Source organism: Lacerta agilis, chromosome 3 (genome assembly GCF_009819535.1).
Source record: "Lacerta agilis isolate rLacAgi1 chromosome 3, rLacAgi1.pri, whole genome shotgun sequence".
NCBI classification, from domain to species: Eukaryota; Metazoa; Chordata; class Lepidosauria; order Squamata; family Lacertidae; genus Lacerta; species Lacerta agilis.
Window position 1 is genome coordinate 71,451,095 of NC_046314.1, and position 249,790 is coordinate 71,700,884.

The following is a 249,790-nucleotide window of genomic DNA, read 5'->3' on the forward strand; positions in this document are numbered from 1 at the left end:
CCTCGTTCTTGAGTTCATGCACCAAATTGTAATCCACTGATGGGTACCGGGCTTTGTAGCCGTTTTTGTCCGCGTTATCGCTGTGGAAGTCCACTTTCTTGTTGGTGTTCTTGATCTGGGTGGCGCCAATGATGCTGATGGAAATGTCCTTCTCTCGCTGGCAATTGGCCAGGTTGTTCATGGTCTCCGTCTCGCTTCTGCACGGGTCAGGCGGCTGTTGCCTCTTCTGCATTTTGAGCCGGAAGCAGACAACCACAGTGGCGCAGCCGAGCAGCAACATCAGGACCAGGATAATCCCGGCGCATACTGCAATCCAAGGGAACTGCGAACTCTGCCCCTCGGTGTACTTCTCGGTGATGTCAACCGTCACTGCCCCCGGAGGCTGTTCGGGGAGCAAAAACTGGCAGTTCAGCCCCCCGTAACCACGAGCGCACTCGCACACGTAGCGGTTGTTCCTCTCGTGGCAAGTAGCCCCGTTGTGGCAAGGGCTGTGTTCGCACTTGCTGACGGGAGTGCTGCAGTTCTTCCCGCTGTAACCCGGAGGGCAGGTGCAAGAATAATCATTAACCCCATCTTGACAGGTCCCGCCATTCAAGCAAGGAAAGGAAGCACAATCGTCCACATTATCGTCACAGTGTCTTCCGGTGAAGCCAGCCGGACATTGGCATATGTAGGAATTCCCCAGATCAACACACTGGGCTCCTGCAAAACATTGGAGAGGACAAATGAGATCAGTATATGTTGTTGTTGTTGTTCAGTCGTTCAGTCATGTCCGACTCTTCGTGACTGTCCAACCATCTCATCCTCTGTCATCCCCTTCTCCTTGTGCCCTCCATCTTTCCCAACCACAGGGTCTTTTCTAGGGAGTCTTCTCTTCTCATGAGGTGGCCAAAGTATATAGCCCAGGCCATATCATAGCTGTCAACCTTTCCCTTTTTTGCAGGAAATTCCCTTATTATAGCATTGGGAAACTGCAGGGAGGGTTGACAGCTATGTATATAGCAGTGGGGAACAGCAGGGAGGGTTGACAGCTATGGGCCATATAGGAATGACCATTTATTGCATTTGCAAAACTGCCTTTTTGCCAAGGAGCACGTGAGATTTTTCTATTTTATTCAAGCAACAATCCTACAAGGTAGATCTGGCTGAGAAACAGTGAGACCAAGCTTCATGGCCAAGTGGGGTCCTGACTCCAGATCTCACAGGGCCAAAGACAAGCTTCTTATCCATTATACAACACATCTTTTCAGTTCCCAGTCGACAGCATCCTTTAAACATCCCTGTCAGACCAGCAGCTCGTCCACATTTTTGCCCGATCTGCATTTGGATCATATTGTGTACCGATTAATTTCCCTGGGCCCAAGAGCCTTTCAAGTTGCTCCGAGGATGTACTTTGTGACAATCCGATCTTCTCCACTGAAATGGAACTCGGTTTAAGCAAAATCTCTTTGGTTTTTCCATGCACACTGCAAGATCCAATTCGATGGGTGAGATTGGATTTTCGAGAGGCACAGCCACAGCACAATGAGAAAAGCTTCCAGTCCCATTGGAATTAAATGGTACACAATATGATCAAAATGCAAGAGAAAGTGTGGATAATCCCTGAAGTTTTGCAGTACTCACAGCATACTACTTTGTTGTGTAGGAAAGCAAGGAGAACATAGCCCAAAGAGATGAGCCTTTGTAATGGTAGAAAACTCAGGGGAAGTCCAGTGCAATCAAATGTCTTATTACAGGGCTTACTTTCAGCTACGGGATTGCAGCTTGACTCTGACACATATAGTTGGCAGGCTGCCTTCAAGGCATGATGAAACATATTGCCCACTGAGATCCAGCAGAACTGAGGCTTTAAAAGGAACTTGTAAAAATAACTTGTTAAAAAAAAAAAAGATCCACAGGCCTTTAAGGCATACTCTGTTACCAGGCAGTTTTATGGTTCTTACTAGAAACAGTTTTGAATATAATGGGGTGGGGAAACCTCAGGCCTAGGGTTCAAATGCAGCTCTCTGGACCTCACTTTACAGTCCTGAGGACTCTACCTAGGCCATGTCCTCTAGGCCACAACCTCCCTGGTCCTGCTCCACATCCTTCTCTTATGGTTTTGCTGGGCTGGAATGTGTCCTGGAAGTGTGATAACACCTTTTCCTTGCCTGGGTGGAGGATGGAGAGTGGTATGTGTCTGGCCACACCCACTTGGGCCACTTCCATTACTGGTAGGAGGGCCCTGGAAGTTGCCCCCAAGGGAATATGGTCCCAAGGCTGCAAAAGCTCCCACCAGCCCCCTGTTTTATCATGACTACCGTATTTTTCCGTGTATAAGACTAGGTTTTTTCCTTAAAAAAATAATGTCCAATATTTGGGGGCGTCTTATATTTGGGGGCCACCTCCCCCCATTTTCTTAAATCGGAGCCCCCAAAATAGGGGCCATCTTATACATGGGGGCATCTTATAGACGGAAAAATATGGTACTTATTGATGAGGTGTGTCTAGGATTCTAGTGGACATTTTGTATTTGGTTGGTTACGTGATCTTATTGTTTAGGAGCTGCTCTGGGGGTCTACAGAAAGGCAAGACAAGGATTTGTGAAACAAATAAACGAAATGGTTTTGCGGTTGCCTGCTCCAGCGTTTCAAAGGGGTGTGTTCTATATAGAAAACAAATGTCCAAATCCGGTGACCCAATTCTTAAACACACAGAGGAGGACATATAGTCAGGGTATCAAGCTGGTCCAGGTCATTTCTTAAAAACTGAACCGCAACAAAATCTGAAGCATAAGCATAACCTTACTTACTAAACTCAAGTCAAAAGTGCAATTAAAAAGAACAATCAGAGAATAGGAAGATGCCAATTCCCTCAGCTGAAAAGCAGAAGATCAAACTGGTTCTGCTCTCTACAGACCGTATTACAGGAACAATTTGGGAAGCGCAACAGGCATGGGCAGGGGGATTTCTTCTAAGTCTCTGGGTCCGTTTAGACATTTAGCAGAGAGTCAAGTGGCCATTTCCTAGACTGCACAACTTCAGGCTACTTTGGGGCAGGAGCGGGGAGCAGAAGAGAAGAGTTCTCATGGGTGTGAATACTTCCTCATATTTAAAAGTTAAAAGCCTGCCTGTACACCTCAGGGAGAAGGGGGGGGGGGAGAGAGATGGCTCTCTTTCCTGATATGCTAGGTTTTCCTTGCTTAAGGAGCATCTGGGAGAACGAACTTCCAAACATGCAACCTCCCAACCACAGGCCGAGCAGCGATTTATTCAACTGAAAAGGGAAAGCGGACACTGTTGAGAAACACAGCATTTATACTAGGCAAGACAGATTCGCAGAACAATCCTTTGCATGTCTACTCAGAAATAAGAGTTACTGAGTTCAATGGGAATTACTCCCAAGTAAATATGCGTAAGACTGCAACTTTTCAAAGTTACAGCAAAAGAGTCTTGCTGAGTCAGGCTAGTGGATAACCAGACGCCTATTGGGGGGCGAGGAACAAAGCAGCATTTTGCTGCAGGTCCTATTTATTCTCTCTTTCATTTTCAGGGTTCCAGTTCTAAACCACCTTGAGCACCTCAGGATATTCATTGCAAAAATGCTACCCAAAACTAAATGCCCCATTCAAAAGATGCCAAGCCAATATTCACCCACTGTGATTTTTTAAAAAACATGCTGCTAAGTTTTTTGGGTTTTTTCCCCTGACTTGGCACAAATCCAAACCAAGGCCACGGCACATTTCAGAGTAAGCCCCACTTGAACAATTTGGGCCTTCCTTCTGAATAAGCATGCATACATCTCTCATGACACTACTTGACTTAGACTGGATCTTACTCTTCCTCTGCTGAAACGGGAATTCACATTATGGGGCATTAAGTGAACCTCAATGGGAAGTTCATTCACTTCCCCTTAAAGTTACACAAACTTAAATGGGAAGTTCATTCAACTTTTCGTTGATGGTCATGGCAAAATGCTCATTAATCTTGAACGGATCGGTCAAAGACTGGTTTAGCTTACCATTAGCACAGGGGCTGGAGCTGCAATAGTCAATTTTCTTTTCACAGTTAAATCCAGAGTAACCCACTGGGCAACGGCAGCTGTATCCACCTTCCGGGTTGTCTGTGCATCGCCCTCCATTGAAGCACGGACCATCAGCACAAGTCATTGCTCCCAGCTCACAGTTTTTACCATAGAAGCCAGGTGGACAGGTACAAGAATAGCTGTTCTCAAGATCCTGTTGCAAAGAGGAATGTGGTATTTAGAAGCCTATACTGCATACTGAGATTACCATAAGCATCTCTTAACACTACTTTTTTTAAAAAAAACGAAAACAAAAAATAGCATTTTAGAAACTTACGGTACAGCTCCCTCCATTCTTGCAAGGATTGGCATCACATTCATTGATTTCAATCTCACAGTTGGCTCCAGTGTAGCCAGGACGGCAAGAACAGGTGTAGCTCCCTTGGCCAGTGTTAGTACAAGTGGCACCATTCTTGCAAGGCTTGTGGTGAGTACAGTAATTGAGATCTACAGAAGATTAAAACAAGAGGCATGTTTGTAAGGGCGCACACGGTTTCTCAAAAACATTACACAGCTTCCAGAAGCAACTCCGCTGTAAGTTATTCCCAAGTAAGCATGCATAGGACTGCAGTCTTAGTTCAAGGAAGATCAAGTCATGTTACTATGAAAGGCGAAGAACTTACCCTGGTTACAGAAGAGACCGCCCCAGCCTTCCTGACAGTTGCACTGCCAAGGCTGTTGGCAGGTACCATGAAGGCAACCTGGGTACCGGATGCATTCGTCACAGTAACGCCCCTGCCAACCAACTCGGCATCTATTTTAAAAAATCAAAAAAATACCAGACTATCAGTACAGGAAATCCTACCACAAACTGCAAACCCACTGAAGCAAAAAACAAAAGCAGAAAACCCCAGGGGGGGGGGGAACTTCCTTAACAATCAAGGAAGCCATATTCCTAAACTATTAATAGATGCTTCTTTCACAGCCTGAATACAGAATTTTCCATTCCATTCAAGAGCTTTGATTTGAATGGAACTCATTTCAGAGCCTAAAGTGCTTAAGATGGTGGCCTTGGTTTATTATTGATCACACTTCCGCCCTTCCTCCAAGACGTTCTGCGCAGTATACATGGGATGATCCCATTTGATCCCACCAACCCTGTATCCTGAGAGATCTCCTAAGGCCAACTATTTTCGTAATTTAGAATAAATTTAGACCCAGGCCTTCTCCTAAATATGACACTCAATCTTCTATTCTACAGCACGCCAGCTCTCCACTAGATTTGGTTACTGGAATTGCAACACCCCACTGCCTCATTATTGCAGCTATCATTTAAGCGATTGTAATTTTTGCCAGGGCTTCAATAGGTCATCGAATTTGAACTCATTATGGCTGAAATCCTATGCACTCCTGCTAGGAAGTAAGCCTCATCCGAACGCTTCATTTCCTAGTGAAAGCTGAACAAGACAGAGATGTAAGCCGAGACTTCGGGGCGGGGGGAGTTTCAATTTCTGAATTAATACTTTGACTTCATATTATTGGGACGTCTCACCCAACCATCGGGCAAAACTTCTAAGGCATTTCATGTCATCTATTTGGGATTCTCAGATCAAGTCTGCAGGCAGGAGGGGCAGAGGAAGAAGAGCTCCGAAAACTTACTTGCATTCCCCAGGCTTGTCGCAAAATCCATGCTGCTCATCACATCCAGGCAAGCAAATTGCTGAAAAACACAAAGGAGCAGAAATGTACAGATAAGCCTTGGGGAGGGGAGTGAGTCAAACTCCTTTCACTAGAGCGGAGTTGGTAACAGCATCTGAATTAATCTCTGGCGTATTGATCTTGCTTAATAACTGGGTCCTTTACTTATCTCCAGGGATGAACATTCTTCTTAATACAGTTGCCCATGGACAAAAGAGACCTCACAATTGCTCCCATCCGCCTTTTCTTCCTGGGAAGGGTCAGAAGTCCTCTCCCTCCACCACCCCCCACCCTGCCAATCTATGCACAAAGCTCCTCCTCTTGCTGTCCTCAGTGTGTGTGTGTGTGTGTGTGTGTGTGTGTGAGAGAGAGAGAGAGAGAGAGAGAGAGAGAGAGAGAGAGAGAGAGAGAGAGAGAGCAGATAAGGGTGGACAGCTGGTGTGCAGGGTGCCAGCCAGGACAGCTGCTCTATTGTCTATTCTCTCCCAGCAGCTGCCCCACTGCAACAATACCCCCAACCTCCTGCGGCCAATCGGGGCCAAGATGTGCTTCCCCAACAGCCTATCCCTGCCCAGATCTAATCTATGGCACGCGCAGTGGTTTGGGGGGGGGGGCTTTTTTTCTTCTTATTCAAGTAAATAAGTCCAAAGTTCTTTCACACACCCAGAAAGGGAGGCGGGAGTGAAGAGGCCTAGGGAGCACACACACACACACACACACATAGCAATGGCAAAGGAGTAAGCAGGCCAGCAGGAGGGAAGACTTCTGCTCATTACTTTGCCTGGTTATGGAACTCATTAAGCAGGCACTGCAAGTTTTAATTCAACAAAGCAAGCCAGAGACAATGACGAGCCCCAGAGAAGGAGAAACAGAAGACGAGAAAAAGCTGGGCAGACAATCAGATTGTCTAAAAAAAAAAAAAGTGAACTGAATGGGCAGCGGGAGTGGGGTTGGGGAGGGCAAGCAGGCCTATGAGGAAAGCCTGCAGTTTGTTTATTTATTTCCTCTGCTTCTAGAGTGACATCACCCCCATTGGTCAAAAAAAATGGTGGCATGTATTCTAACTCGCTCATCAAACTCAGCTTATTAAAAAGCAAAAGAAGGAAGGAGACACAGTCTACGCCAGTAATACAAAGGGGCTTCAGAAGACAACATCAACTGAGGAGTCAAAGGGAATATTTTCCTAAAGCCATTTTATTCTCCGCTCCTCCAGGGCTAATGTGAAAGGAGGCGGCAAGAAGACCAAGTGTTATGATGGGAAACACAAGCTCTCTGTTTGCTGCATTGGCTCAGAATTCTGCCCACCCTCTCTGCATAGATACTGAGCCTGGGCAGTGTCAATCCATTCAATAGTGTTTTCTTTTTAAAAAAATAAAAATAAAAGCACACACATACAAACAGCGGCAATTACATTGGACACATCTTATCACAATGGCAAGGATCCAACGTACTACTTTAGACACACCCAAAGGCTTGGGGCATGCCCAGTGGCCTTTGTAAGCTTTTGTTTTCTTTTGTATAGCACACAACCACACCATATCACAATCTGCTTTTGGAAGTTCCCTCAGGTGGCATGGTGTAGTGCCACACCCATTGGAACATGTGGAACTTGTGGGGTGCACTTTCAGATCCTGGTTTGTTGATGTTTTGGTACAGCTCCTTTTGGTTTGGACAGGGACATTCAAATTTCTTTTGTCAGGCTATAAAATGTAGCTGCATGCCTCCAAACTCCCATAGGGGTCCATGGAAGGGCAAGGGGAGAACAGTCCTCCTACCAATGAACTATAACCCCTGAATTCCCACCTTTAAAAAAAAATTTTTTTTAAATAAGACGATATGTGCAGACACTTCTCATTTTTTTATGAGAACCTAGCCTGCCCACTGCCTTTTAGTGTTCCACCCCAGGAAAATACACCCCCCCCCAAAAAAAAAAGTTCCTATGGACACCCATGTTTCCTCCTCTATCATTGCTGCTATCAATGACATTACCAGAACAGAAACTCAAAAACTAAATAAGACCTTTAAAAAAAAACCAACCACATGGGATGCAATTCAGATGTCACTGAAGTCAAGGAAAGAATGTTCACTGACTTTAGGGTGTGGGTTGCATTTTCCACACCTTCGAGTCAACCAACTTCAACACTTCCCTTGAATATGTGTGTGTGTGTGTGGTGTGTTTGTTCTTTACTCCTCCCACAATTATGCTGCCCTGATCTTTGGGAGAGGGGGATAGTCTTTAACAACTTTAAAGTGCCAAGTGCAGAAATGCAGCTGTCAATCAGCAGAATGACTTTTAGGAATGTTTCAATGCGTGCCCTTGATTGTCATCATTGTTTTGTGTACATCTATCTATCTATCTATCTATCTATCTGCCCTTCTTCCCAGAGGAGCTTGGGTGGCAGAGAGTGATATATCAGAGTGTGGGGGGGGGGCGGGCGGGGGGGAGGCTAACCTTGGACCCTCCAGGTGTTTGAGGACCTCTGGTTTGAAGCTGGGGTAGGGGGAGGCAGAGGTTTCCCACCCCTTTTAGAGAATGTTGGCATTCTGAGTTGGAAATGTCAATGCAAATTTAGCATACTAACTCTAGCACTTAATGCCACCATGAGCCTTATCTCTGATGCAATAATAGAGAAAGTCCCCCCCCCTCTGCTAATAAAACAAGAAGTTGTGGCTGAAAAGAGGAAAAAACTGATTGGGCTGCTAAATAGTGATTAAACTATTTGACTACATTCGGTCCCCCCCCCCCCTCTGCTAATAAAACAAGAAGTTGTGGCTGAAAAGAGGAAAAAACTGATTGGGCTGCTAAATAGTGATTAAACTATTTGACTACATTCGGTTCATAGGTTTGCTATGCAATGTGCATGCTAAATAACTAAGAGGGGATTAGCTATATTAGACTTGACACTATTGATTAACAATCATGTTATGTCACACAGGGCAAGAACTTGGTGAAGCTGTATGCATTTTAATGTGCATTACAAGCAATTCTATGCATATTTACTCTGAAGTAAGTATCTCTGTGTTCAATGGTCCTTTACTCTCTGGTAAATATGTTTGGGACTGCAGCCTAATCTATTGTGTGTATAGAATGTGTTTACTGTTTATGTTAGTGGATATTCTTAATTTTTTTTATTTGGCAAGTGTTTAAAGAAAGAAAAAGAACTAAAAGTCAAGAATGTGTTGCAGGCGCTGCCATAAATTCTGTAAATTAATAGTAAGTCTGATACCCTATGGTAGGAAAGAGCAGCATGTCACATTTATTGGTGTATTTGTTCAGAAAAGCACTTGCTGCAAAACTGCCAATTCAGCTACATGCAGTTGTTTTGATGCTCACAGTCAATAGGTAAGACAGGCAGCAGGAATTTTGTAGAAATGGGTATGTTTCAATGTGTACTATAATGCTTTTAGCCCAATTGGTAACATAATACTATGTTAGTCAGACCCACTGGTTGCCACTGTTCTGCTACCATTAAGATGGAGTTAGGAATTCTGTATCTGCTAGGCGTGGGGTGGGAATAAAATGCTCTAAATATTTGTCCAAACCTTCTATATAGTTCCCATAATTATTTTGCTGATTTGCCCTGAAGGTGATGTTTATTTTAGGTCAGGTTCCTGAATTCTGCACCTTGGGGTTTTTGTTGGCAATTTCTAAGGATCCAATCCAGCCAGTGTCAAGCTCTTGAAAAATCCACTGATTTCAGTGGGACAGCCAAGCACCTGTTTTACTCTCCCAATAAAAGTCATGCAAATCCGAAGTGTTGGAAGTCTCCTAATGCCATGCACCTTCTTCCTTTAGGAGCTCATCGATCTATAGCCACCAAAAAGAACTGGGTCCACTATTATTTGCTGGGTTTTTTTGTACAGTAATTCTAATATATTATATTTTATCCTTATTCCTTAAGCACTACAGATTCAGGATTTCATTATATTATTGCTGGTATGTGGCTGTTTAAATTCTCCCTAGCAAGCACCCTCGTTTCTGAATGGGACATGTTTGCACCCATGCATGAGCGAGGAAGAGAGAGAGAGAGAGAGAATTGGTGGCACCAAAGAACTTTAGAAAGACAAATGAGGATTTCCTTGAGGACACTCACGGTCAGTGCAGTACTGCCCCTTCCAGCCAGGATTGCAGACCTTCTCCCCACGCTCTCCACAAGTGAAGTGGCCAAAGGCATCATCCCTGGGGCGGCAGAAGACAGAACAGCCCTCTCCGTAGTAGTGCTCATCGCACACAAAACGGTAGGAATACTTGAGGTCAGTGCGGCCGCTGCTGTGCAGGTCCTGGGACCATTCTTCGCCAACAGTCAAATGTCTCTGCGTAGCCAGGCGGCTAATGAGGCGTTCTGGATTCTCTGCAAAACAGAAGGCAGGGGTTGGGGGAGGAGGGAGAGAGAGAGAGAGAGAACAGGAATGCAGTTAAATAAACTGAAAGCTTAAGATTACACTGGAAATTTAGAGTAGTTCAGGGAGGGGTGAGCATTTTTTAAGCAGGTATGGAAAAGCTATAGGTTGCCACTGATCCTGAACCCAGGTGGAATTGTCCCACTGACTCCAATGGGACTTCCTTAGAAGTTAAGAGGCTGCTATTGGGACTGGGAAAGTTCACTAACTGGAAAAGCAGGCATATCATGGACCCATAAAGTAACAGTCCTGAGTGGAACTTGGAAAAAGCCATTTACCTGTGTTGAGATCATCAGGGGAGTCTGTGTGCAGCGCTTCAATGATGAGAGAGAAAGTGCCCTGGAAAATAAGATTTTCAAAGAACACAGAGAAAACAATGAGAGCAAACGTCTACAGTCAGCAGGAATAATATGGTCACAGGAGGGGCAGCAATATGTGTGCCCAGCCAGCGTGACTCTCTGATCCCCTGACTCCAGCCTGTTTTCACTTTCCTCAAGGAAATGGCAGCGCTTTTTGAAAAGTTGCTTCCTGGCCTGTTTTTTCAGCCTGCTCCGCACAGGATGTGGTGTTAAAAAGGAGCAGAGAGGGGAAAGTGGGGGGAGGGAGCGGGAGAAGGGGCATCGCTGTCAGCCAGCCTTCACACTTTTTCTCTGCACACTGCCTGAGAGGTAATGGGCTGGAGGAGAAGATAGCCGAGTAGATGAAGCCTTTGGGAATTCCGGGCAGAAATGACAATGACATAGCCATTTCCATAATGGAAAGGCAGGGGGACTGGAGTTGCAATAAAGTATGTGCAGCCACCCCTATTATCACCCTCCCTCCAGCTGACTGGCTGAGGCCGCTAATGAGACACAAGCCGGCCCTGCCAACAATATTGCGAGGTCAGAACTGCGCTCTCTGGAGCACTCATCTGGCTTCACTCCTCGCAAAGCAGGGAAGTTGCAGATACATTATGACACTAATGTGCAGATTCTGGACCAAAAGGATGCAGCCTTGAAGTCAGGAGGTGGCTTTGCATTAAAAAAGCATCTAGCAACCTTGGCAGCGGCAATCAGCCATTAGCTTGGCAGCAGCATAAGCAAGGTCTCGGGAAGGAGCAAGGGCATATCGTGGGGAGAAGCCTGGATTTGCGAAGCAGACGCTCTTTTGAGCTGCGCTATTGCATCAAAGGCTACAAATACACACACACACACACACACACACACAGCTCTCTTCCAGATTCCATCCCTCCTTCTGAATCCACAGTCCCACCCCAGTTCCCTAAACCCCATCCTAGTCTTGCCAAGCACTGGAAAGGTTAAAACTCCTAGTTAAAAAGCCAAGTTTCCCCCAGTCTTCTGCACCAGCCTTATGTGACCATGCGCTCACAAATCTGGAATCCTAAAAGTGCACTTACACACAGGGAACGGCAATTCTAATCTGTATTTGTTCAAACAACACTAGGGTGGGCGTAGTTAAAAGTTTTTTGTAAACATGGAAACCAAAGCGTGTTAATGCTGTGCCTTAATTGCCTCAACCGCTTGCCTATTGAGATGGGGGGGGTGGATCCAGGGAAGCGATGGCTCCTCTTCCACCCCACCCCACCCCCGCCTCCCTGTTCTTTACCCGTAACGGAGGCCCGGGTGAACTTACCGGCCAGGTGAAGCCGAAGGGGAAGCGGATGGGGTTGCTGAAGGAAGGGTCGCTGCTGGCGGCGTTGTCGGGCACGCTGAAGGAGTTCGCCCCGAGCACCGGGGTGATGGAGCTGCCGTACGTGCAAGGCGGCTCCGGGGACACGCTGGCTTGGTAGTGCTTGAGGCAGACGCGGAAGAAGGTCTTGCAGTCGCACTGCTGCAGCCCAGGCGCCGCGCCGCCCCTGGGAACGGCGCCGCCGAAACCCTCCCGGCAGCAGTTGCGGTTGCCCAGAAGCCCCTTCTTGTTGACGAACTCCTGCAGCTTCAACTCGAACACGCCGGAGCTCCAGACCTGCAGGAGGAGGAAGCAGGAGCGGGAGCCACCATTAGCAACTTAGTGGGGGGACGTGGGCGGTGGGGGGGGAAGAGAGAGAGAGAGAGAGCTCTTCTAGGCCCTCGGAAATGGAGCCGCAAATTGGCGATTGGGAGGCGAACGCCAAGAGGGGGGCGGAGCAAATTTATCAATGGAAGCTCTGCGCCGATTTCAGGCAAGGCGGCGCGGGAGTGGGGGGGGGGGGACAGCGGCTGCGTTCGCGCAACGCGCCTCCCGCAGAGCACAATAGCCAGGCCCCCCGCCGAGTCGAACGCAACCGCCGAATTGTCAATGGCGAAGCTGCCCATTGATGGCACCTCGCGACGCTCCGACAGGGGGCACCTGCGCAGCGGAGTTCGCGCGCCCTGAGTACCGGAGTTCCGCTAATACTGGGGCGCCAGCAAGCCACCGAGGGGAACGTGAACTCTCGTTCTCTCTGTGCCGTGCGCGTGTATGTATGAACGCGAGCGCGCGTGTGCAGACGGTTCTCCACTAAAGCGAGGGAGGGGGGCGACAGGAACCCATGCGGGGGGGGGGGGAGAAGGGCAACGCTTCGTTACAGATCGCCACCACCCTCCGCTCCGAATCCCCAGCCCTCGGTAGCCCTTCAAGTTTCCCGGAGAGGTGCAACGCGCCAACTTTTCCTATCTACGATGCCTTGCGGGCTTCAAGAGGTTTGTCAACACGACCGCACGCGCGCAAACATGCATTAGATTATATACAGCCGATGCTTACCTGGCAGGGAAACTGAAGCACGCAAAAGACCACTAGAGTCAGCGTGGACTGACCTCCCATTCTGAGAGGGAGTGAGTTACCCGTGGGGAGATATTGGGGCTCCTTTCCTTGCCGTCCCTTGGGGAAAAGGCAACCGCAAAACAACAGGGGCGTCTTGACAAGAAGATGGGTCCCGACAAACCTCTCGCTCCCTAGCCCGGCCGGAGGGGAATTAGAAGGGAGATGTGTGAGTTTCAAGTCTCTAGCTCTTTTCCCGTCGATGCGGATTTCGATACGCCCTTTGGATGACTGACAGCTCTTTGGGAGGCGATTGTTTTTAAAGATGAATTAAGCTCGAGGCGCAACTTTTACCCTCCTCTCGGCTTTTCCTCTTCCCGGCGACAGTTCTGGGCGGCTTCGTTGCGCTTCGCTCCTCTTCTCCCACCAAAGGAAGAGAAGAGCCACTTAATTCCCAGAGGCGGAGAAAAGGCTCCCCAAAGCAGATTAAAATAATCAACGATCTGGAAATCCCTCCGGGGACGAGAAGGAGATAATTCCTGGTGGCTTCAGGCGAAGAGGGCAAGAGGGGTTTTGCTTTGGGCTGGTGGTCTGGGGGTTTTTTTTCCTCTTTTTTTAAAGGGGCGGCGGCGGTGGTTTGGGCGGGCCTGTGTTTAAGCTTTGCAGTGGGTTGTCAAGCAGCCGCCTCAAATCCCCCGGGTTGCTGGTCGCCACTTTCTGGCAGAGACCTGCGATCAGTCTGTTTCGTTTTCTTGAAGGAATCCAAGCCCCCGGAAAAAAAGGAAGGCAAAAGAGGTTTGTCTCGTTTTAGCAGCGACTCGAGAGCAGCTGACTGACGGCGCCCGCGTGAGAGTGTGCGCGCTTCCCGGGTCTCCCCTCTCCGGTTCTAGGTGTGGGTGATCTTTGCTTTCGCCTTGGATCTGGCAGGCTGTCGGCTTCCCTCCCCCCTCTTGTCCCCCCCTTTTTTTTGCTCGCTCGCTTGCTCTGTAGCGCTACGGATCTGCCTGCGGTCGGGCGCCTGCCTGCCTTATATCTCGCCGGCCGCCTGCATAGCTAATGAGATGCAAATGAGCAGCCCCCCAATCTGGCGAGAGCGGCCACAAAGGAACCACTTTTTCCAAGCCCTCCTCTCAATGGATCGCCAAATGGTCAGTGAGCTGTAAAATGGGCAACCCTCCGCCTCTTCCCCTCCCCTGCGGCTCTCACAAAAAAGTGAGGGGGGATTCATTTACATTCCTGCAAATTTGGAAGCTGCAAGAATCAACCTTCTCTCTTCCCCCCCCCCTTTCCCCTTCTTCTTTCAGGGGACGGTCACACACAGACACACACGAGCGACCTCTCTTCTACTCACGTCTGAACGTTATAAGCGCAGGAGAAACTCAGGCTCCCGCAGGAAAACAAGCCGAGACTCAGAACGTCTTAAAATGTGTAAATGTAACACGCACGTTTTTGTTTTTTGTTTTTTTAAGTAGGCTACATTCTTGGCAACGACATCTATCCGCCGCTAAGGATATCCTTCAACCGAGGGAAGGAACCAGATCAGCATTACGCCCGGCTGAAACCGAATACCTTGAACCTGGCACGTGGGGCCACTGTGATATTTTTGAGGGTTTATAAATGCCCCCATCTGGAGGAGGGAGGAGAGCAAGCGAGACAATCGCTGCGAGCAAAGTTGTAGTTGTGGGGTGTGTTCTTTTAAAGTTCCCTCCAACGTGGCTACCTATGTGAGAGGTGATCTTGGGGTAGCAAACCGGGGGAGGCGGGGGGCGGGGGGGCGGAGGAGGGAAATAAATTTCGAGGACGCGGCAGGACTTCCTGGATGGGTTTAAGTTCCCCAAAGTATCGAGAGCACTTCGGAATCTGCGCGCTCCCTTTGCTGATCATTATGCGGCACACACCCCCGAGACTCTCATGCTCAAACAATCCGGGAAAGACCCATGTGTTAAGTTCCAGGCGGGGGAGATGGGGGGGGGGAGCTTGGCTGGGTAAACAGTCCTGCTTTTTAAAGACCCAAAAAGAAACACACACCCCTCCTCCTTTTCCCTGGATTCTTGGTGAACCGCATGGAACGGCTCCACTTCCCCCTAGGATGATGATGATGATGAAGATGATCGCCATTCCTCTTTTACTCTGTCCCTCTGCCTTTTTTCCTCCTTGAAGCTTAGTTTTTTATTTTTATTTTTATTTTTTAAAAAAGTGAGTTTGGTGTGTGTCGTTCGCGTGGCTGTCATTAAGGCAGTTTGTTATTATGTGAGGCCTGCATCAGTTGGCCCTTTGTGCTCTCAGCTGTATGGTAATGTAGACAGCACCTGCTCCTTGCACAATACAAACGAGAGAAAGAGCTCCCCTCGGCGCACGCTACTGCCTCTACAACAATGTGCACACATTTTTAAAGAAATCCCTTCCAGCCTTCCTTCCCCTCCCTACCTAAAAAAAAAAAAAAACTTTATGCCAACCGTCACCTTATTATTATTTTTTACACATCCATCAGACACTGGAGCTTTTGTGTTGGTTAACACACACACACACACAGGGGATGCTGCTGCTGCTGCTGCTGATAGAGCAAGTCTTATTAGTCCTCCCTTGCTTCCTGATGGTAGAAGCGTAGGATTTGAACACACAAAGTTTGAAGGTGACTAATTTCGACTTGATGAGGAAAGGGAGGGGGGCCGAGGAGACAGACAAGGCGACTCCCCCCCCCTACTCTCCCCGCCTTCCTTGGTTTGGGCCTTGTTACAAAACACCTCTGTAAACAAGCAAACAGCAAAGGCTAGCCTGGTGTGCTTCATTGGGATGCAAGGTGTAACTGTCTGTGTAAATGTCATTTGAATTGCAACAGAGCTTTTCAGGGGGCTGCTTAAGCTGGTGGGCAAGGGAGAGTATTGGGCCACAATCAGTGCCCTGTAGGTGTGGCTTGCTCATTCTTCTTTATGGCCACTTTGGAAGCGTGTTTTTTGCAGGAGGAAATATGACTTTCATTGAAGCAGGTGTCTTGATCAGAAATTATTTTACCATGGAAGGAAGTGGGGGAGGGGGCACGAAAGGAGTGGGGGGGGCGGGAACACACGCTCTAAAACACTTCTTCAAGTTGCCCGTGAAGGTCAATTAAAAGAAAATCACTATTTGAATGTGCATTGAAGAAGATGAGTCTGTCATTCCAAGCCGTTGATGCTGCCATTAAACCTGGAGACTTCCAACTGAATATAGTACGCCAGTATTGATTCTGCAGCAGACATTGGACCCCCCAACACACAGTTCTTCCCTGCAAAGAAGCAACAGATTTGGTCCTTTCTTGCATTGATTCACACATTAGAGGGGCAGCCTGGCTCAGTGGCAGAGCACATGCTTTGCAAGCAGAAGGTCCTGGCTTTGGTCTCAGGTAACCAGGCTGTCATGGGCCTCCTTATCAGCCCTGCCAGAAGATGGTACCAGGCCAGACTTGGTTATAAGGCAACTTTGCGGAGTCATCTTACTGTAAGCTGACTTTGCCTTTATTTAAACCCTCAATATGCTTAGTCAGCCATGTTAGGAATTCCTGCTGGAGAACTTTTCTACACCGACTGGCAGCAAGTTTCAGAAAGGGGACATCCCAGATCCTACCTGGAGATACTAGGGAGTGAACTGGGACCTTCTGTATGCAGAGCAGAAGCTGGGCTACAGCCAATGTTGCCTTGCTAGATCAGACAACAGCCGTCCAATGCAGCATTCCAAGAGATGCCTTCTGGAAATTCACAAGAAGTCATTGAGGGAGATAGCTCAGATAGAGATTTCACCTTTCATACCCTTCCAAGCTTCCAAGAGATTCTTCCTTCCTTCTTCCTAGGCAGGTTTTTCCTAAGGTTCAATTCAGCTGATCTCCTTGGAATTTTAAGCCATTGGTTATTGTTCTAGCTGTGAGTGGATAATTGTCCCCCTTGCTAAGATACTTTAAGTGTATTTTCTCTATCTTTCTCTGGGGATTCTGGTTGCCTCATATGCTTCAGGAAAAGAAGAGCGACCCAAAGCTGACATTGGATACTGACACAAAGGAGACTATGTGTTTTGTTGGAGATTTTAAGTTGACTGAGAGGTTGGTGGGCAGACACATTTCTATCCCACTCTTTTCCCAAGGGACTTAAGGGTGACATAGGCGGGATTCCTTTCCCCTTCCCAACAACCTTGAGAGGTAGGTTAGACTGAGCTAATAACAGACTCAAGGCTATTCAGCCATCTTTATATTTCATCAGGAATTTGAACCTGGTGGTGTTGAGCTATCCTGCAAGACAAGACAGGCTAACCAACGGAGAACTAACATGAAAGGGAATACTAGTGTGAAGCATAAGCACTGCTGCTGGAGCACGAAGCCTGACTGCAGTAAATAATTGAACGAGTCACACAAGGTGTGTGCGAGTTTTCACAGACACAGGCAGAAAATTCTCAGCTACAGAGACACACAAGGCTTTTTATTTTATTTTTGCAGTGCATGTATTCTTAAATACACTAGCTGGAAGTAATCTCACTGGCTGCAGTGGATTTTGTTTCACCATGACCTGTTTAGAACTGGCACACATGTCACCTGGGCAGTTTAAGGGGAGGAGGGCGATGACTTATCATTTTGAAACAATCAATTGAAAAACCTGCATGCTCCCATTTATATCCAGAGTGATGTTTAGATGCATCTTTCTCCACATATATATTTATCACAGACACACATTATGGTTTTATAATGTTTATTCTGGATCTGGTTGGTTTGCACATGCTCCTCTCTCCTTCGGCCCAGTCCCACAAACTGGAAGAAAATTGCAATAATGATGCTGTAACTTTTTGCTTCCAGGAAGCTTATAGATTTCCAGAAGTCATTGCAGCAGTTATCTCTTGGGACAGCAACCAAGAGGAATGGACAGGTGTGGACAAGAGGACAGTAAGATGCTGTTCCATAATGCCCTGACTTGCCCCCATTCCTCTGTACTGCACTTTCTTTGGGAACCACAAATGAGTTGAAGTACAATGTGTATGTGTATATATCACCACCAGCTTGAGCTGTGTAACCAATGCATTCTCTTGCCAACCATCAGTCAGGCTGGAGTGCAATTAATTAATTAATTTATAAAAAGACTTCTCAAGCCTCATTCCCATTCATGTCCTGCGCAAGAGAAGCTCCCCATAGTTTTTTCTAAGGCATTTGCCAACATTGTGAGTGAGGGGGGAGGGAGAGAAGGAGCGGGTGATGGAATTCTCCCTTTGCTGCATTTGCAGATTTAGGATCCACTGTAGATTGAGCTTGGAAAGGCTAGTGGGGAGGGGGAGGATTTCGCTCATTTACATTCCTGTTTTGGAAGGAGTGGGAATCAAAAGTTAAACACGTGCAGGGGCTGAAACCCTTCCCTTTCCCCTGGATTCCCCCACCCTTCCCCAAAGAACCCCCAAAGTCTCTCCGAATCTTTTTAACCACCCTCCCTTCGCTCTCAAGGATTTGTTAAACTGACGCGGCGCAGATTTCTCGATTAGGCCCGCAAAGCGGAACTGAAAGGCGTCGTAAAATCCGTCAGAATCCTGCCCAAAGCGCTTATTCTCTTCCAACTTAATTTATGCCACGCGATTCTGTATCGGGGAAATCAAGCAGAAAGTTCCTTTTCTTGATTCTCCCTTCCTCCTCCTTCTCTCTCTCCCCCCCCCGCCCCGATTCCTTGCTTGTGTGTCCTCCCCCCCCCCTTCTCTTTCAGATGCTGCTGTGCTAACGGGGAGACTGTTTAACTTAAGTGTTTCTATAGGAGGCTGTTGTAGTTTAACTCCTGCCCACCAGTAGCTGGGCCGAACAAAGGAGGGACTCGAGGTCTAACCATTCATCCTTTCTGTGCGCTTTAATTTTCATTGATTTTGAAGACAAGGGGAGCCCTCAGGGATTCGAGCTGAAGGGGGATGACACGCCTTTAGACGCGATCAACCCCCTAGCCAGCCATCTGCTCCGAACCAAATGGCGTTTTTTCACTCCCAGTTCCTGCGTGTCTCTATACTCCCCTCTCTCACACTTCCAGTCCCGGAGGAGGATTTCTCTCTTTCTCTCCCACCCCCCACCCAGCAAAGGCAGCTTAAGTTAGAAGAAGTGTATGTTGAATGGACTTTATCCTTCATTCCCCCCCCCCGCACCGTCGTTTTTATTTGCGGCGCTTGGGAAGACGGCAGCAGAAAAGGCCATAAATCCTTACATTCCTCATTAAGGCCGCGCCGCAACCCCTTTTTAAATACTTTTTGATTCCTCAGCAAATTTACTGTACAACGCCGAGCTCATTAGCCAGCGGAGGAGACATTAGCGGGAGACAAGGAGAATTTGTCCCTGCAAAAAAAGGGGGGATTATAAAGTGTGTGCGAGGGGGGTGGGATGCGTGGGTGGGAAGCTGCGGTTCTCTGCCCTCGAAGAAGCTTCTCTGCTTTTCCTTTTCTTAGGGAAACTTTCGTTTTGGCTCCGGAGGTTCCGATCCGAGGGCAGAGCGTCGTGGGTCGGCAACTTCCGCCAGGGCAGGGCCCTAAGCAGCTTGGAGGACTCCGGTGGGAAGAAAAGGCTTCCGAGGAGGCCTTTGGGAAGGGCCAAGGGAAGCCCAGGCCTGCTGACTGTTGGAGCAGACCAAGAGTCCTCGTCGCGCCCTTCCCTCCCCACTAATGCCTCGCCCCGTTTCAAAGACGTCGGTGCTGGAGACCACCACCCCTCGCATCTTGTGGCAGTGAATCCCTCGAGATGGCTGGATGCAGCCAGCCATTCGGCAGTCTAGCCAGGGGGCCAGTTCCTACGTGCATGTGCGCAATTTGGCTGCTGAATGCCTGCACTGTCTGGCTCCACCGGAACGCGCGTCACGCGAGACGTTTGTCTGCGCGATGTTATGTCTGTCGTGGCTCAGTGTCACCTGCCAGTCTCCCCTCGGTGCCGCTTGAGTAAAAAAAAAAGGTACGAAACAAGCCGTTCTGGATTCCCCTCTCCTGATGGGGGAGAAGGGATGCAGACCGAAAGGTTACCCTTGTGGAGCCATAACAGGTCCACATCTCAGGGCTGCAAACTCTGGGTAAAGGCCGACGTCACCTGAGTGAGGGGGATCCTTGCCTGTTCCCCTCTCAGCATCGGGGTTCATTATAACGCTAGTCGATTCTCTGCAGCAGCAGCAACAACAGCAACAGTCAGGTGGCCTAGCGGTTGGCCTGTCGGGTGAGGACCAGGGAGATACAGGTTCAAATCCCTATTGATTCTCTCAGCCTGACATCCCCAAAAAAGTTGCTGTGAGTATGCGATTGAGGTGCGGAAGATGTTTAAGCTTCCAGGAGGAATGGTAGGATTAAATGCAATAAATAAATAGCCCCTCCTCTTGTTTGGTATCTTCAAATTGTGGTGGGGGGGGGGAGAAAACCTCACTGGAATCAAAACAACTTAACACACTGAGAGAGTATTGGGAAGGGTCTTAGTTCAGTAGCTGAGCATCTGATTCCTGCATTGCAGGGGTTGGACTAGATGATCCTCAGAGTCCCTTCCAACTCTACGATTCTATTGCTTGCTTTACATGCATTTGCTTTGCATGCATGCATTTGCTTTCCTCCTACCAGCCCATATAGGCTATGCTAATAAGTGGTGCGCAGACTGAATGATGGAAATGCCAGGCTGCTGCAACCAGATGCATCGCAGTTCCGCCTTAGGTGGGCAGGCGAGGTCTTGCCACGCGTTTGCACTTGAGTTCGGGTGTGGCTGGGAGGGGCGGGACGCGCCTGGTGGTGGGTGCCCGATCTGGCGGTGGACGAAGCGCTAGATCAGCACCCGGGACGTCGCCCCACCTCACCTGTCTGTCTCACAGCTGGGATGGGGAGACGTCCGGGATGCCAGTTCAGAGGGGCAGCCTCGTGCGTCTGTGGTTAAGAAAAAGCCACCGAGAGTCTCGAGGCACCTCCCAACACAATGCCCCATGTTAGCAGAGGTGGGCTTCCCCTCCACCTGGTTAAAAATCGGGCGCTTTTAAGTTTGGCTTAGAAATTCACGGAAGAACCGTTAGCCGCCTGAAAGATCGCACGAGATTCCAACTCCACAAATGCGGAATAACCCCCTGCTCACTTCCCCGTGGTGAATGGCCACCACAGTGGTGCAGTCAAGGCAGGACTTGGGAGCAGACATCACTCGGCACAGCAGAATGAACAGGAAGAGCCCCACCTCTCATCAGGGTTAATTTATTTTACCTATTCTGAAAATGCAAAGCAATAGACACCCTCTAAGATGAAAAACTTTAGATCCAGAGCACACAATTACATAACTGCACCTTAGGGTGGCGGTGCCTTCCCTAGAGGCCCTGTTAAGTCAGTCCCGTTGAATTCAGGGGCGTGTATAGGATTGTAGCCCTAATAATCCGGATTGAATAAAGGTTTGCAGGACAAAGGGTAACTCTTGATCAACCTAGAGTGACGCGTCACTAAAATGGATTCTGGACACCATCAGCTCCACCACCATCACCGCCAGCGTCTTTTCACCTGCTTGATGCGGGAGCAAAAGAACTTCAGGAATGCTGTGTAGGACCAGGGGCGTGATTTGGAAGAAGAGATTCGACCCCTCCGGAAGCTCGCTGTGTGTGTGTGTAAGCACCTGCCCCAGTTGGTAAAACGGAGGGCGCACCATTTGGATGCGAAGAAAAAGCGCGCAAAATTATTCTGCATGCGGCGCAACCCGACCTTATTCCTACTGGGAAGCGAGTCTCGCTCAGAGTTCAGGCTGCGATCCTACACATATTTTGACGAGAGGGCATTACATTCAGTGCGGGACTTTCATTGTATAATTATGTCATTTCTTGCATCCAGACAAACTCTTCCTTTTCTAACGTGGAACAGTTTTTACTCATCGCTCCACTGCCCCCTCCCTGCTTCCCCCACCTCTCCCCCTTCTGCTTAGCATGTGCAGGCCACGGAGAATTAATGTGGGAAAGGATTCCTCTCCTGCTCCCCTGAGACTTGTGCCACTGCAACTCCAGCCTTTCACAACCACCACAACACAAAAATGAAGTGGGTGGAAAGCAGAGACGGTTTGTTTGGGGCGAGGGGGGTGTCCAAAGAGGAGTCTGGCAGTTCCAGCCGAACTATTGCTCACAAATACATGTTAGGAACATGCCTTTCCTCCTCCTTTTTAAAAGAGAGGAGTCTAATTCTTCAGAAGTTTCTCCCGCAGGTCTGTCGAAAGTTGCAAAGGCATGTGCTGATTAGAATAAGAAAGGGCCAGTCGCGTGGCTCAGCTGGCACACAGAGAAGCCAGATGATAGATAAGCAGCAGCTCGGGGGCTCCCCTCCCCCTCCGCTCTCCCCCCCCTCCTTTTTCAAATCGCAAATCATCTGCTCCGGCCCTCTCCTCGCCTCTCATTTTCATCACAAAGCTTGTGTGTTTACCTGGGATCCCAGAACCGACGGGGCATTCCTTTGTCTCTCCGATCAGATTGCTGCAGCCAGCTGCTCTTCCCAGCCCCTTCCCTAGGCAAATCTGATCGTGGCCCCAACATGTGGGGTTGGACTTGATTGAAAATGAGGTGGGGGGGGGGGAGGAGAAAGGCCTCCAAGACCGACCGGGACGCTCACTCGAGGGGAAGGGGGGCAGTTTCTACCGCTTGGTTATACCCGAGTTATTTCTTTCTTTGCCCCCCCCCCCCCCCGCATCTTGTACGTTTTGGCTGCTAGAGATCTGCTGGGACAAGGGAAATGTCTTTGGGGACAGTGGAGAGACACGTCCCTTCTCTCTAGCCTCCCTCCTCGAACTGGAAAGGATTATTGGTTGAATATTCTTGCTAGGGGCTGAGGTCAGTCGCGTGCCGATGTCTGCCCAGGGAACATCTGCCGGGGCCTTAGAGCAAATAAAGCCAGCCGCGATGGGCCGCGGAGATTAGAGAGAAAGAGAGAACGATGGAGCCCATAGCTCCCCAACGTAAGATTTCCCCGCGGGGTCGCCAAAAGAAATTGTGTGTGTGTGTGTGCACGTGTCTCTCGCTAGGACGACGCCCCTGAATTACTTACGCGTCTGTACAGCATCCACACGACCAAAGGTTTAGAGCGGATCCCCGCGGGATGCGCGCGCATCGCTTCTCCCTTCGCCTTCGCTCCGGGGAAGCGTGAACGGAGCCCATTGGGTCAGGAAGAACTGCGCTGGGAGGGCCGGATGGGCGCCCCCGCCCTCCCACGCGTTAGGCAGCGATAGAATTCTGAGCTGTACCTTTTCAGATTGAAGGCGGGGGCGGGAGTGGCTTCTTTTTCGGGATTCACCCGAGCATAAAGTATCTCCTGAGTATCATAAGCTATCACATCAGAAAGAAGGGTTGAGTTTAGTTAGTGGAGGGGGTTTGTGGAGTCATTTTAAAAAGAACAAAAAGCAGGCCACCGCATCTGTCCTCTCAGTCCACCACTTCGTGCAATGTGACTTTCCCACGTGCAAATCGTGGCATGACATTTCAGTGAGAAATAAGCATGTGTGAACACAAGCCTGGATTCTAGCTGGTGGAACCCGTCCTTCAAGTTAGGCCTCAGTATTCTAATATGAGATGAAGTAATCCTAAGTGTGTGCAGAGTGCATTTTGTTCACCACCAAGTAGTCACAAATAATCCTTCCTCTGACCTGTCACAATGACAAGGTGGGGCGCCGAGGCAGGTGTTGTATCGCCGTATCGTTTACTCTGGATTTCTTATCATGCAGTAACCAAGATGCATATTCAATGTCACTGAATGCGGACTGGTTACCTTCCAGTTCATCTTGTCTTAACCTCCTCTCCTACTCATGATCAGGATGGTCAAATATTCAGCCCTGGCCCCTTTCACAATACTTGTCATCTTATGGAGAGGGAAAACCACAAGAGGCTGTTATTAAGGGATAAGTAATCCACAGCCAATTGTCTTGATTACCACCCCTTTGAAATACACATAAACAAAGGACATAGGAATAAATTTATAAACCATTTTTTAAAAAAGTTACTAAATTCAATCCTGAGTTTAATTCCTGGAAAGCAATCATGTACTTTCATGCACGTCATATGAAAGGACAAAAGTTACTTTTTTTTGCATTTCCCATCTTTGCAACGTGAATGTTAAATCTACAGTGGCTACATGATATACACACAAATAGGCATACGCAAACACGTATTATATAAATATATATAGATATAATTTTGATTGTTTTTTCAACAAGGCAACATATAATTTAAATGGTTCCTGTTTTGCTTTCTGTCCTGCATTAACCATATGCACACAAATAGTGAGAGGAACTCAAAGGCAATTTTTAGGGTGTCATGTGTGAAAATGCCTTTAGTCTGTTGAAGCAAAAATACCAAAGGAATTTTCACACTTGACACCAAAGCGCCTTTGAGCCTACCTGAAGCTACTCTCAGGCACATGTGAATATTGTTAAAGTGAGATAAAAGGCAGGAAAAAAGTTTGTCAAGTTTGACATTCTAGACCATGTTGGTTTTACATTTGTGTTACAGACATTTTTTTAAAAAGGCAGACTATTCAATACACCTTACTGAATATGTATTACAAATTATATTCTAAGTATAGGCACGTAAAAATGTACCCACAAGGCCCTATCCCAAAAGTAAGTGGTTGAAACAAGGATCAATTCTCTTCCAAGATGCTTAGGATCAGGACGTAAAGTCTAAGTAAAAGTAAAAAACCATTTTGCAAAACTCCCTCCAACAGAAACAAATAATTTTAGTCTCATTTACTCTGAAACAGATCTGCACAAGTTTCCAAACACTTAAATCCTTTTGCTGTCATGACGTATTTCTGTTTTCCACTAAACGTTCTTCTTTGGTGCCACATTTAAACGGTGTGAAGCTGGCTATTGTGGCTGTAGAGCAAGGCAATATTGGAACTGCCCTTTTCCACCCTGGATGCAAAACAAAACTAACCAGTTTTGCATAAGGCAAAGAGAACAGGATTAGAACAACAAAAGGACCAGCCATTCATTGCCTAGAGAGAATGGAGTGATGTCATGGGCTGTGTTAAGTGGTGACATGAGGTTGGGCCTGATCCTTACACCCATGCAGAAAAAGCAGTACATGGTGGCTGGAATGAGAACACAATGCCTGCTGTGTGCTTAGAACATTTAATGGGTGGACAGAGATGGTTTCTTTTGAAGCGGCCTTCACGGCTCAGAACAGTGGGGTGGGGGATCCAATTGACGTTCTGCAAGGAAGACTCAGTTACAGGTAGGTAGCCGTGTTGGTCTGCCATAGTCAAAACAATTTTTTTTTTTCTTCCAGTAGCACCTTAGAGACCAACTAAGACTGTAATCTTAACCACTGGCTTAGAAGCAAGTCCCATTATATCCAGTGGAACAGAAGAACATCAAAAAGAGCCCTGCTGGAGCAGATCAAGGGTCCTTCTAGTCCAGTACTCTGTTCTCATAGTGGCCAGGCCAATGCTGGGGGTGGGTGGGTGGGTAGGAGTGGAACAGTGCTTTCCCCGCAGGTCATCACTACAACTTGCAGTAGCCAATTCCGTCATTTCAACTATGTGCTGCAGCCAGATCCTCTATGCATGTTGACTCAGAAGTGGCCTTTTGTCCAACAGGACTTTCAAGGAAAGAACCAGGCTATTAAGCAGCAATATTTTTGCCCAACATGTGCCTTTTCCCTGGAAGCAAACAAGGCACACTAGCCAGTCCAGTGCCCAGGACTCTAATGATGCTGACTGCCTGTTTCATTGTATCTTAAATGCATTGTAAACAGCCTTGAGAATTTCAGTCACTAGGTAAGTTTAAATATTTCAAATAAATAACTAAACAAACAATGCAGTTGGCTCCTATCCTTGATTACCTGGAAGTGAACCTCACTTGAATTCAGTGGCGCTTACTTTAAAATAATGTGGGCACAAGTCCCTTAATTTGGCTCTGGAACCTGTTGTTGGTACATAGAACACAATAATGTCCTTCCAAGCATGTGCAGAGTTCCTCTCTTTCAAAAGTAGCTGCCGCTATTACCCATGTATCTGTGTAAGAGGTTGTAGGTTGGGGCTTGAATCCTGACACCATAGAGTAATACATCCCAGACACCCCAATAAGAATGAATGAGACGGGTTGCATGCTCTTTTTGCCATATAATTCCATCTAAGTATTTAATATTAACATTTGCTGCTGACAAAAAAACTTCAGTATAGTTTATGTACACTACTTTGGTACATATGTCAAAAGCAGTACATAAATCTTTTAGTAAGTAAAATGTCTAGGAATATTTTCTTAAGTAATAAAACGTCTCCGTCTCATTTTCAGCTAGGCATCTACCTTGAAAAGCCAATTATCAATTGCATTCCAAAGTACCGTATTTTTCCGTGTATAAGACGCCCCCATGTATAACATGCCCCCTATTTTGGGGGACTCCAAATTAATAAAACACCCCTCAGCACTACCCGTGTATAAGACGAGCCCCAATTTTAAACCTAATTTTTTGGTTAAAAAAAACCCCTAGTCTTATACACGGAAAAATACGGTATGTTTACTGCATTACTATGGTTAACCACCATTCAAATTTCATATCAGCTCTTTTAAGGCCTTGGATTTCATCGGCAGTTCCAAACACCTCAATCCTAAATAGATTTGCTTACAACCAAGTCCTGCAGAGCCCAGGGGGACTGTTTGCAAAATAAAGTGAATGCAGTACTGCAGCATTAGAAAAAGCCACATATCTGCTGCTTATTATCTGTCGTGTCTCTTCTACTTCTGTCTCTTGTGCAGCTCTATTCTGTTTCAAATATATTATTTTCTATTAAGCTCTTCCTTCTTATCTCTCCCCCCCACACACACATTTTACTTAAAGCAAGTATTTTCCAGAAAGTGGTTGTGAAAGAAGAGTTTGGGGATGAGGCAGATCTCCTACTTCTGAACTGGGCTCCCCCTTTTCCCCCTGCGAGCATCTGCCTGGGGAATAACAGATGTGGGCACCTGCGGTGGCAGGCTGCATATGTTCCATCCTATTCACAGGCATTCAGACGTGGTTACAATGGTAAGCCTTTGTGTACGCAAAGTCACTAAATATATTAATCTGTGTTCCCCAGAGCACTGCTCTGTTTAATTTTTTCCACTGGCAATAACATCTGATCTAATCCTCCAATTGGCTCCCCATCGAGCCCCCTTCCCTCCCCACTCCCCCCGGAAAAAATATGTGAAGTTATTCAAGCTTCCACCTGTTGCCTATCGGATTGAAGTAGGTCATGTGATGGCCAGAGAACTTCAGAGAGGAGCTCACCATCCAGACTTAGGGTGCATATATGTGTGTCCGTGAGAGAGAAAGAGGGCATATTTTAGGCCCCAAACCAGTTATTTTTTTAATTTTTTTTTTTTTGTAAACTTAGCATATGTGACTCACTGCTAAAGAAAAGCCACCGGTGCCCTTCTTCCATGCAAAACTCCTGCAAGGCCAGGAGGACAATGGTAAAGGAACAAACAAGAAAAGAAAAACCCACTGCCCTGGCTGCATCTTTTCTGCCTTTTGCAAATGATCATGAAAGTTCCCATGTGAGGCTTTGTTTATTAAACTCTAGTGGTTATTCGAAACACTGGTCAATAGGCCAAGCAGCAAAAAGGTAACATAAATCTCAGATGTAAGACTTCGATTTTGGGGACAATTTTGTTGCATGACTCTTTTCTCTGATCATTGCTTCTTCTGTTTTGATTTGTTCTCGGCCACAATACGTCCTTTAGTTCTATTGTAGCCGGCACAATGCCCATGGATATCAGGCTGTGAATGAAGACAGAAGCAGTTTAAACAAACCAGCCTCTTTCTTTCCTCTCTGCCCATTGTAATATGAATGGGCCTTCTGCATTCTGCTGCTAGGAAACCATCTTTTTAAAGCCCAACTCCAAGAAAGAGACACAGAGAAAAGATTCCCAATAAAAAAAGAAGCAGCAGAAGCAAAAACTGGGTAGTATTGTTGTTGATGATGATGATGATGAAAAGGGGAGGGACGTTTAAACAAATCTTTAAAAACAATTTCATTGAACATTTAAGGAGACACCTATAGTTTTAATAGTATTGCCCCACGTCCCCTGCCTTAGCAATTAGCAGACAGAAAGAAGACATTAAAAAGTTTGCCTTTCAACAGAAAAAGAAGCAAATTAGCATGAAGCTTGATTATTTGTGAACATTAACTATAGGCTACACTTGGTATTAAGGAATGACAACAGCAGACAACATTGCTTTTAATCAAGGATTAATCAAGCATGGAAGAAATATAAACATTTCTCTTTCATTTCAACGGGAGAGAAAAACCTCAGGGAGAAATTAAGAGGGGACGGGTATGAAGCATATAGAAGATGACAAAGATTTATGGGGCGGTATAAGTTGTAGCAGAGCATATGCAAGGACCCCTCAGTGTCAATTGTATGAAATAAACAAAGAAACAAACAATACGCACGCGGAAAGCCTCACGTGAATTGGCCTTGTGCTCTTACTGCGGCAGCCAATGATAAATAAGCGGCAATGCAAAAAGAGGAGGCTTCAAAGCTGAGCAAGTTGTGTGTATTACCAGCCTGTCCTGCGCAAGTTCTCTTTGCCATTCTCCTCCTCGTCTGCTTCTACGATCCTATGATCTAGCTGAGAATTCCTGCATTGTAGGGGGCTGGACTAGATGACCCTCGGGATCCCTTCCAGCTCTGCCATTCATTCTACGATTCGAGGCTTCCTCGGCTCCGCCTCTAATTCCACGGCGAGGGGGCGGCGCCAACTTCGAGGAAGAGACTCCGGCCGCGGGCGCCAGGGTCACGTGGTCGACTCCCGCACTTTCTCGGTCCGGGAAGAACCATAGAGATAAGAAAAAGGGACGCGGCAGAAATCCTAACGGGCTCGCGGGCGGGATGCTAAACAGGGCGCTCTCTCTCTCCATCTCTGTCCGCCACGCCTTTCCCAACCGGCGCCGGCGCTTTCGCAAAGAGATAGCTCATTAATGAAAGCGCTCCACGCAGCGCTCACTTCAGGTTGCCATAGACGCCGTTGCATTCCGAGCAAAGGAAGTAAACGGGGGATGTAGTGAAACTTTGGGGCAGACAGAGAGGTGCTTTCCCGTTCCGAATTATACTCTACTCAGGAAGGAAGGGGGGGGGGGAAAACGTGATTCTATATTTCCTTTGGTGAAATTGCTTCCCTCGCTGCCCGTCAGAATAGAACTCGAGGTGTTTTAAGTAGGAAAAAAGGCAGCCGGCCTAGTGGTGAGAGGAGGAAGCTTGGGCAGGCAGCAGCAGCAGCAGAGAAGTTAAGGGTTGTTTTATCAAGGAGAGTTGAAGCATAAATCATAATTTGGGCTTCTTCCTCTTGTCAGCTTCTGGAATGGTGCTGGGCAGGATTCCTCCACTGCAAGGGGTTGGACTAGATGACCCACAGGGTTCCTTCCAACTCTACAGTTCTATGATTCTATGAATGCTGTTCAAATCAGTGGCCACTAGCCACAGCGGCTATTTTCCACGTCCACTGTCGGAGGTTGTTTGTCTCTAAATGCTGGTTGAAGAGACTCCCAAGTGGGGAGGGAAGGTCCTTGCTGCATTCAGGTCCTGTTTGGGGGCTTCCTGTGGGCATCTTGTTGAGCCCTGTGAGAACCGAGGAGCCTTTGGTCTAACCCCACAGAGATGTTCTTAAATAGTGGCAGAAGTGCCAGTTCCTGTTGCTGCAACTGCTTAGGGAGTAAGCCCCGTCCAACGTAGCGGGCCTCACTTTGCTGATACACAGCAGTCTTCTGAGTATCCATCTATAATACTTACATTCTCTATAAGGAGTCATACATGTTTCTTCTCTCCCCATTTCATCCACACAGCATCCCTGCAAGGTGGTTTTAGGCCGAGAGGCAGTGGCTGGTCCAAGGTCACTCGCTGAGCTTCATGAGTGTGGCTGAATTTGAATCCTGGTCTCCCAGATCCTATGCCTAATTAACAGTCTAACCGCTACACCAAATCGTCTCACGTGGACTGTTAAACATACTTTCCCTGGGAACAAGCTCAATTGAACTTGGCGGATGTTCCTTGCATGTAAATATATGCATAGGATAGGGCTGTGTGGCTGTAATCCTACGCACGCTTTCCTGGGAGTAAGCCCAGCCCTGCCAAGCCCTGTGGTGCTTACTTTGGAATACACATGAGTGGGGTGTTTGATGCTGTGCCCTGTCAGCAGGTTCAAGGGATCGCCAGAAATGTGTTGGCCTAATGCGTTGGCATCACTGATCCAGAGTTGGGCTTGAACCAGGGAAAGGTTTGTAATAATAATAATAATAATAATAATAATATGCCACCCATCTGACTGGGATGCCCCAGCCACTCTGGGCAGCTCCCAACCAGGGGCGTCGCTAGGGGGGGGGCGCTGGGGGCGGTACGCCCCCGGGCGACAGGGGCCACAAGCGGCGGGTGGGGGCGACAAGCGGCGGGTGGGGGCGACAAGCGGCGCCCCTCCCGCCACTCCCCAGGCAACGCCGGTCACCCCGGGAGCAGCAGCGCTGCACGGATGGGGTGCTCCCTCGGCCGTGCGCTGTTGCTCCTGGGGCGACCGGAGCGAGCGGCGGCGCATGGGGGTGACAAGCGGCAGCCCCTCCCGCCATTCCCAAGCGCTGCCGCTCCCTCCGTCACCCCAGGAGCAACAGCGCACAGCCGAGGGAGCACCCTGTCCGTGCAGCGCTGCTGCTCCCGGGGTGACCGGCAGCGTGGGGAGTGGCAGGAGGGGCCGGCGCTTGTCAGCCCCACGCGCTGCCGCTGGCTCCGTCCCCCCGGGAGCAGCAGCGCACGGTGTGTGCGGTGCTGCTGCTCCTGGGGCAACGGAGCGAACGGCGGCACGTGGGGGGGACAAGAGGCAGCCCCTCCCACCATTCCCACGCGCTGCCGCTCCATCCGTCACCCTGGGAGTGGCAGCGCACGGCCCGACGACGGAGTGCGCCTGCACGCGCAGGCGCACTCTGTCATCGGATCGCCGCTTCCACAGCCTCCTTTTGAGCCGGAGAGCTTAAAAGCGAGCTCTTCAGCTTAAAAGAGGGCTGCAGAAGCGGCGCCGGCACCCCCGGAAACGCCCTGGGGGCGGAGCGTCATGACGTCACAATGTGATGTCACGACGCCCCGCCCCCGGGGCGTTTCCTTTGCCGCCCCGGGTACCGCGGAGCCTTACTCCGCCACTGCTCCCAACAGAATATTAAAAACATGATAAAACATCAAACATTTAAAAACTTCACTAGACAGGGCTGCCTTCAGGTGTCTTCTGAAAGTCAGTTGCTTATTTCCTTGACATCTGATGGGAGGGCGTTCCACATGGCGGGCGCCGCTACTGAGAAGGCCCTCTGCCTGGTTCCCTGTAACCTCACTACTCGCAGGGAGGGAACTGCCAGAAGACCCTTGGAGCTGGACCTCAGTGTCTGCGTAGGCTTGCTACATACACATCAGTCCTTGTTTTGGGGTGTAAAAAGCGTGTTGGGGGGGCAAAATGTCAGGAAAACCCCAGGTGTATGGCAAAGCAGTGGAGGTTTCCCCCAAGAAGCTCAACAATTTGAGTTTGTTCCCAAGAAAAGCTCAACAGTTTTGGTGGGCCAAAGCTATTTAGGGTGTTACAGGTCAGCTCACGCACTTTGAATTGTGCTTGGAAACTTACTGGGAGCCAATGTAGATCCTTTAGGACTGGTGTTATATGGTCCCGGTGTCCGCTCCCAGTCTGCCACGTTCTGGATTAGTTGTAGTTTCCGAGTCACCTTCATAGGTGGCTCCACGTGGAGGGCATTGCAGTAGTCCAAAGTGTTCCTTTCCAAGGCTGCACAAGATGCAGAAATACTATCCCACGTACTTGTTGAATGCCTGGCTGTCCCGCATTTCTGAATGCCAACATGGGGTTCCTGTCCTATCCAGTATCATTTTAACCCTGGATCGCTTGCTCTGTTTTGGGGGCGGGGTATGACCTGCACTGGAACCAAAGGGGAGCGTTTAGGTTACATTACTTTGAAATCCTGAGGGCAAAACCTTTCTCACAATTCACTTCTCTCTCCGGGATTTCTGTTTGTGAGGCGTAGAAGAGGGGAGCGCTCACGCCGAGGCTGAAATAAAACGCCAGCGCCCTTTTATTTTACAGCGTATATCATACCTCCATCTCGTAAGGGTCCAGTTATTTTAAAGCACTGAGAGCCTAACCCCTTGTGAGGCTTCGCGTTAATTTCCGGCGTCTTTCCTCCCCGCATATGGCTCCTGAGAAAGGCCACCGGGAACCGGAAGTTTCGCGAGAGACGCGTGCAGTCTCTAGCCCCTTGGCGTCGGTGTACGAAAGGGTGCAGAGGCGGCCGTGGAGGCGGGTTAGTGGCGTTGTCAGCGCGAGGGCGAGGGCGGGCGGCTTCTCTCCTTAAGGCACAACGCAGGTCGTTGCCTTTATGCACCCAGAAAATGGCACAGTCAGGTGGCCTGGTGAGCCTTTCAGACAAGGAATTCTGTTGAGAGGTTGTGCCACCTCCATTTAGGGGACTGGATATTCATAGAGGGGCCTTTGGCAGTGCCAGCCCTTCTTATCTGCCAGTTTGTCATAATATAGGCTGCCTTGACAGGTAGCAGCATCAGGAGCTCATCCATAACTGTTTAATGTGGATCAGGGCCGGATTTAGGTTTGGCGAGGCCCTAAGCTATTGAAGGTAATGGGGCCCTTTATATGTCCAGCTGTCCTTTGTCAACAACAAATTGTCGCTGTTTTTTTGTGTTGAATATATGCTAATTTATGGACCTACCGGGTAATAGGTATCTAAAGCCATTTGCACATGCAGAATGTAGGCACCCTATATGTAGAAATGAGCAAACCAATGATATTTTAGGGGCCCATTACTTACATCATAGGAGCCTACACAACACAAAACACAGTTGCTGTATGTATGTAGGTTTTATTTCATTTGTTTATCTTATATTTTGGAAATGTACATCCAGTTTTTCCCCTTTGAATTTGTGGGGGGCACAAGAGAGTGGGGCCCTAAGCTATAGCTTGTTTAGTTTATACATAAATCCGGCACTGATGTGGATAGTAAGCTTCCTGTTACCTCCATTAATTCTCCATCATCCATAGGACATTTTCACTGCCTTCTCTCTCAATCTGCATTTTTTTTTCCTACCAGGGATCCTCCAAAAAGGAGAGGGTGTGAGAAAATTTGGGTTGAGAGGAAGGGAAGCAAGGTGAGGAGGACACTCACACCTTCACCGTTTCATGTCACTGGGCGGGCATAGCTATATGATAATAGTTTCTGTAGGTATTTGAGACATTTTAGTGATGATGAGCTGAAACATTGGACACGGCTCTGTGAAGAGTTTAATTATGCCCATATTTAACTTCCGATCTCTTTTATGCACAAGGTTTCAGGCCTCAGTTAAGCCTGTTATAGCAAATCTTAGAATTGTCAGGGAGTGTTCATTTAACTGTGCACCCGAGGAAGGGCATTCAGTAGCATCTCTGAAAAAGTAATTTCATGTTAGTTTTAGATTGTGTTGGGCTGCAATCCTATGCCTTCTTGCCTGGGAGAAAGTCCCAATGAACTCAGTGGTACTTAATTCTGAGTAGACATTGCAGTGTTTTAGTAATATATTCTGGTGTTACAATGAAAAGGAACTTGTAAATTGCACATGAAGGGTTGGGATTTTTGAACCATGAAGTTAGAAAGTAAACCCACTGTCAGCTTTTAAAATGGAAAATTAGCAATCTGCAATCACCTTATTTGAGTAGCGTGTACTGAATGTAACACTTTGTAGGTGCTTTGTAATTGAAAATGTGAGAAATCAGTCGTGCGAAAGATAGACACCAGCCTAATTAAAACTTGCAGTGTATTTCTTCACTGTTTGTGTTAGAAATGAGGGAGATTTCTTTTCAGTAATGTAAAAAAGGAAAAGAAAGTATTGCATTATTAACTGTGTAATCCTGAGCATACTACTCAGAGGCAGTGCTTTTTTCTGGGGGGATGCAGGGGTATGCATACCCCTAAAATTTTTGTGAATCTAAGCTTGGCCTGATTGAGGGGCAGTATTTCAATATGAGTAGGAAAATGAGAGTACCCCTAAACATTTTGTAAGAAAAAAAGCACTGCTCAGAGGTAAGTGTCATTGTGCTCAGTTAGGCTTATTCCTTAGTATGTGTGGGTAGGATTGCAGATAAAAGTTCATTTTTTAAGGGAGGTTCTTTTTATATCACGGCTACTTAAAATTGCATTTTTCTGATTTCCCATATGCATTTTGGAAACAGTTCTTTCCTTGCTTTAACTGGATGATAGGAGACTGTACTGCTGGTATTTATACCTAATTACTTATCTCATCTCATTGTGAGCCCATGAATTTAATCATGTAAAATTTAATTTATTTAAACATCTATCTGACTATTTAGAGGGCGCAGTGTGTGGGAAGTGTCAGTGAAAATAAGTTGTCTGGTCTTTTGTGAGTTGAAGCACTTCTGCTTGCCTAATGCCACCATGGGGTCTAACCCAAAAAAGGCCATGGGCAGCTGCCCTCCCCCATCAAGTAAATCAATAAAACCTTAACTAACTGAGGTTCTGTTGCCTTATCATGAAGCCTGCCCCCCAACATAAATCCTGGCTGCACCCACGGAAAAGGCTGTGTGGGAAGCTAGGTCTTATAGCTGAAGGGTAGTTTTCTACCTTCAGCTGGTGGCAAGGGTACAATGGGGAGAAAAAACCTGAGATAGAGATACGATAAAGACATGGGCCAAGATCCAAAGAGCTACTTTTGGCATGCAAATCCTCCATGCCACATCACCAAATAAATGGCTTTCAAAATTCCGATTAGTTTCAAAAGCTTCCACTTTCAAAAGTTAAGGATGCCATTCAGGAAACACAAGTCTTAACCTTCTTTGGATATGTGGAACAAGTTAGATGGTTCTTTGGACCCCAACCGTTATTGATGAAAGTTTGTTTCAGTCCCTTCTCTCAGGAATCTAGATGTGTTGCATCCACTGCGTGCTATGGACGAGCAACCCTTTTGCCGATGAATCTCTTTTACAGTTCTGTGGATTTGTATGGTAGCCTTCCTTATTGAAATTGTCCTCCGAATGATTTGTCTTACTGTTTATGTGTTTTCGTTTCTTTAGGTTATTGAAGAAACTGAACTTTACATATCGCTGCAATATGGGCGTTAAAGGCTTGTATTCGTTTGTGACCAATGACTGTCCGGGTGCATGTACAGCAGTAAACCTGAAAGTAGTGGCAGAAAAGCACCGCAGCAAGTATCCTGGGTCTACTCCTGTCCTTGTGGTAGATGCCATGTCTTGTCTTCGAAAGTGGTACACAGCAGAATCGTGGGTTTGTGGTGGCCAGTGGCGCGAATATCTTTCTATACTGGATCGTTTCATAAATACCTTTACAGCAGCTGGTATCAAACTTGTGTTTTACTTTGATGGTTTGGTGGAGCAGAAGAAGCGACGTGAATGGGTTAGGCGGAGATTGGATAATGGCAAAGAAATAGCCAAGATCTTTCGGTTCATCAAGACCTATAAGCGGCAACCCGGGAGAGAAATGTTCTTTATTCCATCTGGGTTGGCTACTTTTACGCGCTTCGGCTTGAAGACCCTCGGTCAAGAGACAATATGTTCATTACGAGAGGCAGACTATGAAGTGGCATCTTATGCACTGGATAACAACTGCATGGGGATTCTTGCAGAGGACACAGACTATCTGATTTTTGACACTGTTCCCTATTTTTCCATTAAGGAGCTCCACTTGCACAGGCTAGATACAGTGATGTTCTCAAGGCAGAATCTCTGCAGCAGGTTGGGCCTCTATCCAACAGATCTCCCCCTTCTTGCCTGCATCCTTGGCACAGATATAGTACCAGAAAAGGTTATGGGACGTTTTCGGAATCAGTGCGTTGCTTCATACTGTGCAAAAAGCCAGGGCTCTAATAAAAGGAGTAGCATGATTCTAGCCGTGGCAAACTATATTTCATCTATTTCGCGTTCATATGGTAGTTTGATAGCTTTAGCAGAAACGTTGCCTTTGGGATCAGATAAATTGCTACTTTGCAGTGGGATAGAGTCTTATCTCCTGCCTGGGCAGCAGTCTCCATGGCTTCCTTGTGACTTCTTACATCGCTCAGCGGCATCAGTCAAACAAGAAGTGCCCCTGTGTTTAGATCAGGAGATCCTGCAGGTAATTAAGCTATTGAAGTTTCTTTTTGTATAGTTATGAATGCCCTGTTGTACCTTGGACTTATGCACACGTGTGTGATACATGCATATTGTATTTTTATCATTTGCTTTATTACCTCAAGACACTTGTTTTTTGGAGAGGAGGTCATTTGCCCTTCTCTTGTGCTAGTTCTTCTTTGGCATCCTAATGCTGTAAAATAGAAAAGAATCACAAATACAAAGTGACAGCAGATACAAGCAAATAATATATCTGGGTCTCTTGTGAACAGATAGCTAAAGAAAAACATGTGAGAGCTGAAAGCCATGCATACTCTTTCATGTGCAGTGGAGAGGATGAATGCAGCAACACTTTTGAAGATGAAGATGATACAGAGCTTCCTGGACAAGCACTTATCTTTCTCCCTGCCCGTCAGCATATCTATTCTCTTCTGCTGGAGTCTGCAAAAGGTAAACGCTGTGCTGGAATTTCAGTGCAATGTAACTGGTCCTACTGGATAGGGCTGAAAGGAGTTCTAGTCCAAAACATATGAAGGGCACCAGATTGTGAGCTGGGTCACATTTTTATTCACAGGCTTCTCAAAATATTTTGTTGAAATGTGAAATCTCCCCATCCACTTTTGAGAGGCTCACGTCTGTATGAAATATAGGACTTGATGCTGTAGGCATTCTACATGCAGTTATTAAGGAGAAGGCCATTAGAAACAATAAAAATAAGAACAGGGTGTACTTACATGTTGGTGCATTTTTGAACCTTTTAAGGTGATTATTTTTCCCCCCTAGTGGTAATAAAACAGTCATGAAAGCTGTTAATGATCAGAAAGTCGAGCAAAACGTGTATGTTCAGACTAGCTTTGTAAGTTTTAAAAAAAACAAACCACAAAAAGATTGTGTTGTTTGAAAAAAAATGTGATGTTTTATTCAGGGGTTGAAATAACAATTGTGAGTTTGGTTGGAGGATTGATCCCAAAGTGTTACCTCCTTTAAAAAATAAATAAATCAGTTATTCAGGCCTGAACTATATGGTCATTGGCCAGTCAACACAGAAACAGAATTTAAAATATTCAAACCATTTATTTTTACTTAAAGCTTGCTATATATATATATATATATCTCACAACTTAAACAGTTCCTTATGTTAAACAATATAAACATTTGAAAATAATTCCAAATATAAAAACGGAAGTATAGTTCCAGTACAGTTCCAGACTGTACAGTATATTGTTGCATCTGCCTGACCACTGTGGTTGGCCTGATCCTGTTAGGCTAGACAGTTGTTCTGTATCTCAAGGTGAGGAACCTTTCTTCGTCAGAGAGCCAGATCTTTATCTCCTCCACCCCTGCCAAGCCAAATCTGGCAGATGAGCAGGGCCACCCACTTGACATAGTGATGCCGGGTGTGGGACAGGTGGTTGTGGCTTCCTGAAAATGGGCTTGCGGGCCAAATGGAGAGGCCTGGAGGTCCATGTTTGGTCTGTGGGCCAGAGGTTCTTCACCCTTGCTATATCAGAGGGACTTCCCTGCAAAGAATTGTCTCGTGCAGAAATACGAGAGTCTTGAAGACTTCCTTTGTTTGTGGACAAATTGACAAAATATGCAAAATATGGGAGCAAGCAGGGAAAGCAGAACTGGGGCAATTTAACGATATGCTAACCTAAAGGCTTCAAACCTACTATGAAACTTGGTTCAAACATCCACATCCAAAACATGGTAGTAAACTGGCATGGTATTGCAACTTTTATTCAACACTGTCACGATAGCTTACATGGCATGCCGAGGTAGGTAAGTCAGTGCCTACTGCTGTCTGTCTTGTCGTATCACAGCTATGTGACGTATAGAATTAGGGTATTAAATACAGTAGTACCTTGGTTCTCGAACTTAATCCGTTCCGGGAATCCATTCGACTCCCGAAACCATTTGAAAACCAAGGCGCGGCTTCTGATTGGTTGCAGGAGCTTCCTGCACTCAAGCGAAAGCTGCGTCGAATGTTTGGCTTTCGAAAAACATTTGCAAACTGGAACACTTGCTTGTTTCCAGGTTTGCAGTGTTCGGGAGCCCATTTGTTTGGGAGCCAAGCCGTTCGAGTACCAAGGTACCACTGTATTTCCCTTTTCTTGAATTTTAACAGTTCATTTGTCAATACAATCCTATGCATATTGATGCAGAAGAAAGTCCCACTGTATCTAGTTACAGGTATCTGAAGAAGTGTGCATGCACATGAAAGCTCATACCAAGAACAAACACAGTTGGTCTCTAAGGTGCTACTGAAAAGAATTTTCTATTTTGTTTCCACTGTATCTAGCCAGACTTACTCCAATGTTGGTTGGATATGGGATTGCAGCCTTTATCTATGGAAAATGTCAGTTCTCTTATTGGTTCATTGATCCAATTCTCTATTCCTTAGATGTCAATGGAACCTACCCTGTAGTAAAGGAGTGGTTTGTGTACGCTGGGAATTCTCTGGAACAACCGGACTTGGTACAACCCAAGGAACTCCCAGGTAGAATGAAATTTCATTTTGTATTGAAAATTGATAACTAAATACACAATACTTTGCTTTCAAATATATGCAGTGTGGATTTGAATGATATTTAAGATGATTTTGTTTCAAAGAGCCAGACAGATTTGATAAAGCCAGCCTACGTAAATGCATTTATTTCTGAAATATGTAGCTTGCCAGAATGGCTTTATAGCCCCTCGGGGAGGCTTTCAACATCTAAAAACAACAAACATCAACCATGAAAATTCAGCGGGTTAAAATAAAGAAATATGGCACTGCAATTAAAAAAATAAATGGTAGCCAAAACAATTTCCAGAGAAAGTGTGAAAAAAGACCCAGACAGAATCCACTGTGAGCAAAACTTTGTTTAATACCACCCCAAGTCATTGGGAAAGGACTGTAATGTAGAGCAGATGCTTTGTCTGCAGAAAGTTCAATCCCTGACACCTCCAGGCTAGGAAAGGCCCTGGAAAACTAGTACCAGCCAGCGTTGATAATACTGAGCTAGATGGATCAATGGTTAGTTTTGCTGTTGGATGCTGCAGGTTGTTTAAGTTATCTTCTTAAATTTATAGTATTGTAATGTGGTTTTGGAGCATGTTATTATATATGCTATTGTTTAACTCGGCTATTATGAAATTGTTTTTGTAGTGTTTGGTTGAAATGCATCCTTTCCTTTGCTGTATGCCATTTTCAGCATGATTTTTGTCTGTGGAAAAGCAGCATACAAATAAAACAAATGAATGACTTGGTATAAGGCAGCCTCCTAAGTTACGTTAAGGAATATAGAAAAAGACAGCATAGCACATTCTTAACAAGAGTGAATGAGCTTCATACGTCTTCATTCATTCATTCATTCATTGCATTCCTGCAAAGAGGTGGGAAGGGAAATATTGGTGCACATGAGGAGTGATTACAATGTGCAGATGAGAAAGAAGCAAAATAGCCACTAGGAAAATAATATACCAGGATGTGAATGCACCCCAATGCCAAATTCTGCTCTAACTGAATAATGTGGCTGAGACAGAAGAACTCTTCCTGTGCCTGCACTGCACTAGTATGTTGTTGGGTTAGTTACATGTTAGATAGGTACAAATGCTGAAGAACCTATGTGTCATCTGATCTGCAGGTGTGTACTGTTAGCTGTGCAGTCATCAAGTATCCCTCCCTACTGAATTTTGAGTGGGGTCAGGCATGGTGAAAGTGTAGAGTGGTTCCATCTCATTTTTCTCGCTTGCCAGCAGTACAGACATAGAGTTGGGAGAAAGAATTTTGCATCTCATAAGATGGAGGAGTTTCCTTTTTGAGCAGAGGCAGTGACATCAATCCATCACTCTCTAAACTTGCTTGTAAAAAGGATTATTTGGGCTGAGTTTAAGCATGAGAAATTTCAGCCACAAATGTCGTGGAAGCAAGGCTTTATAATACCACCATATTTGCTAGCAATTCAGTAATGAAAAACTGTTTTATTTCAGTGCAGACTAGTAAGGAAGGAGAGAATTTACAAAGTTTATTTTCAGTGGTCTGTTCCAAAACAAATATTTTTTCTAAAAAAAATCAGCTGTCCATATTTGTATGCCTTAAATTCTCTCAAGTCAGTTTTATCTGCAGCATCAATATGTAGCTCACCAAATAAGGAGGTTGGCAGTGTGTCACTTTCAAATCTAAAAATGCTTTGGTAGGAGGTTATTGGCTGAAATGCAAAGTCAGGCTAGTAAAAACAAATGTCACATTCTGTTTACTTGTTTAAAGAGTATTTTTGGAACATATATAAATGTGCACCTTTGTTTTTCATCTACATTTCTTTTTTAAGGAGAATAAAGATAGGTATGAAATCTTGCATGATTGAAATGAATAATTCAATAGTGTCACAGCTTTTACTCTGTTTACCTTTTCAGATCTTTTATAAATGTGTGAATTTTCTCCAAAAAGATTCAAGTATGTTTTCATTTGGATCTGTGCAGGTGTTGGTAACTTATACTTGAAGGTTAAAACCTAAGCAAGGACGATTGAATAATAGTATTTTTGAGAGATGCAGGAGTGCTTAGACTACCTTCAAATGGATTAGTTGTGTTGACAGGGTGGTGGTCTATAGGCTGTCCCGCACCCCACCTCTTTCTCATTGTCTGTGCATAAGAATAAAACACATGTTTTGGAGAACCGTTTCTCTTCATGCTGTTGCCATGTTGGGAAAGCCACTACATTATGTGTGTGCTCTGAAATATCTGGCAATTCACTCTCCTTGGTAAAGAACCGTTTGTAGATCTTCACAATAGAGGACCGGAGGTCCACCCATCTAGAGGTCCAAACCTTGGTAGTCACCCTTCAGGCACAGTGGGCTGAAGGGGAAGAGCTGTGTTTGACTCCCATAAGAGTTCTGCTCTCTGCACACATATAAAGAGAAATGGATTACAGGTTTAGAGAACATCACTGTTGCAGAAACGTAAACGATGTATTAGGGCTATACTGGGAACAGGCTTATTTACATCAACTTTTATTTATATTTAGGGTAATCCTTTGTATGTTTTCTTGGAAGTAAATTCTTACCATATTCACCAGGAAGCAAGCTCCACTGAGCTTATTAAGAGTTTGGAGTAAACATGCTTAGGATTGTATTATAAAACATTTAAATGATTGCCAGCTTTACTCATTTCAATGGACGTTTATCACACTGGGTGTTTAGGGTGCTCTTTTCAGTTTTGTTTTGTTTTGTTTTGTTTTTTGGTGTGAGTAACATCCTGATAAGCTATGCAGAATACGCCCATTGAACTCATTGAACTTTCATTATTTTTCTCATACAAGTCTAAGGGGGTTTGTCTATAATAAGTTCAACAACTTACAGGTTTTCCTAAATAAAGCTCAACAATCTTGGGGTTTCGTAAAAAAAGCTCATCCATTTTTGGGGTGTCCTGGTTTTTACTTTTTGAAATATGGCAGTATATATAAATATATATATATATATAAAGTGGGACATTGAACTAGCAGACTACTCAATTTGTGGGTAATTGAAACTCTTCTAGAAAATTGCATTCATTGGCATTGCTCAAGAACCAATTTTCTCCAAATTTGAGAAGCCATTCTTCAGAAATTTCACACTGAGAATATATGGAAGAAAACCAACATGAGGGTGATGGACAAAATATTTATTTTCTGTTTTGTCTCCCTGGGCAAAAGCACCATTTGGTTAGTGAGTTTTGTTGGCCAAATAAACAAACATTTATTTCACGCCCTGTTTGACACCTCAACACTATAGTCATTTATAGTGGCCAAGTGGTTCACCCAAAGGAATGCAACTCCTGTTTGTAATTAAAAAGGAAAGGCAGATGTATTACCATCATAACTCATCTTAAAACTAACATCTTTGTCTATCTGAAAGGCTGGGCAAATAGTTTTATGGCAGGTATTTATGTAAATACAGCTTTCTAAACATTCCAGTAGCACCTTATAGACCAACTGGGTTTGTTCTTGGTATGAGCTTTCGTGTGCATGTTCTTGTTCATACCAAGAACAAACTCAGTTGGTCTATAAGGTGCTACTGGCAAGAATTTTCTATTTTGTTTCGACTATGGCAGACCAACACGGCTACCCACCTGTAACTGTTTCTAAACATTGTATTTGTATTTCATACTTTATATAACTCACTTTGATAGCTGAGAAAAAGTAATGCAATAGCAATCAAGTTTTTGGTCACTGGCAATAAGATATAAGGCAAGTGGCGTAAAAAGGAGTCTAGAAGTAATGCACACATCTTTATATGTTCATGGATGCACTATGACTTTGCATGCTTTCATTCTTGCCAGGGAATAAAATAATAAACCTTGTGGTCCTTCACTGTTAACATGAGGCACAAATGAGTTTTCATTTCAAGAGACAGGCCTTCCAGGTTGCAGCATGGTTGGAATAACAGCAGCACACCAAACACAGAGGTGACATGCTGGGAGAGGAGACATTTAAATAGGTCCTTTTGGGAGTGCTTGTGCACTGTTTGGTGCTTGGGTTGTAGGAGCCTAACATTTTCGAGAAAAGGGAAGTGAAAGGATCATATCATCGTTGCTAAACATACATCGTTGTTAAGCTTTCAGCTGAGTGAAGTTTTTCACGTGTGCAAACAAATCCATTGTATAAATAGCACAATTTTTTCAGCCCTGTAATCCTGTACAACTGTAAGATGCAATTTCCCCCTCTATGAAATCTTACAGAGATCCAGGGCAGCTGTCTGGGGTCAGAGTGGCAATATCTTTTATGTGTCATAAATCTTGATTCTAGGTACAAGTCATTAATCTTTGCATTATAGCTGAGCGGGGCATTGTTTTTGTTTGTTATTTATGGTGCCTATTTTTGTGTTTTTATATTGTAAACCACACTATGGTCTTCGGATGAATAAATTTAACTAATTATAATAATAATCTCTAAAAGGTGAGTAACTCCTGTTAAAACTTAGTTACAGCTTGCTTCTGCAATGTTTAAAACAGCGAATTTCTTTTCTAGGTGGCACTCCTAGTTTGAGATCCCTGTGGCTCAGCAGTGGACCCGAGACTGAAAAGTTACGCCACTGGACATTTCTGGCATGCTTTCAACTGCAAGATATTGCAGAGGAGATCCAGGCTCTGGAAGCTTCTGTTGCTGTTGTCTGCTGCTTGTTACTGTACCTCTTCCTACAAGTAAAGAAAATCCTACTTTTGTGACTTTCCTTACTTCTGTCTTTAGCACATCTATATGAATTAGTAAAGGGGTAGCCAACACAGTATCCTCATGATGTGTAGACCACAATACACAACATTGCTAACCACTGAGCATTCATGTAGGGGCTGATGCAAACTGTAGTCCACAACATGGCAAGGCTTTGGCTATCCATGGATTAGTATGTTGCGAGATTGATTTAACTGACGACGATGAAGTTCTTCTCTAGGAAGTCATTCTAATGGTCAAACTGCCATGGAAATAGATTTGAGCTTTCATGACAAAAAGAGAGCAAATCTATGTCTTTCTGGAAGATAGTGATGACAATCCAGAAAGCTACTTAAGGTTAAACTTCCCCGGGTTTCCAAAGCAGCTTGACATGTAGTGTGAACAGAGGCTGCTATTTGAAAATCTCTGATGTACCGTAAACCCACATCTTACACACATTTAACCTACGCAATTTCAACCATATGTGGTTGAATGCGGGCTGTGGAGGGGAAAGCTCAGAGGTGGGATGAAGCTTGAAACCCCAAGTGGACGTGGCGCGAAAAGAGCTTTTAAGCTCTCGGCCTTTCTTCCTGGGAAAGTCCAGCACAGCACTCCTTAATTCCTAGGAAAAGAGATGCGAGGAGCTCTCTGATTGGAGGCACACTTCGTTATCTGAAAATCCTTTTCCTTAATCACTGATTGCTGTGCGTGTGTAATAACTCAGTGGGGAAAGAATGTACCCTTTACATGCTCAGAGGCACTTGATTCTTCCCATCTTTCAGGATGGGTCCTTATGTACAAGGCCTGACTTGCCTTTAGAAGTCATTTTTATAGTATAGTAATAATTTAAAACTAACTTTAAAATAGACACAGATATCCATCAAAGCAGTTTCCCAACGGTATAAATCCCCATAGCCTGCAGCAAAGAGGCAACTAAAGGAAATTGCTGTCACATGAGCTTTTGTTCCTTCCTTTGTCCCTCTCATTCAGCTCCGATTGCTTAAATTTCATCAGCTTTCTATCCATGTTTCTATTAATTTAATCAAAACATTAAGGAAGTTATTAAAAAAAGGTAAACCCCTTTCCCCTCAAGCTTCAGTGCGGCATTGCATGAAATAACTGTACTGATTAACAGAGCAAAGAAGCAGTCCTTTGTATAGTGGTTCTACAGTTGTTCAAAAGTAATATTTGATGGATTGCACCTAAAATGCTTGAAGCAAATTATTATACCATAAGCATGCCATCTGTCTGCGGATTCCCAGAAACCACTAAAAAGCTTCAAGTCAAACTCAACTCAGAAACCCCCTTAAAGCCTGCAACGGGTGATTTAGCTGCATTGCAGGGGGTTGGACTAGATGACCCTCTGGACCCTTTCCAACTCTACAGTTCAATGTTTCTATGATTCCATGCTTTATAATTGGCAGAGACACAGCAAGTGGTTTGTTAATTGCAGCCGAGGATGTTTTCCCAACTTAAGTGCAAATACTGTCTTTTCTCAAATGTAGGAATAGGAGAAAAAAAGCGCAGCATTATGGAAGGCCAGTGGGAAGTGTGAATGTATCTGCAGTTCATTATAAAATCTTCAAAGAAGATGGGAGAGAGGGAACCTTTAAACTGATCCTTGAGCACAGGGTGGTGAAGTTAGTGGAAGTAGGGCAGAGGAACTAAAGTTGCGAAAGCCTCCCTTGCAAATTGTGTTTCAAAGAACTACAGATGAATAAGGCCATGGTGCAAGACTGGCATTCCTGTAGCAAGGAATTTAGATCAAGGGGGAAAGTATGAACTTTTTACATAGCTCTGAGCTAAGATTTTTCCCCCTAGGTTGACAGCCTCTCCTTGGAAGACTTGAACGCATTCTTAGCTCAAACTCTGTGCCTCGAGGGAAAGTCAGCTGCTCAGCTTGCACGCTTGCAGGTACAGACATCTCATTTACTAATGCAATACCAGTGGTAACCCCTAGATGAGCAGCACATGGCTTTCTCTCACTCAGTGGTATCAAGGAGATTAGATTTCAGGGGCAGGATGTCATTCAGTTATCTTAGTTTATTTGCACTCTTTTGTTACATAGGCAAGGATTCAAGCCTAAGCCCCTATTCCAAAGATTCGATGTGACCTGCCACATTTAAACCTTCAGCTTTCCTATTTACTGCCTCCCCAAAATAATTGCCTTTCGTCTGCTCAGCCTGGATCTCATTCAAGCTCTTTCCCCCCATCAACTTGACACTGCCTCCTTCTGCTTGCAGTCAGATTAGAGATGCCATGGAATATTCAGATCCCTTCATTTTCCTGGCTTGCCTAGCTCCTCATAAGCCTCTTAACGATGGTATAGTGATCTAAATGACGCTGATTATCATTCTAGACCATATCACTGGGACACAGGATTGAGACTGCTTTGGTCACCTTGGCTGATAACCTAAAATAGGAATTGGATAGGTGTGTGTGCATCCCTCTTAATTCTCCTGGACATCTTGGTGGTTTTTGATGCTATCCACCATGGTAAATTTCTGGACCGCCAGCTGGATTGGGCCTTGGGACCTGTATTAGAATGGTTCTGTTATGGGACTACAATCCTTGGCATGCGGTTTCTCTCAGGGTTCTGCCTTGCTTCCAGTGTTATTTAATACCTATACAAAACCACTTGGGAGTTTTGGATTAACTTGTCATCAGTATGCTGATGATACTCCACTTTACAGCTCCTTGCCATCTATGGCCAAAGAAGTAGCTGATATCCTTGAGCCCTCCCTAGAACTCTTAGTGAGCTGGAAGCTGGGATTTAATCCAGACAAGCTGGGCATACTGTTGGTCAGTAGAAAGTCTGACTTTGGAATTGGGATTCAATTTATCCTGGGAATGATTGCACTCGCCCTGAAAGATCAGCTTCCTAGCTCAGGGGTGCTTCTTTATCCTGTGCTATCCCTGGATTCCTGGGTTGTATTTGCAGAGTTACATTCATCCCTTAGACATAACACATTTAGACTACTTTAGTGTGTTCTATTCAGGGCTGCCCTTGGAGATCGTCCAGAATCATCAGATGGTTAGGCTGCACAGTATCAGGAGCATAGTACTCTGATACTGAAAGTTCAGCACTGGTTAGGGGTTACGGATTGTTTTTCAGGCTCCATTCCCCTCGGAGCAAGAATCTTTCCCTACTCCGCAATTTGAAATGGCACAACTTTTTAATTTTCTCTTTAATTTTATTTTTAATAGTGTAACTACTTGTAATGTTTCAAAGGCAGCTTTATTGTTGGTTCCATGTTCTTAGGCTATTTTTATTGTTTTTGACCTGTTGCACACTGCCCTAGTGGTTTACAGAAAGCGGGTATAAAAATATTAAGAATAAATAACGAAATTACGTTGAAGCCTTTGCCTTTAGTGTTCAAAGGAGGAAAAGAAGGACAATCCTGTAGAGAGTACAGGCTTGGATTTGAACACTCAGTTCTTAATTTAGCTACGAAGCCTATATCTCCATAAAAAGAAAAGTTACCCATGTTGACCCATAAAAAAGATTCCAGGAGCTTGCATGCTATTTTGTGATATTTTGATTAGTTCAATAAAAGTTATAGATAATATGGATTTTGGAATGTATCTCTAGTTCTCAGTGAATTCACATAGTTTTAAGGAGAGTCACAAGCTCTTCCCTCGCCCTCCTCAGTTTAGGAATAGCAATTCTGCTTAGCAACTACAGAGTGTTACACATTGTTCTCTGTTCCACTTGTTGTTGTTTAGTCGTTTAGTCATGTCTGACTCTTCATGACCCCATGGACCAGAGCACACCAGGCACTCCTGTCTTCCACTGCCTCCCACAGTTTGGTCAAACTCATGTTGGTAGCTTCGAGAACACTGTCCAACCATCTCATCCTCTGTCATCCCCTTCTCCTTGTGCCCTCCATCTTTCCCAACACCAGGGACTTTTCCAGGGAGTCTTCTCATCTCATGAGGTGGCCAAAGTATTGGAGCCTCAGCAGCTTCAGGACCTGTCCTTCCAGTGAGCACTCAGGGCTGATTTCCTTCAGAATGGATAGGTTTGATCTTCTTGCAGTCCATGGGACTCTCAAGAGTCTCCTCCAGCCCCATAATTCAGAATCATCAATTCTTCGGCAATCAGCCTTCTTTATGGTCTAGCTCTCACTTCCATACATCAGTACAGGGAAAACTATAGGTTTAACTGTACGGACCTTGTTGGCAAGGTGATGTCTCTGCTTTTTAAGATGCTAAGATGTCTCTGCTTTTTAACATGTTCCACTAGTCGGGTGGAAAGCCCCCTGCCACTGCCCTCTCTGTAATTAATGACAGGATCATCCTTTTTTTCAGTAAGCAGCTTGGTGTATAAAGGAAGCAGCAAGAGACTTCTAGTCAAGTGACCATAGACTACTCTTGAATCAGCATTGCAATACTTAATATATTGGTTGTGTAAACTTAAATGGAAAATCAGCTTCCTGTAAAAAAAAAGAGCTAATTTGCAAGGAATGTGCATAGAATATGATGTTGCTTGAAATTCAAGCAGTCTGTGCCATAGTTATTTAAAATTTTACCCAGGGCACGTGGCTTTATTTTATAGTAAACAAGCTGTGGTTTTTATCCCTGCCCCTTTAGCAGCTGCAGGCATATGCTGCTTACAGGGGAAGGAAGTTTGAAACATGGGTGGGGTTCTTTACTGAACAGCCTCAACTTGTGGAATTTAAGGTTGCTTTGAAGAGACACATGGGGTTATTTTAAATACTCCCTCTCTTGATAAAAAGGTAAAGGAGCCACATGCAGGTCGTGTGTCTGTGCCATTTCCCATTGTTGGCTGGTGTATTTACACTGGAATTCCATGCATGCTCTGTCTGCCTTCTGTGTCTTGTTGGTACCTGCCTTGTTTCCCCCAGCTAAAGAAACAAAATTTTGGTTTTTTGGCATTTACGTCGTCTGCATTCATCAAAGTATTTTCATGCCCTGCAGAATTTGCATTACATCTGCATAATGTAGGAGAGAAAACGAACACTATAATTAAACCAGTGTAGTTGCTAGCTAAAGGAAAATATTTCTCTTTGTGGAAAAAATATCGCACATGAGCACAGGATTTTCTGTTTCAGAATCTTGAAGGGCCTGGCTTCATGGCCTTATGCCATAAAAGGCATAAAGCAAATGGAGCATGAACATGAAATGCTGACATATTTTATAGATGTGTTTATGAGCACTTTTAAATAGATTTGTCGGCGGATCTGAAGCAACATTTATCTGAATGACTTTCCCTAGCTGTATGAGTGTTTGATGTCTTGTCTCACTCAGAGCAGAATATAATGTGAACAACCTCACTTCGGTGCTTACTATTTTGTTTGTGTGTGTGCACGCGCATGTTTCTGTGGGCGCTTCTAGGCCAAAAAATACCAATTTTAGGATATTCTTGTATGTTTGTCTCAATGTTCTGATGGCCCCCAAAGATGTCCATGTGCAAGTCTTATCATATCCCTATTGGAAATACGATTTTAAAATTTTATTTTTAGTGCAAGGAACTATACAAGATACTGTCTATTTTTATTGCATGTTGTATTTTATGGATAAGTATTCAAATTTAATAAACAATAATAAGAGAAATGAATATTTATGTAGCAAGTAGCTCAATAAATTCCATATAAAATTACTAACTTATATTAAAATAATAGATAAAAGTATTCACAATCTTTTTTTACTTATGATCAATTTATTTGTTCTCCCCTTCTCTCTTTTCAAGTTTTTATTACAATTAAAAAGAAAAGTCAAAATGTATTGCAGACCATAGGATTTATTTTAGCTCTACTCTGCTTTTGCCTTGCTAGTAAGCTAGAAGGAGAAAGAAAGAGAATAGCCAGGTCTATATGTACCCGAACTCAATAAGTCTTTTGTTCTTTCTTAGGTTGCAATCAGTAGGACTTACTTCTGATAGTAGGGGAGCATTTTTTGGTGAGAAATTTGTGGTACAGTGTTGGGGTATGGTATGGTTCTTCTTGAAGATGTTCCTCCTATGTTTCAGAATCGACATGTTACCACACCCACAAAAGCTGTGGGTCGGTGATGGTGGGCTATTTCAAAATGTTAACTATCTCACTCGGAAAATTGGCAATATCTTCCTCATGTGCTGCTGGATTGTACAGAACCGTTCATGACTCAGCCTTAATGCTGTGCTTTGTAACTTTACAATGGGTTTTGATAGATATAATCTGTTGTCAGTGATTCCCCCCCCCTAGAAAAATAGGCACCCGCAATACCATGAAGTTGTTACAGTAAGTGCCTCACTTTTTAACAACAATAAAAAGAGGTGCCAGTACTGCGTGCCCTTGAGTACCCCCTGAAAAAAAAGGCACTGTCTGTTGTTATGATGGTAAGTGCAAACATTAAAAAGGGGGTATAAATATCCCCAAGAAGAAATGTGTCCCTATATCATGCCACAAACTTGCCGCGGAACACATAAATCTAATCAATGGTTCCTTGACTGAACAGGCATGTACAGAATTGTTGCTGCAAATGAGTCTAATGACACCTATCACCATTGGTCAATGTAATGCTTTTGATCTGAACAATTCCAAGCTGTTGAATCTGCTGCATTATTGATAGTAAATGTCAAAATGGTTGTTCTCCCCATGAAAATACACACAAGCTTTATCCCATTTGTTAAAAAAAAAAAGTAAGTCAAAATGGGTTCAGGAAAATCAAAGCAGTAAACTCATAAATGTATCTCATAAAATGATCCCTAGCTTCAAATGGAACTCTTCAAGGTTTTAAATAAGTTTTGCAGTGTGAACCTAAACCATAAAAAAATGGTTGACACTCTTAAATCCCATGAAAATTTATGAGACTGATGCAGTTCTCTGTGCACAATTCCTCCTTGATTTTATTAAGGTTTAGGCATGCTTTAATAAGGCACTATTCAGAATGGTCATAGTTGTCAAAAATAACCCTGTGAATACAGAATCAAATACAGTAGCAGTATTTTTAAATATTAGGCTCTTGATCTAAAAGAGTGGCGTAACAAGCGCATGGGGATAATATTTTCTTCCTCATGATTCTGAAACCAGAGATCGTCCAATGAAACTGAACGGTGGGAGATTCAGGATAGACAAAAAGAAGCAGTTCTTCACACAGTGCCTAGCTAACTGACATTTGCTTCCATAAAAGAATCATCACCAACTTAGATAGCTTCAAAAGGAAATTAGACAAATTCATAGAGGATAAGGTTATCAGTGGCTACTAGTCATGATGGCTTGAATGCTACATCCAGAATCAGAGACAACCTCTCCTGTCACTGGGAACAACTGTGAAAGATGGCTATTGCCTTCTTGTCTGTTGATGGGCTTCCCATAGCATCTGGTTAGCCACTGTAGGAAAGAGCACACTAGCAGTTTGTTTTTTCCCCCCAAACAGTACCCTCCCTTGCTATTCCTTGCTTGCTGCATAACAAAACACTTTCAAAATCCAGAAAAGTTTCAGAAGCAGGTGTGACACAAGATTGCTGTTTTAAATAAACCAGACTATATGTATTAAACCTGAGCAGGTCCTAGCCTATGGTTTCTTTATTTTGCCTTAAAAAGAGAGAAGGGATCATTCTGAACAAATCATTAGCAAATTACAACTGTAGTCATTATGATTAGGAAGGTAAGTTGGGTGTGTAACTGTAGGCAATCTACTGTGCAGTCCTCTGCACTTCCATTGATAAACAAGCCCCATTGAGTTCAGTGTGGCTCACTTCCAGATCGGTGAGCGTAAACCCCGAGAATGAGTCCCATTTAGCTCAGTGGGACTTGGAACAATTACCTGTTGGATTGCACAAACAATGATTCAAATGAGTGGAGCTCATTTCAGATTTACTCCTTGCCAAATCCAATGGCGAAAATAGGGGGAATGAGAGCTTCAGGAGGCTGCACTACAAAGCCCCAATGGAGCAACTGCAGGAGAGTTAACATTCCCTGTTAAATATTATCCTGACTTCTGGTGTGATTGGTATGTAATGGCTAGGTTGAAGAAATTCTGAAAAGCATTCTTTCTTCAGGCTAATCTTAAAAAGATCGTATGAAGAGGGAAGATGTGTTTACCTGGTTAACTTATAGCTAAGCCATGTCCTGTTTAAGAGGTGACCTGCACTCTTAAGTGGCAGGTGCTGCCTAGACTTGGGTGTAGGATGGCAGCCGGGAGGGGGGGCGGAGAGAGAAGGAGTCTGCAGTAAGGATCCCATGGCACCAGCACCTGCTTGTCAACTGCTCTTGTTGCTCCCCCAGTCCCCTATCTGCACCTGCTTGCCCATACTTTGTTACTGATGGAATGCATGTTCATCTGCCTAGAGGTTCAGGAGGAAGGCCAGTAGTAAACTTGAAAAAGAATGAACAATATATGGGGCACAATCCATTTAATTTTTTTCTCCTCCAGCACTGAGTGTACATACTCTCTGGGTGGCTTTCAGGATAAGGATAAGGAATAAGGAAGGATAAGGAATAATTTATTGGCCAAGTATCAATCATACTTGGAATTTTGCTTCGACTACATTGCAATGTAAAGAAAAGCGTACCTCATACAAACACTATTCCCCTCACGATACAACAGCACAGCAAAGAAACCCAATACCACCAACTGACCTCCCTTCCACACACAACTACAAATTCAACAGTTTGATGGCACAAGGAAAGAAACTATTTCTGTGCCTAGACGTTTTTGTGTATAGAGTCTTGTAATGACGTCCGGATGGGAGTAAATCAAATTTAATGGCCAGGATGCGAAAGGTCTGCGACAATTCTCTCTGCTCTCTTCCTGGCTCGAGCAGCATAAAGTGTCTCTATTGGAGGCAAACTAACACCAATTACCCTCTCTGCAATTCTTACTGCTCATTGGAGCCTCTTCTTACCCAGCTTAGAGGCTGTGCCATACCAGGCAGTAATAGAATTACAGAGAACAGTTTCAATAGTACCTCTAAAATTGGATCAACAATTCTTGGGGCAAATTAAATTTTCTTAGTTGTCGCAAGAAATACAATCTCTGGTGGACCTTTTTAATAATGTTGATGTTGCCTGACCAATTTAAGTTTTGAGAAATTATAGAGCCCAGGAACTTACCACTAAAACCCAACAAATAAAACAAGGAAATTGAAAAACACAATAAAATCATTGCCATAACAAAGGTCTGGGAAAAATAAAAAGGCTTTTGGCTGGCACGGTAAAGGCGGCCAAGTGGATGGCTCAGGACCCTCCCTGGGGAGAGGATTTCATAAACGGGGTGCCATCAGTGGGAAGGCCCTCTCCTCCGTTGTCACCCATCTTGCTTCTGATGATGAGATACCTGGAAGAAGGCCTTGGATGATGATCTCATTGGACAGGCAGGCATCTGAGGGTGAGGGTGAGGCAAAGGCGCTGAAGACTTGAAGCCAGAGGCTGCTATGCTTTGTGGAAAGAGCTGGATTTAAAGCTCATGGCTAATCTGTAGAAAGGTTACTTTGCTAGTACAAAGGGCCACACTATGAACACAGAGCATGCTCACTCAAATATTATTTACAAGAAAGCAGTGCAGAAACTATTTGTGCACCATATCCATACTATCAAGTCAGCATTTGTGCTATGTGTGCTACAGTTTCCGTACAGGTGACATAATCTCTGATGGTACTGAGAGCTGTAAAGCTATCTCATAGCCCTTTGGTGATTGTGTCTTCAAAGCATTCTGCCTAACTTTGACAAAGGGGGCACTGTAGACTCTATTTCTGTGTTTGGGGACGAAAATGGAATTGATCCCTGCATCTATGAAGTTCCATGCTTAGTTTTTGTTGTGTGCAAGTAGTTAAAGGATGCAAGCTGGATCTTCAGCACTATTCTAGGATGAGACATATATGAGTGGGGATAATAAGCCTTTCCATTATGAGTAGAGGACTACAAAAACCTCCACATGAAAGCAGTGGCGTCGCTAGCCTCTGCCCTGCTGGGGGCGGCGGCAGCGCAGAGGCACCCCCCTGGGGGAGGGGCACGACGCGTGCGCCGTGACGTCATCATGACGTCACGACGCATGTGTATGCAAAAAGGGGGATTTCCCCCTTTCCGAGGCTTTTTTTCGGCGGGGGGGGTGCTGGTCGGGACCCCCCCCCCCCGCCGAAAAACAGCGGCGGAAAGGGGGAAAAGAAGCAGAGCAGCGCTTAAACGCGCCTGCTCTGCTTCCTTTCCACGCTTTCCCCGCCCCCCCGCGGTTTTTTCGGCGGGGGGTGGTGACCAGCGAGGAGGAGGTGACAAGCGTGACCCCCACCTCGCTGGTCGGGCCCCCCCCGCCGAAAAAACAGCGGCGGAAAGGGGGAAAAGAAGCAGAGCAGCGCTTAAACGCACCTGCTCTGCTTCCTTTCCACGCTTTCCCCGCCCCCCCCCCCCGCGGTTTTTTCGGCGGGGGGTGGTGACCAGCGAGGAGGAGGTGACAAGCGTGACCCCCACCTCGCTGGTCGGGCCCCCCCCCCGCCGAAAAACAGCAGCGAAAAAGGGAAAAAAGAAGCAGAGCAGCGCTTAAACGCGCCTGCTCTGCTTCCTTTCCAGGCTTTCCCCGCCCCCCCCCCCGCGGTTTTTTTCGGCGGGGGGTGGCGACCAGCGAGGAGGAGGTGACAAGCGTGACCCCCACCTCGCTGGTCGGCCCCCCCCCCGCCGAAAAACAGCGGCGAAAAAGGGAAAAAAGAAGCAGAGCAGCGCTTAAACGCGCCTGCTCTGCTTCCTTTCCAGGCTTTCCCCGCCCCCCCCCCCCCGCGGTTTTTTTCGGCGGGGGGTGGCGACCAGCGAGGAGGGGATGACAAGCGTGACACCCCCCCCTCGCTGGTCGACCCCCCCCCCGCCGAAAAAAGCGGCGAAGCACCCCATCCTGTGTGCTGCTGCTCCCGGGGTGACGGAGGGAGCAGCGGCGCGTGGGAGTGGCGGAAGGGGCCGCCGCTTGTCACCCACACCCGCCGCTGCTCACCCTGTCACTGGGGGCGTCCCGCCCCCACCGCCCCTCCCCAGCGACGCCCCTGCATGAAAGCTGTTTCATGCTCCAAGTGACTTGCTGAGATATTGAGTAACATGAAGAACCCACCAAGTTGTAGTGATCTGAGATGCACTACAGAGCTGCGTCATACTTTTTCCAGGACATGCTTAGCTTGAGCTAGACACTTGTCTGTGATGTGTCAGAGAATTCAGATAGCTAGTCCCTGTGCCAAAAAGAAGAAAAAGCAGTGTTGAGAACTGATTCAAAAATTTTGAGTTCTTTCTGCTTTTAAAATAGCACATTACAAAAAAATAGCATACTACAGTTTCATAAACAAAAGCTAGCCCCCTTTTAAAAAGAAATCCCATCTTTAAAATATTAACCTTTATTCCCTGTTGCTGTAATATCTCAGAACCAAACTGTTCCACAAAAATAAACTAGTGTGCACTTAACTCCCACCACAAGCAATTCAAATTTCCCATCACTGATTAATTTTGTTCAGTTCCAGATTTAGTTCATTGATCTATTGGTTAAACCAATTAAAGCTTGCAGCCCTACAAAAATGTCACACGGGCCTGCTTTGCATGACACGCTAAGCCAAACTTTGGCTTAGGGAGACTGTGCAAGCTCATGATTAGGGACAAGGAAGCGTAACCACAAGTCCCAGTTTGGACAGTCACCTTGGCCTGGCTCAGCCTGGCAGCAAAAAGGACCAGAGAGGAGTAAAGCAGCCAAAAGCTCTTCCCTGGAAGCCCACACAGTCATGTGGTCCAAGTAAGTCAAGGTTTGGCTTTAGGAATCTTTGTGGTGACTTCACCCTGTCATTCTCCACTCATCTGCATTGACTGAATATTACCAGCAGAAGCTATTATTTTTAGTGCTGAAGAGAAGAGCAGTGGGTGCCCACATATTTGTGGCTTGTTTCTGTTTCTTTTTCTGCTACAATTAATTTGAGAAAATTATTTAACTGTGGCTTCTCAACCCCCCAGCAAATGGCAATACATTTTAGTGGCCCCCAGTGCAGCGTGATTCACTTACTAGAGTGCGGTGACTTAAAGGGTCACCAATGCAGAGTATATTGCAGTGAAGATAAGATATCGCTCACAAACTCCCCCTTCTCACATACTCACAGATTGTATCTTCTTAGTTCTAATTTTAGCTTTGTGAAATTAACAAAAGTGAATGAGCAACCCGTGTGGACACTTTGAAAGTTCAGGTTGCTATCACGCCGCACAAACTTGCCAACAACATAAAGCAGGCCCAAACAGACATACAATTAAGGTGCTGTGGGCAAGACTGGCCTCAAAACAAATGGTGCCCCAGGCAAGGAGCATCCCCAGATTTCCCCCTCCATTTGTTCAGCATTTAAATACCTTATTTCTTACTGTGTTTCTAGCCCATTTCACAACTACGATCCACTATCTACATCGTATAAGTCAATGAAAATGCAAGCTAGGATCTGTAAAACTGTATTTGTTCATGCCATATAAACATTCTGTATTAGTTGTTTCAGCTGCTGAATGACTGGCCTTCCTGTCACCCAACATCCCAGGTGGTGGCCTGGCCCTAAATCTATCCATAAGCATATTGCAATCATGCCGTGAATGACTGCATGTGAATCATTTAATGGTGAGACTACTGTATAAGGCAGGCATAGGCAAACTCGGCCCTCCAGATGTTTTGGAACTACAGCTCCCATCATGCCTGACCACTGGTCCTGTTAGCTAGGGATGATGGGAGTTGTAGTCCCAAAACATCTGGAGGGCCGAGTTTGCCTATGCCTGGTATAAGGACTTCCTGCATAGCCCATACCTTCTAGCCTGATTTGAAAACATTCACACAGAAAGCATCTGTAGTATATTCATAGACTCTATACAAAGCAAAAGAAAACTGTGACACTCTGAAGAACTTTATTGTGATAGCTATTAGGAACTAATCACATGTATGAAATAAAGGGCCTTGCAGAGGTACTGCCACTAAAATAAAGCTAAAGATCAAGGTGTATTTGGAACAAGATCTGCAACACTGCAATTATTTGCTTTCTTGTTAGCCTTAGTTCTTATCTTGTTTAATTTGATTTATGCTGCATTTTATATGCCTGTTCTTTTTAATGCTTTATTTGTCAGGAAACAGTACCACATCCATCAAGAGCAAGGTATTGTTAAGTGTAAAATATTATTTCCTTTATTGGGCAACCCTTCTAGGTGTGTTGCACCTGAGCAGATGGTCACCTTGCTCGAGGTATTTTTGAGAGTTTGCATTAGTGTTTTATAGATATCTAAAGTGATGTGGACAGGTATTCTCTTAAATTTTAGACCCAGAGAGGTTTTATATGAAAAATATTTTGCTTGTAATTTTCCTTGCAGGGCTGATCATCTTGTTCATTTTGTAACTAATACATTAACTTTAACCAGTCATACTCTGTACCAGCAAACACCTGCCTGCCTCCTTCAGTTTATAATAAAACCAATTTACAATGAATATTCATTTGTGACATTATGAAAACTGTAATGTTAGATATAGGTATAGACATAGATATGTACCGGTATGTAGGCCACATAGTCTGAAAACCACTTTTCATGCTACCTGTTTGTACTTGTGTGTGCATGCTCAAATGCAAATTATGTACATATCCAATAAGTGTAAACAGCATGCATGTTTGTTAGGAGAGGTGTGTCTTCTCAGAAGAGTGGAATTTGATAATAGATGGGATGGCTACTTTTGAATTTCAAAAAACAGACTTTGCAGGATTTCACCCTTTGCAACAGCAATAATAGCAGTTCTGTAGCGCTCTAGTCATTTTCAGAGCATTTCGTTTCAGTGTGTGCTGCAAAAAGCGAGGTCAGCATTTTCAGTCCGATATTTCAGATAGGGGTGTGCGGCTTTCTTGAGGCCACTTAGTAAAAGTTCATAGCAGAGGTGAGATTTCAACCAGGGATTTCTTGTCCACACAGCCCAGTCTCTTAGCCTCGACCTCTCTTAGGTGTATAAGGTATGTGTGTATAAGGGAATGGCCCATAACAGCATGAAAAGAGCCTGCTAGATCAGGCCAGTTGCCCATCTTCTCCAGCATCCTGCTTTCACAATGGCCAACCAGATGTTTGTGGGGAACCAGAGAGCAGATAATGAGCAGAAGAGCAGTCTCCCCTTGCATAGTTTCCAGAAACTGGTATTTGGAAGCATTGCTCCCTCCATCTGTGGCAGCCGAGCATAGCCATTGTGGTTTTGCATATCTTAATTCTCACAGCGTACGTGAGAAGGATGTTTCCCACTTGTGCTGGTCATCAACTGACCCACACGGCAGGTGGCACAATCCATCCATCCTTTTTCCTTGCACAGTTCTCTGCAGTGCACTTACTACTCAGTGTCAAAACAGAAGTGCAAGAAACTGCTCTGTGGGAGGCGAGTGCCCCTAAATGAATTCCTTTGAGCTTTAGAAGTGAATTTAACTGATTTGGGTTTTGATTAATAAACAAGGCTCTGTTTGTAGTGAGTCTCTTGCTGGGTTTTTGATTTTCAGGGTCTTTTCATGGGACACAAAAATGTAAAGCGATATTTAAATCTTTGTTTAGGTTCACTCCAGAGCCTTCGCTTACAGTAAATATCAGTTTTGTTCAACCAAAGTATCACTTTACACAAATCTGCCAATGAAGCACAGTAAATAAACTTTTCCGAGCATATATAAACCCCAAACTGCTGTTCTGTTTACTGTTAAATATTTACTGTGTGAAGCATTAGGGACATTTAAGAACTGGTTATTCTTGTTTTGTGCTTTCAACAGATGCCTTAGTTGGTAAGACCCTCCTTTTCAACTGCATTGTGTTTGCTGCTACCTTGACTAAGCAGGAAGGACTTAACCTAAGCTTTAGTCTTTGGGGTATATCCTACCCTTGTTCCAAGGTGCATAAGATGGCATGTGCCCCCCCCCCGGAGAATTGTACAAAATAGATTAAGCTGAGAGACGGTGAACTAGCCCAGATCACTCTGTCAACCATACCAGCCTGACATTAGTAATGCCCACAGTTCTGAAATCTTAGATATTCAAGCTGGAGGGTCACTTCTGTAATGTTCATTCTACCATCCTGTGATCTGCTCATTTGCATGGATTGATTTATCTGACTGACATCTTATATTTACTGACTCTTATATTTATCCGTGTCAACATTCACCCAGCCTTTACTGGCATAATCCTTGTCAACATTTCCCTCATTGCAGGCAGAGGTAGGTGGATATGGCCACTGTTCACACCAATGAGGTTCTTCCTTGATTTGGGAATAAGCCAAGTTGCCCTTCAGTTTTTTATTTAACAAACATCCATACAACCATCTGCCTGTAGCTCTCAGTCATTTAATTAAAGCATCTACTGCACTTTCTTTTAAAGACATCTTTAACAGGTTTAAGATTACCATTTAAAGTCATTGAAAATAACCTAATCTACACATAGCTCATGCACAACAGTCTTAAACACCATCTACATTTTCCACCAAACTGCTCTGTAGATAAGCAACTATGTTTGAAAAGATGAGTTCCTCTCCTCCTCCTCCTCCTCCTCCTCCTCCTCCTCCTCCTCCTCCTCCTCCAGTTTTCCTTTTCCCAGGACCATGGAGTCAATGGATCTTTTTTACTCTTCCAAGGAAAGCATCCTTCAGCCACTTCTGCATGGGAGCTGTGAAGCCATTCCATGCACTTGGGGCTGCATGACAATGATGGGGCCCATAACATGTTCCCACCCGGGTGGGAAAACCCCATGTGGCTGTGAAGGGCACCACAAATATAGCAGAAACAGAAGATGGTGTCTTTGCCCAGAGGATAATTGTTTGCATATAAAGCTAGGCTTCTGTTACCACATTGGTCTATGCAAGTATATGTGTATGAAGAAGAAAAGGTGCTATTACATTTTAATAATAAAAAAACAAACGATTATGGAAAGCTTGCCTAGGCATGGATAGTACCATATGGTAAGCTCAAATAGGCTACGAGTATGAGGCGGGAGCAAGTTCCCCAGTCGGGTTCTCTCAATTGTAAAAAGAAAGGGGACCAGAAACGTCCCTTCAGTAGGATCTACGCTGCTGGAGTGGCACCTAAAATGAATGGGACTGCCTATCACCAGTAATTAAGTCATCCATCAAAGACAAATTGCACACACCTCACAGCAAGAGCTGCCAGGTGGGGCTGTGTCCTGGCTCTCCTCGTGCCATGGGCAAAGGGTTTTGACTCAGCTTGGCATTGCTGGAAAGCATTCAGGCAAAAGCAGCTTGTGTATAGGTAGCAGTAGGATCCCTCCTGCTCTACCACCATCCTTCCCCCCGTCCTTTAATTTCTCATTATGTGTTCATGGGAGGCTGCTGCAGCTGGCACAGCCTCCTTGCCATCCAGGCAGCCCCACACTGAGCGCATTCTCAGGGCTGCACATGTTTGGTACGGCTGGGATGGTAAACTAACAGCAGGCCCCTAGCCATGGGGGTGGAGGCAGCTGTGAGTCCCCCATGATATTCTAGGCTTCCCACACACACACACATCCCAGCCTTTGCTTGTGGAGATATAAGGAAAATATCCAGGCGTTATTCCACCCAGTTGCTCAGTAAGAAGTAAATGGGCTCCTTCTCTTCCTGGGTTCTTGGTGCGAAAGCAGTTGGACGTTAAAATTAATAACTAGTAAGAGTCGGACATGGGGTCACGAAGAGCCAGACACGACTAAACGACTAAACAACAACAACAACAAGTTGATTTAACCAGTTGCCTGTCTTTAAAACATCAAAAGGGTTATATCTGGCATTTTGTTATTTGAATGTTTTGCTTATCCTCTCTATGCCCTCCAATATATCCAGCACAAAATGTCTAGCTACAGTATATCCAGCTACAAGCAGGACTACTTGTCGCATCTCCAAATCCAGTCACTTTTTTTGGGGGGGGGGGCGGTCCAGTGGCCTTCTAACTTTGTGTGGTGTACTCCAACAATACTTTCACTCACTTTTCTAAGAATGAGATAGGTTTTTCTCTTATTTTTCCCTGTATCGGGGGATGGCTGTATGATGGAGGAAGGCAACAAGACATATGACTACAATTTGGAGCCATTCTTCCTTCCAGCTCCTGTTGAGGCATATGCAGTCCCCATCTCATCCACTAAACATGGCTGTCAAAATTAGAGATACCGGCCATGTTTGCATGTCACAATAAGCCAAGGCTCGGGGCTTTTCATCTTTCATTGGGAATGAGCAGCATGCTTCATTCCTCCCCTGGCAGAAACCAGGAAAGCTTGGTTTCTCATGGCATTTGAACGTGGGATCATGGTTTGTTTCCCACTTAACAAACCAGAATTGCAAGACATTCCTAAACCATGGTTTGTTGTTGGCTTCTGAATTCTACCTTTTTAGGGAGAAGCAAACAACGATCCTGGGTTCTGATGCCGTGGGAAGTCAAGTGTAATTGCAGCTTCCTGGTTTATTTGTTCCCCTTGCATCACAGATATGGCCCTGGTACAAGCGAAGAGTTTATACAAATGGAAATTCTGGAATGTACTTCTGCTGTACCTTTGTGTGTGTGTGTGTGTGTGTGTGTGTGTATTTACTGCCCTTCCTCCTAAAGGAGACGAGGGTAGCAAATAGGAAGCAAAAAAGCAAAAATATTTATTTAAAGCATTTTAAAAACAATTCCAATAAAAATGCAGATGAGGCTTAAAAGGCTTGTTGGAAGAGGGAGGCCTTCAGTAGGCATAGAACAGACTGCAGGGATGGCACCTGTCAAAAGGGAAGGTATTCCAAAGGGTATGTGCCACAACACTAACGGCCCAATTCCTACATTGCATGGAACAGACCTCCTGATAAGATGGTACGTAGAAGTCAGGCATAGGCAAACTCGGCCCCCCAGCTGTTTTGGGACTACAATTTCCATCATCCCTGACCACTGGTCCTGTTAGCTAGGGATGATGGGAGTTGTAGTCCCAAAACATCTGGGGGGGCCGAGTTTGCCTATGCCTGGTGTAAGTTGTGTAGGGCTACACCGAAACAAGCACCTTGAGCTTAGCCCAATAGCTAATTGATATATTATTGTAACGGAATCATGGTAAGCACAGGCAACAACTCCTCTCTCTTCCCTTTTAAATGCTTTAACAGCTTGCTCAGGTTGATTCAAGAGGTGTCCAGCTTGGCTCTCTCTTCATCCGAGGCCTAGGTATGATGATTAAAGCCAATAATACCTGTGGCCTCCCCTTTAAAGTGAATGACATAATGCCATGGAGTGTATTTGATGGAAAACTCTTTCACACGAAATACCTGCAAGCCCACAGAGGATGCTCTTTACATGATCTTTTGGAAGACAATGTAAGTACATAAGCTTGGGGTGGGGGTTGTTGTTTTTAAAAGAAAAACAAGCTTGGTTTGGGGATGATTTTTATTTTAGGAAAGCTAACCCCGTTTACTTTGGAAAATAAAAGAATGTTTTCAGTGGTAGTACTTAACCTTTGCAATCTTATGTGCTTTTCAGCAGTGAAAAACCACCTTGTCAAATTGAAAAGACATCCCACTTGCTAATTGTTTCTGTTGCTGATGCAAGAAATAAAAATATAAATGCAACCATCTTCATTTTTTATTTTGGTCTTGAGATGAAAATCTAAAACTTACTTGTTTCAAGTTCCTTTTCCTTTCCCCACCCTGAGAGCCACATTCCCATGCAAGGCGGGTAATGTTAATTATTATTAATTCATTAAATTTGTATACTGCTCTTCATCCAAAGAGTAGAGCAAAGTCCCTTACACCCAGTGTCAGGATTCTAATCCAGATCAGGGCCCTGTGCCAGCAGTTCACGGCATTTCTCTGCTGGTTGGGGAGAAAGATAAATCTATCCTTCTGCAGGCAGATGACAATTATCCAGAGACTGGAGGAGATTCCCCAACCCTTAGGGCCTTAAGTCATGCATAGACTATTTGGTGAACCTGGAGGTGCTCATTGAAACGACGCTGCTCATGTCTCTCTAGCAGCTCTGCAGTGCTGAGCTAGAAGTGAAAGGATGTATTGGTACTGAGTCCCTAAAGTATAGCCTACATAGAAGAAGAAGAAGAGTTTGGATTTGATATCCTGCTTTTCACTACCTGAAGGAGTCTCAAAGCGGCTAACATTCTCCTTTCCCTTCCTCCCCCACAACAAACACTCTGTGAGGTGAGTGGGGCTGAGAGACTTCAAAGAAGTGTGACTAGCCCAAGGTCACCCAGCAGCTGCATGTGGAGGAGTGGAGACGCGAACCCGGTTCCCCAGATAACGAGTCTACCGCTCTTAACCACTACACTACAGTGGCTCTCATAAATGTTCTGGGGATTTCAGTGTGACTTCTCTGAAAACGAGAGGGAGAGCTTGCCATTGCTTTCATTATTTCCTTGTCTGCAGGAATCTTGGCTTGCCAAGTTTCAGGATCTGATGTCCCTTATTTGCAAAACTTGCTCAGCAAGAGGCAGGATAATTCAGAGCAGACAGCGACTGGACGGCTTCATGACAGGTAGGTGCCATGTGAGTTCTTTTTGCAAACCATTTTGTGTGTTGCATTAACGGGCGGTTCGTGTGGCAAAAGAGAGAACCACAGAATTGTTGCATTGAAAACAACCACAATAGCCATCAAGTCCAACTCCCTGTAGTGGAGGAATATTTTGCTCAGTATGGGGCTCAAACCCTTGACCCTGAGGTTAAGAGTCTTGTGCTCGACTGGCTGAGTTATTATGTCTGTTCTTCATATATGGCAATATACCTACAAGGTGTGCATGGTTTCCTATACATATCTGTACAGAAAACTCACCGCATATGAAGCTGTCCTATGCATGCCCACAATAAGGACCATGTTCATTGCTTCTGTGCTTTTAAATTGCAGTAGTTAGTAATTTTCAAGTTTTGCTTAAAGCAGAATATCAATAATTTGTCAGCTGAAACTTTAAATTAATTTGTATGCTATAATTATCAGTTAGTTAACTTTCAACTTGAGAACTCTGGATTTTATTTTGTTAGTGCTCTAGCAGTTTCAAGTGTCATAAATTCCTTTGCAGAGAGACAAGGAAGGGGAAGAGGTACTCACTTTCAGAATCCAAACAGAATTCCATCTCATCCTTATCGTGATCAGGGCAGCGACTGTCTGTGGTGGAGAGACCATCAGCCACCTGGTCATTCATCTGAATCCCAGCCTCCAGGTAAAAAGAACGCAGTTTATAGATTAGCATTCAACTACATACTTGCAAAATCTTTCACTGCATCAGTATTTTGATATATAAAAGCATGTATTAGAAGACTTTAACTTAACCACTGACAAGATGTTAGCTGACTTCATACAGTGAAATGTAGGAATAGATAAGGAGGCAGCTCAACTTAATTATGCATCAGTGACATTTATAATAATGTCACAAATAGATTATTGCATCAATAATTGCAACAAAATGAAGCATCTCCCTCCATCTATTCTAAATCTGCCCCGCATATACATGCAAAGATTTCCTGTTCAAGTGGAAGCTTTATGTAGTTTGTTTTATTCCAGTTTCTTAAGGAATTTCAGTGGCGTGTTGTGTCGATCGCTTGCAGTTTCAGATTCTAATTTGTTACCCAATTCAGTATGATTGAGCTTTTGTGCAGAATCTCTGTTTAATGGGTCTTGGACATACTTGAAAGTGAGCTTACAATTGCAATAAAGGGTTTTCCTCTTTCAAGCCTGAGATGTATTCAGTGTGATTAAAATATCACACTTAATTGTCTGTAATTTTCCTCCATCTCACCACCACAATTTGGCAGCCCTATATTAGTCCTCTTGTAAACATCAAGCTTAGAGCACCTGTTAATTTATCAGCTGAAACAATGCAAGTTTAATTTGCCACTTTAAACAACTGCCTCTCCAACAAAGTCTTCTATATCTGTATGTGACTGATTTGGGGGTAATTTGGAAGGATTGTGACAGCACAGAGTATGGAACCAGGCCAAACCATCTCAAAGCTTGGGGTGAAAAAGGCCTGCATAGCCGATGCTCTTGCATCATCTGAGGTTGCCTGAGCCGAGAGGAGGCTGAGCACTTTCTCTGGAGTTCTGTACATTGGAGGTTGGTCCATTGGGGCAAATGGCTGCTGTTCCACCAACATCACCCAGCCTAAAACCAATCCATGGCCCGTCAGCTTCCTCCTCCCTAGTGTCAATGTTGCTCTTGCAGAACTCAGCAGGGAGGAGGATGGGAACAAAACTAGAATTAGTTGGCTTTGTCTGTCATTGGCTCTGGCTCCTCCTACTGGTGATCTCCCTGCAGTCTCAATGGGCACCAGCCATGGCCTGGTTCTGTGGTGGGTATTTCGTTCTTCTCCCACCCCTGGGAGAAATTACAGAGAAAAACAACTAGTTGAGAATTCATAGGTTGTGCCCTTTCTCACAGCATCCACTGGCCAGAAAGGAAGGAAGCAGCGTGATTTGGATTTCCTAATAGGACCATGAATTGTGAATCTTGACTTGAATCCTTCATGGCATTCGATTAAAAGAGATAGGACTTCATCCTCTGAGAAAGTAGAAGCCGTACCTCTTTCTTCATAGAAGGCAGGCACCAGGAGAGGGGAGTGTGAGTTCCTCCATTCAAACCAAACACCTTCATGGGGTGCCTTAGCAGGGTCTGTTTTTCTAATGTTTAATTTCACACTCAGTAAGAGAACACATCCAGTTTCCATAGCTCTTACTGCTTTCCATGAATACACTGGTAGTTTTGAAGCAATGCACATTTGAGTTCAAATTTATGTTAGTATACCATGGGCAGGCAGTAGCTGCTTCATGCAATAAGCTAAGGATGGGCTGTGAATTGAAGCATCCTTCCATTCAAGTTGGTCTCAGATGTCTATAAAGTTACCTGAAACAGCCATTGTTGATAGATAATTCATAACTCCATTAGAGTGTAAATAAAGAGCCAAGTTCTTTCAGCTTATTATTCTACCTCTTCTCCCCATCAGTCTGAATTCTGTATCCTACGTGGTCCCACAGCATTCAATCATGTCCTCTGTGACTTTACAAGTCTACATGAAACCACTGAGTGGAATATAGGGTCAGGGTGCTTGTGGTTCACAAGCTGCATGAAAGTAGGAGCAAAAAGGGGAATGCTCAAGATGTGCACAAACCACTCATCTTGGCTTAGAATTATGTGTGAACATGAGAAATATAGGTTCAAAAACATTGTGTCACCCTGGGTGGGATATAAATTAAGCCTGCCTGGTCTCTTAAATCTGAGGGCAAATCCCTTTTCATGGTCCTACCATTAGAAGAGGTATACTGGGTGGTAATGCAGTGAAACCTCGGTTTTCCAGCATCTCGAAAGTCAAACGTTTCAGCTTTCAAACGCCGAAAACCCGGAAGTAACTGCTTTGGTTTTCGAACGCTTTTCGGAAGCCAAATGTGCCACACTGCTTCCGTATTGAGTTTTCCGGACATAAATTATTCCGGAAATGCATGCTTTCGTTTTCAAACGTTCTGGAAGTCAAATGGTCTTCCGAAACAGATTATGTTCAAAAACTGAGGTTCCACTGTACTACAAAAAGGGTGTTCTCTGCAGCAGTGCCCACATCATGAAATGCCCTCCCCAGGAAGTATGACTGGTGTCAGCTATGTTGATATTTCCCCCATTTGCCTGGGCCTTCTTAGGGTTTTCTTATTGGTTTATATCGCTAGGTTGTTATGAGTTGTGCTAGTTTAAAGGGATATTTTATGCTTGGCATTAAGGCTGAGTCTAGGGATTTTTTTATCTGCTTTGTTAATCTGTCTGATGGTTTAGCTTTCAACTGAATTGTAGATTGCAAGTTGAATGGTGGGATGAAAGTGTACTGAACAAATAAATCCTAAAATGAATAAAATAATTTCTGAACTGTTACCAGGGATGCTCTTTGAACATTAAAAATAATCTTTTTCCCTACATCAGGTCGAGGATATGGACCAAGACAGCAGCCTCCCAGGGGACAAAGATTCTAGGTAAATAATGAAATTCAACAAAGAGGGAATTGAGGAAATCATGTTAACAAGTGAGGAAAGACAGGAATGTAAAAATGTTTTATTTGTGTTTGGATGTGACTATGTATTTCAATTTTGTTAATGTAAGTATGTTGTGATTTTTTTTATTTGTGGAAAATGAATAAAAATAATTTTAAAAAAAAGATTCTAGGTAAATAGCTGCAATAGTAATTAATGGAAAGAGATAGAAAGTGAGTTAATTCAAAGTTTTTAAAGCTATTTTAAAAAGATTTTTGGATGCATTTGTAAAATAAAATAAAATAAAATAATTTTTGCCCCCCATTTACTTTTTTTTAACATTTGAATTTGTACCGAGTATAAAACAAGTATGAGAGTTTTACCTCAATAAAGCTGTCAGACAAAACCAGGACTAAGTAATATTGAGCCCCGGAGCTGTATCTACTCCCCAAGGGTTCCACCACCTGCCTTTTCTGCCCCCTGTGGCAACAACCATAGGCCAGACATTCCAAGGGAAGAGATAGTGGGGGGAGCCTTTGTACTTCGGTTTATGAGGCCTATGTAGCCTACCTTTGAAAGTACTGTCCACACTATCGTTAAGGCTACTTCCTCTTGAATATTGACATCTGCTGCCAAAACATGAGGACCAAATTCTCTAGTGTAGATGTTGACATTGGAGGCAATGGGCGAGGTAATGATACAGTTGCTGTACTTTTCTTTATTAATGTTTTTTCCTGAATGCACTGATCCTCCCCCGAATAAATAGTTAAATAAATAGTTAGAATAATGTAAAGCTGTGTTATCACAGCATACATACACAGCACATTATCCCCCTCCCAATGTCTTCCTATTCTCTTAATAAATGGTTTCAGAATTGCAGCCCAGAGGCAGATCAACTTTACATCTAGATGGTCTATAAACCAAGCTATCAACACGAGCATCATAGTTATATAACATTTGTCCCTAACCAGCAGGGAATACACCTCAGATTTCTAGGGTTGTTGTTGTTGTTGTTGTTGTTTTTGCTGCGTAACATGGTGAGGTCTATTTTAAAGAGCTGAGAACATCAAAGCACATCCATATCTGTTGTTTTTCTTGTAGTGCATGGACCGAGATACTTGTCTGAGTTACAGAATCGACTGTTGCATAGACAGAATTAAAAATAATTATCACAGCAAATCAACATTCACCTACACTTGTCTGTTATCAGCTAGAGAGTTATAAAGATCAGGAGGGGCTTATGTAGTTCCAAACTGTTGTTTAAAATAAAAGTTTCATTTCATTTTGTGTTGCCACGCAAACATGGCAAATGTTCTTTTTTTCCTGTAAATATATAGAGTAGTTGCTCCATGACTATTCGTTTGTGTTTTTAGATGGCCCCAGATGATTCTCCTCCTGGATGGAACTGGGAAATGTAAGAGAGGACAAGGAGGTCTGATAATGTATGGAAAATTAATCATTATTGATCATTAAAACCAATTGACTGATTTATATTGCTGGAAGAGCAATTAAGCACATTCTAGCTTTTAAAAAATGAGCTGTGTATTGTAGCTTGGCTTGACCTGAAGAGCTGTGCATGTTTTTATGAGTTTATTGCAGCACTGTGAATTGAAAGATAACACATTACCAGCTTAAAACAAAGCAAAACTTATTATAGTGAAAGGGAAAATCTTCAAAATGGGGTGTGGGCAATCTTTGATGTTTCCAGCTGTTACTGATATGGGTGCTTTTGTGACAATAAAAAATAATGATTTTATTAGCAGTCAGTTATTGGTACCCACAATGTATATTGGTATATCTCTTTGATAGCACTGCATCCTGTTTTTCAAGCAGAGTTCCCAAAGCAGTTCACAGCATACGTAAGACATAATTGAAGCATCAGAGTGAATTGTATTTTAATATTCTAGCATAAACACACTTGAAATCTGATTATGGCAGAAATTTAATTCTGGACAAACTGGGAAAGATAAAGATTATATATTTGCTATATTTTGGTGAGTGTACTATGTTTGCATTTAATAAAGAAATGGGCAGTGATGAGTGTGTAATGCAGCTTTCCCAAATAAAATTAACCCAATGCTATATCATCATAGTATTGTGCTTATATATATGTAGGTGTGAAAAGCAGAGAAAATAATACAGAATACTATTCAGCTAGAAGGTGAGAGAGTGGCTGGCTCTCAACTCCAACCAGTTTTGGATGATACTCATTGTTTGGATCCATTCTCTTTGGCCAGCTCCCCTGCTACAGCAGGCAGAGAGATTGCCATCTCATTTTTAAACCTCTGAGACCAGTGGTGAGTATCCAGGAAGTTCTTTCAGCACAGAGAGCCTAATGTAGGACAAAGGTGATAGCTAACATTACAGGAGCACATCTCGCCAGCAGAAAATATATGAATGAAGCAGAGTTTATCACATCACTAGGGATCTCTTTTTAAAAATATATATTCAAAATGTGGCATTTCAAATAGCTCTCCTAAAAGGTTCATACAAAGCGAGATAATTTTTTTTTATCTCTGGTTCATCTTCCCAACTGCAGAAGACACCCCAAAATTTGCATGGCACCTGGTGACTCATATAAAGGTTTAAGATAAGTCCTTTCATACCCTGGGGGAACTGAAATAGGTATTTTCTTCTGCTTCTATTTCCTAATCAGTGCTTCCTTCCAACAAACAGTCATACACAATTTATCTTTTAGTAGTAATATCTCCATTTCTTTCCACTAGGACTTTCAAGAATAGCTCAGCCATTTGTAAAAAGGCACACAATATATGCATACTTTCACATACACAGAAAGCATCTTGAATGCATGTCCAGTGGTCAAAATGATGCAGTGTGTGACTATTGTTAGTTTTCTTCTGGCATAATCATGGCTATACTTTTGCAGAATTCCAATTCAGATAGCACTTCCTTGTGGATTGTATCCTATCTCCTGAATTTAATACTGTATATATGGTCCCTGTCACTCAGTCTTCATGCAAAAGCAGGCTCTTAAAAAGAAGTGCACAAAAAAGATCAAACTTCCGTTGAGCCAAGTTGTAGGCTGAAAACAAGGTAATTATGGAGTGCACTGGCTTATCTGATAAAAATTCATTTTGCTCAAGAAGTTTATGATTAGAATAGCTGCTGGCTGTATTTATATTGTAAGTAGATTTCATGTTCATTTATATCTTAAGGTTTTGCTCATCTAGGATGGACTTAAATGAGGATTTGAATATCATTCGATATTCACCATTACCTTATCCTACGGCTTTATTGTTCACTAATTCCCTTTCTTATCATCTCTCTGTCTCACCTATAGTTTTATTATTTGTGGCAATCTTGCATTAATCCTGCATTTCCATGGTGTATGCCTTCCAGGTAAAAGGTAAAGGTAAAGGACCCCTGACCATTAGGTCCAGTCGTGTCCAACTCTGGGGTTGTGGCGCTCATCTCGCGTTATTGGCCGAGGGTTCAAGGTTGCTTTTGACAAAAATGTACCATGGCTTGGCCCCTAATTTCTGTTCTGTAAATAGAACTCCCCACCTCCCATCCTTTCATCCTCTACACCTTCCTGCTGAGAGTTAGGAAACTCAGAAAAGCATGTGATGTAGGGGATGGGCTGCAGTGGGATAAGGGAATCCCCCCCCCAAAAAAAATCCATACATCTTCATATATGTATGGGCCATCTTTGCTGTGAGACCCACAATATTCACTCTCTGCTTTGCTGGCCTATTTCCACCTGGCCTGGGAGGGAGGGGCCCAGGCTGACTCTTGCTTCAAAAGCTGCTGCTCCTGCAGAAGGAGCCAGAGGCCATCTTACAAGACCTGCTGCTCAGGAGGGACCAGGGACCAGGTGGGGAGCTTTTGTTGGGATCACAAGTTTAATTTTGGAGAGGCTTAATTTTTGCTGTTACTGGTATTATGTTTTTGTATCTTTATTCTTACACCGTATTATGAATTATGTGTGGATTTTTCAATTTTATTATATCCTTATGCTCGGTCCCAGCTCCTGCCAACCTAGCAGTTCGAAAGCACGTCAAAGTGCAAGTAGATAAATAGGTATGGCTCCAGTGGGAAGGTAAACGGCATTTCCATGTGCTGCTCTGCTTGCCAGAAGCGGCTTAGTCATGCTGGCCACATGACCTGGAAAAGCGAGATGAGTGCCACAACCCCAGAGTCGTCCGCGACTGGACCTAATGGTCAGGGGTCCCTTTACCTTTACCTTTATTGAGATGTTTTCATTTATTGTTTATGACAAATTTCGTTTTTAGTTTTTTGTAATTTTGTAATTCATTTTATGTTGTAAGCTGCTTTGAGCATGTTTAACTATGGAAAGGTGGCATGCAAATAAATGATAACTGTTGAAGGCTTGTTGTTCTTTCCATAATTGTAATTTATGTTATCCTCCAAAATCACTTTATTATTATTATTATTATTATTATTATTATTATTATTATTGGGTGATATACTTCATAGTGGTTCCCAAGACACCATAGATCTTCTTATCATCAATACACTGTGATCACACACAGTCTTGTAAAAGGTAAAAATAACAGTTACTCAGAATACATCTTGAAGAGTAACAGATACAGCTGCTGCTTCATTCAGGCAGGCTTAACATGGTAATTGAGTTACTAAGACATACTTAAGTCTAGATTAAAAATGGAGCCTGAGCTGGAGCTCAGACTTGTAATGATCTCACATTGTAGGCATGGTGGAGATGAGCAGAGAGAGAGGGTAAGACCACACCTACTTCTGGTCAGAGGAAGTTAACTCAGTCCAGGGAGCAGGAAGTTATGCCTGGAGGACTGAGTTACCTTCATGTCCACTCTAGCAATGTTGTGTTTGGCTGCTCTGTGTTTACATCCCACATCTTCAACTGCCTGGTTCACACAAAACAACAGTGTGGTCCTGGTTCACCTGCTCTTGAGAGGATGCGGGTGGAGCTGTGGTCTAAACAACTGAGCCTCTTGAGCTTGCCGATCAGAAGGTCAGCGGTTCGAATCCGAGTGATGGAGTGAGCTCCCATTGCTCTGTCCCAGCTCCTGCCAACCTAGCAGTCCGAAAGCACACCATTGCAAGTAGATAAATAGGTACCGCTGCAGTGGGAAGGTAAACAATGTTTCTGTGCGCTCTGGTTTCCGCCATGGTGTTCTGTTGCACCAGAAGTGGTTTAGTCATGCTGGCCACATGACCGGGAAAGCTGTCTATGGACAAACACCGGCTCCCTCGGCCTGAAAGCGAGATGAGCTCTGCAACCCCATAGTCGCCTTTGACTGGACTTAACCGTCCAGGGGTCCTTCACCTACCATTACTTGAGAGGGCATTACTGTGGGCCTGAATATTTTAACTGGTATTATGGTTCCGCCACCATTTGCAAGTGGAATTTAATCATTTTTACCTCACCCTTCCTCCCTTAGGAGCACAGGGCAACTTAAAGCATAACTGCTATGTGCCTGCTTTCAAACAAAGCCAAACAGCTGTGATAGCACAGTTTACTCAACCTTGAGGATTTATTAAGAACAAGTTTGGACGTCAAATAAGGTGTGCTAGTTTCATTGTTGATACGAAGGAACACTTAAAAGTGAAAACGCCAATCATGAACTTAAGTCAGTGCCTTGGGGCAGCGTGTGATTTTTTTTGTCGTCGTTCAAAACCCAGGCCCAGTTACCTAGGAGCTAAGAGAAGCAATGCATTTGGAGACAACTTGCTTTGTGAAAAATCAACACATACAATAACACGATCAGACCGTGATTAGAAATCGTACAGAGGGACTGTGATTGCTTAAAAGCCAGTCTTGGGAAACACTGTGCTTAGACATTTTGAAACCGCTTCTGTGGTCCTAGAAAGCGCAGCTGGCCCATGGTCTTTATCTTGAAAAGCAAAGGATCATTCCCATTTTGCAGTAAGGCTTCCACTTATCAGGGGGCCTACCAGTAGCAATTTGCAACAATAGAGGAACAAAGATGCCATTTGACCTAGAATACAATTTTCAACTAATTAATAAAGTGACCATTAGTTCCTGAGGGGATAATAACAGGAGTAAGAGCAAATTACTGTGCTAACTAATGCTTGCTAAGGGGGTGCAAAGGAGACACGGTCATTGTATTGCAAATGTATTGAGGCTCTATTCTCGCTACCCCCACCCCACCCCACTAATACTCTTAAAGTGCTCCCACTCAACACTTGCTCCTTCTAGGACCCTTGCAAAACATGTAAGAATTAGCCCTTCAAAGATCAATCAGGATCTAATTGTTGCTAACAAAGTGCCACCTGGTGAGAATGTACAATATACCTTCATTACAAAGCATTCAGTCTCTTAGCCCTACAACTACAGTAAGGGGGTAGTGAGGGTGGAGAGACTCTGTTTCCCCCTGTTATTTTCAGGCACCTGCAATGCTTATAAAAGGCTTCAAGGCAAAGGAAAATGTGCACTTTGCACTGCAAGGCCAGAGTTGGTTCTGTTATGTTTGCAGTATCTAAGAACGGCTATTTACAATGCCCAGACGTAAAGTACTCTGTTTTACACCAGCAATTCTCCAGTGGCATCTCAAAAAATAATAATGCCTGGACCTCGTCTAGTAGAAGACAAACAGTTTCTGGCATTCAGTGTTATTCTTTCCTTTGGGGCAAACCATTCAAAAGAACTCCATCAAAATAGAAAGGTTATCACAGCAATGTCAGCTAATATGGCAGGTACATAAAAGGGATGGGGAGCTGCGTCACAAAGGAGAAAATATATTCGGAAATGCACAGTCAGATAACAAAATAATTAAAATATATTTGCATTGAGATCAAATCACAAATATACGCGCGCGCACATACATGTACATACACGAACAAAAAATAAATCAGAACCACATCAAAGTGGTTATAGCACCTTAATAAATATATACCTAAGAATACTATGCCTAGGGCAGGTTGTATTTTAATATACTCTTTGTACAATGTGCATTGTGCTATTTGTACTTTAGATATGATGGTTAAGTGGTTTTGGTCAGAAAAGCAGGATAATTGTATATATTCATTGCGGACGACAAATAGGGCAATATAATTTGCCTGCTATGGCAATGGCTAGCTTGCAGTGGCTTAATGTCAGCATGGCTTACTTAGTTGGGATCCTGTGGTCTCCCAGGCACCAAGGTGGGAACCAAACAACAGTAGGCTACAATAGCCCACACAGGATGTAGCTTTGCCACCAGCCACCTCTCCATTGACCATGGCAACCATGTGGACTCCCACCAATGAGGGAATGGCATCCCAAATGGCACTTCCACATCAGCCTGACACGCCAGGGTAATTAATGGATTCCCCTTGCTCTGGCAAGTGAATGAGGTAAAAATAAGACTTTCAAGTTTGTGAGAGGTTATCATAGAGAAAAAAATGACAAGAATAAGCAGAGGCTGGATACTTCTTTCCTATTCTTTGATAGGGTTTAACTAGTAACAATTCTTTGCCCGTTCATTTGCGTTTTGGATTAAAACACAAGGTTGAATTTGAGCTGCCTGAAGATTCCTTGTTAAAGCTCAGTGTGTTTTACCTATGCAGTTGAACCTGTGCAGTCAGAAAATAACACCACATAGTCAGCGAAGCTGACACTCAGGAAATTATGGACAGGATTGCTGTTAGGCTGATCCTAATAAGATGGGTTTTATGGCTGGCCCTATCATTAGGCTGGGTAAGTGGGCTTCCCCAGGCAACAGATGCTGAGGTGCAAATGGGGTCAGTGGTGCTCCCAGCCATTCCCCTCTGTTGGAGGCCTGAGATGTGTGTACTATTTGGCCAGCCCTGTTGCCCCGCTGAGGTGCAGTGGAGGGTTGCTTTGTTGTTGCCAGTGAAGACTCATCTGCTAGTCGGGTTGACTTCTGTGTTCAAAATGAGGGAATCAACTTCGCCTCAGGCATCAAGAAAGCTGACTTGAGTTTCTGGACTCTCCTTGGGGTTGTGGCTACTGGGAGGTCATGATGAGCTCCCACACTTCAATTTTACTACCACACCATAGCACCAACATCATACACATAGCAGAGCAACTTGCAAGAGGAACAAGAGCTGCACTCTTCCAGGAGCTTATAGTTCACTGGATAGGCTACTGCAATAGGAAACAGACGGTGCCAGTTTCAAGCCCCATCAGGAGTAATGTTAGAAAGGACAGATTGCCTTTTGCATGTCTGGCTAGCAACATCCATGTCAAAGACAAAAGAGAGGAAACAAGCAGCCCACTCTGCAGCTCTAATAACCACTGGGACCTAGCATCGGAGAGGTAAAGGGCACATCAGACCCAGGTATACATGTCAGGATCAACAAAGGATGCATAAGGGTTCCCATACAGAGGTCCCATGTTCAAACTTTGGGCAAATCCATGTACAGTTTCCAGCATGAGGTTTGCTGAACTTTTGTTATTGTCCAGATGCAGGTGTCGCTGCGGTCTGAACCACTGAGCCTCTTGGGCTTGCTGATCGGAAAGTCGGCAATTCGAATCCCCACGGTGGAGTGAGCTCCTGTTGCTCTGTCCCAGTTCCTGCCAACCTAGCAGTTTGAAAGCATACCAGTGCAAGTAGATAAATAGGTACTGCTGTGGCGGGAAGGTAAACAGTGTTTCTGTGTGCTCTGGTTTCTGTCACAGTGTCCTGGTTTAGTCATGCTGGCCACATGACCTGGAAAGCTGTCTGTGGACAAACACCGGCTGTCTGTGGACAAACACCGGCTTTCTCAGCTTGAAAGTGAGATGAGCGCCACACCCCATAGTCGCCTTTGACTGGACTTAACTGTCCAGGGGTCCTTTACCTTACCTTATTGTTCAGAATATAAACTTAGCCAGCTGGTAATGCTCAGTTGTATCACAATGAAGCAACATTCCCCCAGGAAGTTGTTCTCATTTTGGGGTGTTCACAGTTCTTCTGGCCATGAGCCAGCCAGCTGGGATGTGTCATTTTTCTACAACATTTGAATGCTCCATAGGATTCTTAGGAAATCCCTGGAAACGACTGCTGTGTACATGCTCCCATCCAGTCTGTATCCAGTACACACACAATGTTGGCAAGAAGCATCCACCCAACATTAGCCACAAGCCATATCTACCCTGTATTTATCCTGTCGTTTCTTATGAAATACAGCACGCTTGCCTCTTATCCACATCCCTAGCCTTACAGAGAACAGTCCTCTGCTTGAAGGGCTGTCCAAGGATTGAACTGCATTTGAAGGAGTCCTGTTTGCCCAGTTCAAACCTGATTGACAGATTTAAAAACAAAAAAACAAACCACCAATGAGTGCAGGGACCTTGAAGTTGACTATCCACAGTTACCACCAGGACAGCAGACTGAGAAAATATCCAGCCCCCCGGTCACAGTCTTCCCCCACGTGTTGAGAAGATGCATTGTATTTCAGTCAAATGATAGGCATTATTTCTAAATTTGCCTGGAGGATGCATGGGGAGAGGAAGCTGTGCAAGCTGAAGTCTGCATGCAGCCCTGTGTCTTTTATCCCTTTTGGACAATGCATATCCTCTTTTCTGGCAATGCTTAAGTGCCCATCTTCCCTGCCCATGTTGACTTGCTTCTCCAGTGCCACATAACCCTTTCTGACACTGGGGAGCTTCTGCTACCCTCCTCTTCCTCCTGGGTGTATTGTCTTTAAATGGGCAGGTGATTCTGGCAGAGCATTTTACCTGTTTTACCTAGTCCCTCTCTGTGCCCTTGGAAGACATTTTTTTTTCATTTTAGGAAGACTTGTTGTTGTTGTTCAGTCGTTCAGTCGTGTCCAACTCTTCATGACCCCATGGACCAGAGCACGCCAGGCACGCTATCTTTCACTGCCTCCTACAGTTTGGCCAAACTCATGCTAGTCACTTCGAGAACACTCTCCAACCATCTCATCCTCTGTCGTCCCCTTCTCCTTGTGCCCTCCATCTTTCCCAACATCAGGGTCTTTTTCCAGGGAGTCTTCTCTCTCATGAGGTGGCCAAAGTACTGGAGCCTCAACTTCAGGATCTGTCCTTCTAGTGAGCACTCAGGGCTGATTTCTTTGAGAATGGATAGGTTTGATCTTCTTGCAGTCCATGGGACTCTCAAGAGTCTCCTCCAGCACCATAATTCAAAAGCATCAATTCTTCGGCGATCAGCCTTCTTTATGGTCCAGCTCTAGGAAGACTTATTTCCACTTAAAACAGCCACCACTTCACAAGTCACCTTTCAGGTTGTCAATATCAGCCCAATGCTGTCGATTCTGTTTGGTGTTCATTTGACAATTGCAGAGTAAGATAGGAATGGTGTGGTGGACACAGGTATGGGCTTGCAGAGTGTCTGCCCATATCTGCCGACGGTCTTACTATGTTAGTCCTCAAGGGATTAATGAATTCACCCCAAGGCGGCCCCACATTGGCCCATTACTAGACTGTGTGAAAGTGCCTTAGGTCTGTTCTCCTGCTGACATGCAGAAGATGGATGGAGATCCAAGTCTCATTAGCATGAGAGAGAAGCGCCTGTGAAAATCTCTCACGCATCATTGGGAGGAAAGGCACCACATACCTATTATAGCATATCAGGGGCAAGCTATGTGTGAATATTTCAGCTATGCTTTTTTTTACAAACGTTTCTTAGCTTACTCCAGTTTGCTTTTTTTTTTTTTTAGGAGGAGGGGAAGTGCTGGTCCAGGTGGCAACCTGCTTTGACATTCAATGATGTTTTGGTATTAGAAAAGTGTTGAGCATATAAGTTATATCCATTTCCAAAATGTCTGTGCCACTTGAATTGTGATTTCCCTGACCTTCGGTATCAAGGAATATGTGGTCTGGGTGGGTGGGTGGGTGTGTTTTCCCCCTGTAGTTTCCCTGTAGTTGTGGGTTTGGGGTTTTATAATTTTATTTACAATTTATTGTTCACCTCTTCTCCCATACGTAAAAGTCTTTAAAAAAAAAAACCCACCACACAGAATCATAATGTAAAATTTATAGGATATTTATGTGCGGGAGGTGGGTGTTGGGGTGGTGAAATCCTGAGTTGTTTCTGGTTGCAAAATGATGATTTTGATAGTTTTATATTAAGAATTTTTAATATATGCCACGACGAAACTGGAAGTCACAGCAAACAATCAACAAACACAAATCTTCCCATATCTTAGTTTCAAAACTGTGGATGGTTTTAATATTTATCCAGGAAACCGAAATAATTTATACAAATAATGTTGCTGTGGTTGTGTTTATTTATTTTATTTTTTAAAAGAGTACTCAATAAAACTGGAAAGATCAGGACACCTAGGACTTGGCAATCCCTGTTAATTAGTGTTCTTGGGAAAACCTGCCTGTGATGAAATATAAGCCCCTGTCGTTAAAACCCACTGCATTTTCCTTTTGTGCAGCTGAATGTTGTTAACAATGTTGCATTCTGGTTAAGTAAAAATCTAAAAACTGCACTGAAGTGTTAATAATTGGTTCTTGAGCAGATTCCCTAATGCTATTCACTTTTCCCTGCTAATCTTCCTGTGTGAGCTATAACAATGCAGCACCAAGTGAGAAGGAAATGTCAGGTTATGTTACAGGGCCAGCCTCCTGCCCACCCTCCATCTGTGCTGATGTCAGTGCTTATTGGAACATATGCTGCCTGTTGCTCACTGGCCATCTGTTAGCTGAGCTGATGAAGTGTTCCAGTTACTGTGGCAACGGAACCCTTGATTGCTAGTGGCACCACAAACATTTTCTGCTCGGGTTCACTTTATCCCTGCTCAGGAATGGCAGGAAAGGGAAGGGTGTGCGTTACAACTGCCCCTGCCTGTCCACCGTGTCCGCCACCTCTTCCAGATCCCAGGTTAAAATAGTTATTAGGGTAGGAATTCAAGGCACATGTTTGTAAGGTGCACTGCAAACCTTGGAGCCATTCAGCTGGTTTTTTTAAAAGAAAGGTGTTTATATATCTTGCTTTCCTAGTTGCAGTTATCACCTAAGAAGCATCACAGTAATTGTAATGGAAAGATACCCGCTGGCCTCCAGTTCATCACAGGCCTTCCATCCATGGAAAGTGGCTTCTACGCACAGAGTGATGCTCCTTTCGGATTCAAGACCACTCATATAAAGGGTGCTGCGCAATATATATATCCTTGTGGAAGGCACATGATCCTTCCAACTCCCCACATATATCACAAAACAGATGGCACCTGTTTCCTTCTCCCTGAACAGTGATCGTTGCTGACAATGCCAATCACTGGTTCATTGGTGAGAACCCTGCGTGTCCAGTTGTTGTCTTTTTGGTTCTTGACCAATATTTTTCATGTTTTGATGCATGGAGTAAACAGTTACAAAAGACATGATTCTTTGTGGGATCGTTTCGTTCACCAGACTTTTGAGAAAGTAACTGGGTCCCATGTTTCGGCTTCACTACTCTGACACTTCCTAATGTGCATTTTTCTCATAGTAACCCTAGATAAACCAAGACCTACAGTAGCTATCACGCTTGCTCATGGCTACCCAAGGCCATGTTCCAGTATGGACAAAGAGGCAAAATTCTAATACCCTAAAGGACTGTGCCCTAGAATGGAAACTGGGTGGATGGGCACACACCCTGGACCTGGAACACAGAATGTAAGTGTTGTTGAACTGATGGGAACAGCGACCACCAGTGCTTGCAGATTTGGCCCTATCTTTAAGTAGGCAATATCCAAGAAATCCAACACACGTGCATTTGACTTCCAAAGAGGAAACTTCTCCAAAATAAGGAGATTGATAAAAAGGGAGTTGAAAGGCAAAGTCTGGAGGGTTTAGGGGAACACCGGAGCAGATTTTAGAGCTATGCTCTACTAATTTAGAGCTAATTTTTGTGTTTGTGTGGAAGCCGCCCAGAGTGGCTGGGGCAACCCAGCCAGAGTGACGGGGTATAAATATAATAATAATACTAATAATAATAATAATAATAATAATAATAATAATGTTGCGCAGGGCGGAGAGGAAAAAGACGTCCCGTTGCAATAACATTGGATGCACCCCAAATCTCCCCATCCCTGTGTTTGGAGGGATTACCTCTTAGTTAAATGTGTTTAGAAGTGCAAGCCTAAATTCTGTTGTTGTTATTGTTGTTGTTATTGTTGCAAGCGTATCATACCAATCCCCATTATGCACATTGTACTCGAATGGTCTAAAGAACAGACAGTACCCCATTTCTTATCTTTAGAGCTCTCGGCACCAAATCGGTCTTCACGCACATATTAGATAGAATGCAAGTCCTCGGCTGTTTCAATATGACAACACGAAAAAGAAGAGAGGGGCACGTCCTGATTAATGAACCTTGCTTATTGACCCAGGTGATTGTGCTAGACGATAACTTTCCATTTACTCTCTGCTGGTGCTCCTCACTGCTCGGTTCACAGTTCTTCCCCTTTCCCTTCTGCACTCCTGCCCTTTGCATGACCTCATCTCTCCGATGATCTTTCGTGCCACCACCACTTGATACTCCTCGCTCTCCTCCTTGCTTCCCCCCCCGGCAATCACTTATTGAATGGCTTGCTCCTTTCTCCTGCGTTCACACACAGGGTGCTCAGTTTTATTCCTAGTCCTCCTCTCTATCCCATCCCATTCAGGAGACACCATTTGCTACTAGGCTAATCGCTCCCAATACTCACCTTGTATGGAACCGAGCAAGATTGGGCACCTATGGCAGGTCAGCTAAAGCAGTATGTAAATTGGCAATTGCATGGGCGTTTCTACAGATAGGAACCCAAGGATCAGAAGTCACAACGGTGATTCAAACAAATGATCATTTATATTAGGTTATGGCAGTCTTACCACTGGAGTGAAGGTAATGAATTGGGCACTGTGTTATATCTGGCCGCTGTGAAGTAAGCGGTTCACTTCCTAACCCAGGGTTTCCCAAACTTGGGTCTCCAGCTGTTTTTGAACTACAACTCCCATCATCCCTAGCTTTCAGGACCACTGGTCAGGGATGATGGGAATTATAGTCCTAAAAGAGCTGGAGTTGAAGCTTGGGAAACCCTGTCCTAAGGGTTTGTCTTCAACAGAACCCCCTAGACAAGGGGTAAGGAACAATGTGCCCCCCCCAGCCTTCTCCTTTTAGCTCTGACAATGGCCATTCATTGTGATCTGCTTGCAGGGTGTTAATATGTCTTCTTGTTAATCATTCATTCATCCCACACTTTCATTTCCCCCTACAGGTAGGTAGCCGTGTTGGTCTGCCATAGTCAAAACAAAATAAAAAATATAAAAAAATTCCTTCCAGTAGCACCTTAGAGACCAACTGTTTGTTCTTGGTATGATCTTTCATGTGCATGCACACTTCTTCAGATATACTGAAACAGAAGTCACCAGACCCTTATATATAGTGAGAGAGTGGGGAGGGGTATTACTCAGAAGGGTGGTGGGAATGGGTGATTTTCAACAAACTTAGTTGGTCTCTAAGGTGCTACTGGAAGGAATTTTTTTATTTTTTTGTTTTGTTTTTTCATTTCCCCCATCACTTTCCTAGCTGCAAAGAAGTCTGTGTTTGCTTTGTTTTAAGTGGATCTATCGTACTAGGGCAACACAACACTTTAACCCACTTTAATTGCACAAACCTACATTTCCAGCGTGAGCTTGAATTCCTTTTGTAAAATAGTGGCAGTCTGGAGGCACCCCAAGTAAGCCTGAAAGCCATGCCTGTATTTAGAAAATGGTCACTACAGCTGCAGGTCATATTTAGAAGGCTGCACGTATCATCTGGAAATCAACCCTGCCTGCTATCTCCTTTTTATTTCTAATTTAGTAGCAGCTATGCTTTCTCACTGGCTTAGATATAAGGGCAAAGGTCCCAGTTCACTGATCAGAGAGATCACTTGACTATAAACCAAGTGTACATTTGGAGAGCTGTCATGAAGTTGGTTATAAATATAACAGAAGTTTTTTTTATTCACATTTTTGTTCATTGTTTCTGGGCAATTGCATTCTGTTTAAGTGCAATAAATAGACTACTTGAAAGGCCTTTCTAAAGATCAATGGATGTTCATTAGTGTTTATAATACGTTTGTTTTTATGTGGATATTAGTTTTGTTGTTGTTATTTATTGTGTGTAATTATTATAGAACATGACCTATAGGTTGTTATTTATGGATGGTTAATTAATGTCAAAATCAATACATTAAAAAGCATACATTTGGGAGCAAATCTTGGATTTGTTGACATCATTGAGTCCATTAGCATTCATTACAACAAGTCCAAAAAAATTCTCAGTATTGCCTGATATAGGAGTGGCAGACAAATTGTTCAGCTCAAATGACTGCATCATAAAAGCATTGCGAACTGGTAAGTTATATCTAAATTGTTTAGTCTGGTCCCTGTGATGAACAAGGTTTGCATAGCATTTTCATGTTCTTGTTATGGCGACCTGCTGTTGATGAACATACCCCTAGGCTGCAGTCTCAGATAATCCTAAACCTACCTGGGCATAAACCCAGTTAAATTCAGTGGGATTTAGGGTGAGAATTGGATCGTTAGGCAATTCTGAACATCCTTACCAGAAGCAAGTCCCATTAATCCCAATGGATCTTACTTCTGAGCGATTATTATTATTATTTTATTATTTCTATTTTATTATTTCTGACTGGGTTGCCCCAGCCACTCTGGGTTGCTCCCAACAGAATATTAAAAACACAATAAAACATCAAACATTAAAAACTCCCCTAAACAGGGCTGCCTTCAGATGTCTTCTAAAATCAGATAGTTGTTTATTTCCTTGACATCTGATGGGAGGGAGTTCCACAGGGCGGGTGCCACTACCAAGAAGGCCCTCTGCCTGGTTCTCTGTAACCTCACTTCTCTCAATGAGGGAACCACCAGAAGGCCCTCAGTGCTCAATCTCAGTGTCTGGGCTGAACGATGGGGGTGGAGACGCTCCTTCAGGTATACAGGGGCAAAGCCATTTAGGGCTTTAAAGCTGAGCACCAACACTTTGAATTGTGCTCGGAAATGTACTGGGAGCCAACCTAGATCCTTTAAGACCAGTGTTATGTGGTCCCAGCAGCCGCTCCCAATCACCAGTCTAGCAGCCACTTTCTGGATTAGTTGTAGTTTCTGAGTCACCTTCAAAGGTAGGCCCATGTAAAGCGCATTGAAGTAGTCCAAGCGGGCGATAACCAGAGCATGTACCACTCTGGCTAGACAGTCTGCAGGCAGGTAGGGTCCCAGCTGGCATTCCATACGGAGCTGATAGACAGCTGCCCTGGACACAGAATTAACCTGCACCTACATGGACAGCTGTGAGACCAAAATGACTCCCAGGCTGTGCACCTGCTCCTTCAGGAGCACAGTTAACCTTTTTCAAGATCAGGGAGACCCCCACACCCACCCATCCCCTGACCCCCAAGAACAGTACTTCTTTCTTGTCAGGATTCAACTTCAATTTGTTAGCCGCCATCCATCCTCCAACTCCTCCAGATACTCACACAGGACCTTCCCTGCCTTCACTGGTTCTGATTTAAAGGAGAGGTAGAGCTGGGTATCATCTGCATACTGGTGAACACCCAGTAAACTGCTTTGAGATTCCCCCCCCCTTAAAAATATAATGCAGTATAGAACTGATGATGATAATAAACTGCTTTGATATTTCCCCCCCTTAAAAATATAATGCAATATAGAACTGATAATAATAATATAATAATAATAATAATAATAATAATAATAAAACACAACAACATGCATAGGATTGTGCAGTTAGGTTGGATGACAGCTTCTTGTTACATCTAATTACCTTCTTAGATGTAGACCTATAGCTAGACACACACAAGTTACCGTACTTTTTAGTATAGTACCCAAAGTTAAACAAGATGGGGCCTCTCAAATTTCAGCAGGGAGAGATTTCCATAGACCTAGTACTGTCATTGAGAAAGCCCACCTTTGCATTACCAGAAGCTGATAAGCACTGGACCACAGCAAGGCTCACCAGGTTCTACTGGCTGATCTCAATACCTTTACACCCTGTAATGGAGGGGAAGGCTGCAATCAAAGCCCTCTCTGTGCCAGGCCAGGTCAGGTGAGGGGTTGGATGAGGCAGATATAACCCTCTGCCGAGCCTTGACAGTCTCTGCCTGCTGAATGGGTGAATGGTCAGCCCTCAAAAAGCATTTTAAGGGGGAGAAGGGCTTAGTTGGCCCTATCCTCTTGGTGACTATGGCACATGGAGTTTTGGTCTTATTGGAGAACTCTATGTCAGGTTACCTGAAAGACTCAGTATCATGGGCCTGGAGTCAACTTCACCTGCTGAACAGCCTAAAAGGGGGGAGGGGGGAGGCAGAATTACTCCACCTGCAGCTGCTCAACCTTTAAGGACACAGAGAAGAAGGCGCTGATGAGAACCAGCTGGCTTCAGTCTTCTTAAGCCGAGCTCTTAGCAGCAGTCAGATGCTGGAAACAACACCTGTGGTTCCTGGCCCTACCTTGCTACTTCCCGCTCTCCATCTTTTGCTTCTGTGATCATCTAGATTCCCTAACCTCTGGACCGTCTGACTTTGTATGTGGATTCTGCTATCAGGCAAGTGTTCCTTGGAGATTCCTAACTCCTGCTTGCCCAACGGGACTTCGATGGGGGCTATGACACCCACACTGGCTGGGGCGGATGGTGAGGAGGGCAGGCAAATTGCTGGCTTGGATTGGACCTGATTCTATCACAACAGCAAAAGGGCCAGGTCAAGATCTAGCAGATCCTGGTCTGACTCAGCCCCTCCCCAATTGCAGGATGCCAAGTGCCACATTTACGTATAAGCTAAACAAGCTATAGCTTAGAGACCCACTCTCTTGGCCCCCCCCCCCAAAATGTAAAAAGTATTTCACTATTGCCATAATATACTTCTTAATTTTATTTCAGTTTAACAATTACTTTGATAAATACATATTTTGTTAGGTGCAAATGGCTTTAGATACCTATTAGGTCCATAAATTACCATATAGCATATATTCAACACAAAAAAACAGCGACAATTTGTTGTTGGCTAAGGACAGCTGGACATAAAAAGGGCCCCATTAACTTCAGAAGCTTAGGGCCTCATCAAACCTAAATCTGGCCCTGAGGATGCTTCATTTTAGGGCTTTTAAAAATACTTCCATATTCAGCAGATGGAGGTGGGCTGTGCAGAGGGAGACCTCTCCCACTCCAGCTCTATGCAATGCCCTCCCTGTTGAAATTCAGGAAGCCTCCTCTGTATTTACATTCCGGCAGATCTTGAAGACACACCTGTTTACACAGTAATTTTCCTGACCCCTTGACCCAAAGCTCCTGTTTTTACGGTTGCATTACTTTTGTGACACTGTTTTTTGCGTCTTTTAATAATGGATTTTAATTGGCTTTGTGTATTTGACTTTTATATTTTGTAACATAGAAGCTAGTTCAGGCATTAAGCAGGATAAATTAATAATAATAATAATAATAATAATAATAATAATAATATAATAACAACAACAACAACAGGAGGCAGGACCTCAAATGAATGTGGATCACTGTCTTCCATAGCCACCAATGGAAAGCCTAAGTCACAACCATCTTTCCCCCCTTCTGATTGCTATACCAACTAACTCATATGTAGCCAATGCCCCAAGATCACATTTTCATCACTGGAAGAGATTGCTCCAGATTTACTGATGTAAATCTGTACTGACTTAACAAAAGCTGAGAACTTGGCTCCTAAGGTTTAAAGACTCATCCTGCCTCCCAGATTGGACATGAACGTGAAATAATAAGGTGCATATTAAAATATTAATTCTGATACAAATTCCATATTGATAATAGACATAACTGACGACTTTGATCCTGCAGTTCCTTTTTCATGAGCGTGCCACAGACATTAGTGGAAGTATTTGCAAGTCAGGTTATCAGCTTTTTAATTGCATATATCTGCGCAACAACTAACAAATGAGGCAAAATAGCTTCTGATAAAACATCCGGAGGGTTGGGTGATCCTTAGATTTTAAACTTGATTAGGGTGAGAATAAGAGAAGATGAAGCCTCTATGAGAGACTTAAAAAAAAAATCCCTATCTGCATTCAGTGCCATCTGGTCAATTCCAAAGAGAAGCAGGGGGAAGGGAGGGGGGGGCTCTATTCATAACTCATCTCCTGCACAGATGCTTTGCCATTATCCTGATGTGAACTCCATCAGCAGTAAATTATTCCAGACTTACCTGGAACAATGCACACAAAGTGTTTAGCTGCATGACTGAGAGCCCTCGGCTGCAAATTTATATGGCTGTGTGCTTGATATTACACATACATATATCGGTGCACACAATGTACAGTCATTTTCTACACCGGGGGAAAAAGACTTCTGGCAGAAATCTAATTAATTTCTCCCTTAGTGGTCCTGACTTGATTTAAGCTTCAGGATCTTTGTTATTCTAGTGTGGGCTATACCTCTAAAGCAGCCTTGGAAAAAGAAGTGTGAAGCAAAGTTCTTGGCCATTTGTTATTAAAGACCTTTATGGTACTTTTCACAGCAGTGGAAGTGTTAGGTGAGCTCTAACTGTTTGGCCTAACTCCCAATTTGGGCTCTTAGCTATTTACATTCCCATGCATTTTACATTCCTTTACTTCTTTCATCACATCCAGCACATGTTGAACTTCTGCACTTTCGTTTTGATGCTTTAGCTGCAGAACGTAACAGAAGGGCAGGAAAGCTTCCTCTGATAACTCTCTCCTAAAAAGCAAAGGTAGTGTGTTGACCCACGAGAAAAAAACTCCTTCAAATTCCTAAATTGTTGGGACCAGGCCTGCCAAAATGGCACAACAGTGTGACAAGCTTATTTTTATTTTATATATACCCAGCCCATCTGGCTGGATTGCCCCAGCCACTCTTCAGCTTCAAAAACAGGTTGCCATGTAGCTTGAGGGGCCAGTGTTGAAGAAGTTCTTCCTTCCCCCCGCATCTTCCAGAATAGCAGGGGAGGTGTCTGTCTATCTCTCCATTTACCTGTCTCCAACCCTAAAACAAGCAAGGGACAACAAGCTAAGTGTGCAACAATTGGTTTATTTATGACGCTACTGGATGAAGCGTTGATAGCATCTTCTTAAGTGTACATGGCATTGCCTTGCCAGCCCTTGTCTAGAGGGATCTTGAGAGCTTCCTTGTCATTTCTCTAATGGGTAGTGGTTATGCCCAACGGCTGCCGAGTCCTGTAGATTTATATTTAGCTCCTTACCCTATTTGCCAGAAATGCCTTTGATTACATGGGAGTAGCAATGCACAGAGTTGCCCCATGCTGCTCTGTCTTCGTGGTTAAGGAATTGTTGCTGAGGTTCAGCTTCAGGCCTTCTCCAAATAAAGGTAAGCCTGTCACTTGGCACTGCTGTTTGCTGTAGAAGGATCATGAATGCACAGTGGTTTTAAAACTGTTCTGGTGTGGTTCACTGGAAGGCTTTCAGGGGCAGCCTCAACCGAAAGGTCAGTAATGGTGGGCAAGCAAGAGTGTGTCCTTCTCAGCTGATCTTCCCTCACACTACACAGCCATGGGATAGTGTTGTGTTCTGGAGCTAGTCTCATGGCTCATGAATGCAGCATGCCACAGAGCTTTCTCACAGACAAATGAACCCCACAGCAGACAACTTCTGGTGAAGATGGTTTGCTGAAGACAGAGAAGTTTGGAAACCTTAGGCCCAGTGCTTTCACCTGAAGATCAGGGTAAGGGAGGATGAGTTGGCCTCTTGCACCTTCACCACGACCCACAGCTCTGTACAGTAGTACCTTGGTTTTCGAACAGCCTAGTTCTCAAATGTTTTGGCTTCCAAATGATCGAAACCCAGAAGTGACTGTTCCAGTTTTTGAACGTTCTTTTGGAAGCTGAACATCCAACAGGGCTTCCAGATCAGAAGCCGCACTTTGGTTTTCAAACATTTTGGAGTTGAACGGACTTCTGGAATTGATTCCGTTCGACTTCCAAGGTACAACTGCATTAATTTTTGTATCTCTTACAGCCCATAGGACTGCGCTACCAGAAACATTCCCCCCCCCCCACATCTACATTTCTTTCATCACTACATATGATACTATTATTTACTATGCTTCTGCCCCACTCTTCCTTTAGGGAAACTCAGAATGTATTATTCAGGGGCTCACTGCCATATCCTATGCATGCGCTCACTGATCAAATGGACATAGATACACTGATTTATACTGAGACAGATTATTGGGCTAGCCAGTTCCCTAGCCCGGTATTGTCTGTGCTGATTGACATGCTCACCAAGGTCTCCAGCAAGGCGTGTCAAGCTTTGCATTTACTGGTAACTTGAGATGCTGGGGATTGGACCCTGATGTGTGGAAAGCATGTGCTCTACTACAAACATCTGCATCTTCTTGGCTTCAAAAATGCCATGGCATTGGGTGTTCCCCAGATAAACTTTATTTCTCCACCATCACCTCTCCCCGCTGCCCCTACCATAGTCTATCCTCCATGTTCTCAAGGTGACTGCAGGTTTCCAGAAATGTGTTGGCACCTCCAGGTAGCTTGCTTTTTTCCCTTTCTTTAAGTGTGCAGGTGAGAGCTGTTGCCCCCCTACCAGTCTCTCAGAATATCCTAAGAAACAGTTGGAAACCCGAGAACAATTTTCTCAACTCCCTTACCACGCCGAAGGGTTTGGGTTTCAAATTCCCACACAAAACCCGCCGAATGTTATAGCACAAAGCTGTTGCGGGCTTTTCTGTAGCGGAAGCCTTTTTAAAGAGTGCAAGATACCTTTCCTCGGGGGGGGGGGGTGCTAGCTCATATTGCAATGAGCCAACCCGTTGATAAAAGGCCCCAGACTCCAGAGAACATGGGCTGTGCTGTCACCGAGATGCTTTTCAAAGAGGCATCTGTGCTTAGCATATGGCAACTATTTATTATAGCTGTTGCATTGAGAAACAACAATTCCCATGACAATTGTTTCTCGTATATCAAGATGCTTCCATCTCTGTTTCCCACAACATTCTGCTTGTCTGGGATGCGTGTGCCAACGTTGCTACGGCCGTAGCAGACAGTTGTCTACGTTTTGTCATTACTGAGAGTAAACAGACATGACTTGAGTGGGGAGGTGACCTGCTAATTTAGTCTGGCTTTAATAAGGAACTGTGAATGAGGTATTTGAATAATTGGTCTGCAATATTTACCAACCTCCCTTTTGCTGCCACCACCCTTTCCTCCAAAGCATGCATTGTTTCTGAATCTTCATGCTTATTATTTTGCCAGAATGTGGTATAGAGGCACAATACCGGGGGAAACGTCTCGTGTGTTAGAGGTTTCTTGGCAATTAATCTTTGTAGTGATTTCGCCACCAAAGATTGACTATGTTCCATTGTGGTCGGAGTGCACTGACAATACTCCAAATATAAAGACCTTGGTTCTGTGGTTGAGATCCACATGCGCAGCTGATGCAAATACGCACTGCAGTGCCCTGTCACTTCCCACTAACCTTGGTGGACAGGTCTGATGTAGAGGGAGAAGAATGTGTATGTTCAAGGTCACGAGTTGCATACAAGAAATCTCACCTCGAGACATCCATGTTTAATCTCTAAACAGTGGGGCCATGGCTCCAATACTGTCTAGTTTATGAAGCTATTTTAATTTCGTCTGCTGTGTTATTAGGGAACAACATAAACAGGGAATAAGACAGTTAGCCTGTTTTGCTAACGGCGATCGGCAGATTTTGTTTCTTGCGATCTCATTTGCCCAATCTCACAAAAAGCACCTATCTTTTAACAGGGAAACTTTTTAAAATTGATTACATAGGAACATAGGAAACATGACATACGTTAAGCCCATTCAGCTCCGATACACTTTGGGGCGGGAGGGGGGGCGACTGCCCATTTTTATTCTGCGTCTCAGTATGGTCCTACATTCATGCTTAAGTCTGGGATCTGAAGGCAGCAGAAGAGCCGTTCTACTTGGCACAGTGCAAATAGTTTTCACTGGAATCGGCGGCAAAGCTGCTCCGCGAGGCGGGATGAATATGTAATCAGTAGAAATAAGGAAAGCAATAGCCAGTCAGCTGCAAACTACTGCCTGGTCCCCATATGCACATGGCACTTTGTTTTGCTGGCACATTGCTGAAGTCTATTAAGTCAAATTATGAGAAGTGTTTTGAGGCCTTTCAAACAAAATGGTGAAGCTTTTGATTCCTTATTTACATGTGACAATGTATATGCATGGAAGATTTTCAACCCACAAATTAGCTCCAGAGAAAAACAAACCACAAAGTAGATCCCCAAAAAAAGAGGCTGGGTTGTGGTTGTTTTGCTTTGTTTTGGGTTTTTCTCCCCCCTAATCCCAAAGCAAAGAAACATCCTCATAGAATTTTCCTGATTAATTTATTCAAAGAGCTTAATTGATGTATCGCAACACGACGGCCTAATTTACATGGCATTAGAAAATGTAATTGCAGAGTTCTTCACACTGACAAGCAGCCAGCTGAGTGAACCGTCTACCATGTTAGCTTTGGAGGGTCATTTTTGTGAAATCATCAAATGCGCCATTCTTTCAACTTCGCCCCATACTGTTATTTTTAATAGCATGTGCAATGGGGAAGCTGTGTTTTAAATGGAAATCTCGGGCCTCTTCATGAATAGGTAATGTCCTTTCTGGGGACAACTGTGGAGACTCCTAGAAAAAAGGTATATGGAAGGGTCATTTGTTTTATTATATTTATTAGCAACGTTTGCGAATCATCTTTCAACGAGAGTTACCAATGCTGTTTGTAGAACAAAACAACAAAAAACATAACTGTAAACCTAAAAGCAGCTTAAAACACAAATATGCGTGCACAAAACTAAAAAAACAAACTCACAACCAGCTCTTAAAGCTTGACAGTTATGATGTTCAAAGTTGTTTCCAAAATGAAATAAGAGAAAGAAAAGGAAAGCTCCACCCACAAGGGGAGCATTTTGAGAGCCACCTCAGTGAAGACCATGCTCCTGAGAAATTACAGTTGGACATCCATGCAGAATTATGCTTGGCGCAGGCTGGACTGATTTTTATTGGGGATGGGGGGTTAACATGGAGGAAAATCAGCCTCTTATAATTTACTAACCTTTTAAGTTATTTGAAAACTGGAAAAAGGAGGTGGTGGCTACCTCCTGCCAATAATCAGGCAGCTGTATTCTGTACTTTTGAAGCTTTATCATCTGAACTAAGCAAAGAGTACAGGAGTTTCAACACACCCCAGTTCAAGCACTTCAGTATTGCCCACCAAGGCTGGGAAAGGCCAATCTTACTATTATCCTGTCTTCTGAGATACTATCGCTACGTGTGTGTGTGTGTGTGTGTGTGTGTGTGTGTGTTTAGATCCATTTTTGGTTTTGTGTGCAAGAGATTCTGCTTTAAACACCACCTTCTGGTCCTCCCTGCCCAGCTGTGCTGTTTGAATTGTTCTACCTAGTTTAGGATTTAAATGATGGCTTTCGGTTTTAGTTCCCATAAGTATGGGCTAGTCTCTATGTTTAGAAAAAGCATAGGACTGTAGCACTTCAGAATGCAACTAGAAGATAATTTGAGTGCATTTCCATCATGAGCTGAAGCATAGCCAGAGCGCAGAAACCCAGGATGGTACGCTAGCTAGATGTGGGAAGCTCATGTGCAAATCACCATGGTGCTAAGCTATAAAGTTCTAATGGCAGGATTAGACAAGTCTAAAGTGCCATTTTGAGCTCCTTTAAGGGATCGTAGGGTGCAAATGTTATCAACACAAGGATTTGAAATATATGACCCCAGCACTGTTAAAATATGTTCCTGCCACTTGCTCACAGCTGACATAAATAGCTTCATTGCCTTCTTCCGCTACTTTGGATACATCTTTCTGGGTTCAAATCAGGAGATGAAGCTTAGGTTGTAAATGTTGTCTGCTGCCCTCCATTCACACTTGGAGGAGTTAAAATAAAAAGCACAAAAAGGCAGGCAAGTCTTCAGTCCCCAACTAAAATCTGTGGTGCTGACCACCATTGTTGAAGGTGTTAAGGTAACATTCTTGTGCTGATGGCTTTTCTCTCTCCTCGAGAATCCCTTCAATGGAATGGGGAACTTCCAGGGCTTTGAAATGCTTCTCCTCTCTCCTGTCACACACATGGCAAGTAGATTATTAGAAGTGGAAAGAGCAAATGCAAAATTGGGGGCAGAGTTCTGGATGTCACACTTCCAAATAATCTAATAGTAGCATGGCCGCCTAGCCAAGACTTGTCACAGCCTAGGCCTAAAACATGAATCCGTAAACCGACCCCTGTGTTGCGATATAGACAAGCTGAACAAAATAACACAACACGGTGGACAATAACAATGGCACTAAACACTATTTATAAACTAATACAAATGTTCAGAAATTGCAACCAAAGTTCTAAATCTTCTTCACCAGTCATGGTAGAATAATTCAAAAGTTCGATATATACATCATCAGTCACCAAATATCGCCGGAACAGAGTTTCCGGATAACCAATCTGTTTCGTTCAATGCTTCATCAGCCAATCTTGATCAATTCTTCATCAGCCAGACTTGTAAGAATTGTGGCTAACTACCGGGTATATTATGTTCTTTACAATTTGTTACCAGCATCAGTGACTACAGTATCATGTGAGCACTGATCCAGAGCATGTTTTCTACAGCATTTATTTACTTACATGTAAGATTGGGTATGTATTTTAGTTGTATATATTGTATTATGCATTTTATTTTATACAGACGCAGGTTTCATCGCATGCATATTGTAATTTCAGCTTGTTAAGAAATTGAACCGCATCCTTCACATATATAACTCTATGATTCTATGATATTCTTACAAGTCTGGCTGATGAAGCATTGAACGAAACAGATTGGTTATCCGGGAACTCTGTTCCGGCGATATTTGGTGACAGATATATCGAACTTTTGAATTATTCTACCACGACTGGTGAAGAAGACTTAGAGACGTTGGTGGCAATTTCTGATCATTTGTGTATTAGTCTATAAATAGTGTTTAGTGCCATTGTTATTGGCCATCGTGTTGTGTTATTTTGCCCACAAGGCAAGTGGAACAGAAAAAATGAGTGGGAAGCAGGCCAGCAGAGGATAAAGTGAGAAATACTCTTACCATGAGGAATTAGAACTGCTCTTGGAAACACCAGCAGTTATAAAATGCTGGTTGCAGGTTGCTGCTTGGCATGGGATGAGTATGAGTAGAGCATGTCATTCATATTTTTGCATGATTTGCACTGGCTGCCCACGTGCTATCCATCTCTGGTCTCAGTTCAAAGTTCTGGGTCTTGTTTTAAAGCCCTAAATGAAGTTTGAATACCTTAAAGGCCACCTTCCCTCAGATCTACTCTACTGAGATCTCTGTTGAACGTCTGAGGCCTTGCCTTCTTGACAAGTAATGAAGGTTGCAAACCTGCCAACACCTACCTGCAAGTAAGTCCCAGCGAACAAAGTGGGACTTACTTCTGAGTAGACAAACTACAAGAATTATAAGCACTATAAGGGGGAGGGGAAATGGGACTGTGAAAATTATCATTACATTTGGATTGGTAGCTCTCCACATGAAAATGGTTAGCCAATCTCCTTTCAATCCAGAAGTAGAATTTGGAATTATGATAACAGGATAATAGAATCACAGAGTCATAGAATTGGAGAGTTGGAGGGGACACTGAGGGTCGCCCAGTCCAGGCCTTGCAGTGGAGGAATCTCAACTAAAGCATCCATGACAGATGGCCACCCAGCCCGTTTAAATACCTCAAATGAAGGAGAGTCCACCACCTTGGAGGGAGTCTGTTCCACCATCAAACAGCTCTTACTGTCAGAAAATTCTTCCTGATGTTTAGTCGGAATTTCCTTTCTGATAACTTGAATCCATTGTTTAGAGTCCTACCCTCTGGTGCAGGAGAAAACAAGCTTGCTTCATCTTTCATGTAACAGCCCTTTACAAATTTGAAGATGGCTAACACTTCTCCTCTCACTCTCCTCATTACCAGGTACAGTATATGAATGGAATTGATGAACTTTTAACTTGACTACTACAGATCCTGAAGTTGAGGCTCCAGTACTTTGGCCACCTCATGAGAAGACTCCCTAGAAAAGACCCTGATGTTGGGAAAGATGGAGGGCACAAGGAGAAGGGGGCGACAGAGGATGAGATGGTTGGAGAGTGTTCTCGAAGTGACTAGCATGAGTTTGGCCAAACTGTAGGAGGCAGTGAAAGATAGGCATGCCTGGCGTAGTCGTCATCATCATCATTAGAATTTATGTACCGCCCTATACTCAGGGCGGTTCACAGAATAAAATCAGAATATAAAACCACAAAGTACATAATGTCTTCTACACTGGAGTATGAAAGAGCTTATCTTGGAGGATAATGATAGACAACTGGCCCTAAAACACTGCATAATGTGGTGCTGCTGAAAATGAAAGTGTGAAACAGAGTAAAGCTAAATTTAGTAAAAAACCCTCCTCTTGGTGGCATTACAAGGGTGGCTTCCTCTCTCCCAGCCTGCAGTAAAGCCAACACAGGTTTATTCGCCCTTCCTTGAGTAAAATTAGAGGGAGGGTGGCAAGCAGAGAAGAGGTGTCCGGCCCATTATAACTTTATCATGACTTTCTAAAGAGGCTCTGCTCCCTGCTGTGGGGCTGTTGTCGCATCAGTGTGAACAAGCAGCAACCTGTCACCTGCAAAGCCTTTAGGTGAGAGTCTGGTGACACTTCACTATTCACAGGGCTCTGGAAAAACCAAAGGGGATTGGGGGGGCATGCACACAGAGAAAAGAATACTGCAAAAGATGCCAGTTAAAAGGTTCCATTGTCATCCCTTTATTAATTAAGGGAAGGTGAGAGAAATGTTTGAAGGGACCGCTAAGCAACTTCACATGTCAGATCCCTCAGATCTCTCTCCCTGCTCCTTCTTCCCTGATAATAAAGACTGGCCAGAGCTGGTGTGTGCAAGATGGGAGGCTGAATTCATGAGCCATTAACTCTCAGCCTTAAGAGAAGCTCTGAATTATGAGGATGATAACAACAGCAATGGACCTTGCACTATTGTTGTAAGGTAGGGGAGAGCAACCTGTGTCCCTGGAGCCAAACAGAGCACTCAGGCAACCCTTAGCCTACTTTTATCTGGGTGGCAAGGAGGGTTGAAATGAGGAAAACAGAGGTGACCCCCCACCTATGTTTGGCTCTGGCCCTGCCCACCACCAGAATGCCGCCCTGACAGATTACACCCTGCGAGAATGTGGCCCTGGACGAAAGTCCATTCACCCCTGTTGTAAGGATTGTTTAAGACGTGTTAATACTGCTTTTCAATCAGTGTTCCCAAAGTGGAGCACTTTTTTTTAAAGGAGAACTGAATAAATATACGTTATAAAGTAAAATGGCATATTAGAATACATGTCAGCTTTACACAGGCTGTGGGTAAGGTTGCCTAAACAAAAATGGTTTTAGCAGGCACAAAAACTGGAGTGTCGATGGGTATGGCATTTCAGAGTGCAGGTGCTGCCACTCTGAAAGGGCTTGTTCTGCAGATCAAGCAGTCCCTCAGGTAAAAAGGTCCCGTGCTCTTAAGGACTTTATATTGTAGTAAAGGGACCGCTGACCATTAGGTCCAGTCGCAGACGACTCTGGGGTTGTGGCACTCATCTCGTTTTACTGGCCGAGGGAGCCAGCGTACAGCTTCTGGGTCATGTGGCCAGCATGACTAAGCCTTCTGCTGAACCAGAGCAGCGCACAGAAATGCTGTTTATCTTCCCGCCGGAGCGGTACCTATTTATCTACTTGCACTTTGACATGCTTTCGAACTGCTAGGTGGGCAGGTGCAGAGACCGAGCAACGGGAGCTCACCCCGTCATGGGGATTCGAACTGCCGACCTTCTGATCAGCAAGCCCTTGGCTCAGTGGTTTAACCCACAACACCACCCGTGTCCCTTATATTGTAGTCGTAATGCCTTTAATAATGGCTCAGTAAAAAAATCAGCAGCCAGTGCAGATCTCTGAGCAGAGGTGTAATCCGTCGTCAGTGCTGGATTTACTTATAAGCTAAACAAGCTATAGTTTAGGGCCCCACACTCTTGGGGCCCCCCAAAAAATTAAAGGGGAAAAAACCTGGATGTACGTTTCCAAAATATAAGATAAAAAACAAATAAAATAAAACCTACATACAGCAACAGTGTTGTATTGGGTAGGCTCCTATTTGTTATGTGCAAATAGCTTTAGATACTTATTAGGTCCATAAACTACCATACAGCATATATTCATCACAAAAACAGTGACAATTTGTTGTTGACAAAGGGCAGCTGAACATATAAAGGGCCCCATTACTTTCAGTAGCTTAGGGCCTCATCAAACCTAAATCCGGCCCTGTCCGTTGTGCCCACTGGGACTGGAAGTGCAGAGGACAGGGAAGCTAAAGTGGGCAGGGCAAGACACACCTTACACATGGGAGACCAATGTAATATGGCTCATGGAGGGCAAAGAATGATCACTACAGCTACAGATTGCTCACACAAGGAAGTCTGTAGATGGCCAATAGGAGACCTATATGCCACAAGCGGAAAAGGCAGCAGAAAAGGTGGCACACTTACAAAGGAAGAGTACTTGATCCTGGCTATGGCAGGAAGTCAGATCTACATCACTGCTTGCCCTTTCCAATGCTGTGTGGTGTCTAGAGTGACATCACTCAGAGCCAGGTATCTGCGTGTTCACTGTTGCACACATTAGGGTGGTACTTTTTCACACTTTGTAGCTGATTTGTGGCATACTTGCTGGACAAACTAGCCACTGCTTTTCTGTTTTCTTAACCCTGAGGCTTAGGCTGCAGTGTGAATGCCAGCAATTGAATGCGACTGCACATACGTTTAGGGTGATGCTGTTCATCTCCCCAAACCCAGTACTATTTCTTTGGATTTCACTGAGATTATGCTATAGCCCCAAAGTATGCCTAGGCACCTCTTAACCATTTCAGTGCTTCTGATTCTGGTCAATGCATGCAGCTGACAGCAAGATGTGGACAGCCTAGTAATCTGTACAGTTTTTGTATACTTTGTGGAAACTGCACCCTGCATTTTGTATGGAGCACTGTTTCACTAATTCATCCATCTAACAATCTTGGTGACAAACCTAGACAGCATCTTAAAAAGCAGAGACACCACCTTGATGACAAAGGTCCGTATAGTTAAAGCTATGGTTTTCCCAGTAGTGATGTATGGAAGTGAGAGCTGGACCATAAAGAAGACTGACCGCCGAAGAATTGATGCTTTTGAATTATGGTGCTGGAGGAGACTCTTGAGAGTCCCATGGACTGCAAAAAGATCAAACCTATCAATTCTGAAGGATATCAGCCCTGAGTGCTCACTGGAAGGACAGATCCTGAAGCTGAGGCTCCAATTCTTTGGCCACCTCATGAGAAGAGAAGACTCCCTGGAAGAGACTCTGATGTTGGGAAAGATTGAGGGCACAAGGAGAAGGGGACGACAGAGGACAAGATGGTTGGACAGCTACCAACATGAGTCTGACCAAACTGCGGGAGGCAGTGGAAGACAGGAGTGCCTGGCATGCTCTGGTCCATGGGGTCACGAAGAGTTGGACACGACTAAATGACTAAACAACACAACAACAATCTTGGCAGGTTAGACATGATGTTCTTCATAAGCAACAGCAACAGCAACAAATAATGATTTTAATCCACGCCTATAAACCATTCCTTTGCTTCTCTTAGGAATCTGCTCTATTGTCATAGTTGGCCTCTCTTGGAGGTACTCTAAGAACTTTTCACATCCTTGTTAATGCTTTGGCCACAAAGCCTTAAAATTGAATTACTTTTACAATGCAAGTTGTACCCAGGCAAAGAGGATTTTTTCCCACACTTGAAAGAGAAGGAGAGAGCAAAATAGGTGCCTAAGGTTGAAAAGCTGAAGTAGAAAATTGCATTTAAAAAAACAGAAGGAAAATAGTACTTAAAGTTCCAGCTTGAAAGGTAACTTGAAACAGAAAAGTAAGCAATATTATGGGAAGCAACACTAGTGCCATCTCACTTGTCCTCTGCAGCAGCTTCTTTTCTTGAAGGGTTTCAGGAGAGGAGGTACAGTTTGGGCAGCTTCTTGTTGTGGAAGGAAATATCACTGTAAATATTAAGATTGTTGTTGGATTAAGATTGTTCTTGGAAAGTAGTGGAAAGAGAAGATTATAAGGCAACCATTCTCCATTACACCCCCCCAACCCTTTCCTTCAAGGTGACCTGAGACTACATGGCCCCCGTAGTCCCTCCCAAATCTACAGTTCTATAATTCTATGTCTTTAGACCCTTTTGAACACAACCGGGGGGGGGGGCGCAGGCAAACATACCACGGGAGCCAGAGCCTAATAGTTGTAGTACGATGGGGTGAGCTCCTCTTGCTCTGTCCCAGCTCCTGCCAACCTAGCAGCTCAAAAGCACACCAGTGCAAGTAGATAAATAGGAAGTTGTTGTTGTTCAGTCGTTCAGTCGTGTCCGACTCTTCGTGACCCCATGGACCAGAGCACGCCAGGCACGCCTATCCTTCACTGCCTCCCGCAGTTTGGTCAGACTCATATTAGTAGCTTCGAGAACACTGTCCAACCATCTCATCCTCTGTCGTCCCCTTCTCCTTGTGCCCTCCATCTTTCCCAACATCAGGGTCTTTTCCTGGGAGTCTTCTCTTCTCATGAGGTGGCCAAAGTACTGGAGCCTCAACTTCAGGATCTGTCCTTCTAGTGAGCACTCAGGGCCGATTTCCTTGAGAATGGATAGGTTTGATCTTCTTGCAGTCCATGGGACTCTCAAGAGTCTCCTCCAGCACCATAATTCAAAAGCATCAATTATTCGGCGATCAGCCTTCTTTATGGTCCAGCTCTCACTTCCATACATTACTACTGGGAAAACCATAGCTTTAACTATAAAATAGGAAGTATCGGTAGATAAATAGGAAGTAGATGCTACAGGGGTATGTAAACGGTGTTTCTCTGCACTCCGGCTTCTGTCACGGTGTTCCGTTGCACCAGAAGTGGTTTAGTCATGCTGGCCACATGACCCGGAAAGCTGTCTGTGGACAATGCCGGCTCCCTTGGCCTGAAAGCGAGATGAGCGCCGCATCGTCTTTGACTGGATTTAACCATCCAGGGGTCCTTTACCTTTACCTTACCTAGTAGTAGCAGTAATAATAATAATAATAATAACCGCAGCCAAAATGTTGGCTTTGTAATAAGTCCCTGAAAATAATGATGCCATCACCACTCTCTCCCTCATTCCTGAGCCTAAGGGGCAGCAATGATTGGAGGTATTTGGCCTTTTAGGGGGCAATAACAGTGACCACATGCTGCTGCTTTCGTTCTGTTGACTTGAATGACAGGACTACATTAGTCAGTGAATTTTCCCATAAGCCTCTTAAAGAACAGTTAAACATAAAACTGTTAAATATATACAAATCCCATGTACCAAATGGCGGACTATAATGAAAAGCTGGAGAACTGCTGTTCAGCAGCTTAATCTGTGTAATTTTGATAATTTCATTGGATCTCAGGGAATTGCAGTACCGGTAGGTGTGGCTGGGGAAGGGGGAACATTCTACCGGCTGAGGGCAGGAAAGCGATACCGAGCAGGCAATTGGAAAATTAGGAGATTTTAAGATTCTGGCCAGTGTTTACATGCACACACATGCAGCCACAGAGAGAGACTAAAAGAGGATATTCTTGTAATCTATATTTATAGAAAATGAATGTTAAATATTGAAGGCATGATTCAGTCAGAGTTAAAACACATCTGTTTCGTTCGGCAAGCTCAGTATGTGTTTCGCTAGGTCCCATTTAAATTAAAAGGGACACAATGAAACAGTAATGGTGCTATCCAAAATTAATCCAAAGTAGACTCCCTGAAACCAATGGGCCTTAAGTAACCTATTCTATTGATTTCATTGGGCCTACTCTCAGCATGGTGTAGTCAGATATCACCCTAATACAATAACAAAATACAAATAAAAACAAAACTTTAAAAACTGAAGTAGCAAAGGAAAGTAAAAAAAAAAAAAGGTAAAGGTAAAGGACCCCTGACAGTTAAGTCCTGTCATGAATGACTCTGGGGTTGCAGCGCTCATCTCGCTTTACTGGCCGAGGGAGCCGACGTTTGTCTGTAGACAGTTTTTCTGGGTCATGTGGCCAGCATGACTAAGCCACTTCTGGCGAAACCAGAGCAGTGCACAGAAACGCCGTTTACCTTCCCACCGGAGGTAAACAGCATTTCCGTCCGCGTGCACTTTGACATGCTTTCGAACTGCTAGATTGGCAGGAGCTGGGACCGAGCAACGGGAGCTCACCCCATCGCAGGGATTCGAAATGCCGACCTTCCAATCAGCAAGCCCTAGGCTCTGTGGTTTAGACCACAGCGCCACCCGCATCCCCGTAGCAAAGGAAAGTACCAACCCCCCCCAAAACACCCCTCCCTACTTAAAGGGCACTGGAAAATAAGAACATTTATTGGCACCAAAACTGCACCAGAGGCACTATTTGAGCCTCTTGAAGGGAAAAAAAATCCATCCTCAGGGGGCCACAACATAAAAGGTCCCATTTTGGTTTGCTGCCCACCATCTCTGCACAGGTGGGGTCACTTGGAGAAGTGCCTCTCATTAAACAGGCAGGTTCATGCAGAGTTATGTGGTCCCTCAGGTGCCTCGATCCCACGCTTGGAAAGGGGCAGGCAATTTAGATCAGAGACATGGCATGGGAATGAAGGGTTAAAAAAAAAATCTTCCTGGCATGGTGGCTTTGAAGTTAAAACAAAACCCATGGGAGATCCTGATTATTGATCTCCTGCATCATGTTAAGTCGGGAGATGGTAAAAGCATGAGCTGGTTCCAAAGCACAAGTCCCGCATTTAAAAAGAAAACAAACAAATGCTACCTCTTGGGAACCTATATATGATTTTTGGTAATGTTTTTGCTTTGTGCTCCTAAGTCTGAGATGTGTGGCCCATTTTTTACTATGATAATAGATACCTCTCTCTGGGTGAGTCCTTTGAAGTGAATGAGAGGTGTACAAGACAACTTCCCAGAGGACTGGACCTTTAGCAAATAGAAGATGCATTTCTAAGCAGGGTGTTTTGCTCAACACTTTCCAGAGTCTGTTTCAATAATACTGTAATAAAGAAGCAAATATTGCTGTCCTTCTGCCTCTTTAAGGAGCACAGAGGGTATTCCCCTCCAAACAGATAGTGTTTCTATACTGTTTAAACATCCACCTTTTCCAAAGCCCATTAGCAATGGTAATGCTGTGCTGGCTTTTGTTTCGTAAATATTTTCCCTCTATTATGTTCCCAAGACTATCTGAAGGCCATCAACACATTGCTGATGATGAACTAGGAATCTTCACCTACAATCATCACCTTTCAAATGACCCATGAAAGAGTCTTTGGAGATCAAAAGATCTGCCTCTACCCCCCACCTCTCATACCTCTTTGACTCAGATACTGATGGGATTTAGCACCCATGTGGGACATGGATATGGCCCAGGAGCTAAATTACCCGAAGGGGGGCGGCAGAGGAGATGCTGTTGGATTTCTTTCCACTTTGGCTCCATAGCATCACTCACAAAATGGTTAGAAACCAAAAGAAAAAGGTATTTGCATCATATAAATCTCTTGGCGCAAAGTACGTTAGTTCACTCTCAATTGGTGATCTTGGCTAGTCAGTGGAAGCTCATGCAAATTTATCTGTAGCAATATTACATTGCATGTTTAAGCGCTCGTCCACACTCCTGCTTGGCCCGTACCTAGAAAGCACAGGTCTGAAAGGTTTTCCACTTTTCACATGCTTCCTACACATGGGTCTGAAAGGTTTCTCATTTGCCTCACATCTTTCCTCCGGAAAACCTGCTTTTTACTGCTGAATTGGAACAAATGGCAACCCACAGAAAACCCAGTTGCTGTTTGTTCTGATCCAACAGTAAAGGGTAGGTTTTCCTTGGGAGAAATGGAAGTGTGGAGGAGCCCTAAAACTTCAAGGAGTGACAGAAGTATTTCCACTGAATTTTAGTTAACTTTCTCCATTCATTATATGGTACATAATGGTCTAGGGTGCTTTTTGCAGTCCTACGCCCTGGGATGTTTGGAGGTATCATGTAAGGGGTGGGTGGCTTTGTTACACTCTGCTACAGCCGTAGGTCCAATTGCTGTAGGTTAAACTTCTCACAGATGCTTTATAGACTTTTACAGACATGCTCTTAGGATAGCAGCCTTAATGTTTATTTAAAGGATAGACATATAATCAGTTCATGTGACCTAATGATGGCCTTCATCAAACAGCTTAGTTCACATTACAGGTGCCTGTGCAGCAAAGTCCTATCACACAGATCAGTTTTCACTGCACTGTGCAGTGAGTGGGGAAGATTACTCCAGAGCATGTCCGCAGGACCACTTAAGGCAAGCATTTTGGGGGCTCGTGCTTGTTTGGCTGATCTTTCTCTTTCCAAAAAAAGCACAGGCTAAATCCACACACCTGAGGCTATCCCTGTGTTTCCAAGAGGCTTGAGTCCTCGTATTAAGGAATCAGCATGTAACTGTTGTTCTCGTTTAATTAATCCTGCATGAAAAGAATATGACTGTGGAGTGTGTCTGTGTGAGAAAGGGAGTCGGAAACACAGAGTGAGAGAGAGATGTCTTGGGCTGTAGAGCCAACTTTACAACATTTAAGGAACCGGGAAATATGAAATAACGTGCCTTGGCTACATCATGTTTGATGAAGCTGCCATGTTTGGATAACAGGAACCATTCAGTCAAAATATGAAAGGGTGATTGAAGGGAACTGAAAGATCTTAAGTCTCAGGCAAAGACATCACTCCACTGAAGGAATTGCTTCAATGTTGGAGGCTTCTTCTATCTCTCTCTTTTTGGCGATCACTAGTAGCCAAGTAAGTTTATCTTCCATGAACACAGTCCTAACAGTGAGTCCGTAAGTGACTGTCGAAGTCAATTCTGGATCCACAAATCCTTCCACAGTGGGGACATAGGTTTCTTGGTGGGATTTGATCAAGGTGAAGGTTTGCCAAATGTGCCTTCCTCTTAGCACGTTTCTCCCTTTCGTCCCGAGTTTGAGCATCTTCAAAGTCCATGACACCTTTGGTAAAGGCTGTTCTCCAACTGGAGCACTCTCAGGCCAGTGTTTCCCAGTTGTCGGTATTTATACTACATTTTTTAGATTTGCCGTGAGAGAGTCTTTAAACCTCTTTTGTGGACCTCCAGCATTACGCTTTCCGTTCTTAAGTTCGGAATAGAGTAGTTGCTTTGGAAGGCGACAATTGCTTCAGTGTTGGAGACAGTATGTATCTGAATACCAGTCACTGGAAACCACAGAAGGAGGGAATGTTATTGTCCTTGAATCCTGCTCACGGATTTCCCACAGGAGTCTGGTTGGCCGCTGTGAGAACAGGATGTTGGACTAGGTGGGCCTCTGGCCTGATCCCAGGCTTTTCTAATGCTGTTCTGAAAAGGTTAGGGGCTACAGTTTGTAGGAAGCGTCTCCAGGAAGCAAATATATATACCAATAAGCAAATGTATAGAGGAGCCCATAGTCGGCCAGTTGAAGTCTGAGACGCATTCTGTACAAGACATTGTGCATTGGCAATGACGACATTCCATTGGCTTTTAATAGAAAAAGCTAGTGGGGGGGAGGGAGGGAAGAACTGCAGTTATTCCCAGCCCAGCATGCCATCTTTGTATGTGGCCCCCACCCCCCAACAGAGGACAATGGTTCCCCTTGCTGTGAGAATCCCTGGGAAGCTGGAGTCTGACAATACTGTCCCATAGCTGCTGAGAGAGAGAGAGAGAGAGAGAGATTAAGTTAGGAGTCATCAGTTTTTACCACTTTCCTTTTATACCAGCCTCCTCCTCACTCACCGCCCCCCACATTTCCCCCCTTTGTTGGCACAGGGTTGCCATCTACCAGCTGTTCCCAATTCCTTCACCCCTTTTTTTGCCTTTCAGCACCACACTACCATGAAATACACTTAAGAGAAATTGCTTCCACTCCAGCAGGCCCCCTCTGCTTCCCCTGCCCTATTGAGCTGATTTAATAATAATGATGATAAAAGAAGACGAAAACCCTTTCTCGTTTCCAGAGCTGGCTTCTCCAAAAGCCACTTCCTAACTTGCAGGGGGAAGTTTATATTTGCTATCGCAGCACAATTCAGATTTGCCCGTCTGTCGTCTTCTAATTGATTTAGATTGATCTCTTGAGTGTTTCTCACAGTCTGGGACTGTTTGTTCTCTCCTCTGCCTCTCGCTGGTGAGCTGACCTTGCACACACAGTGAGCATTGGCGTTTTCTGAAAAAGGTTTCTCCTGCTGCCGATTCATGAAACAGAGGTTTTCTCGCGCGCCAACATTCTTATCCTTTTCTTCTCTCTCTCCCCTCCTGCTCTGGTGGCTTTTGCGGCACAATCAGATTATAATTCAGACTTGAACTGTACTCGGGTCTCCATCAGTCACACCTAAAGAAAAGCAGCTTGGGAGGAAATTGACAACCAATTGCCAGCTCTCATAGACTCGACAAGATGACCAGCTGCAGGGCCACGACACCTATAAACGTACAGGATGATCCTGAGACTAGAGTGGCCACCTGTCATTTTAGTAAAAACAACAACAAACAGATTAGGACCCAAAGAACTAGGTTCAGGTACCTCAAAGGATGCCAGGCTTATGTTTCATGAACGGCAGTATCCCATGTCACATGGCAAACACCTTTTGAAGCTGAGGTGAGAGGACTTCCGAAAGCAGTTTGCGATGTAGCTACGTAGCACAGGAATCTGCTGTTGGCTATGTACAAACCCATACATCTAAAGCACCCCCAAATAATCTTGGGAATTGTCCACATCTAACAGTGAGAGTCCCATGGACTGCAAGAAGATCAAACCGATCCAATCTGAAGGAAATCAGCCCTGAGTGCTCACTGGAAGGACAGATCCTGAAGCTGCTGAGGCTCCAATACTTTGGCCACCACATGAGAAGAGAAGACTCCCTGGAAAAGACCCTGATGTTGGGAAAGATTGAGGGCACAAGGAGAAGGGGACGACAGAGGACGGGATGGTTGGACAGTGTTCTCGAAGCTACGGTACCACCATGAGTCTGACCAAACTTCGGGAGGCAGTGGAAGACAGGAGTGGTGCCTGGCATGCTCTGATCCATGGGGTCACGAAGAGTCGGACACAACTAAACGACTAAACAACAACAACAGTGCTACAATTCCCAGCAGCCCTAACAAACTGCACACTACATACACTCTACCTTTAAAGCACACATGGAGCACATTATTTCCCTCTGGGAAAATTCTGGGCACTATAGTGTTACTGGGAATTGTAACTCTGTGAGGGGTAAACTACAGTGCTCGAGGGAAAGAGTGCTTCAAATGTGCTTTAAATGTATAGCGCAGGTGTCAGGAACCTTTGGCTTTCCAGATGTTGCTGAAGTACAACTCCTATCAGCCCCAGCAAGTATAACAAATGGCCACGGACAATGGGGGTTGTAGTTCAGCCACATCTGGAGGGCTAAAGACTCCCAGCACCTGGTAGAGTGTGTACACAGCCTCCAGTTCCGTTAGTATCCCACCTTTTGTCCAAGAAGTAGGACTAACTGGTATTATCTTCACAACACTGTGAGGTACATTAGGCTGAAAGCTGGTGAGTGGAGAAATGTCACCTGATGAGCATCGTGACTAAGAACGGGGAGAGAGAGAGGGAGAGAGAGGAGTTGCATGTGGTTTCTAAATGGTTTTCCTTCCATTAAGTGGCAAGGCAGAGAGAGTACTACTGTGGAAGAGAGGAAGTAAATAAGAAGGCAGAATAATCTTTTGCTAATAGCGTTTTCCAGAGGAAGATATATTTCCATTTCCATAGGCTGGGTCCGCTAGAAATCTCAGCTTGCGGTAATTGTGTATCTGGCACTTCATAAAAACAAAGAACTTCAGGGGTGACGACTCTGTGAAATGAAGAATTGAGGTGTCACAGCAGCAAAAAAATCAAAAGCACAAAGGGAAGGAAATCGTCATTCACATTTGAGTGCAGAAACAAACATGTATATGCAGATGACAGGATAGAGATGGGCAGCGCACTTGAAACGTGCTCGATTATGCATATGCTGCTTCATGCACATCTGAAGCCCAAGGCAAGTGGACCCGCTTTCCTCTTCCACAGAGGCCACTCCAGTTTTCCATAAACAGCAGGATTCTATATTGGGTTGCATGCGCATAAAACAGATTAACACTTTCCCTGCATGCGGTGGAATTGTGTAGGTTTGTGGGTGCTGCTATACCAGCCTTCGTCCTGCAGTTGTTTTGGAGTACAACTTGAATCAGCCCCAGCCAACACAGATATCCAAAACATCTGGAAGGACTCGTGTTGGCAAAAACTACGCTTTTGCAACTATTCCGCCATACATCCGTCAGGGGGCAAGTGGTTGCAGTGTACCATTTTCCTCTAGTTTTTGTACAGCATATAAAGGGTTGTTTGTTTACAGCACCCCCACATATCTGAATTTATGATCTTACAAACTGTTTCCGAGGTGGATGTGAAGAAGTAGAGTTTGTACTACAAAACAGAAAGGGGCAGTAATATGTCATAATCTGTGCCTTGTTTCTGCACTGAAACCCTCAAATGTTGGTATTAACAAGAAGCTTATTGTGTAAAAGTAACCTTGTTTCCATTTATCTTAGTACCAGGAATATGGAGGAAAAAAAATATCTAGGGTTTTTCTTTTTTGAAGGGGGTGGGACCTGTGTGTGTGTTTGTGTGTATGTGTAAAATGACTCATGAAAATTATAAATTATTAAGCCATGTGTTTAAATCAGTAAATGGAATGGGTGAACACTAATTTAAAACAGTTCTGTTTATTGGGGGTGGGGAGGGGAATCTCCTATTCTTGGGAAATGACCCATTCAACGTGAAACTCTTGGATGGAAAGCAGCTCTCCGCTATTAAAAATTTCCTCAGGTTTTTTTTTAGGCACCAATACAAACGCGACCAAGTTTTCCCCTTTAGGAACACAAAACTTAGATACGCCATTTGCGTGTGGCTGCCATGTTCCACTCCGCCAGTTTTGATCCTTCTGTGCTGCGGTTGTGTTTTGGAGACATTCTGCATCTCCTCCTCCTCCCCTCCATCGCCCGCCTCACTCCCCTCTTTTGTCTTTTGGTAACAGCATTTGGCATTTCCCGGACAGCCCGGACTCCATAAGGCCTCAGAGTTTGAATGCTAGAACGGCTTGAACATTGCCTGCTGAGAATGAAGAAGAACTTGAGTGAAAATAATCCTCTCCTTTGTTCTGCTTGGTTTGCTTTTTGTTTGCCTGACAGATGTTCGGCCCCTGAGCGTGTGCATGGAACGGCTCCTCCGAAGAGTCGCCAGTCCCTGTGATCAGTCAGCTTATTGATTTCTGAATATCCCCGTGCTGCTTATTGCCACCACTAGGCCCAGGACAGGCTTCTGGGCCTGAGACCTCTCTCTCTCTCTCTTTCCCCCTCCCTGTTTTCCCACTCTCCCTGACATACACAGACTGACACACCATTTGGGAGACCTCCCGTTGCGAAGCTCCAGAGGGAAGCAGGTCTTCCTACTGTGCAACTTTAAATGGCAGTGGGCGCGGGCGGTGGTGGAGCAAATTCTGTCAAACGGGCAGATGTGATGATGTGTATTGATGCATCATGACATGTCATTTCAAATGGGATGGAAAGCTCTGGGGCCAGAAGAGGCCTTGCGGTTCCTTTCTAAGCCTGTCTTCACTGGATCTGAATAATGGATGGATGAATGGATCAAAGGTATAATTCTGAGCACAGTCGCACACATCCCACAGATTCTAGGCTGGTGGTGTCTGAATCCCATTTATTTCTTTGTTTGTTTCTTTAAACAGCGCTGCATTTTGTTGCTCACTATCCAACAGCTTGTCTGCACCGGAATTTATTGAGTGTTTGCAGTTGTTTGCTTAGTGCACATGATGTCTACCCTCAAACAACACCAATCTCAATAAATTGGGGGATACTGGGCTCCAAACTGCTCCACTCAGGGTTGCAGATGACTTGCTTCAACGTCTTTGGGTGGGTAGAGCGATTGCCACTTTCTGCTACTGCCCTTTCCACCCCCACTAATTCCTCAGTGATTTCGTTTCTTTTTCCAGCCTTGCTCATAACTATTTCTGGTGTGATCCTGAATGGAAGAGCGTATCTTTAGCAAACACTTAAGGGAATGCTTCCTGGGAAAGGCTGGCTAAACTTGTTTCTCATATACAAATAAATGCAGGTGTGGACCACTATGGTCTCGTCTGAATGGTGGGGAAAGTGGATTAACAGCTAAATAATGCTCAAACATGGACAATCCCCCAGTTGGACACCTGTTGTTTCAAGGACACGAAAGAAGCAGCCTCTAGTTTTCTGGAGATACAACTGTGTGTTCCACATCTGATTTCCTTGCTAACACCCTATGCTCAATTCTGACACATTTTTTGTCTCATATTTTTAACAATTTACCCCATGTTTAAGCCAGCCTGTCAGGCAATGGAGGCCACAGGTTGAAGTGGCAAGGCTCATGGGAGCATCTCCTGGCTAGGGAACCTGTAAAGCAAAGGGTTAATCAGAGACTCTAAGGATACCAGACACAAGAGTTATGTAAGCTCCAGAGTATCCATCAAATTAAGTAGATCCAATCAGCTATCGGCTACTATAACGCTAGGCAAGTTGCACTAGTATATGCTGTCTTGATACCAATGGCTTTTATAGAGTTGCCACTCAGATACAGTATGTGCTGATGCACCACAAAGCTGTGATTCTGCTCTTGCACATTCTATTCTGTAGTTGACTGAGCCTCGTGTTCAGGTGAATATTTGGTTCTTTTGTACAGCTTTCCCTCAGTTCTTGTGGTTTTGCTTCATCAGAGGGTTCCATTCTGGTGGCCTGAGGGCATGGAGGAAGCAGACTTTCTGAACCAATGAGGAAACACAGGTTTGTGATAATAATTGGATTATGGGGAAGATCCTCATGGAAACTGATAGTCAGTAGAAGACTTCATTTTGTGGGAACGTTGAGGAAAGTAGGAGAGGATATATTGATTAAAGATTATCCCTCCTCACTCATGCTATTGAAGAAGTAGCTGAGCACATTCCCTTGCAGATTGCTGGAAGCAAGTTGATGGATTCGTTAGAATTTAAGTTAAGCAATCCACTCTGATTTGTCCAATCTGGATTGTTCCTGGTAAGTATCCCCTTTTATTTCCCTCTTAATAATAACAAGACAGTCTTGTTTGAAAGTAAGGGTTGAAAGTAAGTTTATTTACATGCAGTGCTCTGAAGACAGGCTTTGTCTTGTGGTTACAGTTACATTTGTAGAGAAAAGAAGTCTGAGCTAGGCCTCAGACTTTCTACCTTGTGGCTTCCATCCTCTGTAAGGATGAGCCACGTGCTGACTAAGAGCCAAAAGAGAGGAAGATGGCAAAAGAGCAAAAGAGGAAGATGGCTGCATGGCTAAACCTTTTGTAGGGTCTGCTAGGGTCACGCCCATCTACCTGATCATACAGAGGGGGAGGATGCTCCATACCAGGTATGACAGGAAGTCCTCCTTGCCTGGAGCAACATTCTCCTGCGTGTCCACTCTAGGCAACAGGAAATGTATTTGACTGCTTCACTGATGATGCATCCCACATATTTCAACTGCAGAGGAAGAAATTTGGTTGGTGTTTTGACACTAGCTGACTAATAACTCTTCACCGAGACATTTGGGAGTGATTAATCAGTGTTGTTCTGCTGTTTTGTTCTAGTCTTAACTTGTTACACTGTGTTTTACAATTTAAAGTTTTATGTATGCAGACCATCCTGAGGCTAATTATGATGAAAGGCAGTATATTAATTTACTGAATGAATTTTTCTTGCCAGCCTCAAGACCATGGATGGGGAACCAGTGTCCTTGCAGATGTTGTATGAACCAAACTCCCATTGGCCTAAGCCAATATGGCCAATGGTCAGGTCTTATGGGTGCTGGAATCCAACATTTGTAGGTCTAGAGATTACCCATTGCTGCTGCCTTTCATCAAATATATATATTTGTCCTGATGTCTCAGGGCTTCTTCACACATGCATATAATCCTCAATGCTGAATTACACAGCACCTACTGGCACTGTAGAATGCTTGAACAGACTGTTGACAAGAAATTACATTTGAATTGAATGCAGAGTGATGTGAGAGTTCTGACTGCGATGTTAGGCTTGCAATGGTCCATTCATACATGCAAGCCATCATCTGATCTTACTGTCATCAAGTGATGAACATCACGGCATGATCCAACATTTTGTAGGGGACAGTATTTTGCCACAGCAGCAGGATCAGACAGCTGTGGGATGATATGATTGTTATGATTGTATTGGCCATCCTGGGTGATCAAGTCTATTAAAGTCCCAACAAGCAGTACCTTTTTGTGAAGACTCCGACTATTTCCTTCTCCAAAACAATTATTTATGTTGTATAAAAATCAATTATGGGAACATTCACCCTTTTGACCCTGAGTGAAGCCAGTTTTTAACACACACGCCCATGACCTATCCAGCCAGATTATATGAGATGCACAAGTGACAAATCTCATTTTAATGTTGCATGGCAGTGCCAAACAAGTACCATGTCCCTTTTAATAGGAAGGGCACTGCCCTGCAAAATGTCCCTTTAAAAATACATTCCGCCTAATTCTGGTGAAGTCAAACAGCCTCTAAGTGCAGTGTGAAGGGAGAGACCTGGGACAGCTTTCAATCTAGAGCAGCTGTTAAAACTGTCAAACGGTCTCAGTGTCCATTTGGCTGCGGTAGTAAATGTGGCACTAATGAGATTGCAGGTCCTACTTCTGCCCTGCTAGCAAATAAACACCTTCAGCCGCTGACATGTTTGTACCACATCTGCTTAAGGGATGGGATTAACTATCTGCTTAATGTCACACTTCATTATGCTGTAGTTAAAATGCTACCTCCAGCAAAACTTCAGAGAGGGAGGGGAAAACATGAGATTTGTGAGGAAGGCCGGCTTTCCTGAAATGTAATATGAACAGAAATAACCCCTGCATGAAAGGTATGATAATAGCTTTGGTCGTTGGCATGTGCATGGTATCAAGTTACATGGGAAACCCACCACGTGGAAAGACAGCTTATTCTCAGAGATAATATAGAGCAAAACTGGCCAGGTTTTAATGGGCTGGGAGCAGAAAGGGGTGTGTGGAATTCTGTTTGTGCAGTTCCATACAACCTTTAAAGCCCACAATGATCATGGTGCAGGTTTCTGCAGGGTGAACCCACACATCTGGATTGCAACACAAGAAAACAAAACAGCAGTGAGGTCACAGCCATATTCTATTACTAATTTAAGTTAAGAAATACGTAGAGAAAGAAGGTAGGACAGAAATGGTATTATTTTTAAAGGGTGCAGATGTTTGCAAGGGGAAGAAGGGACAGAAAGCTTTTCTTCTATGCACTTCCTCAAGTTAAATTATTTCAGGACCCAAGCAGATATTTGTTAGTTGCATCTCAGCTGAGTTGCAGAGGGGCCATGGTTTCATCCCAGGCTTAATTCCAGGTACTTCCAGTTAATGGATCTCACTCAGTTGGGAGGGATGGGAAAAGCCTCTCCCCCGGGGCGGGGCAACGGGGGCAGGGGGGGTGGTCCGCCCCGGGTACCGCCCTGGGGGGGTGACACTCTGGGGGCAGGCCCCACCCCCGCGATCGACACCGTCGGCACGGCAACTTTTAAAAGGCTGCAACGCGCGAACAGCAGCACAGCGTCTGTGCTGCTGTTCACGCGCTGCAGCCTTAAAGGTTGCCGCACCACACAGAAGGGGTGCCGGCCGATCGCCCCGCCATCTTGGGTGGACTGCGCATGTCCACCCAAGATGGTGGGCGCGATCGGCCGGCACCCCTTTCGACCGGCGCCACGCCGCGTTTTAAGGCTGCAGCGGGCAAACAGCAGTGCTGGTGTTCGCCCGCTGCAGCCTTAAAACGCGGCCCAGCGCGGCCCGGCACCGGTTGGAAGGGGCATCGGCTGATCGTGCCCGCCATCTTGGGTGGACTGCGCATATCCACATATGCACAGTCCACCCAGGAGGCTGCGTGCGCGTCGTGACGTCAGGGCGCGCACGCTAGGGAACGGTGCACTGCCCCCCGGGGAGGGGTGCCTTCAAGTTTGCCTCCCCGGGCGGCAAAGCGGCTCGCTACGCCTCTGCCTCTCTCTGAGAGCTGTTGTTAGATGGAGTAGATGTTAGTTAGTGGGTAAAGATGGGCCAGTGGTCTGCTTCATTATAAGATGGATTTGTGTGTCTGAAGGTAACTAGACTGATGCATACAGCGAAAAACCAACAAAACAGTTCAAATAAAAAACAAAATTTCATATATAGATTAAATACACAAGCGACAATTTGGGGGGAAGTTATGCACAAGCCCTATTGAAATTTCTTCTTCTTCTTCTTCTTTCTTCTTCTTCTTCTTCTTCTTCTCTATTTATTTGTTGAATTTCCCCCACCCCCAAAACTCAAAGTAACTTACAAAAAATGAACATTTGAAACAAGTATATACAAATAAAATAATGACAACTGGGCTCTTGTGCGGTTCTCATTCATTTTAATAGCACTTATGGATTTTGTAAAGGATGCTTGAGGAATTCAACATTTGCAAATTCCAACACATATTTGTGAAATGTGTTGGAATATCTTGAAATATTTTGAAATGGAAATGCATTTTTCAAGGATTTGAATAAAAGTAATTTTAAGAAATATTCACAGAGCAATGAGGAACTGGAACTAAATAGACTTGTGGATCTTACGGGACAATGAAACAGACCAGAAACAAAGTGCCCCTAGTTCCCATATTTACTTCCATTAGATTTTCCTTGCTGGTGTGCCTTTATGGGTCTTTTAAACTTTATAAATTGCAACAATAGTTAAATCTTAAGCAGAAATGATTTTTAAATTATTTGATTGTGGTCACGCATACACTGATTTAATACTTCTTTTAAAGTAAATCGTAGGAAATTCATCATTTCTCATTTTTAGTATATGTGCTGCCGAAGCGAGCACATCATTTCTCATGATGAAATCCAGAAACCCTCTCATCCAGTGTCAAGGATGGCTTCAACAAGCACTAAATTTCCTTTTTGGGCCCTTCTGGGAGTGTAGTGTGATTCTCCACCACATCCACAAAGACTAGGTTCTGAGCAGTTGAATATCACTAGGTGACCCCAAAATTTCACACATCAGTGTCACAAGTCATATGAAACTCACCAGCTCCCTCTCATTGCCAGCAAACTAGAAGTTCACCTCTTTTATTTCTGTGTACCACTGGTCAAATATTAACGTAGCATAGTTTGCCAGTAGAAAGCCAATGAGCACATAGCCTGTTAGTTTATTAAGCAGGCAATAACCCGTTAATCTAGTGTCCCAACACCAGAGAGCGCTGGAAAAGTAAGAATATAATAGCTGCCTTGTTAGTTTATTTTCCTTGAGCATATTATAAATAGGCCTAAATTATGTTTCCACAAATGAATTCACATTAAATACAAATGTTCCTTCATGTTGAAAGTTGACATTTCCTCAGTGATAATACATTCATATTGGTGCAATAACTCAGGCTGGAAAAAATCATTCTGGTGATCTCAAAGTAAAAACTGGAAATTCATCCACTGAAATTATTAATTTTCAAAAGGGATCTGTTGTTTCATTATGTATTCTTTATTGAAAGCCAACTTAGATCAGGTGACTATATTACCTGTATATGGTGAAAAATACATAGACAGCATCTTAAAAAGCAAAGACATCACCTTGCCGACAAAGGTCCGTATAGTTAAAGCTATGGTTTTCCCAGTAGTAATGTACGGAAGTGAGAGCTGGACCATCAAGAAGGCTGATCGCCGAAGAATTGATGCTTTTGAATTATGGTGCTGGAGGAGACTTGAGAGTCCCATGGACTGCAAGAAGATCAAACCTATCCATTCTCAAGGAAATCGGCCCTGAGTGCTCACTAGAAGGACAGATCCTGAAGTTGAGGCTCCAGTACTTTGGCCACCTCATGAGAAGAGAAGACTCCCTGGAAAAGACCCTGATGTTGGGAAAGATGGAGGGCACAAGGAGGAGGGGACGACAGAGGATGAGATTGTTGGACAGTGTTCTCGAAGCAACTGGCATGAGTTTGGCCAAACTGCGGGCGGCAGTGAAGGATAGGCGTGCCTGGCGTGCTCTGGTCCATGGGGTCACGAAGAGTCGGACACGACTGAACGACTGAACAAATGGTGAAAAATGTATCTGGAATAGGTAATTTGACATTAGAATGTAATTTTACATTCAAACAGGAAACAATTCTCTCCTTTTTGTTGATGACAAATGTTCACTGTTTATTTGAAATCTAATAAATCTCTATTCTGACCTCACCCAGTTTGGCTGCCCCTGTAGTTGAGACTGAAGCCTCAACAGCAAAGGCCCTTTTCATGTTAGATCTCAAAATTATCTTTGAAGATTTCCTATGCTATTTGGATGGGTGAATATCATTAATGTGGAGCAGAACAGGAACTGAAACTGAATAAAAGCTTCTCAGGTTAGTTAAATCTCTCTGTGCCTCAGGCCCAAAGTATCCCCCCCCCAAGCCAGAGATAGCAACTCAATGCTGCCCCCTGATGTTTGCTCCTGGCCAAAATAACTTCAGATTCTGCTCTAAAATGGGCAGCCAAACATGTAAATGGACTGACGTCACTAAAAATAACACTTTGAAATCACTGTTTGGATGCTTGAGAGCATTAACCAGTTCAGTTGCTAAACTGCTGTTTTAAATAACTTGGCTACTTCATCCCATTCTCTGATAATTTCCAGATTGGATTATTACAATGCGTTCTATGTGGGGCTGCCCTTGAAGACAACTCAGGAACTAAAATTGGTCCAAAATGCAGTGGCTGGGGTTCCATTTGGATCTTGCATAACCCCTAGGACCTTCTGGTGAAAGGCAAGTAATGAATTAAAGTAGCAACAATAAGTGTTCTGATCATTATTTCTATTATTTTATTATATGTATTGTGTTTCAGTTTTGTAACTCCTGTAAATCACCTGTGGATTTTTGGCTAAGTTGCGCAACTTTTAACTCTGCTTTTAAGTGGAAATTTTAGGTTTTCTTTCAAATTGAAAGACAAGATATCTGCACCGAAATTAATGGAGCACAAGGTTTCTACATGCAATTCGGGGGGGGGGTGCATTGTTTTGGGTTGGGCTGGGGTCTGAGCTTAGTCGAGGACAGATCAGAATTGTGCTGGCTTCCATCCATAGAGCCCAAGGGTTGTTGGCTAAAGTGGCTCATAGCTGCCATGCATCTTCCATGCCCCAGCAATGGTGCATTATGCTGTTAGCAGGCGTTATGGCATGGTTAAAGAACAACAGCTAGCTGGGTTGAAAGGGAGAGGGAGACGGCTCCACCTTCTGGCTCACAGGAAATCCTCTCGCCTGAACTAGGAAACCACACTGGGACGGGCAAGTAGCTCAACCACAAAACCCTGAAGTGAGCTGAACAATGAAAGGTGCAAGCTAATACGTTCATTGTCCTGGATTGTTTTCAGATCAGATTCTGCAGTGGTTACTAGTGCTATCTAACCCCACTTTTGTGGTGACTGTGGGCTTTCAAATAGGGATAAATAATAGTGTCCATATCTCCCTTCTTTTCATGTTTACATGGAGGTCTTACAGAACTGCCAATAAAGGCTTAAATTGTGGAAAGACCTTGGTGCCTGTTTCTGGGCACTCTGGCAGTGGAATGCTTGAGCTTCATAGGAGGCCATAGCTCAAATAATCTCAAATATTTCACTCCTAGTCACATCCTGGTTGTTACAGCTGAAGCCTACAAAAAGACTGAAAAGTTCTTGTTCACACTGAATACAAAATATTGATTAAAAACAGACAATCAGGACAAGGTTTAACAATGCCTGCAGATCCCATAGCTTTCAATGGAACTTCTGCATATTAAAATGCATGCGGAATTTAATAAATGGGACTCTTCCAGTATTGGGGACACTGGGGATTGGGATGATATGATCAAGGAAGAGAATGGCTTGACTGATGTACCAGATTGCCCACTTAGGAAGATGATCCATTAACTCAAAATAAACTCATAATCCCATTAAAAGTGGGATTTTCAGTCCCTTGTTTTATAACTGTGATGAGTTGGCCTTGGTGTTTACACAGAATGGGCTGAATGATTAACTGTAAGCTATACGGATGCTATTAGGTCTGTTTGACAATCATAATGACCTAGGTTTGTTTGAGGAGCAGTATTGCCACGGTGCTGGAGCTAGTCCTGTACAAGGCTTTATGACAGCAGCACATGATGCTTTCGATCTTCTTGCTGTATCGATGGACCGGACGGGACATAGTCTGTTGCACTGGTAAAACAAAATCAGGCACAATTACTTGTAATTGCTTCAAGATATTTGATAAGCTGCTTTGGCCTTAGCATGACCAATAATATAGTCATGTAAATATTGGATGAAACACGTGGTTAATAGGACTTACATATGTGGGACGTGGTGGCGCTGACCACTGAGCCTAGGGCTTGGCTGATCAGAAGGTTGGCGGTTCGAATCCCCGTATGGGGTGAGCTCCCGTTGCTCGGCTCCGCAGCCCTGCCCACCTAGGTCAGTTCAAAAGCACGTCAAAGTGCAAGTGATAATAGGTATCGCTAAGACGGCAGGAAGGTAAACAGCATTTCCGGGCGCTGCTCCAGTTCACCAGAAGGCAGCTTAGTGTATGCTGGCCACATGACCCGAAGCTGTACGCACGCTCGCTCTCACTCAGCCATAAACAAGATGAGCACCACACCAGAGTTCGTCTGGCGATTGACCTAATGGTCAGGGGTCCCTTTACCTTTTTATGTCTTAAGAAGCAAATATCATGTCTGTATTGAAAGCCTCTAACATGGATGTTGATTTGCATTTGCAAGGCAAGCAATCCACATTCATGTTATCTATGCAATCTTTATACAAGTAAACAAAAAAATCGTTCCCTTCCTGGTTTATCCTCACAACCCAGTAAAGCAGGTTCAGCTGAAGTGACTGAACCAAGGTTGGTTTCATAGTTAAGTGAGGATCTGAATGGCTCTACTTTTGGCATAATACTAGAACCACTAGAACCACATTTGTTCAAATGTATACCAAGTCTCAATCAGCACTCAGCTCTCTAAGACAAGGCAGTCCATGACATCAGAGCAGACAAGCCAATTGCATACTTCTGGGCTGTTGATTGTGGAACATGCTAGCAGGTTGTTAAAGTGCAGCTTTGAGTGGAAAGTTTGCAATGTGATGAGGCAGTCATGTAGTAACGGATTGTGCCATAGTATTCCCAGCTCCACCCCCAGTTCTTATGTTGTCACTCCATTATTATGTTCAACACCTTTGTGGTTGGGGGTTGCAGGTTGAATAAGCTGGCTTGTGGACTCATGCAATCACATGACTCTGCCAACTGCTGAATTCTAGGTGAAAAACAATATTAGCTTTTCAAACTTTAACTTTCTTGCCCCAGCTAGCATGGCCAAGTCAGAGCTGTAGTCCAGCATAATTGGAAGCATTAGTTTCCCTAGTTTCTGGGACAGTGTAGTTCTTTGCCTCTTCCCAGTATTTACCAGCAAACTGATCAATTCAGCAAAGGCCTAGTCAAATCCAGTAACACTTTGCTCCAGACTATATTTCATCCCTCAGCAGATGCCTGGTCTTTAGAAATGCAAGCCTTGAGTTGCATAGGAATACTGGGCAGGTGGGAATTTCTCAGATAAGGGAAAAAACAAGTTAATTCAAGCACTTGAACTAGGGATGGTGTGTGTGTATGTGCTTAGTAATTTGAGTTTAGCAGGCAGCTGAAGGTGAAGTAAAGGATGCTAAAGGTCTCCAGTTTTATTCTTGATTTGCATGCTTAAGATTGCACTCTTCCTCACACTGAACTATTTTATCTTGGTTAATTCTTTGACGTTGCCGCATTCCCATCTCTGAACTGCTGTTTTAAGATGAAATTGCTGAGCAGAAGCCAGGAATTGAAGGTCAAACGCTCCCAGTATTAAATGAAGTTAAATAAACTTCCTAGACGGTTTTAGGGTAAATGATTTCATATAGCAATTTTTAGGAACAATTCCATGTTAAGAGTAACATTTTATATTTTAACTTGCCAGCCATTTGTTCTATCCAAACACCATGATCTGCTGTTTCTAACTAGGGAAATCTTAATTCACTTCAAAGGAACAGTAATGCCACCTGGTGGTAGCCAACTCTACTGCAGAAAAAAAAAACAATTGATTCATACCCTCCCACACAAAGAATATTAAGTCAGTTTCTCATTCATAACCTGTAATCAGAGAGAGTGAACATCTGCAGTCAATATATCAACTGCGGGTGTTTGATGCCTATACACAATAATAATTATATTAATAACTTGCAAACTGGTACACAGAAATGAGTATACTTTACTCTGGGCCACAAAGTGAAAAAAGGGGACAAGAAACCTGCAGACACATAAAACTTGACCTTCCAAGTTATTTTTTAAAAAATAGACTAAAACTACTAAGTTTCAATTTAATCTTTGTTAACATTAGGACAGGACTTTATTCCAATTTCCATTATTTTTATAGCATCAATCACTTTTTTGAGTTGGGACACTTTTTTCTACACATTTTGGAATAAGCATGATGGGAATGTAGTGTCAAAAAATAAGGTACAAATGCGGATCCTTTTTCACCTATAAAAGGCAGCTGATGTGCATTTCATTTTGTACAGAATATATTCAGGTTATGTTCAACAGGGTCACTAGGCCAATGGTAATTAGGGTTACCATAACAAGGGAGACAATTTTTTGGAAATTCCCTCCTTACTCCTGAAACTTCCATATCTCCCTAAATATGCTGCAGAGATCACTGGAAATCGCTTCGGGTTCTGAAGAAGTGTGCATGCACACGAAAGCTCATACCAAGAACTAACTTAGTTGGTCTCTAAGGTGCTACTGGAAGGAATTTTTTATTTTATTTTGCAGACCAACACGGCTACCTACCTGTATCATCATCTGAGTGACACTGTTGAATAGCGTCCTATAAACGCATGTTCTGCCATAGCTTACAAAATAGGCATTATGTTCTCAAACAAGGAATAAAATTTGCTTTAACAAATTGCTACTTCAGAGCATAGTGCTGTAGAAAAAAGATGGGAGTGAATCATAGGCCTTGTTCCCACGACAGTAAACCATGGTAAATCGTTTACCATATATGCACCAATCTCACCCACTTTGCTCCCCATAATTAGCACAGGGGAAAACCAAACCATGATCCCTGACTTAACATCAAGGCTGAATCAGGGATCAGTTTGTTTCATTCAAACAAACTTTGATCAGTAAGCCACAAATCTTCTTTACAGATGTTTTATTTGGAACAAAATTAATCAGGATCCCGAGTTCAGACATACGCTAAAGCCCAGCGATCATGGTTCTATGAACTAGCAGGGAGGAAGGAGAAGTGTGTTCAGCACTGACTTGTTTACAGCTAATTAACCATGGTTTTCTGTGATGGGCAAAATTGAATTACTACACGTGCTGAACTTCTGTAGCTTCAACAATCAGGAATGAGTATCTGACTAGCAAAGTACTTTCACACCAAAATGCTAGTGCCAAATTTACTTCTCCACTCTAGGATAAACTCAAGCAAAGCATGTGGATATTCTGTAGTAAGCTAAATAAATAATTAAGTATGCAGAGACCTTAAATATACTTACTTTCTGGCCAAACCACTTTTTAAAGAGGTTAAAAAAACCACCATAGAACATCAGGAGTAATAATTATCAGAATTTTTCTCTCCTTCCATGCTGTGATCCTCAGGAAAATCCATCCTCTAAAGGAGATACTGGGATGCAGGTGGCGCTGTGGTCTAACCCACAGAGCCTAGGGCTTGCCAATCAGAAGGTCACAGCTCCTGCCAACCTAGCAGAAGCGGCTTAGTCATGCTGGCCACATGACCCAGAAGTTGTCTGCGGACAAATGCCTGCTCCCTCGGCCTATAGAGCGAGATGAGCACTGCAACCACAGAATTGTCTGCTACTGGACCTAACAGTCAGGGGTGCCTTTACCTTTACCTTTTAAAGGAGATACCCCTTACCGTGTACCTGATATTCTTTGCATTATTTTTTTAAAAAACCCTACATTAAATGCAAATACACATTTAACACCATGCCTTCATTGGGCCCTCTCTGCACCACGATTCAGAGAAACCAGAAGGGACAGAAGGCTACCTTACTCACCCAAAGTAATGAGAATTTGTCCAACTAACAGCTGTCATCATCTTAATTCAAGGTATAAATTTGTATCATGCATTTAAGTGGCTGTGCAGTAGACTGCACTGACATAATGATCATTAAGTTATTCTCTTCTACCATTTACCAGATTGCAACTTACATTTGAGTAACTGAGCCTGTTTTTCCATGACTGGCCTCATGTGACTCAAATCCCACTTATGCTGCGAACAATGACATATGTATGATGAAACACAGCTTTGGTTCCTTTTTTATTACATCAAATATCATACCAGCAGTATATAGCCTGCGCAAAAATTAAGGTTGCGCACCAAAATTCTTTAAATGTACAGTGCACTGATTTAGTCTCTTCGCAATGGAGTAATTTCTTCTTTAATTCCATCTTTTGTGATAATGCAGATTTTTAGTGCATCTCCAGTGTATACATCTCTTTCTGCAGCAGAAATAAAGACATCCTTGACTAACTGCAAAGCCTTCTCCAGAGACAAAGACACATGCTCCACATTCTGCAAGTTCTTGAGGCCAACCTTTCAAAAAAGAAAAAGAAAAGACAAGACATTTTAATTAACATTTCTGTTCTCACTTTCATTTGACAATTAAGATGAGGGCTACTTTGTTATGCTGTCACCATGACTGACAGGTATTTTTAACAGGCCAGGTTTTGCCACTGGGGAAAAAAAATCAAAATAATGTGTAAGGAAGTCATTTGGTAAATGATCATTACATTCATTTGGATGCGGGGGCAGAATAAGGGAATAAATTAAAGGCCAAGTTTGCACATCCACTTGGCTGCAATTGCTGGAAATCAACTATTCATAAATGCCATGATATCAAAGCGTAACAGTTACGGACAACTGATGATGAGATGACAGCAGTTTCACAAGTTCAAGGTAAGTGATGGATGCAAACATTATCTGAATTCAGCTATGGCAAATAAAATAGCCATCCTCTCCGAATTAATAAAAATGAAACTGAAACAAGCACAAGCACCAGTAGAAATTGTTTCCTTTTTATTTAGGTGACCTTCTAATGCCTGTGGCATGATCCTGCTTGGTCTGCCAGAGTAGCACTGCTTTATAGAATGATAACTCTTTCAGGAACTCACAACCAAATCCCCAGAGACGCTTATCAGCCCACCTGCTCACATAATACTACATTAGTCATCAGCAGGCTAAGAGGAAAGAACCACCAACTTGTCTAAAGCTATGACGTCTGGGGTTCTGGAAGCAAATCCTAATTGCTCCAGGGTGCCAAGCAGGTAGCCATTTACAAGGTTGTTCTTGTGTATGGAAAATTAAGTTGATAAAAGCTTGTCTGTTTCTTACTCTTAATTTTCTATTAGGTGAAAACTACTGTATGTCAAACATGGAGGCCATCAGGAGAACAAGGAGTTTGGATTTGATATCCTGCTTATCACTACCCTAAGGAGTCTCAAAGCGGCTCACAATCTCCTTTCCCTTCCTCCCCCACAACAAACACTCTGTGAGGTGTGTGAGGCTGAGAGACTTCAGAGAAGTGTGATTAGCCCAAGGTCACCCAGCAGCTGCATGTGGAGGAGCGGAGATGCGAACCCAGTTCACCAGATTATGAGTCAACTGCTCCACACTGGCTCTTCAGAGCAACAGAAGAAACATTAAGTGCTACAGAAACAATTCAACTACAATCAAACCTTGGTTCTTGAACCAGCTTAGCTGGCGAACAAATTGGCTCCTGAAGGCTGAAAACCCGGAAGTGTTCCAGTTTTCAACGTTTTTCAGAAGCCGAACGCCCAACACGGCTTCTGCTTCAGTGCAGGAAGCTCCTGCAGCCAACCGGAAGCACGCCTTGGTTTTTGAATGGTTTTGGGAGTCAAACGGACTTCTGGAATGGATTAAGTTCAAGAACCAAGGTTCCACTGTACTTCTATGTCAATGTAACCACTAACCAGAGAGTCATGTCTGAAATCTTACCTGGTTGTCCAGCAGAGGCTGCAGCATGGCACTAGCTGATCCACCAGCTTTGAAAGTATCTCTCTGGTAGGAGCCTACTGGATCAAAGCTGTACACTGCACCCTTTCCTTAAGAAGAAAAAGAAGTTGACATTAGAATCACAAGCAGCAACCATGAATAAGGTTATATAGTTGGAGCAGACACACACACAAAAGGCTACAGCAGCCACTTCAGTTTGGAACCAGATGATGTGGATTTGACAGAAAGAGTAACGAACAGAACACTCATATTAAATAAAGTGGATGAGAAATTATATAGCTACCAAAGCATAACAAAATTAATCACAAAATCCAAAAGAATTAACTCGAAACACAACCCAAAAGAATGAATTCTAAAAATCCAACAAGTATCGGCCCATTTCACATGCAACTCTAAGGCAAACCACAACTTGCCATGAATGAACACTGTGGGTTCTTGGAACAAAACTGCAGTTGCAGTGCTCCGTCCTGGTCTTGCTGCCACCATGCTACCTAGGGCTGAGCTATGATTTGTCTTAGCATTAAGTCTGAAGCTGTGCTTATGGTTTGCGGTAAACCAAGTTGTAAACCAAGAACAAACCTTAGTTTACAGTTCATGGTTTGTGTGGAGCATTTTAAATCAATGTACATTTTTAAAACAATTTTTAAAAAAACTATGGCCTGGTTCATACATTATGCCAAGCCATTCTCTGCTTAGCCAATGTACAGTATGGTCTGTTTGAATGGGGATTGGCAACTCCAGACTGTTGCAGAGCAGTATAGAAGGCTTGGGGCTTCATGGGCATGAATGTCAAGGTTCCTGAAATTTGTTCGATGTGTGCAGATAAAATTTCATGGCTATTTCTACAGGGTGTGTTGCTAGTGGTGAAAACAGGCAAGATCCAAGGATCCCCAGGCATGCACCTCCAGATGGTGGAGACATCAGGTGCTATCCTGATGCCCAGACACCTTCACTTTGTCGCAAGCACCCGATAGCCAGGTGCAAAATACGTTTGGCGCCTAGCGAATTTTGAATGCTGCAAGGGAGACTTATATTTACTAGGAATTCAAATTAGACTTTACCTTCTTCATCTAATCCACCAATTATGTTGTAAACATAGTAAGGGAAGAATCTTCGAGAATACAGGATTGTAGAAAGCATGGCTGCAATAGCTCCAGCACTCATGGTCTTGTTATTGGAATGTTTGTACATCTGGAACCAAATGGCAAAAGTGTTAGAACAGAAACAAAGCGGAGGTTCTTGCTGAATGTTTCACTGAAATGAGCTGCAGAACAGCCAAGACGGTCAGATTCAGACTACTGCATAAGCAGGCTACTCTACCAACAGGCAAGAAAGACTAGTTATCATTAAAGGGTAAAGGAATTCCTTAAAATATCTGGCATCACCCAATGTTGTAACTGTACACTGGAACAGCCACCTAAGTTTTATACACACACCTGAGGTTAAAAAACAACAAAAACGCAAATTTACTTCCTAATCCACAATGCTTCAGCTGTTGTGCAGAGAAATTATATTTGATTCACCGCTATGCCATAGGAATTTCTAAGCTTAAAAATATTTTCTTGGCATTTTTTTTACTAGCGTTTGACCACCTCCATTTACAAACTATATAAATAAAATATAATTTACCTTTAACCTTGCTTCAATAATTTTAGTAAGTGTAAGGCAGTCTCCATGAAATCCACTGCAACCAATGACTGTTGTATCTGTCCTGTACAAATGCAACATTAATATGATTTTAAGTAATCTTGACATGATGAATACTCTCCGGTAAGATTTTTTGTTAAAGTACCTTTAGTTGTCAATTATGACACATATCAACTGTAAACAAAAACATCAAAGAATTCCTCTCATTCACATTTTCATAAAGCGGTGTTGTACAAATTACAACTTTACTGCTTAACATGCAGAACCAGGACTGATTCAGTTATGCATTGATACTGTTTTTATTCAACATGATGATAAAAAACTGTGCTCACTATCACATGGACCCATGCAATTTGAATATAGTGCTACACACAACAGGAGCAATTATATGGAATGCATTCTTGTAAGATGTGATGGTGACGTACTAGCTGTGAAGGCCAAGTACAACTTACGTCTTCATAGGCCACATGCCACCAAATACCAGTTGCTAGAGGCTTGTCGGCTTCTCAGAAGCATCTGGGAACACATGAACCTTTGGATCTGATTTTGCAAAGCTTTGCTTACGTTCTTAACTCCATATACTGGTGCCTGATTGTCCTTTGGTTCACTTGATACATTCTCCACCAGATCACAGGTTCTCAAAGACACCACAGTATCACATCCAAGGAAAAGTGGCAGTAATCACATCTGGACCAGCCCCAAGATTCCGCATAGCATATTATATAGCGTATAGTAATTTGCACAAACCCTGCCATCTACAGAGAATGCTATGGAGACAGTATTAACAACTACCATAATCACAAAACACCAACTGATGTCAATAGAAGGTTACAAGTCAAATGTTTATATCTAGCCAACTACTTAAGAACTATTCTACTATAAAGCTAGCAACACAACCCTATGCCGAAGTAAGTCCTACTATGTTCAATGGGGCTCACTCCCAAGTAAGTGGATACATAGTATGCCAACCTAAAACAATAAAACTAAGTCTACAATTCTATACCTAGGAGTATATCCTAATATGCTAAGAATGCATCCCCAGTTGGAACCTATGAGACATGTCTATTAAGAAAGCTAAAAGGCTATATATTTCATGCATCAAATGAAATGAGTTATGCAAAAACGAGTGGTGAAGTTTGTGGTACTACTCATACATAGCAAATTTCTTTCCTTTGCCCTAGAAAATTCTGAAGCACTATTATAAAAAAACAAAAAACGGTTTTGTAGTCTGAAACGTCCATTACGTGCATAAGCATGTAATTGGGTGTTTTTCCTGTTTCACTTTAAAGGATATTACCCAAGAGAAGACACTGACAAGTGAAACATGTTAGATAGTGAAACTAAAACTACTTATATAGAGAAGGCAGGGCCTACCAATGCTCCAAGAGCTACTACAGCAGCACAATATTTTACTCAGAAGTAAATACTGCCATGTTCTATAGGGCTTACTCCATAGTAAGCGTGTTTAGGTTTGCAGCTCATGTGCACTCAAAAGCATGCCCTAAAATAACTTTTTGTGTACTTGAATAGCAGGCTTCCCCTCTGTTCCACACTGCAATGTGCTTTTAAACAGCTCTTTCATTTTCAAAAGCTGCTTGCCATGAAGGATGGAGGAACACAGTCAGAGAATTTCACCATTTTACCAGATGGCATATTATGCAAGATACAGCCAAGTTAGGCAAAATCCTTGTAAGTTAGTTATCATCCTAGCTAAAAGTTTGAGATACTTGAGTTTATAAGCAATCAAAATGAAGCTTATGGAAACACCAGGCTTCAGTGAAGTCCTGTTTCAAAAGCAAAATTATAAATTTAAGCTAGCTGCAACGAAGACATGATGCTCTTGATGACTACAGGGAAATTACAATTTTAGGTTCTCTCAAGTTAAACTTACAGTTTGTAGCATTTTGGACGTCCCGGCTATGAATTGCATAGTCTTCACTCAGTCGGGTGTCTGAGGCAACAATAGAAAAATCTTCACCAGCAATTGCCAATATAGTCCTTTAAGACAAAAAAGGAACATATGTTTTCTGGGTACTTAGGATTTAGCAAACAATTAAGCTCAGCAACACAAAAACTAGAAATCCTACAAGTATTATAGATTTTGCTTTGCAGCTGTGATTGTTCCAATAAAAACCACCTCTAACAAGTATTTGAAGACATAATTGCATAATGTATTGCAGTAATGCAACCTGCAGATTACCAGCGCATAGACAACAGACATTAGGCTCTCTCTGTGCAGAAAGGAGCACAGCTGGGCCATCAGATGAAGCTGATGTAGGCACTCTGTGTCACCAAGGCTACCTGAACCTCAAGCGACAGCAATGGATTCAGGAATACCCAAATAAGGTACCCACTCTTTCAGGAGTGTAATCCTGTCATTTATTGACTTGTCATTTTACCCTCAGTTATCAATCCACGTTTATACCAGGGAATAAAGATAACAGGCACCCAGGCAACCCCTGATTTGAACAGGGTTGCATCCTGGGTCATTTGTGCATGTTAGTGGAGTGCTTACAAGCACACCACACTCCTGCCCAGATCCAAAACAGCCTGCACATACATGGTTGTGCATTCTTTGAAAGCACTCAGCAGAACTGGAGTTTTCACTGACATAGCAACCAGATCTCAGCAATTTTGCTCAAGGCAGGATGCAAGACCAACAGAGGTTCTCCACCCCCCCCCCAAAAAAATCTTGGTTATTGTTTTTCCGTAGTACAACTGAAAAAATACTGACAGCACTCTGAATTAAAATAAAAATAAAATTGGATATACCTAAGGCTAGAGATGAAACACAACCGAGGGAATCAAGGAGGAGCCACCCTCACCACGGGAAAACCTGAAAATCCATGAGAAAAAGGCTGGACAGACTGGGAGGGTGGGATTAAAACCATTTTGTACAAGTCTTGATATGGAGAAGCACAACGACTCTGTTGAGACCTTCGGGTGAGCATATGGAGGCCGTGATAACTGTGGGCTCTCACAGGAGGGCAGCGATTTGATGCTCTTGGTGATTGTATTGATCTTTAAAGCTGTCCTTGGTATTTAAACTTGGAAACCGTCTTGAAGGGGGGGGGGGGTCTTTCTACGGCCATAAGGTGAGGTCGGATTGTAATAAAACAAGCAAGTTTCGAAGACATAGTAGGGCTGATCGCGTGCGCAAAGCAAAAACCGCCGTAATTTGGGCAGCCGGGACCGAACAGCCGAATACAAAAGGAGAGGACAGGAAGCGGCTGCCAGGCCGGTGGAAAGATACTCACCCGCCATTGAAGGTGTAAGGGGAAAAGCGGTGTTGCATCGCAGCGCCCTGCTTCGCCTCACAACCCAGGCCAAGCGCGGGCTCGGCGTAGCCTGCTGTCGACAGCATCGTAGTTTCAGAAACCCCACTGCTTCCCGGATTGCTGCTGCTGCTGCTGCTGTCTCACGGCAAAATGGCGTCTCCGGAAGGGAACCGGTTTCCCAAGCCCTCTCTGGCGGGATCCTCGACGACTTCCGGCGTCGGCACCTGCGCGTCGCAGCGCCACCTGCAGGCGGGAGGCTGCTAGGACTCACCAGGGGGCAACGGAGACGAAGGAGGGGAAATTCATTTGAAGCTTCAGACCCAAGCGCGCTTCCCGGGGAGAGAGGGGCGGCGACGGCGGCGTGGGGAGCCCGACTCCCATCCGCGCCAAGCCTGGCCAATGTTCAGAAGTGATGGCAATTTAAAAGTGCAGCAACATCTTGTTTGTGCTTTCCCCTGTTTCGTGGTGGTTTTTTCTGCTTCTGCCGTAAAGGTCGAGGCAGAAAAGAGACTTTCAGTCAAACGGGAACACGGGAGTCATACACAGCACTGCGCTGAGGGTTGGAGGCCAGCGTGAGTGGATCCCTGCGGTGTTCTAATCCATTTGCCTAGGCGTGCAGCAGGCGTAGGAGCGGGCGGCTTTGATCGCTGATGCCTCCTAGAGAGGAGCAGCGCGCTGCGCTTGGCATCCCGATGCTCATGCTCATCCCTCGCCTTTATGCCCCTTTCCTCTTTGGGGCACACCAGCCACGCTCGGATTCTTTCGAACGCGCCTGCGCGGTTCTTCCGCTCATTTTTTCTCTCTCTCTCTCTCTCCACCCCGCCCTCCGGCCGCTGCCGCCCTCAAGAAAGCTGGCGCCCGAGGTAACTGTCGAGCGGCGCAGCGGCTGTTTCGAATGACGCGATAGAGGCGCGCCGCTCGATGAAGCGAGCGAAGGGGCACAGCTCGGCTCGGGAGAACTTCTGGAGCGGTAAGTTGCCGGGTCCGCCAGCGTCGCCCTTCGCCTCCCGCCGCCCTCGAGGGGAAGGGCAGCCCTGGGAAGGAGCCCAGAGCCGCTGGGCTGAGGGGGTCGGAGGAGGCGCCGCCGCCGCTACGACTGTTCTTACCGCTACGGGCGGCAGGCACGGCTTTCTCCTCCCGCTCCCCCTTCCCGCCCTTCGGACCCGTAACGTCAGGACGAGGGTTTGGCGGGTCTTTGGGCCGCGAGTTGGGCCCGGTAGCCTCCCGCCCCCCTGCCTCGCTCCCGCTTTTCCCTCCAGTGGAAACGCGGCCGGCGGGGTGGGGCGCCCTTCTCGACACCTCTTTCCCGGCGGCTGCGGGATGGCGATGTCCCCGGTCTCCCGCCTCCGCCCGGCTGCTGCCGCCCGTGCGGTTTCCCAGTCCATGGGAACTAATGAGGTGGATCCTAGCCAGTGGCCCTAAGGTAGGTTGCTTCTTCTCGGCCACATGTGCTCCTCCTGCAGCTCCTCCCGATCCTGTGCATGCTCTCTACTTGGAAGCAAGTCCCACTCCGCTGAATGGGGCTCCTGCACCGGTGTAGGATGCGCTCGGAGGGAGAGAGGAGAATCATCACCTTTCTGGTTCTCTGCTCGTTTTTCTGCAAGTCGTTTTGGCACACACGATTCCGAGAGGCACTCGATGACTCTGCGCAATTTAGGGTGCTATCCTGGTCCTTGGCCATCCTAAAAATGTTTCGTGAGGGAGGGCCAGTGAAATGTAGTTTGCTGCATTACTCTTTAACTAGTAGCAATGAATCCAAATTGCCATAGGTAGTTTAACGTACTTAATTGAAACGGGTTACATTTCCATGGGCTCAAGATCATGGAATCGTAGAATTGTACGGTTGGAAGGGACACCTAGGATCATCTGGTCCAACTCCCTGCAGTGCCAGTCAGATGCACTGATCCATTGTGCCACAGATTGCTAGTCGGTTGTTGCTTAGGCTATAATCCTAAACTTACTGGCAGTTACCGGTAAGTGGCATTTGAACTGTTGTAGTGTGTAGTGTTGAACAACAACAACAATGTGTAATAGATATCAGTGAAACTCATCTATTGGGTGGTTGATGTCAGTCTCTTTAGAGAGAGATTTAATTGTGAAACCTGCAGTGGGTACTTACCGGCAACTGTCTTGAATTATTTCTCCAGCTCTTTCACATATATTCCTATACAAACATAACTTTCTCTAAACATGTGAAGAGAGGGAGCTACAGATCACAAGAAGGAGTGGTGATTGACTGTGCTCATTTTATAAGAGTTTATACATGTTTTTATATATGCTTAGATGTCAGTATTGTGTGTGTGCACTGTTAAATGTATGTTGAATGTTTTTTGTATTTTTTTGTATTTGATGAAAGCTATAAATAGAGGGATGACAAAGTCAATTTCCAAACAGCTGTAATGTGCAATGGTTGCACCCCTTTACACTTGCCTAATTCTTTGAATCTTGAAGTGTTAAATGCTGGTTAAGAGTGGTAGACTCATAATCTGGTGAACCGGGTTCACGTCTCCACTCCTCCACATGCAGCTGCTGGGTGACCTTGGGCTAGTCACACTTCTTTGAAGTCTCTCATCCCCACTCACATCACAGAGTGTTTGTTGTGGGGGAGGAAGGGAAAGGAGAATGTTAGCCGCTTTGAGACTCCTTCGGGTAGTGATAAAGCGGGATATCAAATCCAAACTCTTCTTCTTCTTCTTCTTCTTATGTAGCAGTATAACAATAACTGTAGAAGGTGTATCTGCAGCTGGAATGATTATCCTGCTTTGACACCGAAATACTTGTGGCATTTGGCAAGACTGTTCTAATCCCTGGTGTAGTTCTGTGTCAGTGAAATAAAAATAGTGCTGTTTGGATGGCAGCCTTCAGTGAGTACTTCTATAAAACACTCCTTGAGGAAGCAAGGTTTGTACAGCTTCATTACTGAAGCAATACAGTCCATTCTGTAAAATAGCTTATTCAAAGTATTGATGTATGGAGGTGCTTCACAATGTTTCTGGGTTGTTTTTTTACTAGGCCTTTAAGCTGTTGGTTTCTGGATGAAATAGACATTTCCTGGAATGTTGACAAATGATGCTACTAGACCAGGGGTTTCCAGATTGCGGCCAGTGGACCACCAGTGGTCTGCAAGCATCATTCAAGTGGTCTGCGATATGACTGCAATAATTACTCATACTGATTTTTATTTTTATTTTGCTGCCTTTATTTCTTATATTATATTTGATTGTATTACAGCTTGAATTCTGTGGAGTTCGAATTGCAATAAAATACAGGCAAGGGGGGGGAATAAATTAAAATACACACACAAAAAAATGCATAGTACCACACATTACAGTTGCTACAGCAAGCAGAAAAATCATTAAGTGATCTGCCAAGGCCATATATAATTTTCAAGTAGCCCATTGGCCGGGGTGGGGAAGCGCAGAATGGAAACCACTATACTAGATAGTGATGTTCTCGTGCTGTTCATAATCTAAGAGCAGCCGTGTTGGAATCAAAGATCTGTGTACAGCATCTTATTTTACTTAGTCACCAGCCAGATGCTTTTGGGAAGCCTGGTGGGGAGGGCATGAAGGCATGTTGTCTCTTCTTCCAGGCCACTGTTATTGGGAGGCAGGCTGTCTCTCAGCCTGTATGATTCACATAGAAATGATTGGCTACCAGTAATAGCCATTGATAGACTTGTCCCTCATAAATTAGTTGAATCCTTCTTTAAAGCAAGCTGAGTTAATGCTGAGTTGTAGCAGTGAATTTCATTGAAGTACAGTACTAGTTTCTAATTTCACTGAATCTTCTTCCAATCAGTTTTTTTGAGGGTGTCCCAAACCAAGTGTTACACGAACGAAATGAAATACTCTTCCATTTTCTCCACACTATGCATACTTTTATAAATGAGTATTGTGCTGCACCTTTTACAATTACACAATTTTCTTCCCAAGATGGGACAATCAGAAATGTACACAGTAGTTCAAATGGATATATGCAGCCATATACTTGTACACATAAATTATATTGACAGTTTTGTAATTGATATTTAATATGCATTTTGTTGTTCAGTGACCCCATGGATCAGAGCACGCCAGGCACCCCTATCCTCCACTGCCTCCCACAGTTTGGCCAAACTCATGCCAGTCGCTTTGAGAACACTGTCCAATCATCTCATCCTCTGTCATCCCCTTCTCCTTGTGCCCTTCATCTTTCCCAACATCAGGGTCTTTTCCAGGGAGTCTTCTCTTCTCATGAGGTGGCCAAAGTACTGGAGTCTCAACTTCGGGATCTGCCTTTCCAGTGAGCACTCAGGGCTGATTTCTTTAAGGATGGATAAGTTTGATCTTTTTGCAGTCCATGGGAGTCTCTCCAGTACCATAATTCTCAAGAGTCTCCTCCAGTACCATAATTCAAAAGCATCAATTCTTTGGCGATCAGCCTTCTTTATGGTCCAGCTCTCACTTCCATACATACAAGGAACATATATTATTTCTTAATTCAATTTAAAGTACGTAAGCAACCTTAAACATTAATGCCAACATATTTCTACTTTCCTTTAGTAGGGAGTAGGTCTTATTGAAATCATTGGACTTAGAATTGCATTTTTGCTCTCTTAAACTCACTCAGTTTTATTGTGTAGTTTTGATCTATTTTTTCCATGTAGGTGTTTTTGGAGTTTGCCAACCTTTGGCCATAAGCAGCCATCATTAAACAATTATTGCTCTCAATACAGATGCATGCACGTGGCTTTTTCCAAATAGTTTCACACTCAACAGCTAGACATTCTATTTTTATATTATTTTTATTTTTATTTTCCCCACAATTCCTGATGTCTTAGCATGGATTTTTGCATTTTTCTTTCCTGACATGCCCTGAGTTGATTTCATTGAGCTGTGCAGCACAACCCCAATATTTTTTCAGGTTAGTCAACCAGCATTAGAAACTCAGATATGCTAATGGCCAAATGACACCTTAAACCAATGTTATGATTGCCACCACGGAATATCTAGGCACCGTATTTTTCTTAGAATGAGACATTATTATTATTATTAATTCCATTTCTATACCACTTTATATTTCAAAGAAAAAATCTCAAGCAGGTTGATAACACATTAAAACATCAACTAAAGCAATCCAGTATAAAGCAAATTCAAGTTTCAAGGAAAACATTTCAGATTTTTCTAACTGCTGCCTCCTATTCAGCCAAGGGATATAATAATCAGTTTCAAGCTTTAGTCCAAAAAGGATCTCTTGGTGTAAAAGGTCATGCCACTTTTGGAGGAATGCTCTTTGAAGGATGACCTTGAGCTCTCCATGGCAAACATTCAGGAGAAGCATCCTGTATCAAGGGACTGCAAGGCAGAGCAGGGGTATGCAGGTACTTCAGGGGTCACATCAAGCCACCCTCCTCCTCAAGGTGTATTTTAGTTAGCTAGCTATTTGTTTCTATTTTCAGTGTGGAAAACGTTTATGTAATCTGATACTTATTATTTACTTGTTGCACTCCTGGTTTTGGCTTTTTGCTAGTCCTGGGCAGGCCGGTGCAGTGGCTAGTGTGTTGAGTTTGGACCTCCAAATCTTTTCTCAGATAATGAATGTCACCAGAAGACTTTGGGAATAACACTCTGTCTCAGCTGAACCTCACAGTCTATGCGGGTATACAAAGTAATAAAATGATAACCTCAGTTTGCTTGTTACTTAACATTCTTTCAAAGTTCATGTACGAACAGAATAGAAATTTTAAGTTTCAGTATTTATTACTGGGTCAAAGAAGAAACCAAGTTGTAAGTACTTGATTTCTGTTTAGGTATACAGTTATTTTCCTTCCAAGCTGAGCTATTTGGGTTGGGTAGCTAAACTGATGGTGTATTGCTCCTTTGCCCTGCTTCAAAGGTACCGGTAACTCTCATAACAGATCTCATCTGTCTGTTAGGCTTATGCTTTTTGTTTACTTCAAAAACCAATTTATTCAGTATGTGGGAGATCTGAAAAGGGGATTTGTCATTGCAGATTCTTAGAACTGGCACCCAAAAGCTATTGTGCAAGCAGGCCCATGCATACGATACTGGAAGAAGCACACTTGACAGCATTGTTTGGACAACAGAAATACATTTTGTGGCTATAAAAGACAGCGGTGTTGTGTGTTTCTTAATTTTACCGCAAGGCATGCATTTCATTAAACTTGTTTCTCTCTTTCAGACTTATGATCCTCCCCTTAGACACTTGGAAACTGAAGTCCTTTCAAATATGTCAAGACAGGCTGCATACCTTGTTGGGATGCTTTAGGAAGTGACTCTCAAGGCAGATGGTGTGAAACTGCTTTTCTGGACGGGGTTTCTGTAAACACTTGTCACTTGACTGGACACCGGACTGCTGCCATGGATCAAAACAACAGTTTACCACCCTATGCCCAGGGTTTAGCATCCCCTCAGGTAAAGATGTGTGAGTTTTGGAGCTTATTAGGAAACACAGGTTTCAAAATTATTTACCCAATGAAAAGTGATGCAATGTTGTAGGCACTAGATCTTCCTCCTCTCATTATCTTTTTTCTCTGTGGGCTGGCTTCAAACTCTATCTATCTATGCCTGCCTGCCTGCCTGCCTGTGAAAATCACAGGGTGGTTTTACCTAGAGATGTAAAATTTCCGAAAATTTTGAAGCTCGGAAAAAACCCTGGTTTTTTTCGGGGGGAAACGGAAATTTTCAGAAAAATTGAAAAAAATGCTACATTAGCACTTCTTTTTTCTTTTCCAGATTTTGAAAGTCATTCTGTTACTTTAGAAACATAAAATATAACTGTGGACAGTTTTAATGGGCATGAAATTATCACAACTAGCATATTAAAAATATAGTGTATCCAAAGAATTATTACAAACAGAATTTACTTTTAAAATAATATTTATTTGTATTTGTAACAAATGGAGCAACAATCGCCTGAACTGTTTACTAGTTTATGTGGAACAAAAAAACCTCCACAAAACATTTTTTTTAAAAATCCAGAAGTAACAATTATTCATATTTCCTCTCCACAGTATTTTAAAAAACATTCTCATAAAAAGAACTGAAGAAGGAAGTGGGACTAAATTTCAATGAATGGGCATGAAATTTAATCAGAATCATTTTCTGAGCTGTAATGATCAGTATCAGTTTCAGTCTCTGCTTCTGCATCTACTCTGTTGTGTCTGTCATTATTACAGTTATTATGGACTTCTAAAAACTGGATGTTTGCTCTGATTGAAACCATTTTTTCAATTTTTCGGGGGAAAACTGTCAGGGAACTGTCCCCAGCTCAGTGCAGGGTGGTGGAAGGGCTCTTGGGATGCTACAGAGAGCCTCAGTCCCTCCTAACCAGTAGCACCTCCTTGACGGGCGAGGGAGCAGCAAGGTCTCCAGTGGGGAGGGGCAGGCAGCTCAGGGGCTGGAGAGCCGAGGCTCGGGATGTTGGAGAGACCCTGCACTCCACTCGCTCAGCGGGCTAGGAGGGAGACATGCTATTTCCATCGCCCCAAGTACGCAGAGGGGTGAAACGATAAGAGGGGAGGCGGAGATTTCATATACCGAAACTCGTACGTTGGGGTCAGAACTGGAAGGGTCCACTCCCAGATTCTGCAGATGGTTGATACAGACATGAACTTTTTAGCTCTGCACTGTACCTAGTATGCACAATAAAACTACTAAAGAAACGGCTGGAGTTTTGTCTGGTTTCTCATGAGCAACCATCCAAGGACCTTACAAAAACAAAGAAGGCTTCAGGAAAAAATGGGAAAAACCCCTTTTTTTCCGGGGGGTTTCCGGGCCTTCACATCTCTAGTTTTACCTGTCCCTTCTCACCACAGGCCAGAACATGCTCTGGCCCTACCTTTTGCTCTGCCTCTTCAGTGGCCTTAGTGAAAGGGTAGTTGGCAAAGGAGACAAGAGATACTCCTGGCCCTTATTACAGCCATTGCCCCAAGTGGAGGCATGCTTGCTGATGGAGTAGTCCCTGCCACAAACTTACTACAGCCTCCTTCAACAGTAGCCAAGAATGCTTTTCTTGGACCCTCTCTGTTTTCTTTAAACTCTCTGGAAGCCAATTCCTTGGCAGGAGCTGAAAGTATTGGAGGCACTTCTTCCCTTCCTGCTTCATTCTTGTTTGCTTTTTGAGTGGGTGAAGCATTAAAAGACACAGACTCCTCCATACTGACTTTCTAACCACCCAAACTCAGTTTCCAGCATTTTATGTCTTTGGCATGAAAGCTCAGTTTGTGACAGAAAGAGAGGAGATTCTTACTTCATTTAATTTCAAAATATAGTCTCAATTTATCATTATGGTTTAGACTTGAATGCTTTTTTTAAAAAAATTCTCTGTTAAAGTGAACAATGTGTGTCCAGATGGTTATTTGTATTGTGTGTGATAGTGTATACTGGAAATTCTGATCTCTCTGCCCCCCTTCTGTTGTTTTGTAATTTTGTTGTAATGCAATTTGATTGAAGGGAACAATAAGCAAACAATAGTTTGTTTATTTAGAGTACTGTATTTATATACCATTTTTCAGGTGGACTTCACATAAGATTATTACAACAATAAGCACCACCTTCTTTAAAAAGAAGTTGCAATAGAATGGATGGGACAACTTGTTTAGAAAAAGCTGTTACTGCTTCTTCTCCCTTCAGGGCAAGATGGTCCTTCAGACATCCCTGTGGTGAAAGTTGAGAGAAGGGAAAGTTGCAAAACACTGCAAGGTTGCTTAAAAAGAACTGTCCTGCATACTCGGAATTTGCTGATCTATCTTTAAAGCGTATGACATGTACAACTGAATTTATTTTAATTGGCTTCAACCAGTAATTCCCAAACTGTGTCCCAGGCATGGGGTCACATAAGATGAGAGATACCTCTTAAAATAATAGGTGGAATTCAGCATGGCACTCTTCCAGTTGTTCCACCTGTACAAGCATTTCGGCTTGCTAGACAGAATGATCCCACCTCTCTCTCCCGACCTCCCCAGAGCCAATGTTGGGGCACAAGGGGAAGTGACAGGGGAGCACCATGATGCAAGCAGAAGTTACTGTGCAGGGCTTCTGCTGATGGCACTGATTAGGTGACTCCTGCCCAGCTCCATGTTCTGAACCCAAAACAGCAGCCCAGAAGGGGCTGCATCGCTTCATGATTTTACTGCTCTGTTCTTCCCTTGATTTCATTTTGCTTTCTAGTGGTGGGCAACTCCCGACACCTCTCTGCATTGTATTTGGATAATTCAGGCAGAAATATTTTGGACACTTACTTAGGAGGAAGCCTCACTGAACACAGTTGGGCTTTCTTCTGAGTAAACATGCATAGGGATGCAGTGTCCGTCGTCCCTGATGCAAAGACGCAGCAAAACTACCTGCTTCAGGGAAGGAATGCTGAAATGAAAGGGAAGTGCTCCCTTGAATAGGTAGTTATTACTTTTACAGGTTCTGAAAATCAACCATTAAGGATATAAGAGCGCTGCATGCCTTCTCTCAGCCAGAGAGAAGCACTGACTTAAAAAATATCCCAGTGCTAATGAAAGCATATTTGAGAGAAATCCAATTTTGGTCTACACCCCCCCCCCCTTTCATTTATTATGGTAACTGAATGTCAATTTCAGCCCTATTATAAGAGTAAAAGTAAAATAAGCTGATAAAAATGCCTTGGAGAATACACATGGTAATATACTCATTCTGGAGGATCCTGGCTACTGTTTCAGTGCAATCCTATGCATGTTTACTCAGAGGTAAAGCACACTGTGTCCAGTGGGTCTTACTCCCAGGTTAGTATGCATTAGACTGCACCATTGGTGTCAAAATAGAATTGGCTGTTTTTAAAGCAACTTAACAGATACTTAATCCTCTTCTTGGTGGTTCAAAAACGTAGCATTCTCTAATTATCTTCTCTTTTTTTAGGGTGCGATGACTCCTGGCATCCCTATATTTAGTCCCATGATGCCCTATGGCACAGGGCTCACACCCCAACCTGTTCAAAACACCAACAGTTTATCTATTCTGGAAGAGCAACAGAGGCAACAGCAGCAAGCAGCAGCACAACAGTCCACATCACAATCCACACAAGGTGCATCGGGTCAAACGCCGCAGCTCTTCCACTCACAGACACTTACTACAGCTCCTTTACCAGGAACTACACCTCTCTACCCCTCTCCGATGACCCCCATGACCCCAATAACTCCTGCAACACCTGCCTCTGAAAGCTCTGGGATTGTACCACAGCTACAGTGAGTGTGTAGTCTCCTCTTCTCCCTCCTGTGACCCTGCAATATTTTTAAATAGTGACTGTAAGCTCCTGTAACCTTCTGATCTTGGCTAGCAAATCTATTTTTTTTATTGACTAGGGCCAAGCAGCTATTGTTAAGCAGCAATAATAAAGTACCTTTTAATGGCAGCGACTTAACTAAAAACCACTGGATAGTTCACATATCCCTCCCTTCCCAGACATCTCAGATAAGCCTCACAACATTTGCAAAAGATGTTCAGGGTTTAGCATATGTTTGGGGGTAAAGAGCTTCTTAGGAATGTGACAGCTATAGAGTTCCTCTGCATGCCTGTGCTCTGAACTGGTTCACAGATGGGGGTTCATGAACACTCTCGATTGTTTGATTGTTCTTAGACAACAGGATAGGCTATAAAGCAGGAAGTGCCCTTAATATGTTGACCATAAACTGTTAATGCACATCAATGTGGCACTGAGTGGGCTCCTGTAGTTTTATAATAGTTCAATTCTTTGTTGTGTTCAGAGACAATATGATAGCACCCTTCAAATATTTGTCACAGCTCTGGTGGACCAAATGGATTTCCTGCTGTTCCAGAGGGTAGGACCCCAATCAATGGGTTCACCTGTGAGAAAAGGAAAAGGAATGTTGTTTAAACATTAATAAAAACTTCCTGGTAGTATTAGCTGTGTGAAAATGGAACAGACTGCTTTGGGGTGTGGTAGACTTTCCTTTGTTGGAGATTGAGTGTGTGTGTGTGTGTGTGTGTGTGAGAGAGAGAGAGAGAGAGAGAGAGAGACAGAGAGACTGACTAATCTTGAAAATATATATTCATAATAACTGTAACCATATAAATCAGTAGGGTGTGTTTACATGAAAATTGGTACGAAACAAAGTTATCCCGGTTGTAAATCTTATAAGGCTGAGTTGTGTCCTGGTATTCTAGTTTTTACTTGCTTAAATGCAATTGCGTAGTAGGGGATACATTCAAAATTTGGAAAGAATCTAGCTTGCCTAGCATGTCTTTGAATTGTTTTTAGGAATATTGTGTCTACAGTGAATCTTGGTTGCAAACTGGACCTCAAAACCATTGCCCTTCGTGCTCGAAATGCTGAATACAACCCCAAGGTAAGATATAATGCAGAGTCGATAGCCATTACTTGATGCTTCTGTTTCTGAGGTACACTTTGACCATAAAACTAAGAAACAATAGCTGATGAAGAATAAACGAAACAGGGCCTTGTCCTGGAGTTAACAATCGTAACTGGAATTTGTTTTATACTTTCAACAACAAAAATAGAGAAAACCATTGTTTATTGCCTTCCTGGCCTTAGTCCTTGCAACCTTTCTACTTTATTTCCTGTATTCTCCAAGGACTCCAATTTTCTAATTAATTTCCACATCTGACATATGTCAGGAATTAGACATAGGTAGTTCCACTAGACAAGGGTGGCCAACTTCCAAGAGACTGCGATCTACTCACAGAGTTAAAAACTGGCAGTGATCTACCCCCTTTTTGGGGGTTCAGGTCAAAGTTGTTGAGCTTCTTTAGGGAGGAGGAAAGCGACATTGAGCTTTTTTAAGGAAGGAAAGCCCTGTTTTTGGTGGTTCAGGTCATTTTAGGGGTGCAGGGCAAAGATGTTGAGTTTTTTTAGGGGAGCCAAATTTTTTAGCTTCTTTGGGGGGAGCCACAGATCTACCGGTGATCTACCACAGATGTCCAGTGATCTACTGGTAGATTACGATCTACCTGTTGGACATGCCTGCACTAGAACAAATAATTCACCTGTTGGATTGAGTTTAGCAATTTCCTGTCTTTACTCTTTAAAGGTAAAATAAATCTAGCAGAATTGGTAGAAAGGATGCAAAAGTCACTTGCAAAGGTATTTCTAAAAGGGGAGTGAGTTTTTATCTCTCCAAAAGCTCCTTGGCAAAAGTAAAAAATTTGAGTTGTCCATTGCATAGTGACCATATTTAGATGCAGTTACAGGTGGGTAGCCATGTTGGTCTGCCATAGTCGAAACAAAATAGGAAACAAAATAGGAAATTCTGAAGAAGTGTGCATGCACACGAAAGCTCATACCAAGAACAAACTCAGTTGGTCTCTAAGGTGCTACTGGAAAGAATTTCATATTTAGATGGTATGTGAAATCATAGTTTAGTGTGTGGTGAGTGATCCTTAAGCTCACATACAGTAATTCTCTCCCTTGTCTTCCTCCTGGCATGACTGCAAGGAATGGAGAAGCTTTCCTTCCCATTTTTGCTTATTCAGTTTGTGCTTTGTGAACTGACAAGCTGTCATTAATATTGACTATGGTTAGCTTGAAACAAGCCAACAGAGCCTGGTGTTGAATTAAAAAGGAAAAGGTCCATGAAGTTGTGAGGTATTGCATGGTGATGGGAAGGGAAGTACCGTATTTTTCTATCTATAAGGTGCCCCCTGTTTTTGGAGACTCCGGTTTAGGAAAATGGGAAAGATGTATCAGTGTATAAGACACCCCCAAATTTTTGACATTATTTTTTAGGGAAAAAACCTAGTCTTATACACGGAAAAATACAGTATTTTTCCTAGTGTTTACCAGTTCATTTTAAAGCATTAGTGGTGGAGAATGCAGTCTTCCAACTGTCCAGGGGAGTTCTGCACTTATAAAGAATTGTTGGGGAAACCCAACTTCCTCTGCATTTTATTTACTGGGGGGAGAGGTGCAAATGGATAAGATTGGCACATCTGTTCTGCTAGATAAGGTCGCTCACATTTGGAGATTACAGTCTCTATATAGTAAAAAATGATAGTTTGTGGAAGAAAACATTTTTTTTAGTGTTGAATCTTAAGGAAGAAGAACCTGCTACAATTAAAATGTTATATAGGTAAAGGTAAAGGGACCCCCCTGACCATTAGGTCCAGTCGTGTCTGACTCTGGGGTTGCGGCGCTCATCTCGTGTTACTGGCCGAGGGAGCCGGCGTACAGCTTCCGGGTCATGTGGCCGGCATGACTAAGCCGCTTCTGGTGAACCAGAGCAGCGCACGGAAACGCCGTTTACCTTCCCGCTGGAGCGGTACCTATTTATCTATTTGCACTTTTGATGTGCTTTTGAACTGCTAGGTGGGCAGGAGCAGGGACCGAGCAACAGGAGCTTACCCCATCACGGGGATTTGAACCGCTGACCTTGATCAGCAAATCCTAGGCTCTGTGGTTTAACCCACAGCGCCACCCGTGTCCCATAATGTTATATAATAAAACACAAAACAATTTGTAACAGAGTGAGTTTGCAATACTCCTTGCAGTACTTTTAACAAGCCTCCTGAATAGTCATATTTAGGCTGCAAAATGTGGCTTATATATCTTAAAGAGGAAATGAGGACTGTTTATATAGCAAGATAAAGAATCCCTTTTGGAATGCGAGGTCCATACTCTTATTCCTGAAGTAGTTGATTATAAATGCTTGCAAAATTATAAAGATGACTGAGGAGTGAATTGTAATACAGAGGTTGTTGCAGCTTCAAAAATTACTTACTAATGTTTCTTGGGATTCTTGTAGTAACCACCTTTTGTTTTCGTTTTTTGTATTTCAGCGTTTTGCTGCTGTAATCATGAGAATAAGAGAGCCACGTACCACTGCCCTCATATTCAGCTCTGGGAAAATGGTGTGTACAGGAGCGAAGAGGTATGTGAGTGCATGGAGTATCTGCCCATTAATCTCAATGTCCAGTATAGTTTTATTCTTTCACTTGGGGGCTGACAGTCCAGCTCCCCAAGCACATTTACTGCACACACATGCACCATAGACAACATTTTGTTATTATTTACTTGGTAAAATTACTTTAAAATTACAGTGACTCCTTTTTCCCCAGTGAGGAGCAGTCCAGGTTAGCTGCCAGGAAGTATGCCAGAGTTGTGCAGAAATTAGGCTTTCCAGCCAAATTCTTGGATTTTAAGATTCAGAATATGGTGGGCAGCTGTGATGTGAAATTCCCCATCAGGCTCGAAGGATTGGTACTTACGCATCAACAGTTTAGCAGGTAGGTAAAAGGTTATTGTACCCGAGTGCTGAATACCATCTGCCACAAAATACGAGCGGATACCGCAACATACTCTCTTGTTTTTATCTCCGCCATTTTAATCTGTTTTGTTGGTATGTTTAATCGTTGCTTTGGATCTCCCATAGTATCCTCAATTAGGTGTATGCAAATGAGAAGGATTGCTTGTCAAGCTGTAGCAAATTTAGGACATTCTGTGGGTTGCATCCAGGTAAAAAGTGCATAGCAGACGGCTGGTTAATTTCCCCACACCTCTCACCAAAAACCCTCTCCATGAAAGACAGGCATCCACAGAAATTGGGCAGAGGCACTTTCAGTGAGCACTGCTCACATTTGCAAAAAGTGCATGTATTCAGTTTTTGGAGATTTCCTATTCAGCAGTCCCCTGACCCCTGGGAGAAGCACTGAGTCAGTTTCTGTCAGTGTCCTACTGCACACTTTTCTCAGATCCAACCCTGTATCTATAAAGTTTTGTAGACAAGAATTATAACACTTGAGACTTCTTCCATTTGCTAACATTTTATGATGTAATGATTTTATTGTATATAGCTGTATTTTAAATGGGCTGGTCGTTTACAAACAAGTGTCTCTCAAAGAGGGGGCGGGGAAATAGACTGGTCTCATGAAGTCTTGGGGACCAATGGTGTACATTGCTAGCTGAGTAGCCAGAGAAATGAAATCTGTATGAAAATCTTTTTAAATGTTAGCTCCCCATAAAGAACTTGAAAAAGGAGATGGTTCACCAGTTAGCTTAAGCAACATTTTGTCATTCTTATACAAAATGTCGTATATTTTGCTGGAAATGTCTGCTTTGGTATATCAGCCACAAGATTTAGTAATAATAACAAAAATTAACTTGTGGCAAGAGAAATAAAACGACTTTCTCTTACAGACATCTCAATCAACCCACATTAGCTTAAGTTTCATTTAAAGATTTTACCTGTTTATCTTTTCTTCCAGTTATGAGCCAGAATTGTTTCCTGGTTTAATTTACAGAATGATCAAGCCAAGAATTGTCCTGCTTATATTTGTTTCTGGGAAGGTAGTTTTAACAGGTAAGTTACCTATGACATTTCTGCATTGAGTTAAATTGTAGTGCCAACAGGGGTGCCTAATAGTAATGATTTCATGAAAATCCAAATTATTTTTTTAAAAAATCCTTCCAGTAGCACCTTGGAGACCAACTAAGTTTGTCATTGGTATGAGCTTTTGTGTGCATGCACACTTCTTCGGAGTTGTGTAGAGTCTACAACTATGAACCAACTGCACAAATAAGAGATTTGAGCCATGCACTTCCTCCTTTTTCCTGTCTACATTACAGGACAAGAATAAACCAGAGACCCTACCTCATGCTCTGTAAAAAAAAATTAAAAAAATTTGTAGTTTGGTTTTTTTAATGTGATTGTATAACTAGTGCTTTGCCTTCTAGGTGCAAAAGTCAGAGCTGAAATCTACGAAGCATTTGAAAATATATATCCTATTTTAAAAGGATTCAGAAAGACAACGTAACAGTTCCTTGTGCTTATCCAAGACGTTGGGGAACATTTTAAAAATTACTGATTATGGCACAGCAGTAAAAGGAGACTTGCAGACTGCAGCATCAGGCCTTGGAACATTTTCCCAGTTAGTGCCTAATTACCAGATCTCCATGGGGAGGGTGTTTGTGTTACGTCTATACTGAGTTACCGTGAGTTGCTTCACTTGGCTCTCCTTGGAGAAACAACTCGACTTATTTATATTTCTAGCTTTTAAACAGTTTTAACATCTATTTTTAAAAAAAATCTGAAACCTTACGCTGGCAAATTGGTTAAACTGTGTTACTCGACATTTAACAGTTTTCTTACAGTATTCGTTCAACCATGAATTTTATAATCAGAAACTTTGATTCTACATTTTTAGACCACCTTTCACATTCCCTGTTTTCAGTATTCAGCAGGACAGAAAGTTGCTAATGAAAACTGATGGTTGTATATATATTCCTCTATTTGGGAAGCATTTTTTTGAGTTCTAAATGCATAATACATGCTGCTTTTGAAAATTGGGGAAAGAATTTGAAGAGTAAAAACCTGTGATTAACCTGATTGGCTTCTGCTGCTGTTTTAATGTGCTAAATGCATGCTTGTAGCTTTCAGTGTATTGAATTGGTTTTTATAAGATTTCTTAACAATCCAGTATTAAAGCAATGTGTTTTGCTTTTTAAACTACTTTCTGTGTGTTTCTTAAGTATCTTTTTTTAAAAAAAGTTTAGCATATAAGCTATATCTTAGTTCAAACATTTTCTGGAACTGGTGGTCAATTCATGTAGTGGTGGAGCAGGCTTGCAGCCCTATAGGGATAAGAACAATTTAAAATGGGTAGCACCATTTAAACACCTGATCATATGGAGCACCCAGTTACCTCCATGGTGGAGGGAAGTTTGTTCCTTTACTGAGCATAGAGGGATGCTTTGGAGAAGTCTAGCTCTAAAATTAAAGGTATAAAAATAAGATGACTGAAAAATCTTACCTAGCTGCAGGCATGGCAAAGTTAAACTACAATATAATAAAGCTACCTTAGCTAATGATTTTATTAAAACAAAAGGGCAACTGTTGTCATCTCATCACTGGATAAGCACTTGCTTCTTTTGTTTTATTCATGTTTGTGTAGATGTCCCAAGGGTAATAAACACAATTACGGGATTAGTTATGAAGTGACATATTTTAATGATGCGGAGTTAAATGTCCTGCCATTTAAATTTTGTAGATATTAAATAGTGCTAGAAATATCCTGCTTCCAGACGAATTCTTCAGTATAGTGGTTGCCTCTATTACAGCTGTCGGCACACGTATAAATAGCTAGTGTTCCCCAGTCGATGCTTTCTCCAAGGCTGTCAACTTTTAGGTGATTCAGAAGTTGCGGCATAATCTTAAACAAAACACAACAGAAATGTTAAGATACCTTTTAACCTACATAGTACTTTTTCTGCACTACATAGTTTAGAAGGCAAAGTGATCAATTCTTTACAGTATAGTCTTCAAATCTTAGCTTCCAGCCCCCACAAAAGGAACAGAATTAGTTGGGGGGGGGGGAGAGAGAAATAGCACCATTCAAATCTGAGAGAGAAATAGCACCAGGCAAAATCTGTAGAAAATTTGCAGCAATGACCTGCCCTAAAAAGTTTATTTAGTACTTGACTATGTTCTAGTCCAGTGTTTTTCAACCTTTTTTGGGCAAAGGCACACTTGTTTCATGAAAAAAATCACGAGGCACACCACCATTAGAAAATGTTAAAAAATTTAACTCTGTGCCTATATATAAAGTAATTTTTCAATTTTTCCCACGGCACACCAGGCAACATCTCGCGGCACACTAGTGTGCCGCAGAACAGTGGTTGAAAAACACTGTTCTAGTCAACAACCTATTTTTAATCTAAGTAGACTATAGTTCCAAAAATGTGTATCATTGAACTCCTGACTTCCCACAATTCAGGCTACAGAGACCTTAGCAAGGATTGAAAGAAAATTTAAGTAGAACTAAGAATTCATTCCTAAAATTCTCTGCTGCTTTTATATATAATATATATAATTTATAATTATATTATATTAATTATGTTATATTATATTACACACACACACACTTATTACAGACAATTTAACCAGATTTCCATACCTGGAATTCAAATACTCTTTTACTACCACATAAACAGTTGGGGATGTCCGTCTCCTGAGGAATGTTTTCTGCAGAAATCCAGAGTGGGCCTTCTCCACCTCTACAGTATCTGATAATCTGAGATTAAGAGAGATCACAGATGGAGTTTTAAATTACTTGGAAAGGCCCCAAGACTTCAGTCCCTTTAACATTAATGAAACCTGAATTAAAGCTTACAATGCCAGTAAGTGCAATTTAACTTCTCTGAACTGGGGGGCAAAAGGTTATAAACGAAAATGAAATATATGTCATCCCTCCTGTGGAACAATGCTGTGCTGCTGGTCACCCCACTCAAATCTTGTGCCTCCATGGCAGTCATGTTAGCTGTTTGCTCTACAACCTCTAGAACCAATCCTTGCTTTATTTCAGGATGCTAAGAATCAGAGACTTCCTTCAGAAAACAGAAGTCTTACTCAAATAAAAACATCCTTACAAAACAGTAAGAGATAAAAAGGAAGCATACCACTGAAACCACTGATTAAAGTATAAATATGTCAAATACAGGCAACCAGCTATGGAGGCAACTGAACCAATAATAACAAGGGTTTTTAAGGAGATTGCTGAAAAGTTAATTAATGTGTCTTCGCTGTCGAAGACTTAGGACAGAGGCAACTAGTGACGAGGTGAACTTCTAGACCTTCTCAAGAAATTAAAAATCACAAGGTCTGAATGGTTTCTAGTCAAAGGTTCTAAATGAAATGTGAAATTGCTGATCTTCTAATAAAATTATGTAACGTCCCTTAGCAGCCATAGGATAAGAGGACAGGTCCTCTTTTGGATCAATAAGTAGTTAAAGAAAGGGTAGCAGAAGGAATAAGCAACAGGTTGCATAATAAAGGGATGTAAGAAGTGAGGTCAAATGCGGTAAATAAATAAATTTATACATACATACATACATACCCATCTGGCTGGGTTTCCCCAGCCACTGAGCGGCTTCCAACAAAAGATTAAAAACACATTAAAACATCAGACATTAAAAACTTCCCTAAACAGGGCTGCCTTCAGATGTCTTAAAAGTAAGATAGTTGCTTATTTCCTTGACATCTGATGGGAGGGCGTCACTACCAAGAAGGTCCTCTGCCTGGTTCCCTGTAACTTTGCTTCTCACAGTGAGGGAACTGCCAGAAGGATCAAAGTTGGAACCTGTGCCTGTTCATAATTTTTCAGGGGCAGTGAAGTGGCTATGCTTGCTGACACCAAATTAGTGGTACCTCAGGTTACATACTCCGCTAACCCAGAAATAATGCTTCAGGTTAAAAACTTTGCTTTAGGGTAAGAACAGAGATTGTGCTCTGGCGGCGCAGCAGCAGCGGGAGGCCCCATTAGCTAAAGTGGTGCTTCAGGTTAAGAACAGTTTCAGGTTAAGAACGGACTTCCAGAACAAAATAAGTTCTTAACCCGAGGTACCACTGTATTCCGGTTGGTAAGAACAAAAAGGGATTGAACAGCTTGAAAAAGATCTCCAAACCAGATGAATGGGAAATAAAGTGGCAAATGTGGTTTGGTGTACAATGATGAACACTAGAACAAAAAAAATCCTTACTTTACACTGATGATGTGTTGTGAGCTGACAGTGACTGACCAGGAAAGGTATCATGGTAGGTAGCTCAATGAAAATGTGTGTGGCAGCTGTAAAAAAATAAATAAAAAGCAAATACCATGGTAGGGAGCCTTAGGAAAGAAATTCTGAAAACAAATCTAATATCATAATGCCTTTCTAGAAATCTGGCTGCAACCACATTTTGAGTACCATACAGTTCTGGCTGTTGCATCTCAAAAAGGTATTGGGAAGCACACATATGCCCCTGTCAGGCTTTCCTGACAGAAAAAGGAGATATGTAAGATGATGATTATTAATAATTGTACAACTGGAAGTGATGCAGAAAGCAGTAACCAAAAATGGTCAGAGAACTACAGTGCTACCTCTGGTTAAGTACTTAATTCGTTCCGAAGGTCTGTTCTTAACCTGAAACTGTTCTTAACCTGAAGCACCACTTTAGCTAATGGGACCTCCCGCTGCACCGCCAGAGCACGATTTCTGTTCTTATCCTGAAGCAAAGTTCTTAACCTGAAGCGTTATTTCTGGGTTAGCGGAGTATGTAACCTGGAGCGTATGTAACCAGAGGTACCACTGTATAGCAGTTCCACCACCGTGGTACCTCTGGTTACGAACACTTCTGGTTATGAGGTCCGCTAACCCGGACGTAGCTGCTCCTGGTTGCAAACTTTGCCCCAGGATACGAACAGAAATTGCATGCTGGAGGTGCGCGCACAGCGGGAAGCCCCATTAGCGAAAGCGCGCCTCAGGATAAGAACAGTTTCAGCTTAAGAAGGGACCTCCGGAACAAATTAAGTTCGTAACCAGAGGTACCACTGTATAAAGAAAAGTTACAGAGTTGGCTCTTTAATTTAGAAAAAATGAGTAGGGTGAGGGAACATGATATGGTGTAAAACATGCAGTGTGTAAGAACTGATTCAAGACATCTTTCTCCATCTCTCGTGATACTAGAACTGGGATCATTCAATGAAGCTGAATGGTGGGACACAAACGGAAGTACTTCATCACACAGCACATAATTTAATTACAAAAAGAACTAGTTGGATATGCTATATATAACAGCAGGAGAGAGCTATTCTCGTGCCCAGCTCATGGGCCAGCTCTCCACTTCTGCCAATTTTATCCTGTAAGTTGGGTAGCCACCCTAAGCAGTGCCACTACCTAATTCCCCTATTTAGTGGTGTGAAGATCTAGTGGTTAGAAAATTAAGCAGGATTATAGCTAAGTAACAACTGAAGAACAGGCATTACTATTGTACTCATATTTAAAAAATAGAGGGAGCTACAGAAAAAATGCTTTTCAAGACCTGTTCTGGTTCTGAAGAAATTTTCTCTTTAAATTTCTGAAAAATCTTGTCATCTTGGGTTTCATGTTTTGCCATAGCTTCCAATGTTGTCTCATCTAGATAATCTGGTGCTTCATCTAAAACCCAAACAGATTAAAATGTTATAGTGTTAAAATCAGCAATACTATAGTTTTAATAAACAAAATTAAAATCTTCAGAAGGTTTGCATGACAAGTTAGAACAAAGTATGTTAAGATAAGGAGTTTGATTTTCATAGTGTAACTTGTTTAAAATACTCCTTTTTGTGAAGTATTTTAAAAGGCTGTGTCTTGCCAGGGAGATTATGCTTTTCATGTAATCTTTTTCAAGTTTGTGTACATTTTGTTTATTGTTAATCTGTGTAACTTTTATACTATGCATTCCTTTGTTTGTCAAACTTTTCCTGATGACTAGATGCAGAAAAACAAAACTGAATTCAATCAAATTTTAGGACATACTAACTTGGAGACTTATTTACATGGAGCACAGTGATATTTCAATATAGAGAAATTTCTCATGTTCACAAATCTTCTGTTCTTTTGACCTGAATTATTTTCAATTCTGTGCTACAGGCGTACAGTGGTACCTCTAGTTGCGTTCCGCTCTTGTTACGGACTTTCAGCTTACAAACACGGCAAACCCAGAAGTGTTTACTTCCGGGTTTGCCACACACGCATGAGCAAAAGCAATCTGCATGCTTTGTGCATGCGCAGAAACGCTCGATCGCGCCACACACATGCGCGGAAGAGGCACTCTAGTTGCAGACTTTTTGGGGTGTGAATGGCACCCCGAAACGGATTAAGTCCGCAACTAGAGGTACCACTGTATAGCATTTTATGTAAAAGCAGGGGTGGTTAATCTGTGGCCCTGAAGATTTTGTTGGGACTAAAGATCCAAACATCTTTTATCATTGGCCATGCTGGTTAGAGCTGATGGAAGATCGAGAGTTCAGCACCATCTACAGGGACATAAACAGTCGTACCTTGGTTTTCGAACAGCCTAGTTCTCAAACGTTTTGGCTCCCAAATGATTGAAACCCGGAAGTGACTGTTCCTGTTTTCAAACATTCTTTTGGAAGCCAAATGTCCAATTGGGCTTCTGTGACTTCCGATTAGCTGCAGGAACTTCCTGCAGCCAAACAGAAGCTGTGCTTTCGTTTTCGAACGCTTTGGAAGTCAAATGGACTTCCAGAATGGATTCCGTTCGAATTCCAAGATACAACTGTAGTATAATTTAAAAATAGGTCTTGCAGCAATGAAATTTATTCATACTACTTACCTGTATTGGCCGCAGATGTCAATTCTTTTTTGTCCTGATCTTCCTCTTCTGTTTCACTGACATTGGAGGAGTCAGTTTCTTCAGGCTCTATCACAATTTCGTACTCGGGGAAAAGAAATTTATGATCTGGAATAACAACATCCAGCTCACCTACAAAACAAGAACCCAAATTATTTTGGTTATTTTCCCCCCATTCTATTTTGTATTGTATATTAGTCGAACTTTAAAACTAGCAGAGAACAAAGACAAATATAGAATGAAATGGCCAGCAGAATAAAGCCAGAGCAGAAGGCACTATTTTTTATGCAAAGCTGCAGTGTTTCAATTTTTCAATTTCTTTAAAATCCTGCTTGTCTCTAGAAGCAGAAATGTCCCAAAATTCAACAGTAACACCTCCAGCATTACTGTAGAGTTTCTATGTCATTCTGCTCACAGAGACAAACAGCATTTTAAAGAAATGTACAAAGTGAGACACTGCAGCTTTGCTAAAAAACAGAAACTTGTGCTGCTGGAGATGTCAAAGACCAAAAATGGCATTTGCAGCAGCGCCAGAAAATATGTATAAACTATTTTGGCCAAAATTTCTAAATATAATAGAGGATATGTTTTAGAATTCCTAGGTGAATAACTACTACTATGATGATGACGATGACTGTGTCACCTTCTTCAGGCCAGACTGTAAAAGGCCTTGCACTACCCAGGAAAGCTCTGTTGGATGACACAATGAGGATGCAATGGAGGCAGCAAAGTATACCTTCTTTTCTGCCTTCACTGCCATTTGGTAGGCTTGATGATGAGGCCTCACTAGCGTTTGATTGCATTTGACTGGAGTTTTCCTCCACTTGCGTTTGAGCTGTCTCCCAGCTTGTTTCCTCATCCTAAGCTATGGAGTATACAGTGGTACCTCGGTTGTTGAACATAGTAAGACCGTTCGACTTCCAAAACGTTTGACAACCAAGGTGCAATGGGCGGTCAGTAAATTCCATTGAGGAAACACGCCTCGGAAGCCATTCGACTTCTGAGGCGCATTCGAAAACCAAAGTTCCACTGTACCAGGAAGCCAAATGGGCTCCAAAAAGTGGGAGAGGGTGCCGAAGGGCAATCATGTCAATGGTCCACTCCATTAGGATATTCCAGAGGTTGGCCAGGGCTTTGATATGAGCGCCAGTTATATCAGCCAAAAAAATTAAAAATACATTGGATTCATCAGCCGCCAAGGGCAGACTATCCTAATAGATACCCTGATTCTGCAGAGAAAAAAGGTGCTAAAAGCCTAAATCTCAACAGGAAATGATTGGACCATGACCAGAGACCGATGCCAATATCCTCCATTTTCAGATAACCCTCTTCACAAGGTCCTGAGCATGGTTGGGCCAGTAACATATTGGAACAGCTCCATGGTCGCTATAAAGCCCTGAGCCACCGTAGAGCCATTCACCTCCTCATGGATGTTGAAATCCCCCAAAACCAGCAGTCTGCGAGCCTTGAACACCATCTGAGACTAGCTCTGTCAGCTTAGGCAGGCAGACTGCTGTGGAGCCAGGTGGATGGTAAACCAGCAGAATGCCAAATCTGTCCCAGTTGCCCAATGCCAAGAACGTGCCCTCTAGCTCTCCCACCGCCCAATGGACAGAGAGCCTGGAAAGAGCTAATTTCTATAGATCACAACAATACCTCCTCCCTGACCCTCAGGTCTGCCCTGGTGCTGCTCCAAACACTCAGTTGGACACAGCTGGATAAGACCAACCACACCTTGCTCAGTCACCCAGGTACCAGTAATACAGACCAGATCATCCTCCTCATCCAGAATAGAATGTGGGAGGTCTTACTCAAAGCCAACCTGGCATTCAGAAACAGCAGCTGCAGACCCAAGGGCTGGCTAACAGGATTACTGCAATGCCTCTGGTTGGGGGACGGGCTGGTTATGGTACCTGTTACATCTACCTCTGAAGCTCAGCACTGGCACCCCACAGGGATGCGTGCTGAGCCCCTGCCTGTACTCGTTGTATCATTTGACTGTATTTCATCCAATCCATCCACTGTAATTATTAAGTTTGCAGATGATACCACCATAATGGGTCTAATTAAAGGTGGAGATGAATCAGCGTATAGGGAGGAGGTTCAAAAAGTCTCGACATGGCGCCTAGAGAAAAACATGCACCTAAATATCAGTAAGACAAAGGAGATGGTGTTGGACTTTTGGAGGAAGAAAGGGGAACTAGCCCTATATTGGGGGGGGGGGGCTGTGTAGAGAGAGTCTCTTCCTTCAAATTCCTGGGAGTTTACCTTAGTGAAGACCTCACTTGGAAAATCATACAACCCAGGTGGTTAGGAAGGCCCGACAGACTCCATTTCCTTAGGGTCTTGCATAAGGACAATGTCAAACAAAAATTGATGATCTCTTTCTATCGGTCCACAATAGAAAGTGTCCTTTCATACTGTATTACAGTGTGGTATGCTGGTTTGACAGCCACAGACAGGAAGTCCCTACAGAGGGTGGTGAATATAGCACATGATATCATGGGCTGTCCCGAGTTCACTACCGGTAGATGACATCTCAGAAGACCACTGCCTCAGGAGAGCGAGGAAAATTCTCAGGGATGACTCACACCCTGACCAGCACCTCTTTAATCTCCTACCTTCGGGCAGGAGATACAGAAGTATAGTCAGCCGCACCAACAGGTTAAGGAACAGTTTTTATCCGTGGACTGTTGGGCTGCTGAATGGGGAAAAAATAAGTGGTGCAATTGACTTCCGACAAGCACACAGAGTGCGAACAAGACTGAGTGTATGTGTGTGGGGGAGGGGGGCTCATTTAATTTCACTGCACACAGGTGGTGTAGTGACAATAAGGGTTTATTATTATTATTATTATTATTATTACAGTCACTAACTGCCTGGGCCATGTGCCCCTTCCCCGGCCTGCCCCACCATTCATACCATACCTCCCTCTACCCTGAAACATTGTGATTGCACCTCCCCTACTCTCCCCAATTATAACAATTCTTCTTGGACTGCTTAATTCTGAAGTAATCAAAGCCGATCTTCAACTGATGGAAACCCTCCTCTAAATCAGTGCAAATTTCTAGGGTTTCAAATTGCTTACCAGACTGCAAGCATGAAAGCTTATGCCCTGCTTTCCAGTCCTTAACTTGATGGTCTTTGCTACAGTAATGAGCCTTGTGGCATTTGGAGCATGTTTTGCTTCCCAAACACCCACAGACTCGGCACAGCTTCGTTCCACATTTTAGCTGTAGATTTGCACAAATCGGCTCTTCGTGGGGTGGCTCTTCCCGTGGTGGATCATAAGAGTAAGTGTCATTCTTCCTTGGTAATTGATTCCTAAAAACTTGAAAATAGAAATAAATTATTAACTATTTGAAAGCAACAGTATGGATATATACTTTTTGTTTGCTCTCTCTGACCTTGCTATGTCAGAAACTATACAAGTTGCTAAACTTCTCCTTAATCTTTACCGGAGGAGAGACCTCTTATTCCAGAGGATCCAAAGATCCTTAGGGGACGGAGAGATCCACTAATTTTATAATATTTATTTGACAGCATTTGAGTGTGGTATAACAGCATGCACGGCATGTATATAATCTGAGAGAAAATTCACTTCTCAGTAGTGTCAAACTAAATTGGCACATGCTTCAATTCTAGTTTAACAGTACCACACATTTCAGTTGGAATACAAACTGAAAAATCTTTAGCCACCATCTGAGGTAAGACTCACACTGCTGCTAATGTTTTCTTAAATCCATTTTTGATGCTTTAATTGCTCCGTTCAACAGACCAGTTTTGCCATGAAAGTACTGTATCAAGAGCAAGGCAAACATTGCCAGTTTAGGATCTCAGAGGTTGGTTGATGTCTCGCATTTTAAAAGGGCTGTTCTTGTCAAAATCAAAGCCAGCCAAGATGTACCAGATAATACCTCCCTTTCCTTAGCTCGACTTCACCAGTTTTTTTAGGGAAGCTTTTAATATTTAATAGATTATTGTATTTTAACATTTTGTTGGAAGCAGCCCAGAGTGGCTGGGGAAACCCAGCCAGATGGGTGGGATATTAATAATTATTATTATTTTATTTTCACATTTAGTTCAAACATGGCGATTTATGGTGCTCTGAGATGCTCTCTAATGCATCTACAAGGGAAGCACTTTAAGGAAAGGGAAGAAACAGTCACATCTGATATATAACTGCTAACATAGGTTGTTGGTGGAAAAAAAGATTGCCTGACTCCCTTAATTTTTAAGAAAACTACCAAATGACATACACGGTATCCGTTCATCATTTCTATGCTGTGTGTTACTCACACAAAGATACTATGGATTTTAGTGGGGCGAACATGACATGTTCCTGAGCACAAGATTGAAGCCACTGACAAGTCTCTCCCCCCCCCCCCCGACATCTTCAAATTCTATTATAAAGTTATGAGCTGGCCTTGTTTATTAATTTTGGACTTCCAGTTTTATAACTCCTTCACAGCATTCTATTTAAGTAAGTTGTATTATGCCTATTTACTGAATTTTACCTGTGCTTTTTTATTTGTTTTAAACACTGATTTATTTTGATTGATGGATTGTTTTACTGACTGTTGTGTAGACTGCCTTGTGAACATCTATGGTGAATAGCCGTCTATAAATAGTAGAAATAAATAAAATTACATTTTTAGCTGTGTACCTAAGATACACTTGCATTTCTTTAGTGGAAATATTTACATCCCATCTCTTTACCAGATGTGTCACAAGGCAGAAGCAAACCTGTAAGCATACACCTGACAAATATGAATCGGGGTGCACAGGATGTGAGCCAATGCAGATGTTACCACACATCTGTATCATGACAAGTGGTAGGACTAAAGATGCCTTAAATAAGCAAACTCCTACACAGGGAGCTCAGTAGCAGGGAGCTGGGCAAAGAAAGCTGCATTTTTATTTGAAATGGGTAAGAAGACCCCTGTCTGAAACCCAGGGAAGCCACTGCCATCACCTGTATATGATACAACCTAGATGGGGCTTCCTCCACGTGAATAGGAGTTCACTTTTTGAATAATAATAATTATATGTCGTGGGGGGGGGGGTCAGGATTTCAGAGGTGCTTAGGTGGGGCATGGCCCAAAAATAGATTGGGAACGACTGGGCTAGGGCAACGTTCTGTCTTCCTCAATAGAAGGACCCAAATTTTGATAGGCACAAACAACAAAAAGTCCAGGGATAGGGAAACAGCCGGTCCATCCAATAACTCCTATCACCCCTAACCATTGGCCATGCTGGCCGGGGCTGCTGACAACCGCAGGTTCCCCAGTCGGGCCTTGAGGGCATCAGCTGCAATCCTAACTTGCCCCGCTGCGTTTAAGGTGTGTGTGTGGGGGGAGAGATTTAGGACTTCCAGCATCTGCCTCATGCATGCCTTTAGGCCCACAGCAGACCCGACAAAGGGCCCTCCAGAGGACACGAGGCCCCGCGCTCCTCACCTCTCAGGCTGCCCGGGGAGGGGCCGGCGAGGCGGTAGCAGGCGGGCCGGCGGCAGCCGAAGAGGAAGAGGCTCCTGTGGAAGGCGTCGGGCCGGCCTGGCCGAGGCGCGTAGAGCTGCAGCAGGAAGGCGCGCGGCTCCCCGCACGCGCCGCACTGCAGCTCGGCGGGGCCCGGCAAGCCCGCCTCCCCCAGCCACGCCGGCCTGCCGCCCACTTTGCAAGGGAATTGCTCGCTGCGCAGCCGCCAGGCCTCCGCCGCCTCCTCCGCGAAGCCCAGCTCGACCCGCCGCGAGGCCATGACGTCTCCTTCCCGGCCGAGCTCGAATGAAGGAGGCCGAGGCGGTGGAAGCCAGCGGCAATGGAGTCCGCCTGGCGTGGGGGAAACAACAGCGCCTCCGTTGGAGAGCAGAGGCACCTGCGGGGGTTTGGCTGGAGACGGTTCTTTCCCAAAACGGCGCCTCCCACCCCTGCGGGACAGTCGATCGCAAAGTCCTTGTTTGAAGTGGCGGGCAGGGGGGTGGTTTCCTTCCCAATTGGACCAGATTCTGAAAACCCTCTGGTGGTGACAAAGAAGTGAGGCGGCTTCAACCCCCACCGCCTGAAAATAAAGGGGTCAGAATCCTAGCTGGAGTACAATCGAACTGAATTCCTGCCCCCTTCCACACCCAGAAGGCGAGCTGGCTCTGGGCTTGCCTGGTTTTTACTCCGAATCCTAATACTGAATCGGGGTTGTTTTTTTTTTAATGTCAGGGAACTCTCCCTGCCCCTAACCTCAAGGGTCTCTGAGAGCCACATGCCAGTTGTGGGCAAGGCAAAAAGCAACGCGTGTGGGCAGCCTGAGGCAAACTTGAAGGGAAGCCATGGACGCAACTTTGTAGGGTGGGTTGTGTTGCAGATGATACACACACCATACTCCATCCAAGAAAGCAAGAAGCATTGCCATTGGTCAAGGACACATTTCAGCCAGATAAAAGCATTCAATGAGGGTGCAGAGCATGGGCAGTGTGACCTAGCTAGGTAGGGGTGAGACCTGGGATAAACCCCAGAACTGGGTAGGGAGAAGTGGGCCACCAGGTTTTACACAGCTCCGCTTTCACCAGCTTTATGCAAAAGCAAATTTGCCTAACAGGCAGAGGCGGGTACCTTTAAATAATTATGAAGAGAGGATTCGGGCAAGTGGAGCTTGTTATGAAGAAAAGCTGCAATTAATAGAATCTCCTTTTCCATAGTTATCCAGGTACAGGAACTATGTATTCTACATATGACCAAACCAAAGTATGTTCAGATGACCACATTATTAAGGTGCCAGGTATAGTCACTGTTGCGTCTATTAGATTTGGGAGGTGAGGATTAGTTTTTAGCCATATGTATTAGCTGTATGAAAGACAAAGATAAATAGAGATACTGGGGCAAATGCTAGTCTTAAATCATGCAGTATCACATATTATACTGCAGCTGGGTCATCCTTAGAGAAGGGGGATTGATCACCTTGGGGTTTGTGTACTGATCACTTCCCTGCAAGAACAGAACGGTGTTCCCTGCAAGAACATGTCATACTATGTTAATACTTATGGTCACTGTACATTAAGGAACAATTTGCATTATCACAAGAGTATGAAATTCAGTAACTATGAATACCTTCCACTTCTCTTGCAGGACTGGCACTGTTTCCAATTTTATTTTCAATTTTTTTCAACATATAGCCATCCATACCAGCATAAAGACACCTCCCTTTTATCTTCTTTCCCCACCCCCATTTTTAAAATCAGAAATTATTTTGGTAGTGGGACAAAATGTTAGCTTTCTTTTATATTGCTCCCTCCCACTCCTGGAAAGCATATATAAACAGATAGTATTGTTGATGAGAGCAAAGGCTAAGAATCAGCCATTATCAGTGACTAATATTATTTCTAATAAACACACAGAGTTTGCCCAATTTATGAAATATACCTAGTATTTATAGGACTGCATACTCATGTGTTCTCCCCACAACCAGACAAAGTTCAGGTCCTTCCCTTATTTAAGCTTTCCAGTGGAGAAGATACATGCATGCGCCAACTCCCAGTAGTCTCAGCCAACACAACTGTAGCCCAGAACATCTGGAAGGCACCAGGTTGCAAAGGCTGCAGTAGGAAACCCTGTTATATTTGGTAACACACAGGCACATACTCAGATATATAAATGTATATACCATTCATACATGAATAAGAGCATAAGTGACAATATGCTTTTATAAAACTTAACAGCAAGAGAAGAAAAACAATGCAATGCACAATACACTGAAGTCATAAAGTGTGCGACAGCTGAAAGCAGCAAAAGTACTCCGTTCTTAGTTTTTAATACTTAAAAGTTGCAAAACCTGAAAAAACAGTTACAGCATTGACATTTTGTGAGAATTACATCCTTGAAAGGAATGAAATAATCTCTTCCTATGTACAACAGCCAATGATGCTTTCCCTTAAATATTGCTTTTAATGCTATGTCCTTAGTTGTTCAATTACATTTCTTCACAACAACAAAATAATTATATAAAAGCAACAATTTCCTTAAGGTAAACATTTCAGATGTTAACAGTGTGATTCTGTTAAATGCTAACTGGGTGAAGGAAGGAGTGGCATTTATTAAAGAGAATGTTAATCATAAATGCTGGCAAAAGTTCTCTGAGTGGCGATGGAAATATTCTGGACGTCAGGAGTTTTCTCCCACATTTCTGTAGCAGTAGTAACATTTCAAGGTGGGAAGTGTATCCTAAGTCTTCAGTTAGCATCCTGTTCATAATCTGCCTTACTTCCAGCCGTTCACAGTTTTAGTGTGCATAAGGCAAGCCACTCCAGGAGCTCAAATTAAAGTCTTGCAGCCATTGGTTTGCTTACAGGTATCCTACATTCTGTAATAGGAATACAGAGTGCATTAGTTCTGAGAGAGAAACACTCTACCATCCCTTTACAAAAGCTGTTAAAGAAGTAAGACAAAAAGTTATGCAGAGAAAGGACGTGTTACAAAACCACCTCTCGGAATTGGAGCTTAGAAGGAAGCTCTATTTTGGACTGAGAAAGGCAAAGAAGCCTCCATTATGGAACTTGGGCAGGCAGGGCGTGTTCAAGCAAAAGCTGCTTGCAATCAGCTGCTACACCTCCTGGTAAATCCACTGATGTAGTATGTCTTTGCCACCATTACTTCCCTCAAATAAAATAGGTAAACTAAAAAAGGTAAACTAAAGAGTATCAGACATATACTCCTGAAAATGTTAAGCCAGGAGGCAATCAGCTGAAATGTAATCAAAAGCCTGATTTATGTTATAGTGGCCACTTGCAAAAAAAACCCCAATAAAAACCATTTACACTTGCAAAAATTACTCCTCTTCTTCCTCTCCCTTTCCCCCCACAGCAACTAGACACAAAGTCTGAATGGCCTGAGGCCCCTGCCAGAAAGGCCAAAAGGATATGCTGAATTCCACTCTAAGCTAAATAGGAAGAAGAAGAAGAAGAAGAAGAAGAAGAAGAAGAAGAAGAAGAAGAAGAAGAAGAAGAAGAAGAAGAAGAAGAAGAAGAAGAAGAAGAAGAAGAAGAAGAAGAATTTTAGATGCCATATTTTAAAATTTCCAGGATGCAACTGTGACTGTTCTAATTATTAAGCTCAGATTTGGCCATAAAAGCTGCTATGGAGAGTGTTAACATTTTGGAGACCATACATTATTCACTCAGTCTGTATTCCGATGAGTTATTGCAGGTCAGAGATGATCTTGACAAGGTGAAACTCTGTCAAGACAATATTGCAAGTGCCCAATTTTCAGCATGCTACATTTTACATTTGAAAAACAGCTCCTACTCTTGGAAGAAGTTTACAAACTGTTCAACTACTGTTGACTTGGGAAATAACAAACAAAATGCAAAGTCTTGGCAAAAAAGCTCCCTCAGATTTCATAATACAATGGTACGTCTGGTTGCGAACGGGATCTGTTCCGGAGGCCCCTTCGCAAGGTGAAAAACCCGCAACCTGAAGCGCCATATATGCGCGTGGCACGATTTAATGCTTGTGTGCATGCGCGAAGCACGATTCAGCACTACTGCACGAGCGGCGAAACCCGGAAGTAACCCTTTCCAGTACTTTCGGGTCGCCGCGGGACGCAACCTGAAGCAAACGTAACATGAGGTATGACTGTACTCTCCATTAGCAGAGACACTTACCAAACATTCCTGCGGTTCTACTTAGAGCTTCTTTCCTTACAGTGTAAGTGAATCCTTCACTCCTGGGGAGAAAAGGACAAGAACTGAACCATATAATTAATGCATTCAGCGTTCTGAGTCCAAACCTACAGAAGCCCCTCCTGACCGAGATTAGACAGGCAACCCTCCTTGCTGAATTTCTGGCACTACTTATTTGTGCAATCTCTGTATAATTTGTAAGAGACTTTATACCCCAACTTCCTTCTCAACAATTTTGTACTCACATTTTCGTTCTTGATGCAACGCCTTGTCGCACGAGAGCTGCCAAAGCATTTTTCTGCATGTCTGAGGACAGGACATCGTAACACTGTGTGCTTCCTAAACAGGAGAAAGGGGAGCAATTAAAGCTTCTGTTCTTTTACCCCAAGTGCTAAGTAAAGAATTGCGTAATCCAAAGACAAAACACACACCTGCCTCGAGAAGCTCAGAAGCAAAGCTTCGGACTCCAAATATAAACTGCTTCTCCATAAAGGCCTCATTTGATTCCTTTAAAAGGTACTTGCATATTATCTAATGGAGGGAAACCCATTAACACCTTTGGTTAAGAAGCACATTAACAAAATGATCATCACTCTTGCATGAATAGTCATTGGAAAACTAAACCTGTAATAAAAATGTAACATTCTGTGTTGAAAAATACTGTACATTTTAAAGAGTTGATCTGCTTTCTAAAGAGCTACTTCCAAGGGGCAGCCGGATTGGATCTCTCCCACCCCACCCCCCTTTGAATGCTAAGTTCCTCATGCCATATCTCAGTTTGTTTTTGAAAGCCACTGGGTTTCAAAGCAGTTTGTCATATGGCTTTGGGGGGGGGCGGCAGGGGAGAAGATGCTGTCACAAGAACCACAATAGTTCTTGTGAAAGAAATATATGGGAACCCACATGAGGGCAGGGGGAGCAGAGCTGTAAGCGCTGCACAGCCGGGCTTCGTTCCACAGGTAATACCAATTTCAACTTGTTTATTCAATTTTTGTTTTCTTTAATAAATGACACCACCCAGTTAAATTTTAAATGTCAGCTTGATCAGGAGATGCAACCCTAAGTGGGAGAGGGCATGTGTTTGTTTGCCTTCTAGTAACATCTGTGCTATAAGTTTAAACCTTTTTTCTCAGGATGCTCAGGATTCATGTGGACCACCTGCTTCCATATAAACACCCACATGTTAAGATTTTCACCACAGGCCCTTCTCATTTTCTGCTTTTTAGATTTATCTTTTTTTTTTATCCTACCAAAGGCCCTTCTCTGTGGGCCCCAGCATCAAAATATTAATAAATAAGTCACTCCCCACGAAAGGAATAGAAGGAAGACTGGTGAAAATAACATTGCAGTTGATTTTGTACCTGGTAACCTTCCACAAAAGGCTTGAACATTGCTGTCAAGAAAGAGATTATACTGCTTCCTTTCTCGGTAACGAAAACTTGCTGGGATGTGACTTGAACTGCATCACATTTTGTAAGCAAGAAACAACCTTCTTCAAAATCCTGGGGATTAAACAAAAATGGTTATATTTTTTTAGTGGGTTTGATACCATGCAGACAATTACAGATATTCAACACCTGTATTTCTCCAGTAAATAGGTCTAACGTATCTCAAGTCTGTTTCTAACTTTCAAATTATACCTAAATGGTATCTCGATGAAAATGTATTTCAGTTACTAAGGTTGCAGCGAAGACAGGTGGTTTTTTAAACATTTTATAGTAGCTGACTCCTTTGGTATCAAAACAGTAATATAATTTTATTCTATAAAAATAATATGATGCATGATAACGTTAATTGCATGCAGTGGAGTCTGGTTACACAAATCAAAACCAGTTTTTCAAGACAAGACAGCCAAGGCATACACACTCTGGAACTGGACCTATAAAATTCCCTGCAGGCCCTCAAGTAGAGCAAGCATGTGTGTATTGTACAACCTGCCATCTGAAGAAAATAATATCTGTGTACTGGACTCTGGCCCACAAAAGCTGAGGCCGCATATTTTGTCACTGCTTGTTTGTCTGCAAGCAGACAAAATTCTGCAAACAACAGCACATGGGATGCACAACCAAAAGTTTTGAATTATGCCTCTAGGTTACATAAAAACTCTAATTGCAAACCAAACTTTAACTGTTGGAAAAACTAGTTAGAATGTATGCTTGTTAAATGTATGAATTTCAGAATGGGAAATTTCATTTAAATCTATGCTCCAAATTGCTTTAATTCAATCTGCTTAACAGTGATCATTATAATCAGGCAATCCACATTGCCTGTATTACACCCCTGGATTTTTTAGCACCAAATTAGCTCCAATGGAACAGCTGTTCCCAGCCAGCAGCAGAAGCTAATTCTCAGTTTGCATTACGCAACAACTGCAAATAGTCCTGCTTGTTTGTGCACTTTGCACACTACATCAAGATTAAGAGGCTGGGATTTGTAATTCAAAGCAAGATGCTCCTTGAACATCTTAGAACCGAACACTCTGCACTCTTAGATGGCCAAGCATTCCTGAGATTTTGTACTGAGAGTGCATGAAGTGCAGTTGAAGACCTGACCTTTCAAGATGCAAAGTGGAAGGCAAACAATTCGTTATTGGGCTTACACAAGAGCAAATTGAACCACAGAGTAGTATGTAATTATGGCCGTATTAAGAACGGCACATGGAAGATAGATCAGAGAAAGTTTGGGCTGAACAGACTTCCCCTGTTAAAAACTAAAAAGAAGGAAGAAAATAATTGTGCATGCACTTCTAGCACAACCAAAATGGTCTTCCTCCGCACCTTGATGGGACAGAACATAAGTGTAAAGATAAAAGCAGCCCAAAACAAGGGGTAGGAGAGGGAACACCACCCCAAGTGAAGAATAAGACACATCTGTAAGGCAGGGATGGGGAACCTGTGATCCTCCAGATTGGACTACATCTCTCATCATCCATGCCCACTTGTCCTACTGGCTGGGGCTGATGGGAGTTGCAGTCCAACAACATCTAGAGGGCCACAGATTTCCCATCTTTGCTCAGGGGATGTGAGTAGGGATAGTGAACTGACACTCTCCAGATATCTTAGAAGGACAGAGCAGTGTGGCAAGGTCAGTGATAAAATGCTGGTAACAGAGAAGCAAAGATAAATGTGGTGTGTGTTTGTGTACACACAAGGTGTATATGCCACCCATTAAAAATATATTTTAAGTTTCAGACCGTTAAAGTTTCAGACTGTTAGTTGTCAAGCTCTTTCAGGTGTATGTGTAAAAGTTAGGTTGTGACATCTAGAATGAGGCTATCATCCCTGGCCACTGGCGATGCTAGATGGGACTGATGGGAGTGGATTTTGGCCATGTTGCTTCCAGGAAAAGAGGGAATCGCATATAAAAAAACTCACTCAAAAAGCAGGGGGAAATTACAGCCAAAAATGCTACCAACAGAAGATCATAACAGCTTCGAGATCCCTCTCTCTATTCACATTAGGCTTCACTATTTAGTGAAGTCATGAGAAACTCCTGTAGATATTAAGCTACCAGGACTGTACACAATACTTTACCTTCAGGGGTATTCCAGGAAAGAATATAAACTCGTCAGAGAAGACATCACGCCAGAAAGCAAAATTGCTATAGACTTCCTCTGGAAAACAAAATGCAACTGCCCATGAATAAACCCTTTTTTCGAACTGTTTCACTATTAAAAGAGGATGTCTGCAAGGTGCTCATTTTTTAAGATAATAATGTATGTTAAACGATGGCATAAAAACTGAACACGTACACAAGAATGGCAGAGTCACTTGGAAATGGTGGGTGCAATCATCAGAAGCTACTTCTGCGGAAAGTCTACTGAAATGACAGGGGATTTCACAAACCCGAATTGTTGTTGATGGATTGCTGTTAACCTTAACACTAAATTATGCAATGGAAGTTGCCAGGGCATGCACCCCATCCCCTTCAATCAACAGCTGCTGCAGAATTAGTTCACCAAACAAAGACAGTTCACTGGCATACATCATAGCTGTTAAATTAAGGATGCCTTGAAGCATGACCAAGCTAGTCAGGTCACGGGAAGTGAAGCTGCTATAACCACAGAGAGCCACTGGGCATTACCTTCATGAACTGCAAACTAATGTAAGCTTCACATTTTATTTACACTTAACTAGTCTGCATGCATGATGAACACTAGATCATGGTGAATAGGTATATTGGGTACATTAACTTGCCAGCTTCCAGTACAGCTTAAAATATGGGAAAGCACTTTATAATTGTGCTAAATATCTGAACAATCCATTTATATGTTTTAAGGAAGAGGGATGGATAAGACATAAACCCTAATCCAGAGCACAGGAAAAGGAGCAGGCACAAAATGCTCTTTATACCCTTTCCCAATCTGTAGTTCATCCCGACCTGCTCTGTCTAATCATACATAAAATGCTTGGGGAACAAGGGAATAGCTCCAAAAATCTCATCACACCACATTTGCTGTTTAGCAAATGACATAACTGAATAACAGGAGCAGATTTGTGGCTATACAGATTTGCTGTGTTAGACAATGAATTTACCTTTTCTAGAACAGTGTGTCATTTGCAATGCAAGTGCTACAAGGGCTGGTCGCACAAAGACGTTGAGCAGTTGGTTCCTGTACGACCCGCACATGAGGATGGCGAGCGCTTGCTTAAAGACAAGCTCTTCCGTAGCGCCAGCTTCCATTTCTTTGTCATTGAGAACCACTTGCCCGTTGACAAGGCTCACAATGTTGGAGTGTAGAGCAAGACTGGATCGCACAGCTTTGTCAGCACACAGATTATCTAGGAAAAGACAAATTAGGAGGTGGTATCAATTTTGGCATTTATTCCCATTTTAGCTTTGATTTTTTTCAGGAAAAATACCAAGGAAAGAGGCAGGAAAACTGAATTGTTTCAGCTAGTGATGAGCAAAATATGCCTGTCTCGTTCAGAGCAGGCTTTGCCTTTCTTAGCCTTTTTTTGGAGAATACTCTGAAGCAGCCGCCCAATCGCTTTCTGACAATTCTTCTCAAAGGCTCAGAAGAGCTAGTCTAGGGGATTTCCTCCACTGAGGAACATAGGAAGCTGAACCAGGCGACTGGTCCATTGAGCTCAGTATGACTTACAGTGAATGGCAGCAGCTATCCAGCATTTTCAGACAGGGGACATTCCTGCTCCTACCTGGAGATTTCAGGGGTTGAACCTGGCACCTTTTGCATGAAAAGCAGGTGTCCTGCCACTGAACCACAACACTTCCTTATGTTCCTACCTTCCTAGGTCCCACTATCACTATCCCACTACATCCCACGCACTTGCAATTTTACTAAGTTGCTGGGACGGGGAGGCAGAGGAAGAAGACGAGGAGAAAAAACAAGCAGCTGGAGTGTCTTGCCAATTTCCCCCCTAGTTTTCCAGTTCTCTAACGTGAAGGCTTTTTGGATCCTCCATTGCAGTTCTCAGAATTTATACTGGAAATGCTGAAACAGCTGTGAAGTGGTCTTTGGCTATTGTCCCCCTTCCCTAACCTCACCCTACAGCTTGGTAAGTTTGGGAAAGGTTGGGGAAACAGGCAGATGAGAGAGCCGGCAGGTAACCATTCTGAGTGGAGGCAGAATTTGGAAGAGGGTGGAAGCTGGTAAGGACAAAGATATTTTGTAAACTGGCAACTTTAAAAAGGCATGCAATTATTATCTGCCTTCCTCAAACAATAAATGGGAAATTATCCTTGTTTTCAGACCACCATGGCTAGCACAAAGTCAAGTAACCTTCATATTCCACTACACTGCAAGGTAGTAAAAGCAATCAGAGCTTCTTCAAAATTAAGAGAACCGCAGGCTTATGATCAGGTGAAAGACGGAAATGTGAAAGTGGGAGAAAGAGAAGACCCCTGTTACCACAAGGTAAGAGCATCAATCGTATACTTTCAGCCTTTGTGAACCTTATTTATAGCGACCAATTAATAAATGACTTATGGAGGCTGGCAAACTACAAGAACCTCGTATTGCAGCTCAAAATTATGCTGGCTTCAAAGCTCAGGTATTTTTCATATTTGCATTTCCTTGTAGAATCATCTCTCCTGCCCTGAACCACATGGTTGCTTGAGCAGTCATGGCAAGACACTGGTATTGTATGTCTGCCATACAAACCTCAATTAGACTGTGTCCCATCCCAGCCTCAAGGCTCAAACAACATAAAATCAGCACAATCGGGTAGGGCCCTAGTGGGAGGACCTTTTGCTTAACCTGTGCATTTTGTGTTGGTGTTTTTTTTAAAAAACAACAACAACCACCTTGCTTTCTAGCATGCCTTGTTCTCTTTTATAATTGAGATGGTCACCACAAATATAAGTAACCTTTCCTGCAATTTTTAAATCTTTTTTATATTCAGGAAGGACAGTAATCATATGCTGTAGTAACATTCATGTATTTAGGGGTGGGGGTGGGGAAATCAGACTGGTTTTAAAGTCCTAAAAGGAAAATTCTAGCCTCCCACTGTTCCCAAACGCATAAAAAGTAACACAAGCTACATTGCTTTCAGAAAAGGAAATGTGTGTACAATGTTCATTGCATACCAGGCCAATCAAGGAATCCTCCAAATGTCTGAGTTAAACCTTTTAGCCAAAGTGTCTTTTCAACCAGAAGCTGAAAATCTATGGCTGGTAAATTCTGGAGTAGGACAGCAGCAACTAATATCCATGGGCTCAGAACCATGTTTTCTATTTGTAGGAGTTCCATTTTGTAGGCTACATCACAGGCAAATTGCTGGATTTCCTCAGATGGCTTTTGGGGAATATGCCTAAAAGGAAAAGTCTAGTGAGCAAAGGCATTCAAAGTCTTGTATTCCCTTATAGATTCAGTTTGCTTTTGTGAAATTTCTTTTTGCAAAGGATCTTCCATCCATCCCACAGGACCTCTAAGTGCCTTTGAGTGTGGGACCAGTGAAATTGCATTTATTTTTTCATGGAATCCCCCCACCCCCGGCAAGCAATACCTTCAAATCACAGATCGCACCAGTCTGCCATTGACTGAACCATACAATTTAAAAGTCCAGTGCTTTTTTTCAGTGTTGTCATGGTGCAAAAACATGGGTGCAAGGCATGGATCCTTATGGATCGATATAATTTTATAAGGGATTCCCTCAAAAACACTATCAAATCATAGGTCACAACTGCACCCACAGTATTGTTGTCATCCTATGCAAAAGTAATGAAGGTTCCCGAGTATCTCTGCCTTGGATACTCAATGTTTTCCTGATACTGGGAACTACTGGCTCTGTGTTTTTGATAGTGAAGTCTATACATTTTCATTTGTTGTTGTTTTTTAAAGACCTTGTGTAAAATCATGCCAATTCAAGAGGACCTGTTTTCACTTTAGCTCCAACTTTTACCTGGACCTCATAGGGGAAAAAATAGTGAGAGCACATGTGTGTGTGTTCACATATACAAATGCACACTTCCTCTGGAAAGGAAGTAACCTGGGGTGTGAGAGTAGAGAAACAACTCAAAAGGGTAGTGCCCATATGCCACTCTCTCAAACTTCCAAATGTGCCTACAGGTCTCAAATGGTGGGCGAATAATAATAACAGCAGCAGCAACAACTGGGGGTGTTTACTTTCATATGTAAAACTTAAGTAACAATATTTTGAAGTTCATATTAAGAAAGTGAAGTATGCTCATTGAAAAAGTATTTACATCTACAGGAAGTAATAAATGAGTTCAGGAATGCTTTATTTTGGGATCAGTATCCTCATGATGTATTCACACTGTAATGCCTCTCAAACACTGATATCTGACCAAGGCTGAAGAGAGGACCAATGAATGATCTAATAGACCTGTCTAATACAGTAAAATTATTACTAAATATCGTGATAAAAGGAGTAGCTTCACTACCCAGCTAATGAGCACTTTTAAATTTTACAGTGAAAAACAGACTCATGCTAATTTCCCATAAGCCATTAAATATATGTATATATATATCATACATTGTAATACCTTGGAACCAAGTTAAATGAACAGGTATCGATTCTCCCAGCTGCCAACGATCTGAGTGATACAGGCTGTCCAAAGAATATGTGTACGCTTCCAAAATCTTCACTCAGGATTTTCCTGGCTCTCAGGAGTCCCTACAAAGGATAAAACTCGAGACATGTGCAACAGCAAAGATACATGCAGATATACTACATTTATTATTTTATCATATCTTCTATAACATCAGTTTGCAATTTTCTGATTGCCTTAGGATCCTTAGCCTGTTCATCCTCACAACTTTGAAGTACATGACTATTTTTTTCTCTTCCATAGGAGGGAAACTGTGATTGAGGTAGGAAATTGCCCATGGCAATGTTTGGGGAATGTTTAAATGCAACACTAAGTCATGGTTGCATTTAAACACAGTCCGGGAATCAGCGTGCTTTCACATGAGTAGAATGTGTCCTTTTATTTAAAATGCATCTCTGGGTTATTTGTGGGGCATAGGAATTCGTTTATATATTTTTTCAAAATATAGTCCGGCCCACCACATGGTATGAGGGACGGTGGACCGGCCCCCTGCTGAAAAAGTTTGCTGACCCCTGGTGTAGCATTATGACCAAACAAGGACACAATGAATTTAAGGCCAAGGAAGATATAAACCGAAGAATTGATGCTTTTGAATTATGGTGCTGGAGGAGACTCTTGAGAGTCCCATGGACTGCAAAAAGATCAAACTTATCCATCCTTAAAGAAATCAGCCCTGAGTGCTCACTGGAAGAACAGATCCTGAAGTTGAAGCTCCAGTACTTTGGCCACCTCATGAGAAGAGAAGACTCTCTGGAAAAGACCCTGATGTTTGGAAAGATGGGGGGGCACAAGGAGAAGGGGACGACAGAGGATGAGATGGTTGGACAGTGTTCTCGAAGTGACTAGCATGAGTTTGGCCAAACTGCGGGAGGCAGTGAAAGATAGGGGTGCCTGGTGTGCTCTGGTCCATGGGGTCATGAAGAGTCGGACACGACTGAAGGACTGAACAACACAAGATATAAACCCAGAATAAATGCCCAAGATTCCATCCCCTGGACTGCAATAATTTGAACCTGCTTTCTTACCGATGTAGATTCTTTTGGTTTAGGGACTCCTAAAAGTTCGCGTGCATAAAGGGATTCTTCCAACACCCTGTCGTAGTTGATACTGATTGGGACAAGGTAAATGTCAAACAATTCCCTTTTAAGGAAAGGATCCATCACAATATTGAGGAGACCTGTAAGAAGAAAATTATGTTATTTAGTATGAAAGTAAATGCAAAAAATTCATGTAAAAAATAAATCAAGATTGTTTACAGAGCACATGATAAGCTTCCAGCATGCCATTTGTGCTGAACACACGCCTCACTTCTCAGCATAAATCGTCTAATTCTGCGACAAAGGCTGCAATTTTCTGACCAACATACCAAACTTTGGAGTCAAAGTCTTTGCTGTGCGGCTTCTTGTCCCCTCAAGATAGAATTCAACGGGAGCATATCCATTCTTTAGGACAAAAAGGACAAAAACATAGCCATTAGCAAACACAAGGGAAATCTGTTGACTCATTTTTAAGTAAGCAATCTAAGTGGTGTTTATTTTTATTTATTTTTTAAATGCATGTTTTAAAATAGCAGCTACTTGGGTGAAACATCAAATACAACCACCACAAATATAGTAAACCTGGGCAAGTATTAAAACTCAACATAAAGGAAATTTTAAAGCTATTTACCTTTAACATAGTTTTCACATATTCAGCAAACACTGCCCAGTAGAGTTTGTTACCGCCAAATGTACGTCGCATAAAAAAGGCACCTGATTTTCGTAGCAGCTCACCGACCAGTTTCATTCCCAAGAAATCTAGCGGAGGCACAGAACAGAGTAGCAAAGTCAATCGGTGTTTCAAAGTGGTACTCCATTCAGAAAGTAGAATGCAAAACACACAGAGATTTGGCCAACCACTTGTGTGGGTAGCGTATCAGAAACAAAATTTCAAAAATATATTTAGAGAATATTTGGAAGCAAATTATATAGCATGCATAGGGTGTTATACAACTAAGTCATAGAATAAACACCTTAGGCTGTATCCAAGGCTCCCATTCTGCTAGCGCAAAGGACATACACTAGTGGAATGGAACTTTTCCTTTCTCTCTTCACCCCCAAAATCAGCTGCAGAGAATTGGAAGATGCTTTGGAGATGATGGGGGGGGGGTGGAGCAGAGGAGAGAAAAGTTCTGCTAGTGCACATCCTTTGCACCACTGCAGGTCTGCTGGCACTCCTTTGGCTATGACCCAATGAAATCAATGGGCTTGCTATTGTAAGGGGTTTGTGTTACGGAAGCCTTGGTATTCTACCCTGGTTTTCTGCTGGTTGTGTCAATGTACACAAGCCTTTGATAAATGACATAATTGCATCTTACGTTTTACTTGCATCTTACGTTTTAAATGCTTATAATTATGCTTCAAGTATATTAACACTCCTACTTGTAATAGGGAGCTACCCTGAAGATCAGAAAGGGCGATCTTCACACTGGTGATCTCGTTCACAGGTTTTCAAGAACAAAATCCACTGCAATTTCCCTCGGGACGGGCTATTCTCCCTCCTACCAGGGGATCGAGGAATCCCTGCATTCATCAGTTCCCTCTCAATTTTTTGGCCTGACCTTGTGCAGCCTCCTTGCTGTACAAATCCATGGGAGATATCGCAAGCACAGTAAGACGACCAACACACACATTTATAGCAGTCTGATCCAAGCTCATGTTGGCCAATTCGGATTGTGCCATTACATAATTATGGCTATTTTAAGAATCTTTTGCTTAAAAGGAAATACTTGCCTATTCCCGCAGCAATGACAGGCAAAGCCAAGTCATAGGTGTACAGCACGTAAGACAGTAAGAGAAAATCGATGTAGCTGCGATGACTGGGCAGCAGAACAACGGGATGCTCTTGTATTGCCTGTTGTAACTAATGAAGAACAAAATGCCATTTATCACTATGAAGGAATCTTGAGTTGTCTTCTTCTTTAATCTCAGCACATGACCACAATATACTGCGCAACTATTTCAGATTTTTCCTTAGAGAAGATGATCGAATAATAAACTTTAAGGTCTTCTGGGAGACAGAAGAAATACCAACGGAAGAACGATGGCAAGGGAAACTTATGGAATATGCAGAGCTGGCAAAATTAACAGATAAATTACATGAAAAGGATAACAAAGACTTTAAAAGAGAATGGGAACCATTTACAACATATATGAAGAAACAACATAAAGAATTGGACTCACTGACAGGGTTTGAATAAACAAACAGAATTGTATGTAACAAAAAGTAAGATTATATGTATTGGGAAAATTTTGGGAAACAACACGCAGGGTGAGTAATATGGAAATAAAACAAAATGGGAATATGAGGGAAGTCCAGGGAAGGAAGGGGAGAAATATGGAAATTTGTTAGAGAAATGTTGTTAGAGGATGTATGCATGGGAAAACCGATATTTTTTTTTAATTAAAGAAATAATAAACTTAAGGCATCAACTTTTATGATGGCTTAAACATAGCAGAAGCAAGGAATCCTAGGACTTTTACATCATTTTAATTACTGTGGGTTGTATACAGTGGTGTGAATGAAATCAGCTTGGCTCACACAAGGTTCACCTAATTACCTACTATGTAAAGCTGCTGTCCTAAGTATCTCCCACAGATTGCTTGGGATTGCATAAAAAGATGACATGCATGCAAAGGCCTGCAGTAGCACAATCTTTTTATATTAAAAAGCTAAAAAAAGAAGAAGGTAAAGGACCCCTGGACAGTTAAGCCCAGTCAAATTTGACTATGTGGTGCAGCACTCAACTCGCTTTTCAGGCCGAGGGAGCCGGTATTTGTCCACAGACAGCTTTCTGGGTCATGTGGCCAGCACAACTAAACAGCTTCTGGCACACAGAACACCGTGACGAGTGCCAGAGTGCACGGAAACACCGTTTACCTTCCTGCTGCAGCAGTATCTGTTTATCTACTTGCGCTGGTGTGATTTCGAACTGCTAGGTTGGCAGGAGCTGGGACAGAGCAACGGAAACTCACCTCGCTGCACAGATTAAAAAAACAACCTGTTGACTTGTAGAGTTATTGGGCAATTGATTCCAACCCCATACTGTATTAACATTGGCATGAAAATTCATACAAACTAATGCTTGTTGATAGTTGCGTATCAAAAGCTGATATGAGAAAAAAATGGAAAAGGCGCTTCTACAAATAAAAAACATTTTTCCTTAGTCGTTTTTTATACATCTTAAGGTAAAGATCATGGATCCAAGGAGAATAAGGCTCCCAGTGGCTATTAGCTCTGATAGCTATGTGCCACCTCCAAGGTTGGAGGCAGTACACCTCTGAATATCACCAGCTGCTGGGCAGCACTGCAGCAGACATGTCTCTAGTGTGGGCTTTTCATAGGCATCTGGTTGACCACTGTGCAAACAGGGAGCTGGTCTAGATAGGCTTTTTGGTCCACTTACACAGGGCTTGGTGATTTCCCCATGAACATGGTAATCCTTTAATTATGGCTACAACCCAAAGGTTCTGAAAAGGCCACCCCAGGGACAATCAGTATGTCAAACTCTCACACTATAATGTGGTTACTACAGTCAGCATGGCCACACAGATTCATTCCGATTGTAATGGTATTAAGAGTTCTAACTGTTTCCATATGCCTTCATACACATACTTACTTTCTGCATGCCATCTTCATTCACACAGATGCTCTTGAAAAGGCATTTAAATATTTTGCTCAGTGTGAAAGCAAAAAACCGTATAGCTCCCATATGCATGCTATGCGCCATCTCATCGAGAATTTCTGTTGCTTCTTCTTGTATGATGTCAGGTGATTCACCTGTCTCTTTTGATAGCTATGCGAAAGATGAAGAGCAGTAATGAATAAAAACCAAATGTCTCTGACATTTTGAAGATTGTTTGGCACACAGTGGTCTAAAATTGCTTTGTATGTCGCAAGTAAGAATTGTTGAAGAGGTCTCTTGCAGCAAGAACTACAAGTGCAGGAGCAAAGGAAATTATGCCATGAGGCTTTAACAGCTGTGTGACTAGCACAAATTAAATAGGGTAATCCTTTTCTTTTATGGAAATATAATTATGGGGAAAGCCCCACCTGTTGATAAAGTTATAAATCCCTGAAACAATCCATTTCAAAACACATACGAATTACACAAATAATGCATAGGCCGATCCAATAAAACTCTCTCAGCTGAAAAGACCACCTCCACCTGAGCAAGACATAGAAAACAGTATAGATGATTATGCAATTTGAGGAATTTCTACTACAAGGGAAAGAAAAGAAACAAAATTATACCCTGAGAAAATCAAAGCAGTAGCCTCACGGGTAGAAAAAACTGGCAGTAAACAAGGGTGCTGCTCAAAGAAGACCTACAAATACATTAACTTCTGAAGTAAGAACAACTTTTTACTCACCTGTTTGATGACATATTGAACTTGCTCGGATTGCAGAACAATAGTTTTAATGGCACTTGGCTTACAGGGAGAAAGTTCTTTATAAACCACAGGTGTGTAGCATTTCATTGCATATCTGAGGTCACTGGATTGCCGCCTCTCTTCCAAGATATCTTCAAAATCATCTTTTTTCTTTGATGTGAGGTTTTTCTGCTGGGAACATAATGAATGAAGAATCAGACAGTAACTTAATCCATGCACAGTGCAATCCCATGCATATCTACTCCAAAGTTAAGTCCTTATAAAGTCAATAGGACTTATTCCCTCATAACTGTGTATAGGACTGCAGTCTAAATAACTTTCTGAGGTTTGCCAGAGAAATTGGTGTCATGACAGTAAAATGTCCAATTAGCAACATCTCTGCTATCATGAAATCCTTTATCTCTGCTGTTATGAAATCCAGTACCTTACTTTCATGAAATCCCTTATCTCTGCTATCATGAAATCATTTTGTAATATTTGCTTCTATTTAATTAGAGTTCAGCCTACACAAATGAGCCACAAGGCTTAATAGCTGAGTTTTACAATCAAGGAGCTGGCTGGCTGGTTTAAATCAGTATGGCAAATTCAGTTCTTCACATGGTCTTTATTGTCCATAAGGGTTGTCATCTGGTAACAAATGCTGCCATGAAAATAGAAGGTGCAATTGGCAACACTCCCCTTTTATACAAATATTAAAAGAGCATCAGAATCTAACTATAGTCTTAGCAACCCAGTGCTACCCACAGTCCCCAAGCTCTCCAAATCATCCTTTGCATATCCACTTCCTTCTTGTCAATAGCATACACAAATCCTTTGGCTTCTAGCTCCCTCGATGTTATGCATTGCCTCTGTCCTATTTTCTCCCTCAATTCCATCTCTCCATTGTCAATTGTTTCCTTGAGTACCTCTTTATCTGTCCATCAGTTTTGTTCCATGTCCATTCGGTAGTCGGTCTCCCTCCCCACCACAGCATACAGCCCCTACTGACCTTAAGTGGAGTTTCTTCAAAGCTTTTCTCCACCCTGAAAGCGTTGAAGCAGCATTGTCCCATGGACAGTTTGGAACATTCACAAGTTGGAATGTCCACACCAATTCAGCCAATAACTGTCAGTGACCTCACTGCCACAAGTGTACTAAAAAAACATTCTAACATTGTGTATGCCATCAAATGCCAACAGTGCCGTTCAGCTCTCTATAATGGACAAACCCTACGCCAAAGGATAAATGGACATAAATCTGATATCAGGAATCACAAGATAGAGAAACCAGTAGGAGAACACTTCAATCTCCCAGGACATTCTATACAAGATCTCAAAGTAGCTGTCTTATTACAAAGGAATTTCAGAAATAGACTGGAAAGAGAAGTGGCTGAATTACAACTCATTACCAAACTTAAAACCATGGAGAGACCTGGTCTGGACAAAGACTTTGAATTCTTATCTCATTATGCATGACAAAGCTATTTTTAGCCGTCTCACCCCTTGCTTTTTCCTGTAAGACCAACTGCAGTCGTTAACAGTCATCAACAGCTTTTCCACACCTATCAGCCAATCACCCATTCCCATCACCCTTCTGAGTAATACCCCTCCCCAGTCTCTCACTATATATAAGGGTCTGGTGACTTCTGTTTCAGTGTATCTGAAGAAGTGTGCATGCACACGAAAGCTCATACCAAGAACAAACTTAGTTGGTCTCTAAGGTGCTACTGGAAGGAATTTTTTTTTTATTTTTTTATTTTTGTTTTTTAAAAAAACAAATGCACTGATTTCTTTTTTTAAAATAATTTTTATTGATTTTAATTTAACACAAACATAAATATAACATATATCACAAAAATTTACCAACTCATTGACTTCCCTTCTTCCATATTATGTCTTCCTTACATCATTCTTTTTGTTTCACACAATTAATTCATTTCATCTCATTCTGAATTTATTTTGCTCCAACATTTTTACAGTTTTTTTTTACTATCACGCTTCTACATTCTTATATCTTCCCTTTTACTTTAATATTTTCTCAAATGCACTGATTTCTACAAATAGGAGAACTGTGCATTTCAAATTGTTGTGTGTGTCAATGAAAGAAGATTTATAGATTAACCTGCAATCCTCGGGAAGGCACAGTAGCTCAGTGGGAGAGTGCCCATACTGGATAGAGAAGATCCCTAAGTGCAAACAGTGGCATTGCCAGTTAAGAGGATCCCAGACAGCGGAAGATCCTTGCCTGAAACCTTGGACAGCCAGGCAGAACCAATAGTACCAGGCTAGATGCATCAGTGGTGTGACTATATAAGGATGCTTCAAATGTGTCCATATATACATTATCCAATAGTGGCTTCCTCAACCCAGCATGAGATGCATACGTACTCACAAGTGCTACTCACACTGTTGACCCCCCAGTATCTTCAGGTCTGTGTTGATGAACCGAAGTATACCCATCAAAGGTGTGTGGCTCTGTTCTGCATCTGTAGGAAGTCTTACACTAGCACTGGGGGCGCATGGTTAGGAAGGGGTGGCACAGGACTAAGATTGCAATCTTGTACAAGCCTCCATGGGAGCAAGTCCTACTGAACTCAGTCTGAGTAGACCTAAATAGAATTGCTCTGTCAGTCTTCCTGCTTCAGACAAGAACAACACTGCACAAGAGACATACTGGAGACAAAACTTGCTACTGCTATAGAAAACCCTTCTTTCCCTACTGATTTGCTTATTTGATGAAAAAAGGCTCCAGCATAGAATCATAGAATTGTAGAGTTGGGTCATCTAGTCCAATCCCCTGCAATGCAGGAATAAATAAATTTATACACATAACACATGTGCACACATCCCAATGCAATTTGAAAGAAAATGATTTGGAAAAGCCAGCCTAGATGACTGGATCCATTAAAGCACCACCATACTGCCATTAACGTAAAGACAGGACTAAGGCAAGGCAGTACAGAGGTGCTACTTTAACAGCTTTCCTGGCTTGCTGTAGTTTAAGCCTTTGACATTAAGCTCACTATTCTAGGATTGCAGTAGTCACAAATACCACCCCACTTCAGCTTCTTTTTTGTGGGAATTTTCTTTGACAGAGCACTGAAAACAGGGAATTATAAATAAAGAGTTTGTAATTAAAAAAATCCAAAGATACAGAACTACTGGTAGCTGTAAGGAGTGAAAGTTTCTTTGGTTACTACAGATTTATCTGTTACCAAACAGATAAACTATTCTCATGAGAATGCAGCCTTCTCTATTCTCAATTGGTTCTGAGTAGTGTTTGAAACTGAGATATGAAAGCTAGAAGCAAAATACTGTAGCACCTTAAACCTAGGTTATGGGCGCAACAACAGAATGTCTAGGTGTGCTTTTTTATAACAAGAAAATGTTATAAAATGTTATAACAAGCTGAAAATGAATGAACTGCAGCTAAAAGATTATCTTCATTTTTCACATGGTCTAGTCCAGGGTTAGGCAACCTAAGAAATGCCCTGTCGCAAAATGTGCCTAGAACAAAGGTAGTTTTGATCACTGCTTCTGAGGTGTGGTTGGCAGTACTACATTACATGTTAGGATTTCTACCAATTATAAGCACTGGTCTGTACAGGTATCTCCTCCTACATTTCAAGAGAGGGGTAAATTTTAGCATCTTGATAAGCCAGCTATTTGAAGGACTGTTGCAAGAGTACATACAAGTTCAAGTGTAATAAAACTGAGTGAAACATACTACCACAAAATTCAGCAATACCTGCAGCACTGCTTTATGTTCTGCAGCAGGATAGGGAATGTAGGAAGAAAATGCATGCACTTCCCTTTTAAGACAGCATTGTCCACCTTCCTTCAACGCAGTAAAAAACAACAACAACCCTTATGATCAAAGAAGCAGCTTGGATCCCCATTCATGTGCAATCCCTGCTGCCTGAGATTGCTCAAATCAGTTGTGTCCACATAGCTCAGGTTTATTCCCGGCACAAGAGTTTACCAAAGCTATCTGCTCTGGGAGAAGCAAAAGAGGCTTACAGGCTTTACAGTAGATGAGGGAAGGCGGTGGGGCGCCAGCCAAAGTGACAGTTCAGTGGAGCTTCCTGCCAAGTTAAAAACACTTATTTACCCTAGCAACTAAACTCACAGCCCTGCCATACACAGAGCCTATCTTCAAGCGACCATGTCAAAAAGGCTTCAACATACAGTATTAATGTCTCTAGTCTAACCGAACAACGATTCTTTCTTTCGGGATATCAGCGCCCATGCACAAAAGACCTTGCACTTCTGTGCTGCGACAGCCCAGTGAGCATGCCTGGCACATGAGCAGGCGGGCTCCACGTGAGGGCTGCATGCTTTTTATGGCGTGGAGCGGTGGGCCCCGAACAGCTGTCAGGGAGGCAGCAATGCAGCAGGTGCAGTTCCCCGTCTTCCTTTCCCCGTGTTCCAGCACTGAAAGAGCATGCACCCTGACGAACTGCAACCTGCCTATCATCGCGCGGACCTTCTGCCCACGACCCAGAGGGTGCGGAGACTCACGCGGAGGGGTCAGCGAGGGGCGGCCGCGCCTCCCTCCCAGCCCTGACGAGCAAGCAGGGCCCGCCCGCCCTCCTTTTCCCACGGGGCTTCCCCGCACACAATGCCGCCCTCCCCAGCCACGGAGCAGCAGCGCCGCCGCTGAGGGGACAGGAGGCACTCACCGAGTACATGGGGGTCCCTCGCCGGGCGGCTCCACCGACTGCAGCCGCCATGGCCAGCTTCTCCAGCCGGCAGCCGCCGTTGCCTGGCTAAGCCCTCTCCTTCCCAGCTGGCTCCCTCCTCCGGGGGCCGACAGAGCCCATGGACCCGCCCCTGCGCCCGTCCTCCTCGCCTCCCTGCTCGGCGGCTCTTCCAGCGCGGACTTCAGGAGGAGGGAGTAAGGCGAGACGGGAAGGGCGGAACTGCTCTGTGGGCGCCGCCATCTTGCCGGGGTGGTGGCCGAGCGAGGACAAACTTCCTTCTACGGCGCGTTGCGGATGGATTAAGTGAGCCGGCGAGGAGGAGGATCCGAGCATGGCGGCGACTGGATGCGAGCTGAAGCCGGGGGAGGAGGACGTGGAGGAGAAGGGCTCCGCCTCGGCCAGCTGCCTGCTGGACGCCGTCTTGAGCTCCTTGTACGACTTCGGTGCGTGAATGGCCGCGTGCGGGGAGTTGGCGCTCTGCAAGTTGCTCCAGGCTCGCCTGTCCTCCTCCCCAACCCACCCCCGGAAACTCTCAGACTCTGGCTGCTCTCGCTTCTTCGGCACATACTGCTTTCAGACGTTACAAAATTCCCGTGCAGCGCTTCCCGGGCCGCACGCACACCACGCCTATGGAGCAGAGGTCCTGGCTTCCCACCCGCAATGATTTCGGGAGTTGTAGTTTAAAGGTGCTGAGAGTTGTTAGGAGACCCCCTACTCCTCTCTCTCAGAGCCCCTAGGAAGACGAGGGACTGACTGTTAAACTATTCCGAAAATTGTAGCTCTGGGACCTCCTGACCATTTTCAGCACCCTTCACAAACTACAGCTCCCAGGATTGCTGAGGGGAAGCCATGACTGCTGAAACTGCTATCATGGTGCTTTAAGTGTATGGTCTAATAGTGGACCCAGTGTATAGGGAATCACGTGTGGTGCTTGGCTGAGGTTTGTTCAGTTTTGCCATCCCTGCTGTTAGGCAAATTAGCTTTTTATTTCCACGGTGAAAGGCAGTAAATAGGAGTTGTTTTGATCCGGTCCTGCTGTGTGCTATGTCTGGTTGGCCACTGTGAGAACAGGATGCTGGACTATTTGCGCCACTGGCCAGATCCAGCAGAGTCATTCTTATGCTATTACTTTGGTTTTAACTTTTGGAAAACAGCTGAGTCTTCTTCAGCACTTTTGCAAAGGCATGCTGCAGCTTCAATTGAATGTTAACAACTTCTTTTAGAAAGCAGGCAGCTTATGACAGAGCTTAAACTAATTGGTTGCTACTAGAATTGTTAAAACAATAAAGTAGTAAAGCAGATATTAGTTCAGCAAAGATGTTTGCATCTCCAAATCCAGCAGGCCAGAGTGAATCAGAACTGATGCAGGAAAGTAATCAATATTGCTACCTCAGGAACTTCTCTGAGGCTTTTTAGTTCAGTGTCGCAATGTCAGAACCCAGGATGGTGGTTAAGGTCTCTCTTCCGTAACCACAGTCTATATTCATTGCTTGTCCTATCGTATGGTTACAGGTCGATCCCTGATTTTATAGGTTCCAAAATAAATTGTCTTTTCATATTTTCCTCCAAGGCCCTATCCACTTATAGATTCCCTGCACTTAAAACATTTTTTTAATTAAAGCAGGAGAGATTTTGTGTGCGTTTCCTACATGGCTTGTGAATGTGATCTCTCTAAATAGAAAACATTCATTTTATATTAAAAAATGATGTGGTATCCAAAATCATTCCAGTGCCTTTGTTCCAATGCCTCTGCTAACCATTGTTCACTTTTAAACCATAGGTGAATCATTACCGGATGGGGGGGAAAAGAAAAAGAGCAAAAAGAGAAATTCAAATGAGAAGTTAACATTGGCAGTCAGCAAAACTCAAGTGGAAAATAAAAGCTTGACTCCTGAATCTGGTGCAGTACCTCTTGGTAAGAAGAATAGTGCTTCCAGTTTCTTTGAGAGCCTGAAAGATGAACTGGCTTATGACTGTATTCATCAGAAAAGCACCATCCCCAAATCCAGTTCCCCTGATGCTGATACATTTAAATCTGCTCGGTCGGAAAACACAACAGAGATTGAAGTTGTGACATTTCATGGTCGACGTAGAAAGAAGAAAGCTAAACTTGAAATTGCTGAAGATGGTGGGTCTAAGGTAAAGTTAACCAGAATTCAGCTCAAACCATCTACAGGTTCTTATTCACTCCAGGTGACTAAATGAGTGGTTGTTTACAAGCCTTTATCTGTCTACAGAACTCTAAACAAGTTGTCCTAAGCATGTTCACTTAGTAAATAAGGCTTACTGGAAACATTTGGAAAAACATATCTCAGCTTAATAAACCTTTTATCCATTGCAGCTCCTTTGTTTCTCCTTCATACAACTGGTCAAACCAAGAAGCCTCTAATTAACCACATTGTTCTGTTTTGTCTGAACCAGGGAGCTATGTTTAGCAGCTTTGGAACAATCAAAGATATTAAGACAACTGTAAACCATAGTTTTATCATCTGGCTTGTTCCGAAGCCAATAACTATTGGTTCCCTGGGAACCTTTGGTTAATCAGACGCCTCCTGGTTTGACTGCTTGCACTGTGAATGGAGGGACAAAGCAGCTGTATGAGCAGGCATGTCTCTTTGAAAAGGTACATTTCAAAGTTGGGATCATTTGAGCAAGGCCACTGTGTTTAGTGGGACAGATTTCATAATAAATGGGCTCGGGATTGCAGCCAAACAGAAATGAAAGTACTCTGGCATAAGCTGTAGATAAGACTGTAAATCTACATGGTTTGCTTTTATGTGTATATTTTAAAATTGTGACAAAATTTAAAACCTTGAGGATACTTGTTTTATAGAATAAAGGTGAAATAACAGGTATAAGTACTGACAGAACTCATGTATGTTTTATTAGCATATTTGTAAAATCCTGTGGATAAATAAGATAGTGGAATCGGTTATGAATCTCTATGCCTCTGAAATTAAATTCTGCTCCTAATCTTATTTCTTTAGAAGGGTGGCTTTAAAATTATGAAATCTGGGTTAAAAAAACCTCAGTTGCTTGGTATAACAGTAGCTTTTATATAATGTTCTGGAATTGTATGTTTAATGGTAATATAAGACACTCCCTAGGTCTTTTCTTTTTTTAAGAGGATAATAATAATTTACTATTTATATGCTGCCCATCTGACTGGGTTCCTCAAGCCACTCTGGGCAGCTTCCAACAAATTAAAACGCAATTCGACATCAAACAGGGCTGCCTTCAGGTGTCTTCTAAATGTCAGTTTATTTCCTTGACATCTGACAGCAGGGTGTTACACAGGGCAGGCACAACTACCAACAATGTCCTCTGCCTGGTAACTTTTCTGTTATAGTAGAATCCTAAAAGGCAATCATTTTAAGTGCAATACATTAAAAAGTACATTCAAGTACCAGTATAAATACATGCCTTCCAGCAATCTATCTCATAGTTTCTCCATTGCTTTAGTAAATGACTAAGCCGCAGATTATAAAAAAAAAAATCTAAATCAACAAGGAGATAAGTATTCTTGGAAATAGGTTTGAAAAGCTCATAGTTAAAAACCTTACAGGGGCTTTATTAGGGCTGAGTGGAGGCGTCTGACAGGATTCGGCTATTTAACAGCCAAGTTAGGATGAACCATTTAAATGAGTACAGTATGGCAGTAAGAAAAGGAACTTCTGCTTTCATATATCAAAAGACAGCACCATAAAGGTCCATGTTAACATGTTTAGCTATCTGAAATTGCACAGTGGGATATTAAGGTTTATATCAGCTGTAGGTTGTTTTTTTTTAATAAGTCAGTTTATCTACTTCTGTGTTAATTCTTCATGTAATACAGTACTGTACTATCTTATTTTATACTAGTTACAGGTGGGTAGCCGTGTTGGTCTGCCATAGTCGAAACAAAATAGGAAATTCTATGCACACGAAAGCTCATACCAAGAACAAACTCAGTTGGTCTCTAAGGTGCTACTGGAAAGAATTTCCTAGTTTATTTTATACTGTTACCCACACTCAAGACTTCTGTGGTCCTGTGCTAGATTCTGATCCATTTTTATCAATGTTTGCATTAGTCATTCCAGTTCCACTCCACTTCTTTCTTGTATCTAATGCTGCTGGTATGGTGGCCTCCTATTAGGAAACTTCTGTTTGGTGGTTCAACAATATGTCATGATGGGTGCTGGATTGCCACATAAAAGCATTGCGTAGTAATTAAGTCTAAGCTGCATGGTTTCATTCCCAGAGTTTTATCATCAGTTTTTGGGTGTATAGACATGTTCTGTAGACAAGTGCTTGAGGCTCTTGCAGTACTGGTTTACGTTATGTGAATGTTGCAAGGAGCTTTGTAAAGGATAGAATGAGCACTGTAATTAAACTAGAACAATAGTTGAACTCCTGAAAGCATCTTTGTGCATGATGACTATTGTCTTCTAAAAAGAAAAAGAATTGTGCCAGTTTTGACATTGCAAAATCTCTTTACATGTTTGAAAATTAATTGAGTATATCTTTGGTATGTCTGTATCTGTGAACCATGTATCCTGACCCACGTCATTGCTAGCAGGGCATATTGATGAGAGAGCCCAGTGATGCTTTCATTATATTAATTTATTGTCTGTCTACTTCCTAAGGCTATGAGAAGGCAGCATGTTTTATTTAATATCATAAAAGCCTTGAAAGGTATATTACCTTTATTCCCATTTTACAGATGACCTACTGAGGCAATGAGATCATGACTTGCTGGCAGTCTAAGGAATGGCAGATATTTAAATTAGACTCTAGACCAAATGCTGTATTATATTGATCTGGTGCATGGATAAACAGGCTATTCATGGCTGTCATTCAAGTTGTAATTTCACTTCTCTGTCTCTGGGCAAACAGACCAAACCTTCAGCATTCATGCACCTGGCACAAGCACATACAATCTCTAAACTAGGCTGAATTTATAAGTGTGTGCTCATTTGACAGAAGAAATTGATTAGGACTCTGGTTATTGGGTTAGGGTTTTTTAATTTACCTCTCCCTTAATCTGAACAAATTCTAGGTTCAAAAACTGTGATGGGAAATTGCAGCAAGAATTCTTATTTTTGCAATCTATTTATTTTTGCAATCTTAAAACTAGATTATACATAATAAATACTACCCTCAAATTCCGAAAATAAGACCCACAGAGTAGGAAATGGTGATGGTGATTCTGAATTACATGGTCCTTTAATTTGAACAACATTTCAAATGGTATTTAACTTAAATTGGAAGTGGAAACTTTTGATCTCCTCAGCCATGCTGGAGAAGAGGAACCAGGAAGCGAGATGCTCCATTGTTTTACGTCCAAACCAGGCAAATATCTGTGTTCCGTTCCTGCTTTGTTATATACCTTAGTTAACAGCCATGCTCTCCGTGGCACTGTTCTGCTTTTTGATAAGGGGTGATAAAAGGTCTGACTACAATTCTCGCACTACAAAGAACTTGAGGTTCACTTTAGACATTGACATGATTAATATAGAATGGATGGCATCTGGATTGAGCCTTGTACAATGTCTTTGATGACTAAACATTGTGTAGTAATAGTAGTGGTGTTGTTCTTCCACCCTCAATATACACTTCATGTTTTACTTTGATGTATGTTCTCCTTTTAGTTGCTTTCCTTTATTCTCACTGTACTGTTCAAACTGAATTTCTGTTAACATGTTAACCTTTTTGGCCCTCATCTTAAAAATGCCATATGCAAAATATGTAAGCTTTTGTAGGCATGATCAAGGGATAGTAAGAGTACAATGGGCAGAGAGGCACTTATTAGTCTTCATGTTTCAGTATACTAAATTAGCTTTTTAAAATCTCACTTGTTTGTCAAGGTTACAGATATCAAACAAAGGATGTAATTCGAGCAAATTTTGTGTTAAACTTTATATATTCTGTTAAGTAAAAGTTAAGAGATTTTCTTTTTCTTTTGTTGGAGCTGTGCCAGAAGCATGCAAAACAATGTGCTGGAAATGCATATGCTATTTTAGATTTGCAGCACAATCCCACATGCCTTCTCCAAAGTAAGTCCCCCTGAGCTCAATTCAGTTTAGTTCCAAGAAATTATCTGTAGGATTAAAGACTTAATATGTTTGCTTAAATAAAGAATCAGTTGTTCTCTTTTAGTAAGAGCTGTATTATAGCTCTTAATCAAAAGCTGTCCAAAGTTTCCGCTTTTATGCCATAACCCTGGAATCATGCGACTTTGCAACCACTGCCGTAATCTAGTTCTGTGGCAAAATGCACTTTGTTTCAAAATGCTGTTTTGTATTTTTTAATAGGCAGAAATGACTGTTCAAGAAAACTATGCCGCTGATCAAGAATTTAACTTGGAAAAAGTAAGTCTTTATTGTTTTTCTGTTTCAATGCATGCAGATGGCTGATGTCACAAAGAGACTGCAGATATATCTGTATTGGGTATTGAATTATGAAATGCTTTATCCCTAAATGTTTGCTCTACCAGTGTTCAACATGCACAGTATTTTGATGTCTGCTAGAAAAAGGTGGTTGTATACCTGTCGGATCCTGGGTTGTCAGAATGCCATAGTGATGGTCTCTATGTCAAAAAGAAAATCTATTGAACCTCCAAAATGAAACAGGGCACACATAAATGGGAGTTCCTTCTACTGGTATTATGGTTCCCTATGCTGTCAAGGGGACACGGGTGGCGCTGTGGTCTAAACCACTGAGCCTAGGGCGGTGGTTCGAATCCCTGCGACTGGGTGAGCTCCCGTTGCTCAGTCCCAGCTCCTGCCAACCTAGCAGTTTGAAAGCACGTCAAAGTGCAAATAGATAAATAGGCATTGCTCCGGTGGGAAGGTAAACGGTGTTTCCATGCGCTGCTCTGGTTCGTCAGAAGCAGCTTAGTCATGCTGGCCACATGACCCGGAAAAACTGTCTGCGGACAAACGCTGAGATGAGCGCCACAACCCCAGAGTCATCCGTGACTGGACTTAACTGTCAGGGGTCCTTTACATTTACTTTTTATGCTGCCCAGACTAATCTTGCCATTTTCTTTTAGGAAAAAGAAAATCTGTGAAAATGTGCTCTGGGAGTGGGGGAGACAAGAGATGCAACACAATTGTACAGATATTTTCTCAGAATTAGGCTCAGCTATGTTCAGTAGACCCATTCCCAAATAAGTGGGCATACATTTGCAGCCAAATGCAATTTATTTGATACTGGTAGCAAGATGTCTTCTGTCTTCGGTTATATTTGAGATCAAGAGATGTTTGGGAAGAAAAATTGCTCTTGCAACCCTAGAGGGAGAAATGCCCATAGAGGTGGGTGGTGAATAATTCCATCAAATGCCCCATTCTCCTTATACAGTAGAACCTTGACTTATATACGCCTCGTCTCATGGACGTTCCAAGTTGTGTCCGTGGCAAACCCAGAAGTAAACACTGGGTTTGCCACAATTCACGCATGCGCAGAAGCGCACTACCGCTGAATGCACACACGCACAAGACGCCTCTGTTAGCATCCCGTTTTGACCAGCGGACCGACCTCCAGAATGGATTATATCCTTAAGTAGAGGTTCCACTGTACTGTGTTTGGGTTCTGCCACATGTTGGCATCCTATACTGTTCCTCTGAAAACACGATTGCATCATGCTAATCATGTGCTTTTAGTTCTTTTGAAGATGCTGTTAACCATTTTTGTAATGTGCTAGGCCCGTTTGGAAGTGCACCGGTTTGGAATCACTGGATTTGAGAAAAAAGAGCAGCGAGTTTTGGAACAAGAACGTGCAATCATGTTGGGAGCAAAGGTATTGTGTCTCCTTCTGCTGAGCTAAGAGGACATAATTCTTCCCACCACAAGACTCTGGATAGAACTTGGCATGGCAGTTGCACACCCAAGAGATCACTGCCAAACAACTGGAAGGTAGTAGCATTAGGGATTTTCCAGAGGAGGCAAGAGCAGGAGAGTGAGTATTGAACTTTTCCTCTGCTTGCCACTACCTTCAGCCATTACCTGCCACCCCTGCTCCACTTTTACTTCCAGTCACTGAGCCTGCAGCCAAGGGGGAAATGGCAGGGCTCTCTGTCTTCTGCTTTGCTGCTGGAAGCAACTCCTCATATCACCACTACTGCTGTTAGACAAGAACTCTAGAACTAAAACTTATTCAGGTATTTTTTTATTCTAGAGTTCAGTCCTTTACAGTCCCTGGTTCAAACTCAGCTCTGGTTGTGTTGAGCTTGCAATACCGGTAATGCATTTGCTTCTAACTGGGAAAATAGTGGATGGGGGTTCTTAGTTGCATTTCTGGCAAAACAGTCCCCAGTCCTTTTTTTAAAAAAAGTTAAGATTCCCACTTGTGGTTTTTTTTAAAAAAGATTCCCACTTGTTTCAGTGAAACGAGTCAGAATGGTTTGAAGGCTGGAAACCAAGCCAATCTGCACATCCCAGAAAGTCACACCTGTGTTAGTCAAGGGGGCCTATTTTAATGGCATCCCCATAGTAAATAATCAAATTCAGATGTTTTAATAGTTAAAGAAGCCAAGAATCCTCCTTTGGAGAAGGCTGCACCATCTGTTAAGTTACTGCTTTTACCTTTTGGATTTATTTGCATGTTAGTGAAATGAGTCGTTTTTGAAATTGTTGCAGCCTCCTAAAAAGCAGTATTTGAACTACAAGATTCTGCAGCAGAAAATCAAAGAAACGAAAGCAGCAAAGAAGGAAGAAAACATGACGGTTTGTGTCAAATGTTTCCTATGAAAACAAAATGCAAAGTCCAACAGCCACTTGCTGGATAAAAGTTCAGGTTTCCGCAAGGATGAACACTGGAAAATCTAGTGTGGGGGTTTCTGATGAAGCCACACCAGTGCCCACAGTTGGATAATAACTATGCCCCTGGCATAGTGGCTGTTCTAATCAACACTCGTTGCATTTAGAAGCCATGTTTGATTGACTCCGGAGGCTACTGGCTAGCTGCTAATGTATACTTTTTCATTAACAGGAAAATAAACATAATTCTCTCAAGAGGCAGAAGAAAAAAGGGCCCGAAGAAAGGTGAGACAGTATTTACGGAACTACATCAATGATTAGTAAAAAAAAAAAAAAAACCTGGATCTGTTTTCAGCTTTGCTAATGAAGACACAGTAACCAAATGTCAGGCTAGGAACCATAAAAAAAAATGCTCAAGGCATGTGCAAGGGCCTAGGCTTGCCCAGGGGGAATGACTTTTGCACATAATGCTAATTCGTAACTAACTGCTAAGGAAATGCACCTTGGTGAATCTTGGATTCACATATATCCCTGCCTTCCTTCTGCTCTGCCCCCTGTAGCCGCAAGGACATAAGAAGGATCTGCTTTTAAATTAACCAGTGTTCTTCATTATGCCTGAACTTGAGGGAACTCTGGTTTGTTTAAATCGGGGGTGGAGGACCTTTTCGAGCCTGAGGGTTGCAGCTTGCTGGGGACCACATATCAGTTGTGAGTGGGCCCAGAAGTAAAAGTGGATGAAGCAAAGAGTGGCAATTCACCTTTGTACACTAGAGTAATTTCTATATGCACTCAACTCATCCCTCTCTGTGCTCAATCCAGGGAGGCAAGGGGCATTGCCCAAGTTAAAGGAGAGTCCTGAGGGCCATACAGAGAGGCTTCAAGGGCCACATTCAGCCGCTGGGCTCGAGGCTCCCGAACCCTGGTTTAAATGGAAATTGGTTCCGTCAGGCCAAGATCAAACCATTGTTTATGATCCTTGCTAACAGTTTAAGCTAACTAGTGTTTCCTAAGTCTGGACATAACAGGAAACTCTAGTTAGTTAACAAGTGGGTGCTTCCACTGTCCTCCGCATGGCAACTCTAGGAGAGGGGGAACATGTGAGCCTGGAGCTCTTTGCTGCTTATGCACCAAGCCCTGAACTATGGATTAATATTGTGTGCAAAATGGGTCATTGACTTTTTCTTGGAACTGCAGCCTTCTATGCCATTTCACAATCTGCTTTTAGTCCTTTTAGTTTCTAAAGTGAATTTCCATGTTACATAGAGAGCTGTAACATGGGACATGTAGAACTAATTACAGGAATCTTTGGATCCTGAACTCAATTTTTTTCTTTAAGAATAGAAGAATACAAAACAGGTTGTGAATACAAAAGAATAAAAGAATACAAAACTGCTGTGATCTCTTCAGTATAAAACTCTGATAGTGTGTTTTCTGCCAATCTTTTCGCATCCTAAACAGGTGGTAATTTTAGCTACATTGTTGTGTTTGGATTTAAAGCATACACATCTTAAAACATTTATTGTGAAACCTAAAAATGGTTAGTATTTTCGTTAGCATCTGATGATACTTTTCTTTTAAAAGCAGAAAATCGAAAAAGAAGAAAAAGCAGAATATGTTACCAACGGGGCAGGTTGGAACTTTTAAAAACGGGACTCTCATACTTCGAAGTTCTGACATAAAGAAAATAAACTCTTCCAAAGTCATTAAGTAACATCACTGCATCATGTTCAAATGGAAAATGAAATGGATAAACTTTGTAGCAAAATAAAAAAAAAATTTTTAAAAAGCTTTTCTTTAATCTTTTTATGATCTGTTATTGCTTACTGCTCAGGAGGTCTTATACCACTCTGATGTCGCATTGAAGAAGGGTAGTTTAAAATCTTTGTAAATAAATAAAAATGTTCTTATTCTGAAATTTTGATAAACTCTGCATAGGAGTCCAAATGAATTAAAAAACAACAACAGCACCATTGTCTACTGTTTTGTAAAATTAAATTGGAAAGGATATTTTGCTGTAAGGATTGTTAAGGAAATTGTTATACAGTTTAACAAACTAATTTAGAAATCTGTAATTAAGAAGGTAAATTTTACAGCCTAACTGCCAGTAACTCAGAGCTATGTCATCCTATATTTGTGTATTGGCTAGCAGAAAGAAATGCATCCACACTGAATGTCCTGTGTTGTCCAGAGTTAATCTCTCACCGTAGTAGATGTTGATGCTCCTCTGGAGTATGAGGAGTTATGTGAACATGTTGTATGAACGTTTCTTGCACCTCTTTCATAGGTTAGAAATTAAGGGTGCTAGCAAGCTGTGCCTGTGACCACTCCACTTCCTGGTATTGGCATACAAAGACCAGGCACCAGTGTAATCTGTCTTCTGAATAGTAAAGGGTGTTGACTCCCTGCAGAAAAGATTCCAATCTGAATCTTTTCAATGATTTCTGGATCAGTATTTCCAAAGTGTTGGCCAGTGCTGCTCTTGTCTCTCACAATGGCAAAGTCGCAACCAAAATGTGGCATTCTCCTTGTGGACCAAGTTCCATGCTGGGCTTCAGTGAACACAATTTCACAGCTTGAATAGCTGTTTGTGTTTGACTCAAAAAGAGCCCGTGATTTCTGACTCACCTGCAATTCGATGAGCCCGTTTAAGGGAGCTCGTCTGTTTCTTAAAAATACATAATTGTTTGCATTTCTTGCCTGCCTAAGCCAGTCAGAAGCACTTAGCCTACAGTTATGCTTTATTTTCCAAGCCAAGATCAACAGCAACCAACAATAAAACCACAACCTTTCTCCAGTTGTCTGTTTTCAGTGGAACTCTTCTCTCCCCCCCCCTTGTCCTGTTTCAGACTTTTCCCTCAAGTATGCCTCATCTGTTTCCTATAGAGCAGAAAATTAGTGCTGGGGAGCTATGAGCATGAGCCTGACTCCATTAAAAAGCAAATCAAGAAAGCCAGTGGATTCACTAGCAAGAACTGACAATAACAGGTATAGAAAGAAGCCACAATCTAAGGGCCAAAATAGGAGGCACATGCATAGTTTGCCACTGAACATGTGTTCTTTGCTTAATAAATAGCTAATAAGAACATAAGGAAAGGTAAAGGACCCCTGGACAGTTATGTCCAGTCAAAGTTGACTATGGGATTGCGGCACTCATCTCACTTTTCAGGCTGAGGAAGCCGGCATTTGTCCACAGACAGCTTTCTGGGTCGTGTGGCTAGCAGGACTAAACTGCTTATGGTGCAACGGAACACTCACTGAAATCAGAGCGCACGGAAATGCCGTTTACCTTCCCGGCACAGCGGTAACTACCTACTTGCACTGGCATGCTTTCGAACTGCTAGGTTGGCAGGAGCTGAGACAGAGCAACAGGCACTCAGTCCATCATGGGGATTTGAACCACCGACCTGCTTGGCAAGCCCAAGAGGCTCAGTGGTTTAGACAGGCCAATGGCCCGTCGAGTCCAGCATCCTCTTCTCACAGTGGCCAACCAAATGTCTGTGGGAAAATAGTGCAGAGGCTAAGACAGACTGGGACTATGGCCTGAGGAGGGCCTCCAATTGGAATTTCACCTGCGCTTGCTATCTGCAAAGGAAGGAAACAGGAAGTTATTGAAACTGAATGCCCAGCCAATACAAATTCTGTGCTAAGAAAAATCCTCTTGCTTACCTAGATAGGGTGATATAGAAACGTCTGGCTTTCTGTGTCGTTCAACAGAGGTAAGAGTCGCTCAGCCCAATCCCCCCCCCCCCGGTCCCATTCACTTCTAGCATCTGGAAGGTTGTGCATGAGGGAATATGGCACTCAGTATTGGAAGAGGTTGCTACTTTCAGCTTCCCTTTAAGAAAAGCTGGGATACAAATGAGGTCAAGTTTCCAATATCAGGGGTGTTGTTTTTATTAGGTTTTTTTTTAAGAGTTTCAGCAAGTTAGGGCAATGTGACAATTTTATTGGGTACTCTTAACAGGCAGCTGCTCACCAGGGTTTCAGACAGGTCTCTCCCAACCCTACCTGAGAATAGAACCGGGGGCCTTCTGCTCCACCACTGAGCTACTACAACCCTTCATCCGCGACAATGCTTTGTTGCTATCTAAACCTTGCTGGGAGATCACATGGATGCAATTGTATTTTAGAAGAAAATAAAGGAGACGGTGTCAGTGGATTTGTTGGCAGTGTAATAAGAATTTATTTAAAATCTGTAAAACAGCATAAACTCATACTTTATGTTTTCCAAAAGGGGCAAATACACAAAAGTTTTGACTTTGAGACAATAAGACAAAAATTGTTTTGTTTCCAATTCAAAAAATACAAACTTTGCTACAGGTAGAAAAATTAGAAAAAGTTAATTTTTTCCCCTTACATGATCTGGTGACATATGTACATTCCACCAGATCTAAGGATATTAACTAGGCTACACGACAGAAACAAAAAGGTCATGATTAGGGAAGAAAACGAGTAAATAAATGTATTTTTTACTTAAGCAAACATGAACATAACATGTGACTTTCATTCCAATTGTTTTTGCCAACATTTAAATTAATGTCTTCCATGCTTTTTTATAACAACTTGAGAAAAAACAGCAGTTCTACCTCATGCATTAATTCTATAACATTTTCATCATACCGTGTCTTCAGGCTGTGCTTCCATTCACTATTTTTTAACAGCTTGGTATTTTTATTGACAGCATTTACCTAACACAGGGTTGTCAACTCCCATGAAACTGAGAAGGGGTTCTGGGTCCTTCAATATTGCATAGCAAAAAAGAAATTCTGCTGAATGGCCCTTCCTTGTGAGAGGGATGCAATGAAAAGTATCTGTACCTATTGACTTTTTTCTGTCTTGCAGGTATCAATGGCAAAGAATCTGCTTTGAATGCCAACTCTTGGCAAGCCTTAGGACTGTTTACTATTACTTTCCAAGGAGAAATATCAAGCTGGTATGAGTCTGAGGAACATGCGTGTTCCCTGCCTTCTCCTTCTGTTCATTGTGAAAGGAAAGTAAGGAGAACGCCAGGCTGCACTTTGTCTTTGGGAACATGGTGTGTTTCTGGGCACCCAATCATCTCTCATTCTTTCCTGTAACAGAATGGGTGTCACAGGGTGGGGACAGAAAAGCTTGTACCAATTTGAGATTTCACTTTGGAAATCCACAAGTAAACAAGCTTAGTGTCTTAAGACGTCAAGTACTCTCAAAGGTCAATGCAAATGTATGGTGATGAATACTGTTGTGCAATTTTAAAAGATTATTGAAATCTTCCATGTGGGAAGAATTTTTAATCTTGGCATGCTCTTGGTCATTTCTAATAGAATGTTCTGTGTCACATCGGATAGACTTTTTACAAAAAATGGTGTTTAAAAGCCCTTCCGCATGACAATAACACAGGTACGTGAAGGAAATATTGCAGTTCCTGTGCAAAGACTTTCTGGAAGTGATCGTGTGATTGGTTTCAAGGTCACTGATCTGTTTATGATAGCTATTACAACACCTCCCAATTTGAAATTAAATGTTGCATCCAGTGAACTCATACTTCTGACCCATTTATTACAGTCTCTCCTTTACCTGCACTCACAGAAGAGCATGGAAGTAATCATACATAACAACAAAGAGTTTTAGGACACTGGAAGAACCCTGCTACATCAGGCCAAAAGCTCATCTAGCCCTGCAGCCTGTACTCACAGTGGCCAGATGCCTGTGGGAAGTTCATAAGCAGGATTTGAATGCAGCAGCACTGCCCCCACGTGTGATTCCCAGCAAGCGATATTCAGAGACAGACTACTGGTAGCACTGGAGGTAGAACATAGCCATTTGCATGACAACATTAAAGAGAGTGATAACAAGGCAAAGCCTTGATCATGCCATCAGCGAGGGCTTCCTCATTGGCGTTGACATGTGACAGGGCCTTTTCTGTAGTGGTCCCTCATTTGAGGAATGCACTTCCTAGTGGGGTAGATCTGTCCCCAGCATTATTTCTGGAGGGAGTTGAAAAACATGCCTGCATACCCAGGCATTTGGAGGCTGAAGAACACTGTTCCTGGCACTCCTTGTATCACTGGACAAAACAATGTTTTAACCGGTGCTATTTTTCTAGAAAAAGAGGTGCCAGAACTCACCATGGATACTTCCCTTGTTCTCTTACAATGGCAATGGTGCCCACCTGAGAGGTGCCGGAACTGAGTTTCGGTGAATTCTGGTCGAAATAAAGCTCTGATTGTAACTGTTCTATAATCCTTTCTTTAAGGAAAAGTATGGCTGTGTTTGGAAAACTCAGCAGTGGCCAAAGGATTGGAGAAAATCAGTCTACATCCCAATCCCAAAGAAGGGCAGTGCCAAAGAATGCTCCAACTACTGCACAATTGCACTCATTTCACACGCTAGCAAGGTTATGCTTAAAATTCTACAAGGCAGGCTTAAGCAGTATGTGGACCGAGAACTCCCAGAAGTGCAAGCTGGATTTCGAAGGGGCAGAGGAACCAGAGACCAAATTGCAAACATGCGCTGGATTATGGAGAAAGCCAGAGAGTTCCAGAAAAATGTCTACTTCTGCTTCATTGACTATGCAAAAGCATTTGACTGTGTCGACCACAGCAAACTATGGCAAGTTCTTAAAGAAATGGGAGTGCCGGATCACCTCATTTGTCTCCTGAGAAATCTCTATGTGGGACAAGAAGCTACAGTTAGAACTGGATATGGAACAACTGATTGGTTCAAAATTGGGAAAGGAGTACGACAAGGCTGTATATTGTCTCCCTGCTTATTTAACTTATATGCAGAATTCATCATGCGAAAGGCTGGACTGGATGAATCCCCAACCGGAATTAAGATTGCCGGAAAAAATATCAACAACCTCAGATATGCTGATGATACTACCTTGATGGCAGAAAGTGAGGAAGAATTAAAGAACCTTTTAATGAGGGTGAAAGAAGAGAGCGCAAAATATGGTCTGAAGCTCAACATCAAAAAAACTAAGATCATGGCCACTGGTCCCATCACCTCCTGGCAAATAGAAGGGGAAGAAATGGAAGCAGTGAGAGATTTTACTTTCTTGGGTTCCATGATCACTGCAGATGGTGACAGCAGTCACAAAATTAGAAGACGCCTGCTTCTTGGGAGAAAAGCAATGACAAACCTAGACAGCATCTTAAAAAGCAAAGACATCACCTTGCCGACAAAGGTCCGTATAGTTAAAGCTATGGTTTTCCCAGTAGTAATGTACGGAAGTGAGAGCTGGACCATAAAGAAGGCTGATCGCCGTAGAATTGATGCTTTTGAATTATGGTGCTGGAGGAGACTCTTGAGAGTCCCATAGACTGCAAGAAGATCAAACCTATCCATTCTCAAAGAAATCAGCCCTGAGTACTCACTAGAAGGACAGATCCTGAAGTTGAGGCTCCAGTACTTTGGCCACCTCATGAGAAGAGAAGACTCCCTAGAAAAGACCCTGATGTTGGGAAAGACGGAGGGCACAAGGAGAAGGGGACGACAGAGAATGAGATGGTTGGACAGTGTTCTCGAAGCTACTAACATGAGTTTGGCCAAACTGCGAGAGGCAGTGAAGGATAGGCGTGCCTGGCGTGCTCTGGTCCATGGGGTCACGAAGAGTCGGACACGACTGAACGACTGAACAACAACAACAACAATGGCTGTGTTTGTTACTCTGGGCTCCTTTGGGAGCCAGGGCAAGATATAAATTAAATAAATAAAGCTAGTGCCACATTTAAAATCTGTTGCCACTTGCTATATGCAAAATAAGATTATCTCCCCAACCCTGCAGGGCAGGGCAGATTTTTAAGTACTCACAATTTCCCACAACAGGGAATATGTACTGCAGGCATAGGTGTTATGGTCTATGGGGTTGTTTTTCCCCCAAAAGGAGTTCCGTACTGTATATGGAATGGAAGCTGGCCCATAGTCCTTGGATAACTACACCACAGTCTGGCTGAGAGAGTTCATTCAAGTGTTACCCACGCAGATGGAGACCAACAAAAGTACCTTCTTTGGATCTCTATGCAGGAGGTAACATTTGAAATGCAGTTGCCACGTGGATGGCTCCAATGGCGGAGCTTCATGCTCTGGCACTGGGGGGGGCGGAGAGCAGGCGGGGCAGGTCTGGCCCGCGTCCTGGGGGCGTGGCATGCGTCCTGGGGGCGAGGCACACCGCTTGCAGGGGCGTGGCGCCCAGTGCAGGCAGGGGGCGGCCACGATGGCACCCCACAGGGATCACACTGTCAGGGGCAGTGCGCTCCCCCCCCCCGCACTCATTTCCTCCACCAGTGGATGGCTTGGCTTGTGCAGAGAGCCTCTCTGCCAGAGTACTTAGCACGCTGGAATGAACAATTTGAGCCATACATGTAGATTGATGGGTCTGATCACATTGGGTTTTTTTCTCATCAAATTGCCACTCTCTTTCCTGACAAGTGTGTGGGGCTGCTGCTTTTAGAAAAATCTCCTGAATACAGTAGATTTATCCAGCCCTAGGTTACAAACCCGCTGAAATAATTAAATTAGACTGTGTGAGGATGTAGATATCATGGCGTATGTGGAATTCTAGAGAAGCCTGGCTATGCGTATTTCATTTTAAATCAATTTGTGCTTGTTTTTGCTGCCCTGTTTGATTCTGAAATAAATATTGTCAATAAAAATAGGTAACTGCTCATTAAAAAAAGAAAGAAAGAGGTTAAACATTATCAATAACAAGCCACCTCCACTATATTCTTGTATTGATTTGGTTTGGTAATTTAAACTGTGGAAGGACTCACTGAGGTTACGAGGTGACTTTATGACTACACTCTACTGCACTTCCTACAATTAATGTTTCGATTTTTCTATTCAAGGATGCTGTAAAGGTAGTTCAAAACCCAGGGTTAGACTTTACAGAACTGTACCATAACTCTGCCTTATCATCCTTGCATGCCAGCTGTGGGTAGGGAAAAAAATACAGAAGAATCCAACTGAGATTTCTTGTGCATTTCTGCCCGGTGCCTCTTGAAGTCTAAGGGCCAGGCTAGAGCTGACATTAATTGTGTGAATGTAATTAATATTTGTGTCTGCTATGTAAATAGCAGCTGCAGGGAAGCCTGAGCAGCTTCAGTATTTCAGGAGTTGGGAAGGGAGAGTTCATCAAACATTGTCTCTTCAAAGCTACTGCTTGCGTTTCAAGGGAAGCTTCCATGTACACCAATGGAGCCTCCTTTAAGATGCAAATAGCAGTTCCCATGTCTGTCTGTCTGTCTGTCCGTTTGTATATGGAAGGACCATGACAGGAGAGAAAGAGAATCTCCTTCTCCCGAGCTCACATGAACCCAAGGCTACACAGGCTTCCCAGCCCTCCCTGGGCTGCTAGTTGCACAACAAACAACGTACACACTGATTACATTCATGCAATATATAGTTTGTTCCCCAGTTTCAATGTACACCTCTCCCCTAAAACACACCCATAACCTAAGAATCCCACACTCCTTGCGGAGGCTCAAGTTTTGTGATTCCAGCCACCTAAAAAAGGGGTGGGTGGGTGAAACAGGCTTCCATGCACATGGGACTCAGTCTGGAACACCTACCTCACATATTATGTTCCGAGTGTGGTGGAGGAACGAGACATATTTCAGTTCCTCCTCCACCGCATAGAGAGGATTGCCGATCTGGTAGATGTATGGATCACGCTAGAGCTGCAGGCAAAGCAGAGCTGGGGTTGTGTACATCTAGAATATGGATTGCACCGGATAGCAAACTGCAGTGCTTTGCATTGTGGTGGGTGGCAGAGCCATAATCTCTTAAAAATTATTGTCCTTATTAAAAGAGGAGGATAAAAGTCAAAACAACACACTTTGTCTTTCTCTAAAACACCTAAAAAACTTGGAAACCAAGTGCGTTTTTTTTTTCCTTTTTGTTTTGCGGAACAAGTCTTTTAAAAAATCTACAGCACTACAATGGAATGTGACCACGAATCAATAACTGACTACGCCAGTACATTACAATGCATTATATACACTAAGATGGATTGGTATGTATACATAATACATTACATTACATATTAATATCTCCTCTTAAAACTCTGATATAGCTTATTTCACCTTCCCCCCCCTCCCCTCAGTCCAATATATTTTGGCTATAATCCAACGTAAATTAGACATTTTTAAGCCCATGGTGGCTTTAGGTACACCTCACTGTCGAACTGTGGCCTTTATACTTTGTTTTTTCATTAATACAGTCAGGACTCAGGAGGGACATGCTCTCTGGCCTGCCTTCTAAATCTGAAAAAAATCCAATTTGCGAGTCGGACCTGGATAGGTCAACTCAGGCGGTAACTCTACCCACTTACTTGGAAGTAAGCCTCACTGAACTCATCGGAACTTACTTCTGAGTAAACACCACTGTCCTTTCTGCAGTACATGGGAAGCTGCCTTAAACTGAGTGCATTCTCCATCTCAGTATTGTCTACACGCTACACCAAGTGACAGTGACTTTCCAGGGGAGATGGGGAATTATTCCCAGCCCTACCTGGAGATGCCAGCAGTTGACCTGGGACCTTCTGCATGCAAAGTAGATGCTCTACCACTGAGCTACGGCCCTTCAAACAATGTTTCCTTTTCCTAAAGAGAAAACAATTTCCCACAAGGTAGAATGAATGACATATGGAATGAAATCAGCAAAAGTTGGGGTTTTTATTTTAAAAATATGTCAATAGGAAGGAAACCATTGCGCAACTAACTGCAGATCATTTTTTCTTCTAATTAGCTGCAGCAGTATAAAATGGGGCCGTTTTGTCAGGGAAAGTAGCGAGACGGAAGAATGACAATGGATAGTTCTCTACACTGCACAGTAAGTAAAAGGCTTGTTTTCATCAGTCCTAAAACATCTCTCTCTCTCTCTTCCTCCTCACCCCCACAATTGATAAAGACAACTGAATAGTGTGGATTCATCATTTGAGGTCTTCAAAGGGGATGGAGGAAAATTTGGGGGCCCACTTCTTCAAAGATTCAAAGTTATTACGTAAAAAGGAACAGCTAGAGAAGCAGAAAGCTAATGGTGGGTCTGCAACGTCAAAAAGTAGGGTTGCTATTTTTAGAAGAAGAAAAAACACCGTAGCCAGTTGCAATGGCTTTGTAGCGGTTGTCTGAAATAATTATATGAATAAAAGTCAGCAACAGCATTTTCCTTTAGTGTAAATGCACAAATTGTGTAGTCCATGCTTGCATACTAATAATCAGATAGCTGGGCTGGGTTATTAGTGTATGTTTTCCTGCAGGGACCCTCTGTTGCAATTCATTCTAGCTTATATGATTTATCATTGTTGTTGTTTTTCATCCTTCTGTTGTTCTTGTTCCCACAGCTGCATAGCTGGGAAGAGGGCGAGGGGAGCCCAATTGCGCAAGCAGAAGTCCTTGCACATGGCTTCCGCTGACACTGCTTCTTAGGTGAATTCAGCCTAACGTATTTTTAACAGCTCTTTTTAGTACTTCCTATGTTACATGCTTTTAGTATGCACCAGAGATATTTAAAGTGTACACCTAAAAATGAAAAAGCTGAAAACTCATTCCTACGAAATCATAGAATCATAGAGTTGGAAGAGACCACAAGGGCCATCCAGTCCAACCCCTGCCAAGCAGGAAACCCCATCAAAGCATTCCTGACAGGTGGCTGTCAAAAATCCGCTTAAAGACCTCTAAAGAAGGAGACTCCACCACACTCCTTGGCAGCAAATTCCACTGTCGAACAGCTCTCACTGTCAGGAAGTCTTCCTAATGTTTAGGTGGAATCTTCTTTCTTGTAATTTGAATCCATTGCCCCGTGTCCGCTTCTCTGGAGCAGCAGGAAAAACAACCTTTCACCCTCCTCTATATGACATCCTTTTATATATTTGAACATGGCTATCATATCACCCCTTAACCTTCTCTGCACAGTGTGACCCTTAGTTTTGATAAAATGACCTTTAGTTTTGATAAAAGGGAGGTGGAGATTCTGTCTAGTTTATTCTTCCCTTAGAATCTGAGAAAGAACAGAAATGGAGAGGACTATTCACTTCTCCACAGCAAGGAAGAATCCCCCTTCTAATTGCATGCATTGCCTTCAGTCTTCTAAGCTTGTGTAACACCTTTTTTTAAAGTCACAATCTACAAGAAAAATCTAGTGCAAGTGCACCACACCAATATATGGTGCCATAACTATATATACACACAGAGAAAGAAATTATAAAAAAGAACTCTGCAACAGGTGTATAAAAATGATTTCAAATCCCTTTAAAAATTGGATTGCAAGAATTTAAATTGCAAGGGATCATTGAAAGTGAAGATAGAAGCTCATTCTAACACTTTAAACAAGGGGTGCTGCTTTACTGCTAATAAGAAAAGCCCAATGTTTTCGGTATCAAGGTTGTATAACAAGGAATATATAACTGAAATGTGGCACTAACATTCAACTGTGATTCTGAAATATTTTATTAAATGAGACTAATACCAATGGGATTACTGGGTTTCTTGGGCCTATCAGTTGGCTTTAGGCTGGATCAGAAACAGAACCCTCTTAGTCTTTTTTGCATCACCTTATTCCCAACGCTCACCTCTGGCCCATAAAGCTGTTGTGATTCACAGGAGCAAAATGGTTGCCCAGCCATTTGGGAATCACGGCTCGTCTGATGTATTTCCAAAGAAGTACTGTATAATAAGTCATTATTATCTGCACAAGTTCTAAATTCATACAAGGCTTAGGTCACAGTGAGCAGGGTCCATAGATGTTAGGTGAGGTAGGCTTGATACTGACCCTGCTAAATTAAAAACAACACAAACCTGGACAAAATTTGATAACTTTTAAACAAGAAATTCAGTAAATAAAACAGCATTTGTCGCTACTTTCAGTATATCACAGTCATATAGAAGTATCTTAAAATTAAAATAGTATAATAAAAAGAGCTACATCTTAACAGAAAGCACCTTTGCTTGCAGGCTTAAGGGGGGAAATTACACATTTTCACTGGGTTGTTTGGATCCAAATGCTTCCTTCCTCCAATGGAAAGAGTTTGCTGTAATGGAATGAGTTTTCCCCCCATCAGTGGAAGGAATCTTTCCAGACCATTCTGTCAGAGAGAGGGAACCTTTCTGTCCAACCCAATGGTATTCTTTCCTTGCCAGTCTTAGTGTCTGTTTGCTACTTGCATGACTGGAGGAAACAGGGATTGAAAGAAAAGTTGGAATCGCATGGAAATGTTAACTGGTGGTTCCCTCCATTTCCTCACCATGAGATTCCCAATTCTCCCACTTCTTAATCCTTCCCCAAGTGTTATAGCACTCTCTGCATATATGCATGGAAAGCTCATTTGAGTTGCATATGAAGTTCCACATTGAATCACAGAACCTATGGTAGGGATGCATTTGGATCAATGCACATGAAATGCTTTTGTGTAGTAGTTTTAGGAATTGTGTGAAGCCCAGTCACTGAATCCTTGCAGCAGTATAAGCATGATAATCACAAATTCAATTGATGCATTAAATTCAGTTTCCATCTCAAATGCACACCCCTGTGCACCACAGATTTCCATGTAATACACCTGTATGAATAATGAATAATGACTAGAACTCCACATGTACGATGAGTGGAGGATGCCTACCATGAGGTTCTGAACAGTAAATGTCTGCATGCAATGACATGCCTAGTCTCCATGGTTCTGAGGTGCCACATTTGATTTCAGCAGAAGTTTCACAGCAATGTATTTTTACAATGCAATGTATGAGCTAGAATGTCATAGGCAACTCCATTATCTCTGATGTTCAGAAATGTATGCTGGAGATAATGTGTTTTGCTAATTATTATATCCATGGACTCACATACTGCAGATGCACATGCCGGGATGACTTCTGGCCCAATTTAACACCTGAACTAGCCAAGGTTTTATTTAAAAAAACACAAATAAACCATATGCTACATATCAGTATGTCCCATATTGAGGAGTCATACAAGGCAGAAAGCTGGATTTGGAATGTATAAATTCTTATACAGTCTTACCTTGGAAGTCGAATGGAATCCATTCCAGAAGTCTGTTTGACTTCCAAAATGTTTGAAAACCAAAGGCTGCAGGAAGCTCATGCAGCTACTCGGAAGCTGTGGAAGCCCAGTCAGACAGCGGGCAGGGAGCGGAGCGGCGGCGCGTGGGAGTGGTGGGAGGGGCCGCGCTCCGCTCCCTGCCCGCTGGGCTCAGGGAGCAGAGCCTGGGCGAAAGGACAGGGGCAGGCCAGCGAGGGGAATGACACCCCCCCCCCGCTGGCCCAACCCCTCTCCTTTCCCCGGGGACGGCTTCTGCTCACGGAGCGCAGTGGGAGAGGGGTGGGCCAACTGGCCCGCGCGGAGGCTTTGTTCCGTGCGCATGCGTCATGACGCCATGCGCACGGAGCGACTCCCCGCCCCCATGGGTGCCGCTGGGCTTGCCGCCCCGGCAGCCCAGTGGCTAGCGACGCCCCTGGGTTTGCAACGTTCAGGAGCCAAAAGGTTCGAGAATCAAGCTGTTCGACTTCCAAGGTACAACTGTATTAACTAAGGGCACACAATTATATAGGTGTTATAGCAGATGAGCAGAATCTTCTTGTGATATATCCATTTCTGATGTCCATAATTTCAGGACTGCCGCTCAGGGACTGGATGTCTTTCCTGCTTCCCGCAAAACATATTCCCCATGCATATAAACTAGCATATCAGGGAGATGGTTCTAGGTAAGAGGTGGGGAAAGGGTGGTTCATCAGATATCGCTCAACTGCATCTCCCATCATCCTGACCATTGGCCATAGTAGCTAAGGCTAATGGGAGTTGGAGTCCGACAGCATTTAGAAGGTTACAGTTTCCCCACCCCCTGTTCTAGGCTAGCGTTTTACCTGGCTCTTTCTGTGGAAGACCATTTCAGCATTCCTCCCCAACTCCTGAAGCACACCTGCATCACCTGGGGACTTCTGTTGGCATGTGTTGCTTTTCAACAGAAGGAGAGCATGCGTATTAGCCTAGATGCACATCTAAATGTACAAAGAGTGACAGCATCCTTAGAAAGGTAAATAATTAGTAAATAATACTCTGAAAGAACATATGGTAAAGTTACATAAGAACTTGATGGAGCAAGGCCTCATCTTCATCCAAACTAAAGTAATGGCTGCATGATGTTGATCATACTATCCATCTCATTACAGACTGGAACATTTGCTACCCTATGGCGGGGGGGGGGGGGAGCGTTAAAATGTGTTATAACACTGAGACAACCAGATGGTGCTGTAGAGTTCGATTCTTTGGCAATGTGATTTCCATTATGAGCTTTACAATGCGTTTTCCTGAATTTTTTTTTGGATGTGTCTAGATCTAGCCTTAATCTCAGTTAACTAACCAGGTTTAGTATCCTAGTTACCGGTAATTAATTGAGATTAGCCCAGATCTCCCTGGTTTGGACGTAATGGGGAACTCTGGCTTAAACGTCACACCAATGATTAAGTGCTGAAGCTGGCACGAGGAGAGGACGGGTAAAGAAAGAAGGAGTAGTCAACTTTGACCATGGTTTATGAAGCCAAGAAAAATTGTCTGAACCTGGCCACTAGACCTCATACTAAATACATATTTTCATTTAAGGTACATCAGGGATGGGCAACTATTGGAACACAGAAGTAGGGTGGAGAGATTCATCCTTACTAAAATCATTCCTTTGAAGCTGGGAGCAACCCACCCACCCTGGCTGCCAATAAATAGCACCACATCAGCTAATTTTATTTTTTTTTTAAGTGTGCTAAATACACAGAACACAGTTAATGTCACATCTAGTTTGGCCCTAAAAAATGAAGTTGTTGCTACGTGTTGAGAGATTGACTCAGCTGGCATCTCAGAAAGCCATGAACAACTTCAAAAGGGGCTTTACTGCAATCCAACAAATACTTGTGGAAGAGTATGTATGAGTGATAAGTTAAGCAAAGTCCATTTTGCTAGACTGGAAGAAGAAGGATATGAATGGCATATGGTTTAGTGGTTTTGTTAATTAAATCCTGTTCAGTAATAGAATATTGACTAGAAAGGTGGAGTGGGGGACATAGGTAAAAGAAGAGGATCTAAAATCACATAAAGATGTTAAATATTTTTTATTATTTTACTGAGTAGATATGGGACCTGTGCTTTGTTGCTCCATATGTCCTTATCTGTGTTTTAATGAGTGAATCTCTTCCAGAGATCTGCTCTGTTTGCAAATCGTTTGATTAATAATAATAATAATAATATTTATTATTTGTACCCCGCCCATCTGGCTGGATTATATTCTCAACCATTATATTAGCACAAAGTCACAAATCATGAAGTTACATTAGTGCTGCATGAGCTTCGGTCAAGTGCTGCAAGCAGCTGCACCAGTGCAAAGGTCTGGTAGCACTACTCTGCAGCAACCAGTTTGAGGCCTGCAGCATATATTGCTTTAAAAATTAAGTCCTTGCTCACAGTGGAATCACTGAGAATTATGCTACTGACCTCAGTGGGATCACAAACAATTTCATTCCTGTTTCCTCATGCCCAAATCTGGAGGATGCCTCAGAGGTCATGTCACTTAGTCCAATCCCACCAGTGGGACTGGGGACCTTATCATCCACATCAGTACATCACATTCAGGGACCAGAATGGAAAACAATACAGCAATGAATTTAATCCCAGTCTAATCCATGGCGATAAAGTACTTTTCACTTTCTCTGGCACGTGCCACATGAGTGGCTATAGGAAAAATGGATGAAAAGGAAAATGAGGCATTTTTTGATATTTAAAAAAAATCCACTTATGTGATTGATTTTAGATGGGCAGACCAATCAGGTTTCACGCACTGCTAATGCACAGGAAATTTGGTGATGCAAGCACTCTCAGAAGGTTGTAACATTTTGAAATGCATGTAGACAAAAAAAACAGCGTTAGGTTACTAACTCTAATAACCAATTCTGATTTTGATCTAAATGACGAATGCTTTGTATATATTTATGCCAAAATCTATTTAGAAAAGATTATAAAATCCAGCTCAGATTTACGTAAGAGGAGCTCAGTTGCTCGGCAGCTTTGGTGGTCTGACAGTCTGAGGTACCTCAAGTCCTGTGTGCAGAGTCACCTGCGAGGAGAAAAAAACAACGAAAAAAGACTTCGAACTGAAACTTAAAGATGAAGCAGGAAACCTTCAACTGCACATGAGTTTGATAGCATAGGAACCAGTCAACGTGGAAGGGCTTTTCATCAGTTTGAAAAGACAGCTCTGACCCCTTGAAGTTGCCCTTTTGACAAAATAGAACTCCCCTCCACCAACAAGTAGACAAGGGGGAGCCAATATAATGATTGGACTCCCAAATCCCATCAGCTCCAGACAGCACAGCCCAATGGTCAGGGAAGATGGCAGTTGTTAGCCTGTTATATGTGAAGAGCACCACTCTGACTACCGCTGTTCCAGACAATTGCTAAGTAGAAACATTTTATGGAATACATTCACAGCCTTAGTTAGCTATGGGGTCTCCATGCATTGTGTGGAGAAACTCCATAACCTCAGCCAGACCTAGGCAAAAAGGAATTGATTAGAGAAGCTCCCTAGCCTCAGACCTGAAAATGCTGTGTGGGTCAGAGGTTAGTCTAAGCAGCCTTTCTCAACTGGGGTTCCATGGAAACCCAGGGTTCTGTGAGAGGTCGCTAGGAGTTACCTCCTCTCATGCCTTCCTGACACAACATTGAACGTCATTGGACAACATTGCCACTCCCTCACCCTTTCTGCACATGCATGTTTCTGTTCCCCTATGATTCACCCATGAAAATGGCAGGAAAGATCTGTATGCGGGTATACAGCCCCACATTTCACTTTACTCCTGAGTTAATGGGTTACATGCAGATTTTTTTCTGGAAGCAATTAACGTGCAATTGAGTGCTAAACTCTCACTATATCCCAGTAGATTCTGGAAGAGTCTTTTATATCAGGGGTTGGCAAGGTTTACCTTGTCTGGGCTGGTTCACTCCAGTGGAAATCCCTCCATGGGCCGGATTGCGCGCGGGGACTCGCCGAGTGGGCGGCTCAGTTCGGGGGCAGCTCGTGGGCCGGTTAAACTACCCCCTTGTTTTATATGATGTGAAAACTCAAATATAGTGTGGAAATTAGCAGTTAGGGAAGTGTCAGAGAAACAGAATACACTGCTTGTGTGAATGCAGCGCAAATGACTGCCTCCCCTGCCCACACCCAGAATCACCTCAGTTGAGGGGGAATGGCAGGAATTTATACGGGATATATAAGGAGTGTCTGTAGACCTTTATCTACAGTGGTACCTTGGTTGTCAACTTAATCCATTCTGGGAGTCCGTTCGACTCCTGGAACCGTTCGAAAACCAAGGCATGGCTTCCGATTAGCTGCAGGAGCTTCCTGCACTCAAGTGGAAGCCGCGGAAGCCGCGTCAGACATTTGGCTTCCAAGAACATTTAAAAAATGGAGCACTTCTGTGTTTTGAGCATTTGGGAAACAAAACGTACGCATACCAAGGCTTTCAAGAACCAAGGTACGACTGTATTTCCTTTAACTAATCCAAAACTTCTGACTTTCATGCAGTTTGTGCCAGTCACCGACAGATAATACTGTACTACTTGACTGGGCTATTTGGATAAAGGAAATTGCACCACACATTCTCGATTTTGATTCTGGTTACTCCCAGACAACCTGGTGTTTTGTTTTGTTTTATAGCTTTCATCTGATTTGTTTGCACAAAGTTTGTGGGGAAGTTATATGACAGGGGCAGGTTTGTTGAAGAAAAGTATCAAATCTGCTTTAATTGTACAACTTAGTTTGTCAATTTGCAATTGAATGTGTCAGTAAGCAATTGAATCCCTACAGAAAAATGACAAGAGTTTGAAATGGCTCCAGTTTATACAGAAAGATGGATTTTGTCCTTTGGCAATGTATATGAAATGTACATGGTGTGGAGTGAGAACAGAACCTGGGAGACCAGGACTCAAATCTCCACTCAGCCATGAAGCTCACTGGGTGACCGTTGGCCAGTCACCATCTCTTGGCCTAACCCACCTCAAAGAATTGTCATAGGGATAAAATGTGGAGGGGAAGAACTATGTATGCCACTAGGAGCTCCTCTGAGGAAAGGTGGGATACAAAAGCAAATAAATAAATCTGTGGGAAAATAATTTTACCTGCACGTTTTCGGTTGAGGCTTAATGCAGGCATGAAGACGCCCTCCACATTTTCAAATGCTGGAGGTCCCTGCTGTTGCCCGTTTATGTAAAAGGTCAGGGTGTGCTTGTTGAGGTCCAGAAGAACACCTACAGTTGCGCCTTTAGAAACACCCCCTTCTGTTCTAAGGATCAGAGACAAAAAATCCTATGTTAACTACATTACCTTGATGTATTGTACTTAATGCAGCAATCTCTTACAAAACCACAGAAAGGAATTAAATAATCATTTCTATTTTGTAGAGTTGAACCTGAAAGAAATATTGGCCCACACTTACCAAATTTCCTAAATTTGAAACTGCTTGAACAACAATTTTACAATCAAATTTTACAAATCTTGATTTGCAGTGTTGAATATGACCCCACGTAATGCTGTTTAGGTTTGAGATTTGCAGGGCCGTCTTTAGCATATGCGCCACCAGGGTGTAAAGATCCGCCCAGCACCCCCAAATTTAGTTTAGCCACCCCCAAATTAACTTTATTGAGCTTTTTTGGGGAGGGGGAAGCCAAAGTGTTGACTTTTTTTAGGGGGGGCGAACTCAAAGTTGTTTAGCTTTTGTGGGGGATCGCTCACCTGTAATAACGATGCAGCGGAAAAACTGCTTTTGTTTCCTGACTCGTTGGGAATATTTGACACTACAAAGTAACAGAGCGATGGAGGAGGGGGGTGGGGACTTTTGCTCCATTGCTTTTCACTGCCGCCAATCGAGAGGGACCAGTATACAGCAGGTATACGTTTGGTGCCCTCCAGAATTCGGCGCCCGGCTGCCCCGCACCCCTTGGACCCCCGGGTAAAGACGGCCCTGGTGGTGCTTCGATTTCAAACCTTCATTTAAATGCAAAGCAAGAAGCTTAATTTCAAATGCCAGGATTTCTAATTAAAGTTGATAAATGTTTCCACGATCAATATCATCTGTATCAACGAGGTAAAAAGTACAATGCTACTTCTCAGGTAAGCTACACATTCTTATTGTGTGGGCTGGGTAGTCCCTCCCCTTACCTGGCCAATCCCTTGGCAACGTCTCCCCCAGGCGGGATTGGACGGTTAACTGGGTAGGCGGAGACCCAGGGATCCCTTCTGGGGAAGGCAAAGCCAGTCTGAACTACCAGGTGTCGCCCAGGAATACAGGGGGCTGTGCGCGACCATGCAAACATCGCCCTCCATTTGAAGTGGGGAGCGGGTCATTGTGAAAAGAAATTCTACGCAACTAAGTCATATGTATGCTTTGTAAAATTTCAAATTTGTCTGAAAATGTATGTAAGCAGCAGCACTACAGAAACAGAAAGGTCAATTTAGGGCAACCGCAGGGCACCATTCCCTAGAACAGCCCTCAAGCTGGGACAATCGACAGCTGCTCTTTGCTCAATCCCTGCTAGAAGAAGTTGTACCTGTGGCACATCTGCCTTCCCCAGAATTCTTAAAAAGGAACCAAGGCCCTGTTCCCTTCTAAATAAGATCACTCCATTTTGTGTTATATTAAACTATAGAAGGTATTTGTGTTGTTGTCTGTTGTGCTTACTGTTATTATTATTAGTTTTTGATTGAAAGTAAACAGGGAAGAACTACATGCGTATGTCTCCAACTGACCTGGCATCATGAAAAGATGTTGCTTAATGAAATAGGAACTCAAAGGCTACGAGACTAGCTCCTAGTAGATCTGTGTTTGTTACTAATAACTCTTGATAAGGTGATAGGAACAGCTGCTTAAACGGCAGGATCAAACTATGATTATGGATTCAGCCAACTACTACATGCAAGACTGATTTGACATTAATGTGTTTTTCCTCAGGGAAGGTAGGCTAGCCCAACACTATGGCGTATAGAACCACTGAGCCAGAAATTCCCTGAATATGTGCATTGACCACACACACTTATGCTTTGTTAATGTCACTGGAGTTTGCAACAGAATTACATCCTGACATGCAAGGCATATCTTAGCATCAGTTTCAAGCAAATCTACAGCACAAAGGAAAAACAAAACTCTTCTGGTTCTCTATGAAGCTGACTAACAATTTCTAACTCATATGAAACATGTCATGAGTGACATAGTATTTGCTTAAATTCAACATCAATGGAAGTTTAACGTAAAAACATGTATTCTGCAGAGGGAATAACTGTTATTAACCAGCTTCGAAAAAAAGCTATATCAGCCTCCTTCTTTAGCAGAATATATAGGGACATCAAAATATAATCTTAAATTTCAATTCAAAGTGTTGGTGCTGAGCTTTAAAGCCCTAAACGGCCTTGGCCCAGTATACCTGAAGGAGCGTCTCCACCCCCATCATTCAACCCAGACACCGAGGTCCAGCTCCGAGGGCCTTCTGGTGGCTCCCTCCCTGCAGAAGTGAAGTTACAGGGAACCAGGCAGAGGTCCTTCACAGTAGTGGCACCCATCCTGTGGAACGCCCTCCCATTAGATGTCAAGGAAATAAAAAACTATCTGACTTTCAAAAAGACATCTGAAGGCAGACCTGTTTAGGGACATTTTAAATGTTTGATGTTTTATCGTGTTTTTATTATTCTGTTGGGAGCTGCCTCAGTGGCTGGGGAAACCCAGCCAGATGGGCAGGGTATATATGTATGTATGTATGTATGTATGTATGTATGTATGTATGTATGTATAAATAAATATTATCATCATCCAAATTATTGGTCCATCCATCTCAGTATTGTCTACTCTGACTGGCAGAAGCACTCCAGGATTTCAGATAGGGAATCTCTGCCTGTAGATCAGGCAGGCATGGCCAAACTTGGCCCTCCAGATGTTTCGGGACTACAACTCCCATCACCATCTCTAGCTAACAAGATCAGTGGTCAGGGATGATGGGAATTGTGGTCCCAAAACATCTGGAGGGCCAGGTTTGGCCATGCCTGCTGTAGATGCTGGGGAATTCAATAGATACAGGAGAGTGAAGAAAACAACGCACATATTTAAACAAGTTTGACTACTGTTGGAACAGTTATGCATAACATCATTATAAAAAGAGTAGAGGACCACAGTAAGAAACTAAGTAAACAATGGGTTGGAAAGGCATGGGTGAGTATTATGTCACTAGATCAATTTAAACTGAACTATTGTGTAGTATTGAAGTCCTTCAAGGATGCACCTTAATTGTTTCACATTTATTATTATTAATAATATTTAATAATAATATTTATTATTTGTACCCCGCCCATCTGGCTGGATTTCCCCAGCCACTCTTCCTTGAAGAGTCTATTGTCTTCCTTGAAGGAATAAAGAAATTAGGAGAGGTGGGGGGAGGGGAAAGTACCATTGCATAAGCAGGACTCCAGCCATGCTTCTCTGTCTCCAAGCCCTTATTCATAACACTAAGTCTTAGGGGATTGTGCAATGTTTATGGTAAATTACTATGATCACAAGGGAGGATGTTAAGACTACTTTCTATTAGCATAAGAGGGAATGTGAAGCAATAATTACATCAGGATTGAGAGAGACTGTGAAGCAAGTATTGTAAAGTACTATAATTAACATTTGTGCATTAATCAGTGCGTCGTTCTTTTGCGAAATATCATTGCAGTAATATTCTTTGGTTGAAATATCAGGTGATAAAGTTTATCGATGTGATGAATGGTGAAACATTAATTTTAATGAGCACACATGTCAAATTCATTTTGAGAATCTTCAGTGGTTTCAGTTATTTCAATTAAGTGACAATGGTTTTGATCTTAAGTTAATTTAGTAAAGTTTACAGGGGGTAGTTTCCTGTCCCCTCTTGCCACCTGATGCTGTGGAAAAGCAACTTGTGAGAGTCTGGACCCGCCCTCAACAACATGGGATAGGACAGGGAGGTCTACTGGAAGGGGGGCGGAATTCACCCAAAATTGGACAGAGCCTTGTTAAGGAAATCAACAAGATAAAAAAATAACATATCCTACAGTTTTGCCATTTGTATTTATGTATGACATTGTACTGACAGCTCAGAATCCTTTGGTAATAGATTTATTAATACCAGTAAAAACTGTAAGTAACAGAAACTGATTAATATCAAACACTCCCACCATAAAGTAGTGGCTGGCAAAGGTAGGACAAACCACTCAGCTGTCTAGATTGGGTGAAACTGTCGGACTGAAAGATCGTAAGCAAATAATTGGGGGGGGGATGCTAAGAGCATCCCATGGCTGCTAGAAGCAAAAATTATGGTCTTGACATTAATGTATTTAGTTACAGGTGGGTAGCCGTGTTGGTCTGCCATAGTCGAAACAAAATAGAAGTAGCACCTTAGAGACCAACTGAGTTTGTTCTTGGTATGAGCTTTCGTGTGCATGCACACTTCTTCAGATACACTGAAACTTCAGATACACTGAAACTTCTGTTTCAGTGTATCTGAAGAAGTGTGCATGCACACGAAAGCTCATATCAAGAACAAACTCAGTTGGTCTCTAAGGTGCTACTGGAAAGAATTTTCTATTTTGTTTCGATTAATGTATTTAGTTACTTCTGTCTGGTCACTGTTTTGTGATATTCTGTTATTTATCTTAAGTAAAGGCAATAGCACTCAATTTGTATATTTGTAATATAATATAATATATAATATAATATAATAATTTTAAAATGAATAATAATCTGAAAAAAGTATTTCCCTTCTGTGTCCTCCAGAGAACAGCTTTTTATTAAGCTTTGGTGATATTTCATAAAATAGATTGTGTGCCTATAATCCAGTATGCCTGAGAATACATTAATAAAGTAGGTTTCTAGGGCAATGAGTGAGTGCTGCCATTTTGTCGCAACACAACATGGCCTGAAAGCTGCACAGTGTTCTAAATTTAGTAGAGATTAACATTATTTCCTCTTTAAATCTAATCAGGGTTTTAAAGGGGCAGATATCTGAGCCTTTGATGTGTATTGTTTTTGGGGAAACATTACTGTCGGCAGGCTTAAAATTATTCTGAACAGAGAAAAGAAATGGAAGCATGCTCATTGCCTTTAGGAACTTTTGAGCAGATCTCAAGCCTATTTTTCCATCCTATAAACGGGTTGCAAACTGATTAGAAACCCTGCAACCCACTCATCCTACTATCTCTCCAGTATTTGTGACCCTGCTATGCTGGTGTAATATGTAATATGCAGGTTGTCTGCTTCTGAGCTGTGCATCATAGGTCTTGGGCTCATGAAAGAAGGGACCAGGATGGCATTTCATTTCCACCTCACACGTTAAACATATGTTAAAGCTCTGGATCTAGTGGAATTCCATTCCTGAAATATAGAATCAGCATTCCAGGGCTAGTAGAGGGAGGAAAGGCTGGAGTTAATCATAGCTAAGCTGCTTGGCTCAACAACGAGGAAATGGATAATAGACAGGATTTGACAGAATGGTAAGGATCCTCAAGCATGCTTTATTGATTATTCTTTTTTGTGTGAACTGTGGGCAGAGAAGTTGGACAAGGGCTCGGGTTTGGTGAAATCAAAGTCAAGTCTCTATCAGGCTGCTGGTGTAGCATAGTGCTCAGGAAAGTGAACTACAAGTCTAGGATTTTCATCTAGCTTGATTCTCATCTCTGCCATAAATTCACTAGATGGCCTTAGAAAAACCAATTTCCCGCAGTCTTAAGTACTACCATCTGCAATACAGGGGGGTGGGGGTGGGTAATAGTACTAACCTTACAAGGTTGTAGTAAGGACTGCTACTAGATAATGTATGTGACGGGCAAAGAATACTTGAAAGTGCCACATATAAATGTTAAATATGAGCGGCTGCTGTTGTTGTTTAGCAGGGCTACGCTTATTTCCTCCCTTTACTTCAATTTTTCATTATGTTCTAAGACAATGTTAAGTGATTCACAGTTTCTCCATTCAAATCTTAGGTGTCACATTATTTTCTCCACATTTTAAAATGGGCATAGCGAAGATGGATAGAATCCCAGCATGCAGCAGGAAGGATTAAAAAAAAAAAACCTTATTGAGAAGAATGCCACTGGAAGCGTTTAAGTTAGTGAAGGACCAATTCAGACACTGCACTGAAAAGCTTCTCCTGTAGCAGGATCTAGCAATGCCATCTCTGATCTACCTGTGGGTGGGATGTTTTTAATGGATTTCTCTCTTCTTGGTTTTACTGTATCTACTCTATGTGGGGTTTATCAACTATTGGTTTGGTTTTGGTCACTTTGGGTTGCCCTGGGCAAGATAAAGCACCTGACAATTTTAATAAATAAACAATGCCTGAATCTTGCTGCAGATTTTACCAGCTTTTCTTTGCCTCTTTATAGCCAAAGCAGCACAAGCAAAATTGTACCTTGACCTCTGTGCAGATAGTCATTCCACACATGGATGGATGTGTGGTGTACGCATGTTCAGGAACACAGACATTGCCCACACCCCCATGCACTGGGCTACCACTCTAATCAGGGGGTGGTTATGTGCATACATGCCAACATGTGTAGGCTCTGAATTTACTGTTCATACCCTTGATTCGCCAAGGATACAAATTGTGTGTACATAGCCTATGCACTTTTATGCAAATGTCAACTCCGACATAAGGGAGTCAAGTGCATGAGAGGAAGAGGCCAACAGACATGTTTCTGCCACACACGCAATGCGTCACTTTCACAGCTGCTTTTCCTCTTAGGTATAACATGCAAACCAACATTTATTGTAAAGAGAATAATATATAGGCTTTATAATGATCTTCAAATATCTGGAAGTTTCCAGAACTAAGATGGAGCACAGTTTTTCCACTGGCACATAAAGTAGTAGCCAATTTACACAATGCCTCTGAACTAAATCAGATTTCTGCCCCATCCACACTTCCAAAATTAGAGCTTGGTTGAAGAGAAAAAATGATTGGAGTAGAGGCTGTCTTGAGGTAATATTTTGGTGGGAAAATTTAGTACACACCACTTGGGTGTCCTTATTGTCACGACTCCTCTCCATTCACTGATTTATATGTGATTGAAGCAGGCCCTGGTTTAAATTAAGTGGCTGCTCATATTGCATCTAGCTTGGTCCATAGATGCCATAAAAAATAATGAAGTTATAATGTCAACAAATGTCAAAAGAACAACACAGCAATAAGCTTCTGATTTATGGGGAAAGTTTGCAATGTCTAGAATTGATTAAGCATGCTCTTGAAATGCTGGAAGGGTTCCCAAAAGCCCTCTCTCCTGAGAAGTGACTTCCTGAGGGGGAAAAGTTCCACATGCACATGAGAAAATGTTCTTGGATGCTTACCGATTGGTGTGAGAATTGCAGTGCATGAACCAGCTGCGGTTGTTGTCAACATACATAGCCCATGCCTTGTCATCCTTTCCTAGCATCATGTCCTTGACAACGTTGATTCTAGCAATTCCAAAGGCTGGATCTGGATGGTTATCGTAACGGTCTACATGCAGTTCCCAATAGTGAATTCCCTTTGAGAAAGCTGCTGTGCCCAGGATGACACGGTCATCATAGCTACTGCAAGTAGCAGTCTGGTTGTCGTTTGAAAGGACTATGTCCCGATGGGCTGAAGAGGGATCAAATGTAAACCAGGCCACTATTGAGAAAGAAAGTGTAGACAGATTAGAAGGATGCCACAAAAGGCACTTGGAAAAGTAGCACCGGATTAGCAGGTGAAAAAGACAGATTGTGACCTGGCTACCCTGAGTTCCATGACGGAAGACAGGTAGGATACAAATGTACTAAGCCAGTGTGGTTAAGAGCAGTGGACTCGTAATCTGGTGAACCGAGTTCGCGTCCCTGCTCCTCCACTTGCAGCTGCTGGGTGACCTTGGGCTAGTCACACTTCTTTGAAGTCTCGCTTAGAGACTCAGGGTAGTGATAAAGCGGGATATCAAATCCAAATTCTTCTTCTCCTTTTCCTCCTTCTTCTTCTGACTCTTTTCCTTCTGGGAAACCTTCCAGGGCCACATGCCACTGGTAGTTTGAGTCAATGGCAAAAGAGGGCAGAGCAACAGAGCATACACCTCAACTGTTCCACTTTAAGCGGGACATCCTGGTATTACAGAAACCATCCCAGCTTCTGGCTGTATCCTGGGATGTCCCGTTTTGACTCCCACGAGAGTGCAGCCCCAAAAGACACCCATTCTAGGGAGCCGTGTTCTCGCACAAGTCAACTGGCTCCTGTGAGAGTGGGGGCCCCCAAAAGACATGTGTTTTGGGACACTGCAGCCCCCAAAGTCGTGTGTTCCAATTTTTCTCTGTGGCATGTTGGATGGTATGACAAAGTTTACTTTTGCACTGGCGTCTAGTTCTTACACAGACCTCTCTTTATCCTCTATCCAGGCAAGCAAGAAGCAGGATCAAAACCCAATGACATTTTGCTGCCAGGCAAAAAGCAGGGGGTGCAAAGCAGGGGAGGGGAGAGGGGTGGTCTGGGGAGAGGGGCTGTGGCTGGGGGTGTCTTTGGGAGAGTCCCAAAGGCCAGGTAGACAGGTCCAGGGGGCACCTTGGCTCCTAGGCCTGAGGATCCCTATCCCTGCAGTAAATAAATAAATCACATTTAAGTTCCATTGATTTCAGTAACTGAGAGCTAAGGATGTTATGCTGAAGTCCATACAGACAACCAATCTATGCAACTCTATCCTTCTTTACCTCAACATAACTTGGTCTCTTTTATCACCTTTGTCAAGTGATAAAGAGAATTTTTATTACACATCAACTGCCAATGTATGGTAATATGCATGATAATATGTACAACAAAATGGTTCCTTATATTTATTAATTTATTGCATTTATGTCACACCTTCCCACCCCCCAAGGAGAACATCTAGTGATGAAAATGTGTGGCATTACATGACACAATTGTGTAATATTGCATGACATCATTGTGCTGCAGGTTTCCCTATTCTTACTCTGATTTCATTGGCTGGTTCTTGTGAAGCCACAGAAATCCACAATGTGGTAGCTTCATTCTGTATCACTACCAGAAAGAATTAAGAGTTAAGGCTTCTGTTTCTGGCAGCAGCCACACACACATCTGCTAGAATGTCTAATTCTAGCCTTAGCAACTAGATTTGTTGTATGACACTGAACATCCCAGTTGGGCTACATAAATAACAAATAGGCAAATCTTCATCTTCTCACAATCCAAAATTGTTCGTCTTGGGAATTTAGCTGCAACTTATCCCTTCACTCAGGCTTGCATATTTTGCTTTATCAGTGGCCAGGTTGATTACAAATTATGATCCTCTGAAGACATTTTTTAAAAAAGAAAAGAGATCCTTGGGAACAAATGGTTTTTCCTGACATAGTTTGGCAACATCAATATGAAGAGAGAATGAGATTAACATGTGTTTTGTGATTCATGACAGTTAAGTATCATTAATCAATATTAATTTCTTCGGTTGCCCACATGGATAGCAAGTGTAATTACAGAGAACTGAAGCCTGAATTAACATCCATATTTTATAAGACATTGCTAGGAAATTATTTCCATAGAGAGAAAATGTAATTAAGCTCTGGAATTCATCATTGATATATAATAGGGAAAGGGGGCTGTAAAAGCAATGGACATCTCCATTTTCTACAGAAGTAGCTTCTAGCTTTTAGGCGCCAATAGTTCAAGGGTCTATGTACAGTTTTCAGTTCCATAAACTTCATCATCTTTCTAGTTTCACAGGACCACTTTTTCCCCTCACCCTGTTTCAAATGTTGTTAAATATTAAGAGTTTAAAGCATTAGTTAATAAGGTAGTGAAATTAACTGATTTCCCACAATGAAACATGGATTGGTTTGTTGTTGTTTTTAAACCCACACACATTACTTTCTACAAACTACCGGTATGTCTGTGCCACACAATACTCCTTTTCTCACTAACCCTGAGTGGGCCCTTTGACAGGTGGGTGGGGCTGCCACCTATCAATCGCGTGGTGTCATATGACTTCACATTACAATTTCAAAAGAAGAATCATCAACACACTATGAAATTGAACAAAAATATTCATTTGTAGGTGCTGCTTGAACAAGCTGCATCTTGAAAATGAAACAAAATAGGAAATTCTTTCCAGTAGCACCTTAGAGACCAACTGAGTTTGTTCTTGGTATGAGCTTTCGTACCAAGCTCATACCAAGAACAAACTCAGTTGGTCTCTAAGGTGCTACTGGAAAGAATTTCCTATTTTGTTTCGACTATGGCAGACCAACACGGCTACCCACCTGTAACTGGAACTTGAAAATGAAGAAAATGATGAAAAGAAGAAATCTACACTGTTCCTGGTTTTTCCTTTCCAGCTCTAATTCAATGCTTTTTGAATTTGATGCTTTTTCTGTTGTTTAATGATGGTTAAAAAGTTCAAAGATTTACTGAGATTTAGTTTAATCAATATTTTGGTCTGGCCCTGGACATATTCAAAGCATTAACTGTGGGATAACCAACCTAATATACCCTATATGCTTAAATCTAATTAACACATGAAGGGGTTAATGCTATAGGGTAATCTGCCCTGCCAGGCCTTGCTCGGTCACTCTACCTCTCCTTGGGAGGAAGGTAATCAAGCCTATTATTGTATTTCATTCTACCAGAGAACATGTAAAGAGGTGTGAGCTGGTTGCTCCAAGCTCTGACTGCATTATTGTGTCCCTACCGTAACTTGGCCAAGTTTCACTGCCTGTGTTTTCTGAATGCTGTATGGAAAAGCAGATGAATTTGACCTTTGGAGAGTTTGTAAGTAAACCATTTTAAACTTATCAAACATGTGATCTTCTTCTATGCTGGGGGAAGTGGGAAACTTGGGAAGAGGGGAGTTTTAGAACTCATGAGGATATATTTATTTTAAAGGTCTAACAGCCTATATTTCCATGCTTTACTTTGCTGCATATTTTGTGATTTTAAATCCCTGCTGGGGTTCTTTCACCAAAGAGTACTGGGTATCCAGGGAATTATCCTGTTATACCTATTTTTCCTTGCCAACCAACATTAATAGGTCTATAAATTGTGGGACATTCTCAGTCCATGTTAGAGCAAAGTACAAAGTGTGAAAGCACCCACATAAATGCAGTGATGCTTATGGAGGCTGAGCAAACGCAATCTTCATTAGGTTTCACTCTAACCTGTCACCTAATTGCATGTCATTGACCCACACAACCCACCAACAGCTTCTATTCATACACAGCAAGGCCCAGCAGTTCATCTGGACTCTATAACTGAGTTGGAAACAGTTGTTCCGAAAACTACCAGAATCTCAAAGGTTCCATAGATTTCAGACAAAGAAATCTTTAGAAGTAACTTTACATATCTTTAAAGTTACTCACCATCAGAAGTCTGTAAAACAACAGTCTTGCTATAAGGGCCCACTCCTGATGAATTAAAGGCTTTGACTCTTGCATTGTATGTACTGTTGAAATGAAGGCCATCAATAGTGCATAGGGTCTCCTTACCAACATACACTTCCTAGACAATGGAGAAAGGCAGTAACTGAGTTCACCAAATTCTTTTTAACCTGGGATCTTTCCTAATAAGACCCTTCAAAGTAATCTGCATGTAATTTCTTGTTGCAAAACATTTAATCTCAGCAACGTTGCGACCATGCAAGGAGAATTTGCAACACTAGGGTGCTTGCCTTTGCTTGCACTCAGGGCCGTCTTAAAGGGATCGGCCGCCCTGGTGCGACGATCCCTCGGCGCCCCCGGGAGGCCGCCTCTCCGCCCACCTCCCTCCTGCGCTGGCCGCCCCTCGGGAGGGGGGGTGGGCGAACGGGGGATGAGGGGCGTGGCGCTGCAAGCCGGCCGCCCTCCGGAGCCCCAGCTGGAGTGCTGGGAAGGGCACGCAAAGCCCCGCGCGCTCCAGCGCCACGCCCCTCATCCCCCGAGGGGCGGCCAGCGCGGGAGGGAGGTGGGCGAGAGGGGGATGAGGGGCGTGGCGCTGGAGCGGCGCGGGGCTTGCGCACCCTTCCCAGCGCTCCAGCTGGGGCTCCAGAGGGCAGCCGGCTTGCAACTCGCCCGCAGGCGCGCGTGCGCCTGCCCACCCGCCTGCCCATGGGGGCAGGCGCTGGTTGGGGAGGGGGCGCCCGGTATGCCGGCGGGCTTGCAGGGGCGCCCCTGGGGGGCCTGGCGCCCTGGTGCACTGCGCCACCCAGCCCCTAAGACGAGACGGCCCTGCTTGCACTGCTTGCCAGTCCAACCTCCCTCCCTCCCTAAGCCCCATCCCCTTAGACCATACCAACCCCCACTCCCCTTAGATTAGGGTAGGGAATTTTTTTGGTTTCGTGGTGGACTCCATCATTATCTGGATTGGCTATCTGACTGGTGCCTAAAAACATATAATGATCGCACCAGGCATGCCTCCCTGGCAAGACATTCCATATCATCACCCTCTGCTCTGTAATTTTAAAGGGTGCTCTGTCAGGGGATCCCAGGATTGTTTGGAGGAAGCTGTGACCGTTAAAGTGGTATAATTGTCCTTTTAATATATGATGTGGATGTGACCATATTCTCCTGTCATGGGGAAGGGAAGGGTCCTCTTCCGGGACAGGTTAAGACTGGATTGAAAACATTTTCAATTTGATACTAAACACCAGTAGGCGATACAAGCAATTGTTTAAGGATGCCAAACATAAATCAATGAGAAACAAAAGGGCTCACTCGGAATTGGCCACCGTCTCCGTCATCGAGTTCCAAGATGTAACCCTCCACTGGGTTATGGCTAAAAGGTGGCATCCTCCAGGCGAGGGTCACACTGTTGTTTCGAGTGCAGCACTTCTCCAGCTGCAGGAGTGGGACTGGCGGCACTGAAACAGGAACTAAGCACCGATTAGTGCAACTCTGCCCTTACCCATGTGACAGGCAGCAAAATCCACACGCATCGCAACTTGAATTGCAGTTGCAGCTCTCTTGGCACTTGACTCTCAGTGGAACATTTCTGGAGCAACAATCCTGAGGACTGCAGTTTTATGACCAATTAACACAGCCTTGTGTTTGTTTGTTTGTTTTTAACCATAAGGAATATCCATATCTGGGAAAGTGGTGGACAATGAATCTTTGCCAAAGTCACCATCTGATTACTCCACTGCACATCCAGTTTGTTAAAAATCCCACCTCTCAACTCATCTCTTGGCTTCCTTTTCTTTTCTTAATTTGGAAGCAGAATGGTTATCCATAGCCTGAACACAGAATAATGCAATTGGGCATTGCTGTGCATTTAGCACTCACTATTCACCCAGAAACCTGCATCCGTATAATTGAACCATACATTCTTCTACTAAAGACAACTAATGTTCTTGTGTCATTAACTTTTATTTTACTTTTACTCATAACTGTTGCAGCACTTTATCTCTGAAACCCTTGCTTTTACTGATTGGCTGAAGGGAAAATGTCACCTTGGTTGATATTAACTAGGCTGGCATTTTGAGTGGTATAAATCAGATTTGTGTAACCCACAGGGCACATATGCCCCGTAACTTCCCACATGGTGATATAGTGGAGCATTCTTTCATGTTTATGCCCCGAGGTAAACGGTGCTGCATCAAATGTGCATCATATGTCTATTGACAAAATTCTCACTACAAAAAGGTTTAGGGATTTAATGTGAATAGGTGACATTCCAGTTAAGCTTGCCATCTACAGAGGACTCAGCTATACAGCTGCAGATAAAACATTTTAAGTGTGTTTAAGTGTGCAATATACAATGTGACACTAGATGGCGATGGTGAGCCTTATGGAAAATTCAATACATATATATATTTTTAAGCGTTTTCAGAGCGGTTTTGATATGTGTCTAGATTCCACCAGACAAGGTTTCTATTCCTGCAAGAATTCTGTGGCTGAAATTTTGTAGTTTAACCTTTGAAGCAGAGCCAGCAGAGCACAATGCATGAGGCAACAGATGGGCAGGAAAGCATCTGGTGACATATCAGTAGAGCCAATGAGTGGACAGCAATGTTTGGAATAGGGTGTGGCCAGCACAGAAGTCGGCACTAGGTGGAGTGCCATCAATACTCAGCCAGGATGGAGACAGGTTAGAAGTGATGCATTTGAGGATTTTGTAATACAGTGGTACCTCGGGTTACGTACTTAATTGGTTCCAGGGTGCCGTTCGTAACCCGAAAAGTACGTAACCCGAACGGCGATATCGCACATGCGCGAAAGTGCGATTTCACGCTTTGCGCATGCGCAGATAGCACAGGACGCTTCTGTGCATGCACGGACTGCATGCGGGGCAAAAAACACTTCCGGGTTACCAGAGTACATAACCTGAAAAAACACAACCTGAAGTGGACATAACCCGAGGTACGACTGTACAGCAGAGGGAATCTGTGTGACAGGTGGCTGTTTGGACACCAATACAAAACTATTACTAGAAAGCCAAATATGGGTACAAACATGAAGAGTCCTAATTATAGAAGCTGAAGGGGGTGCTGAAATTTAAATGGTCTGAAAAGGATAGATATGGAATGTCGTTAATGTCCAGTGTACATTCCTTCAAACACCCACAGTAATAGCTCCTGGAGCTGGAGTAAACAGTAATATGTACTGTATACACCTTTGGACCACACCAGCAAGGCCGAGGGTGGGTGGGTGTCTACATTGGTTCCCAGTATGTTTCTGGGCTGGGCACAATTCAAAGTGTTGGTGCTGACCTTTAAGTTTAGGGCTTTAAAGGTCAGCACCAACAATACCTAAAGGAGCATCTCCACCCCCATCGTTCAGCCCGGACACTGAGGTCCAGCTCTGAGGGCCTTCTGGCGGTTCCCTCACTGCAAGAAGCGAAGTTACAGGGAACCAGGCAGAGGGCCTTCTCGGTAGTGGCGCCCGTCCTGTGGAACGCACTCCCATCAAATGTCAAAGGAATAAACAACTATCTGACTTTTAGAAGACATCTGAAGGCAGCCCTGTTTAGGGAAGCTATTAATATTTGATGAATTATTGTATTTTAATATTTTGTGGGAAGCCGCCCAGAGTGGCTGGGAAACCCAGCCAGATGGGCAGGGTATAAATAATAAATTATTATTATTTCTTCTTCTTCTTCTTCTTCTCTTCTTCTTCTTCTTCTTCTTCTTCTTCTTCTTTCTTCTTCTTCTTTCTTTCTTCTTCTTCTTTTCTTCTTCTTCTTCTTCTCCTTTCTTCTTCTTCTTCTTCTTCTTCTTCTCTTCTTCTTCTTCTTTTCTTCTCTTCTTCTTCTTTCTTCTTCTTCTCTTTCTTCTTCTTCTCTTCTTCTTCTTGGCAGCCCAGGACCTCCATATACACTGCCCAGGCTTGCATCCAAGGGAAGCTCACTTCAGTGCTGTTACACAGTGGTTTGACTTCATCCACGAGCTGCCTCCATCGTCTGCGAGGAAGACGGATGCCAACAACAGCATACAGTTCAGTTTGAAGAGCAGCCCAGAACATGAGCTTAATAAGGGCAGGCAGAACTATGCTGGCTCCTCTGGCCACGTGACAAGGTATAAGTCAGCTGCTGGGGCACATAACGCTGTCTAGGCAGCACCTTTGGGTAAAAATTCAGCCTGCAAGCTTTAGCAGACATGCTGCCTCAAGAGGGTCCATAGTTAGGGTGGTGTTCAGCTAAAGTTTACTTGGTTAGACCCATTGAAATTAATGAACATAGAAGTCCAAGAATCATAGAGCTGGAAGGGATTCCAAGGATCATCTAGTCCAACCCCCTGCAATGCAGGAATCCTACCCACAGCCAACCCTGGGTGGGTTCGAACCACCAACTTTCTGGTTAACAGCCAGACACACTGAGCCATTGTGCCACCTGATGAACATGACCACATTAGAACCATTAATGTCAGTTGGTTTACTCTGAGTAATTTTTTTTACTGTCACCCAAGGTTTGGAAGCTTAGCCAATAAGAGTCCTAGTTTTGAAATCTTTGGTGCCTTACAGCTAGTAAAATAGCTACTTTCCAAGTCTGTTGCTAAGAGAGTAGCAAATAGGCTGTGAATATCTAGCTGTTTTAAGAATTATGTTACTAATAGGAAATAATTCAAGATTTCTCTAACATAACATTATTAATTAATCTGATCCTAGAGCAATGCTAAAAAAGCTCTTCTTTTCTCTATTACTGATGAAATTATACTTTTGGAGAGGAAGAGTTATTTCACCAATGGCAAGAAACACACACACATTTTAGTACAGTCTGATCCTCATTTTCCTTTTCCTTAGTATAAAACATAGCATAGCTAAGGGCAGACATTCATCTCTCAGTAAGGTTGAATAAGGACAGAAGCTTGTTAAAAGCATTTCATGACTTCATTCTGCCATTTATAATAATCCACCATTTAAGTATATAGTATTCATTAAGCTTAAAGTTGTCCTAGTACAACATAGACATCCCTGGACAGCCTAACTACTAGAAAACCATCACAGAACATCTGCACCCATTCTGTCCCCTGGTTTCTTCATTCTAACTTCCCAGACAACTCACATTCCACCAAGCTTTTTGTACAAATTGCACGTACAAAATTGCAACCTGCCTTGCCACAGAACCCAGCTCACTGCACCCATGATTACCACTCTCGCCCAGAGACAATGATGAGAGGAGGCAGACATCTAAGAGCCCCTTTACCCACTGCCCTATGAAGCCTATTTGTATACCTTGGCGTGTCCTTTCAGAAAGCATTTACTAAACTCAGGAACTGCACATATGGGTTTGCAGAAAAGGAAACAGCCCATGCAGGCAATAGCTTATGAATCCCAGAGCTGGAAGTGGCAAATTTAACCATTTCTGCTGCTTTGGCCATTAGAGGTAAAGGTAAAGGGACCCCTGACCATTAGGTCCAGTCGTGTCCAACTCTGGGGGTTGCGGCGCTCATCTCAACGTTACTGGCCGAGGGAGCCGGCCTACGCTTCCGGGTCATGTGCCAGCATGACAAAGCCGCTTCTGGTGAACAGAGCAGCGCATGGAAACGCCGTTTACCTTCCTGCCAGAGCGGGTACCTATTTATCTACTTGCACTTTGACGTGCTTTCGAACTGCTAGGTTGGCAGGAGCTGGGACCGGAGCAACGGGAGCTCCCCCCCGTCGCAGGGATTCAAACTGCCAACCTTCTGATCAGCAAGTCCTAGGCACAGTGGTTTATTTTTTTTTTTATAAGATTTTATTATTTTCCAATAAAACACCAAAAAAACAAAATTAAACACAACACAAGGCATAAAAACAACAATAAAAACATAACAATAACAATACCAATAAACATAAAAAGAAAAAAGACATATACATACCTTAACCATTACCTATCTTTATACTTTCCTGTTTACTAACTTCTTAATTTGGGGACTTCCCCCATTCCCTCCACTGTCTTCAAAGTCAAAAACATCTTAAAGGTAGCTTTATATCTTGTTCATTTACAATTGCTCGAATTTTTGATATGCTTAACTTTACACAATCATAATCTTAGTCAACTATAAATCTTATCTTAATGTCAAAACTTAACTCCTATTTAACAAATAAATCATTCATTCAAAAATTTTCTTTTGCCAGTTTTATCAAATATAACCCTACTAAGCCTCTAATTTATCTCTGCTCAAATATTCAATTTTACTGATTTAACTAAATAGTCTTTAAATTTTTTCCACCTCGTGACAACCGTCTCCTCCCTCTGGTCTCGGATTCTGCCGGTCAGTTCTGCGAGTTCCATGTATTCCATCATCTTCATCTGCCATTCTTCCACCGTTGGTATCTCTTCCCCTTTCCATGTTCTTGCCAATATATTCTAGCTGCTGTTGTGGCATACATAAAAACCACTCTGTCCTGACTGGGTATCTCTTCGTTGGTCCATGCTCCAGAAGAAATGCCTCTGGTTTTCTTACAAAAGGTAACTTTCATTACCTTCTTCAACTCATTGTAAATCTTATCCCAGAAAGCATTTACCGCTGGGCACAGCCACCACATATGATAAAAGGTACCTTTCGCATGTTTACATTTCCAACATACATCTGACATTTGGTATTCCTCTTAGCTATCTTAACTGGTGTCAAATACCATCTATACACCATTTTCATTATGTTTTCTCTTAAACTAGACAAGCAGTAAATTTGATACCTTTTTGCCACAATCTCTCCCAGTCATCCATCATGATATTATGTCCTATATCTTTCGCCCAATCTATCATTGATGATTTAACCAGTTCATCTTTCGTATGCCACTCTAGCAAAAGATTATACATTTTGGAAAGGTTCTTAAAGTTCGATTCTATCAGTTCTGTTTCCAGTTTGATTTTCTACTTGAAAACCAAACTTTTTTGTCCATCTTAAATGTTTCAAATACCGATGATAGTGCAGCCAGTCGGGGACCTGGCTTTCACCTGATCATAGCTTTTTAGCTTAAAAGAGTCCCCTTCCTGCTGCAATATGTCCTATATCTTAACCAGTTTGCAGACAGTTCGGTCTCTTATAGGCCTTGGCTCCACTGGAGAGATCCATCTAGGGGTCTTTCCTCTCTAACAAGTCTTTATATCTAGTCCAAACCTGATACAAGGATTTCTAACTATATGAGTCTTAAAAGTCTGTGGATCTTAACCTTGTCGTACCAAAAGGTATGCGTGCCACCCAAACATATTATCATGACCTTCCAAGTCCAACACATCGACGTTCTCTACTTAAACCAATCTTTTAGCCAGCAAAGGCCGCTGCTTCAAAGTAAAGTCTTAAGTCCGGCAGGGCAAAGCCTCCTCTGTCTTTAGAATCTGTTAAGATCTTAAATTTTATTCTTGGCTTTTTGCCCTGCCATATGAATTTCGATAGGTCCTTTTGCCATTTCTTAAAACAGTCTAGTTTATCCAAAATTGGTATGGCTTGGAATAAAAAACAGCATCCTTGGTAGGACATTCATTTTAACCACTGCTATTCTTCCCATTAACGATAGTTTAAAGTCTTGTCCAGATCTCCATGTCTTTTTTATCTCCATCCACAGTTTTTCATAGTTATCCTTATACAGGTTCAAGTTCTTATTTGTGAGATTGATACCTAGATATTTTACAGATTTGACAAAATTGAGGCCTGTGGCTTCTTGGATTCTTTGAATCTGTTCTGCACTCATATTTTTACCTAAACTTTTGGTTTTCCTGCTTATTTAATTTGAAGCCAGCTACAAGTCCAAATTGTTCAATTAATTCCAAAGCTCTGGGGACACTGCTTTCTGGTTCGTGCAGGGATAGCATCAAATCGTCCGCGAAGGCGCGTAATTTGTAGTCCTTCTCTCCCACCTTAATTCCTTTGTCTGTTTATCTTTCCGAATCATATTTAGAAGGACTTCCAGGACCGTAATGAAAAGTAAAGGGGAAAATAGGGCACCCTTGTCTTGTTCCTTGTCTCTACTTCAATCTCCTCCGATATCACACTGTTCACAATGACTTTTGCTCTTTGTTCTGTATAAATGGCCTTAATGCCATTAAGAGTTTTTCTCCAACTCCCTTTTTTCCAAGTCTTTTCATAAATATCCAGATACTTTATCAAAAGCTTCTCTGCATCAACAAAACAATAGTGCTGCTCTGTATTTATATCTCTCTCCAGTTTTTCTAAAATGTCCACAATAATTCTCGTATTATTACTTATTTGTCTTCCTGGTAAGAACCTGCTTGGTCTCTATGAATATGATCTTTCAGCACTCTTTTCAACCTTGTAGCCAGAACATTTGCAAAAATTTTATAGTCCACTTTCAAAGGGATATTGGACGGTAGTTTTTCATTAGAGTCTTATCAGTATCTGGTTTTAATATCAGTGTGATAAAGGCTTCTTTCCACGTTTCTGGTGCCCTATTTCCTTCTAGTATTCCATTGCAAATTTCTCTTAACGGCTGTGATAGCCAGTCTTTCAATGTCTTATAATATTTTGCTGTTAATCCATCCGGTCCTGGAGCCTTCCCCAATTGCATGTTGTTTATTGCATCTTCTATTTCTTGTGTCGTTATTGGTGGTTGAGAGTTATTATTTTTCCTCTGGGACCTTTTGCAATCCATTCTTTTCTAGAAATCGGTCTATCTCTGCTTCATCTCTTCTCCTCCTTGTACAGTTGCTTATAGAATCTCTGAAAACCCATCTGATTTCCTCCGGTTTCTCTACATTTTTTCCATTTACTACACATTTACTGATGACATTTGCCTTTGTCTTTTCTTTAATTGCCAAGCTAGTAGTTTTCCACATTTATTTGCAGATTCAAATGTTCTTTGTTTCATCATTTTCACTTTCCATTCGATATCTTGATTCATAATATTCGCATATTGAGATTGCAAGTATTTAATTTCTTTTTGGATTTTGACGCATCTGGGATGTCCTCTTAATTCTTTTTCCTTTCCTTTGATTAATTTCAACAATCTCTCCATTTCTGCATTTTGTTGTTTTTTCTTTTTGCCTTTCACTAATGAGGAATCCTCTCATTACTGCTTTACTTGCATCCCAAGCAATCCTTTTCTCCACTTCTGAGTTCCAATTAATTTGAAATATTCTTTCATCTTTTTCGCCGCTCTTTCTACTAGCTTGGTATCTCTCATCAATGCATCATCCATTCTCCACCTGAAAGAATCCTTGGAAATCAATTTTTAGATTTACCTGCACCGGATTATGGTCTGAAAGCGTTTTGGGACCGATTTCTGCTTTTTGTAATTTTGGAGCCAATTCATTCGAGATCCAGATATAATCTATCCTCGACCATGACTGCTGCGATTCACTGAAGTACGTTGCCTCTGTTTCTGTGGGGTTTTTTAATCTCCAAGAGTCCACCAAATTCAGATTGTCCACCATTTCAAAAAAAGTCTTTGGGAGTTTCCCATCATTTGTTAATTTTGTTCTTTGAGATCTATCCATTAATGTGGAAAACTGCCCCATTAAAATCTCCGAGGCAAACTACCTTATAGTCCAAATAATCCAGCAGCAAATCATGTATTTTTTTGTAAAAAATCGACGTTCCATCATTTGGTGCATAAAGTCCCAGAATCAAAAATTTTTCGCCTTGTACGTTAATTTCAATTGCGATGTATCTCCCTTCTTCATCTTTAAATAGCTGTCTTGGGCTATATTTCTCCTTTGCATAAATCACTACTCCTCTCTTCTTGACCTTGTCCGATGATATGAACTCTTGGCCTAATTTTTGTTCTGTAGTAGTCTTCTGTGACGCCGGACTATGTGGGTTTCCTGTAAACATATTATGTCCAAATTCTTCTTTCTATGCTGTAAAATACTCTGCGTCTCTTTGGTCTCTGGTTCAATCCCCGAACATTCCAAGTCATTAACTTGAGCGCCATTTCTTTGTTTATTCCTCTCCTCCAGTTGCCTCTCCTTTCTTTTCTTGTTCTGGATCTTGCTTGGTCCTGGTGATCCCGACGGTGGTGGGAATACCTCTGGAAACTTGTAGAGCTGTGCTGGATCTAATGGGGTTTCCTTTAAAGGATTCCAGATGCTTGTCCAAGAACTTTTGCTTTTCCGCCAGGGACCTTATTTTTATCTTTTTTCCCTTCAAACGTAAATGCCAGGCCTTCTGGAAATTCCCAACTGAAGGAGATTTTTCTTCTTCTTAGCTCCGTCACCAGGTCGTTATAAGGAGCTCTTTTTTCCAAAAAAAATCTGGGGATATCCTTATAAAAAATTACTTTGTTCTGCTGTACCACCAGGTTGTTTCTGTAGTGTAAATCCAGAAAATAATCTCTGTCGTGTCTATCATGCAGCACAATCAAACAGTCACTGACTGTTTTAGTGCTTTTCTTTCCTCTGGAGCCTCTTGGTCCAAATCTGAAGGCCTTCACTATGCGTGCTGAGACATTCACCTCTTCTAACTCCCAAAAAGTTGAAAAATAGTTCCACAATATAGGCTCTTAGGTCTTCCCCCTCCAATTCTGGAAGACCCCTTATTCTTATGTTTCCTTCCCTCTGATGTAGTTGCAGAAAGCAAGAGACTCTTCCACAGTTCTCTGCCGTGTTCCAATATTTTCTAGCTGCTCCAATCTAAATTGTCCAGTTTTTCCTCCACCTTTTTTATTTTTTCTCTGACCACTTTGATTTCCTCAGAGTCCTTTTTTAACGTAGTCACCTCCTGCCCAATTTATTAATTTCTTCTCTGTTCTTTTTACATTTTCCTCAATTTGACCAATTGATTTTTCTAAAATCTGGGTAGAGGTTTTAATATCAGCCTTAATATCCACTTGGAGTTTTTCAATTGCAGAGTTGACTGTGGTATTCACTGATGCACCAATAGTGTTCACCGATTCTTGTGTTTGCTTCAACCCATCGGTGACGCTTTTCAAACCTGCTGCAATTTCTGCAACACTTGCAACCAATTTCTCCATTTGTTCCTGCAGGGTTAAGGAAACAGAGCCTTTCCTTTTTTCAGAGCCAGTTCCTTTAGATCTAAGTTCCATTCCCTGTGGGCTCTGTAACTGTAATCTCAAGGTCACTCCAGTTGCTGTAGTGACAATCTCAGACATTCACAGCAGAAGACCAACAGTCCCAAAAGTAAACACCAGGTGGCCTGCAGCTAGCTTCTGAGAACAAAGAGGCTGCTGAGCCAGGAATCCACAACAGTCCAGCAATCCAACTTTTAGGCAAGAGTTCAGATTTTTCAAAAGTTATAAGTTCCTTAAAGCCAAGAAGAGTCTATTTTAAATAGCCCAAGTCAGTATCTGTTTCTCACTTGCAATGTAACCACCAAGTCTATAAAATAGCTTGTATCTGGCTGCAAAAGAGTCAAAGTATCTCCACTGGTAAACAGTCACTGTAACACTGGAACACCAACAAAGAAAAAATGGCAACAATATATCCCAGCCCGCTACTGACCCGGAATCCTAATCCAGAGGGTGAGGGGCTTCTTCTTTTGCCATATCAACTGTTTTTGGATCTTTAAACAAACTTTAAACAACTTTTAAATCACTTTTAAGAAGTTTGGCAGAGTTCGCAAAACTTTCCCGTTAGCCGCGGCTTTGATCTTTTAGCGCTACCAAGCTCGCGCAAACAGTTCAAAGGGAACAGGCTTCCTTTTAAAGTTTCCTCTGCAAGCAGTGCTCTTTAAACTTGTAGAATAATCCAATATTTTAACTTACAGAGTTTCTTTGGAAGTTTCTATGTAGGAAGTGCCGGGGTGCTCAAGTCTGGCGGGATCGCTGCTTTGATCCTCCGCAGGCAGTCGCTTCTTCAGTCCCGTGCTGGGGCTCCGCTCACCCGATTCTCCCCCTTACGAGGGTAAATCAGGAGCGGAGACAGCACTTCTGGGACCCACGAAGCCGTCGGTCCACGGGACGCTCTTCCCGTGGCTTTAAGGGACCCGGGGCGCAGGCACGGAGATCCCTATCGCCTAACGGAGGACGGAGCCATCGGACTCCCGTCCGCCATTGACTCGGCACCTAACAGTGGTTTAAGCCACAGCGCCACCTGGGTCCTTAGAGGTAGCTAGCTCTAAATTGAGAAGGCACTGGGAGAGAGATGGACACACACCCCAACATAGTATGGGGCAAATTGGATATAGCTGGTTTGTCACTGAAGAAAGGAAGCACAGCATCCCTCCTTATGTCTGTTATCTGCCTAAACATACAAGAAGACACCTGTTATAATGGAAACATTACAGTCCAAATTCTTGCACTGGCAAATAGAAGCTATCAAATAATAATAAATACATCCAAATTGAAGACCAGGTTCTGTTGCAAAGATACAATCTAAGAGAGACTTCACCTTAAATTCTCCTTATTTGCATATTCTTTTCTGGGTTGTTATTTTAAATTTTTGATGTTGCAATTTGCTGATGTTCTTTCAGTGGCTTCATTAATATAACCCATTTAGTTTAGGATACAATACCCATTTTGGGGAGCAGATTTTTTGCCTTTAACTACTTTCCTAAATTCAAACATTTTCTATTGTTCTCGAGGATTTAGCTGTCACATTAACTGACCTAATTGCTTTAGATCGAGGCTTTAGAGTTCAGAGTTAAGCCAACTGAAATCAAATGAACTTTGGGTGAACAAGGATGAAAATTTACCAAGGATTCTTGTAAAGATGAATAGTGCTGGTAACATCATTTACCTATGAACCATGCAATTCCTTCCAGCAGAAATCTCCTAGCAGTCTTCTGTGTTACATCAAAGGAAATTGACCATTGTTGTCTTTCATTTGATTTCATTTTTGTTGTCCCTCTTTGTTCCTGTGCTGATCTTTGGGCACTTGCAATATGCACATTCCCATAAAAGGGAGCTCAAAAGAATAATCAGGCTGGAGCAACCACTCATGAGTAGCTTTCATCCTAAGCAGGGGCTCTAGCCTGCTCTTCCAAGCAGCAGAATTGCACGAACCATCTTTCTGTGCAGAATGCCAAAAGGGATATTGAAGAGAAGCTGATAGGTTTTGCTGAGGCATTCACTCTCTTTGGACAAAATACAAATGGAGTATCATAACTGAGGGGGATAAATTGCAAAAAAGGTGCAGGTTGCACCAGCTGATTCAATGTCCTCCTGGGACATAGCCCCTAAAGGCCACAACCCTTCATTGTTTTGGCATATGCTGGCTCAAATGAGATAGAATCATGGACAAGTTTATGCAATGGAATTTACCTATCAAAGGATACTCCAAAGAGCTGTCATTATTTATTCATTTCATAAAATTGACACACCACTTGATTGTAAAAAACTTGTTGGTACTACCCACTCTTCACCCTATGGTCCCAGTGCGGGTTACAACATTGCTTATACAGCTAAAATGTGTCTGTGTGTCTTTGACCTGTGCCTCTGGAAAATGCTTAATATGCCTATGCTCATAATAAACGAGGCTGTAAGTTCACAAGGTTTCTCCCCTTGTCAATAGATTATCCTCAGAGCATTCTCCATTTGCCATTGTCCACATGACGCTCTCCTCTTTCTCAAAATTTTACAGCAGAAATGAATGTGAAATTAATGATTTCTACATCTGAATTTTTGAATTCTAAATTTGAATGCATTATCGTTCACATACAGTAATTCTCTCTCTGTGTGTATATTGCTAGGCTCAAATAGCAAATGCAGTAAGCTATAGGCTATCAACTACTGTCAGAATTTAGAAACACAGGAAGCTGCTTGAGTCAGACTTTTGGTCCATCTAGCTCACTTTTGTCTAAACTGACTGGCAGTTTCAGACTGGGGACATGCCCAGTTCTATCTGGAGGTTCCAGGAACTGAATCTGGGACCTTCTGCAGGCAAAGCAGATGCTGAAACACCAAATTGCACTGAATTGTCAAATATTAAACCTTAACAATTTTCAAACATCAAATCTTGTTGGATGATGGCTGCCAATTAAGGTGAAAAACCACAATACTATTTCACATCAGATAATACTATTGCATACTGAATACAATTTCACAACATCTATCAATACAAATACTTATACCGGCACATGATAACTGACCAACTATCAAACTATCATATCATGCAGTGAATACACGGAAATGCTTTACGATTCCATGCGCGCTATGAAATTCTGAACTCAAATACTAAAGCAAAATGGCAAATATTGAAATCAGATATTATTAGATGTAAACGCAGACATCAAATATCAAAATGTAATAAACAGAGCATACTGGAGAATTTTTCACCCAAATCTACACAGAATAATTTTGGGGAACAAATTAATGTCAACTCTATATGAATATGGTTCTCCCAACATTTTAAGAATAATGCAGCCTACAAATGAGGGCAAGCATGGTTGTATGGGTAATTGAAATGACTTCTGCTGTTGATCTGCAATGCTCCAAAATGGGGCAAGGCTATTTTTTTTATAAAGTTACAGTTATGTCGGTAAACGTCTTCACTTAAGAAAAGAACAGATGGCCCAGTCTGAAGCTTTTCATTCTCAGATTTCTAACATTATCTACAGTATTACTACTGTCTGAGCTTGTTAAGGTCACAGGGAGAGGAAAGGGTTTTCTCATCGCACAAATGCTTGGTTACATCTGGATAAGACTTTCCCATCTTTGAGGCCCATCAGAGGTGCCTCACTGTCACCCGCTGCTTTTTGAAATCCTGGTGTAAAAGAGAGAAAGAGAGAGAGAGAGAGAGAGAGAGAGGAGAGAGAGAGAGAGAGAGAGAGAAAAGCAATCTACAAAAGCTCACCCCTACATTTCATCTGAATGAAGTCCAGCTGATGAATTGACTGCAACAATGGCTCGCTATCCAGAGTGAGATCAAATTCAGCAGATACTTTGGGTTCCAGAGCTCCTTTGACCCACTGCTCCTGAGACACTTGAACACGTTTGATTAAAGCATCTGAAATCTGAAAGGGAAACATTAATCCCCAAGCTATAGAATAATCATTTAAAATTGATTGTGACTTAAGCAATTGTAGGCACAGGTGCTCTATATAGGACACTCCAGGGCTGGCCCAGAATTGTGTCCTCAGCATTTGTTGTAGCCACCAAGTCTGAACAGGGCGTGGCAATTCTTTTTGCCTGTGCACTCTGGATGGAACAATCCATTATGAGAAAAACATGGAGAGATTAAACTAATGCAAATGGACCAGTCTCAGAGGAGTCTATTTATCCCTGGCTTCTGCCATTGAAATGGATGGAGTATCCCATGTTTGAATGCACAAGACCTGTGCATGCATCGGAGGGCACTTCCAGATTCTCACTATCTTGAGTGGGATTCAGTCACATATTGGAAAATTCCAGTTGCACAATTCCAGTTGATTGGGAGGTCTTGTGCAACAAATCTGCTTCTGCAAATTATAGAATTTTGTGATAAGGAAAGTGGTTGGGGGAAGATGCACTGGAAAGTTTGGGAAAATGCTTGATGCAACATTGTCAAACCTCAGAACAAATTAGGGTACGTGCTCACTAAATTTTCAGCATCTTCTAACCTGCTTCCAAACAAATCAGGATGAATGCTTAATGAGTGAGCACACGTGGGGCTTCAGAAGTACAATACTTCATAATTTTTTCTCATTAATCACAACATTAAGAGGCAACATACCTGTAAAAACCCAGAAGGGTCATTTTCTTTGATACTTCAAGACAATATTCCATAAGCCCTGTAGACTGGCGCAGCTTCAGAGTACAGTGGTTTATCTGGTCCCAAACAACCTGGGGAGGGGGAAATTCCATATATAGTAGATAATCCTCTGGGCTTTCACTGAATTAAATAACTTATTCGGAAGCAACAGCAGGAAAGCAAAGGCACTTGCAGCCACATGGACACCACATCTGCATCAGTACCACTTAGTTGTCATTACTTAGCCATAGTTCTTTATAAGAATTTCATCATAATTTTAATGGTGCTAAATAATTTGGATAATTCATGCTTAAGACAATCCATTAAAGAAATTAAAAATAAATACATATAAAAAATGGAAGTTCAGTGCTCAGAGACAATATACCTCTGATTACCACAGACTGGAAACAAAGAGGGTGTGGCTATCTCTAGCATGCCCTAGTTGTAAGGTTAAAGGGCATTAACCAGCCACCATTGGATACTGATAGGCCAACTCTATATATCTTTTCTTTATCTATCCTGGTGGTAAGCCCGGGTGCAGTAGCAGTGGGGAATGGCCAAGGAGCATTTTCAGGGAAGAATCAGCAGACACAGTAAAGGGTTTTCTCCACAGCCACCAACCTTCTCCTATAATGTCCTGCATGTCCTTGACTTTATGTTATCACATAAATGTGGTTTTAGAGTTCATTTGCCATGACAGCATACAGTTTGGCCCTCATTCTAATGGGGCTTGATCTTGGGGCAGTACCAGCAGATGGTATCTCAAATAAGCCTACGCATTTATGGGTGTTGTCAAATGAAATTATCACTCACCTTTAACTTGTGTTCACGCTCTTTGGTAACTTTTGTGAGCAGTTTTTGCCTTCTGACGAGTCAAAGCATCAACCAAGGCATCACACTGAGCCACCAGACAGGCTTCATAGTCCAAGCCATTTTCCTTGAAGATAAAAACAACAACAACAGCCCACATTTCCTTCTACAACTGAAAGCCTTTTTACTCAATGCATTGCCAGTGTTTTCATCTTCCTGGGGATGTTTTTTTTTTTTTTAAATGAGGATTTGGCAGCATGCTGTTTGTGTGATTCATTACAAGTTGTGACGTTAATAACAGCTTGTTGTAAAAGTTCTGTGGGGATGCTATCAAGATGGTTATGCTGGAACACTGAAAAGTCTAAATCTTTAGAATATTTACATTTTTTGCAGTTTTGGGAAATGTTACTATAAAATGGTTCAGTATCATGGAGAGGAAATGCGCAACTCCCTTTCATTTCAATGGGATTTGCTTTCATAGACAGTTTGTGGTGGACTGTCCCCACCATCTCCAAATTTGTTTTCAAAGCTGTCATTGCAATCTGAAATTCATTTGTAGCTGCACAGTGTACAAGTGGAAAATAATTCAGTTTGAAACAAAACAGCTGACAATAAATGTATTGTTTCAGAACATGGGCATGTGTATTGCTGTAAAGTTATGGTGAAAGAAACACGTAGCTTCAATTCTACTGAGCCTGACTGAAGTCTTAGGGACTTATGCCTGAGTAAGTATGAACAGCATTCCAGCTTTGTAAATCAAAATAATAGTTTCTTCTCCAGAGCTTTTCATTAGGTTAGATGGTAGACAAAACAATTGTGTATGTGTTGGGTATGTGTGTCTGTGTGAACAGGATTTTAATTTTTTTTATTTGGCTGATGTTATTGGATTAACATTTTACAAAGTTGACCAAATAAGCAACTTCTAAAAAGCAAAGTGGGGCAGGATTGGAACCAAAGAAACTTTTATGCACCAAACCGACACAAAGTTTCTACACACAGTTAAAAGATAAAGGTAAAGGACCCCTGACAGTTAAGTCCAGTCGCGAACGACTCTGGGGTTGCAGCGCTCATCTTGCTTTGCTGGCCGAGGGAGCCGGCGTTTGTCTGCAGACAGTTTTTCCGGTTCATGTGGCCAGCATGACTAAGCCGCTTCTGGTGAAACCAGAGCAACGCACAGAAACGCAGTTTACTGTATATTCTGGCATATAAAACTACTTTTTAATCCAGGAAAATCTTCTCAAAAGTCAGGGTCGTCTTATACGGCGGGTGGAGAATCTGCGGTAGAGTATATTTCAAACTCTATATTTTAACTGGAAAAGTTGGGGGTCGTCTTATACGCCGGAAAATATGGCACTTTCCCACCGGAGCGGTACCTATTTATCTACTTGCACTGCGTGCTTTTGAACTGCTAGGTTGGCAGGAACTGGGACCGAGCAATGGGAGCTCACCCCGTCACAGGGATTCAAACCGCCGACCTTCCAAACGGCAAGCCCTAGGCTCAGTGGTTTAGGCCACAGCCCCACCTGCGTCCCTCTACACACAGTTACCTGGAAGCAAATGCCCATTGGTTTCAAAAGCATTTACTGTACTTCTAAATAAGTGTGCATAGGAGTGCGCCCTAAAATAATGCAGTTTTCTTTCTTTATTCTTGTTGCAAAAAATGCCTATACCTCCAACGTTAATTAAAAAGATATATATGGCAATGAACAGCATAAAATCCACAATAAAATTACATTCATAACCAAGCACAAAATGCATCAATAATCAGTAGATCAGATTAATAGATACATAGATATAGTTGGTTCACCATTCAGGAACTGCCTGGGTAAACGCATGAGTATTAAGCAGGTACCTAAATGCCAATACTGCAGGTGCTGTAGGATTGTCAGTACTGATGCTCATTGGAAGCTTGAATTGTTTATCATTATAATCTGTTTAAATGGTGATCACTATAATTTGTTCCATCAATGCATTTGGGACACAACCTAGCACAGAGTTAGGTGTTGTGCTGGATCGCGACACATAGCATTTGTTTCAAGTTAGCCATATAGTCCTATTAAAATAAAACAAAACTACAAAACATGCTTAATATCTGCCTGTTTAGTTACTACAGTTTGATATAAAATCCAAAAACAGCTAGAATTTTGTAATTATTACCTGTATCTGCTGTAGTATATTTTTCAGCTGAACCAGAAATTCCTTTGCTTCCTTTGCTTTATCTGAAATGCCATTTAAAGCCTGAGACAGTTGTGCCTGTAAGGGGAAAAAGCCCAGTGATGCCAAGTATAAAATACGGTAGATAATCTTTATTCTTTACAAGTTATGCCTAAAATAGTTACTATATATCTCAAGCATTTTAGTGCTTTCTATCATTGGGTTTTTATTGATAGGAGAGAGAAAATGAACCCCTTAAAGTAGTGGGCAAGTTATGTGTCTAATCAAGACAGATTGCCTTTATGAACTCTTTTCACTCTGTTCAACTCCTTTCATTATGAACTCTTTTAGTCACTATAAAGGGCTCTCTTTACATGCTTAGGCTGCGATCCTGTGCACAAGTACACGGGAAGCAGCTCTGCTATACACAGTAGGACTTACTTCCAACTTTACAAAATTGTGTGTTCAGAGTCATTCTTAACAGAATTTTGCAAACTGTTGTTTTTCCTTTCAGGATTATAACATATAAGGGATTATTACCCTGTACTGACTTGTTTTCTCGTGAGAAAAGCATTAATCTAGACTCAGTAGTGGGGTGGGGTGGAGCTGCTGAGCCACCCTTCTGACACCAGTGTCACTGCTGCTTATCTAGATGTGGCTGGGGCAGGGCAGGGTAATGGTGAGGTTGGGACTGCAAAAGTCCCCTGGCAGAACAGCTGATATCAATCCAGCATGCCTGCTGGCGCATCTGCGTGACCCAAACCTCACTGCTGCCCTGCCCTAGTTCCTTCCTTCCTCTCCAAAGCAACCCCTTACACACCATAGTCACCACTCCCTTCCTTACCCATCTCTAAAGACATCACTCCCACTCCCTGTATGCCTTGCCAAAGCTAAACCTCCCTTTAGCCAAAGTGATTCCATCTCTAGACCTCGCCAAACTTTCCACTTGTTGACCGGGGCCACCTGCCTGCATGCTTCAGCTGCCCAGCCACTTGCTTGCATCCATCTCCGGGGGGGGGGGCAGTTAACAACAGCAACAACACATGCAAACATCAAATCAATTCAAATCCAGGAATAAATATTTTAAAAGGCATGTTGCAAGAGGAAGGCCTTTGGCAGGCTACAAAAATGCAATAGAGATGACACCCGCCTGATGCACAGGGAGTTCCAAAGGGTAGATGCCTCCACACTAAAGGCTATCCAAACCCTTGTAAACTATCATGCAGCCCACAAGTTCCTTCACAATAATGGAAAGAAGCTAAATTCCCATGTTGTAAATGCCATTGACTAAAGCCATTAAGAATTCCTGACTCTGGCTATTTCCCCAAGATTTTTCTTAACCACTTGTCCCAGAATCTGTCAATAGCATAGCATACAAGGACAGGTTCCTTATTGATTTTACAAATAAGCATTAATCCTACTATTCCTTCTCAGATAAAAGTTCATTGTTTATTCTGCATGTAATAGCAGCAGCAGATTAATATTGATCTTCCCTCACCTGATCTGGTTGCTGACTGAAGCTTACAAATTGCTGAGAATGGGAAGTTTCAGGACTTTGGAGGCCCACATTCTAAAACAGAGAGATTAATTCCTAAGCCCATGGAGGGCTGGTTCACAAACGGAAATGGGTAGCCCCACCCAAATGCAATCCCTCCCATAAGAGCTGCTTTGGATCAGCCCAGCCTACAACTAGTCCAGCATTCTGCTTCCAACAGAAGCTTCTAGGGTGATTAAACTCACAAGCAAAGCATGAAGACGTGGCATCCCATTGTCTGACCAGGGCAAATCCTGCCAATAACCAGTAACTACATATTTCAGTGAGAGCTGGACCATAAAGAAGACTGATCGCCGAAGAATTGATGCTTTTGAATTATGGTGCTGGAGGAGACTCTTGAGAGTCCCATGGACTGCAAAAAGATCAAACTTATCCATCCTTAAAGAAATCAGCCCTGAGTGCTCACTGGAAGGAAAGTTCCTGAAGTTGAGGCTCCAATACTTTGGCCACCTCATGAGAAGAGAAGACTCCCTGGAAAAGACCCTGATGTTGGGAAAGATGGAGGGCACAAGGAGAAGGGGACGACAGAGGATGAGATGGTTGGACAGTGTTCTCGAAGTGACTAGCATGAGTTTGGCCAAACTGCAGGAGGCAGTGGAGGATAGGGGTGCCTGGCGTGCTCTGGTCCATGGGGTCACGAAGAGTCGGACTTGACTGAACGACTGAACAACAACAACTTATTTCTATGACCCAGGCAATTCCTCCCCCCAGTTCTGTGCACATGCACATGCACTTTCCCTTAACCTGATACTCCTGGACTGAATTCTGGGGAAATCTACTCCTCCATTAACACTATTCAATGACTGAATATGACTGGGTTAAGTTGTGGGTTAAGTTGTGGGTATGCAGCCAATAATGCAGCATTAGAAGTTTGCCGGGTGCCAGGCACATTTTGCTCCTGGCTATCAGTCATCTGTGACAAAGTGAAGATGCCTGGGTGCCAGGATGGCACCTGATGTCTCCACCATCTGGAGGTGCATGCCTGGGGATCCTGGGATCTTGACTGTTTTCACACATTAGCAACACATCCTGTAGAATTCTATCTGTTATATTTTATCTGCACAATCAGAATGAATTCCAGGAACTAAAAAGTTGTATTGATAGAACTTTTGAGCCACCTGGCCCCCAAATTGGCAACTAGGCATTCTGTGTTGGTGATGGTAACCCTGGTTTAAGGCAACATTTGGCACCTAGCTTATATATCTAAGGTTCTAACACTGCTTACTTCTCTCAAACTACTACTCTCAAGAGCTCAAAAAGCATTGAGTTATAATTAAATTGGTATTTGCACTTTTTTTGACTTTTATTGAACCAACTTCATTTTTACTGGACCAGCTTCTTAACTTTTAATTAGATGCTGCCTTCTTGTTGTATAGCTAAATTAGAACTCAGCTGCTATGTTCTTCCTCTGTTGTGATATAATTATATTATATACATATGTATGTGGGAAAACTGCACACACCCAGATGTGTTTGCTATTGTTTGGTATTTTCTGCTAAACAATGTATCCCCATCCTCATCCATTTTTCTAGGGATAGCACTCCTTATTTCATGGGAGCAGGGCAAAAGGTCCTAGTTTCCCCAGGTCCAAAAAGGAACATGAACAAATATATTTGTTCTCCACCAAACTGCACAAGTGACTGGAAAAAAGAAAGCTGCCTTCTACTGTCTGCCCATCTAGTTCATTAATGTATGCTACACTGACCTGGAGATGCCAATAAACTTGAAACAACCAGCACAAAACCCCAAGGTGGAATTCAACATTGTGTTATTACAACTGTTCAATCAGTGCAAGTATTTCTGCTTGCCCAACCAAACCATCTCCTCTTTCCCTTCCCCTGTGCAATGTACTGGGGGTTCTCTCGACCTTCCCATAACCAATTGGGAGGCACAGGGGAGCAGGTGAGAGAAGAAGACAGAAAGCCCCAGTTGCCCTGGCAGGACTCCTTGCTTTGGCTCCTGCTAGTGCAACTGCTTAGTTGAATCTGGTCCCTATTATCAAAACCAGCACAATAAAATACTATACACAACACAGAACTAAAGCAGCCATCAAACCAACTCATCAAAACTGCCAACCATAACACAGGAACTTAAAACCAAATCTTAAAAGGCCTGGATGAACTGACATGTCTTAATCTGGCACCCAAAAGGCAGCAATGTTGGTGTCTTGGCCAGTTGCAACATGCAATAAAAAGTAGCCTTTGGGAGGAGTCACCAACAATTTAAATTACACCTTGAGTAACAGTTGATAAGAACAGTATTTTCAAAGATGTGGGATGAAATGCTTTATTGACCGATGCACCATTTCAAATAATCACTCAACTTAATTATAAAACTATGAGCACAAAGACAGTGTAACTTGTAGGTACAGTGTTTTTATTTCTCTTTGCATCAGGCTTCCCCTAATGCTGTTTCATCCTTTTTGTTGTAAATACTGGAAAGAAATAAAAACACAATTAACTAATTTTTTTGATAATAGTGATTATCTTGTGCTCCTATAAGTGTTAATTATCCTAGTGCAATATCCTTGGCAGGATGTAAATGTGACGTCAGGGAGCCAACATCCTCACTGACTGTTCTCTTCCAACCGAATAGCATGTTAAAGCCACATATTTAAAACTGGCTGCAGCAGGGTATTTGCATGCTGCAATTCTCCGTAATTTACAGCCTCCTGAGCCCCATAATAGTGGCTAAATCATAAATCAAAGTGCCATGGGCTGAATTGGACTGCACATTTCATCAGGTTTTATGAGTTCCTGCATGGATAAGGCTGTGGGAGGAGGTAGAGAGCATTCACCCATCATGAGCATATGCTACTTGCAACTATTTTGCAAACTGATTCCTCCTCCTGCCCATATGTCTAGGAAGCCAGCCTTTTTGTCATGCTTAAATCATCTTTTGAATAATCTGGGGAGCCATTTAGCAAGCAGATCTAGTGCAATGTCTCCACATGGTGCAGTTCAAAATAGCTCCAGTTTACCTATGAAGATTTAAATAGTAGGTGGGCAGTCTAAAAGATCAAGGGAAATTATTTTGACTGTTCCAATTTATTGAACAAATACCTTGCCCCACAGGCACCCTGGCTATTTAGCCTCCCATCCACTTTTGCACACTGTAGTCTGAATAATGTAGACTATGCAGTTAAGAGTTTTGGGCTACAGGGGATTCTGACCAGGAAGACCAAGTCAGAGAAGATCAGGGGTTCTTTAACTATGGCATGGGAACCCCAGTGCTCCATGGTGACCTTCCTGGTGATCCCCAAGATCATACTAAAAACAACAGAGGCAAATGTTGAAAGGGCCAGATAAGACCTTCAGTTTCTGAAGAGGAATAGTTCCAGTCTTAAAAAAAACTGAAAAGCAGCTGCCTCTGCTTCTTCAGCAGTGCAAGTGGTTGCTGTAGAGGGGCCAACCAACTGGGTAGAAAAAATAGTCAATGGGTGTTGTTAAGTATTGAGCTACATGAGGCAGAAATCTTCACTCACTACTGGAGTTCCTACTTAATTCATTTAAGAAATTGACTCAAACATTTGGGAAGGTCATATGCCACAATCCTCAGGGGACTGAATCACCTCAGAATATATGAAACAGATGTATTTTTGAATGCAACTAAATAAAAATCTCACTGCCCAATGTTACCACATGAGAGAAAAGAATAGAACAGCAGCATTCAAGCCATCCCACAGAAACATAATTGTCACAGTGCCCTGAGAGCTCTGATGTATAAATGTACAATGTATGCATTATTTAATAACAGAAAGCGCTTCACCCAAGTGCAATGTGAATAATCAATAAATACTTTGTAGCCCTTTATTTTCAGCAAGGATGAATGGACATAACTGGCTTTCAGCTCAATCTCAAGAGCTTCATGTTCTACTCAATAGAAAATATATATAACTGTATTTAATAGAAATAAAATACAAATGCCATGCTCTATCTATGAGATCTATGTTCTATGATATCAAAACTGAAATGAATTGGTTTAAACCCTAAAACTTTATTGAATGGCTAATAGTTGAATGCATAGTAAATAGTAAATAAAAATAATGAAGCAGAGGAGAATACTTGATTACACTTATTCACTTATTTAGGATTCTTTATTCCCATAATTTAAGGGCCAATAAAATAGCATTTTATCCTGCAACTTTAATACAGCTTGATTTTTCAACAGACTTGTAGAATGGAAATGAAATCCAGAGTAGTGATGTGTCAACAAAAATTGCATTAACTGTGTTTTTAAAAAAAATGTTGCCAGAAACCTACAAGGAATTTTTCCATATTCTCCTCCCTCACTCTGAATAAACACCTATAGCTTTTCTTAGCAAACACCCCCCCCAAAAAAAATTACAATGAATACATTCCTTAGTTGTTTCGGGATGGTCGCTCTGAACTATTCTGCTGCTGCAAAGTGGCTTATAAAGCTATTAGTAGAAGTTTCCTGAGGGTGGAAAGCATAGGCAAGTTGCACAGCAGATTAGTAAGAGCTGTCTAGTCAGGTATATCTAATATAATTTTATTTGTCTCTCACCAAGGTGGCCTCAAGGAAGTCACTATCCATTAGCCCCATCACAGAGGTGCTGTCCTTCAACTCCCATTCTCTTCAACCAGGCCTTTGGCTGATTACATCTGATACCCTTTTAAATGTGTTGTGGGAGCGGGTGGGAAGGGGACAAGGGTTATTGGTTTGTTTTTGTTCTTGTTTTTATTATGTATTTTGTGGGTTGTTGCTTTTTTCTTGTTGTGAGTAATCCCAAAAAAAGATGAAGGGTGGTATGCAAATTTAGTAAGTAAGTAAGTAAATAAATAAATAAATAAAATAAACAATAATAACCATCCCTGGCTTTTTGCTATGCTGACCAGAGCTGATGGGAATCCAACAACATCTGGACATCTACACGTTTCCTACCTTTCTTTGCCCATTGTTCTTCATCTTTAGAATGGGAGAAAGGGTTGTTAGAAAGACAAACACAATGGAGATACTACAGAACTGTGCAACTTTAAATATTTTTTTGTACTGTAATGCTTGGGGAAGAACCTTGGAGGAGATCTTGGGATGCACTCAAAGTTCACTTCATGTAGTTCAGCTGTCCCTCAATACGCTTTAAGAACTGGTTCAGCAATTAGGACCATTATACAGAACAGCAGCAAATTTCTAAAAGAAGTAGTAGCAGAGCTCTATTCAGCCTGGATTCAAGACATGTTGTGCTGCAGTGACCCTGCTCCCTAGGGTTGGGTTTACTCAACGGTGTTGGGAAAGACGGGCACCCTTTTATTTTAAACCTGTATATGTACATTAGTAAAGTAAAGGGACCCCTGACCATTAGGTCCAGTCGTGCCCGACTCTGGGGTTGCAGCGCTCATCTTGCGTTACTGGCCGAGGGAGTTGGCGTACAGCTTCCGGGTCATGTGGCCAGCATGACAAAGCTGCTTTTGGCTAACCAGAGCAGTGCACGGAAACACTGTTTACCTTCCTGCTGGAGCAGTACCTATTTATCTATTTGCACTTTGATGTGCTTTCGAACTGCTAGGTTGGCAGGAGCAGGGACCGAGCAACGGGAGCTCACCCCGTTGTGGGGATTCGAACTGCCGACCTTCTGATCAGCAAGCCCTAGGCTCTGTGGTTTAACCCACAGTGCCACCCGCGTCATCACTGGTATTCAAAAAAAAATCCACCTGAGGGTGAAGTAAATACCTGCTAAAAGTGATTTATAGGGTGGGCCTTCACCACGCTTTCAGTGCCAATTTATCTATAGCGTTGGGATTCTCATCTGCTGTAGTGATTGCCAGTTCAGTGCTAGAGGGCAGTAATGGCTCCTTACGAAAGAACCGGGAGTCAATGGCCGGCTGTGATCTGGCGTGACACGCTCCAGCCTTTGCCAGCAGGCGGTGCAGGCGAGCAAGATGTGGAGCAAAGATCAGGACCTCTCCTTGCCTTACCTTGTGCTGCTTCCACATGGCCCCCAAGGCCTTCACCTCGTGCTTGGCGTGCTTGCCTTCTTCCAGGCACTGGTAGCAGACGGGAGTCCGGCAGGTCACGCAGTACATGCTGTAGTTCTCCAGCTCGTGATCCGCGCAGGTCGGGGGCTTGCGGGCAGCCCCGGGCGCTTTGCTGCCAACGCCGCCACTAGCTGCCCCGCCGCTCGCTCCGCTCGGGGCTCCCTGTTGGCTGGGCGGAGGGACCAAGCGGTGCTTGGCAAAGGGCCCCCGGGACGGGTGACACTTGACCTGGCAAGAGGCGCAGTAGAGCACCTCGCATTGCTCGCACATAACGGCGGCCGGCTCGGGGGGGCTGCGGTCGCACAGCTGGCACTTGGCGGCTGCCGAGGCGGCGGCCCGGCCCTGCTGGTAGCGCTGCACGATGGCCTCCAGGAGCCGGTTGCGCTGGAAGCCGCGTAGGCCGCGATGGTCCAGCGAGGCGCTGCGATGGCATTGCGGGCAGGTCAGCGAGGAGCTGGTGCCTCCACCCCGAGGGGCTGCCGCCGCCGAGGAGCAGCCCGGAGGAGGTGGTACCAGGGGCAGAACCCGCACCCCGTTGGGAGACTTAAGGCTCGGGGTGTAGGAGCCGTAGCCGCTGTCGGTCTCGCTGTGCAGGCTCAGCTTGTCCGCATGATCCACGCCGCCTCCGCCGCCCCCTCCGCCTGCTCCGCTTCCCCCTCCGGCCCCGCAGTCGTAGTCGAGAGAGGCTGGTCCGGAGGCTCCGGTTCCGGGCCCCGGCGCTGCCGCAGGGCCCCGAGGGTGCAGCATGGCGGGCAGGTGCTGCTCGGTCTCCGGGGTCTGCACGGCGATGGTTCGGGCGCAAGGCAGGCAGACATTGTGCGAGCAGGGCAAGATGATGGGCTCCCGGAACAGCGAGCCGCACACGGGACATTTCAGCTCCTCTTCCATGGCTGCGGGTGGCTTTGTGTCAAAACAGCGAGAGCGGGCTGGGATGGAACCGATCAGCGCAGATACAGCGGGGTGCAGTCAGCCTTATTGCTGCTCTTCCGGGAGCCCTTTCCCTCCATGTTCCACAGTAGCCTCTGTCTCTTCCTGCTGCTGTTCTTGCAGCTGGAAAGATGTCGGAGAGGAGTCAGCTTTCAGCACCACGGCAGGATGGACAGCTTCTTGCTGAGCTGATGTTGCTGAGTTCAGCACCGCGGCGCGGATAGACAGCTTTCCCAGCTGTGTTGCTCTAGCTCGGTTCAGCACCACGATAGAGTTGGACAGCTCCTTTGGGTTGAGTTCAATAGCGCTGATGGGGTTGGCCGGCTCTTCCTGATGTACAGCTGCTGAGTTCTGCACGCATAGTAGAGCTGGAGGCGGGGGTCTTTTCCAGTCGCTGTAGCTGCTGCCGCAGCGGGACTGACCTTGCCTAGTTGCAGCCAAAGGGGTGGAAGACAGCTATTGTTTATTGCAAAGGAATTTCCTTGCCCTTGGTGTATGCAGTTAGCATAGTAGTCGGCTAGCTGGAATTCATGTTGCATAGATTAAAGGGGAGACAGAAGGGAAAAGAACCGTAAAGGGGGCGGGAATAGCTTTTTCAGCAAATAGGTGATCGCTTGCTATGTGACTGAAAGGAGAGAACGAGTTTTATTTAAAGGGAGATGTCTTTATACGATAAAAATCCATTATTTATAGACAGGATTGAACATAGTGGGGGTTTCTTTATCTCTAATAGCGTGCTTTCCCCCTGAGGGAAGACGGGGATGTTCAAATGAGGAAGCTTGAAAGAAGAGAGCAAGCTGCAAATATGTTTTCCTTTCCACGTCCTTTATCAAGCTGGAACACAAATTCCAACCACAAAATATTGCACACTGTAAACTAGAAGAATGAAAGAGATTTTTATATTATTATTATAGATGGTACACAAGCTGAAATGTGATTGGATAGTGGCATTCCACACACACACAAAAGATGATGTTGGAAGTGGGGGGGGAACCCTGCACCACTCCACTAGCAACCAAATCCAAATTTGCTTCAAAAATAAATCAGAGTTGACAGCTGAGTGTTTTGTGAGTTGGAAATAACCATCATTACAAGGATGCACTAGCAGTGGGAAATCCCATCTGTTTTTTCTTTGCTCTACATATGTTTAGGATAATAGAAAGATGGAATGCTAGAATAAAACAGAGATAATAAAAAGCCATTATTTTATGACTTGGAAGAGATTATAGTGGTTTGTAACCCAAGTAGCAATGGTATAGAAAATAAACTGGGTAGGTTGCTCCAAGACCCTTTTTAGTAATAAATAGTCTTACACTTTGCTTACTTAAGGGTGTATGGATGTTTTAAAATATACTTGAAACCAAGGGGAACAAAAAGTGAAAGAGCAGTGGATTACCAAGAAACTGCATAAAACCAGAATTGACTGGAATGCTGTTGTAAATGCAACACATATTATTTCCCCTTCAAATCTGTTCCTCTACTATCCAGATCTGAGCCAGTGGCATATATGGCCAAAGATGAAGGGCCAAAAAAGAGAAAAGAAGCAATATATGTTATGTTGTTGTTCAGTCATTCAGTCGTGTCCGACTCTTCGTGACCCCATGGACCAGAGCATGCCAGGCATGTATGTTCACTGTATGTTATAGAGGTATGTTAATTATTAGTGCCTTGGAATGCAAAATAAATCATTTCAGTCCTGGAATCCAGCCAAAATACTAACTACAGCTAGTTTGCATGGCTTTCTCAATATCTGGCCATCTCTCCACTGTCTTGTTGATATGTCAGCATGAGTATGTCCATGAAAAAAGGGAGATTCTGAAGTATCTAAGATCCAAAGGTGGTTTGAAGGCGTTGAAGCACTTCAGAATGTCCCAGAGTTTTCTTACATATACCGGTATGTATTATTAACTACAATCATCGCCACCACCATCACTCTGATTCAAAATGTTTCATTAGTTTAAGAAACAGCTTGTTGCATGGTACAGGGGCTACGGTCAGAAGGGAATTTTGTAATGTCCACACCCTGTGGAGATCCTGTCCTATGGATCACAACTTCTGCCTGGGGTATATTTTGATAACTGATGGGCCAATTGCTGGTTGACACAGAAAATGAAAAACTGCCTCAACTCTGTTCATCCTACAACTTTAAGTGCCAGTTTAAGAGACATACAAACAGCAGGTGCCTGCACAATTACCTGAGCACTACACATTTAGCATATTCTCCTGTGCATGAGATCACAGTATGAGATCTTGCACATTAATTTTGACATAGATGACATGATAGAATTTCTAGGTGAATTGTACCTACCTTGGTTGCAGGAGGTGCCTATTTCACTTAATTAGGGGTGTCTATCAATGTGTGTCCCAAGCAGCTTACTAAACTAGAGCCACCACAGGGCAATTATTACTGTGTGTTTAACACTACTCACATTTTTAACAATTTCAGTAAAATCCTCAGATGATTATTAGAGTGGTTTCCAACTGTTTCACAGTATAAACTTGCTTATATCATTGTATTAACAGACCTACAAGAAACATGCCATTATGCTTGTTCTTTGAACATATTCTCATACAGGATTTGATCTAAGCTGTAAACTCATTGTTACATATAAAAGTTCCTGCTGCAAAACAGAGTTTCTTTCTACCTACAATTGTATGGAAGAGGCAAGGTCTAATGTCTTATTCGGGAAGTAGCTATATTGTCTTACTTCCAGTGCAAACTTGCACTGGCAAATGAATGTAGAAAGATGGTGCAAGAGAGGCAGAGGTGAACTGCTCTGCCACATTTGCTTCTCATATGATGTTTCTGCCAATACCATAACTGCTATAGCAGGGAGCAATGGGGCTATAAATATGGAAAAGTTACAGCTAATTGCACTTAGAAGGTAGAAGAAAAAGGGGGTAGGAAAAAAACCCCAGAAATAATTTCTCTCTCAAAAGCATACTACAAAAGCTTGGGATACAAGGAGAGCGCCACTTACCTCTTGTTGCATTGCCTGAAATAGCACCTTCCTCCTTGGAGTGAGCAATAGCCAACCTTCTGGGCCCTATCTTGGCAACAAGATTCAGCCAACAACAACTGATTCTTCCATTTCACCAGTTCCTCTTCTGAGAAACTCCTCTGAACCAGTTAATAAATGTGCTCTCACTACAAATCCAAACTCTGCTTGGCAGATCCCACGCAGATAGGATATGCCTTGGGCTAGGTTAATGCTAAAGGCAGATTGTGGGCCCTATAAATTAATATGGGACATAAGAAAGTTGCAAAGGATCAGATGGTCTGCCTAAATGCCCATAGGTTCTCTGGTGTTGAATTATGCTTGTTTGCTGGTTAATATGGGTTGTCTAACTTGACAGAAGGTGGCCATCTTTGTAGAAATACTTCTATTTGATCTTAAATTTATAACTCACCTTTCTAACCTAGTATCAAGCATAGTCTACAACTGATAAACATTTCAATACACAATAAATACAATAAAACTGTATTTCTCTAAGCCTCTGCTTTACCTACTGAGACACGTCACACCTGTCTTTTGGCAAGTAATATAAAATTGCACACCACCCCAATCTCCAAGCAGTAAGAGATTCCAAGGGTTCCAAGCATTTAACCAGGGTTTGTGTTCCCTTTGGAATGAGGTAAAGTGGGGATGATGGTGTCTTTATGACATAAGGTTTATTTACACACACACATATACAACCTGAGCCTATCTGAAGAAGTGTGCATGCACACGAAAGCTCATATCAAGTACAAACTTAGTTGGTCTCTAAGGTGCTACTGGAATGAATTTTTTTTTTGTTTGTTTTGAACCTGAGCCTGTGATGGAGGGGTTCACAGTATTAACAGCCCAAGAGGGTCTTGTTTCTTCCATAGCAACAGCCTTGGATTCAAACAGAAATCAAACATCACTCCTGTTCTATCTTCCCAGCTTGCTGATTTGCCTCTAGCTTACATCACTCCCAACTCTCTGCTCTCAACTCTGGCTTTGTCCTTCTAACTATCCCCAAGTTGAGGGAGGGGCTCCCAACCATTTGCTGTCTCACACAGAGCCCCTTCCTTTGTTCCCCTTAATGGCCCATCATCTCACTGGGAAGCTAGCTTGGCTATTCCAGGAACTAGAAGGGATGCCCAAACAATTGAAGGGTCTTGGCATACAGCCTACTTTCTCCCACCAAAATCATTTAACATATGTGAATGTTGTTAATATGCAATAGAATGCAAGGTAGCTATTTTCAAGTCGAATGTATATTCTAGTTAAAGCAGATGTTACATTCAAACCAGGGGAACTTCCAAATTTTTACTTCATCCTGCAGTGAATCTGGCTATGTCTATCCATATCTGCTTGTAGTTTATGGCCCTGGAAAGAGAACTTATGGCATAATGAATGTATTTTAAATAAACCAATCTGTCATGCTGTCAAGATTATTTTTCTCTATTTTTTGGCTGTGTTCTTCATTCAAGGTACTTTCCAGATTTTTAAAGGTCAGTTGTTATACGTTTAGGCCTTGGCATAATGACAGCTGGGGTGGAACAACTTAGTACGTTGAACATTTTTCTTGCTTTATTTATCTCTCCATAGCTTTTATTTCAAGAAATTCAAGAAACAACTACATTCTCAGTCAGCATAATGGGTTGGCAATAGAAGTGTCATGACAGACTGTGGAGCAAGAACTTTCCCGCACTTGGCAAGTAGATGCACAATTATCATTCCATTAGAAACACAGAGGTGAAGGATTACCATCCTGCTGTCATGTTTAATGCTCCAGGGGCCAGAAGTGAAATTAATGAAGCCAAGGAGAAGGAATGCCCTTCTAGCCTAAGAAAATGCTTCCTGTAATCCCCAGAGAACCTCTCATGTTGAAGAGCCAGAAGTAGCTTTCTTGAATCTAGGTTGCTTTGTAACCTAGATTGCTACCATGGAGGCACAGGTTCATTAATTTCTTCTAGCTACCCACACAAACCCAGAGAGAGCACTCAGGACAAGTTCAAATAATCAAATCTGGTGTCAGGAGGAGGGGATGCAGCCTGCAAAGAGGGTATGTCCTTTAGGAAAAGGGCATTTCCATGCCATGCTTGCAGCTCTACATTTTACAAGTGGGAAAGGTTTATCTATCTTAGGCCAAGCAGAGAATTCAGGACTGAGAAAGGACATAAAGGCAGACCTTCTTTGTTCCAATCCAATACTATCCACTCTCCAAAGAACTCACAGTGAAAAAATAAAAGGGTGTGTGTGTGAATAATTTTAACAAAAAGTGTTTAATACTTTCATTTCCAGTCCCTTATCCTAACCTTTCAGCTCCTTGCCTAATGTTTCTTTCTCAAATATCTTTTTTACATATGTGAAATGTTTTTAGGTGATTTTATCAAATGAATGTTTCATAGCTCCATTGGTTAGAGCATGGTGCTGGTAATGCCAAGGTTGCAAGTTCAATCCCTGCATGGGACAGCTGCATATTCCTGCATTGCAGGGGGTTGGACTAGATGATCCTCATGGTCCCTTCCAACTCTACAATTCTATGATTCAAATCTTAAGAACCTAAGAATAAATTTGCTGCATCAGAGCAAAAGGCATAATAAGTCCAGCACCCTCTTTTCAGTGCCCACCTTGATGTCTATGGGCAGCCTTTGTGAACGCAACGGAATTCTCCCCATTTGTGATACCCAGAAGCTGATATTCAGAGGCATACTCTGATGGCGGAGCTATAACATAGCCATCAAGGCAAGTAACCACTGATTGTACAAAGAATGCACAGAAATCACTAAGTGATTTGTTGTATTTATACCCCACCTTTTTTCTAAGGAGCTCAAGGTGGTGTACATGGTTCTCCCCCCATTTAATCCCCATAATAACCCTATGAGGTAGGTTAGGCTGGCCCAAGATCCTTCAGTAAATTTCATGGCTGAGTGGGAATTTGAACCTTGGTATCCCAGATCCTAGTCTAACACCCTAACCACTATGCCACACTGACTCTCAGTGACTACACCACACTGACTCTCAAGTTGTCAGTGAGTCTCCAAACCTATTTATTTCAGTGAACACAACTCTTCTTTTCCACACAATTCATGACCACTGTGTTTAACACCAATAGGATTACTTTTCACAATTACAACCCATATTATTTCTCATCTTTCCCCATCCATTCCCTCTCTGGTTTAGCATTGCATTTCCTTATAAAATATAAAGGGTATAAAAAGAAGAGAAATACTTCACGTTGGTTGTATTACTTTACTTCACATTGGGTGTATTGCTTTACTTAAGAGAGTGTCAAGGCCGTCTTAAGTAAACCCGGCGCCCTGGAGCGAAGATCCCCCCAGTGCCCCTCGCGCTCTGCAAGGCAGGGCCAAGTGCAGCGGGCAGGTGGAGTGTGCGGCGCGGTGGGCGGGGACGCCGAACTTGCACTCTGCCAGGCAGGAACAGGCATGGCGGGCGGCCAGAGGGCACGGAGGGGCGGGTGGGGACTCTGCCAGCTGTGCTCCACCTTTGCCTTTGCCTCTGCCTGCTTGGCCGAAGCAGCAGCATGGTGCTGCCGTCCAGGGAGCCCTGGCTGCAGAACCGATGGGAGGCTCGCCAACAGCCTCCCCGCGTCCGCAGCCCAAGAAGAGGTGGGCGAGAGCAGCGCTGCCGGTGGGGCTAGAGGGTGGAGGCGCCCTTCTCAGGCCGTGGCGCCTTGCGCTGTTGCCTTCCTAAATCAACACTATGTGTGGTTTGCATGTGTGCAAGTGAGATTTATGGGGGAAAGGCAAAGGAAAAGAGCTCTTGACCAGCAAGGCTCTGGGCGAGAGAGAATGGGCACCAAGAAGGAAAAAGATCTCTCTCCTCCTCCACCCAGGCTCTTTTATTCAAAACAAAGGGAGAACGCACAGAATTCAAATCAGCCAGTCACATTCAGCCAGCAGTCTTCACATGGTTGGTATCAGGTAACAATGACTTCATGAGAAACCCAGGAAACCCACCACATTCCTGCATCAAAGGATGGGATAGATGAAAGTATGGGATAGATTGACATTTGGAACAGGGAAGTATAAAGATAGGAAGAGATAGCAGGAGGGTGGCAAGGAAGTCAGACTAGCATCCTGTTGTCAGAACTCTTTATGAGTTTGCCCAGGCAATCTCCCTTCTGAGGCTTGAGGATCAAAGAGCTAAGTTTATCACAGGAATGCCTGACAAATAGAAATGCAGCATCTGGTCCCAGCAGCCACCAGCTTTAGTGAGAACTTGCTCTGCCTGCTTATAGACTGGCAAAGAGTGCATGGCCTTATGGGAAAACACACAGCCTTGTGGGATTTTATCAGAACCTTATGCTTATGAATCAGGCCCAGTAATGATATGATTGATATTACATAATTCCTAATCGTAATCCCCACATTGCGCCAGTAGCCTCAATGGCTAAGACGTCCCTGGAGAGTGTATATGTCTTCTTTCCTGTTTTAGAAAGGAACTTTGATCTGATACCTTGCCTGAAGTCCCCACTTCTGGTAGTCAAAGCTTTGAACCTGAATCTCTGCTTGATAAATGCTTTTCTATTGTTAGATTACTGCCATCAGATGAAATCATTCACACACACCAGGATAATGAAACTGAAGGAAAAGCCACAGGAAGGAGATAGAGATACAGTTTGA

At 43.1% G+C, this 249,790-nt stretch overlaps 8 protein-coding genes and 1 long non-coding RNA gene across 17 annotated transcripts in view; 4 read left to right on the forward strand and 5 right to left on the reverse strand.

The window, feature by feature from the left end:
• The window catches only part of DLL1 (delta like canonical Notch ligand 1), a 15,316-nt gene extending 1,908 nt beyond the window's left edge, over positions 1–13,408 (reverse strand). The window contains exons 1-9 of the mRNA XM_033144226.1: positions 12,823–13,408; positions 11,734–12,066; positions 10,380–10,440; positions 9,795–10,052; positions 5,662–5,722; positions 4,686–4,816; positions 4,340–4,509; positions 4,000–4,216; positions 1–702 (exon numbers count right to left, since the gene is read on the reverse strand). The exon at positions 1–702 is cut by the window's left edge and continues 91 nt beyond it. Of these exons, the coding sequence (XP_033000117.1) occupies positions 1–702; positions 4,000–4,216; positions 4,340–4,509; positions 4,686–4,816; positions 5,662–5,722; positions 9,795–10,052; positions 10,380–10,440; positions 11,734–12,066; positions 12,823–12,882 (1,993 nt within the window). The 5' untranslated portion in view covers positions 12,883–13,408. The remainder of the gene's footprint in view (positions 703–3,999; positions 4,217–4,339; positions 4,510–4,685; positions 4,817–5,661; positions 5,723–9,794; positions 10,053–10,379; positions 10,441–11,733; positions 12,067–12,822) is intronic.
• A 118-nt stretch (positions 13,409–13,526) lies between these two features.
• On the forward strand, positions 13,527–14,536 carry LOC117043955. The gene is made up of 2 exons (XR_004426256.1): positions 13,527–13,967; positions 14,124–14,536. It is a non-coding gene; the product is annotated as an uncharacterized LOC117043955 (long non-coding RNA).
• A 17,477-nt stretch (positions 14,537–32,013) lies between these two features.
• Positions 32,014–67,723, forward strand: FAM120B (family with sequence similarity 120B). Of its 2 annotated transcripts, none has more exons than XM_033144228.1 (11): positions 32,014–32,085; positions 34,860–35,916; positions 36,185–36,362; positions 38,317–38,412; positions 42,901–43,073; positions 44,902–44,994; positions 61,119–61,325; positions 62,385–62,493; positions 63,032–63,172; positions 65,911–65,960; positions 67,331–67,723. In XM_033144228.1, the coding sequence occupies exons 2-10, from the start codon at positions 34,897–34,899 to the stop codon at positions 65,958–65,960; spliced, it is 2,067 nt and encodes a 688-aa protein (XP_033000119.1). In that variant the 5' UTR covers positions 32,014–32,085; positions 34,860–34,896; the 3' UTR covers positions 67,331–67,723. The 2 variants fall into 2 exon arrangements, with proteins under 2 accessions (XP_033000119.1, XP_033000120.1); XM_033144229.1 differs by lacking the exon at positions 32,014–32,085 and adding an exon at positions 32,212–32,415.
• A 51,682-nt stretch (positions 67,724–119,405) lies between these two features.
• Positions 119,406–126,218, reverse strand: PSMB1 (proteasome 20S subunit beta 1). The gene is given in 7 exon segments (XM_033144230.1): positions 119,406–119,699; positions 121,122–121,228; positions 122,201–122,330; positions 122,769–122,850; positions 124,678–124,696; positions 124,699–124,784; positions 126,044–126,218. Coding segments are annotated over 7 exon segments (717 nt in total). The 5' UTR covers positions 126,151–126,218; the 3' UTR covers positions 119,406–119,513.
• A 675-nt stretch (positions 126,219–126,893) lies between these two features.
• On the forward strand, positions 126,894–142,511 carry TBP (TATA-box binding protein). Of its 2 annotated transcripts, none has more exons than XM_033144231.1 (8): positions 126,894–127,034; positions 132,248–132,480; positions 135,952–136,277; positions 137,312–137,399; positions 139,846–139,937; positions 140,125–140,292; positions 141,271–141,365; positions 141,740–142,511. In XM_033144231.1, the coding sequence occupies exons 2-8, from the start codon at positions 132,427–132,429 to the stop codon at positions 141,817–141,819; spliced, it is 903 nt and encodes a 300-aa protein (XP_033000122.1). In that variant the 5' UTR covers positions 126,894–127,034; positions 132,248–132,426; the 3' UTR covers positions 141,820–142,511. The 2 variants fall into 2 exon arrangements, with proteins under 2 accessions (XP_033000122.1, XP_033000123.1); XM_033144232.1 differs by lacking the exon at positions 126,894–127,034 and adding an exon at positions 127,408–127,487.
• Positions 142,512–142,988: 477 nt separating this feature from the next.
• Positions 142,989–153,956, reverse strand: PDCD2 (programmed cell death 2). Of its 2 annotated transcripts, XM_033144233.1 has the most exons (6): positions 153,635–153,953; positions 151,264–151,506; positions 148,158–148,307; positions 146,862–146,977; positions 143,959–144,075; positions 142,989–143,214 (listed from the first exon to the last, which is right to left on the reverse strand). In XM_033144233.1, the coding sequence occupies exons 1-6, from the start codon at positions 153,930–153,932 to the stop codon at positions 143,056–143,058; spliced, it is 1,083 nt and encodes a 360-aa protein (XP_033000124.1). In that variant the 5' UTR covers positions 153,933–153,953; the 3' UTR covers positions 142,989–143,055. The 2 variants fall into 2 exon arrangements, with proteins under 2 accessions (XP_033000124.1, XP_033000125.1); XM_033144234.1 differs by lacking the exon at positions 143,959–144,075 and having other exon boundaries at positions 153,635–153,956.
• A 1,894-nt stretch (positions 153,957–155,850) lies between these two features.
• Positions 155,851–176,185, reverse strand: GNPAT (glyceronephosphate O-acyltransferase). Of its 4 annotated transcripts, none has more exons than XM_033144237.1 (17): positions 175,966–176,185; positions 172,294–172,438; positions 171,285–171,473; positions 170,531–170,707; positions 168,645–168,774; positions 167,542–167,669; positions 167,240–167,315; positions 166,899–167,050; positions 165,808–165,938; positions 164,389–164,612; positions 162,375–162,620; positions 161,373–161,452; positions 159,201–159,341; positions 158,271–158,370; positions 158,085–158,178; positions 157,822–157,883; positions 155,851–156,521 (listed from the first exon to the last, which is right to left on the reverse strand). In XM_033144237.1, the coding sequence occupies exons 2-17, from the start codon at positions 172,354–172,356 to the stop codon at positions 156,478–156,480; spliced, it is 2,037 nt and encodes a 678-aa protein (XP_033000128.1). In that variant the 5' UTR covers positions 172,357–172,438; positions 175,966–176,185; the 3' UTR covers positions 155,851–156,477. The 4 variants fall into 4 exon arrangements, with proteins under 4 accessions (XP_033000128.1, XP_033000126.1, XP_033000129.1 ...); XM_033144235.1 differs by having other exon boundaries at positions 171,285–171,476; XM_033144238.1 differs by lacking the exon at positions 172,294–172,438 and having other exon boundaries at positions 171,285–171,476.
• A 101-nt stretch (positions 176,186–176,286) lies between these two features.
• On the forward strand, positions 176,287–186,488 carry C3H1orf131 (chromosome 3 C1orf131 homolog). 3 transcript variants are annotated; one of them, XM_033144240.1, is made up of 7 exons: positions 176,291–176,429; positions 177,767–178,125; positions 182,280–182,336; positions 183,671–183,766; positions 184,606–184,692; positions 184,958–185,010; positions 186,307–186,488. In XM_033144240.1, the coding sequence occupies exons 1-7, from the start codon at positions 176,318–176,320 to the stop codon at positions 186,434–186,436; spliced, it is 894 nt and encodes a 297-aa protein (XP_033000131.1). In that variant the 5' UTR covers positions 176,291–176,317; the 3' UTR covers positions 186,437–186,488. The 3 variants fall into 3 exon arrangements, with proteins under 3 accessions (XP_033000133.1, XP_033000131.1, XP_033000132.1); XM_033144241.1 differs by having other exon boundaries at positions 176,292–176,429; positions 186,310–186,488; XM_033144242.1 differs by lacking the exon at positions 183,671–183,766 and having other exon boundaries at positions 176,287–176,429.
• Positions 186,489–201,364: 14,876 nt separating this feature from the next.
• On the reverse strand, positions 201,365–242,817 carry TRIM67 (tripartite motif containing 67). Its single transcript, XM_033144243.1, is given in 12 exon segments — positions 201,365–201,808; positions 203,869–204,032; positions 211,095–211,398; positions 215,115–215,253; positions 216,444–216,589; positions 229,855–230,014; positions 230,713–230,747; positions 230,750–230,822; positions 231,544–231,588; positions 231,590–231,667; positions 233,698–233,793; positions 241,186–242,817. Coding segments are annotated over 12 exon segments (2,211 nt in total). The 5' UTR covers positions 242,134–242,817; the 3' UTR covers positions 201,365–201,785.
• Positions 242,818–249,790: the final 6,973 nt, after the last annotated feature.

Coding starts and splice junctions, on each gene's coding strand:
- FAM120B (XM_033144228.1), top strand. CDS start 34,897: ATGGGCGTTAAAGGCTTGTATTCGTTTGTGACCAATGACTGTCCGGGT. Junction 36,363..38,316: donor TCTGCTGGAGTCTGCAAAAG/GTAAACGCTGTG, acceptor TCTATTCCTTAG/ATGTCAATGGAACCTACCCT. Junction 63,173..65,910: donor ATCTGAATCCCAGCCTCCAG/GTAAAAAGAACG, acceptor TCCCTACATCAG/GTCGAGGATATGGACCAAGA.
- TBP (XM_033144231.1), top strand. CDS start 132,427: ATGGATCAAAACAACAGTTTACCACCCTATGCCCAGGGTTTAGCATCC. Junction 137,400..139,845: donor ATGCTGAATACAACCCCAAG/GTAAGATATAAT, acceptor TTTGTATTTCAG/CGTTTTGCTGCTGTAATCAT. Junction 139,938..140,124: donor GTGTGTACAGGAGCGAAGAG/GTATGTGAGTGC, acceptor CTTTTTCCCCAG/TGAGGAGCAGTCCAGGTTAG.
- GNPAT (XM_033144235.1), bottom strand. CDS start 172,356: ATGGGACAATGCTGCTTCAACGCTTTCAGGGTGGAGAAAAGCTTTGAA. Junction 167,051..167,239: donor GACTTTGACTCCAAAGTTTG/GTATGTTGGTCA, acceptor TTCTTCTTACAG/GTCTCCTCAATATTGTGATG. Junction 157,884..158,084: donor GTTGCATCAAGAACGAAAAT/GTGAGTACAAAA, acceptor TTTTCTCCCCAG/GAGTGAAGGATTCACTTACA.
- PDCD2 (XM_033144233.1), bottom strand. CDS start 153,932: ATGGCCTCGCGGCGGGTCGAGCTGGGCTTCGCGGAGGAGGCGGCGGAG. Junction 151,507..153,634: donor CTCCCCGGGCAGCCTGAGAG/GTGAGGAGCGCG, acceptor TCTATTTTCAAG/TTTTTAGGAATCAATTACCA. Junction 146,978..148,157: donor GACATCTGCGGCCAATACAG/GTAAGTAGTATG, acceptor TTTGGGTTTTAG/ATGAAGCACCAGATTATCTA.
- C3H1orf131 (XM_033144240.1), top strand. CDS start 176,318: ATGGCGGCGACTGGATGCGAGCTGAAGCCGGGGGAGGAGGACGTGGAG. Junction 178,126..182,279: donor CTGAAGATGGTGGGTCTAAG/GTAAAGTTAACC, acceptor ATTTTTTAATAG/GCAGAAATGACTGTTCAAGA. Junction 182,337..183,670: donor AAGAATTTAACTTGGAAAAA/GTAAGTCTTTAT, acceptor GTAATGTGCTAG/GCCCGTTTGGAAGTGCACCG.